General features: G+C 39.4%; 6 protein-coding genes across 11 annotated transcripts; 1 reads left to right on the forward strand and 5 right to left on the reverse strand.

Moving 5' to 3' along the window:
• The first annotated feature begins 3,241 nt into the window (after positions 1–3,241).
• LOC111580624 (hyaluronan and proteoglycan link protein 1-like) lies at positions 3,242–39,592 on the forward strand. Of its 2 annotated transcripts, none has more exons than XM_023288447.3 (6): positions 3,242–3,618; positions 28,798–28,932; positions 30,336–30,499; positions 31,276–31,474; positions 33,132–33,434; positions 35,498–39,592. In XM_023288447.3, exons 2-6 carry the CDS (start codon positions 28,827–28,829, stop codon positions 35,785–35,787), a joined length of 1,062 nt encoding a protein of 353 aa, XP_023144215.1. In that variant the 5' UTR covers positions 3,242–3,618; positions 28,798–28,826; the 3' UTR covers positions 35,788–39,592. The 2 variants fall into 2 exon arrangements, with proteins under 2 accessions (XP_023144215.1, XP_023144216.1); XM_023288448.3 differs by lacking the exon at positions 3,242–3,618 and adding an exon at positions 28,334–28,491.
• Positions 39,593–41,182: 1,590 nt separating this feature from the next.
• LOC111580626 (versican core protein-like) lies at positions 41,183–89,579 on the reverse strand. Its single transcript, XM_023288450.3, has 16 exons — positions 89,282–89,579; positions 86,935–87,006; positions 85,353–85,763; positions 78,446–78,620; positions 76,605–76,732; positions 76,223–76,519; positions 69,408–70,169; positions 61,453–61,628; positions 59,560–60,850; positions 58,652–58,765; positions 58,457–58,570; positions 52,179–52,337; positions 50,769–50,851; positions 48,132–48,276; positions 46,789–46,971; positions 41,183–45,006 (listed from the first exon to the last, which is right to left on the reverse strand). The coding sequence occupies exons 2-16, from the start codon at positions 86,993–86,995 to the stop codon at positions 44,756–44,758; spliced, it is 4,350 nt and encodes a 1,449-aa protein (XP_023144218.2). The 5' UTR covers positions 86,996–87,006; positions 89,282–89,579; the 3' UTR covers positions 41,183–44,755.
• Positions 89,580–92,547: 2,968 nt separating this feature from the next.
• xrcc4 (X-ray repair complementing defective repair in Chinese hamster cells 4) lies at positions 92,548–138,575 on the reverse strand. Of its 3 annotated transcripts, none has more exons than XM_023288452.3 (8): positions 138,458–138,575; positions 128,494–128,637; positions 126,798–126,988; positions 117,580–117,746; positions 114,422–114,553; positions 113,836–113,972; positions 107,482–107,623; positions 92,548–93,014 (listed from the first exon to the last, which is right to left on the reverse strand). In XM_023288452.3, exons 2-8 carry the CDS (start codon positions 128,633–128,635, stop codon positions 92,918–92,920), a joined length of 1,008 nt encoding a protein of 335 aa, XP_023144220.1. In that variant the 5' UTR covers positions 128,636–128,637; positions 138,458–138,575; the 3' UTR covers positions 92,548–92,917. The 3 variants fall into 3 exon arrangements, with proteins under 3 accessions (XP_023144220.1, XP_023144219.1, XP_054860115.1); XM_023288451.3 differs by having other exon boundaries at positions 92,548–93,017; XM_055004140.1 differs by having other exon boundaries at positions 92,548–93,017; positions 138,426–138,559.
• Positions 138,576–174,266: 35,691 nt separating this feature from the next.
• On the reverse strand, positions 174,267–184,593 carry LOC111580621 (cytosolic sulfotransferase 3-like). 3 transcript variants are annotated; one of them, XM_023288443.3, is made up of 8 exons: positions 181,363–181,682; positions 178,999–179,137; positions 178,419–178,541; positions 178,142–178,242; positions 175,292–175,418; positions 175,103–175,200; positions 174,830–175,004; positions 174,267–174,742 (listed from the first exon to the last, which is right to left on the reverse strand). In XM_023288443.3, exons 2-8 carry the CDS (start codon positions 179,087–179,089, stop codon positions 174,630–174,632), a joined length of 828 nt encoding a protein of 275 aa, XP_023144211.1. In that variant the 5' UTR covers positions 179,090–179,137; positions 181,363–181,682; the 3' UTR covers positions 174,267–174,629. The 3 variants fall into 3 exon arrangements, 2 of the variants coding, with proteins under 2 accessions (XP_023144211.1, XP_054860089.1); XM_055004114.1 differs by having other exon boundaries at positions 179,565–181,682; XR_008599376.1 differs by lacking the exons at positions 174,267–174,742; positions 174,830–175,004; positions 175,103–175,200; ... (1 more) ...; positions 178,142–178,242; positions 178,419–178,541 and having other exon boundaries at positions 179,093–180,789; positions 181,363–184,593.
• Positions 184,594–184,621: 28 nt separating this feature from the next.
• On the reverse strand, positions 184,622–189,005 carry LOC118471497 (uncharacterized). Its single transcript, XM_035956435.2, has 2 exons — positions 188,757–189,005; positions 184,622–188,186 (listed from the first exon to the last, which is right to left on the reverse strand). The coding sequence occupies exon 2, from the start codon at positions 186,809–186,811 to the stop codon at positions 184,622–184,624; it is 2,190 nt and encodes a 729-aa protein (XP_035812328.1). The 5' UTR covers positions 186,812–188,186; positions 188,757–189,005.
• A 42,882-nt stretch (positions 189,006–231,887) lies between these two features.
• Positions 231,888–234,322, reverse strand: LOC111580625 (transcriptional activator protein Pur-beta). The gene has a single exon (XM_023288449.3). It carries the CDS (start codon positions 234,289–234,291, stop codon positions 233,389–233,391), a length of 903 nt encoding a protein of 300 aa, XP_023144217.1. The 5' UTR covers positions 234,292–234,322; the 3' UTR covers positions 231,888–233,388.
• Positions 234,323–236,091: the final 1,769 nt, after the last annotated feature.

Raw genomic sequence — 236,091 nt, forward strand, 5'->3', positions numbered from 1 at the left:
TGCTATGTTTGGTACTTCACTCACTGCTTTAAGGACTTAGAGACTGACAGCTGAGCAGGATGCGTCCCAGAGAAAAGCCTTCCTCTGTTTACATGTGTGAGCTTGGTCTTTATGCTAATTAGGAACAGTTCCTGGGTGTCTCCATGTAGAGGAACCACACTCTGTGGGAATGTTGCACAACGCACTCACCCGAGAATTAATTACACACCCATTATCACATTCCCTCCTTCATGCATCCATTCATCCATCTCTGCTTATTGCTTATCTTTCTCTCCTGTCATTTAATTTACAGCTCTACGTGGTCATTGTTTGGACCTCTATTCTCTTAAACCAGAACATCTGTTGTTCTTGGGCTACAAAGCTAATTACAGTAAGACACCATCAAAGACAGAGCCAATCAAACAGTTTATGGAAGAGGTTACAATAACAGCCACGTTCAGAGTTACAGATGACATTATTTAAACAGTTTACAGAAAATTAGTTTCAATATCTAAGTGAATCTGGAATGAATGAAGAACATTTCCTCTGGAGACTTTGTCACTATTGTTGTGTGATAAATTTGTTATTGCAAATTTCAATTAACAGACACAATGTAGAGAATTTTTCATTAGACCACATTTTTAAATTGTTTTCCTGGGTGAGCACATGGAAGAAATAAAGCAGCTCTGTGAGACAGAGATGAAGACTTGGTGTTATATTGTGGAAGACAGATTTGTTTTATGATGTTTTGCTTAGTGTTCAGTTTGAGGATGTCCTCTACTTGTATAGAGTATACAGCTGTCTTGATGTTGCCTATCAGATGTCAGTGGTTTTATGGTGCACAGCAGTGCAAAGCTAAGTGAACAGCCACACTGTGAAAAACAAAATAGATTATTAGTGAGTCTAAAAATCAGGCAAATATGGAGCACTATGTGAACTTACAATTAGTTTTAAAAAGACTAAAAGCAATGAAGGTCCACAATTGAAGATGAAAGTTATTAAGACAAGATTATTTGGAAAAAAGTGGTTTTACAAATAAAGTCAAGCTAGCTTCCCTTATTAAAGCTTTAGCTTTACTTTGGACAGCATGAAAATGACATATTTTAGTGGACTGAAAGATCCTGCCATCCCCAGGATCACACCACTCTTCCAACATTTTGCGTCCTGCAAAACAGCAATGTTTTCCTGTTACCCCTTGTGATCACGAGCAGTTTCCAGGCCAGATGAGATATGTAATCCCTCCAGAAAGTTCTAGGTCTAGCCCAGGGTCTCCTTCCAGCTACCCAGAATGCCTCCAAAAAAAGGACCCTGAAACCACCTCAACTGTCTTCTTTCAAAGAAGCGACTCTAGTCCAAGCTCCCTTCAGACACCCCAGTTAGTCCCTCTACCTCTAAAGCTGAGCCCAAATACACTGCAGAGGCAGTCATTCTACTGCAGGAACTCAAGGGAGATACCAGGTGGCACAAGTTTGTGGGCAACTGTGGCTCGGATGGTAGAGCAGGTTGTCCACTGATTCCAAGGGCAAGGGTTAGTTGTAGACAGGCTCTGTTGCCATTGGTGTGTGAATGTGTGTGTGAATGAATGAATGAATGAGAAACACACTGTAAAGCGCTTTGAGTACCACTAAGGTAGAAAGGTGCTATATAAGTGGAGACCATTTCCAAACTGCAGGAGGCATTCTTCCAGCTTTTCTGTTTCCATTGTGGTGTAAGATGCAACAGTTTAGACTGCCACGGTAATTCTGAGTGTACCAAAACAACAACAAATTGTAGTCCCTGGTTGTAACAGTGATGTTTGAGAGGAGAGGACTGCTCCTGGACGAGGACATCAAGAGAACTGAAAAATGGGTGCTCGTTGTCTTCTCTGAGTTTAATCAATCAGTGTCCAGACCTTCAACAGAACATAAAGGTATTTCTTCCTTGAAGACATTCCTGACAAATGTTCTACAGGGGTGATTCTTGTGGTTGGAGCACCCATAATGTTTTGGAGCTGCCCGAAATCAAGCTTCTAATCAAATTTTGGACATAAGTTTCAGTTTTTCTATTCCTCTCTCTTTCGAAAGAACAGAAACTCTACTACAAATTAACTTTGGATGTCCAAGTTCTTCACCCTATTAGGGTGAGCCAAGCTCCAGAGGTAGGCTTTCCATTTCAGGAACTCGGGCCAGGTGTACATTGGTGCCAACATTTTCAGGAATGACCCTCTAATTGGCCCTTTAAGGCTCCCTTCTCCTATTGTGGTGTAGAATCCAACAGCTTCAACCACGATGTTAACTCTGAGCACACTGAGGCAACATTAATAGTGGGTATGCCAGATAGGTATGTTTGCATGTATGGGGAATTTTTTTTTTTTTTTGGTTGATGGCCAGTAGAAGACTGCTGCTGGAAGAGGACATCAAAAGGGGCAGAAAAAAATGGCAGTCATGCTCCTGAGTTTAACCAATTACTGCTTCCTAGAAATACCTGCCCTGGGGTTTGGTACTTTTTCTCCTCTGAAAAGACCTGAAAGAGTTTCTACAGAGGTGGTTCTTGTGGTAACACAAAAGTTCGGGCCGCTCTAAAACCACCTTATTTTTTAACAGTTAACAGTTGCTTGTTGGATCCTAACTACAATAGAAACACAAAAGATAAAAGGGAGTTTTTTCTTGTGGCTGTTGCCTTAGGGCTTGCTCTGGGGTTCAGGCATATGGGTTCTGTAAAGCGTCTTGACACAATTTGAATTGTAATTGGTGCTATATAAATACAATTGAATTGAACTGAATAAAAGGACTATTTTGGGGGTACACATTTCTGCCACCTAATGCAGCAGAAAGCCAAATTGCAGCAACTTTTAAGAACTTTTTTCTCACTGCCTAATCTTTTAATGTGTTATTCACAGTTTTGGTGACTCTAGTTTTCTTTGACATTGTAGCAAATAAAAAAGAAACATTTAAGAGTTGACCTGTCCAGACTTCAGAGTTTAGTCAGTGTGGATTTTAAAAAATATTGAACTCTTTGCATTAAAGCACAACAGCTTAAACATCTAAAGCCTCTGCTATCGTCTAGTCCATTTATTTAACTGAACTTTTGCTTTTAGTTACTGCACCACTTTTGCTGAGAGTAATTTTGACAGCAGATGTAGATGTTTTAATGGTGAGTGTTGGATCAGGAGGTTTTACAGAGTTGGGTGGAAGCAGTGCAGTGGGAAGAACTCTAAATCAAATCTGTATCCACATATTGAGCAACAGGGTCGGGTGCCTCCTTTGTTTGAGACTGTGCCTGAAATGTTTGGTAAGAGGGAAAAACAACAACCCAAAGGCTGGAGGTCCGCTTCAGGTCGCACTGCAGAGAATGATGAGAGTGAGGAAGCTGCCAGCCTCAGTGGCACCGAGCTGAGTTGATGGTTTGGTCTCCAGTTTCCAACCTGCAGAGCGCAGCTCCCGTAGACTTCAACACACTTCACCTGCCCGTGTCTCCTCTCACAGCCACACGGGAGGAGGAGTGTTCGCTGCCACTCTGTTCTAAGCTTCAGAGGAGCCGCAAACATCCGCACCGCCTGTTTCTCCTTTACCTTGACGTGCGTAACCGTTTTGCGCTTCATTCCGCGTCTTGGCCGCCGGAGAGTTGAGACTTCAGCCGCAACGCAGCGCACCAAGCGAGGTAAAGTTCTTTAATATGGACATTTTTACATTCTTTTCAAGGAGATAAAGGGAATGTAAGATTGCTTTTAGTGTCGTGTTTATTTTGGCGAGGGGATGTGCGCACATTTCCAACGCGTTCATGGATGTTTTGGCACTTTACTGAAATGATTTTGGCAAGATCATAATATTAGGTTGTGTAACTATTGGAATAACGCCCATGTAATGTTTGAGAACGCTAATGAGAGAACAAACGTTTATTAAACAGAAAACACTTTTACATAGAAATAAAGATATTAGAAATACATTTCAATATATATTTTTTTAAAATACCAGTAATTATCTTTGCTATAACCACTCCTATCATAACAATCTTAGAGACTGTAATCTATGAGCTGTAATTAACAAAAAAAAAAGACCAACAATGTGAGGGTTTAACACTTTATTACAGAAAAGCCTCAATTTGTGTTTCTATCCTCACATTTAGAGTCCAGAAGAGCAGAAAGCAGCTCCATGTAGCGCTTTACATAGGAAAAATAAATATTAAAAGTACGTTTTAGTCAAATCCAACAATTAATCTCTAATACAGTTGCTGATCACCAGTGTTTCATGCAGCTTTTTTGTTAGTAAAACCCAGAGATAGTTTTGGATGTTATCGGTGTATTATCCAGTACAACTTTTGTTCATGTTTGGAGTCATTTGTTTTTTTTTCCGTGAATTTTTTTTTTTTTTTTTACATTACGTTCTTTTGTTGATGAAGGTGGAGCTGCATCACACATCTGGATATTTACACCATTTAGAGTGTTTCCACAACACATTGTATGTGCATTTTAGATTATCACATTAGATAAAGATAATATAAATGGCAAGATTTTTTAGAAAAAACTTCCCTAATTTCCCGCCTGAGGTTTTTAGTCCTCCTTGAGCTCATTAACTCTTTTAGAAAAAGAATTGGGGAGATGGAAATGATGGAAATATTCTCTGAATAATTCTGATGTAAACATTTAACTCATATGATTAATTAGCTGTTTCTTTCATTGTTTTATCTCAGGACAGTTTGAAACGTGGACGATACCAGCTGACACAAAAGAATAATTATAACATCACAAATTAAATAAAAATGCAGAATTACTGTTTCTTCTTCTTTTAAAAGTTTTTAGAGTTTGGCAAACAACTAAGTTTGTTTCCATCTTCTTCTATTCTTCTCGTCTCATTATTACAGTCATGTAGCCTCTCGTGATGCTACCAGTCTAGTTTAGATGCTGCAAAGCAGTTAATAGAAATAAGAGTAGTTCACATGTTCTTTTTGGATTTTATGCATTAGATTTCCTTGACATTTCTATGGAAACACAGTTGATGCTACACTGCTTAGATTCAGATGAATCCAGCTGTGGGACCGCCATAATTTTTTTACTCTTCTGTTTCCCTGATGGAGATTGTAATGGAGAATGTGACCAGATTAATGCTGCAGTCATTAAGGAGGTCAATTGCTTTGGTACAGTTTTGAGTTTATTGTTCTATTTTACTACATTTACCTGAGTCCATCTGCAGATTAACATTTTTGCTTTAGTCTGGTGGGTTTAGAGCGTCATGCTCCAAGTCAGAGTTGAACTTCCAAGGCCAATATTGTATTTTTCACATTTGTGAAGGCATCAATATTGTTCTCCCACCAAGTATTAGAGAAACTGAATGAATTCCTCCACAGATGTGGGCTTGCAGCTCAAAATTTGCATTTGTGCAACAATCATTGCACAACCCAACTCAACTGCTGTTGTTTGTAATACTATACATAAAGTTATGGCTTTCACTCCATTCATTTAGACAGGACCTTGGCCTTGTTTGCCCAAAATAGCTGCTCGTGGATATTACCAAGATGACTCATGAGTGGCATGACTTGCTTACAAGGACTCTGTAGTGGCTTAGTGTCAAGAGGAATGTTTCCAGCTTTTTCTTGACAACCGCAACCTCTACCTGCAATTCCACTCAAGAAACCAGACTCTAAATTAAGATCTGAGGATGTTACCCCACACTTTCTGTCTAACCCATGCCTGCTCTGGGTTGATACTTTGTGAAAGTTCAGGAACTTTGGGAGCTGGGTTGGTAACATTTAAGTGATTACCGTAAGGATGGCGCAGCTGAAGATATTCTTCGAAATCCTTGTCCTGAGGATTAGTCCCTGCTGTCGAAACATAAATCCCATTGTGCTGCAGGAGCTGGACATTAGCCATTGTTAAATTAAAGTTTCAACTTCTGGTGGATGCAGTTAAAGCATTTTGATTTTGAGATATTTCCTGTTGTGTTACTTTAGATGATGTTGGCTGTGGCAGCAGTTACACTATTTTGAATGAAGAAAAATTGTACCACATCTCTCTGGCAATTTTTGGCTCAAATACTGCATGTGGAAATGGAAATTGCTTGACATGCTTTTACTTCATGATCTGCTTTGCTTACAATCAATCAATCTATAAGCCACTATAGCCACTATCTGGATTTTGTCATCTGGAGAGAACTAGGCTAGGTATTTCCCTCTATCACTGTTCTCTATGCTAAGCTAAGCTAACCAGCTGCAGTCTCACACTGGTATCATTCTGTAACATTTTTACTCACTGTGGGCTCATTATTTCACTGCAATATAAAGTCCTCAATGGAAACAGCACAACCATGGACAGAAGGAGAAGGAACTCAGAAATGTCTGCAGCCCAGTATGACAATTAAAAAATAATAATAGTACAATATTTCACAAACAAAAGAAGAAGAAAAAATTGAATTTCTTTATTCGTTTTACAAAACATGGAAAAAAAATTTTTTATGAAGTGCCCACATGGAAATGTTGGCTCCACATTCTATAGATACTTACTATTTACATTTTTGATTTGTTTCCATACTCGACTCCTCTCTGCTCCGTGTAAACACAGACTGCAGTTCATCCAAAAAGTCACCCACAGCATTTCTGTTGCATTCAGGAGTGCAGAATTTGTTGCTTGTTTTTGATTTGATTCGAGCAAATGGTTTGTTTTTGTCAAATGTTTAAATGAGACACATAGAATACAGATATTTTTATAAATTATTCCAATTTTTGTATTAGATTTCCCAAAAGCATCGCACATCACACACGATTACTTCAAAGACTGTTGGAAAGGTGAAAATCTGACTGTTTTTTTTTTTCAGTTTTTATAGTTCCTGTCTCTGATAAATAATTCTGGTGACTTTTAAAAAAATAATATGACTGTGTTAAAGCATTATAATCTGATGAAAGCACACATGTCTTCCAGCCTCAGTGAATTCTTGTTTATATATTGACATTTTTTAGTGTATTTGATTGGTTTGTTAGCTTTTTGCTAGTGGAATGCACTGTTGTCAGAAAACAGATAACTGGACAGTGAAACTGCCTCCGCATTGCTCTGTAAACTGAGGTTGAGTTGCTCATCCACTCATCGTAGATCATATTTGCAAGACTTGTCATAGTTGTGGTCGACCATGTTGTGCAGAAGTGATTTAGAGCTGAAAACATGAGGCCTGTGAGCGACTCTCAGCCCAACAACCCCTCTCTGTGCACTGGCTTAGACTTGGCGGCTCCACCCTGACCCCCACCCATTACCCTGCACCCACCCACCCAACACACACACTCACACTGAGGCCTGCATTGGCCCGTGTCAACCCCCCAAATGAGAAGGGGGTGTTATTCTCTGCAGAGACGTGAACACAGTCCACTTCAATTTGTGCAAATTAGTGCTGATCAAGAAACAACAGGTTAAATGAGTTTGTGGCTGTGTGTCGCTTCATGAATGGGACTTTCTGTTGGGATGACTAATGTGTTTGCCATCTACTGGCTGCAGCTTAAAAGCAAAAGTTGCCTTAAATAGTCCCAGTGTGTGTGTTTGTGTCTCTGGTGAGTTGCTTGTGTAGCAAACACCTTCATAATGACATTTTCTGAACTTTTCTCTGTTCAGCTGAATTATAAATAAAGCAAAAACATTTATTCAAAGAAGTTGTTTACAGACTGTGCTTCCTGCTTAAACAAATGAAAGAAAGTGAATCCACTGTGCTAGAGGCTACAGAAGACAAAGCACTGCTGTCAGACCACAACTGAAATAAATGGATTTTGTTGTGTATTTGTAGCCGTAAAATCTAATTCAATATTTAGCTTCTATAACATTTACTATATTAATTTTAATTATTGGGTCTTGTTTTCTATTAATTGCCTGCAGTTGTGCATATGCAGCCATTTTGCCAACATCCCAAAAAATTTGAAACTGAGAAATACAGCATCCTTGGAATGCTGTGCTGTATTTGAAGTGGTCCAAACAACACAAACTACTCACTAAATTACTATGTTTAGGATGTAGTGTGTAGAATCTAAGCCCAATCCTTTGTTTGCATTTGCTGTCATGCATGCTGTCAATTTGAATAATTTACTCTTTTTTTTAAATGTGCTGGTACTGCTTCCATAGCTCCAGACATGTAACATGTGCTATTCCATAGCCACTGGGATTTAGTAATGATGTCCTAATGTATCCCAAATGGTTTTAATACATGTGCACTGGCTAGAGGTCATTAAGGGCCACAGAAGGCTGTCTCATGGTGCCACTTCATTGGCTAAACCCTCACAATGCTCTCTGCTTGCCAACACAAAACTGGATGCCAGCTCTGGTGACTACAGGATTTAGGCCAATTCATGCTTTTTCTGTCTGCAAGGGTATGTGTGATGTAAATTTCATCATCTACCAAAATATGTGAGGTATGCACAGACTATCCACATGCATGTCAAAGTTTATGACGTTCGGCACAACAAGCACTCTGACTACATATTTTCCAGGGAAACAAGCGCTTAAACCAAATGATTGGTATCCTTACTTTTATAATTCATTTTTACTTGGCCAAGGAATGCAGCGGAGGTATGTGATGATCGTCGTTGGTTTGTGTGTCTGTCCATCTGTTTGTCTGTTCGTAAAATTACTCAAAAACAGACTAACGGAGTTCGATAAAATTTTCAGGGAAGGTCAGAAATGACACAAGGATCAACTGATTAGATTTTGGCAGTGATGTGGCTTATAGTCTGGATCCTTGGATTTGTTGAAAGTTTCTGTATCACTGCTTCACTGTAACTATGACTACAAGTGAACACTATGTCAGCTGCCTGCTGACGATCACATGATTGTGATCCGACTACAAATCGACCACTGCAGACTTATCTGGACTTATCCATTGGAAATCATACAAGGAACAATTGATTAAATTGTAAGGGTGTTTCCGAGTCCCATCAGTTCCCGCTACACATTACACATTAAGGTCACCCGATTCAGCATCCGTACATAACGTACACATGCATAACACACGCCTGTGCTCAGCGCAAGGTCATTTTGTTTGTGGGTACATCTATATTAAATGGCCACATTCTATGTTGCCATGATTTCTGATCATCAGTAACTGATAACAAATGCTACATTAAAAAAAAAAAAAAAAAAATGCTGCATTTCTGACAGTGCCATATGGGGGAACAGACAGCCTTGGTGGGGTACTGCACTCTGAATGCTTTTATTGTTAACAGAGTAGTAACTGAAGCAGTCATTGCTGGACTTAAGAGGAGCTTTGATTTACACATGCTTTCTATAGACGGAGCAAAAACACAGTGAGAAGTTCTAAATTCTCCACAAACCCTGTGGTATGTCCATCCATTGTGCTTCACTCACCACTGGAATATTCAGACTTGACACTACAGTTCAATTAGTAAATAGCTAGAATATCCTGTAAGAACTGTCCCGTGTGTTTTTATGTGTTCAACATGAGGGGCAATGTGACCGTCTGTGCATGTCTGCTGTCAACATATCAGCCTCTGTACACAGTAAGCATTAATTGGCCTTTAACAGTAAGAGGCTCCACCTGGTGATGTAACCAGATACTACAGTTAATCTAACAAAATATGAAGGGTGTATTATCTAGGAAAATGATATCACGCATTGGATGATGCTAAATGTCAAATGACTAGGATCAGACTGGGAGCAAAAAAATAATTAAAAAACATCCCTACACTAAACCATGTTTTGGCAGATAGTAAAACGGTATCAATTACCTCAATCAAATTTACTTTTTTTAGAATCAGTTTCTGGTTCCAACATGTATGGCTGAATTACTCCAATGTTATTCAGGTCCACTGTGCTGTGTAGAATATTTTCTGCTGAGGGTACCTTGTGGTGGAGGGGTGGGTGGAGAAACTTTATAGATCTGAGACGCAATAGTGATTCTGACCTTGAATCTAATGTGTAAGAAGAAAATGAAAGAATTCTCTTTCCCAGAGTAGTAAAATGTTCTTTTAAGGATGTCACATGTTCACTTTCTGGTAAAATAACACCCAGGAGTTCAGATCACTTAGCTAATTCTCATATACATCAATGTTATGTTGGTTCAAAAACATCTTGAATGAATTTTATCCTCATTTTCGAAAACAAGGAAGCCATGAAGGAGAGGAAATTAGTTGTAACCTTACAGCTGTTTCATATCACTCGGCCATGACCAGCGCTGACCTTTGGCTTTTACCTCTGCTGTGTATAAAAAAAGGATGGAGTCCTGTATATGTAGCTTTAAAACATGCTGGAATGAAGCTGCAGATTAACTTCTGTGTGGCTCAGCTTGGGGTTGAGGCAGGCCGTTAACAGAGAAGGACAGTGGTAAATTATCTGTCTTCAGCGGGGTGTCTGGGTTGAGGAGAGAGGTGAGGAGCAGGAGGAAGGTTAAGGGTTGAGACTGTCAGGTCCTCAAGTGTTATATATCCAGGAGAGGCTGTCTGGTCCCTGTGAGTTTTACAGTCAGAGGGTTTATGACCAGGACAGGAATCAATGCATCTCTGCTGGCAAAACAAGGACATTTACTTCAAATGAAGTCCAGCCAGTAAGGAGAGAAGACAAGGCATCTTTACATTCGCATTAGGTCGGGCTTCAGTGGTGAAGCCGTTTTCAGACTTTCCGATCAGTTCTCTTGAAATACAATAGAGTTAATGAGGTAAACAGCAGAGAAAGCTTTCACTACAAAACAAAGTCTTGCACCTCAGTGGAAACAGCACAACCACGGCTAGAAGGAGAGAGAATTCAGAAGTATCTTTTGTCCAACACAACACAATTAGAATGCCAAAATATTTTTTAAAGCCGAATTTATTTGATGAATAAAAAAATATCCAGCATGTCCAACATTTTTTGTGTAACTTATAATATCAAGAAAAGCACTCAGAGAGCACAGTACTCCGACAAGGCTGCTCAGTCTTCTATAATTTCAGACAGATTAAATCTATTTTAAAAAATCACCTTGTGCTGAGCACAGGCGTGTGTTATACATGTGTACGTTATGTCCAGATACCGAATCGCGTGACCTAAATATGTAGTGGGCGGCGGGAATTGATGGGACTCTGAAACACCCCCACAATTTAATCAATTGTTCCTTGTATCATTTCCAACGGATAAGTCCCAATAAGTCCATAGTGGGATTGCAATCTTGCGATCGTCAGTTGTGTTCATTTGTTGTCATAGTTACAATGATGCCATGCCGGTATGTCGCAATGATACAGAAATCTTTAACAAATTCATGGATCCAGACTATAAGACACATCACTGTCAAAATCTAATCACTTGGTCCATGTGTCATTTGTGACCTTCCCTGAAAATTTCATGTAAATTTGTTTGTCTGTTTTTGAGTAATGTTGCGAACAGACAGACAGACAGACAAACCAACGCCGAATGTCACATAACTCCGCAGCGTTCTTTGGCAGAGTAATAAAGTTATTTTGATGAAATATTGCAATGATAAGTGTTGATTTTGTTTATTTACCCAATGGAACTACATGTCACACATGATATGGTTGAAGACCGTTCAGAAAGTTGAAAATCCAATGATTATTTCAGTTTTACAGTTTCTGGTTCTATTAAATGGTGTAATTTTGCAGATGTTTTAAAGCTAACATGCCTTTTGAACATGGCAGCAAGTTTTGAGGTTCAGAAGGTTGACTGACTAGCATTTCTGGTGCTGTGTAGTGACTGATTCCATCAGAATCAGGTGACTTTTTATTTACAATAATTTCAGTATATTTCATGAAGCAACTGACCCATGTGATATGAACCTTAAAAGTTTCCCCAAAATGGACACTTTTTACCAGTGTTTATTTCTATGGCTCTATGTCCTAGACATTAAACTGGTGCAGTTTTTCCAGTTGAAACTATGACATATCCATGATAATGATGCTTAAAGTTGTTACAGAGAAAATTGAGCTGAATAAAAACAGATTTTGACTTTAGATTGTGAATGTAAAACTAATTTGGTTACAGTTTTTAAAAGATCTCAAATGCATCATTAAAAATCGGTTGATTCTGAGGGGGTCAAGTGGAAAGTTTTTCAGATTCTGTTGTTCATTAGCAGTCCATATGGAGCGTCCTGATTGGATGCTGTGGACCTTAAACCTGCCCTCACAGCTCCACTGTTCTCTGCACTGAGGCCTCTTTGTAGCAACATGGTGGCGTGATGGTGACGTCTAATAAAAACTCTGCTGGACTGGTTTGAATCCACCACGTCAACCACTCAGGAAAATATATCTGCTGTGTAATGAGGAAACCAACGGAGCTATTTGCGTGTACAGTGAATACCCCACCCATGGCTTGGTACCCCACCCACATACAAATACACAACAAGCTTCCAACAAGCTGCTTTTCCAGGGCAGGTTGCCTCACAGCTGCTCAGATCTGATGCGGCAGCACACAGATGCTGCTTATAGGACGTTTCCTGCATCATTTCCCATCAGCCTGGGGGCAGGTCGCTGTGGTAACGCCCTGTGGGATGAGGAAATACCTGGACACACACTAGACATCAGGTTTACTACACTACCAAGTTTTAGTGGTTTTTATTTGAGGAGTGATGCAGAATTTCTCAGTTATTTTAAACTTGTGCTCACAGAAAGAGTTTTTCTGTGGCTGCTTCATTAGAAGGAAGGTGTTGATTGTTGGAATCTCTGCAGAGATGCTGGAGGTGAATCTTATCTGTCGAACACGGATCCGTGTCAGTTGGTGACCTGACATGTTGTCCAGAGCTCAAAACATCAGCTGAGATAGTAGCACATTAAATAAGCCTGCCACTATCTGCACCACCAAACTGCACAAACACAACATTTGCCCTGTTGTTTTATCACATCTTTGTGTTTAGAGTGATGTCAGATGCAGAATTCACATCCACCCTATGAAGCCAACACTTGTGTGGTCATTTTGTGTCTCTCAGTGGTGATTTAACGTATTTTTTTTGGTCATTTTACACCTCTTTTTTTGTAGTTGTGGCTGTCTGTTGTTCTCTCTGTCGGTATATTTTAATCTGTTTGTGGTCACTTTAGGTTGGTTTTAGTCATTTTGTATCTCTTTATTGTTATTTGCATTTACTTGTTTGTCTTTATGTGGGCATTTTTGTCTCTTTGTTGTAATTCTTTGTTTCTTTGTGGTTGTTTTGCATCTCTGTGTGGTCATTTTGTGTCTCTTTGCTGTCATGTTTTGTCTCTTCGGGGTCATTTTGTGTCTTCTTGTGGTTGTTTTGTATCGTTTTATGGCCATTTTTGTCTCTTTGCTGTCATTTTTTGTCTCTGTGGGCTTTTCGTCTCCTTGTGGCCATTTGCGTCAGTTTTGTTGCTTTTTTGTTTGTTTTGTCTATTTCTGGTCATCTTGTGTCTCTTTGTGATCATTTATGCCTCTCAGTGATCATGTTGTATCTTTTCATTGTCAATTTCTTGAGCGCAGTACATGAGATGCGATTTTCACAAATTCTATCCAAACCATATTTGTTTACATTGCCATTCAGGTTCGATTTCACTCCAAATGCTCTGGGACTCAAATTAGATTTCAAGATATCTTCTGAATGTATCACCCAGTTGAAAACATCTGTAAAATCTGCAATTTTAAGATGCAAAAAAAATGTTAAAATCTGATAAAAAACATTGTGCCAAGATGCATCCAGATTTAAGCACTACCACTGTTTCTTCAATTTTATCTATACATAAATTTCTGTCTTCTTGTCAGAGAAATGTCTAGAATTTATTGTTTTTCTTTACGTGGACCCGCTCTCCCTTTCTCAGAAATATAATACAGAGCTTCACATCATGTTCTGTCTGCCTTTTTCAACATAAATCAGCATTAAGACATCCATATAATGGGACCCATATGTTTATGTGACCGGCTGCTCTGTCTCTAGAGCTTCTTGCATCACTGTTTCTCTGAAGAGGCCCTCTCAGGTTTGTAGAAGGCAGTCATCTAGTAAAGATAAATGGTTGCTTCACCACTTAATGTATTTAATCTGGTTCTGCTTTTGTCACAGAGAAATGGCTTCCTGTCAACCCTGTTACAGTGTTTATGAATCACCACTACGGCTGCAGTCAATCTATAAATCAGTTAATTGCCTTAGAAAATAGTCAAAAACGTCCATCACAATGTATTGGATCCCACTGTGATGTCCTCAGTTCAACCTAAAGTCCAGTCTGTTGTCACAATATTTGGTGATTTATTACATGTTGACTAATCATTTGATCAGGACCAGTGTGAGATTTAAACATTGGGGGTTAGAATATTTGAGAGTTAAGACAGAAGTTTAGGATTCAGGTTAAATTCTGGTTCAGGTTTTGGTTTCCCATTATGCATGGACGACAGACTGCACTGTGCAGCTGTTTTGTCTCTTTGGATGGTAATTTTGCATTTCTTTCTTGTTGTTTTGTGTCTACTCATAGTTCTGGTTATTTTGTGTCTCTTTGTTGTATTTTTTCTTTCCATGGTTGTTTTGCATCTCTTTTTGGTCATTTTGTGTCCCTTTGTTTTGTGCCTTTTTGTTGTTTTGTGTCCCTTTGTTGTAATGTTGTGTCTCCTTGTTGTTTTGTGTCTACTCAAAGTTTTGGTTATTTTGCATTTCTTTGTTGCATTTTTTTTCTTTTCTTGGTTGTTTTTTTATCTTCTTTTGGTCATTTTGTGTCTCTTTGTTTTGTGCCTTATTGTTTTGTGTCTTTTTGTTGTTTTGCATCTCTTTGTTGTATTGTTGTGTGTCTTTGTTGCTTTGCATCTCTGTTGTAATGCTGTGTCTGTTGCTTTGCATCTCTTTGTTGTAATGTTGTGTCTCTTAGTTGTTTTGCATCTCTTTGTTGTAATGTTGTGTCTCTTTGTTGCTTTGTGTATCTTTGTTGTAATGTTGTGTCCCTTTGTTGTTTTGTGTCCTTTTGTTGTATTGTTGTGTCTCTTTGTTGCTTTGCATCTCTTTGTTGTAACGTTGTGTCTCTTTGTTTTGTGTCTACTCATAGTTTTAGTTGTTTTTTGATCTTTTTGTGTCTCTTTGTTGCAATGTTGTGTCTCTGTTGTTTTGCGTCTCTTTGTCATCGTTTTGTGCCTCTTTGTATTTCAGTGCGATGTTGCAGGCAAATCTTAGGTACCCCTCAGCCCGTTCAGTAATCCTACAGCATCAAAAATGAATATTCTGTAAGTTCTAATTAAATCCGGTTGTTTATGCACATTCACACATGATGTCATGCTGCAGAGACACGAGTTGGTCCAACAGAAACAGGCCTGGTGTTTACAGACCCTCAGCAGGGAGAACAGAGCAGGTGGACACAGAGAGTTGTTGCAGGTAAAAAGCCAGTAGACTGACTTCAGCTGCTGCCATACAACCAGAGTATAAAGTTTCATGTGAACATCAGGCTTGGACGGAGGAATCCATAATGTCCTCACAGCGCCAGAACAACAAAGGTGTGTTTGGTCATGGACAGTTTTTATACCCCTGCATCGTAAAGCAGGTAAATGTTTTCTCCACCTGGCTCACTGTCGGTGCGTCAGTGGGCCCGGGGCCACATTTATGGAGGTGACACACAGACACACAACTTCAGTATGGGGTTTAGTACAGGGTTTATGTAATGTCATGTGTGTTGAAATACTGCTTTATATTTAGGAAGACGTTCTCTGATTTTATCCAAAACAATATATTATTTTGTCCAGTATTTAGATTTAAGGGCTGCACAGTGGTGTAGTGGTTAGCACTTTCGCCTTGCAGCGAGAAGATCCCTGGTTCGCGTCCCGGCTTTCCCGGGATCTTTCTGCATGGAGTTTGCATGTTCTCCCTGTGCATGCGTGGGTTCTCTCCGGGTACTCCGGCTTCCTCCCACAGTCCAAAAATATGCTGAGGTTAATTGATTATTCTAAATTGCCCGTAGGTGTGAATGTGAGAGTGATTGTTTGTCTTTGTATGTGGCCCTGTGACAGACTGGCGACCTGTCTAGGGTGTCCCCTGCCTTCACCTGAGTCAGCTGGGATAGGCTCCAGCCCCCCCCCCCCCGCGACCCTAGTGAGGATTAAGCGGTGTATAGATAATGGATGGATGGATTTAGATTTAATTATCTTAACCCAAAACCCACTGACAGGTTCAAAAGGCATCTTGTCTGTAAAAACTGAATCAATAAAATAAGTGCAGCATGGCTCAAAAACAGTACACAGAGGAGCAGGCTGTTAGGAGATACTTTCTGCATGGTGAAACATAGTTGTGGTGTTAATGCACAAAGTAGTGTGAAAAAGTTTGAAGAGGCTGTCAACATGTGAATAGTTATCTATCTATAGTATCTGGAGCCACATTTGTTTCCAGTATTGGTAACATACAACATGTGCATGTTAAGAGCATTTTGCATCAGATCAAAATATTCTCTGTTCAGGTTGGTTCTAGCTGAGCTCGGGCCTCTTTCAGATTCAGAACAGAGAATGTTAATATGTTTAAAAGCAAACAGAAGAGCCTTAAATAGAGATTTCCTCCGTCAAGGAACACGGCGGAGTTATGTGACGATGGGCGTTGGTTTGTCTGTCTGTTTGTCAGTCTGTCCGTTTGTTTCGCCGTCTGTCTGTCTGCTCTTTATTTGAACCAGAAACTGTAAGACTGAAATAATCATTGGATTTTCAACTTTCTGAACGGTCTTCAACTGTATCATTTGTGACATGTAGTTCCAATGGGTAAATAAACAAAATCAACATTCATTCATATCATTGCAATATTTCATCAAAATAACTTTACTTCGCCAAGGAACGCTGCAGAGTTGCATTGGTTTGTCTGTTCGTCTGTCTGTTAGCAACATTACTGAAAAACGGACTAACAGATTTGGATGAAATTTTCAGGGAAGGTCAGAAATGACACAAGGACCATGTGATTAGATTTTGGCAGTGATGCAGTTTATAGTCTGGATCCACGGATTTGTTAAAGATTTCTGTACCACTGCGAGATGATGGCATCAGTGTAACCATGACAACAAGTGAACACTGTCAGCTGCCTGCTGATGATAACATGATTGCGATCCTACTAAAAATTGAAATGAAACAAGGAATAATTGATTCAATTGTAAAGGTGTTTCCGAGTCCCATCAATTCCCACTGCCCGCTACATATTTACGTCACGTGATTTGTATCTGTACATAATGTACATACACATAACACAGGCCTGTGCTCACCGCAAGGTAATTTTTTGTTAAAGATTTCATCCCTCAGAAAATATACAACAACTGAGCAGCCTTAGCAGAGTAGTGCGCTCTCTGATTGCTTTTTTTGTTTTTATTAATGTATTGTTAAAATGTTGGAGAACACGTTTAGGGACGAGCCTTGTGTTCAGTGGTGGCGAGGCACATAAGATAAATACAGACACACTTAAAATTAAGAAGTAATAAAATAAGAATGCATGGTTATACAGAAGGAAACAATGCTACAAACTGTAGAAATGATCATAGTTATCATAAATTTCTGCCTTTATTCATACACTTTAATCTGTTTTATCTTTTGTCACACTTTTCTATTATTTTCTCTTTTTTTCTTACTTATACTGTGTCTGGTGTTTCTTCACTGCAAAATATTGAGATTTATTTCTGATATTATTTCCTCAGCCTCTGTTTTTATTGGGTCCATCATTTATAACATATTCATTTAAATGCTCTGGACATTTTAAGGTCCAGACTCAGATATATCATGACAACATTGGAGCAGCGCTATACTGTCCACTCTCAGTTGTTTGTTATCTGATAATGTTGAGCCTCAGTGAATTCCTTCTTAGAGACAAAAAATAACTTTCCCACCTTTCTTGTCTCCCTGTAAATGCCCTCCTGGGTCTCTATCAGACTTAAAGGCTTTTGCCGTTTCACGCCTTGTTTAGTTTCCCTCTGAAGGAGGTTTTGTGAGGGTCCCATCATAAATATCTGTCTACAGCAGCCTCAAATCCTGACTGCCTTTAGTGTTATTGGGAAGTAAAGTAAAGGTCTCTGGGGAAACATTAGTTTCATACTCATAAAACAGTAGTTTGTGAAGTGGCACTACAAATAAATATGACATTGCAGTAAATACAGAAGCAGATGTAACAACTGTTTGAAGTTAAGAAAATTGTAAAACCTAAACGGAATGACTTTCTAACTGTTTTACTGCCCATGAAGAAAAACATAGCAGATATAATCAGAACTGCACTGTATGTTTAGACAATCTAGGACATATATAAGCTCAGTGAATTAGATTTTACCGGGAATCTATTTGACTTTCCTTCATTATGGGTAGATTCAGCGGCCTTATTTATGGCTATTATTTAACATTTTAAGAAGTTTTCTTTTTAATATAACAGTAAGCAACTAGAAAAGCACTCAGAGAATGCAGTACTCTGTCAAGGCTGTCCAACATTACCAGATTTATTAAATATAGTGCACAAAAATAATGTTAAATGTCAGACAGAAAAACTCTCCGGTAGACCGCATCAGCTGCAGTCATTAACCCTCATGTTGTCCTGTGGGTCAAAACTGACCTGTTTTAAAGTTTAAAAATGTGGGGAAAAAATATATATTTTCACAGTGAAACTTCTGATGTCCACATTTTCAATGTTTTTTGGAAATCTTTGAACATTTTTTGGTGGAAAAAGGAAATGTTAAAAATGTTTCTTAAGAACATTCACAAAAAAATAACAAACGATAGAAGTTTTACTGATTTATATGTAATCACTTTAGATATTTTTAGGATTTTTTCTGGAAGATTTTTACTAATTTTTTGGAAATATTTACAAGAATTTTCATGCCAAATTTGGGGGATTTTTTTAAAAAAAAATAAAACTTTTAAGGGAAACTTTTAAGGAATTATTAGAATTTTCTTCCTGAAGGTTTTGCAAATTTTCAGAAATTTTTGGATTATTTTTGCTGAATTTTTGGATTTTTTTCAGACAAGGAAACAATATGTTTTGGTGCTTGTAAATGAATACAACAGGAGGGTTAATATGGGTTTTTGATAGCTTTGTCAGGAGCTCAATTTTTTTCACTTTATCGTGGTCAGAAACAACAGAAACCAAATTCATAAAGACACTTATTTAGATTTTTTAAATCATTATTCCTATTGATAAGAATACAGATGATTAGTAGCTGCTGCCGCCTACTGTGCATCTAGAAATATTTTCAATAAATAAAGTATCTACTGTTTGGCTTGGTGGTGATATATCACTCATCATTGTCTGGAAGAAAAAAAAGTTTTTGATCAATAAAATTGCTCTTTTAGTCTGGGTGGAGGGATTCAAGGTTTATGAAGCTGTTTGGATTCAAGGTCATGGCAGCAGCGCTCAGGGGCTCCACGAGTTCATGGATCCATCCTGCCTTGTGTTGGTGGTACCAGCTGGTGCTGGTGGTGTCATGGAGAGATGGAGACGTGTTTTCTCAGGACTCCAACCATCAGAGCAGGTGTGTTACTTCATTATAGAGACCCTGCTATCAGAGTAATGTGTCACATCACAAACTGTTGTTATCTCCTGATGATTTCCAAGAAAGTGACTTCAACGTGACAGAACACCAGAGAGATGAAGAAGAACAAAGAGGTGCAGCTGTCAGGTAGAACTGTGTAAGGAATCCTGCAGTATGTTGGGTCACGCACTAAACGTTAAAGGGGGCTACAGCAGGATTCATCTGGGTGGTCCAAGAAATAGTTATAATAAATATTTCACATTGGACTGATGTAAATTAACCAGCCAACACTGCTTGTCGAAGTTGTGTCGTGTCTAAAGGCGAGAAACAGCAGCATTGTTACTAAATAAAGATCAAAATGAAAGAGCAGACATCAGATATCCTGACTTTAGTTCATAGGAAGCGACACGCTTAGAAAACACTGAATCCCAAAACTCCTGTAATACAACTCAATAGCTTTTGGAAGAAGTATTCAGGAATTTTCGTAAGTAACAGTGCTAATACAGCAAAGTAAAAATACTCTGTTACAAGCAAAAGCCCTGCATGAAAAATCCTACTGAAGTAAAAATACACAGTAGGAAAATGTTGTTGAAGTGTCACAGTTAAAGTTCTGGTTTGTTAATTAGTCAGCTGCAAAAGCTGTGATGTGTTAACTAGTCAGACATGACTTGAGCTTGGTAGTCTACTTGTAAAAGTTTCAGTGTTACTGGTTTGGTCCTGGGCTGCACAGTGGCTCAGTGGTTAGCACTAGAAGATCCCTGGTTCGCCTCCCCACCTTCCCAGGATCTTTCTGCATGGAGTTTGCATGTTCTCCCTGTGCATGCGTGGGTTTTCTCTGGGTTCTCCGGCTTCCTCCCACAGTCCAAAAACATGCTGAGGTTAATTGGTGACTCTAAATTGTCCATAGGTGTGAATGTGAGTGTGATTGTTTGTCTCTATATGTAGCCCTGTGATAGACTGATGATCTGTCCAGGTGTCCCCTGCTTTCACCCTAAGTCAGCTGGGATAGACTCCAGCCCCCCCGCTGCCCTAATGAGGATTAAGCAGTGTACAGGTAATGGATGGATGGTTCAGTCCAGAGGGCCACTACTGTGTCAGAAAAATTACTTGATGGTAGTTATGTCTTGTCATTTGCATCATAGTTGACCATATTGTTATAATTTTAACATATTTTTGTTGTCACTTTGGATCAAATTTCTGTTTTTTTTTTACCTGTTTTGTGGTAGTTTTGTAACTCTTTCTGATCTTTTGACATCACATTTTGATTGTTTTACATCTTCTTGTGGACGTTTTTTGTTACATTATGTTAACGATAAATCTTTTTGTTTATTTACAATGCTGAAATTGTGACTTGTTAACTACTGAACTTCAAAAGTTGTGACGTTAACTAGTAAAATATGTTGTGTCGTTGTGCTTTAATCCAAGTAGAATGAAAAAATTCTGAAGTAGTGAAGTTACTCAAATAAAGCACAAGTACCTCAAAATTGCACCTACGTGCACTAATTGAGTAAGTGTCCTTAAAAACGTCCCCTCAGTGTGGTGCAGAAGTATCCAGAGCCTTCTGTTACGTATGTTAGTAGATGAGTAATTTGTAGATGAGGTAATTGGACCATTATATGCGTGAACTTGCTGAAAATGTTTATCATTTGAAAAAGAGGTGAAAGAAAGGTAACATGAATGCAGTTCTGATGGACCACATCACTGCTTTTCTGCTTTTAACAGAACCTGCAGAGACTAAAGAAAAGGGCACAACCAAACAAGGAATGGAAACTTTGAGTGCTGGCGTCCAAGGCTCTGCTTTGTGATGCTTTAACTCTCTTCTTGTAATTGCGAATGTTTAAAGTTTCCCAAAGTCTTAGAGCTCCGGTTCTTAGAACACTTTACTCTAATATTCTGAAGCATTTACATGATTTACAGGATTTGACCTCATTGTGTAACTACAGCCTGTAAATAATGGTTTACTACGCTGCACTAAAAGTGGAAGAGCTTCTCATCCTGTTAGTTTTACCTCAGACTGGCTGTTAGAAAAACATTCACACACTTATTATTCCTTAAAAAATGACTTAATATCTCAGCAGTTTTGCCAAAATCAGCAGACATTGTGACTATTGTTATTCTTGCATAGCATTGTCCTGACTTTATGTCTTGATTCAAATTTGTTATAGTCTTAGAAGTATAGATATTTAAGGTTAAATTTGGTTTGTATTGTTTTGTTTTATTATGCTGTTGGAAAGCACTTTGGTCTTCTTTTATGTTGTTGTAAAGTGCTCTACAAATACATTTTGATTGATTGATTGATTAATAAACCTCAGAGAAGACAAAAATAAAGTTTCTTCTACACTGTGCTTGAAGCTTGAAGCTTCATGTATTCTTTAATAGAAATGCATTTATGGTATAAGATGCTCAAAGTTCAAAACAAAAATTAAAACTGAAAAGCAAACTTTGGCCCCAAATGGCCAGTGTATGGAGAATGATTACACCCAAAAGTAAAATCAAAAAGAAAATCTGACAATGAAAATAGAATATTTTCAAATAAAATCAATTATTTTTATTTTCATTTGATGTTTCCCATTTAAAAAATCTGACACTTGACTATAAATTTAAACCTATTCCTGTTCTTTGTTGGAATCAACTATAAGTCCAGCTGTACTTAGACACAGTATGGCTTTAAATAGTAACATAGACCTTTGCTAACAAGAAGACCGCTCAGTCGTTGTATCATTTCCAACGGGTGAAATTTTAAATAAAAAATTATCTTGCGCTGAGCACAGGTGTGTGTTATGCATGTGTACATTATGTAGGGACACCAGATCGCGTGACCTAAATATGTAGTGGACGGCAGGAATCGATGGGACTCAGAAATTGTGGGGTGCCACAATTTAATCAATTGTTCTTTGTTTCATTTCTGATGGCTAAGTCCTGATAAGTCTACAGTGGTCAATTTGTAGTAGGATTGCAATCATGTGATTGTTAGCAGTTACCTGATGTAGTGTTCACTTGTTGTAATAGTTGCAGTGACGCCAGTATCTCGCAATATAGAAATCTTTAACAAATCCATGGATCCAGTCTATAAGCCACATCACTGCCAAAATCTAATCACTTGGTCCTTGTGTCATTTCTGGCCTTCCCTGAAAATTTCATCCAAATCCGTTAGTCCATTTTTGAGTAATGTTGCTAACAGAGACAAACGGACAGACAAACATACGCCGATGGTAACATAACTGTATCTTGGTGGCAGTAATAATGAGATTAAAAAACTGACTTCTTATCTCATGAATTCTTTTTTTCCCCAAATTTTGTCTTTTTGTCCCAATATTTTTACTTCGTATCTCATAACTTAGACTTTTTATCTTCAAGTTTTGATCTTTTCATCTCATAATTTAGATTTTGTATTGTGGAGTTTTGACTTTTTATCTCAGAATGTCAACATTCGGTCTCACCAAGAAGATCTTTTTCATCACCAATGATTATTTCTACTATTATTTTCTTTTCCTTCTGAAAATGGGTCTTCATACTGAAGCAGTAAATGTGGCCAAAAAGACCCAGTGAGTCCTCACAGTGTAATGTTTCTGCCGCTCATGGTTTGTGAATGACTGAGAAGATTTCATTGAAGATTGTAGTTGTTGCATTTACCATGTAATTATCATTATAAAAGCAATTTGTTTTCTCTTTTATCTCCATATACACAATGAGACGCCACACTCACACACATGCCTGCTCATAGATGCCTGTGCACAAACTTGTCCTTGAAAATCAGTGTTTCTCAGCACAGTATTGATGTGTGTGAGAACATGTGTTTGCGTTGGCCTGTTCACAGATCCATCTCATTTGGCATCCTGCAGGGACTGGGAGGGGTCCCTCTTTTCTCTCTGGGTCAACAGATTCCTTTGGTTCCAGCTACAAAATATCTCCATCTTAACCAATCACTGGCTCTGATCTCATCCGTGGATGGATTGTTTTCATGTCTTTGTCTTTTATTTTTTTAGAAGTCCTTAGGGCTGAGTTTCTCGAAAATGTCCCTGCAGCATTTACCAAGTTAAATAAAACAACCATCTTAACTGATGGAATTTAAAGGTTGAAGATCGATGAGGCCAAAAGCAGAGAGGAAACCCAGTGTTAAATGCTTTCTTACCCTCAGAGTGCCTCATGTTACCTGATCTGCAAACACAGTCTGTAAGTCACATACAGTGTCATCATACCTGAACCTTCATCATGCTGTTTGAGGACAAACAGGTGATGACACAACTGGCCTATAAACACTCAGCCTTGTTTACCCTCTGCACAGATGGGTGCCGAGGAATGCTTTACAATCTGCTGTGCGTCTGAGGCTTTTTCCAACAGATCACTCTTACCAGTGATGTCTTAACCACGTGTAGGTCTGTCTGGATCGGTGATTCCCAGCCAGGAGTAGCTGTACCTCAGGGGCAGGTTTGCATTTTTAAAAGGGTACACGAAAAGATAAGCTCGGCTAATATAAAGCTCAGCTAATGCAAACACAATGTTCTAATGCATTAATTGTGTGCGTAATGTGTATGATTACTGCATAAATCATGGTCGTACACTGAAAAAAATTTCCTTTGTAAACAGTTTTTTAACTGTTAGGTTCTGAACAATTTACTGTAATCTTACAGATTTTTCTTGTTTTGTGAAATTATACATAAAAATGATTCATTTACATTCGCATCGGTGTTATTAAAGTTGAGCGAAATTTGCAGCAGGCCGCAAGGGATGCAAAGACTGATTCATTTACTTAACCTGCAGTGTCTTCAATCAATATTCGAACAAGAAAAGCGCTCAGTGAGTGCAGTACTCTGCCAAGGCTGCTCAGTCATTGTATGATTTCTGATGGATAAGTCCTGAAAAGTCCACAGTGGTCAATTAATAGTAGGATCGCAATTGTGTGATTGTTAGCAGGCACCTGACGTAGTGTTCACTTGTTGTCATAGTTGCAGTGATGCTGTGCCGCTAAATCGCAGTGATACAGAAATCTTTAACAAATACGTGAATCCAGACTAGAAACCACATCACTGCCAAAATCTACCATAATCCATTAGTCCTTGTGTCGTTTCAGACCTTTCCTGAAAATTTCATTCAAATCTGTCAGTCTATTTTTGAGTAGTGTTGCGAACAGATAGACAGACAAACAGACGGATAAACGTGTCGATCGTCACTTAACTCCGCCACATTCTTTGGCAAAGTAACAAAATGTAACACACATTAGCATAGTGGTTATTTGCTATATGCTGACATATATTAGCCATATACTGTTTCAGTCAACAGACACATTGTATTGGCCACAAAGTCAGCTCTGTTCCATATATCACTGAGATATAAGGGCTGTCATAATTCATCCTTATGGCTAAAGGTCAGTGAGCATCACAGAAGTCTTGTCATGATGCCCGTTGGTGGTTAAACCCCGACAGTGCTTTCTGTTTGCTGATACAGAACTCTCTATAATCCAAGTGACCGCTTCCTAGCATCGCTATAGTATTAAACAGTAAAAACCACTTGGTAGAATGACCAGGTACTACAGCCAGTCAACAATACATGCTCGGTCATGCATGTAGAGAATACAGGTTTTCACTGTCTTTTGGAGCGTGTGCTGCTACAATACACCTTACCGTCTCAACTCTTTATTTCAAACAGTGCCTGATTTTGATGAATTTAATGTACTTGAAGTGTGTATTATACACTACCGTTCAAAGGTTTGGGGTCATCCAGACAATGTCATGTTTTCCATGAAAACTCACACTTTTATTCATGTGCTAACATAATTACACAAGGGTTTTCTAATCATCAATTAGCCTTTCAACACCATTAGCTAACACAATGTAGCATTAGAACACAGGAGTGATGGTTGCTGGAAATGTTCCTCTGTACCCCTATGTAGATATTCCATTAAAAATCAGCCATTTCCAGCTAGAATATTCATTTACCACATTAACAATGTCTAGAGTGTATATCTGATTCATTTAATGTTATCTTCATTGGAAAAACTGCTTTTCTTCCAAAAATAAGGGCATTTCTAAGTGACCCCAAACTTTTGGACAGTGATGTATGTGAAAATGGTATCAGATTAGAGATCGCCACTTAGTATTACATGATTGCAATCAGACTGGGGGGCAAGAAAGACCTCCCTAAATACAAGGTGTAGCTAAGTCAATAAATATGAATTTTTATCTTGCAATAATACATTTAATTAAGTGACAATAGGTCTGTACAATTACTTTATGGAGTATACCAAACTTCCCTAAGTGACCTCAACTATTTAATTGTATGATTAAATATCATGAATATTGTCTTTTGTATATTTCTAAGTGATTCAAACAATAGAACATGACAGGTTTCACTGAATCGGTGCTTGGAGCTCATCCAACAGGCCTAATGGGAATCACAGTTCACCTGCTAATGGAGCCAGTGGAGCCTGAAACTTCATTCCCCTGCATCATTTCTGCTGCTGCAGTCCCCTCAGCCTCCTCCCTCCCTGCTTTAGCTGTTTTTTTCTGGCTGTATCTCCATCTTCATCTCCCTCCCTCCTCTCTATTCTCATTTCACACATCAGCTGCTCCCCTCGTGTCCTACGGTGAAGGGCCTGACTCAAAGTTTTTAAAAGGACATTTCACATCTTTCCACACATGCTCCACCTACTCATGCTGCACCCCCTCCAGCAGCAGCAGCAGTCGTGCCGTTGCTGTAATGACTATTTTCAGGCAGGGAGGGGGGTAATAGGTGATGTGTGTGTAACTGGCACAGTGTGAGTGTGTGCTGCAGTTATTCTGCTGACTGCAGAAGCTCCACCTGGCAAAGGGGGCCGGCGCATCAGCAATTTGGGATGGAGTGAATGAAGATAAGCTCTGGAGAGGGGAAAGAAGGGATCAATCTGAATGACTAACCGTCCACTAACACCCCCCCCCCCCACACACACACACACACCCACGCGCACACACACACACACACACACACACACACACACACACACACACACACACACACACACACACACACACACACACACACACAAACGCAGGCGCGCACACACACACACTGTAAAAGATAGGCAACCAGATTACGGAAGTCCAGAGCTGCCGATATTAAAATTGGATTCATATGTTAGAAAAATGTCTACATGGTATTTTTTCTTGCAATTTAAGACCCGTTTCTTACACAATTTTCCCACTGAATGAAATTCCCTATAATTATTCATGCAAATATAGTTAGATAGAATGACTATATATATAACAACAAAATCTGCATTTTCACTGATTACCAGTGCTTGAAAAACACTTTAAAAAAACAGTTAAAAAAGCACATCTATTTAGTGTTTTTTGTGGAGAAAATGACTGTAATTATAAAACATATTGTTCATTTAACAAACCAATTGTGTAAAATTACAGAAACAACAGTTTTCTGCTGTAACTCATTTTAAAAATATATTTACAGATTTAAAGTTGTATTTAACTTTAAACAAAAAAGAAAGTATTTGGGAAATTATGCTAATTGTGCAAATGTATCTTAAGTGTATTTTAAACAGAATTCAAATTTTATGTTACGTTTTATGATTATTCAGTTACAGGTTTTTAATTTTATTTCGCATCAGATGTGCAAATATCTTTGTAATTTTGTGGATATTTTTGATCTATTTTTTAAAGTATGGAAAAAGACTGAAATTATAGATTTAGTGTGGTAATATCGGATATATTATTCTAATTATATTATTCACAGTTCTATTAATTATTTAAGGTGATTACCATGTGCACGTCTCTCATTCTTATGAATCAGAAATTGTTGGAAACAGATAAAAATATAAAAAGAAAATACAATGCCTTGATATAGCGTCACCCACAGACAGGAAGCTTTATACAAAAATCTAAAAGTAAGAGTATATTTACTAACTAAACGTGACGAGTGAATGTAAATGTGAGACGCTGATATGGTAGGAACTTGTCAATTACGTGGTAGCCCCTTATTAAAACATATCTGGCTTTATCACTTGTTTTACTCTCAATTTACTAAATGAATCGTTCATGTACTGAAGGCGACTTGAAACTAGCAACTGAGACTATAAACGTATTAGGAAAATGTTTACTGAAGTAGCAATTCGAAATTAGCACTATTTCACTCTTTTTTGCAAACCAAATAAAATTAAAAATGCAGGTTTAAGGCATTTCTGAGGCTATGTCTATGTTTTTTATAGAGACTACTGTCATAATGGCCATTCCAGAGTGTCATATTTGCAAGTTAAATTACTTTGTATGCTAAATAAATTTGAAATGGTAAAAATTATGTAGATATCTCAAACTGGAATTCTGACTTGTAAAAATGTATTCACAGACATGTTGAACTTGAGCTTCGACTCTGAGCCAGCTTACTTTTCAAACATTCTGTGGCACTGCAATGATAACTGCATATAACAGCTATTTTACTGCCATGTTAGAGCAGCCTGAGACTGAAGTTCTAATAATTTTAGACCAGTAGTCTCTGATGTACAGAGCTCTCATTTTCTACAATGTCCTCACTGATGAGACCTTTCTGTTTTACTATTTTGAAATGATCTTTTAATTCTGACTATAAAATTAAGCTACAAAAGATTTTCAACATTCATTTAAAGAAAAAAACAAAAGCAAAACATTGATGCCATGAAGCGATTACAAATGCCACAGGGAAGTTGTGCTGTGTTCTTTTGGGATGAAAAAAGATGCCTTTTTAAAAACATAAAAAATTATTTTAAAAATAATATTGGCAGCACTTGTCTTCCATAAAACATTCTTAAAGTGGTGAGATGGTGAATGCCTCTGTTTGGGGTGAGCGTGTAGAGGATGGGCTGCAGTGTGTGTGTGTGTGTGCATGTGTGTGTGTGTGAGTGCATGACTACCTTTGTGAGGACCGGTTTGAGATTTACAGCTTGAGGACAATCTTGCAAGTGAGGACATTTACTCTGCGAGAGACCTTTAGCAGGCTGCAGTTTAAGGGTTCAGTTAGAATCAGGATCAGACTAAAGTGAGGCTACAAGGCAAGGTAAAGTCACTGAATGTCCTCACAGACAAAACCATGTGAGTGTGGATTAAACCGGTGGTGTGGGGGTGACGCTGCACTGTGGCAGTCTGCCTCGGAAGTTGTGGACGGTGTCACCAGGACATGCTGCCTCCTCACGCTGCTGGATGACAGAGCATTCCCTACGCTGTATGTACGGTGTTCAGAGTGTGTGTTGTAGCTGCTCATGGGATGTACAGTTTGTGAATCAAGGATGATGTTTCTTGACAACTTTGCAGTGAGATTTTGAGATTTTCACTTTGTGCCTGTAGATGTGTCCTGCACTCTTACTGTAATTACAGAGCACTCGGGGAAGAGAAACAGCATTGCAGATAGAAACAGCTGCATGCAGAATATGCCTGAGCTTTTTCTAAATCCTGCACCTATGTGATGTAGCTACAGAAAAAACTTAATGCTACTGTCCTGTAACTCCACCCTCTGCTTGTGTCTCTGCAGTGATCAGACCCCCTGTCCAGTGAGTGAAGATGATTCCTGTCCTGATCTGTGCATTGGTCTCACTGAGTGTAGCAGAAACTGACTTGGATGTTCTGTATCCTGAGCTTGAGCACTCGAGAACCATCTATGTCACAGGTGAGTCTGCACGTTTCTTTGGGACAATGTCATACAGAGTTTTGCAGAGACCTTCTCCAGCGTCCTTTCCTGTGTTTCGTTTGCAACACTTACCCTGCAGTGTCATTGGTTTCCTCAGTTTATCAGCACCGCTATGGCTCAGTGATAAGGCTGCTATGTGGAGGATTGTTAACTTGCTCAGATAGGAGTTATCTCATTAGACTTGCATCAGAGCTTACAGATGAAATCTTTGTGTATGCAAAGATGTCAATGTGAGAAAAACTGTTCTGTAGTTTTTAAAAGTTTTTGCATTCTTACTACAAATGGAATGAAGCAAAAAGACAAGATGTGGCTGTTAACTTTGAATTTTACCCCATTTGACCTTACTTTCTACACAGGAAAGTTTTTTTTTTAATTTATGTATTTATTTTTTACAGAAGGTAGTTACAGCAGTTTTTTGATAACTTTGTAACAATGAGACATGCAGAATAAAGGAATAAAATGTCAGGATTTGAATCCTACAGGACGGTTAATTATCCAGTGGGACAGCACATCAGTATGACCTTCATAGTCTTTAGAGAGTGTATCCTACTGACTGTGGTTAACATGACAATCAGGATTGTATTCAACCAAAGAAAATTCACTGGTCAAAAAAATCAGCTATTTAATCATTTAAACCTGGTTATATTACACTGGAATGAAAAAAAAAAAACTCAGGGCAGACCAGTGTGCATCAGCACATATTCATATGACTTAAAAATAGACCTATGTCTTAGAAGTAGAACTGCTGATCTAGCACAAGACCTATTGACAAACATAACAGACAAGTTAACAGCAGTTTTTAGATGATCTGCCATGTTGGTTGTTTGGCTGTGATATAGTACTGCTGTGTCAGAGTTTACACTCAACTTTTTTGCCACTCATTCGAACAACATGCAGCCAAACCGATGACTTCTTTAACATCAGTAAATGTTCAATAAGTTAGACCTAGCAGTCTTAATTACGTTGGGCCATTTCAAAGTTCTAAAGACACAGGTAGTCTGTGGCTCCCTCTGCCAAATATAATGATTAATCCTGGAAGAATGTTGATGTAGTGCTTTTGTCCTTATGAAAGTAAAACAGTGATTGTCTGACCAATGAGAATTTGGTCAGAAGAGAGCATATACACTAGTCAATCAACCATCCACCTGGACATTACAGCCCTAGTACCATACATGCTAAACATTAGCATGTTTGCAATTTGAAGTTAGCATTAGCTCAGATCCCATCCCCACACAGCCACTAACGTAGGATCTTAGTCTTGTCAAACTGTGCACAGGTCCAGGTTTACTAGATTTTATGCTAACAACCACACGTTGCCTGTGTTTATGAGAATATGGATGCAGATCAAGTTTCTTGGGTATAATCAAGTCACTGTTTTGCAGAAAATGGTCCTCGACTCTCAGTGGTGGCAGAACAATCCAAGGTGGTGTCGAGGCGAGGGGGGAATGCTACGCTACCATGCAAGATCCAAAGGGACCAATCAATGGCACCCAATCGCAAGATGAGAATCAAATGGACCAAGCTGACATCAGACTACCTGAAAGAGGTCACCATTTGTCTTATTTATTGTATCTCTTTATCTGTCTTTCATTAAAACATGTGTAGCATTCCTGAAGATCAGTACCACATTAAAGTTGGGGAATGCTCCACTGCTTTTCTTTCACTGTTTTTCTTTGGAATTAAGTATGAACTTGATTGACCTGTCAAACAGTGAAGGTGGACATAGTGACCCGTGTATAGTTGGTAAACAGAAACACTACAATATACTGGTAAATAAAAAATGAAAACAAGTACTGTATCTGTTGATTGCTGCAAAAAAGGCAAATGTCCTGTTTTGTTCACAACCCAAAGATATTCAGGAGGATTCACAAAGGAGGAAAGGATTCTAAATGATAAACTGATAATCAAAATAGTTGCAAAATGTACACCTGCAGTGCAACAGTGCAGGTTTCAGATATGTTTTGGAGACAAACAGAGGAATGTACGACTGTAAATAATGATTGTAGTCACTGCTAATTAATCTATAATTGCTTTTTAGCAATAGCTTGGTCTTTAAAATATCACCAAGAGAATAACCAGTATTTTCTTTTCTTAATGAATGACTCTGCTGGTAAATTTTCTACTGACACAACAGAAAAATCCTGAAAGTTTGTGAGTTTACAAGCTCCTTCGGCTGGTAAAACTCTGGTATTTGCGTTTCATAATTGGGCCAAATTGTATAGAAGTCAATGAGAAAAAGACCTTCCATAAGCAATAGCTATTTCTACAGTCTTTAGATGCATATAAGTAGTGTGAAAAGTACCTCTTCTCATCTTGCTCCAGGTGGATGTGTTTGTCGCCATGGATTATCACAAAAGGAGTTACGGCAGTTTTCACGGACGTGTCCACCTACAAGGATCCTCTCCTATGGACGCTTCATTGGTCATCACGGAAATCACGTTAGAGGATTATGGGAGATATAAATGTGAAGTTATCGATGGGCTGGAAGATGGAACAGTGGTGGTGTCCCTTGACCTTGAAGGTAACAATATGAGGGTTATATAATCTTCAACTGTCTGAACCAAAAGCAGGTTCTGGCAATTTTCTGCTTCTACCCCATCTTTACTCACGGTGGATTCATTTTTCACTGCAATGTAAAGTAGACTAGTAGTAGACTGGAAGTAGAGACCTCAGTAATATCTTCTGTGCAATATGATACAGTTAGAATGAGATAAAGTCATTCTTAAAAGCCAGATTTTTTTGTTGACTTAGTTATTTTTAAAATAAGAAATGTAACTATTTATTTAACTAGGATATTTCACCATGCTAAATGTATCTTCCAACAACTTGTTCCTCTGTATACTGTTTCTGAGCCATGCTGCATTTATTTTATTGATCCAGTATATTTTATTTTCCTCTCAGTCTCTCTTGTCGTCTCCTCTCTGCTCTGTGGAAACACAGCCTGCAGTTCATTAGAAATTTCTCAGAATTTTTGTCATGACTGTCAGACAGTTGATTTACTAATTGCTTTAGAACTGCACCAATCAATCAATCTTTATTGGTCATTACACACTTTCATATACAACGAAATTTCATTTGAGCTGCCCTGCCAATGACAGCTCAGGCTGCTGCGCAGTGCTGCGCGCACCTTTCTTGAGGAAAAAAGAAAAAGACATGTTGGGATCTGGGTAGGGATAGCAGAGGGTAAAAGAAAAAAAAAAAGGCTCGTTGTACCAAATGAAACCTCCAATGTTGGGAAATTCAATTTGAGAAGGAACCTAAAAAAACAAACCCGCAAACAGGCAAAGCATGACGTTAGACAAGGATAGTTGGGATAAGGATGTAGGGTGGTGGAGGGGGGAGCACTGCACAGTTAGCTGGTTCCTGTGCAGCAGTGCACGGATTCCTGACTCCTGTGCATAGCGAGGGAAGCTTGTGGAGGCGGGGGGGAGGGGGGATATGGAAATGTGTGTGTGAATGTTTAGCTCAGTCCTCAGTTCATGAGTCCGAATGTTTGTGTATGCGTGTAGCCCATCTTCTTCCGTCTCAGACCTCCGGTCACCAGAATTAGTTTTTGTTTTCTTTCCATAGTCTGGTTAGAGAAAAAAGTTTGACTTTTTTTTTTTAATAAGACAAATGTGATTTTTATGAAATAACTCAATTTGAAGGTTAGATTTGTCTAAGTTTTCACTTGACTGACACTTCAGATGAGTAGTTTGTGACCTGTTGGAAAGTTGTAAATCAAACATTTTTTTCTGTATTTGCAATCTCTGGCTGTTACAAATAATGTGATTTTGGCAATCTTTTAATGACAGCATGCTTTTCAAAGCCAAATGGGAAAGAATGAGGATGTGGTGCAAAAATAAAACATGTATAAAATCTGTTTGTACAGTAAGAGGCTGCAGATGATCTAAATTTAGCTCCAGGAGCAGAGACTGCTTGGGGGAATGTCAGAGGCAAGTGTAAGCATAGTGTGCATCAATGTCAGAGCAGCTTCATTATGTTTGAGGATAGCCAGAGACACCAGCTATTACAGCCTGAAGCAAAAAAAACGCTGGCAGCGCTAACAAAGAAACAGCTGTGCTTACACAGCGAGACACACTCTCAGTCATTAGGATAAATAACTCGATTGAATAGAAAACTCAGAGGATGGATGCAAACTTGGTCTGCTAACTGTGGTTTCTGTCTTTTCCATGCAGGTGTTGTCTTCCCCTACTTCCCCCGCCTTGGTCGCTACAACCTCAACTTCTACGATGCTGAGCGGGCATGTCGTGACCAGGATGCCATTGTGGCGTCCTTTGATCAGCTGTACGACTCGTGGCGAAGCGGGATGGACTGGTGCAACGCTGGCTGGCTGAGTGACGGCTCAGTGCAGTATCCCATCACCACCCCCAGAGAACCATGTGGGGGCAAGAACACTGTGCCGGGCATTCGGAACTATGGACTGAGAGACAAGGACAAGAACCACTATGATGTGTTCTGCTTCACCTCCCACTACAAAGGTGAAAGACACGATTATATCTTTATTTAACCAAATTATTTCTGGTGGGTCGGACCTCTTTCAGTGTGCAGAAAAAAAGACATGAGTTTGCCATGAGAATTTTTGGATGTTTGATATTTGACCTTTTAGGAGTACACTATACAGTCTAAACATATAAGCGTCACTGGATTTAACAAATTCTACTTTCTTTACACCTGGTATTAAACTGCCAATTCGCAAAATTGATCCTGATTCAATCTAAATATTCAAATTGGTTTTGTTAGTTTGGTGTATCCCAGGTAAAGAAATGCACTGTATTTGCATAGGTGTTGTTTCTTTGTCCTTTTCTTGAGCTGACATCACTGCTGGTACCCATAGTTGTTTTTTTTTTATCACGCTTGCTTAAGCTGGCATGAAGTGATGAAGTGAGTTTAGTGGCCTGTCACCTTGAGAAGCTGATTTTTTTGGCATCAAAGTTGAAGCCCCAACTGCATTTGCAGACTGTCTTCAGGCATTTTAAACATTGTGTGTTCCAACTGTGAGAACCATCCCTCTAGAACCTCCTTCAGGAATGTTTTGAGGCAAGAAGACAGTTCCCACTCCAGGGTAGGTACTTCTGAGCGGCCCTGAAAAACTACTGCAGAGGTCTCAATGCTTATTGGTTAAACTCAAAGACAAACAAATATTTTTTTGCTTGACCAATGACCTGGTTCAGTAGCAGTCTTCTTCTATTTAACATTACCAGATGTTACTAGTTAGTAATAAATGGCATAGGCAATCTGAAACATTTAACAATGAGGCTCTTTTAAGCCTACTTTAGGCTTCTTAGGCCCTGTGACCTCAATAGCTATCCATCCTCTCCTGCTTGACTGATGTTACTCTGCAGTGTTGATTGGTTATATATGGTGTCATGAATGGCTTTGAGCTTGGACTTCAGAACTGGTTTATTGCTGCTTCAGGCTTTGCTATGCTCAACCCAGATACTAGACTCTCAATATCAAGCTCCTAAATGACAAATGGGCACTGCCACTTTGCACAGGTGTTGTCATTTGCTTCTGGGGTATGGTGAGGTGGAATCAAGGGGTTGCTTTCCACTGCAGGAACTCTAGTGCAGGTATGAGGTGGTGTTAACACTTACAGGGATGGCCCTATAATCATCCCTTTCAGCCTTTTTGTTTCTACAGTCTGCCATGTCAGATCTGTAACATTTAATGTTTGTGCCATCTGACTCCACGCATGACTCCCTGTGCAAAGACAACAACTAATAGCATATGTAGGAATGATGACCGTGTAGGAAGTAGAACATTTTAGGTTTGTTACAGTAACCTACCACAATTCAGAAACACCAATTAACCTCAGTATGTTTTTGGACCGTGGGAGGAAGCCGGAGTACCTGGAGAAGACCCACACATACACAGGGAGAACATCCAAATGCATAGAAAGATCCCAGGCCCAGGCTGAGACACAAACTGGGGATCTTCTAGCTGTGAGGCGATAGTGCTAACCACTGAGTCACTGTGAAGCTCTATGTACAATTTACTTTTCCAAAAACAGCCCCAAAAGATGTTCTATGGGGGCAGTTTTGGGGTTGAAATAGGCACAAGGGTTTGGGCCTCCCTACAACGTCCTGCAAGTTCAGTGGAAAACTGCCTTTTAGCATCAGTTCTGCGGAGCTGTCAGGTTCAGATGATGCAATCTTAACATACAGTCTGTTATCCAGCTGAGGTAGTTTGTCTCGTTGGGTATATTTGAATATGACTGTCAATACATATGGATGAGTTTCCTCCATGGGGTTTCTGGGCTCACTTGCAGAGACAGGTTGAAGAGTTCACACATCCAAAGGGAATTCAGAGTAGAATCACTGCCCCTGGTTGAGGCATCAGATCGTGAACCTTCCATTGCATGTTCCCCGGGCATATTCCACTGATATAAGAATGAGGAGTGGATCCAGTACAAACTGGGGAGATTATATATGTATCTCATCTAGATTGGGAAGACCTTGCGACAGGGACATCTGAAACATCAGAAAATAGACGCATGGACTTTACATCTTTGTGCTCATCTGCCTGTCTTTTACCCTCACAGGTCGGTTCTACTACCTGATCCACCCTTCTAAGTTGACCTACGATGAGGCCGTCAGGGCGTGCCAAAAGGATGGTGCTCAGATTGCCAAGGTCGGTCAGATGTACGCCGCCTGGAAACTGCTGGGCTACGATCGCTGTGATGCTGGCTGGTTGGCAGATGGCAGTGTCCGTTATCCCATCTCCCACCCCCGACGACGCTGCAGTCCCACGGAAGCTGCCGTCAGGTTCAGTGGCTTCCCCGACAAGAAGCACAAGCTGTACGGAGTGTACTGCTTCAAGGGCCACAACTGAGCTACAAACACACAACCTACAAACACATACACACACAAGCATGCACAAACACTCAGAGAAGGGAATCTGGAGGTATGAACACACACTCAAACTGTGATGCTTTATTTCATGGAAACCTTAAGACATTAAAGTCAGACAGATTCATGTTGTTGCTTTGTAATCTGGGACCTGATACTCTACGGGGGATAGTTTACACATATTTAAGGTTCATATTATTTAATCAAATCCTTTGAGAGGGGTGGGCGGGTTATTTTGGGGGGGGTGAGGGTTGGAGGATATCACAGCTACAGCCATACTGTCATTCAAGAATGGACAAGGCATGTCTGAACTGAGAACAGTTCAACAGCAAAACGTCTTATGTTGGACTGACACTTTGGGCACTTATCTTGTTTTTGTTCAAGACCTGGAACAACAACGCCATGAAAGACGCCTGCAAACAAGACGAAAAGAGAGTTAGGAATACAAGCAGAGCACAACTTAAGTGATCTTTGCTGTCCATTCTTAACAAGGTGCTATGACTGGTACTTTGTACTTCATCTGACCGTCCAGTATTTTATGTTTTTATACAAATGTGTTGGACCAAACATCAGTGTCATCACCAACATGAATAAGAAATAGGAACATCCAACTGTTAGCTTGTTTATGTTTTCTAAATACGTAGAATGTGATAATCTAGAAATGTATTTCTGTTAATGACTATTTTTTGATATACAGTAGAAATATTTTCATTATTATTTCTGTTTTTCTGGCCAAACTATCCAAGTCTCATTGGTTTACATGAAACATACAGTAACAGTGGAAACGAAAACTCCACAGTCTTTAAAAACAAACAAAAAAATTGCACTGAACTTATAGAAGATGACACCTAGAGGAGAAAAGATAAGGCAAACAGTAGCTCGCCCTTTGCAGCAATACAAAATGCCTGGCATAAATAAATACAGTGCTGTTCTAGAGTATTTTTTCAGTATGAGCAGTGAAGTAGACTTTAGTGGCTGTATCTGTGTTTGGCTTGAACTTCAGAGCATGTCTTAGCTTCGACAAGCACACAGCAAAACAGCTCCCAGAGTAGATTTACTCCTGTTGCCTATCTAGCGCCTTGATAAACTGCTATTTTTGATAAAACACTGTAGTTTCTTAAAGTGAATGAGCAGAGCCAGGCCAGGCCCAGGCCGACTGGTGATCTCATCCCTCTGTACGCAACTCCACTGATTAGCCTTATTTCACTTAGCTATGAGTGTTTACCTGTTATTCAAGGTCGTATCTTCAAAGCTGTTGTCATGATCCCATAGATGCCCCCACCCAGAATTACAAAATGTTTGCTGTAAACAACACAAATAGAAACTATTTTCTTTTTCTTCCATTCGTCTCCGCTAGTGGTGCTAGCTGTGGCAGGCCTGGGCACTAGCCAACAGCACAAATTTTAGATGGAAATGTGAGGTTTAGCAAACAATTTTAGTTGTCCTTAAACTTGTGAGGTTTTGACTACAACATGGGAAGTTGTGTACATGAATTGCATGCCGTTTAAGTGGCAGCATTGTCTGAAAGCTGTGAAAATGCGACTGCTGACCGATAGCCCATCTAGCCCCCAAGGCCAACCATTTAGCTAATGAATAGGTAATGAATTGTAGGAAATGCAAAGCATAAAAATAGAAGATTAGGCCATAAAGGATATCAACATTTCCATGTGATTCTATACGATAAAAAGTACCATATATTACCTTATTATCAATCCAAAAACAAACTTCCATGACCTCTACCAAATGCATCTTAAGTTGTCAACCACTAACCATTTACAATAATGTATGCTAACCTAAAATGAGCAACAAATACGGAAGCAACATTAGCTACCTAAAGTTGGCCATTTTCTGTTTTTTAGGCTATCATTCATACTTAGAGGGGAATTGGTGTAGGTAAACTTTATCTATGTCGATGTTGATGTCTAAATCTTCTTCACATTTGCTAAATTATCAACCTTGCATGTTTTAGTTGCATACTTTAAGCAAGTCCTAAACAACAACCTGTTGTAGCGAACACATACAGCCTGTACAATAAGATGGGATTAAAAATGTACAAACAAGACAAAATTTTACAAATTTAAAAGGTATTGCCAGATGAAAGTTGCAAGACGATGTCACATACACAGCATCAATGACATTGTGATGTCACTACTGTATTTACACAAAAAAAATCTTAAAAGTAAATAAAGAAAATTGACACATTACACACACTGCTACAAATTCACACTACACATGATATATATTAACAGGCTTATCATTAGCTGTTATTATTGTTAGAGCTGTTCATAGCATCCAACCTCTCTAGTATAAATGAAAAGGAGCCAAATACATAGCTGCAAGTGAAATTTAATTACATTTCTATTCACACTTTTTTCTTTTCTCTAGCAGGGGCTTTGATTGTTTTGGGCAGACAGTAATGCAATAAAGATGCAATCTTTTCCTGAATACCAGGTAGAAAATAAGGTGCTGAGGTTAATGAAGGAAACAGCTTGTGACCAAATCCCGGAGTTACGTACAGAGAGCTGAAGTCACTGATGGGACCAAGCATGCCCTAAGTGAGCATGGTTTTCCTGGCAGCAACTAGTTCCCTGATTGCTATCGAAGCTCTGCTAGACTCAGCTGTGAACTGGCTGACCTGTCTCTGAGCTCACCGATCAGACCCAGCGGGCCTGCAGCCAACCGGCACCAGCCTGCTGAATGAGACAGAAATACACTACATAATCAAAATACCAGTAATTCCTGCATGGAGGGCTTCTTCCATGTATGGATATCACGGTAAATGGTGCTCATTGATCAAATATAAGGTCACTGTACATGGTCACAGCTGGCCCAGGCTCAGGCTTAGGTCATCAACATGGCCCTGGTTAGAGCCCTGCTTTACTTATCACTAAAGAACTGCTGGACAGACTTATAAAAATATCCTCCGGTAATGATAATGAACTTTACAGAGCAACTATGAGGTAAACTCCTATTGAAAAGTCCAGTGTAGTGCTGCAAAATTACATTTGTTCCTTTTGTATTATTGGATTGGTTTCAGTTATAATAAACAATCTGCAAACACTTTGTATGTTGAAGGAATATGCTGACATTGTGAGGAGAGCAAGTACCGATACCAATCTCATTTCTGTTCATTAAATTTGAGGCAACAGCCACAGGCTTGGTAGGTTAGCTTAGGAAAAAAGATTGGAGACTCTGGGGAGCAGCTAGCTTGGTTCCGGTGTATTTAGCACAGTCCACCAATTGCTTCCTCCTGTTAGTAGTCATTATTCAATGCTAAGTGAAGCTAATTGTACCCTGGCTGTCCAGGACTTCAAATTTAAAGTAGTAATGCTAGTGGTTTCTATCTGTTATTAGTCTTCATCTACACTAGCAAGCAAGTCATTTCCATTTGTTACCAACCATTATTTGTGCTCAGTGAAGCTAAATGTCCTCTCGTTCTCCAGTACTTTAGATTGAGCATAGCCAAATGCTAAGCTGTTTCCCTCTATTAGCCTTTATTTATGCTAAATGAAGCTAATTGTCCCCAGGCTGTCCTGTCCTCTATATTTAGTGAACATACATGAAAGTAGTATCAGTCTTGTCAGCTCACTCTTGGCAAGAAAAGTGTATTTTAAAAAATGTCAATTATTTCTTTAAAGCTTTAAAGAGAGCCCAAATCTGATGGCTTTTATTTTGTGCATTGTCTGTCTAATGTTGTAAATCTGAAACCTTGTTAATTACTGCAGCGTACAAGGAGACCTTAGGGACCCAAAGATAAAAAAGGACAATAAAACCTTACATAAACCATGTCTCTGCCTCTGTCTTTTTACACAGGCATCATTGAGTTCGCCTATTATCGGAAATACATCACGACGACTTATGAGCAATCACACTGCAGCTGCAAAAGAAAATAAAAGTCAGCAGAAGTTCACGTAGGCCAGAGCCTGGCTGTAATTGACTTTCAGATGGCTGTTTGCAGAGGTAATGCAGTGATGTGCCTGACGTGTTTCCAAAGGGAGGGGAGCTGCTTACACCGAAATGTTTTCCCAGCAGAAACAGCGAGGCCATTCATGGTGCGGCTTTCAGTTGATTCGTTAACTAAAAATACAGCCTGTTGCCTGTTGACTGTTTTAGGAACTTAGTGACGGCATGTTGGTGACATGTTGCTTTTTCATGTTGATTCTCGTGTTGGTTTCTAGGAGGCTGTTTGAGCATGAACAGGTAGGATAGTACAGCTGTCAGGCCACAATTTATCGGTGTATTTACCTAGCCTGCTTGAAATTGAGCTTATACAATACTTTAAACACTGTCACATAGGTGAAAACTGACATGCAAGCACGCAGGTCATATTTAAAGCCACTTTTCAAGACACTGCATCTTTTAACTCAAGCAATTGTTTTGAGTTCAGGAGGCACCATATGCTGAGTTTATAGCAGAGCTTTTTTTTTGTCTCGACCGTAGACTAAGTAACATCAATAATATCGCTTTACTGCAGCTTAAGACTTGTAAAATGCTAATGAACTTCTGGATCCAGAGATTGCACATACACCATCCTCGCTTGGTCCAAACATTCAATAAAGCATCAAATGTGGATCATTCCCCCTACACATGCGCTAAGTTATCCTGTTGGCCTGATAAAAAGAACAGCAAGCTGCTCTTTTCATTTCATCTGCCAGAAATCGTACGACGACTGTGCAGCCTTGGCGGAGAACTGTGCTCTCTGAGTGCTTATCTTTTTTTAGTATTGCTATATTTGTGTACACTTCAGCCTAGCCTGGCAACTTCAGGAAGCTGCCCAAATACTTTCTTTATTTTACTTTTACTTGATTCAATTTCATTTTATTCAAGAAGACTGAAATGGTTGATAATGCTTGTCCATTGGTTATGTATAAAATATACTTCATCCATAAACACAGAATCATTGTATTTTCAGCTTTCAGATGGTCTTTGATGGTCATACTGATGTGCCTTTGAGTCGGGAAAATGAACCAAATGCAAATTTTTCATCACTATATTCTACATGTCTCATTTTAAAACGATTTTTATATAACCTGGTTGCTCTAACCAGATTCAGTTAAAAAAACAAAAACTTCTGTGATCCTTGTTGCAACTGAGAAACCATTGATTGACTCAGCTGTTACCAACAGTTACTCGATACAAATTCAGAGTGCTTTACTTTGAGTTTTTTCTGTACTTCTGTACTCTGTAGGACTATATATTGCAAAATAAACCCAAGGTGAGACAAAATATTGGAGCAAAAAATATGCCCACAAACTGCTTGGAGTATTTTTCTATTCAGAGCTGCAGTAAACATACACACACTTTGCTTTGATCACAGTTTAAGTTTTTTCATAATGTTTGCTGGAAAAACCAAAGGAGTAACCTAAAAGATGCTAAAAGACGGTGTAGGCTCAGGTTTACTGTGGGCAAAATCTTTCACATTACACATTTGCTGTAGAAGGAAATTGGGGGGGATTTTTGACAGTAAGAAAAACAAAGAAATAAGTGTAAAATAAAATTGTACAAGCAGGACAGGTTGTGTTATAACAGCTCCTATTATTGCACACACACAGCTCACAATGATATTGAAAACAGGGTGATGAGCATTTTGACAATGCAACAGTGATTACATAAAAAGATTTTGTGCCACAGATACAGTAAACCCTATTAACCACATGGTGTAGAAAAGCAAAAAAATGCACACTGGATACATCGACATATGATATATATATATATATATTTAAAAAAAGGAAGATGTATGAAAAACATGAAAAGAATAAAGCAAAATGAATTTGAAAAAATCTTGTGGAGCATGTAGTTAGTGTCTCTATGTGCTTCTTTCACGTTGCCTTAATCCTTGGATGAAAAACAGATTCCAGATCTGTAGCAAAAAGCAACACAAATGTAGCTGATGACAACTTAATAATGTCGAAACAATCAGGAGAATTTTAATGGAGATTGATTTTAAGCACAATAAAAAGCATCAAGCTAACTTTGCTAACGAAAAACTCTACATGACGTAGAATGTGTAATGTCAGAGAAAGAAGCAACTTGACAAGAATCTGTAAACAGCAAGGAAGTCATCATTAACAGAATCATTCAGTTCCAATGACCTTTATTTAATATCACAGTCTATTCATAGTTTTAAAGTATGCAATAAGTTAAATTCATATGGCTTCATATAGTATCTATATTATATATCCTATGATTAATAGCCCCAGCACGCACACCACACATTCATAATAATCTACTGCCCCTCTGTGTGCATTAAGTCTCTGTTTTTAAAAACCTTTTTTTAAGCTAAAACATTTTGTACAAAAATCTACATGGGAAATCAACCAGCAAAAACTAGGTTGTACTAATTTGAGTAGCACAAACCAAAACTGAAAATGTTCCGTGATAATAATTTAAAGTGATGAATTTTTCCTTTTTCATTTTCCATCAATACCATTATCTGGGCTAGCTTGTACAAAGATAAACCACAGATATTTCAACTGCCGTTCACATGTGCCATATTATTGGAAATTAAAGGTACCCTGTGGAGTTTTAGACTACTATTCATGCTATGGAGCAATTTTATTGTACCGCTATTAGTTTCATGCCATTCACTGATTGAGTGTTCTAGATAATGTAGAAAGAAATGTAACTAGCAAACAGGAAACTCTAGGAGGAGCATTGCTACCATAGACTGTCTACAAAAGATGGAAGTAGCCTCAGTGGTGTGCTAAACCTGCATTCTTTCTAACAGCCGGCAGGGGACGAATCTTCTGGTTACAAAAAGAAGTCCAATTGTATAGATGAGAAAATGACCCTACTTCAGATTTGTTACCTCCATAAACATTTTCTGTGGTCTTAATTGCTTGTTTTAAGTCTTCTTCAATACAGTACAGTGTCAATTTGGTAAAGGATGCTCCCATCTAGGGGAAAATAGATGATAAAGCAGGGTATGTTATAGGGTGGAGCAACTTTGACAATATCAGTGTGTGTAGTGTCCTCGAAAAGAAAAACTATTTGGTGATGTCTAAATTCCAAACGTAAGGCTTCAAAATGATAATCCACAAACTAATGGCTGACAATATAGTGACTATATTCATCTGTTATATACAATTACGACCTGTCACGTGACAGATAAACGTGGTCACAGCTGTCAAAATCCTCCACAGGGCTGCTTTAAAATAATTTCACATAAGGCACTGGGCTGACAGGTTTTATTTAGTGACAAAAAAGCTGATGAAGCTGAAGTGTCACTGACGATGTGTGGCATAAGCCTTAAAGTCCTAAGTCTTCCCCTTTGAGCTGCTGATATACTTGCTTTTAAGTACATGTTCACACATGCATACCACACTGGGCGAGTTGGGTGAACATGTCTTCATTAATAAATGCATTTCTGAGATACCACTCAGCATATGAGTGTGGGGGCAGATCTAGATCACACCAACAATGATGGAAAGTTTTGAAGATATAGTCATAAAGCATTATCTGTTGGAAGGCCAAATATTTTTGTGTAAATGTCTGAAACTACTGAAGTTCACAAGACTCCATACAGATTCTATCCAGACATCCCAGGCTAAAATCAAAACCTGAGGCAGTTTGGTCTCTCTGCACATTAAGGATGCCGACTGCACATCCACAGATAAACTAAACAGGAGTTGAGTCTGACTCAAGGCCAAATCTAAAAGGAGTCAAATCAGAGCCGAGGTCAAGTCCAAAAGTCTTGGTCAAGGCCATGTCATGACTGAGTCCAACAATCCAACAATATTTGAATTCTAGTCACAGCCAAGTCTACAAGGAGTGAAGGCAAGTCTGAAAGGAGTCGAGGCTGACTCAAGGCCAAATCTGAAAGGTTTCAAGTCTGAGTCAAGGTAGACTCAAGACTACCTTGTAGTACCTTGAGCACACAAGAACTTAAATTTAAGTCAAGGCCACGTTCAAAAGGAGTCAAGGCTGAGTCTGAAAGCAGCTGAATCTGAATCAAGGCCAAATTTAAAGGAGTCAAGTTTGAGTTAAGGCAGAGTCCAAAAGTAGCAAATCCAAGTTATGGCCAAGCTCAAAAGATGTCAAAGCTGAGTCCAAAAGGAGTTAAGGTTGAGTCAAGGTTGAGTCCCAAATGAGTCGAGGCTGAGTCAAGGTCAAGTCCAAAAGGAGTCAAAGTCATGTTCTAAAAGAGTTGAGACTGAGTCAAGGCTAAGTCTGAAGCAACCAAGGCAAAGTGAAGATTGAATCCAATAAAACAATAAAGAAAACCAGGTTCCTTTCAGTCCAAGAAAAGCTAAAATTGTAGCAGAAATAACATTTTCCTCCACAAGCTAACATGACACACACAGGTGATGGGAGGCTGAGACCAAGTCAAAGTGTCCAAGTCTTTGTCATGTTTTTCAGTCTAACACAACAATAAATAATAAAGCAGCTCGTCTTCTTGCTGTCAAGCGATTCCGTGAACATTTTCTAGAGAGCCTGTGTAGAGTGTATCATGGCACAAAAAAACCTGATCGTAGTTTGTGTAGAAGTATCCACTAGAGGCATAAAAAATATTGTAATCCACACTATGACTTTTAAAAATATTGTCCAAATTGTTTGGATTGTTAGGCATGATTAAGTGCAAATCTGCCCCCTACTTTTATACTCCAACACAAAGTATACAAGCATGTGAACAATGATGACCGTTTAAGTATTCGCAACAGTAAAAGCAAGTATATCAGTAACCTGAGCACTGTTACATAATGGAGAGACTTATTTAATCAATGAGCTAACTTTACCAATGAAACTAAATCGTCACTAGTGTTATGGTTCAGATCCTCGAGTGTTTGTGGACAATGTACTGATGAGGCGTCTCCCTCATCCTTCAGAGAGAAATTGATAGACAGTTCAGTGCAACAACACTCGGTCTGTCTATCGATGCCTCTGGACTGACATAGCCAGCCTGCTGTGACTGGTTACCACCGCAGATCTGGTTTGCAAACCTACAAATCCCATCAGTGTCTCATCTGGTCCTGGGTGTGTGTTTGAGCCTGCAGTTGCCTCTTCTCCCTCAGCAGCTTCTGGACTCGACTCTGGAAAGGATTCCAGAGGTTTTGCAGGATGTTATAATCCTGCTGCTGCTCCTGGTTCTGATTGTGTTTCTCATGACTCTTGGAGTGATGGATGTGGTGGTTAAAGGGCCTCTGTTGTTGCTCGTTCTGGTTGCTGCGGCGCCGGAGAGTAAATGACTTGTGGTAGGTTGCGGCTGCGAAGACAGATGGAAAAGAGAGTTTGAAGTAAAAACATTTTAAAACAATGGGCAGTCTTGTAATTGGGTCATTCCATTAAATATCAACCAGTGCTCCCTTGACCCCCTCAGAATCAGTTATTTTTTTTTATGTATAACTTTAGTATTTTAACTGAAGCCATGCCAAATTTTACCTTCATACTATGACTATTTTTAGAGTTACAGATCCTATAAGTGCATAGGGGAGAGTCAAGATGTTGTGCTTTTAATTTGCGTTACTTTTTCCAGCATTTCTGAGCCTCATAATTTCACAAGTACAGGAGATAGACACATGACATTTTCAGAAACACACATTTGAGCTCTGTTCAAATCTGCAACCAAATCAATCAGCCTATATGTTGTACATATTCAGTTACAGTAACCCTCATTATGAAGAAGCCTAATTATGAATGATAGGTTCCCTGCTACCACATAGTGTTAATAGATACTATTTAATTTGTTTATGTTGTTGTTGTTTTTGTAGTACGTTTTTTTGTAAATTGAGTTCTGGGGATAAAGGGGCAGATAAAATAAGACTTTTCTTCTTTCTGCTCCCTTTCATTCTAGTTTGGAGAAGTTTGTATTTACATTTTTTTTTTAAAAATTACAAATGAATGAAATAAAGAATAAAAAAAAATTATATTAGTTCCAAATATCAGTTATTAGTGTATTAATTACCAATAATTGGTAATGAGCCAGAAAAAACATGTCAGCTCATCCATAATTTTTACTCCGCCAAGGAACGCGGTAGAGCTATGTGATGATCGGCTGTTGGTTTGTCTGTCTGTTTGTTTGTTAGCAACATTACCCAAAAACAGATTGACGGATTTGCAAGAAATTTTCAGGGAAGGTCAGAAATGACACAAGGACCAAGTGATTAGACTTTGGCAGTCATGCAGCTTATAGTCTGGATCCATGGATTTGTTAAAGATTTCTGTATCATGGTGAGATAGCGGCACAGCGTCACTATGGCAACAAGTGAACACTACGTCAGCTGCCTGCTGACAATCACATGATTGTGATCCTACTACAAATCGACCAAAGCGGACTTATCGGGACTTATCTGTAGGAAATAATACAAAGAACAGTTGATTAAATTATGGAGGTGTTTCCGAGCCCCGTCAATTCCCACCGCCCACAACATATTTAGGTCACGCGATTCGGTATCCATACATAAAGTACACATGCTTAACATGCCTGTACTCAGCGCAAGGTCATTTTGTTTGTGGGTACATCTATATTAAATGGCCACATTCCATGTTGCTGTGATTTCCCATCATAATAACTAATAAACAAATGCTGCATTTCTAAAAACAAAAATGCTGCATTTTTGACAATGCCATGTGGGCGAATGAACAACCTTGGAGGAGTACTGCACTCTCTGAGTGCTTTTCTAGTTACTTGTGTTTTGATACCAGGATCATCTTGTCACCATGGTTCATTCTGTGTCAAAACTGTTTTCCGCTATAGCTGTATTTTAACACTCATAATTGTAGCTTCTGGCTGGGAAATGAAGAAGCAAGATCGGTGTTCACATACTTTATGTAAAAACTTATCACATTGATCAAACCAGTTTGCAACATTCAGTGCTTGTTTAAGAATCTTTTTTTATTTTACTCGGACAGTGGTAAGTTCTTGTTCTGTCAGTTTGTTCTGTACTGTTTTGTATTATTGTACATTAGTTTTTCACCACTGAATGACTCAGTTCTGAAAGAACGTGCTGACAGAGCATAGCTCTGATAGCCTTATGTGGACACTCACGGCTGGTGCAGGTGACTTTGGGCATGTCCCATTGGCCATTGGACTGGCAGCGTATAGTCGGAGCGTGTCTCTGGATGAAGCCCTGTTTACAGTGATAGCGGAGCAGCGAGTTGATCTCATAGCGAGGCTTCATGGGCCCAAACACTCGAGCATCCTTCACCATGGGGGGCTGGCCACATGACACTGGACAGTAAGAAACACCATGTAAATATATGATTTACAGTTGATTGTTTATCCAGTTGGGGGACAGTGCAACAACATGTGAACACAACACACACCTGTAAGCACCTGTGCAGCACCATGATCATTCATTTTGGATAATGTTTGATGAATCTTAATCCAATCTTTGTTTTTCTTTTATGTCTGTTTTTGGTCTTCACCACCTGTTGAGGAAAATATCTCATTCTTTAAATGCTAAATATTCCATTTTGTTCATCAGTTATTCTGCAGTTGTTGTTTGATGCTGAGCAGGTGGAGTTTAAAAGCTTTACCAGAGCTTTTTAGGTGAAAACCAAAGCTAAACTAAAATAGTTGCATGTTACAGGCTGGTAGATTGGTATCGTTCATTCCATTCGGTTTATTCACTTTAGAAAACAGTAAAAGCACAGACATAGATGTGTTGCATTAATGTAAAACTTGGCAGTGAAAGCAGTTATCTGATGAAGGAAACCATGACTGTTTCTAAAACAGTCCCTTTAGTATTTAGAGCAGATACACAACATAAACGATATGGACATGGACCTTGTGTTTTAATACTTGATAATAAATCTTGCCAACAACATGCTCACAATTTACGTCTGTAAGTTGACTGGTGCCAAGTACTGAAATTAAGTGGAAACATAAAAGCTGCCAGAAATACAAGAACTTAACATGCACTTTGGTAAATAATTGGCAGTGATATAAAATACATATGATTTGTAGTTTACATAATGAAAAAGAATCATAATCACTGGTGACCCCTTAAAAGAGAACTCCAATTTTTACTTAAGATGCATGGTTACTTAAACTGAAGAAGATGCTTTATATATCTTTTTTTTTTAAAAAAGACACCATATTTGCAATATTAGGAGGAAAAATACACTATTTGACTTGCTTCTAATTCTGAGAGCTGCACGTGTTTGATACAGACACTAGCTTTTGTTAATGAGCAGCTTTTTTCATGTGAAAAAGTGTAGATGCCAGCTACCACATGCTGGAAAAAGGGGGTTAATTAGCCCTTTTTAACCAGGAGAAGACTTTTTTTCTCTCTGTTTTCTCTATCGTACAGAATTTTGTTGGTGGCGATAGTATTTAAATACCTGGCTTTTATTGCTCACTCAGTTGTAATAAAATTGTGTACATACCTGTTCCCTTCTTGCAGGTGAAGGTCAAGTGATAGTTGCAGGGCACATCGTTCCACTGTCCTCCCTCATGCCAAATCATCACCACACAGTCCTCTCCTGACTGGAAGAAGCTGTCGGGCTGGTTGGGCCTCCAGTGGTCGTATTGCTGTCAAAACACATAGTTTAATTTCTGACTTTGAAACACTCAGTAACCACTGAACAAACATGGAGTTATTACTTCATATCCTCTAAGGACAATGCAGAAATCGGACTGCTACGTCATGTTGAAAAATTCAACATGCAACTACCCAGCAAAAGATTTGCACGTCTCTTTGTGGGCATTTTGTGATAGTTCAGTTCTCTCTCCTTGTAGCCAGTTAGTGCTGTTTCTATAGAGGTGCAGGACCTTATATTGCAGTGAAAAATGTGACATGAGCAAAAACACCCAGAAATTAAAAAGTCTTCCTAATTCATCACCATATGTCCGTGTTTAAAAGGAGGTGATATCGAGGTTGAGCTACGGAAGCTACCCATGAACAGGGTCCCTGACACAGTGGCCATGGTTCGAGTCCGACCCACGGCCGTTTGCTGTAGGTGCTTCCCCAACTCTTCTCCCCATATTTCCTGTCTCTCTCTTCACTGTCCTATATAATAAAGGCCAAAAAAATAACTTAAAAAAAAGAGGCGATATGGTCAAGTGAGCGAGGAAGACTTTATTAGACTGAGGCGTTTTTTTCAGTGCACTTTATACAATAAACAGAAACAATTTGTGGCTTTTTTTAAAACTCTCACACAGTACTATACGTGTGTGAATAAGGACTATGAGTAATAAGGACAGCAGACTTCTTACGCATCACATGTGGCTGGATGTAATTCACTGAGAAACCAGACAGTGGAGCTGCTGAGACAACCAGCACCACAGGGCCAGAACAACCCGACAGCTTTCTGCAGCTTGTATGCAACAAGAAATGCACTAATAAGATTTCTTAGTTTCTTTTAAAACCACAAAACCTGCACTGAACGTGCTGTATGTACAAACTGAGGCTGTGCACAGCTCGGTCAGGGTGTGTCTGTATTCTCAGTAATAATACATTACAACAACAGCAGCGGACCCCCTCCAGTATCACATTTCAGGATTTCTCTCTGCGGTCATCAGGCCCAGTTAATTCAGCTCGCATGTTGCAGCAGCAGACACACAATGTGTGTGACGGTGTGTCATCACAACTGAGAGGCACAGACGCGCTGCGTCACTGCATTCAGCTGCAGGCATGTCATGAAACATTTTAAAGTTCACGTTTTTGGCACTGGTGTGACAGTGATGCACAGTGACGTCTTTCATGTACTTTGTGTTTTAGCTGAGTTTCTGTTCTGCTTGTAGGAGTGACAGAACAGAACTCTTTAAACTCTCAGTTTTATTTTTAGTGCTGTAACAAGCAGAAATTCCACTGATTCAATTATGATTTACAATTTTCTAACAAATTCATTTTGCAGATGCTTTTATTCAAAGCGACTACATTTGAAAGTAGATACAACACAACTAAATTCAGTAAGTTTAGTTGTAGTCATTTTGTGTCTTTTTGAGGTCGTTCTGTGGTTGTTTTCTGTCTTTTGTGCTTATTTTGTCTTTATGTGAGGATTTTGTAATCATGTGTTTCATTGGGTTAGTTTTGCCTTTTAACTGAGCTTTATAACTTTTAAATAAGAAACAATAACAGTCACTTCATACATATAATATGTTTTTGTTGCAGAATCATTCAATGAAACAATTATTTTCCCAACTTTACAAGTCTTGATTGTTTATGGAAAGTCAAAAACATTTTAATAAATCAGAACACACATCTTCAGACGTCTTCATCAGTTCAACCAACAGCTGACAAGTCGCATTTTAAATACAGTCAGTTTCAGATATTTATATTACAATGTGCTTTTGTGTGTAAAAGATAGCTTCCACTTTGTGTGCCTCTTGTATAAACTAAATGATTGATGGTCTCTTTGTGAGATTCAGTCTTTGGGTTATTAGCTCTTTGTTTCAGACCTGCTGTGATGGGAATAAGTCCAGGACATTGTTACTTCTGCAAGGAACACGGCAGAGTTATGTGACGATCAGCACTGGTTTGTCTGTCTGTTGACAACATTACTCAAAAATGGACTAACGGATTTGGATTAAATTTTCAGGGAAGGTCAGAAATGACACAAGGACCAGTTGATTAGATTTTGGCAGTGATGCGGCTTATAGTCTGGATCCATGGATTTGTTAAAGATTTCTGTATCATTGTGAAATAGTGGCGCGGCGTCACTGTAACTATGACGACAAGTGAACACTACGTCAGCTGCCTGCTGATGATTGCATGATTGTGATCCTACTACTAATTCACCGGTGAGGACTTATTGGGACTTATCCATCAGAAATGATACACAGAACAACTGACTAAATTGTGGGGGTGTTTCTGAGTCCCATCAATTCCCACCGCCCACTACATATTTACGTCAAACAATTCGGTATCCGTACATAATGCACACATGCATAGTATATGCCTGTGCTCAGCGCAAGGTCATTTTGTTTGTGGGTCATATGGAGGAATGAACAGCCTTGGCGGAGTACTGTGTTCTCTGAGTCCTTTTTTAGTTGTGTTATGTGTCAGTGAGTGCTGGTCTTACCATAGGTCTGCCATCGGTCCATCTGAAGTCCCTCTCAAACATCTTGTCACTGAGGCCGATCCACTGGTAGTCACTGCCCAGACCTGCAAAAGAAACAAAACACAGAGACTCTGAGTTCACTCATGGATGAAAGGAAGCAGCGGATGAAGATTATCGCACTGTAGATGGTTTAGGAGAGGAGTGAGGAGAGACCCAATTCAGGTCTGTTTCATCTGTCAGCGGCTTCACCAATAAACTCAGAGACATTTAGTGCAAACGCTCAGTTTGATTTTCTGTAGAAACAACCTTTCTATCTTCCTGACAATCTTCATTGGACTCAGAGTGCACTGATCCACACATCATGCGTTCATCCTGCTTTAATAATAAACAGAAACTCGTTTGTTGATGTTATCACTGCTGAGGGAACAAACATATCTCCATATTTAAAAGAAAACACTCAGTTTCCAGCCGTGAGTTAACCAAAAGTTCTGTTACAGTTAGCTGACCTGCACAACTGTGTGTTTGAACCACTGTAGGTGGTGTATTTAGTCAAAGTAAAGTAATATCGCAGCTGTATGACATGTAACAGATGTTTCAGACTGCCTGGGTACTTATTTGTACTGTAATTTAACCATATCAGTACATCTATGTCTCAAACACTGTAACTGATAATGATAACGTTTCTACTGCAGGCACAAGGTGGTGATTTTGCTTTACTTTGTGGTCATTTTGCATGTTTTTCTGGTCATTTGTTGTGTCTTTTTGGTCATTTTTAAGCTACTTTGTGGTCATTTTGAATAACTTTCTGGACACTGTTAATCACTTTGTGGTCTTTTTGTGTGCCTTTGGGGTCATTTTGAGTCATTCTGTGGCCATTTTGTCTTTTCATGGTTGTTTTGTGGCTTTTGTGATCATTTTGTGTCATTGTTGTCATTTTGTGTTTATTCCCGGTCATTTTGAATGTATTTCTTGATTGTTTTGTGTCTCTTTGTGGCCATTTTGCTTCTTTGTAGCCATCTTGGTTTCTTGAAGCTAGATGTAGTGAGCAAAGGGAAGCTGACTTCTCAATCCTAGGTTAGCCACACCCAAAAGCATATCTTGCTTTTTCATGTTTTCCTCTGTGTGGGATCATAATTTATAAAATGAACACCATGCCCTTTTTAAGGGGACTTTAAACTAGCGATTACCATGAGCTGATAAAAAAAGTTTACTTAAGTAACAGATCAAGTGAGGTGTACTCTAACTTGCTCAGCTATACGTTCAGATTTCTTTTTGCAACCAGAGGAGTCGCCCCCTGCTGGCTACATCCAATTTTTTATATATTCTGTGGCTGACACTCGACCAGTATTGGAGTATTGGACCCACATCTCCCAGCAGAGCTCTGGAACAATAATTAGCATGACTTTAGTTTAAATCGTGAAGACAACTTACGATTAACAAAGAGCTGCTCCTCATGTGACAGGATGCTGGCCAGGTGAGCTCCATGCAGCCGACACTCCCTCTCTGCAGCATCCCAGGTGCGACGGTGTGTGAAGTACTTGTAGCAGTGTGACTGAAACTTCTGCCAACCAAATCCACACACCTCCGTATCTGCACAGAGGGAAAAACATCAGATATTAAAGAACTATAAATACACTGAGTACACTTTGTCTTCACTATTTGTATCAGGGTGCAAATTGTTTTGAAAAAATTCTTGAATTTGTACAGTTTGCGGAACAAAATTATACCCTCAAATATAATAAACATTTACTGAGCACTTTATTTGGAACACCTGCTTATTTATGCAATCATCCAATCAGCCAGCTGTGTGGCAGCAGAGGTCAGGAGTTTTAGTTCATGTTTGCATCAAACATCAGGATGAGGGAAAATGTGATCTCAGTGACTGTGGCATGATTGTTGGCAGCAGACAGATGTGTTGGTTTGAGATTCACAACATCACCAAAGTTGAGGAGGATGGGCTCCGACAGCAGTTTCAGCAGAGGTAAATCTTATTTCACTCGAAGCTAAATTCTGATCTCACAGCTGTCTAATGAGCTGAGCTGATGCCTCTCTGTGAATAGCCTCTACTGATGCATGTGAGGCATTTATGGAACATTAGCAGTTGAACTGTAGACCAGCAGTCAGTCAGGATGTATGGCATTTAGAGAACAACTGAGAACTGTAGCATCTACTGATACATGTGAGACATTGAGGGGAACACCTGTAAATTGTATATTTCAATGTGTGAGAGGCATTTAGGAGCACTGGTAAATTGTAGCATGTCTCTACAGTCTGCAAATAATAGCCACTAGGGAAAATCAGTAAATTTTAGCGTTTTATAATGTGTGTGGCATTAAGGAAACATTAGTGAATTATAGCATGTACGAGGTGCATGAAGTGTTTAGGGAACATCAATAAATTGTTGTGTCTACTGATATAAGTGAGGTATTTAGGGGATTGAACGATGAATGGGAACATCTGCAAAATGCTTAGTCTTTCAGTGTGCGAGGCGTTTAGAGAACATTGGTAAATTGCCCACTAAAGGTCTGCCTTTTTAGGGAGCATCAGTAAAAGTTAGCATCTACCCATGCATGTGTGGTGTCAAGGGAACATCGGTAAACAGTAATGTCCACCAGTGCATGTGTGGCATTAATAATACAAATAATACACCAATGTTCTAAACTGATGGTCGGCCATGTTATCAATCAATATTCAGTTCATTCTTATGAACAGTGAAGTACAGTGGACATTTTTCCATAAGCCGAAAAATTTTTACATCTTCAACCGCCAGCACATAACATTTGCTGTAAAGTCAGCCAAGGAACACTGTCTTGGGGAAACAACTCTAATGTAAATTGGGACATCTACCATTGTCTACCAATGGTCTCATTTACTGAGCATCTAGAAATTGTAGCTTTAGAATACAACCTATGTTACACCTCTGCCTCTAAACTGCCTAAGTCTCTGTATTCACATCTGTCACGTTGTGCTACCCAACACCAAGTCAATTCTCAGCCAATGGAAAACACTGAGATATGATCAAACAGCCAACATGATGCATTTCTTCCTCAGAGTGCAGCCTAAGCATAGCTTTCGCTGTCAGAGCATCAAATTCAAAAAGCACAAGCACCTAAAATGTATTAGTTGGTGCCAAACGACAGGGTCAAATGACACAGGTGGACCTGAATGAAAAAGTTAACGTGAAGTTTGGACCTCTCTTGTTGCTAACTAGTTTTGATGCACTCTCACTTTTCAGGTGTAACAGCTGACTAATCAAATCACAGTTTCTTGTCTCAGATTAGTTATGCTGCTCCACAAAGCCTTGCTTTGCGATCTCTGATTTACATTCAGGAAGAAGGCTTTTAACTTGATTATATGCATGAAGTTGCCCACAGCCAGTCGACTGGGACTCGTGCTGCTGCAACAATGAAGCAGCTCTGATTTGTTTATTTCTCATCAGACTCTGTTGTTCTGCAGAGAGAGAGACTCAGAGGTCCAGCTGGGGAGTAAATCCCCTCGCTGAGTGAGTTCAGTAACACACAGTTGGACTTCATTAACCCTCACAAATATCCAGTTGTCTGCAGGTCAAACCCACACACACAAACACACACATTTAGTTTGATATACAACGACTTAATCAGCCCTCTGCTTTGTCGACCTCAGTGAACAATGGATGTTTTGTGTCAGTGGCTTCAGAATCATTTCGGTGCCAATAAAGTCGCGATGGAAAGTTACTGTCGAGGCTTCGGGGTATAAGCCTTATATCCTAATAACTGCACTGAGCGACCACCTGCAGGTTCAGGTGAGGACGGTAATGAAGGCAGAGCTGCTGGATGGTCAGCTGGGTGAATGCAGCTTCATGCAGCACATGAAGGGGAGCCTGGTTCAGTTCGGGGCAGCTCTTAGCTGGACTTTTTCAATGCCACACAGCTGCAAAAGCTTTCTGGCAAAATAATGGAGCAATTATCTGTTTTTCTCCTTTTTCTTTCCACTGGCAGTGAGCTGCAAGAGGACAGCTGTGTCTCTGAGTCGCTGCGCTGTCTACTAACTTCTGCATGTATCAGGCAGGAAAACTACAGTGAATAGTCCAGAATTTACATCGAAGTTTGCATTCATCCTTCACATGGATACGCCCTGCAAAAGGGGAATTTTCCACTTTCTATCCCCCCATTTTCTCTGGACAAAGAACTGACAATCTGAAAAGAAGCAGTGCTTTTCGTTGCCATGTTTCAAATCTATTTTCTTCAAGGTCAAGTCATTAAGCTTAAGTTGTCCTTCTACATTGAATATACACCGTTGTGCTTTGGTGTGTCTCTGCTGCTCTCCAGAGTCTCTTCATTCACCTCAAATAATGGCAGCTAAAATGGTGCAGATCAAGTTGGAGTTGGAGCTTAGAAATGTTGGACAAAAGTTACTTTTACCGAAATGACTGCAGCACATAAAAGACAGAAAAACCAATTGAATCTAGACAAGAATCAGTAGAGCTATGAAAACCAGAAAACAGCTTATGGCTACATTGGCAGAATACTGGCCCTTGCATTTTCTGAGAATTATGATCAAATCAGATAGAGTTACAGCCTGTTGTATATTTTGTTTCAAAGAAGCATCATCTTTGCGCAAATTGATATGCTACATAAGCAGCATGTATTACTACCAAGCAAATCAATCACAGTTGACATGTGCACAAAGGCTATTAAGAAGATTTAATGAAGAACTAGAAATTAGCCAGCAAATTAATGTTGAGCAGATTCCTTGATTTAATATGATAAAATATGTACATTTCACACTGCTGGTAACATACTGTTGGTACGTGTTGGTGTCAGTGCAGCTCGAACTTATTCTGATGATGACGCTAAGCTAAGGCTATCACTAAGAGGCAAACTGTCAGGCCTGTGGTGAATGCCATCTGGTGTACTTGCAATATCTTTCAAAAGTATGATTAACTTTAACAATCTGTTCTGGCAGATGGATCTCTCTTGCAGACAGACAACCTGCAAAAACTGAAAAAAAAAACACATTCCACTGCCACAAATCAGGAAATTAGTTACTTTCACAGTGTGCTAATGGCTAGCGGCTGAGTTGAAAATAATAATAGCTCATTAAGATGTGGGCCTTAGTGGGCAATAAAAGTGAGAGAACAAAGAGAAGAACCGCAGGAGAAAAGGAGACAAGCAGTTATCAGTTATACAGTAACGAGAGGGGAGTGTACTAAGATCCTCTGACGAGTTAACGTCGTTACTTCTGTTGCTCTTGCACAATTTCAGTAATAGTAATCCTTAATAATGAATAAACCTATTTATGAATGACAGCTTCCCTGCTATCACATCTTAAAATATAATATTTAATGCATATTGGTTCCAAATATTGGGACGTAATCTTTCTTGATTGCCAATAATCAACATCAGCATTGGTTCTGAAAAACCCAACCAATCAACAGATAACTTCCATTTATCAATCTGATTCTTTACAATCAGAAAAATTGTTGGATTTTCAACTTTCCAATTGAAACATATCATATGTGACAGTTCCTTCTGGAAAAATAACCAAATCTAAAGCTTACTAACTTTATTTAGGAACGCGGTGGAGATATGTGATGATCGGCGTTGGTTTGTCTGTCTGTTTGTCTGTTAGCAACATTACTCAAAAATGGATGAACGGATTTACATGAAATTTTGAGGGAGTTTCAGAAATGACACAAGGACCAATTGATTCGATTTTGGCAGGGATGTGGCTTATAGTCTGGATCTATGGATTTGTTAAAGATTTCTGCATCATTGTGAGATAGCGGCACGGCATCACCGTAACTATGACAAGTGAACACTACGTCAGCTGCCTGCTGATGATTGCATGATTGTGATCCTACTACACAGGAGAAAAGAGCAATTGAGAGGAAAATAAAACATACTGGACATACAGATAAAACAAATGCAGCATGACTCAAAAACAGTGAGCAGAGCAGCAGATTGTTGGAAGGCATGTTGAAACGTCTTTCTACAGCTGATGTGCAGAGTTGTTTGAAAAGTTTGTAGAGGTTGTAAAAACGTGGACAGTTAAATATCTATAGCATGCAGAGCCACCATTTTTTCTACTATAGGTAACTTTGGTGGTCACTTCGAAAACTGTTGGACATTTTCCTGTTATTCTCAATTTTTGTAACATAAATAATCAAAGAAATGTAACTTTTTAAATATTATTCATGCCATTTTAACAGAGCTATACTGCACAAAAGACATTTCTGAGTTGTCTCTCCTTCTAACCACTGATATACTGTTTCCAGAGAGCTGCAAGACTTTGTGTTTCAGTGAAAAATGATCCCACAGTGAGGAAAAATGTAAAGGAACAAAACACAGCCAGAAAGTGATTGGAGGTCAAACAGTTAAATCTTATTTAATAAATGTACTGATGCTCTTGTTTAATGTATAATAATAATAATAATAATAATAATAATAATAATAATAATAATAATAATAATAATAATAATAATAATAATAATAATAATAATAATAATAATAATAATAATAAATTTTATTTATAAAGCGCTTTTCCAATAACTCAAAGAGGCTGAATATATATATATATATATATATATATATATATATATATATATATATATATATATATATATATAAAAAAAGAATGTGGTCTTGAAACTTGCTTCTGCTTCCACAACAACAGAACAACCATCTTAAACTTTCATCACTGAACTCTGGTGCATGGTCATGGAAAACATTAATCCCTGGAGAGCTTTTGAGAGCCTGAGTCTGAACTCGCTGCTGAGTAATGACAGAAATATTGGATGAGAGGCTGGAACTAATCTGCTGAGGAGCCGACGCCCAGAGCTGGAGGACAGTTGAGGACCAAACGCTCGGTTTGTACACTTTATTTACCTGTTTGAATGTGGGTCAGTGTGTTTAGATCGCTTATATATGAATGATAATCCCACATTGTTGTGACTTAAGTCTTGTTTTTGTAGTATGGGGCATCATTTCCTTTAATAAAATGGATTATAGGATCATTCCGTGAAAAATCCATCTGTGCCTCCCACCTGACCCCCTCAGAATCAGCTGATTTTTGTGTACAGTAGCTTAAGTAGTAGAGTTACTTGCCCTGAGTACATAGAAACAAAACAAAATTCCACACTTGTGTTTTCCAGCCACTTTCATGTGTCTATCTCCTGTACTTATGAAGTTATGAGGACTCAGAAATGGTGGAGAAAATAACACAAATGAAAAAGAGCAAAATTTCAACCCAACTCTATGTACTTCAAGGGCCTTTAACTGAAAATATTCAATATATGAAGGCAAAGTTTTAAAGGGCTTCATTAAATATATTGAAGGTATTGTAGATTTTTAAAAAGTCAGCTGATTCTGGGGGTTCAGTTGAACTTTCTTCAGATTTGATTGATTATTACACTGCCAAGGAATGCGGCGGAGTTATGTGACACATACGTTCGTCTGTCTGTCTGTTAGCAATATTACTCAAAAACGGAATAACGGATTTGGATGAAATTTTCAGGAAACGTCAGCAATGAGACAAACACCAAGTGATAAGATTTTGGCAGTGATGCGTCTTATAGTCTGGATCCACGGATTTGTTAAAGATTTCTTTGTCATTGCGAGTCAATCAAAGATAAAGATGAGGTGCAGTGAAATTACTGACATTCATCACAGATTACAGACCTGATTAATTTGTTTCATGTCTAGATAATGGCTGTTATTACTGATTCTAACCTTGTTCGCAGAGCTCTCCAGCATAGCTAGGCAGGCAGAGGCAGGTGTAGGAGTTGACCCCATCCAGACAGGTGGCTCCATTCAGACATGGGTTGGACTGGCACTCATCGACATCTGCAACACAAGTCGTCATTATTCCACGTCCTCGGTCTGTCAGTGCGGGGTCAGTGTGGTCGGCTGTGTGTGCTGCTGTACCTGTTTCACAGCGTTGCCCAGTGTATCCAGGTGCACAGACGCAGATGTTCTGGACTCCTCTTTTGTAGCAGGAGCCTCCATTCAGACACACACTGGTGGAACATGGCAGGAGATCTGCACGGTGAATATAACACTGTTAAAATGACGTCTGCATCAGGAGCAGCGCTGTGTCATGTGATCGCTCTTCATCTCTGTTGCAGATTTGTGATTCTTTGTTGGCATTTTGCATCTTTGCGGTCATTTCGTGTCTGTTTGTGGTCAGTAACCGAAAAGACAATTTCAGTTGCTTATTGCTGAAGTTCTGAGGATTACCAAAACCTGAATGACTAAAAATCTACACAAACGTCATGATATTAAGCTTAGATTTGGTTTCTTTTTCTGACATGACAGATGAGTAGTTCAAGGGCAGTCTAAGTTTAAAATCTGACATTTCTGACAGTTAATGGTAGAATTTGGGTGTTTTTTTAATGCTTTCAAATCTGCTGGATGGCATTGGGTTCAAAGGTTTGATTTTATCTCACTTTGCTTCCAGCTGTTTTAGTTTTATATCCCACTGAACCAAGAGTGGCATACCATCACTCAAACCACTGAGTCAGTTGCTCTGAGAAGTTCAGAATATTTTGTCTTTTAATTTGGACCAATTTTTAAATAGGTGTGTAGGATGAAGTGATAAAGTTTTGATGAAATATCACAATTTTAAGCTCAGATTTATTAGTGTTTTTCCCAATGGAACTGCGTTTCACAGATGAGTAACTCAAGACTGTTTCAAAGCTGAAAGTCTGAAGATTCTTTTTGTTTTAATGTAGAAATTTTGGCAATTTTGCCATCTTTACCACCATTGCTGTCTAAATAGACGTTCATTAATGTGCACTGTCCCTATCAAAAAAAGAAATAAAATAAAAATGTACCTCTGACGTTCACAGTGCTGGCCTCCACAGAATAAGCCAAGTCGGTGCCGGTCTCTGGTTCCTCTGTTGCCTCGGTCTCCTCAGGTCTCTGTGGGTGGGCCTCCACCTGGCCAGGGGCAATCTCTTTGTCGTAGTCCACAAAGTCCTCATCTGGCAGAGCGGTGGCATCCGGATCGGGGATCAGAGCCCAGTCAGGAACTGAGCGTGTGATTTGGTCAAAGGTATACAGGGGGGATGTAGTGGAGAGAGTGGTCAGCCTGACATCCTGTGTGGAGGTTGTAGTGGACGGATCAGTGTGTTCGCTGTAAAGCTCAGTGTGGTCGCCTGAGGTTGTGTTTGGAGGCTCTGTGGTGACTGCTGGATGTTTCTTAGCATCTGTTGCAGCAAGGGAGGGATGTGTGGAGGGTGCCAGTGTGGTACCTTCTACAGTTGTGTGCTTTACGTCTGTGGTTTGGTCTCCAAAAGTCACAGCTGCCACCGCTGGTGAAACCGTGACCTCCCCTGACGTCTCCCCATCCCCAGACAGCTGATCTGCACCTGAGCCAGTTTCTGGTACAGCATCTTCTGTGGCTTCACTGCCGGTTGCAGGTGGGAGCTGCGTGGTGTGGAGGGTGGAGTGAATCGGCCGCAGTGTGCTGGTGAGTGTGGGTGTCTCTGGTGGGTATACGTCCTGCCCTGAGGCCTCGTCTTCTCCTGAGGCGGAGCCCTCTAAGTCCTCTGTTTGTGCCGGTGTGGTGGTTTCCTCTGACTTTGTGTCAGGCATAAAAGTCGGAGGCTCTGTCCCTCCAATTTCTGTCTCGTCTGTCATCACACCTGGCTGGCCACCTGCAGCCGGCGTGGTCAAAGCACCAGTGCTCTCAAGTGTAGCGCCAGGCACATCATCAGTGGGGCGGCTTGCAGAGCCTTCCGTGTCCTCATAGGTGGAGACTCCTGAGCTTGATGGTGTGGTAGACATTGGTAGTGAAACAGGCGGAGTAAATATGGTGATTGTCGCTGTTTCATCTTGAGTTCTGAGTCCATCAAAATCCGTGAAGACATCAGGAAATGTGTCGGCTCCCACACTAGAGACTGAACCTACATCTGGGTATGTATCTGTAGGATGAGAGACCTGATCACTGCTTTCCTCAGTAGGTGTCTCGTCTGTGTGTATTTCTATGACACCATAGTCGAAGGGAGTCACACTGGAGTCCTCCTCCCTCTCCTCGACCTCCACCTCCTCCACATGAATAGGGGTGGCCGTCTCAAACTGATCACCTCGGGCTTCCTCTGGCTGTTCTGGTGCCAGCGTCACCTGGATGCATCAGGACAGTGCATAAATTAAAAATAAAGGTTTGTAAAGCATCATGTTGTAATTTAATTCTAACTTGGGTCTCTGCTTTGGTAGGTTTGGTCACTTTACCTATCAGTGTTAATTTCATTAGCAACAAAAAGAAAATGGGTTTTTGCAGCTTGATGATTAAAGCAGAATTTTGCAATTGAGTCAGTCCAACCAAATGTAGAAAAAGTTCCCTCCTCACCTCGTCAACATCAGCTGATTATTTATCTACAATAAATTTAGTATATTTAATAACGCCATGCAAAATTTTACCTTCATACTATGAGTTACAGGACCTTTAGGTACAGAGGAGTGGTTTTCATAAAATGTCACAATTCTAAGCTCAGATTTGGTCACTTTTACTGACAGAATCACATAGATTTCAAAATCTGAAGATTTTTAATGTTTTTACAGTTTCTTGTTAATGAAGGGTGTCTTTTGGCTGAACATGGCTTTCAAAACTGCTGGCGAATTTTGAGGTTTAGAGGGTTAACAGCAGAAATTTGGGCCAAAACTACAAAAATCTAGCTAATGCTGGAAATATCTGTCAATTAAACGCTCCAGTCAATAGATGGTACCTCATCTTTTCCGTTGACAAAGCTGACCATTGGAGGCAGGTTGATGGGAGATGGATCAAGGGAGTCGGCGTCCCCACTGCCTTGGATAGCTTGACTGGTGAGATGAGTGAGGTCGGTGATGTGGGGAAACCGGGAGATGTTCCCAGGCTGGTTTAGGAGGTCCAAGACAAGGTCCACTGTAGACACACGAGAAAACCAAGTTCACAAATCAGGTGAGAAAAAACGAGACAACAAAGCAGCAGTGCCTGAACTTAATGTTTTCAAACATGAAATTGTCAAAATGTCAAAAACAGAGATGTGCAATGTTCTGAAAGGGCTAAAAAGTTTTGGAAAGATACCACATGCTAATTTAAAGACCTGACTGCCACAAAAAAAAGACACAAAAGAGGATAGTGAATAACATTAAATCACAAATCTTGAGGAAAAGAAATATTTGAGTGAAATACACAATGCCTCGGGCTGCACAGTGGCGTAGTGGTTAGCACTTTCGCCTTGCAGCAAGAAGGTCCCTGGTTCGCGTCCCGGCTTTCCCGGGATCTTTCTGCATGGAGTTTGCATGTTCTCCCTGTGCATGCATGGGTTTTCTCCGGGTACTCCGGCTTCCTCCCACAGTCCAAAAATATGCTGAGGTTAATTGATTATTCTAAATTGCCCGTAGGTGTGAATGTGTGAGTGCTTGTTTGTCTATATATGTAGCCCTGCGACAGACTGGCGACCTGTCCAGGGTGTCCCCTGCCTTCGCCCGAGTCAGCTGGGATAGGCTCCAGCACCCCCCGCGACCCTAGTGAGGATTAAGCGGTGTATAGATAATGGATGGATGGATGGACACAATGCCTCAGAGCCTTATTGCATTACACCTGGTTTTCCTTCACATAAATAAAAGATGTTTCCGCCATAAAACACACAATTGGTGCATAAAAAATCCTCAGAATGCAGGAATTTATGTGTTTGACACCCAGACTCATCAATGTTCAAACAAAAAACAATCCCTGATTATTTTTTTGATAACGTAAGAATATTAAGGAAAAGAACCCATCAGAATATCCCAGCACGTAATGGCATTCAGATGATGATCAGTGGCGGAGTACCTAAACTGTACTCTAGAGTCCACTTTGTGCTACTTCATACTTCTGGGCTAATACACCATCATTCAAAAGTTTGGCGCCACCCAGACAATTTCATGTTTTCCATGAAAACTCACACTTTTATTCATGTGCTAACATAACTGCACAAGGGTTTTCTAATCATCAATTAGCCTTTCAGCACCATTAGCTAACACAATGTAGCATTAGAACACAGGAGTGATGGTTGCTGGAAAGGGGTCTGTAAAAATCATCCGTTTCCAGCTAGAATAGTCGTTTACCACATTAACAATGTCTAGACTGTATTTCTGATTCATTTAATGTTATCTTCATTGAAAAAAAACTGTTTTTATTTCAAAAATAAGGGCATTTCTAAGTGACCCCAAACTTTTGAACAAGAGTGTACATATAATTGTCTACTACATTTTTTCTAGCTACTTTTTCATAAAGTAGACATGATAATCTTTAAAATATGCCATCCTGTTAACAATTAACACCACTGTGTTTTATATTTTGAACAGATTTGTGTTTTCCATCACATAAATACAGACATTTCCATTGTCATTGCATAAAAATTCCCCAGAATACTTAGTATCTGAGACAAGCTGAGCTCCACTAGGTCAGTGTTCCAGTATCTCAGGGGTAAAACTAGCAGTCGCCCATGCAGCATATATCACGTGTCCATTGACTAAACAACAGTATAAGCAGAGAACAATTGTTCACTGCACTTAAATTACGGTATGTTGTTAATTAATACCTTACTGATTCATGATGTCATTAATTATTGTGTATTGTGTATCAGTATTTGCATCCCTAGCGTCCTGCTACAACCAGGAAAACCACAAAAATACAACTGAATTCCTCTTTCAGTCCACCATCAATAAGGAAATTATGCAAACTCCCTTTTTACTCCTGTAAAATCAGTATCAGCCCCATGTATGTAATTTTTTATCTCATTGTTGAGACAGTAAGGTACTTTTTACTGCACTGAAATTATGTAGCAACTGGAATTACTTCGCAGTTTACATTAAAAAATATGATGAACTTGTTTTAAAAGTTCAAAGCAGTGGTCTTCAACTTTTCTGGCTTGTAAAAGAAAGCTTATGAGTTGTTTGCAGTTGTAACAAACAGGCATTTTGCCTTTAAACTCCTCACATGGTTTCATTTAACGTACCGTGAAAAACCCAAAGAGGAAGAAAAATCCAAAGAAAACTAATCCACATTTGTGAATCAGAACTTTTAATCATCTCAGCTGCAACCTCTGGGGTGGGCAAATTTTTTTCCAAAAACTGCAGTCCCTTGTATGTCCACTTGAGGCTCCCAAAGAGCGTGAATCGTCATGTTAGAAGGTCCAATTTTAGAGCAGAAATAAACGTTTACAGCCTGGTATAGAAACCTGTCTTGTCTCTATAGCCAGGAGTGTAATGCTACTTGTACCAGAGCACATCTTTTATGCACTGTGGTGACTCGTTTCTAAGGTTATGTTGCTGCTAATCTTATCGTTGTAAGTTTATACATGTCAGACTCTAACTGAGCACATGATAAAATTTTAAACTGACTTCATAAATAGTTCATAACGTCACCATGTTGGAGCTCTACTACGCTGGTTAGCTTCCAGTTCAGCAGTAAAAAGAAACTAAACTTCCAGTGCTGAGCAACCGATTCTAAATTTATTCCATGTTTTCATGATGTAAAACCATTTTGCCCATTTTAGGCAAACTCTTTATGCATTTGTGATACCTTTATACTATTTGTGAAAATGCAAAAGGAAGATTTCACTGCTTTTTTTCCCCATACAGGCCACATTAAACCAAGTCCAGATCTAAAACCACTACATACAGAGTTAGGGTTAGGGTCCAATCTGGACTAGATTGTCCTACATAGGCTCCTGGGGGATGAGGAACCTGTCAACCCTCACTCAGAGCCTTGACTTTGATACATTTACTGGCATTTGACCATTCTGAGTCATTTTGAACAATCGTTGAGTCATTTTGGACAAGTTTTAGGTAATTTGAGAGAGTTATTTTGGAGAGTTTTAGAGTCACCTTGGAAAAACTTGAAGTCATTTTGGAAAGATTTTGAGTTATTTTGGACAACTGAGTCATTTTAGACAAGTTTTAAGAAATTTGGAGCAATTTTCTATTCATTTTAGAGATGTTTCAAGTGTCCATTTCTAAGTATGGTTGTGGTGTTTCTATAAAGGTGCAGGACTTTACATTGTAGTGAAAAATGAGCCCACTATAAGGAAAAAAAGGTCACAGGCTCATGAGAGAGTTAACCGATAACATTTCTCTACATTCTCTGCAGGTCTTTACTGTTAACATAGTACTTTTTCAGTTGCTACTTCAGTAAAGGATCAGAGTACTTGTCGTAGATCTTACAGCAGCTCATTTCTGATATTGATTAAAATGAGCCAAACAAGCCTATCTGGATGGGTAACAGTCAGGGGTCTGTGTTGCTTATGATTAAGGTCAGTTGGTGCCAGCAGCTGCTCTCAAACAATGCACGCTTGTGTGACTTCATTAGGACTTTACGGTGCACATGGAAGATGCATCGTGGGAGTGAAAATACGACAAAAAGCTAAGTTTGGTAAATTTATGTGAGGACGAACAAAGAAACACGCCACAACTTGGCTAATCCGACTGTCAAATTCTAAAAAAGCCTATGTGAAACTCAGGAAAACTTTTCATCATGACACTTGATGCTTTAATTTTCCTGATTTCAGTGGAAACAGTGAGTCGGTGCCACTCGTGCAAACCAGCGACTGCTTTCTGTGATGATATATTACAGATCCAACAGGACACAATGTTTCCATAATAAACACACTCCTGGAAGATGGCACCACTCTGTTGAGAGGAACAAACTCTGTAATTTTGGTGAGTGTGCAGAGGTGTGTGTGATTCAGGGGCCACAGGCAAATCCAGAAATGGGCCCTTTATCTTTTGTAAATTACTATTAACTCTTTCCACATGTAAGATTTATGCTCCTTCATGACAAAAACTGGGAAAAAACTGTACAAGTCCCTGGAAACAATCTATCAGCAAAGAAGCTTTACACTTACTTTCTTTATTCTAAGGACTTGTTGCAGTACCTGTCAGGATATCCATCTATCATCCATTATCTATACACCACTTAATTGTCATTAGGGTTGCGGGGGGCTGGAGTCTATCCCAGCTGACTTAGGGTGAAGGCAGGGGACACCCTGGACAGGTCACCAGTCTATCACAGGACTACATATACAGACAAACAATCACACTCACATTCACACCGACAGATAGTTTAGAGTTACCAGTCAACCTGAGCATGTTTTTGAACTGTAGGAGAAAGAAAAGCCAACGCATGCACAGGGAGAACATGCAAATTCCATGCAGAAAGATCCCGGGAAGGCTGGGACGGGAAGCAGGGATCATCTAGCTGCAAGGCAACGGTGCTAACCACCAAGCCACTCTGCAGCCCACTGTTAGGATAGCTTTTTCTTAAACTGCAAATCTGTACTTCTGGTTTTGTTCTTTTATTTAGAGTTATTTCTATTATTTTATTATGTTGTAACAGGACTGTGATGTTATCTGTTGTTGAAACACTTTCTGTCCTTCTCTGTCCAGCTCTTGCCTGTTAATGAGGCAGCAGCTAGACAGGAAGTGATTACAAATACACGTGAAACAATAATGACTATAAAGCAACACAAAATTATGACAAACAGATACATAACTACAAAGAAACACAAGATAACAAATGAGGAGATACACAAAGCAAATGCAAAGAGACAGAAAATAATCACGAGCAGATGCAAAACGACTACAAAGGAACAGACAACAGCTACAAAGAGATGCAATACAAATATGAAAACATGCAAAATGAGTGAAGTTATTTAGCAAATCTGTGGCTCCTTGTCAGAGGTGTGGGGCCTTTTACGGGTCTGTGCACAGTTCTTCATTGTCTCATAATCAAACATTAATCAGAAGATAGGAAATAATTGAAAGAAAAAAAATCATGACGTCTCCACTTCTGAACAAGTATTTGGACTTTTCCGAGAAATGTTAATAACAAACCAGAGGCTCTGGCTGGGGGCCCTCTGAGCACTTAGGCCCCCGGGTCTGTTCTTGGTAAGTCTGTTCAGTGTAATCCATCCTTGGTAACACAACCAACACAGATGAATGTAAGTAAAGACATTGAGAAGTTGTTAGTTTCAGGCTGCTCCCTGGAGAAAAGTTAATTAAGGTCAGCTATTTGTGGTTTGTTGCCGACTCTTTCGACAGATATTCAGACGTCTGTAGACATGCCTGCTGAAGACAACAGAGACTAATCACTCCTTCAGACCACCACTGTGTGTTTGTGTGTGAGAAAAAGAAAGAAAGGCAAAGGAAAGGACTATTCATGAGGCTCTGCTGCTTTCCCAAAGGAGACGCTGTGATGTGTTTACAGTATGTTTAGCTGCAAAACTGGACGCACAGAGATCACTGACTTCATCATTTCCACATCTGGCTCTGCAAATACTGAGTGTGTTTGTGTGTGAGAATCTGTCAGCATACAAACACAAAGGTAACAAACCAATAGCTGTTTCCTACTGAGACAACAAACAATAGTAAATCACTTGCAATAGATTATTGTACAGTCCCTGACAGTACACTGCAACACACATGAGGTCATTCTGGAACATAAACGTTCTCACTGAAAGACTCAGACTTTGCATCCCAAAACATTAAAAGCTTGCGAAAGATGCAGGGAGAGCTACAACTTACAGTATACAGGACAAGGGAGTACATTCTTGTCTAATATCAGTTAAATGTCAAATGATTCAAAACAGTATCACATCACAGCAACTGCATTACTTCCAAGTTGAATTTTCTCTGATGATCCAACAGTTTATATTTACTATGCTAAAATAAAGGGTCCAAAGTAGGAAATCAACGTAACACAAGTCATATATTACTGAAATCCACATCTATTTAATTTCAATACCTTATATGTCCACTTTTATTTTTGATCACAGACTCAATCCTCCTCAACATGGAGGAAACCCAATTTCTGGAGAGATGTTCTGTCAATCATCAGAGACTATTTTTTTCCACTGCTCTTTGCTGCAGGGGTTGCGTTGCTCTACTTACTCTCTTAAAATACCCCAAAGGTGTTCTATTGGAGTCAAGTGAAGCAACACACTTGCCCATGTCATAGTTTTCACTTTGCTCTTCAAAACCCTTGTGTAATTTTGCGGATTAAATCGTTATCATACTGAAAGATTCCTCTTGTGCCAAGTTTCTACAGACAGGGAGTCATCTTGTCCACAATTGTTTTGGTATATCCACAGGAATTCATAGATAAATGTTATCCCCCAAACACCTTTTGAACTCATTTAGCTCCATTCATCACACTCCCACTCTGTGCTTCACTGTCAGGACCATGGATTCATTAATGATGAGGCAATTTTGAATCATCTGACATTTACGTAGTATTGCACAAGGGTGTCCTCACGTCTGTTGTATACTATATGTTGTTTGTGCTTCCAGGTCCAATATAATAGTTTTTAGTAATATAATTATTTCCCTAACATGACCTGGATCTAGATGACGGGCAGAAAACTGTTGGTGAGATTAATTTCTTTTTAAAGTTGCATTTTTACAAGTAAAGTTGTCACTCCCTAGGAAGAAAATAAGTAATAATACGACAATTGACACAAAAAATTGAATGCCTGAATGTATATTAAATAGGGCTGCACATTGGCTAGGAGCCAAGGATCTTTCTACATGGAGTTTGCATGTTCTCCTTGTGCATGCGTGAGTTTTCTCTGGGTTCTTCTGCTTCCTCCCACAGTCTAAAATTGTTGTTGTGGTTAATTGTCCATAGGTGTGAATATGAGTGTGATTGTTTGTCTCTATATGTAGCCCTGTGATAGACTAGTGACTTGTCCAGGGTGTCTCCTGCCTTCATCCTAAGTCAGCTGGGATAGACTCCAGCCAGACATCAATGGTGGATGTGTATTTAAAATTCAAGACCTGTGTGAAGGAAATGCCGTCACACAGGTGTTCTAAAGGGAGAGAGTAATTCATAGCGATGTTAATTTTAAAGAGTTTTCTAAATCAATTGACAGCAGTCAATTATCACTTACTAACACAAATTAAGCACAGCATGCATTCATCCTCTCTGATATTGCTGTTTTAGCCAACGAACACATAATATGAGCCATAAAGGCAGCTCTGTCACATATGCCGCTGGGATACAGAGAGGTTGTCCTAGTTGACCCCAGCTCATTTATTTACATCAGCTTATTAAGCACCACAGACGTTTGCATCATGGTGTCCCATTGCTAGCTAGTTTGCCAACATGATCTGCCTTTAGACCAAGTGACTGCCTCCTTGGATCACTATAGTATACAAAATAGAAGGCTTCACCACAAGCAAGTACAGTAGCTGATCAAAAATGCGTCTTCTGACATGCTTGTAGAGAATACAAGTTTTCACCTTATTTTGGAGCTGGTGGGGCAACGGTACACCATACCCACTAACACATACATTTCAGAGTCCTACCAGAGCTTTACAACAAGGTTTGTTTTTTGTCTGCATCAGTATATGATTGAAATGTCATAATGTATGTCAAGGAAAACACAAATCGAATAAAAATAAAATGAAGCATAATACTGTTAATCATTAACCCTTTGATGCACAACATGGGTCAAAAGTGACCCAAATCCAATGGAAAATGGGTATCTCCTGACCCACACTGTTAATCAAAGGGTTAACAGTGTGGCGTCTTTTAAATGTCATATAACATTCTAGCAGTACGATATCTAAATATTAAATGACTATGATCAGATGGGGACAAATAAACTTGATTAGGACACCGTTAGTCAACACCAACTCCGTCCTAGCTTCAACTCACCTGACTGGTTCTGGCTGTGCACGTTGACAAGGATGACGTGGAACGGAGGTTTGCCTGATGACTCTCCGCCTGCAGACATGTCCAGAGACTCAAGGTCAAACATTGGTGGAGCTCCGGGGGTGACGTCCTCTTTGAAAACCACAGCAGGTTGTTGCCCATCCTCTCTGACCCCAGCTGGCAGGTCTGGCTCTCGTGTGACAGTCAGTGGGGTAACTGCAGTGATCTCTGAAGGGCTCAGGGTGACTTCCAGTGACGAAGTTTCCATCCCTGCACTGACCTCTGGAAGCCAGCTTGGTCTCAGTGTGGTTCCTGGGGTCACTTCTCCAGAGCTGTCATCGCTGCTGCCTCCCTCCCCACTGCCGCTGCTCTCACCCCGGCCTGATCCTGCCTGGCCTCCCTCCTCCCCTGTGTGGGAGATGTCGAGGTGTTCGGGCTGCAAGCGGGAGGTGGGTAACGGAGGGAGCTGCATGGGGATCAAAGTGTCTCCTCTGATGGGGACTGACTCTACCTTGTGTGAGTTACTGAAATCTTGAACGTCAAAGTCATTGAAGGTGGTAGAAGGGATCGCTGAGGTTGAGGTGTGAGGGGAGGTGAAGTCTGCCAGTGGGCTCTCTGTTGGTGAATATGCGACAGGCTCTGGTCCTGCTGTTTGGATTTCAGCTTTTTCAGGGTGTGAGGGTGCTGGAGTGTGAGGAGCAGATGTGGGGTTGGACGCAGCTGTACTCACCTGGGAACTCACAGTAGTCGGATCTGGTAGTTTAGCTGTGAGAGAGGGGAAGAGGAGAGGAGGTTTAGAAAATATAGAAAATAATGGAACTACAAACACTGATGACCATCTGCTTATAGCAGGGGCGTCAAACATGCGGCCTGCAACCCAAAACCCACCAGAGGGTCCAGTCCGGCCTGTTGGACGATTTTGTAAAGTGTACAGAGAAGACGTTTAACTGCAAATTTTACATTTGTAAAACTATAAATTTAATAATAAATAAATAAATTAAATAATTTCTACACCATGACAAGTTGTTTTGATCATAAAGTAAAATATTCTATTGTTCATTGTTCTTTTGTCATTTTGTGCCTCATTTTTGTAATATTTTGTCTCGTCTTTGTTGTTTTTTGTCAGACTTTTGCCATTTGTCTCATTTTTTGTCATTTTGTTTTTTCATTTTGTGTTTCCATTTTGTCTCGCTTGTGTTTTTGTCTTATTTTTGTCATTTTGTGTTTTGCTTTGTTTGTTGTTTATTTTTTTGCTATTTTGTTTCGCACTTTTGTCATTTTTTGTCTTGTGTCATTTGTGCATTTTTTGTCACTTTATAACTTTTTTGTCTAATTTTTGGTCTCATTTTTGTTTTATTTCGTGTCGTTTGACTCATTTTTTGTCATTTTGTTTCTTGCTTTTGTCATTTTGTGTCTAATTTTTGCAATCTTTTGTCTTGTTTTTGTTGTTTTTGGTTGTTGTTTTTTGTCAGATTTTTGTCATTTTGATCATGAAGTAAAATACTATATCATTCAGTTCCAGATACCTGAGACTAAACGTTTTGTGCCTCAGTAGATACATTGTGATATGTAAGTTGTAATATGTAAATGATAAACTCAGGCATAATCTTGTTGAAAGTGAATTTATTTTCCTTAAGAAAAGGCTGTTCATAATGTTTAGTAAAAAGATAATTTCTTAAATATGAACATTTTCAGAATGTACTTTTTTGCACTAAAGCAAAGGAAACATTTGGAGTTGTGGTTATTTATGTTTTTATGCTGTGATTTTATTGGTCCAGCCCACTGGAGATCAAATTGGGCAGAATTTGATCCCTGAACTAAAATCAGTTGCACACCTCTGGCTTATAGTATCATTCAGTTAGCAGCTTTCCTTAAGAAACAGGGACAGTGTCACATCTTTCCTCACAGGTAGAAGGGCCTGGTCTGCTTTGAAAAAAAGCTCTGCAGCATTATAAATTCAGCAAAATTTGTCATCAGTGGGCTGAAACGTGTAGAACGATGAGGTTGATCATCCAGTGGTCAAGGGAATAACAGCTATATCCAAGAAAAACAGTTTACAGAATGAAATCAGTGTCGTCATGAGTCATTAAAAAGAAAACTTTGCTATCTGGAAAATGCTAATCATGCAACCGTCATGCTGCTGCTAGCTTGAAGAAGGCTATAAAAGGAAATGCAGCAGTTTTTACTTTTAAAACATAAAGTCACCTGTTAGGAATGAGCCTGGACTCTCTGGAGACTGCTGTCAGAGAACAACAGTCACTACTGATGGAATCACTGACCGTAAGATTCTTAAGGCTTTTTAAAAACAAAATGAGTTGCACAAAACACCCTTAAGTCTTTTACTGAAAAGTTTAATGTGCAAAGGTCAGCACTACTGGATATCAAAAGAACAGCAGCTTCTCAGATCAAAACAGAAACAGAAAGAAAACTTTGAAAAGTGCATTTTGGCTAAACTTTCAAAGGTCATATCACCATGTATGGTAGATAGTTGGCCAAAGCAAGTTCTAGCAGATGAAAAGTCTCATTTGTACCTACATTTTCATACCAGGTTCATCTTCTGGCCACGATTCCTTCTGTGTCAAAACAATTTTCTAATACACATATAAATTTGTAATATCATCAAAATGGATTTGCCTTTCATATTGTGAAATCTGAAGTGGATGTAAAATGGATTTGTTTTTCAGCCCTAAATATTTCATGTGTCTATCTCCTGTACTTATGAAGTTATGAGGCTCAGAAACGCTGAAAAAAGTAACGCAAATTAGAAAGCATGAAATTTCAACCCACCTCTATGTACCTCAAGGACATGTAGCTGAATATTTTCCTAGTATAAAGGTACAAACATGTATGGCTACATTAAATATACTAAAGTTACTGCGCATAAAAAAATCTACTGATTCTGAAACGGTCAGGTGGGAACTTTTCCAGATGTGGTTGATTATATGGAATGACATGGCTGAAAAGGTGCACACTATTTTATGTTTGCTTTTGCCCCCGTGTTGACCCTTAAGGGTTTATGTGTAGCACCTTTAGATCAGTCCCTTAGCTAAGCGTAAAGTGTCAAAAATTTAAGAAGAAAACTTGAGGTGTTTTGGGATGCATTACCTCATCTTTTTGGGAAATTATTGCAAATCTGAACAGAGCGGTTTCTGTGAGCTAACTCCATTCTTTTATTTGAGTTGCCTTTGCAGTGAACTGGTTTCTCTTTTTTTCCCCAGGAGCACACTGTGCTCAACTCTGAAAACACCATAAGGCTTTTGTTGTAAAGACCTCTTCAAAACAGGCTGTGATGCTTGCTAAGATTTATATCTCATTATGATGGAACACATACCATATGAGAAAAGAGGGGAAATAGGACTCCTAAACATGCATACAATGCTCTCCTTTGTGTACGTCTTAGTGCTGAGTTCATATAGTTAGCGTCCTGGGAGTACGCTGCAAGCTTTGAACGTCACTGACATAATGCTTTAATAAACGGGACATAATTGACTCTCCTCCATTCCTCCCTGCTGGCTGTCAGGGCAACATATGGATGGATGGGGGGGGTGGCTGTTTCTCCTGTTTATTTTCCACTCTTCCTCCCAGACCCTCCTCTTCACACTCCCCTCAAGCTCAAACTCAGTGCTAACTAGAAGTACAACAGCTTGGACCCTACTAGTGCTGTACTGATTAATCTGAAGATTCTTCTTTCAATTAATTTATTAACTGCTCTGCCTATAAAATGAGAGTAACAATAAAAATGCTCAGTATAGTTTCCGACTGATCATATGTCATGTCTTCGAATATCTTGTTTTGTCTGACCAGCAGCCCAAAAGATGATGGATGGATGAATGAAGCAATCAGCAAGCATCTTTCCAATATGCTAACTCAGGGCAAGCATTAGGCAGCGTTTAAAAGAACTTATGTGAGTACTGTTTATTAACAATCAGCTAAGCTAGTTAGCTCTAGCTTGGTTATGCTAGTCCGAGTATTGATACTGATATGTTAGGATCCAGCAGCAACACTTAACAGTCAAGATTAAGATAAAAACAGAAATTTATCATAACTAAGCAGGTAAAAACAGCAGATATAAGATATGAAATGGTCAACAGACAACTTTCCACTGCAGAATCTCGAGGTGGCTCGAATGTTTTCAGGAACAGCCCCTTGACTGGTCCTTTCATTCTTTCTGTAAGCTTAGTTATGCTAGCAGCGACTTGATTCGCTGTTGCCTATGTTCTGTTTGTCAGCTGTTGGCTAAGCTAGTTACTTTTTAATGTAAATGCATACAGCAGCCAGTTAAACCTCAACAGTAAAGTAGAATATCAGTTTTATGACAACATAAAACTGGAAATAATGAATTCATTGTAGAGCTGTTGCGGTGGATTGCATCAGCTTGCACATCCATCCATTATCTATACATAGCTTAATCCTCTTTGGGGTTAATAAGGGGGGCTGGAGTCTATCCCAACTGACTTAGGGTAAAGGCAGGGGACACCCTGGACAGGTCACCAGTCTATCACAGGGCTACATATAGAGACAAACAATCACACTCACATTCACACCTACGGACAATTTAGAATCACCAGTTAACCTCAGCATGTTTTGGACTGTGGGAGGAAGCCGGAGTACCCAGCGAAAACCCACACATGCACAGGGAGAACATGCAAACTCCACACAGAAACATCCCAGGTCCAGGCAAGAATGCGAACCGGTGATCTTCTAGCTGCAAGGTGGACATGCTAACCACTAAGCCACTGTGCAGAGCCACCTTGCACATGTTTAAATGTATTTTTTTTTTTATGAAACTTCAGTTTTAAATAAGGACTACAATATTCCAGATGTTTTTATTGATACGCCAGCTGAAGGTGTTTACTGCCTGCTGACTGGAGGCTTTACACTGCGGTCAGCTCTGGTGCTTTGCGCCATGAAGGAGACCCTGACTGTGTGTTCAGCCCCGCCCAGATATGATGTCATATGTTTCGCGAGTTGCAGCTGTCTGGCGGGGCCGGGGGCCAGGAGTCGGGGCCCGTCCTGATGCTGTCACTTCACTGCATGTTAACTCTCCTGCAGTTCTGCCACCTCTCTGAAGGCTTGGCAGGACACCCAGCAGAAAGTCCCGCTGCACTGCCAGACATGTGAGCGATCACAGCTATATCAGTGTAAATCAGGGTGATGCTGCTGCTGCACAGACCGAGCTCACCTCTCCGTTTTTAAATGATGATGTTACTGAAGAGAGAGCTCCCCTTCTTTTCCACCTCCTACTCCCTCGGTCTGTCCGTCCGTTTGTCGGGGGGAGTTTGGCAGCTCCAGCTGTGAAGCATTAGGGACCTGTCCTGTTTCTGCTCTATCTGTGTTAGAGTGCATATGTTGGGTTTTCCCCTTGTAAAAAAGCGTGCCCCACCATAAATGGGGCAGTGGGAGTTTATTCTCCTCCTGTTTGGGTTGGTTCTCTCTGCTCTGTCTCTGTTGCCACATCTGTACGCTTTGCTGCTTTTAAGTGGCTGCAGATCGCAACTCGTTAGTGCTGCGACACACCTCAGAGTTTATGTAGTGAGCTACAACTTTCTGCTGATTTGGATGTTTGGGAGAAGCTCAGCAAAAAGGTGCAGCCCTGACCTCATCCGAGCTTTTTTTGGATCATTTTCTGCCCTTCAATTCTCTATGAATAAACATTATTATTATAAATTTGCTGATGCTAACAGATCCCCAGCTGCATCTTAACAAATCACTATCCTTGATAGCATTCCTCATTAAATTATTGCTCTATAAGATGCAATAACTGCCGCTGTAGAATCTCTTTCAGGGTTGTTGTCGGGGCAGGAAAAATTTTCTCCTCCTGAGTAGATACTTCTAGGAGTCCCTGAAGAACTTCTGTTTGGTTCAACTCAGAAAGGACAACCTGTGCTATTTTTCTGCCCTCTTAATGTCACTGTCATCAACTAAGACAGCAAGACACTGTGCTGTGTTTTCTTATGTTTTCTATGTCTATGTTTTGTTCATTCATTTTTACTACAAAGGATCTCTTTGCACATCTATTATCACGAGGAAGGTGTCCAGCTGAGGGACGAGTATTCCCAAAAGAGTCAAACAGACTCTTGCACACTGTCCTTCCAAAAATATATTTGTTAGCAATGCAAGTGTATTAGATTTTAAAATTATATTTTAAATATTTATCTGACATTTATTTATTTTTCTCAAGTATTTTATTTTTATTTTTTAAACCTTTTATTTATTTTCCCATGGATTTGAATGTATATTTTAAAAACATTATTATTCATATTTTTTAGATATTTAATTTATGAATTTTTTAAAAAAGTTTTAATTTATATTTTGCTGACACTTTCATGTCTTCACTTTTGAATGTTTATAAAACTGTTAGTAACATAGAAAAACCTAAATTAAATGTCTAAAAAAAAATTCTGAAAATTGAAAACACAACTGTCTGAAAAAATAAAATGCTTGAAAAAAATTAATTAAAGAAACAGCCAAAAAATATTAATAAAATGTCAGAAAAATAATGATAGGATTCCTTAAAAAAAACTATAAATGTCTAATAAAATATCAGAAAAATATTAATACAGTTTCATAAATAAATAAATAAAAATATGGGGAAAATATGAATATTTGAAAATGTTCTGAATAATATGAATAAAAACTCTTTTATTAACATTGTTAACAAAATATCAGAAAAAGTGTCTTAAAATTTCACTTAAAATATGAATGAAATCCAGAGAGATTGTGGTATCCTGGATGGAGATCTGGAAAACTCCCAGGTGAAGTAGATGACAAACAACGTGTGCGTTCAGAGGAGTGTTTGGTGTGTGTTCCCATCTTACCCTTAAAGCAGAATGCTCCATAGCGGTCGCTGCGATCTGGGTATCCAGTTTGGTTTTCGTACTTGTAGAGTGTGCGGACGCCCAGCAGGCCTCCTCCACACTGCGGCCGAGGGATGGTGATGGGGTAACGGGCGCTGCCGTCAGACAGCCAGCTGTAGTCGCAACGGTTCAGTCCTGCCCTCCAGGCTGCAAACAGCTGGCCAGGCGACGCTAACACAGCATCGTGCTTCTCACACTCCTCATTTGCCTGCTGCCAGGTGACCTTGTCTTTGAGGGATGGGGGGTAGAAGACATCACCTGCACATGGAGGACAAACATGTTCAAAGTCAACAAACGCTAACAGAGCCGTGGTCCTTTTATGTGATATCTTCGTTGTATTTACCGTTCAGTTTGTCTACGTAGCAGTACACGTCATATGTCTCTGTGGGGTCGCGGAGGCCATACGTTCTGACACCTGGTCGACTCAGCAGATTACCTGCACAGCCGGGACGGGGCACTGTGATTGGGTACCTGAAAATAATAATAAATAAATCCTAATTTCATCAATAGCATACTTTTCAAAGTGTTTCGCAGTGGGAAAATACAAAAATCGACAAACCCTGACATCAATTAATCAATTTGAGATCTTTGGTTCCCCGAGCCGTATCTTTGTGCGAAAGGTGAACGGATGGTCTCTACATGCATGGTTCCCACCGTGAAGCATGGAGGAGGAGGTGTGATGGTGTGGGGATGCTTTACTGGTGACACTGTTGGGGATTTATTCAAAATTGAAGGCAAACTGAACCAGCATGTTTACCAAAGCATCCTGCAGCAACATGCCATTCCATCCAGTTTGTCTTTAGTTGGACCATCATTTACTTTTCAACAGGACAATGACCCCAAACACACCTCCAGGCTGTGTAAGGACTATTTGACCAAGAAGGAGAGTGATGGAGTGCTGCATCAGATGATCTGGTCTCCACAGTCACCTGACCTAAACCCAATCCAGATGGTTTGGGATGAGATGGACCACAGAGTGAAGGCAAAAGGGCCAACAAGTTCTCAGCATCTCTGGGAACTCCTTCAAGACTGTTGGAAAACCATTTCAGGTGACTACCTCATGAAGCTCTTGGAGAGAATGACAAGAGTGTGCAAAGCAGTAATCAAAGGAAAGAGTTGCTCTCCCTCTCAACCCACCCGGCCAGCAGGCAGATGGGTCCCCCCACATTAGAGCCAGGTTCTACTCAAGGTTTTTCCCCTGTTAAAAGGGTATTTTTCTTGCCACTGTCGCCTTTGGACTTGCTCTGGGGTTCAGGCATATGGGTTCTGTAAAGCATCTTGAGACAATTTGACTGTAATTGGTGCTATATAAATAAAATTGAATTGAATTGAATATTTTGAAGAATCTAAAATATAAAACATGTTTTGACTTATTTCACGCTTCCTTGTTTACTACATAATTCCATATGTGTTCATCTATAGTTCTGATGCCTTCAGTGAGAATCTACAATGTAAATAGTCATAAGAATAAAGAAACACCATTAAATGAGAAGGCCTGTCCAAACTTTTTTACTGGTAGCGTATATATATAAAATGTCTGACTAAAACAAATAAATAAAATTAAATTCTCGCATTAAATTCTCTATTATTACTTTAATTTTTTTTTTTCATTACTTCATTATTGACACTATTTGTTTTGTTCAATTCAAAGTCAATTTAAAACTACTTTTAGATTGAATGAGATACAAAGGATTGTGGGTTAATGGGCATTTTACTATTTATTTCTTAGTATTTTTCTTTTTATCTGTTTATAATATTTAAAATGTTTATGTCACTGAAATAATGACTTCCTAATATAAAAGCATTTTTTTTAAAAAAGATTCTTTAGTAAAAGTATGTTTGAGAATAATAAAGGTGTAATTTTTGACAACACTTCATTGATAAAAACTCAATTGTCTTTAAATGTGAACCTTTAAAAGTGAAAAATCTACATGTGTAGAAAGAATATTTTAACCTCTTTCCAATGGAAATCCATTTTATTGAAGTAGTCCCGAGAAATAAATATCACCATCATTAATAAAGCAGGCTAAATGAAGTGATTTTAGAAAAATACTTGTGTACATATTCTTACTGCATTGGCAGCTTTTTATCACTTATTTTAAGAAACTTACACTGCAAGAAGTTTAAGACAAATAAAAATGGAGATTTTGCCGTAAACATGGCAGAAACATTGTGTGAATGTACCTGACTGACTGGTCGGCAAGCCAGCCGGCGTCACATTGGTCGAAGCCGTCCTCGAAGGCAGCGGTCAGCTGTTCGGGTGTGGCGATGGAGGCGTCGATGGAGTGACACGCCTCCACAGCTGCAGGGAAATCCAGAGTGTAGCGGCTGGTATTTGCTCTGTAGTGGAAGACAACACCTGCAGAGAGAAACCCGGCAGTCAGTCAAACAGCAACAACTCTCAGTAGCATTTTATTGAACCAGAATCTTTTCAGAGCTCAGCTTTCACCAGCTAAAGTTAGAAATAACTGGAGCTAAAAGACCCAGTTCAGGTTTGTAATTAGCTGTTTTTAGTGCAAGAAGGCACAAATATCACAGTCCTGTTATTGTAGCTACTGAGTCACATTACCCATAATGATGCCTACTGAATGTTGATAAACTAAAGCTTCACCCTGAACACAAGCCAAGCAGCAGAAATGTCCAATAAGTCCAAAAAAATTTTGAAAAAAAGAAATAAAATGAAGGTGAAACATAATTAAAATGTCTGAAAGTATTATATGTATTTGACAAAAATAAATACAGTATCTGCAAAAATAAATAGTCTGCAAAAAAGTGCATGAATAGAAATACAAATACAAATGTCTGAAAAAAGAGAATATCTAAAAATAAAATGTAACAAAATGTAGAAAAAAATTACTCAAAATCTTTTCAAAAAATTGCCTCAAAATATTTTTTAAAATGTATTAAAACATTATCAAAATGTGTGAAAAATCAAAATAACAAATATTGATCAAAAATAAAAATATAGAAAAAGAAAAATGTCAGAAATTTGTCGAGAAAATAAAACATAAAAAACCTATCAATTACAGTCATAAACTAACTAATATATAATTTTAAGTAAATATTATTAAGAAACATTTTTTTAAAGTTATTTTATTGGTCAATAAAAAAGTCAACCTATCCTATCTGAAAAAGGAAAAAAATATTAGAAAACCACAATTTCAGAAAAATATGGATGATTCCATATTGAAGATGTCACAATCACATTGATGAAATATCAAAAAAAGTAAATATAATGTGCAAAAAATGTGACTAAAATGTGAGAAATTTGTTAGTAAAACATCCGGAAATATTGACATCTTCAGTTAATTTTCAAAAAACAGAGGTCCTGATTCACCACTCTGAGCTCTTACAGTTCTTCCAACAATACGATTGGTACTACAAAGGAAAACTCTACCCACTGAGCTGTGCTGATGGGGCATGGCTCAGTGGGTAGAGTGGCTGTCTTGTAACCAGAGGGCTGCCGGTTCGATCCCTGGCCTGGAGAGCTCATGTCCAGGTGTTCCTGAGCAAGACACCGAACCCCTAACTGCTCCTGATGGGTCGTGGTTAGCGCCTTGCATGGCAGCTTCCACCATCAGTGTGTGAATGTGATGTATAATGGAAAGTGCTTTGGGTATCGTTACAGGTATAGTAAAGCGCTATATAAATACAGACCATTTACCATTTCATCAACCTGAGTGTCTCCTGTTGACGCGACATTTCAGTGACTCTGATTTAAAATGACTTCAGATTACAGCGCAGATCCACCTGACAGAAACTGCACAGATAAATGATAGTACAGAGAAACAGAAACCGGTGAATAATTATAGCTGTCATCCTCAGACTATACGTTGCTGTTGTTTTGTGTCATTAGCTCATTTTTTTGGAGCTGGATCATCTCTCATCTGGGAGGATATCCTGGCAGAGCTGCAGGACAACGTGAAAGGAGGTCTGAGCTGTTAAATGGAGAGTTGTGTGTCACTTATAGGGAGAGTCTTTGTGTGGAGCTGCTCAACAAAGAGTGCTGTTCAGGATTAATGTGGAATCTGTGGAAATGTCTGGGAGAGAGGCGAGGCGAGGTGATCGACGGATCCCAAAAGTCTTCAATTTCTCTACAGACTTTCATATAGGAGAAAATGAGACTGCTGTGTACCTTTATCTTATCCTGCAACACTGAACTGGAGCAAAGACAGTTTGTAGATTCTCTGATTAGACAAACAACGAAAAAGTTAATCTGATAATTGTACACATTTTTTGGCCAAAAGCCAAATATTCTTCAGCTCCAGCTGCACAGTGGTGAGCATTTGCTTGTTAATCTGTCAAGGAACGCGGCAGTTATGTGACAGTCTGCGTTGATTTGTCCGTCTGTTTGTCTGCTTGTCTGTTTGCAACATTACTCAAAAACGGACTAATGGAATTGAATGAAATTTTCAGGGAAGGTCAGAAATGACACAAGGACCAATTGATTAGATTTGATGTGGCGTATAGTCTGGATCCAAGGATTTGTTAAAGATTTCTGTATCATTACAAGATATCAAAACAGCGTCACTTTAACTACAACTACAAGTGAACACTATGTCAGCTGCCTGCTGACGATCACATGATTGCGATCCTACTACAAATAGACCGCTGCGGACTTATCGGGCCTTATCCTTCAGAAATCATACAAGGAACAACTGATTAAATTGTGAGGGCATTTCTGAGTCCCATCAATTCCCACCGCCCGCCAAATATTGCACGCATAACACACGCCTGTGCTCAGTGCAAGGTCATTTTGTTTGTGGGTACATCTATATTAAATGGACACATTCTATGTTGCCGTGATTTCTGATCATCAATAACTAATAAATAAATGCTGCAAAAAAAAATAATTATTTTTTTTAATATATATATATATATATATATATTTAAATGGCCTCAGAGAAGTCACCAGCTGTAGTCACTCATAATCACTTAATCACTCACAAGAAGTTAAGAGGCCATGCTATGAAGCTCATTTCATTGACACAACTTTCTAAGTCACCAAAAATGCTAATTCATGTTGCTGTATGTATATTTTTGACCCAGCAGATTTGGTCACTTTTTCTGTTAACCCATAATAAAGTCATAAAAGAACCAAACTTCATGAATGTTTTTTGTGACAAATCACTGTATCAGAGAAAAATAAGAGTTGTAGAAATAACTGGAAATTCAAGGGAGCCATGACATTATGTTCTTTACAAGTGTATGTAAACTTTTGACCACAACTGTATATAGAGTGTTTCATCTGGGATTTTTTTCAGCAGCGGTGGCAGGCTCCCTGCTCCCTGACGTGACGTCACTTTCAAGGCCGCGCTCTTGCGAGTAATTAGCATTGTATTAACCCCTCAAAGAGTAGATACTGGTGGGCCGCTGGTGCTGAATGAATGTAGAGGAAACCCTGTATGTATGTGTATATATATATATATATATATATATATATATATATATATATATTGGGGGAATGAACAATCTTGGCAGAATAATGCACTCTCTGAGTGCTTTTCTTGTTTTTCAATGCTTCTATGAAAATAAACTGAACAAAGTTGTTTGGTGCTTTTCTCTCTTCTGTGTTTCTAATTTGATAATATTCTCATTCAATATAACTCAGCACAGAAACATAGGACCCTCCTGGACAATGGAACACTGTTCCATCATATCATCAGCATCAGGTTCAATTATTTATTATCAAACCATTATTCTCTTTATGAATTGTGTCATAGTTGTTTTTAATGTGACTGCTTAGTAGCAGTTCAATTAGTCTTACCCTATTAAAAATATTTGAACCATCAAGGCAGAAAATGATGGACACGCAGTACCCGGTTCATCCACCGGGCGGAGCCTCTTAGTGTTTCATACCATGGAGTTACAGGTGTATTTGCTGACCAGCTGGATCCATAAAATAAGCGCACCTCCCTGCTGTCTAACTGCTAACTGTGGCAGTCCTGTTGATTATGTCTGCAGCATCAAGTTGTCAAAAGGAGTCTGGTGTCTGTCCACTTTTTACTAGCTGCCTGAGGTTCATGCTAAAGATGCTAAGCTAGGATGTTGAGAAGCTAACGCAGGGCAGAGGCTGAGTCTAGCAGAGATGCTGCTAACCTATAGGAGCAGCAGAACTCTGAATACAAACTTTCAGCAATATTCAGACTAAATAGATGAAGTGTATCTGTGGCACTGTACTCTGAGTATAAATACGTTTTCGAGGTGATGGTAAATACTGACAGATTTCCTGGACTGATAAAGCTGCTGTCACAGTATTTGTGGACATGTGTTCCAGTCAAGCTGGACTAACTACAGTGAACAAGTAACTCTATTAAGTGGATCAGCTGTGTTTACTGAGGATTTTGTTGAGCCAATTGTTTTAAATGAAGTCACTGGCTGTATTCAGAACTGCCTACTAAGTACTACTGACAAATGCACTATGTACTGCATATTACGTTCCATAATAATTTGTATTATGAAACTGTTAAATCACCTTGTATTGCAGTATGCTACAGCAGGCATAGCCAATTTCTGAATTTGATAAGTGAAAGTAAACAACAGCACAGCTTATTGTTTCGCAACTTTTATTGCTTTGAAACTCTTTTTATGATATTTCCAAAGATAGATGTCACAAACGATAAACTAAAACTGGAAGGGATCAGGTTTTTGGGCATTTTGTTGCATAAGTTCACTGCAAATCTTGGTGCTTTCATTCACACAGTAGCCTAAGTCAATGTGGTAAGAAGAGCATTACAATTAAAATGTAATCGATGTTCATTTCACAAAAAAATAAGTCTGACTGGTCTGATTCCTACTGGTGATTTTTTGCACATCATCAAATCATTAGAAGATTATTAGAAGAAAATTTTGACAGAAGAAATTATGGCAAGAAGATGATCCTGGTATTAAAATGTGATTATCTGTTGTAACAGATTTTGTCTTCAGATTGTGATAGAGTGGATGCAAGATTTATTTAGTTAGTTTTTAACAGAGGTTTGTTGTCACCTGAAAATGTCAGGCATCTCTCTCTCCCGTACTTGTTAGGGCTCAAAAATCCTGAAAACAGGAATAATAAGAAGAATAAAACTCACTGGGGTCAGGTAGGAATTACTTTCAGATTTGGTTGACTGTTGGTTAGAAACCTTTTACCTCATAAAACCTCAATGTAAGAGAATGCAAATATATTTCATGTCAACAGCTGAACTACAGGACAGAAGATGTTTGTGCATCACAGGCTTCAGGTTTCCTCGTCACTCATGAAAACTGCTCTTGGACTGCAACTGAGATTTTAGGGGAGCTCAGAGAAACTTCCAGAAGAAGAATTAAAAAACAGACGGTAACAACAACCACAACAGACTTCTGAGAGGAAGTGACTTTAGAGAAAACAGCTTGACTTAATACTTTTGGCGGCACCTTCAGCTTTGAAGTGTCTGCCAGGTGAACACATCTGGATGTAGTCACTGATGCAGTTTGTAGACTCCTGATACACACTGTTAATGTGACTGTAAAGTGCTGAGACCCGCCCACTTCTCTCTCTGCTGATAATGATGCAAAACTACCACATAACTATCCAAGTCAACCACAAAGCTATCCAAAACTAATACATAAAGATCAAAATGACTAAAAAGTGATACAAGACTAGAGCATAAAGATACAAATTGACCACAAAGAGATGCAAAGCTACCACATAAAGATGCAGAATGATCACAAAAGACATAAAACAACCACAAAGAAAAGCAAAACTACTAAAATGATGCTAACTACTACATTAAGATAAAAAACACAAAATGTGCTTAATTACTACATAAACATACAAAACTACCACAAAAGATGCAAAACTACTAAACATACAGAACAAGGAAAGCAGTCAGAGAGCGCAGTACTCCACCAAAGCTGCTCAGTCGTATCATTTCCAACAGATGAAATCTTTAAAAAATTCGTGGTCCACAGCAGTTGATTTGTACTAGGATCACAATCGTGATTGTCAGCAGGCAGCTGACATAGTGTTCACTTACTGTCATAGTTACAGTGCCGGCGTGCTGCTATCTCGCAATGATACAGAAATCTTTAACAAATCTGTGGATCCAGAGCATAAGCCAAATCACTGCAAAAGTCTAATCAATTGGTCCTTGTGTCATTTCTGACCTTCCCTGAAAATTTCATCCAAATCCATTTGTCCATTTTTGAGTAATGTTGAGAACAGACAGGAAAACAAATGGACGGACAGACAAACCAATGCAGATCATCACATAACTCCACTGCATTCCTTGGCGGAGTAACGACAAAGGTGCAAAACTACCATAAAAAGATGAAAAATAACTGCAAAAAAGACACAAAATGATTTCCAAAAGATGCAAAACTGCCACATAAGGATTTAAAACTACCACATAAAGTTGGAAAATTGTCACATAATGACACAAAATTTTCACAAAATGATAAAAAATTACTACAAAAGCAAATAAACCTTCCACAAAAATATGCAGAACAGCCACATAAAGATGCTAAACTGCCACAAAAACATGCAAAACTATTACAGACACAAAACAGCCACAAAACAAGCAAAATGACACCCAAAAGGACAAAAAACGACCACATCAAAATGCAAAAACAATTAAAAAGAAATGCAAAATAACTATCAAAGATGTAGCGCTACCCCATAGACATAAAATAACCACAGAAACACATAAGATGCAAAACTACTACAAAAACATGCAGAGTAACAAAGTTGCAAAACTACCACAAACATATGCAAAACCACCATAAAAAGATGAAAAATAACTACAAAAACGACACAAAATGATCTCCAAAAGATGCAAAACTATCATATAAGGATTTAAAACTACCACATAAAGTTGGAAAATTGTCACACAGCGACACAAAATGTTCACAAAATGATTTTAAAAAAATGACTACAAAATAAATAAACCTTCCACAAAGATATGCAGAACTGCCACAAAAACATGCAAACTACCACATAAGCATGCAAAATAACAACAAAAAGGTGCAAAAGACCATCAAAATATGCAGAACTACCACATAAACATGCAAAATAGGCACAAAAAGATGCCCAACAACTGCATAAAGATGTAAGTGTGTGTGTTCTGCTCACCAGTAACATTGAGGCTGACGGTGTCCTGAGTGTCCTCCATCCCGTGCATCACCTCACAGCGGTACAGCCCGGCGTCGCTGGCCCTGAGCTTCACCATCATCAGAGAGGCGTCCCCGACCGACAGCGGGTGGCTCGGCACCGACACCCTGCTACGGAACTCCTGCCCCACCTTCACCACCCCTCCCTGAGCCACCAGCACCACCTTCTCCTCCGACCCGTCCAGCTTCACCCACTTGATCCGGAGCTGCTCGTCAGGACTCGTGCTGGGAGGAGGTGCAGACGTGGGGCCGTGTGTAGACGTGGTGGGAGAAGCTGGCATTATGGAGAAGTGACAAGGAAGCACCACCTTGCCGGCCAGAGATCCAGCTGCAGGAGAGTTCTTCTCCATCTTCATCATCGTACGTGGAGGCGCTGGAAAGAGTAAATACTCTACTGAAGTTTGATCATTTAAAGCAAGATATCTATCCATATCGTGCTCAACTTCATCTATGATTTAATGTTATTGTGGCCATCAAAGATAAAAGATCTTGTCCATCAAAATAACTTTTCTTGATTTGTCTTAGTAGTTATGTTCCCACTTAACTATCAAGTAGATTTGAAGGAAACTTTTGAAACATCACAATTTTTTAAAAAAGTATTATAACAAAATGTGATTGAGGTTTGGCTTCAAAGCAAATAACCTCGACTGCCTAGTGTTGTCAGAAGGTGGCGCTGTGAGCTACATGGCTGTCATAAACAGAGTAGAAGAAAAGAGAACCAGTTGTCTGACAACCACTAGAAAACGTCAAGGAGAGAAAAAAAACACAAAACTTTGTCCATCTCCAAGAGGAAAAAAAGAGAAAAGTCTTCAGGAACAGTTTACAATTGGGAAGGTTGTAATTATTCTTTGATGCCAGCTGGTAACAGACATGTTTCAAGCTGTGCAGACAGGAAACAGATCATCAGTCATGTGTGTTAAATGTTCTGTTGTTAGCAGGTTTCCAACAGTTTCAACAAACTTAGCGGTAAACAAATTTCTGCATCATCTGTACAGCAACTCCTCTTCACAAGAGTTTTCAGTGACATCATTTCAAGAGATAAAGCTCAATGTGATTACTTCACATTGATACAAGGTGATGTGCTTTTCTCTAGTCTTAATTAATCCTCCTTATCCATCCATTATCCATACACTCATCATGAAAAGTGCAGGAGTATTATACGCAGTCCTTCTTTTACATTACATCAAAAAACAGAAGCGGTGCACCAAATCTGGTCCTGGTTCTGCCATTTGAGAAATGTAACGTGATATTGTATTCTAGAGCCTACAACACTCAAGATCAAACCATCAGCAGGATCATCCAGTTGTACTATCTGTATTTCCCTTATAATGGGGAAATACTGCTCCGCTACAAGTCCCTTGAGTTTATGTGGGAGCTTCTAGCTGTTGCAAAAGTTGGAAGGAACTGCACATGTGAGCGTCTAACTGGAGTAAAAGGCACTTTCCACTCTGTCAGACTTGGACCTGCAAGTCTGGCACTCGTGTTATTACATCAGAGTTTGGATTTAAGCTGCAATCACATCATTCTTGCTGGACTCGACTCACCTGGTTGAGCCGAACACAGACACACAAACCAGAGCAGGTGTGTGAGGGTGTGTCCAATCATCTCGACACAATCTGAAAACACAAAGAGACTGAAAATCAGAGATGAACCTCACTAAAAAAAGATGAAAACAACAAGCTTTATTCTGTATTTTAAAAGTTTTAAGTATGCTGCAATGTGCTGTTAGCTTTAAACAGTGGTGTAAACTGCCTTATGAAGGCTGAGGGCAGCAAACAGAGCAGCTGACAGAAAATCTAAACTGAAATACAAAGAAACAGGCTGTAAAGTTTTAATGTGATGTATTTTAGGCTGATTATTTTACCCCATTAAGCCGCTGTCATAGAAACCTCACAACAGCTAAAAACTGCGGACAGTGAACTCCGCCTTTAGATAATCTTCTGCTGTATCAACCAACAAACTGCAGCTTTCTCATCCATATTGTTTCAGAAAATTCACTTTAGTTTGATTATATGCAGCCCATAGCTTATAGGAATCAGAACAAATCTACACACTACATTAAGATACAATTTGATACATTTAAGTATATGATTAAATGCAATGTAACAAAAAAAATCACCTGAAATTCAATGGCAGCTACTGAGATCTGCTAAGCTAGCTACCTTTAGCTGGAGTTTATCTGTTTGTTTTCTTCTTTATACCAAATTAAGTCCACTATTTTCTCATGTAGATAAACAAACTTATGCATCCACTCGGTTTATGAACCTTAAGCTTATGCTAACAATAGTCACAGACAGGTCTGCACCTACTTTTATCTGAAATTGTTCAAATATTCCTACATACTAGCAGCTGACCAGCTTGATTATCATCAAAAAACTTTAAAAATGGTAGTAGCAAATTATCAGATTAGATGGCTAGACCCATTTAGCTTTAATTTTATTTTTCATTTACATATAACACCCAGGAGGTAAAAAACTAAATAAAAACTAAAGCTAGCTTTAGCTTGTGCTAATGCCAAACACAGCTATTTCAGCAGCAAGCCTTCAGCTGAAATCAAAAATTGTTAAAATGATCAATGATATCAAACAAAAGCAGCAAATCTTCACACATATTTTCATATAAAATTACATAAAACTAATTTAAAAAGTTTTAACTTAAGCTACAGCTAGCCACTAGCTTTCTCTCGATATCTTTAATCATATTTTTATTTTTTACTTTAGTACAAGTGCATGAAAGTGAGTAAGTCTACTTAGTTAAATGTTTTGCAGTATTGCTTGAATTACAGTAGAAGAATCATTCTGGAGGTAGTTGACAAACATTTTCCTATTGATTGGCAACAGACTCACTGTTAATCACAGCTTCCAGCAGTGCATTCAGGCTTATTTACCCACTGTGTCTGCACATAAATCAACTTATTATACTATCTATATAACCATACTCCTTCCAACTTTCTTTGTACTCATGCACTGTCTGTAACTTTTACTGTGATATTTTAAAGTAATCCAGTGACAAAATCCATACCTGACATTAGAAATAGGCATTTTGCCTTATTTTAACAATGAGTAAAACCAATTTTGTCCATTAGTAGTTGAAGTAAATGATATTTTTGGAATTATTACGACCTAGACTGTGTGTAAAGTTAATATGAGCAACTATCACTGTGATGTTTCAAAGTAATCTGGTAGCAAAGTCACATTCTGACATTCACAAAAGCCTTTTTTCTCTCATTGAGTAAATATGAATAACTTTTACTGTGGTAGTTTACAGCAGCAAAGTTGTATCCTCCTGAGATTAAAATATGCCTTTTGTGTAATTTTATTTTTAAAACAATAAAAATAATCCTCCAAAGGAAAGCTAAGTTGCTTACTTTCGGAAGCACTACCACGTGAACTATGTGCACAATCAAAATGACCAAGTTTTAATGAAGCATTTTAAGGTAGAAAGTCACCTCTTGATATTTTCTGCAACTGCCATGATTAACAAAGGCAATATTTAGACACTGCCTGCTAATTGCTGTGATTTTGCTGTAGTTTCTTTCCATGGTGGGATATTCCAGCACTGAAAATACTGTTTTAATGCTGTTCATTTTCCATCCTCCATCGGTGCCAGTGAAGCGCAGAGTGATGAAGCGAACAGCTGTGTGATAAGGCATATCCAGTGATCAGTGCATGTAAACGGACCTAACTGGTCCCGAGAGTCATTTTTATCAATGAGTCCCTAATCACTGTGATTTATCAGCGTGAGAACATTCCTGGCCACCCAAAAAGCTGCGGCTCCTCCGCTGCAGAGTGCAACAATGTGTGGAGAATAATTACGCACGAACTGAACATTATCTTACCACATTTAACCCATACTGTCCAGCAGTTACAGCAGGAAAGTGACATGTCATACCTTGCAAATGCGTAAAAAGTCCAAAAATCCACTTGTTTTGTGTCACTTAAAAGTTTCCAAACTTAACTCCCGTAGGTCCCGAACCGACGGCGAAGTCTGGATGCGCGTATTTGTGCGGTTCTTCTCCAACAGATGTCGTCCTCCAGCTCTCAGCTCTGGCTGCAAGTTCAAATCCACTTTACACCCGCTATTATCCGGATATTAGGAAGAGGAGGAGCGCTCAGGACCGATCATACACCGCCCAGTGCCCAGAGAGGGAGGAAGGGGAGGCGAAGAGATGGACAGAGTGAAGGAGGTGGAGGGAGGGAGAGTGGGGAAGCCTGAGTGGGAGAGAGGGGGGAGACATTAAGGGGACGCTGGTTTATATCGCTGCTGTAAAGTTAAAGAGGTCTGGTGAGGGAGGGACGTATAAAAGGAGGATGGAACTCCAGTTTCAGCAGAAACTGAAATGTGATGATGAAGAATTTAAGTTTCAACAGTGTTTTTCGCTTTGTTTTTGTTAAATTGCAAAAAAAACCAATAAGTACAAACATTTTAACCCTTAGATGCATATCACTTCATATTCAAGCTATTCCTCAAAAAACATATTTTTGATATCATTCCATTTACATTTTTAAGTTACCGTTCATACTTTGAAAGAAATTGTAATATTTGTAATACTACCGCAACCTCTTTATCACTGATAATATCGTACAAGAGGTGATGCAGGGCACAAACTTGGAGGGACAGAGCAGAAAAATGTCTACAAAATGGATGCTGACATTCTTCTATTGCTGTTCTGTAATATTCTTCTTTTTCAAATATCAAAATGTTCAAAATGTGTCAGAAAGCAAAAAAAAAACAAACAAATAAACAACAACAAACATTTCAAACATGAAATCCTGCTTAAGTGCAAAAAAGGTGATAGCTATGAGTTGGGAAAAAAACACAGATCAACTATTGCAAATTTGATAGAACAAATGATGAAAATATACAGTGAAAAAAAAGTCTGCTGTTCACTTTCATTTTAACGGCTTTATTTCAAATGCAATTTTGGTAAAGGGGCAAATCTGCAAAAACTGTCGCTGTCCAAATACTTATGGACCTTGCTGTATATGACAAGGAAAAGCAGCAAATCCTCACAGTTGAGAAACTGAACATAAAGATTTGGCAGGTCTTATCTAAAAAAAAAAAAAAAAACAAAAACAGATCCTCATATCTAAAAGTTTCAAATTTATATCTGACAATCAGATTATGAATTAGAGGTATCATGCTAGCCTCCTTACTTCCTGCACTCACTTCTCTTCCTCACCTCATATCTCCTCCAAGCGAGGAGGAAGCAGACAAACTTGCCAAATGAGAAAATCTTTGTTCTACGGTCTTACCAGTTACAGAAGTATGACTTGTCTAATCAAACTGATGCCCACAGCACTGCTGCATTTATATCACTTAATAAAAGACATTCATTTAGGACACACCTGTGTTTCCTCACTGTGAGCTCTTCCTGAAGCCTCTCATCTGGAGGTGCAGGGCTCAGGTCGGTCTGGGTGGCCATTAATGCGTCAGATTGCTCGATATCACTTTGAAGCTGTTTGGACTGTGTGACTTTGCAGTGCTACAATTTAAATAGAAAAGCATATACGAGAGCACAAAAAGTTCAGTTTTGTCAAAGCTGCCACTATCTGAGAGATACAGAAGACATCTGAGTGTATATTTGACTTACACGTGTAGGAGTTTTTTCAGTTTTTAAAGAGCCTCAGGAGGAGGTTGCAGAAGTGGTTGGCAGTGTAAAGCCTTGACTATACTCCCTGGCAGACGAGCACATGAACAGCTGTTGCTATAGCACTACTGTACAGTTGCAGGAACCCACATGGAGGACTTTAGTCTATACAAGTGCAGTAAGTCATATCTACAAATTCTGCACTATTGTCTTTGTAACATAGCTGCCACAAATTCAGGGCTCTACCCAGACATCAGAAGGATCCACGTAGACTCTTGCAGACTCAGGGAGATAACGTTTACGTCACACTAGTGTGACTTAGTGGATGTAGGATGCAGGGCTGCCACTGGTTGCTCATTTCATGTCGCTTTCTCGTCTCCTTCCACTCTCTGCATGTTGCTGCTTTCAATGTCCTCTTCGCTGCAGGACACAACAAACTCCAAGCAGCAACCTACATGCAGAGCAGCTCGGTTCTTTCTGGGAATCATCTATTTTAATGACTGAGTTCACCTCACTGCATGCCAAAGTTAGACCAAAACAATTCCTCCGTCACTAATTTGCAGGGACACCTTAGGTGTGTCCTGGTTGTACCACCACTAAATACGGGCAATTGGTTTAAAGAAATACAAACAAGCCACAGCATTTTTCACCATAGGTAAATGATGAAGAGATGATGAGAAAGATTACAAAAAGTATGTTACACAGTTGAAAATCTTCCATCAATCAGGACCACTCTGGTGAACGATCCGAAGGTGAGGCCAACGGTCAGGACCATTCAGGGGGACGGGCACAAAAGCGCTGGAGATAGAACCCTTCTGGAGGACAGCCAGGTGGTAGAGGCTGAACAGCTCTGAAAGAGGTCATTTCTCCAGGAGGTTGATAAGCCAGGTAGTTATGGGTTCCAGCAGACTGGTGTTTGTCAGGCTGGACGTGTGTTGGTAGACTGACCAAAAAAAGCTTACTCAGGAGCAGGGTAGACTTCAGCTGACTCATGTACTGGCTCAGGAACAGACTTGGAAACTTGGAAACCTCCAGCTGAGACTGACTCTGGAACAGTCTTTGTGTCAGCTGTGCATGGCAGGGACTTGGGCTTCAGGTTGACCTAGGTGAACACTCTATAACAGGAGAGACAGTAGCCCACTCACACACAGGAAGAGAACAGGCAGCGGCAGTGGGTGTTGGCTGGCTCAGGGGAAACGTTAATCAATGTAGAACACACCTTGTGCTGGTCAACCTGGGAAGAGGTGACATGTGGACCAGGATGCAGGACTGACACCTCCAAGGTGCCGGGCTGCTCTCTCCTCATAGCAAGGACATAAAAAACGTCTCCTTTACTGAAAACCCACTTTAAATGTGAGATGTGAGCAAAATTTAATTTACCACATTAATGTAATTTAAACAAATTGACACTTTATAGACACTAGGATAAAAACTAGCTCATAGTGTGGCACTCACCTCTCACTGACGATGGAATTCAAGTCATTTACTAAATGGTCATGGAAATATGAAGGAGAAGATGATGAAGACCTCAGGCTTTCCTTTAATAATTCTCTCTCAACTGACATCATTGTGCTTTGAGCTGCTGCAGTTTATTGGCACAAATATTAAAATGACAAAATTATAAATATATAGAAATCTGTACATGAAGCATTCTACAAAAGCAAAACCTTTCCGGTGTTTAAAATACACACAGATATTTGTTTATTCATTTTTACAGGTAAAAAACACAAAACATTGGCCAGTCATTCATTAACTATTATTATCAATTTTAAATTTCCGTCAAATATCAGACAACCCTAGTTTCACACACTTGACACCCATCTATTGTCCTTTACTGTAATGTCCCCCTGTGTTTGCACTGTTCCATATAAATACAGCAATTAAGACCCTGAATCCCTTAATTCTGTCTAAAAATATGATTCCTGCCTGGTCTGTAGTCAGAAGTCCTCGAACAGGTCCTCGACTGCTGAACTTGCTGCTGCAGCATCTGCAGAGCGCTGGGGAGTCAGCAGCTTACTGGACCCTGCAGAGTCGCTGCTGTGCAACACACACACACACACACACACACACACACACACACACACACACCGGCAAACACAGAGAGAGAGAGAGAGAAAAAGAGGGAGAGCAGGTCAGTAGGCTAATGAGGCCAGTTTACAGCACAGTTTTCCTGCAGAGACGGGAAGTGTATCATGTGGCCCATAAGGAGCAAGACAAGAAACACATGGGCAGCTTTTATACCTGTGTGTACTTAGGTAGGTGTGTGTGTGTGTGTGTGTGTGTGTGTGTGTGTGTGTGTGTGTGTGTGTGTGTGTGTGTGTGTGTATAATTGTGGTGAAGCAGCTCCCCCACCTTAAGTGGTCCACATCAAATACAAGTGCTGACTACCTGTGTGTGTGTCTGTATGTGTGTTTGTGTTACCACGTCGAGGCTCATGTTCTCCTGCAGGCTCAGCTCTGTTGAAGCTTAAAGCACAGACAATCTGAACACGTCTCTCTGTGGTCATTTTGTGTTTCTTTGTGGTTGTTTTGTCTCTCTTTGATGTGATTTTGTGTTTCTTTGTGGTTGTGTTGTGTCTCTGTAGTAGTTTTACCTGTCGTGATCATTTTGCGTCTGTAGGTGTGCATCTTTTTGTAGTTTTCTTTCATCTCTATTTTTGTGTCAGTTCATGTTTGCCTTGTATCTCTGCGTTTATTTATTTTTTTTTTGTGGTCATTTCTGTCTTTTTGTGGTTATTATGAGCGTTTGTGGTCATTTTGTGTCTATGTGAATGCTTTGTCTCTCTTTGTGGTTGTGTGTTTTTTTACTTTGTGAATGTTTTGTACATTATGTAGGTGTTTTGCATATCTTTGTAGTTATTTGGTATTGTTTTGTGGTCATTTTGTGCACTTGCTGCTATTTTTTTGCTATTTCGTGTCTCTTTGTGGTTGTTTTTTTGTCTCTGTGGGCAATTTGTGTCTCTTTGGGTCATTATGTGTCTCTGTGTAGTTGTTTCACCTCTCTTCATATTTGCTTATCAGTCATGTTGTGTCTTCTGTTTTGCATTGCCATGTAGTTATTTTTTGTGTCTGTGGTGATATTGCCTGTCTTTGTGATGATTGTGTCTACCTGTTTGTAGTTTTGCATCTTTGTAGTTGCTCTGCATCTTCATGTCTTGTGTCTCTGTAGTTTTTTGCAATTCTTAGTAGTTGTTTCTTATCTTTCAGTGGTAATTTTGTGCATCTTCAGCATTGTTGTGCATCTCTTCTTAGTTGTTTATCAATCACGTTGCATCTTTTCTGTTGTTTTGCAATGCTTCATCATCAATGTGTGTCTCTTTATGGTTATTTAGTGTCTCTTTGTGGCCATTCTGCGTTGCTTTTTGGAATATTGGGATTAGTTGTGTCTGTCTTTTAACTGAGCTCTATGACTTCTAAAAAAAGAAACCTAACACCTGACTCCTCAGGCCACTGATCACAGGTTCAAGTCCTGCTATTGGTCAATTACAAGGAATGTTAATTACATATAGCTGCAAAGTTCTCACAACAATGAGATACTAATGTCAATACAATCCTGTCATTATTAACTATTTTCAGTCTTTATTGTTTAAATCTTACCATGAAGAATGACAAAACAAACACTGTTCTATGTGATATTAAACAGTCTTAAAAATAATTTTTTTCAACCCTCCAGAAACCCTGGTGACACCATGAGGGAGATAGAGCGGATGAAGGGAGGATCAATGATGCACAGTGGGTAGCAAAAAAAAGGAGGGCAAGAGGGGATCAAGGGAGAGAAACTGAGAAGGAAAACACAAATGTAGGCCAACTGGTGACCAGCGCCTTATCCTCAGAGGCTCAAGTCTTCCTCATCTTGTAAACTTTTCTGCAAAAGCTCTGTTTTTATTAAAAGAGATCTCAAATTAAAGCATAGTTTGGCTGGATGGGAAATACAACTTTCTGCCAAAAGTTAGATGAGAAGGCTGATACCCCACTCAAGTCTATCAGAAATTAGCTTAGTATAAAGACTGGAAATGGAGTGAAAGAGCCAGCATGACTCTGCCTTTAACACTTTCGGTTTACTTTAAACAATGCAAAGATGAAAAATTTGCCTTTTGCAAGTGCCTATGTGCTGGGCAAACAATTGCAGCAAACAACAGGAGTGAGTGCACCCCTGTACAATAAATATTTAAATGTCAAATACCTCAAATTATATCATGCATCTCATTGTTGTTGTTTTGTCTCTGTGGTCAATTTGCATCTTATTGTGAGAATTTTCTATCTCCCTGTGGCAATTTTTTGTTAATGGTCGTGTTGTGTCTCTTTATGGTTGTGCTGTGTCTCTTTGTAGTAATGTTGTGTACATCTGTGATTTCCAAATAGGCTAACTGCATGAACATATATATTATAAAAATTAGCTGGGAAAACCTGTGTCTATCTGCATGTCTACATCATGGCTCCACATGGAAAATAATTGCCAGAGGAACTGAAAAATCAGATTGTGAAATTTGAAAAAAAAAAAATGGAAGAAGCTACAGAAGGATTTGTTACCGACTACCGTAAAAATCAAACACAGTTGCAGCAGTAATCAGGAGGTACAAAACAGACTACAGTACCACTAATCGGAGCTGCAGTGGTCGTCCTCCTAAAATGACGCCACAGACAGTGCACTACTTTCACAAGAAACACACAGGCAGCTTCAGACTTGGCACAGGGATTATCAATAGAAATCCGTTTCTGTGACACACCGGACAGTTCATGACATCAATCTCTATGGACAGCATCAAGAACAAAACCATTGCTTGCTATTGGCATAGAATTATAAGATAAAACTTTTTAAATAATTTTAAAAAACCACATGAAAAGACACCTGATGAATGTTGGGAGTGCAGTCTTTGGTTAGATGAAGTCAAGATAAATTTGGTCAGCCTTAATGGGATCCAGCATGTTTGGTATAAATCTTACCAGGACTAATACAACAAATGCATAGTCCTGACAGTGAAGCACGGAGGTGCGAGTGTGATGATGCAGGGATAAAAACACAAATGGGATAGGTGGATATTCCAAAACAGTGGCGGACAAGATGATATCCAGTCTACAGAAGCTTGGCAGAAGAGGAACATTCCAGCATGATAATGATTTAAAGCACAAAAAGTTTATAAAGAGCAAACTGGAAATGATGACCTGGTCAAATATGCCACCTGACTTTAATCCCATGGGGAATTTCAGAGAGAAGTAGAAGTAGTAGTGGAAGACATGTAATTACTGTAAGGCAAGAGATAGGTGTGATAGTGCACAGGGTGTACTCACTTCACACTGATGTCATTATAATCACAATGTATTATTATAATGAATCTGATTCCAAGGTGATCAGAGGACCACCCACAACCCAGACAAGCATCTTGTGCTTTAAGTCTTGAACTGCTTTCTCGAGAAAAACGAGAACGCAAGATTGCAAATAGTCGTCCTCCCTCCAATCCAGCCCGGCTGTGATTGAAGATTAGCCGAACAGGAATGAGAAGAAAAGGTCGGTGTGAGAACGGAGAGGAGAAGGGAGGCCCCGAGCTTGTTTAAATCATTACCAACTGGATGACAAACACTGCTGCACTGCTGGAACCAGTTAAGAGGAAACAGGAGATGTGTTTCAATGAAGAGGGGAGCTGTTCTATGCCGCCACGTAGGACCACCGCAGACTCATTGGAGGGGGACGTGACGAGAGCGAGTTCAACCCTGAGAGGTGAGGTTAAGCTCAGGTGGTGGTGGGCACACATGAGGCCCCACACAGAGCTGGTGTGGTGACATACCAGAGCTGCAGCACGAACCCCAATTACGAGCAAGTTATAGCTTAAAAACTGAGCTGAGCAGGAAGAAATATCCACCTCAGGTCAACAGAGCTGACTGCCTTTGTGGTGCCCATGATAAAGAAAAAATGACTGACAAAATCCCAACTGCAACATCTCCCAAATCTGCATCCATGTTAAAGATTTGGAATTACCAAAATAAAACACAGAATTGTTGCACGTGTCGTATGTGGTTTCATAAGTAAAATTAAAGTGTTTGCTCCAGATCCTGTAAAAAAAAAAGATAAATTCCTCAGCACAACTAGAAGCCATTACTCTTCGAATTAACTACAAGCTTCCTTTAAATGTATGATAAATTACACACAGTGAAACCGAAAATAACATGCACAAGGTTACAAACAACACTCCTTATATATTTTCCAAAGTCTTAAAGAGAAAACCGCCTGAACCCCATCTCAACCATTTGTTAGCAAGAAACTGTAAAAATCCAAACAAAAAAACAACAACATAGCAACAGTAATTGAATGTGACATGCGGTTTCAGCAGAACAATTATATTTAATTGGTGTGATTTAATTAAAATTTTACATTTAAAATTTAATTCAAAGTGTTTGCATTGCATTCTGTAAAAAGCTAAAAAAGCTGCACTCCTCAGCACAACCAGTTCTCTATGAATGACTAAGCTGTAATCAACAGTTAAAAATTCTGAGTTTTCAGTTGAACTGCAGGTTGTGTTGATACAGAGCAGAGAGGATACTCTACGAGAGATAAACTGAGAGGAAAATAAAACATATTGGGATGCAAAAAAAAGTAAGTAAGTGGCTCAAAACAGTATACAAAATGAGCAAGTTGGTAGATGATACATTCAGCATGGTGAACGTTACTTATAGTTTCAGTTCACATGTAAATAAATACTTTTTCCTGTAATTTTACTCGATATTATCTGTAATTTGACAGAAAAAATCTCAAAATAACAGTATTCACTATTTTTAAATTAAATTAATGTACATGTTTGCCAAATAATGTCAAATATCTGTAAAATAATGGTGATCCCTGCTGATTTAAACACAACAATCCAAAAATCATAATAAAAATGGTTTTAAAAAATTGTTTTTACAGTGCATTTTAGAGAGCTCTGAAAAAGTTTATTTAAATCTTTTATTAATAGCAACTCAGAATCATCATATTTATGAAGCAGCCATCATGGAACCCTCCATGGGTTTAAGGCGGGGATGTCAAACTCATTTTAGTTCAGGGGCCACAAACAGCCCAATTTGATCTCAAGTAGACTGGAAGAGTAAAATCCTAACACAAATAACCTATTAATAACCACAACAACAAATTTTTCCCTTTTTTAGTGCAAAAAAGTACATTCTGAAAATGTTCACATTTAACAAACTATCTTTCTATAAAACATTGCCAACATAACATTAATATCTTGAGAAATATAAATTCAATTTCAACAATATTATGCCTCAGTTTATCATTTATACATTTGCATTACAACTTACAGATCACAGTGCATCTAAAAAGGCACAAAACATTCAGTCATAGGTATCTGGAACTGAACAATCTAGTATTTTATTTTATAATGGAAACAACTTGTCAAAGTCTAGAAATTATTTAACATTCACAGTTTCATGAATTTACAATTTGCAATTAATGTTTTCTCTGTAATTTTTATACTTTGGAAAGACGTCCCGTTGGCCGGATCGGACCCTCTGGCGGGCCAGTTTTGGGCTGTTTATTAAATCTATATTCATGTGATATATTTCACAGCCAAGTTAGATCATGAAAACCCTGCGCTGATCCACTGTAAAGGAGAATGCAAACACACTGGCAGTGCCATGTCTTTTAGTGATTATCTGCAATGGCTGGGAGCAATGTTTGATAGTTTACAGAACCAGTCCGTGTGTGAAGAGGAGGGAGTGTTTCACTGTAACTTTCTTTGAGTTTCTTTTCATGGGAAAGCTGTCCTTTGAGTACACAAACACTTAACATGTTGAAAAAAAGTAAAATGAGTCAATAAAGAGAATTTTAAGATCAGATGTTCACAGAACGTCTGAGGAAGTGTTATACACATAACTGTTTCATTGGAAAAACAGTTCAAGATTGTGGCCATACTTAAAACTACAACTCTAAAGAGCCTTTATTAACATGTTGTATGTAATTTGTTATATCCATCAAGTCTTTCTGGGTAAACACCCTAAAACCACAAACTGCTGTTTGCACACTTCTATTTTTGTACATATTAACTGAACTCCAGCAATTTCTGGGTGTTAGGCTTATTTTTAACAGCTATATAAAGTCCTGCACCTCTATGGAAACAGCACAACGACTGAAAGGAGAGAACCCAGAGAACTCTTCTGTGCGGTATCACAGTCACAATGGCACAAATCAGAACAAAAGAAAAACTAGTTGAAGTCGAATATCTTTGAGTATCTAATTACAACAAACAAAAAGACCTGCAATCATCATATCCAACAATTTTGTGCCTACACATGGTACCAATACTGGTTAAAGTAAAGAGAAAAAAGTACAGGCTCGACATACTATTGTCATTAATTCTTTCCATTTTTATATCCACTACAAATGTTTTCACACTACTCAACCCTACAAAGATGTTTCACCATGCTGAATGTTTTATTTTCCATCTCTCTCGTTATCTCCTCTCTGTTCTATATGAACACAGTCTGCAGTTCAACTGAAAACTCTCAGAATTTTTCTCATATGAATGTTGGTGACAGCTTAATAAGCCTTGGAGAATTAGGTGCTCTGAGGAGCTCAGAATTTTTTTTGGTTGTTTTACAGGATCAGGTGCAAACACGTTATTTTTGGTTGCAAAATGTAGAACAATGTGATTTGGATTAAAACATCACAAGTTTAAAATTAGATTTTGCTTATTTTCCTAATGGAATTTCAAAGAATTGAAAATCAGATGATTCTGAATTTATTCTTTATTGTGTCTGGCAAATTAATGGTGTCATTTTAGCAAGATGTTTAAAACAGAAACAACGTGTCCTTCAAACTCACTAGAGGGTTTTGGAGTTCAGAGGGTTTAACAAAGTGTGAACTAATGAGCTTCTTGGCTTCTGTTCTTTTGAGAGGTTGCACTCTAACTTCTACATCTAGCTCTTGTACCTACAACCTTTGACTGTTCACCTTTTGATTATTTTTTGGATTAAGTGAGAGTTAGCCAAGATGAAGACGGTCAGAGCCGCCTCTCTAAGCTTCAAAAAACACTGTTCAGGACACCTGGGTGATGTCATGGAGGGTTCAAACAACTTTATATCAAGTCTGGGGTTTGACCGCAGCATTAGTTGGTTAATTTGTGGTCAAAATGCAGCAAGAAAGACGTACAATTTCATCAGTCCCCCAAACCTAAATGGGAACATGTTTAAGCTGCAGATGCTTATTTAGCTTTCATTTTCATCTATTTATCTTCTCTCCTCATGTTTTTGTGTTCACAAGCTTGTATTTGTAACATTTACATTTTCCACATGGTTTTCTATGAAGCTATGCTCATGATGAAATCAAAGGAGTTTCATGTGCATCCAAGCCAAACTGCTTTAACTTTGAGTCATGTATTAGGAAAAGTGAATTAGTTTTACTTCCAGAAGCACAAACAATCTTTTCATTTCACTCAAAAAAATAATAAGAACATAAGCTACATCCCAAAATGTTGAGCAATACCTCCTTCTTCCTTCTGCTTCTGTTCATGTGGCCTTCATTTATTTCTACTCTGGCTCTTGTAGCTTTCTGCTCCTCTGTTCTTGGAAAAAAACATTAAGGCTTGATGGAAATGGGGAAAACAATAGCTGGGTGTTGGACTGCCAGCAGCTTTGAACCCCCCACGTTAACACCGCCCTCCTGCAGCCAGCTCAGACGGGGGGCAGCGATCAAACACCCAGCCACAGCTGCTCATCAGCTCACTGCTGATTCTTGGTGCAGCAGTCAGGGCCGGTGATAAGCCCCGGTAATGGGCACCACCACCGACAACAGCTGGGGATGGATGGCAACACTCGGGGCCATCTGCATGTGGCACAGCTCGCAATGGCTGGCACTCGGAGAGCCCTGGACGCCATGTATTCACCCTCTGTCGGAGGATCGCTACAGAAACAGAGTGGGATTGAGACATGTCTTTGGAGTATTTTCTAAATGGCCACATCCAAAAAGAAGCTGGCGCATGGGAGATATGGGCACAAGAGCAGTGGTATTGTGAGGTTTTGGATGCATCGAAGCTGTGCGCTGGTCTGACTGTGAGTGTGGACACACAGAAACAACAGATGGCAGAATAGAAGAGAGTTGCATAATTGTTTCTTTGAGGCCAGTGATTGACTTTGGCTCCATAGATCATGTCCTAGACCTCCTTTAGAAATCCCCTCCTGCACTGTGTTCCCCCAGAGAATGACGGCATTCACTGATGTCCAACAAATTAAAGTTATGAAAAAAAACACATTTTCAACTCATCTCCATCCATCTGTGAGATTTCTTTAACCTTGATGCACACGTCCAAATCACCACCTTTAATTTGTATCAGGAGCTGATTTTACTAACTCTGCAACTGCCTGAACATCAGCAAACCTTGATTATAAGACTAACAGTTTTAACTTATTGAACCCTCTGACTCAAGCAGATTCTGGGCATTTTCTTTTTGCTTAGTGTGGACTCACAGCAATATAAAGTCCTGCCTCTGTATGAAAACAGAACAACCATGACTAGAAGCATAGAAATGTCTTATGACAGTTATAATGCCAGAAATCATACAAAGTTTCATTTCTTTAAGTATCTATATTGCAAAAAATTTAGTAAACTTTTCCAGATGTCCACAGGTGTTAACAATATACAGCGGTGGAAAAAAGTTTTTAGACACCCCGTATACTGCATTAAGAATCACTCTTAGGTGCACTCCTCAAGTGCAACTTCTTTAAGTACAATCACAGCCATAATACTAAATAAATCCTCAAAAAGCCATTAAAATTGTCCTTAAATTTGATTGGTTCCATAAAAATAAGAAATTTTGAGTATTGGGTAATTTTGGTAGAATTTAGTTTTGTTAGTTTTTCTAGTAAACAATAAACAAAAAAAACATCATTTGTATTTGTTTGTGTCCGTCTAATGCAGTCACACCCTTTGAAACACAAAAAAGATTTTCCACAAATATTTCATGATATTTGAGATTTTAAGAGTGTCTGAAAACTCTTTGCCACCACTGTAATAGATATTTAACCATTTACATTTTTACAGCCTCTACAAACTTTTTCACACTACTCTGCTCATCAGCTGGAGGAACGTGTTTCACTCTGCTCAATGTATCTTTCGAAACTTGCTCCTCTGTGCACTGATTTTAAGCAATGCTGCATTTATCGTAATGATCCAGTATGTTTCTCTCTTGTTGTCCCACTCTCTGCTCTGTACAAACACTGCCTGCAGTTCACCTGACTGCTGGTCACAGCTAGTCATGGAGACTCAGCTCTGCTGAGGAGTGCAGAAATTATTGTTTTACAGCTTCCATTCAGTGCAAATGGTTCACTTTTGCAAAACTTTTAAATCAGACATGTAGAATAAAATGATTTTGATACAATATACCAATTTAAAGCTGAGATATTCCCTGACTGCATGTCACACATGATACTTTCACAAACCACGAGAAATGTGAAAATCAGATTTTTCATTCTGTGTTTTACAGTTTTGGGCTGACAAATGGTGTCATTTTGTTGAGTAAACGTGCCTTTGAAATCTGCCAACAGATTTTGGGGTTCATAAAGTAAACTTTTCAGAGAAATATTTTCTGATGTAGAAAACACTTCTCTGCGATACCATTAGTCCATCAATACTTCTTTATCACTAAACTCTTTCCGTTTGTTTAACTGACATATAAAATACACTAATATGTACAACCCAGATCTGATTATCTTGCAATCAACCACAAGGTGTGCTCCCATCCACCCGATTGGAAGTGAGAAAAAGTCCCCAAAACAGCTGATGCATTGCAAAAGTTTTTGGCTGAGGAAAAAATGATAGATGTGCCACCAAGGGAAAGTCACAGCCACACCTGAAGTCTCATCTGCCACTCTGATATCTTCCTGGCTTCTTGTAGGTCAAGATGATGTAAATGCTATGCATACAAGACAAAGTCTCGCTCTTTGCCCTACAATTTCGTGGTCGACAGTGGTAGATTTGTAGTAGGATCACAATCGTGTGATCATCAGCAGGCAGCTGACGTAGTGTTTACTTGTAGTCATAGTTACAGTGATGCTGTGTCACTATCTTGCAATGATACAGAAATCTTTAACGAATCCATGGATCCTGACTAAAAGCTGCATCACTGCCAAAATCTAATCACTTGGTCCCTGTGTCATTTCTGACCTTCCCTGAAAATTTCATCCAAATCTGTTAGTCCATATTTGAGTGATGTTGCTAACAGACAGACAAACAGACAAACCAACACCGATCGTCACATAACTCCGCCAAGTTCCTTGGTGGAGTAATAATGAGACTCACTCACAGTTACTTTCATTATTAGTGACTAATAATGAAAGTAACTGTGTTTTGACTAACAGGAGCTAAAGTTTAGTATGTTTCTTACAGCTTTTGTTGTAGTTTTTCCTCTAACTTTATTAAATTCCTGCAGCATCAAACAACAGCAGGATCCAGCTGTTGAGATATTTAGATTTTACTGTAAAAGCCTGATTCAGGCTGAGGGATGTTTGCAACGGCGACATTACTGTGGCAAAAAATGTTTCCCATTACTACATACAGAATGTGACCATTCTACCCATTAAAGTAACTATGGTAACAAGCAGCTGAGCCAATAAACTGTACAATTAGTAACCAAAGTAAATCAGTAAACAATTCCTAAAATCTCCTTCTCCCATGTAGCCACGCTTAACATTAGGAAAATGTATCAAATGAAGTGCAAGGGGAAACTGACCTAACATGAAGAATGTGACTAACATCTCCAGAAGCTTCATACTACTGAGGAGATGAATGAAAACGTCAGATTTTCATGGAATGACGCTGAGATTTTACCATTAGAGGTTTGCCTGTGAATTCTTCTCAGCAGAAGCACTACCTGCTATTCTACTGGTTTTAATAAATATTTTATTTTGCAAATTTTCTGGAAATCTAAATGTCCAATACATTAAGATGGAAAGCAGCTGAACCCTGTCCTGTCTCTTGAAGCTGAAAATCACTTTCCTTTTTCAGTTAGCATTTTTGAGCTCAATATCTGTAACAGCTGTACATTTTCTTGGCTGTTTGACAGGATTTTTCCCCTGATTCTTTTTTGCAGTAAAAATGTCAGGAGACTCTTTCTCAGTCTTCATAAATTTATTTCTTCCGTGGCTGCAGGAGCCTTCAGAAACTCCTGTATCTTGAACTGGACTGTTTCTAAAAGAATTACTATCAACACACTGAAAACATTCCTAAACTGAGACACTTCAACGGTACATACAACCCGAGCGGTACACTTATATTATGTCCATTCAAAAATTTTCAAACCCAATTTCAGAAAAATTATATTGTCTTATCAGGCAGTGGATGACAATCACTTGTAGGTAATTTGCACTAACTTCAGATGGCCCCTCAGTCATTTTGTTCTGGTCTGCATTCATTCTGGACAGAACAGCCGCAGACACTGCAGGTTAGACGGACAAACACTGATGTTTTCCTCTGCCTAATTAGTGGAGCTGTGTGTTCACATAAAGCCCAGAGAGGGAAAGGTCTTTTATCCTGAGGCGAACTCTACTAGTAGTCAGCAGCTGATCTGCCTGCAGCCACAGCGTGACTCTGAGTGCTTAAAGAGATAAAACACACAGTTGCATAGAAAACACAGAATCCTGAAGCCCAGCAGCAGGAATCATAAACCTGTAGGACAGCACAGGTCTTTTATCACCTATAAACCCAAAGAGAGCTGAATTTGATATTCCTTCCCAGAGGGAGGTTGTAAATGTGATAACGCCCTCAAGGTGTTCAGCTGGCCTTTCTCCCTGGATGAGAACTGCTACTGCAGGAGCTCAAAACTGGAACAAGGTCAAACTGCTTCATTTTCTGCATTCCTGGATTTGCATATAGGAAAACGTTTTTGAGAGCGTGCAAATTAAAATTGTACGTGGTCCGATTCATGTCAGTGCTTGGTCATCATTAGGCTGTTTTTGGGGTCCCTTCAGTTGGCATGGGGAGCTACTACGTTAGCCATAGAGGTGGAAAGTGGCCCTTCTTTGCAGAGTCAGTCAGTCTGTCCCTACCTGACCCAAGAAACAGTCCATTTAGCTTATGCATATTCTACAGACGAAGCGATCAGTGGGTAATTATTTTAAAAAACAATGAGGAGAGAGAGAAAGATGCTGGTGGAGATGGAGAAGTACTGGCTCAGATACTCCTGAAGATGAGAGTGCAGTTTGCAGTGATGTACTGACTGAGCCAGTGAAGAGGAAAATGTACTACATTCAATTACAACGGCTAAAACAGGACACAGCTGCAAAATTAAAGAAATATCAGTCACGATCCTTATTTTGGTTACAACTGCAGTATTGACATTTAAAATGCACTCACTCACAGAAAACTTTGCACAAAGATAACAGTCCATGCAGATAAAATCACTCAGTTACAATTTAAGTAAATGTAACACTGAAACAAATGTTTTCAGTATTTCCCAATCTTTGGTCTCACACCTGTCTGAGTGAACTGCACCTGTCTAGCAGCATCTATCATAGTGTGCAAGTGAGGCGTTCAAGGAACATCAGTAAATTGTAGTTTTTATCGATCAGTAGATGTTGAGTAAGTGAGGAGTTCCTCCTACCCACCTCCAATCACCAATCAGTTCTCTTGGAACACAGCATCATTGTTCCTGGAAGATCCTAGGAAGCTCAACGTACATATAGTCAGGGGAAAAAGTTTCAGAGCTGCAAGCAATTTAAAAGCTATTTCACTGTTTTCTATGTCTTTGTCTAGAGTCATGATCCCAAATCTTGAATCTTTCTCAGAACAACTTCTCCACAAAGGGACAGTGATATTGCATGACAAGCATATTATTTACACATTCACACAGTCTGCAGTTTTTTGCAGCTTTCACTTCCTGACTTTGGCTGCAGTAGTTGTTCTGTTTTTAGCCTGTATTAGATTTTAAACTCCTCATATTAATTTAGGATTATAGGTAGTTGGACTTGTGAGAAAAAGTTGCACATATTTATTTGTAGCCTACTTTACGATATGAGAGTCAGCCTACTTAACGATTTGAATGATGATTGTATATTAGTTTTTTACTTGCTGCCAAAACTGTCAGGGGGTCAGCTGAAAGATTAAGGCTATAACTGTTTTAGAATACATTTAGGCAAAATCATTATTTAATAGAATACACAATACTGTAATATTGATGAGCCTGTTAAGTTACACATTCCCACAGTGAGCATTTTTTTTTTTTTTTTTAACAATTTTCTCTCCGGCTTTTGCTGCTGCAGCTAGGTTGCTTTCAGTCTGCATTTTGTGCTTAAAATGTTCATATTTCTCTAATATTATAATATGGTTGTGGTTTGTAAAATTTGTCATTCTGGTGCCAGTAGACCCGTACATGTTTGTGACTAGTCATCTGTTGCTACCTCTTAATGTGAAAATGCCCACAGCCAGGTTCAGGAACCCCTGTTCTCCAATCGAGTTGAAAACTAGCTTCATGTGACTACGTAGCAAAACACTGGTTGTAGGGTTTAGTGAGGCCAGGCAACCAAAAGATACCCTGGGTATGTTGAATTTGCCCTCTAGTGAGCTGAACCACAAACACATACAACAAACACACAAAATTCTGCTTTGTACTCATTATATAAACCTTCAGGGTGCACAACAGCAGCAAATAAACCAGCAAAGAATCAAAGCTAAATTAATTAATTTCATCATAATCGGTAGTTTTGTTTGCAGAAGTGAAGCTGATTCACATAATGCAATGAAACTTTTAAAGGGAATAAAAATATAACAATATCTAACTGCTAAATAAAACAAGAGAAACATTTTTAAAGAAAAAATAAAATTTCTGTTACCTTTTTAACATTTCACACATTAAATGATCCAAATAATTACAGTTTTAATTATTAGAGCTAAAGTTATGGCCTGCCCACTACTAGCAGTGTTTGTTTGGCTACGTAGCCCCCACATTCCTTCACACACCGACGTCACTGATTGCGTTGTGGTTAATCTGCAGTTTACAGCTGCCATACGAAGGCTTTGTGTGTTCTTCGCGTACATCTCAGGGGTAGTTTGGAGGTTTTTGTGGTTGAGAGTGGTGGAGGGTCGACCTCCAGCCACATTCAGGTCTGTGGGTCAGATTGCAGAGAGGCTCTACACACTGCGTGTAATTACCCAACATAAAGCAGATTCCCTGACAGGGAACTTTTATGATGTTTGATTTTCCCATTCAGGCGAATAGTGAGAGGTTGGAAAGAGGGGAGAGGGGAAAGAAATTTTAGCAAACATGAGGCAGTGAATTTCTGTAATTTCTGTTCCACAGTAAAGTTGGGAGGTGGATTTAACTCCTGACAATAAAGAGCATTTAAACAGGCTGAGTGTTATTTTAGAGGAGATGTCGCGCCCTGCCTACATCAATACACTGAGGCGGTTTATGAGCTGCAAACGCTGAAAAGTGACTGTAAAGCAGAAACACTGTGAATGAAGATCTGCTGCTCACACTGTCACAACACAGTAAGAGTGACAAACATGAACATTATAGACATACCTGGTCCTCTGAGATGTCTCTGGATCCGGTCTCTTCACTGTGGGTCCCAAAGCCCCGAGATGACGGAGGCGACGCTTTCGAGATGGAGCCACATCTGTGATGTCACGCAGGCTGTCATCCAATGGGCTCGGAGTAGAGGAAGCTGAGGAAACCAAGAGTAAGAACATGAGACACAGAGTGAAATTATACTTTAATTATAATAATATACATTTTACAGTCATTTTCTATGAACCTTGTACACTCAGTATCTGCTGCCTGTCACTGATGGGAGGATGGAGAGGAGGAAGAAAAAGACAGAAAGAAAGAATAAGAAAAATGATTGAAAGACCAACAAACAAAAAAAAAAGAATCACAATGAAGGAAAGAAAGACAGAAGAGAAAGAATGAAAGAACGACAAAAACAGAAAGAAAAGCAATAGAAAGATAAAAAAAAAACAAAAATACATTTAAAAAAGCCAAATATCAGAAGGAGTGACAAATAGAAAAGAAAAAACAACTTAATGAATGGCAATAAGAAGAAAACAAAGACAGACTGACAGAAAAAGACTGTCCAATAAAAGAAAGGACAAAAAAGAAAGAAAGATGGAAAAGAAAGAAAGAACAAACAAAGAATGACTAAAAGACCCCCAGAAAGAAAAAAAACTATGACTGAGGAAAGAACAAAGGAATGAAAAGCATCAATAAAAGACAGTTACTGAGAGTTTGGTCACTTAAAGTCAGCAGAGTTCTTCCTGCAGAGATCATGAATGTGTACAAGAAATCTTATGTCAGAAGTGACTCAGTAACACGCAGTTCAGGATTCATCCTCTGGAAACCAAGAATATCTGAACTAAACATCACCACAACCCATCCAACAACTTTCCCCATATTTAAAAAAACACACTGAACAGTGCCAGACTTGTTAAGGTTAAAACTCCAACATACTGAATATTACATTTCCCACAGTACAGCTCCCTGCCTGGTAAATGTCTTTGAATCTCCACCCATCCAGCGTCTCTACAGCATCATTAGTGTTACATAAAAAGCTCCCCTCAGAGCCACAAACAGTTTCTTGGTGGAACGTCGCTTTAATGTTGGTGGTTTTAAACTTCCAGGTGTGCAGCTTTTAAAACATACCGATACAAGAGGTTCAGTTTCACCTCGACCACTGATGTATTTTTTTTGTACATGCTGTTCCTCAGATGAGGCAGCTGAGGTCTCACCAACATCTGCTGGTGAATCGTCTCCTCAGCCGTCATCACCTCAAAAGTGTAAAGAACAGAGAGGCTCTGGAATCATCCACAAATCAGCATGTTGGAGGGATCAAAGAGTGGAGGAACAGGATGTGAATGATGGTGGAAAATGTGGGAGTTAAAGGCCCTTGATGGACTTAAGGTGGGTTTAAAATTTCACGTTTAAATTTGTGTTGTGTTTTCCAGCACTTTGAGCCTCATAACTTCATAAATAGAGGTGACAGACATGAATTTTTCAGGTCTGGAAAACACATTTAAGCTGAAACAAAACCAGTATTACATGCACTCCAGATGTCTCAATCTAAAGACAAAATCTGTTTTTTGTTCAGCACGATTTGTTCTATAACAAACTTTGAGCATCATTTTAAGATTTCTTGCACTGAAAAGGAGAATCTTTCCAATTTTATTATACACTGTATAATGACAATAAAGCATATTCTATTGTATCAGTATCATGAGATATATCAGTTATATTTCATTTGTATTGTTTTTATTGTGCAAATAAATAAACAGATGAGGCTCTCTCAGCTTGAGTAGTCTGTCTTTGAGCTGTTCAGATCATTTTGAGCCTTTTATTTTGTGGCATTTCGATGCCTGAAACTCATTCTTGAACACTGACTCAAACATTTAATATCTTCCTTCACAATTCTTATGTTTTTTTGTTGTTGCAGCTGCACATGTTGTTGATATGTATATATAGAATCCCAACCCTGCCTTCACTGCCAACGGAACCACAGAAACATAACGACCAACACCATTTCAAGAGTTTTACATCAAGTTCATATCAATCTCATGACATCCCGAATAGGTTTCCAAGTATGTTTGAGAACTTTCCACAGTTCTTGTATCTCTTTGTGTGACTCCATGATGCTCACATCAGGCCGTGATGTTCTCTATCACTTTGACTGGATTTTTGAAATCATTGTTCTGCTGCAGGATAAATTTGGTACGGAACGGTATCTGGTTTCCACATCACTGTCACGGTCTGCTACCAATACACTGACTGATGTCTCTGAAGCCTGAGGTCTGTAAAAGCTGCCTGCTAGACTCCGTGTTGAAAAATCAAACCATAACAAGGAAGACAGGTGTCAGCAACACAGGAAAGTAGCTGCCATATAAAAAGTTTGTTTTCAGTACTTTTAGAAGTCATGAAAGTTTATTTTCTCATTCAGACTGTTGATGTCCAACAAGAACTCATCACTGCTGCCAAAACAAAGTTTTCAGTGTTTCTCTGCTTCAACTTTCTAACCTGTTAAAATAACAGGTAATGTCTATCAAAGTTTTAACATTTTAATTTTATGTTAGTTAATCACTTTGGCCTTGGTCTGAGGCCTATATGTGGTTAGGTTTTCACAGGATATATTTCAAATTCGTTTGAAAGCAGCTCCAATCTACCAGGGCATGAACTCGAGAACTCTTGTGGGCTCCCACAAGAACTCTTCACCAACTTCTGCTAGTGCGCCACAGGAAGTGTCCTGAATTATGGATGCACGGTGTGGTTCTCCAGCTGCACCTCAGAAGAGAGGAAAAACCAGCACTGGATCACCAAGACCGCATCAAAGATCATCGCTGCCCCTCTCCCACCCCTGGAAGAAATATACTCTGCCCGGCTGAGGAATAGAGCTGAAAAGATCAGGTCAGACAACACACACCACACGGACAATGTCTTTTTAACACCCTCCCCTCTGGCAGGCTCAGGGTCAAGAGGGCACAGACAGAAAGACTTAAGAACAGCTTTTCCCCCAGAGCTATAAAAGCCATGTTGTAAGCCTGAGCTGAACTTGCACTTTACACCCTGCATTGTTTCACACTATTTTATATGTTGCTGTGACAAAGACATTCTATCTATCTATCTATCTATCTATCTATCTATCTATCTATCTATCTATCTATCTATCTATCTATCTATCTATCTATCTATCTATCTATCTATCTATCTATCTATCTATCTATCTATCTATCTATCTATCTATCTATCAGAAGACCTCTGAAGTTCACTGATCATTTCTTTTTTCTCCCTGTTTGTTGCAGTTCGCAACACAGGGGGAACTGAATGAAAAATGTACATATTACTAGGAACTATTACTATACATTAGCAAAAACTCAAAACATGAATTTGTGTTTTGTGTCTCTGCAGTCATTGTGAGTAGGGTTGTAAATTTCTAAACAATTTATACCGACAGTTGGTCATTATAACAATCTATAATCGATTCATGGTGGAAATGAATGAAATACAGCCGATGTTTGTCCATATGCTGAAGAAAGTTTCTGCTACAAAATTAACTCTGTTACATGAGGAATGTATAACATAGTGATGAGGATGAATTGTCTGACCATCTTTGCAGTCATTTTGTGTTTTTTTGCGTTAACTTTGTGTCTCTTTGGGATGGTTTACGTCTCTGTGTGGTAATTTTGAATTCTAGTGTTCATGATGAGTTCTTTGTGGTCATTCTGAGGATATGTTTTATGCCTTTTTTGATTATTTTGTGTCTCAATGTGGTCATTTTGCATCATGTGGTCGTTTGTGCGTCTCTTTGTGGTCTTTTTGGGTCTCATGGTTGTTCTGTTTGTGTCTTTGTGGTCACGTTGAGTAACTCTCTGTTTTTTATGTCTTCAGGGTAATTTTGTGACTTGTGGTCATTTTGTGTCTGTGGTCACTTTGTGTTTCATGGTTATTTTAAGTGTCTTTATGGTCATATTGTGTCTTTGGATTGAGAGAGGAAACACAAGGAGAACAAACTCCCAGAACCTTGTTAGCATGAGGCTACAGCGACATTCACTGCACTATCATGCTGCCACAAATGAAACTGAAAGAAATGTAGAAGAGTTAGTCCCTTCTTGTTTTTCATTGGGTAGAACCTTTAAAAAGCTCTGTACATGATTGCTATCTAATGCCTTTTCACCAGTGGCAGCAGACTCATGTTCACCCATAACAAAACTACACTTTCCCCTAAACTCCCTTCACCTCGTCCCCTCCCTCCATCTGTTGGCTGTCTGAGTCATTGTCGTGGCAACAGAAACAACATCAGCCCTGCGAGTTTCTCCTCATCAGGTGGAGGGGGAAGCCCAGCAAGGGACACTAACGTCACCTACACAGCATCAAACAAGCCCAACCTGGCTGTTAGAAAGTGGAAAAATAACAGACGTAAACTGATGAGAGGAGGGTAGAAACTCTCCTAAAAAACACATACTGCACTTCTGCCCCATTCATCTACCCTCCTGCTGATGGCACATTAATCACATCCAGGCCGTGTGGGAGCGAAAAGTCTAGAGGTTGATGAAGTGTAACGTCAATGTTAGAAGCTGCTTGTATTTAAAGGTGTTATGGGATGTCAGCTAGTAGGGGCCCACCGCTCTGCATTACATAACTCCACAGTGATGTCATGGTCAGTTTCTGGGCATGAAAAACACAAGCGTTGGTGCAACAGCTCCCAAAAATATCACAACCACACTCATAATTTACTAAGTCTGAAGGATTTTAATGTTAAGGTAGTCACTGCCTGCTTGTCTTTACCACTAAATAGGAATTGTCCCAGTGAGAAATGTTACTGCTCTGTGAAGTCTCAGCAGGTGTTTTCCATCTGTACACTAACACCTGCAGCAGCGCTACTCAGTCTTGTTCAGAGATTTAATGTTGTGCCTAAAACATAATAAATCGCCGTCTGTAGGTGAAGCATTAAAACTCATGTCTGAAGACTCACTACATATCTGTCAGCATGTTCATTCCTCACAATGAAACATAACACAGAAACAACACGAATGGATAACGAGACAATGAGACACAGACGTGGAGAAGACGCCACAGAAGCAAGATTCCTTTTAAAGGAGACATAAGACGTCACTTTGTTGACATTTTGTTTCTCTTTGTGCTTATTATGTGTTGCTTTGTGGTCATATTGTGTTTTTGTGGCATTAATGTGTCTCTGTAGTTGTTTTATGCCCATTTTTGGTGATTTTGCATCTCTTGGTGGTCGTTATGTGCATTTATGTAGTCATTTTGTGTCCATATGCGGGTGTTTTATGTCTCTGTGTGGTCATTTTGAGTTGCTTTGTGTTTTTTTGTGTCTCTATCTCTGGTCATTTTGTTTGTCTTTGTGAACACTGCATCTCTTATGGACATTTTGTGTTTCTTTGCGGTCATTTTGCGTCTCTCTCCGTAGAAGGTTTGCATCTCCTTATGGTCATTTTGTTTCTCTTTGTTATCACTCTGTGTCTCTATTTTCAATTTGCGCTTTGTGGACACGTCATCTCTGTGAACATTTTGCGTTTCTTTGTGGTCAACCTGGGGTACTCTTGTCTTAATCTGAGGACAGAATGTGTCTGTAAACATTTTGTGTCTCTTTGCACTTATGTGTTGCTTTGTGGCCATTTTGTGTTTCTGTGGCTTTAATGCATGTCTTTGTGGTCATTTTATGCCAATTTTTGGTCATTTTGCATCACTTTGTGGCCATTTTGCATCTCTTTGTGGTCGTTATGTGTCTTCATGTGGTTATTTTGTGTCCATTTGCGGTTGTTTTTTGTCTCCGTGTGGTCCTTCGGTGTCCATTTGCAGTTGATTTTTGTCCCTCTGTGGTCATTTTGTGTCACTTTCTGATTGTTTTACATCTCTGCGTAATCATTTTGGGTCTCTCTGGTTGTTTTGTGTCTTTGTGACTGTTTTGTGTCTCCTTGTAATCCTTCTATAAGAGAGAAAGTCATTACAAGTGTTCCTGGATAAGTTCCAATTTTAGTGAATGTCAGCACAGCCCTGTAAATCTCATGGCAGTCAAGAGGTTTATACAATAGAATTTGTATGTTTGTGCAATAAAAGGGCTCTGACTTACTGCACTGGACGTTGTTGTGTAGAGTAACATTTGCTGCCTGTGATAATCTTTTGCCCACCTTTTAGCAGACATATGTGCAGTTTTACAATAAACGACACTGCAGTAAGCTGCCAGAGGTAGGTGAAAACCAGAGAATATCTTGTGAAACCTGCAAAATATTTAGAAATTTGGGAATATATGTTACCTGGGAAAACATCATCTACCACCAGGTATCAAATTTAAAACTCAGGCACCAAGATCAGTTTAGTGTTAACTAGCTACCACTTGCGTACTGTGTGCTTCACTGACAGACACCTTACCCCGGGATTGTAAATTGGAGGCTGGAGTCGGCTGCACCTCCTCTGGCTCCTCGTCTGTGCTGCCTCCATATTCATCGTCCTGACCTGGTGTTTGGTCTGACTTCACTGGATCCGTCTTCTTCTGCTTGTCAGAACTCCTGCAGAGATCACACAGGGTGTATGATTCATTCACAATATGAAGCAACGGTTTCAAAATCAGAACTAAACTTTCCTAATAAAACAACAGAAATTCAACACCTCATGACCCTATATGACTCAGAGGATTGCTGTAATGAAGGAAATCCTTATTGAGCAACTACAGCTGAAAATCTGCAGCCTGAAGCAGCTTCAGTGTACAGTGTCGTAACATATACAGTCTGTGTAAGAACAGACGTAGAACTCAGTGGGGGACACAAGAGATATGTGAGACACAACATGACCACAAATCATAAATCATTGTATTCTGAATTGTTATATTGTGCATAGATTTTGTGCTTTCCTTTGCATAAAATTCCCCAGAATGCAGGAGATGAAGTGTTTGATACTCCAGACTGTCCAGATGAAACCAATGTGTGGACTGATTGTGAAACTGCAAAATCAAGCACACCGTGTGTCCTGCAGCGTAGTGACGGTTTCCTGCAGACTGCGGATTTTGGCTTTCTTCTCGTTTAGGACCAGGACAAAGCGAGAGTACAGCTCTGCCTCCAGGGCCTCTTTACCATGAGCATAACGCTTCAGCCTGAAACACACACACAAGTCAGATACACACACAAGTCAGATACACACAGGCACTGGCAACACAACACCACTGCTGCTGATCAGTGATGGATAGTGAAGTCAGGAGGCTGATTACAGAGCCATGAATCATAGAAGGAGAGTAGCACCGAGAATGTACTTCAAAGCAGGGTTCCCCTTTAATAATTACACTTATAAATGTTATGATCATGCTGATGGTGATCATCTATATCTTCCTTATTGTCATCAAACACCAAGTTATATATTTTATTACCCAGAGGAACGTTTGTGTTCAAAGTACAGAAAAAACACTGACCGACTTTAAATCGCTTTTCTCTGCTTTTCTGTACTTTTATTAATTTGTCCTGTAATCTGAGATGATTAATTTCACAAAGAGACACAAAATTACAACAGAAGACACAAATTAGAGTGACTAACAGTCAGAAAATTGCCAAGAGACACAAAACAAAAACGAGACACGGATGACCACAAAGAGAGACACTATAGCAACAAAGAGACACAAAATGACAACAAAAGTTACACATTGGCGTAACAGAGACAAAAGGACTGCAAAGAGACACGACACAACCACAAAGAGACACATTAAAGAAACAAAGACACACAAAATGACCACAAAGGACACAAATGAATACAAAGAAAGAAATGATTGCCACATATAGACAGAAAATGGCCACATATAGATGCAATACAGAAACAAAACAAAATGGACAAAGCAACACCTTGGATGTTATTTTTTTTCTTCAGCACTGGATCTTTATTATGAGCTTGAAATTGGAAAAAAAAATACCAGAAACAAAACCATTGTGTCCTCATGTTGATAACTGATTGCTTTGAAATTGAAGTCATATTTGTGAGGTTATCTGTTCAGGTTTACATTTGCATATTTTTGGGTGTCTTTTAAGTGCATTTGATGGTGTTTTTCTACATTTCATTGTATGATAAATCAACAGTATCTGGAGCAGTGTGAATCCCAGGGGCCCCTCTGATTTTGATGGGTGTAATGAACTCGCATTAACGCTGCTGTGACATCAGCTCATTGCTCAAAGTGACGTACGACTGCAGGAAGAAGACCCCTCCCCACACTGTGACTCAGACAGAACCTGTGATGGATTTTTGGGGAACTAAACCCTGTGATTTTAACCTTTCAGTGCTGCGGGTTCCCACCACAGACACAGACGTCTTCACCATTACTATATGATCTAATATTTCTCACTCCAACTATTTCTGTTGTACTCAGACACCTTTTACAAGTTTGATTAATTGTGCTTTAACAAGGAAGAAAATTTTGTCTTTTAACTTCTTGCAGCTTGATACAAAAAGAAAACTTGCAAAGTTCTCTTTTTCCACGACTGATAAACAACAGAAGAATATCTGATAGAACAATATTTACTCAGATTTAAGAGTTCTTCGATACACTGAGTTTTTTTTTTACTTTATTTAAAATGGCACAGAGTTTGTTGACATGCAGGCTCCACATGTGCACAGCCAAATGAGTGACGGACTGGAGAGAAGCAGTAGACAGGAAGATTGGTTTGGAAAAAGAAATCAGTTGCATGGAAATATTTCAGCCACAGAAAGGATGACATTGACCAAAAACAGATTCTCCGTCAGTGGTATATGCAGTTGTTGCCACTACAAGAGGCAACAATTAGCTTGGCCATTTAAATCAGCACCACAGAGCTATTTATGACAAGTGTGAAGCCAAAACTGAATGATGTCCAAAGTAAAAAACTATTTTAGAGGTCTTTGCCAATGTTACACCATATGAAAAAGGTTAGAAAAGACTGTTTTCTAAATTCTTTTTTATGCAGATGCACTCTCTACAAAATCACCTCAATCAGTGTTAATTTTTCCAAACAGCGATTCAAGTCATATGCTGCAAATTCCTGTATCTTGTTAATAAATACCACAGAAAAACTAAATATGACAATATTATTTGTTTCCAATATTGTGTGGCCTTAGTCTCTCTTTATTCACATTCAAGCTGTCTTAACTAATAAATAAATGATTAATTTTTAATGGATCGGGCTTAGACAGGTAAGCGAAAGACTAAGTGCAATAATGAGTAGTTTTAATGCATTTGACAAAGAGTCACTCAATTAACCGAACCATTACATGTCACTATCTCTTCATAAATTTGGGCATTAGGAGTTAAGGCACATGCAGTGTGCTCCGTCTCATGCGCCTCCCAGAATTTGTGCAATGAAACACTGTATGATGAAAGATCACGTTTCAACAAACTAACTGTTGTTGCCTCTAAAGGATTTCTAGTGCACACTGAATCATATTTAGTAGCCACAATCCTGAGCTTTGTAAGCAAAAACCCTGTCAGATGAATGCAGTGAAGTAAAAAGTATGGTTTCCTTTTGGAAATGTTGTGTATTTTAAGCCTCTGGACTCCAAGTCTCCTAAGTTTCTGGGCTTTTTATCGCCAATGTCACTTTTCTATTCACTGTGGACTCGTTTTTCATTGCAATATAAAGTCTTATGCCTCTATGGAAACAATGGCTAGAAATGTTGCCTGAAAACAGTGGTTTGACATACTACAGATATTTTACCATTCACATTTTAATTCTTTTTCCATACATACTTCTATGTCTAAACAAAGCCTGCAGTTCAGCAGAAAACTCTGAATTTTGAGACCTGTTAAGTGTTTTTGGTAAATCATACAGTTTCTGAATCATTTAGGTCCGTTTTTGTCGAATTTTTTTTTTTTTAAAGACAACATGCCTTTTTAACACATCAGCAGGTATTAAATTAGATTTTAAAGTACAGCTAGGGCTTCAGTGGCCATCTGAGGTCAAACACCAGCTGTAAACCACCATTTAATGTCATAAATTAATTTAAAAACTACTTTATAATTCTGTGAATAAACTGAATATTTCCCAATCCTTCAGAGAGAATACATCTTTTCTGGAAATCATCATGCAGCCCTGCCTATTGTCGGCTCCCAGCTGCAGGAATCTTTTGGCTGTTGCTGTGCGTTTTGAGTGTTTTGTGTGCGTTTACTCTGCAGCGATGCGTTGCTGTTCTCGTCTCAGTCTCTGGTTCTCCTCCTGCAGTTTCTGGTTGTGGTGCTGCAGAGTGTTTCCTTTGTGCAGACTGTGAGTCAGTAACTCCCTCACTGCCTCCGCTGGCTCTGTGACGGCCTCCAGCATCACGCAGCCCAACCTGAACTGAGAGCAAAGACACATCAGCTGTTAATCATGGGTTTTTCTTAAAGACTTTTACAGCCACACATGAAATAATTGTATATTTTAGGGCTGCAACTAAAAATCATTTTAATTGTTTGGTATCTAAAATTTCAATTAACATATTGCTGTTGGGGGCTGCACAGTGGCTTGGTGTTCAGCACTCTTGTCTTGCAGCTAGAAGATCCCTGGTTCGCATCCCGGCCTGGGATCTTTCTGCATGGAGTTTGCATTTTCTCACTGTGCATGCGTGGGTTTTCTCTGGGTACTCCGGCTTCCTACCAGAGTCTAAAGAGATGCTGAGGTTAACTGGTGATTCTAAATTGTCTGTAGGTGTAAATGTGAGTGTGATTGTTTGTCTCTATGTGTAGCCCTGTGATAGACTGGTGACCTGTCCAGGGTGTCCCCTGCCTTCACCCTAAGTCAGATGGGATAGACTCCAGCCCCCTGTAACCCTAATGAGGATTAAGCGGTGTATAGATGATTGATGGATGGATGGATGGATGGATGGATGGATGGATGGATGGATGGATGGATGGATGGATGGATGGATGGGTGGGTGGATGGGTGGATGGATGGGTGGGTGGGTGAGTGGATATTGCGATTGTGCGCTGCTGCCTACCAGTCAACATTCTGTTTACATCCATCTTCCCTTCTGGTCTGTTATGGTGTTGAGTAACAGCTAGAAAAGAATTGCTGAAAAAAATTATGATGCTGTTAAGTAAAGCTGATCTTTGACCTTGGAATTCATCATTTGTGTGAAATTTAGTCAAATTTGTTGTATGAACTCTTGATCAAGTCATTGCTGGTTGTTTAGTGCATTTGAAACAACAGAACTTGACCATGAATGACATCCGAACACCAAAATCTGTCCAGTTCGAACTTGAATCTTTGATGCCAAGATTGATGAAAATCTCTTGAGTTGATCGGGAGACATCACATCCATGAGAATGACACAGACAACTGAAAAACCCAACACATCTGGTCACGTGGCATAAAACTAGGGCTGCAACAGGTAACCATTTTCATTGGTGATTATTTTCTTGATTACTCCATTAGTTGTCTGGTCTATTCAATGTCTGACATTAGTGAGTTTAAAGTTAATTAACTAATGGGGGAAAAAAGCCAAAGAGTTGTCCATACAGTCGACTAATAATTTCAGCTTTCAGTCAATGTTAAGAAAGTTCAGACAAATGTTCTGTTTTTCAACTGTTGATCAGACAAGCAAAACATTGTCTGACATCAACCAGGATTCTGACATAGTGATGGGTATTTTCCACTGTTTTCCACTGCCGTACAGACAAAAAATTAAGTGAACTGCAGCCCAGCTCACCCAGAGCAAGGAAACAGCTGGATGCGACTTAATTTTCTTCCACTAAAAAAGACAAAATGGTAATGTTGCAATTTTCAACAAGAAAGAATATTACTGGTCAGTTATAAGGATGCAAACACCCATTAGGACACTCTGTGTCCTAACTGATCCAGTTGTGAGCTTCAAGGCAGTAACTAAATCTGCATTTTTTCATGATCAAACAAGATTTAAAGAATCTCATTCGTGCCTCCATCTCTAGCCATTTCTTTCCCCAAAAGACAATTAGACTGATCTCAGTTTGTTCAAAATGCTATTGCCAGACATCAAACAAAAGTTCAGAATAGGTTGTAAATTGCTGGTTTAAAAGTTACATATTCAATCTTTCTAATCTATTTGTATCTTCACTCTGACAGTGAAAACATCCAGTCAGATTCAAACAGGGCAAAGCTGATTTTATATATGTCGCACAACCTCCAACATATTTCTGCAAAACTATCCGCAAAAACATTGTATAAAAAACATTACAAACTGCAGCAGACCAATGAAATATTTAGGCCTTAAGAGGCCATTTTTGAAATGAATGCTTTAAACAGCAAATGTTTTGTGTGATGAGCATAGGTTTAAAGCAAGTAAAATTTGTGCTTCGTTACCAGGTTCATGTTACATGATCTATACATGACCTGAGAAGGAGCAGCATCCCCTGGGAAACTAAGTCCTCCTTCAAACATGTTTACACACAGATAAGAAGCACAACTGTCATTATCACCGCTGACCTCTGCGGCCTGCAGCTCCCTAAATAACTGAGCTTTAAGGGGGAGACACAGCTGTGTACCTGCACATGGGATAACGCACACAACCACAAAAATGTGGCTCAAAAGACAATCTTTGAAAGCCCAACTGTGTGAAACAAAAAAACACTCAGTTTATTATCGGGAAGAACAAAGAGACAAATCAAATCCTGAATCTGAGAGGATACAACCACAAAATATTTGGACATTTTGCTTTAAAAAAAAAAAAAAGTTAAATCTTGCAAAATGTCAAATTTGAGATTCTCCTTCCTGAAGGAATTAAAACAATGATAATTCCTGCTCGATAATGTTCCTGCCACATAGAAAAGACAAGTGTTGGAAACCAAGATGAAACATCATCACTGTTGTCCACAATCTGAGGACAGAAACAGCCCGACAGAATAAACTGACAGAACAAGAACTGAACTCTATCAGAGGAGAATCTGAAAGACTGTCATTTAAGAACTCAATGATCCAAACTGGTTTAATCCATGTGATTTGTCTATTATATAATAAAGTCTCTCAATTTAAAAGACAGAAGCTACAATTACAGCATTAAAATATGATAGAAAATGATACTGACACAGGAAGAATCATGGTAGAATATGAACCTGAGCTTAAATGTGTTTTTCAGCCCTGAACATTTCATGTGTCTGTCTGATGTACTGACGTTTTGATGACCCGTATCTGATGGAAAAAATAATGCAAATTAAAAAGCGTGAAATTTCTATTCCAACTTATGTACTTCAAGGGCATGTATCTCCAAAAATATTCATAGCATGAAGGAAAAATTTTACATGGTGTCTTTAAATGTAATGAAGTTACTGTACATTAAAAAAAAATGATCCAATTCTGTGGAGGTCAGTTGGGTGGCTCTGATTGATTTTTCATAAAATGACTCTACTGGCACATGATTATTCACAGTATTATCAGGTGTGCAGATTTTCATTTTTTTTACTACTGTTCAAAAAGTTTGGGGTCATCCAGACACAATTTCACATTTTTTCCATGAAAACTGACACTTTTATTCATGTGTTAACATAACTACACAAGGGTTTTCTAATCATCAATTAGCCTTTCAACACCATTAACTAACACAATGTAGCATTAGAACACAGGAGTGATGGTTGCTGGAAATGTTCCTCTGTACCCCTATGGAGATATTCCATTAAAAATCAGCTGTTTCCAGCTAGAATAGTCATTTACCACAGTAACATTGTCTAGAATGTATTTCTGATTCATTTGATGTTACCTTCATTGAAAACAATTAACAAGGACATTTCTAAGTGGCCCCAACCTTTTGAACGGTAGTGTAAATATTGTCAACGGCGCTCTATCACAACAACCTCAATTTAAGACGCACAGATTTGTCTGCTGTCATGTCAATTTCTCTGGAAGTTCCTCTGACCATATTAAAATTTGCCATAATTGAGCATAAAATCTAAAGTAGGAAAGACAGGCATTTTCTTCCTTTTTGTGTTGAACCATTTTCTCAGTTTAGATTATCATATGAAAAAGAAAAAGAATGACAGATGGACTTAAGGCTGTTAAGTTGTGTGTAATTCTTTAGCGGTTTCATTTCCACTGAAGTCATTACCAATGAAAGCAGCAGTTTATCCTCTCATGTCTTCCCCACTCTCTGTTCCTTCTCAGTGTCTGTATTTGCCAGCTATTACTTCACCACCTCTTAGAAATGTTAAGTAAACAGCATCTGACTGAAATACTGCTCGACATGGAAATACGTCTCCTGAGCTGCTCTGGCAAACACTTCCAGTTCTTGCCTCCTCGTATTCACTCAGACGACATTAAGCTCTTAGTGGTTTCGCTGTCACCTGAGCACTCGTGGTGGGGATGTTGTTGAAGGAGGCAGCAGCAGGACGGCTGGACGGGTTGTGTTGATGTGGGCAAAGGGTTTCTCATGTCGTCGTGGAGACGCTGCTGTTTCTAAAGCTGTTTCTGACTCAATGATTCACGCTAATTAACTGCTGGACACTTTTATTTGGAGAGAAACCTCTACAAGCAGCTCCACCTTCCCTAAATTTACTGCAAAACTGGGTTTTAATTTATTTTGTTACATTTTTTTTAAGTGAAAAGAACATCAACACACCCTTACAGGACAAAAACCCACGTCACACTCCTCTAAATAATTCATATGAAGCACTTTTCCAAGAGTGTTCAACAATGGACAGTTTCTGAACGCTCTCAGCAACTGGATTATTTGTTTCCATAAAACCAAACAGTGTAAAGCTAATTTTATAAAATTAGCAGGGGTTTTCCATAAAATTATACACATTTTCCATGCTAATGGCTCATTAATTTGGGGACCATCAGTCTACCAATGTTCTTAAAAACATTTTAATAATATTAGTAGGAATTGCAAGCTTTAAAATATCGTGTAAAAGAAGTATATTTTCCTTTTGAAGCCAAAAAAAATACAAAATACAACTTACCAGTCTGTAAGAAAGAAATTGCCAGGATAGGAAAAAATACAATCATTAGATTTTCAACTTTCAAATAGTTTATGAACTAGTAATGTATGACAATTAGTTCTGTTGGTAAAATGAACTGAGTATGAGGTAATACTATGATATTTCATCAAAATCACTTTATTCTAAATCCCTCATTTCAAAATGTCACAAATAATATATGTGATGAGATCATATAAAAAACTAAAACTTGGCAACCTCAGCACAACTTGCTTGTAAAATTGTAAATAGTTAAATATCGATAGCATGCAGAGCCTCTATTTTCCTCCAGTGTTAGTAACAGCTGTGGACACTTAGAAAAATGTTGGACATGTTGATTGCAGGTTTTTTTTTTTTTTTTTTTTTTTTAAATTTATGATTTATGTCATTCTGTGTCTTATTTCAAAGAAGACATTTCTGAGTTCTCTCTACTTATAGCCATGTTTTTTCCACAGTAATGCAGGACTTTTGAGCAAGTTTGGACACATTTTGAATAATGGTGGACATTTTTCAAGTCCTTTTCTTTCAGTATTGTTAACCTGTGGAGGTAGTAAAGATATTCAACTTTATTTTTCTTTCTTTCTTTAAGGATTTATGTCATTGTCAAACTACACAGAAAACATGTTTGAGTTCTCTCTACTTCTAGTTTTTACCAGTCTGTCGTGTCTAGTGTTTTTTTATGCTGTAGTCTGTTGGGGAGGGAGCATTAAAAAGAGGGATGCTGCACGACTAGACAGACTGGTGAGGAGAGCTGGCTCAGTGGTGGGCACAGAGCTGGACTCTCTGGTTTCAGTAGCAGAGAGAAGTACCCTGAAGAAGATTCTCTCCATCCTGGACAACACCCAGCATCCTCTGCACAGGACTATGGTCAAGCAGAGGAGTGTGTTCAGCTCCAGGCTGCTGTCTCTGACCTGCTCCACAAACTGACTCAGGAACTCTTTTGGTCATCAGACTGTACAACTCATCACTGAGTGCTCAGGGGGGTCTCGGTCTCAGTCATGATTATAAACTGTTGTTTACTACAACAGCTGTTAATGTTAATCTAGTTACTAACCTGCCTGTATTGTCTTTTTCTTGTTGTATGTAAGCTGCTGAATATTTGAATTTCCCTTGGATTAATAAAGTATCTATCCATCTATCTACCTACCTACCTATCTATTTATGGTTTATACTGCAGTGAAAAATGAACCTACAGTGAGAGAAATATGACAGGAATGATTTAAAAACAGCACACACCCAGAAACTGATTGGAGCTCCAGGTTTTAAAATTACAACAAAGTTGTTAGTTAGTTGATCTATTTCAAACAGTCGTTTAGTAAAGTATCATTTATATCCTCATCTGGTATAAACTGTTTATTTTAGGCAAATTTTTCAAATTAACCATGCTAAATATTATGACTTTGATGGAATATCACAATGTTAAGGTTAGATTTGCTAAGTGGAGACTTTTCGAAAGAAAACTTGCCTTTCAAACCTGCCAGCAGGTTTTCGGGTTTAGGGGGTTAATAAACTTAATGGATTCAATAATAGAAATCATTTGTGACACCATGAATAGCAAATGTTTCAGTCAGTCACCTCTGAAGGACAGATCTAAGCTGGAAGTCAGCATTACACAGAACATGCTAATGAATTCATGACCACAAACGCATACGTTTGGTATGTTAACCAGCTCATGGAACACCTGCATGAGAACATGAGTCTCCCTGCTGCTGCTGTTTTGCAGCACTGGACAGGAGCTCAGATTAGAGGGCATTACACTGAGGCCTTTCATTATGACTCATAACATTATGACAGATGAATGACTGTTTTTTATTTTTACATGCTGAGGAAGAGAAACCTCGGACACCTCTGATGACACGTTGCTGCACACTTCTGTAAATCGGCCATTTCTGACTCTCGTTTTCATACACCGCAGCGTCTGTTCATTTCCCTTAAAATGAAATTCAGATTTCCATTCTGTCATAAGTACCATGACGACAAAGGTGTTGTGTCTAAAGCATGAATGGGTATGTTTAGACAGTTCACTTCAGAAGAAGGTTAACTATTGCTAAACTTGCATTAACATCTTTGCTGATCAACTGCCAAATGCTTCTAAGAATTCAGAAAAAAACACAGCATTTGGATTATTATTTTAACAGCTATTATGCTTTTCGTCTGTAAAATGTTGAAAAATTGTGGAAAATATCTTGTTTAGTTCCAACAATAGAAATATTCACTTTACTGTCATAGAGGAGAAATATTTACATTTGAAAAAGCTCAAATATTCTTTCCCATACAATGACAATGAACAGACACAAAAACACCACAAAAAGCTACAAAACACCAATCTTTATTTCTTTTTTAGTCTGGAAAAATAGTGGCTGGACTAAGCAATTTAATACGCAGGTAATTAATGTGTTATTTCATTTTTAGCTGAAACTGACAGGCATCCATGATGATTCAATGAGAACAGAACTCTGTTAGAACTGTGAAGCAAAACTACATCTGGAAGACAACATCTAAAGCCAGTGACGCTTCATTATATGATCGGTTTGCTGCAGCTCCAGGGGTTAAACTGATTAGATTCCAGGACGTGTCTGTGATTATTTAGATAGTTTTGCTGCACCTCTCTAGTGAGGTAATGGTCAAGTAAAGCCACGACTCTGGTTTCTACAATAACATTAAGAGCTGAAGGTAAGAGCAGACACATTTCACACTTCATTCATCACTTCAGCAAACCAAAACAAGCTCAGAGCACTTTTATCTGGAGCTTTTAAACATCCTAAGTAGATTCAGGGAAACGAGAGGTGACAACCATGATGTTATCTGCAGTGTTAGCTCTGAAGGTGGCTGTAATATCAACAATCAGCTCTGGATTTTACTGATACTGCTGCATAGTGAGACTACATGACTGTTATAGAAATTACCCAGCCATGTTACACAAGTCCTGTCTTTTCCAATTCATTTTCAGGAAACCTCTTTTCTAATTTGGGATAAAAAGGTATTTCCAAGACAGGCCAACACTGTTTTGTGCTTAATAAAGGCAGTTGCTACAGTTATAAACAAGAAGAGCACAGTACTCCGCCAAGGCTGCTCATTGTATGCCTGTTGTATGATTTAAGACAGACGAAATCTTTAAACAATTCGTGGTCCACAGTGGTCGATTTATAGTAGGATCGCAATCATGTGATCGTCAACAGGCAGCTGACGTAGTGTTCACTTGTAGTTGACACCATGCCGCTATCTCCCAATGATACAGAAATATGAAACTAATCCATGGTTCCAGACTATAAGCCGCATCACTGCAAAAATCTAATCAGTTAGTCCTTGTGTCATTTCTGACCTTCCTTGAAAATTTCATCCAAATCTGTTAGTCCATATTTGAGCAATGCTGCACACAGACAAACAGACGGACAAACCAACGCCGATCGTCACAAAACTCCACCGAATTAGTAGAATCTAATTCTTAATTCTAAGCATCATCTAACCACCATCCACCTATGATCCAACTATAACATCACAATAAATTAGCCACTATCTAACTATAAACTAACTACAATCTAACCATGATCTAAACATGAGGTAACAAAAAAGCACTCAGAGAGCGCAGTACTCCGCCAAGACTGTTCATTCCTCAGTTTGTGTATTCAGAAATCACGGCAACATAGAATTTGGTGATTTAATATAGATCGACCCACAAACTAACTAAATAAATAAAAAATTACCTTGCGTGAGCACAAGCATGTGCTGTGCATTTGTACATTATGTACAGATACTGAATTGCGTGACCAAAATATGTAGCAGGTCGAGTGAATTGATGCAGGTAACTGACACAGCGTTCACTTGTTGTCATGGTTACAGTGACGCCATGCTGGCCGCTATATCTCGCAATGGGAAATCCTTAACAAATCCATGGATCCAGACTATAAGCTGCATCACTGCCAAAATCTAATGAGGCGGTCCTTGCGTCATTCCTGACCTTCCCTGAAAATTTCATCCAAATCCGTTAGTCCATTTTTGAGTAATGTTGCACACGGACAGATAGATTCACAGATTCATAAATGTACGCCGATCGTCACATAATCCGTCACGTTCCTTGGTGGAGTAATAATAATATAACTATCATCTAACCAAAATGTAACTATGATCTGTTTAGAATGGGACCAAAGACGAACCTCAGTCCAATTATAATCCAACCATAACCTAGCGCAGACTTATGAACTATAATCTAATCTGACTATATTCTCAAATAATTAACATGTCACAGTTATAGAGTATTTCCTTGTTTTCTTTGAGTTTTTGGATTTTATTTTATTTCTTTAGCAAAACAATGTCATTTGTAGGTGTACATGTTGAGGAGGGCTGTAACCAAATACAGAAAATCTTGATGGTCTGAAACTGCACCAATTCTTCAACTAATCGATTGATTGTCGGACTATTATTTTGGACTAAACCGATAAGAACAGACGAATGACTCTGATTGGCCACTTACTGAGAGGTCCTTCTCTATCTTCTCATACGTCAGCATTACCGCGGAGCTGTGGTTTGGTGGACTTGGTGTCAGGCTAAAGCTGTAGGAGGTGGAGCTTTCTGCCGTTGTCAGCGCCTGTTGGAGGTCCCGGATGTAGCGCTCCATCTGCATCTCCAGCTCCTCGGCTTCACTGCACACTGCCGCCTCGCTAACTGCACAGAGACCAAGATACTGCAAAGATTAGAGATCAAATCTTTAAATTTTAGTGCTGCAAAAAAAGTAGTGAAAATATCACAATGTATCTGTGGAGCAAAAATTTGTTAATGAGTGAGACAGGAGAACAAGACGTCTTTCATTAGATTTTTGCCTTGTTCAGTTCTGTATCTAGTGATATAGCTTCACCTTTATTGTTTGTGCTTTTTAAATTAGTATCAATTGTATTTTTATGGTTGTTTGGTAGATGTTATCTTTATAGCGGCATTGTATCTATTTTTTTATGCATTTTGTAAACTGCATGACTTTTACATTGATGGTAAAATTGAAAAAAAAATTGTGTTCTCTTTAAAGCAAACTATGATTTGAAAAGTGATGTAGAAATAAAGTTAATTCTTTTTGTCCTTCTTGTCCAACTTCTTTTTGTCTTCCATCTTGTTCATATCCTCCAACTTCTTCTTCTCCTTGTCTTTCATCTAAATCCTGCACTCCGTCTTCTTCCTCTATTTGTCTGTTACTTTGCTCCTGTCCTCCACATTCTTATCCTCCATCATTTTTCTTGCTTTTGACCTTCTTCTTGTCCTTCTCTACATCATCTCCTCCCTCCCCCATGTTCTTCTTTTCTTCCCTCTACATGGTCTTCTTGTCACCCCTCCATGTGTTCCTTTTGTCCTTCTTCTTGTCCTCCACCTACTCCTGTCTACCTTCTACTTCTTATCCTCCTTTTCCATCTTGTTCTTTTTATTATAGTCCTTCTCGTTTCGTCCCCTTCTTCTGCTTCCATCTGTCTTGTCCATTTTCTTCTTCTCGTCACTTTGCATCTCCTTCTTCTTCTTCTTTGTCCTCTTTTTCTTCTTTTCCTGTGATAATATTTGTTGAAGACCTAGTTTTAATCAAGTTGAAAGCTGAAGCCTCAAAGCTGTGCAAGGTATAAAAACATCTTCACTTTCTGTGACCAAAATTTGGCAAAAAATAAATCCCTGAAACTAAATCAACATCAGGTTTTCAAAGAACATTGGTTTTAGGATTGTATTTGTCCATTGTATGCATTTGTTTATGAAATTTTTAATTTGGTTCAGCTTTGTTTCTCGATGCAAAATTCTTCTCTTCATATCTGATCTCATTTATAACAAATCTGCTTTATATGTTTTAACAGATCTCACCAATAATGACCTTTAATATGACCTGGTCAGGGGAATGCTTGCAACACCAACAGGCAGCTGAAAAACCTGCAGGATCTGTGTGATGCCATCGCGACAGCATCATCTACACAAATACCCGCAGGAAGGTTTCCACCACCTTGTTGAATCCTGACCCAAGAGGAGACCCTCATAAATCTCCAGCTGAGCGTCTCTGTCCGAGCACCTGAGGAGGTCAACGACATCGCATTCTGAAGGCTTCGCAGGTGACGTAAGGAAGGTGTGTGCGGTCAAACAGGTGAGGCCGTCCGGCATAAATCTGTCATGTAAAATGGTGAAGAGGTGATGCTGGGTGACATTTTTACCTGCCCCTCTCCATGCAGTCTGTCCATCAGTCAGCATGCACTGGAAGCCTGAAGCTAAGCCCCGCCCCTCCCAGTCCAAACGCAAGAAGTAGGAGGAGTCAGGCTCTGAAGAGACGAGGATTTCACATATCGATGTGTGCATCCCTGCAGAAACACAAAGCACACAACCACATTAGTCTAATGTGTTGGTAAACCGGCTCAATCAGGGGTCAATCAATGTTTTTTTTTGTGTTGAAGCTTATACTGATTATTAATCAAGGAGGCTGATAGCTGATAAACTTAATTTTTGTTCAGCACAATTTTTTCTGTACTCACTTCTAGTCACAGTTCTTATTTTCTAAAATAATAATTTTCTAACATATAGCAGATAACACGTCCAGGTTATCAAGCTTGTTTCCATTATTCTATGTCACAGACAAACTGGTGCAGTATTGCTATTACAACTATGATATATTTCATGATATTGATGCTCAAAGTTAATGACAGAAAATTGTGCTGAACAAAATGAAACTCTGGTTTGTGACACCAGGAATGGATGTAAAATAGATTTGGTTGCAGTTTTTGAACCACTCCTACGTATATGCTTCAAGAGCTTAAGACTCTGAAAATACTCATCACATGAACTTAAAGCTTTGCATGACTTCATTAATTACAGTAAAGCCATTGTAAATTTTGTTGACTCAGGAGGGGTCAGGTGGGAACTGATTTTGTTGATTTTATATGGAACAACCCTTGTGTCCATGTGTGTAACACACTCTTCATTTTCATGTAGACCTTTTTTAAATAGTTTTTGTCTGTATCCTGTTAAATTGTACTACTGCCTGTGTTCTTGTAAAAGAGATCCTTAATCTAAATGAGCCTTTTCCTGGTAAGAAAAAACAAACAAACAAAAGAAACAAAAACAAAACAACAATAAAAAACAAGGTCTTTGCAAAGACACACAACAGACCCACTGTGAGGAGTTAAGACTTGAAGCTGCAATGGATTTTCCGCAAATATTAAAGAAGACTTTTCTCCACTCTGTGCACAGTGTCTGCAGGGCTGTATCTCCCACACTGTTTTTTTCTATATTGATATGAACCTGCTCAAGTCAAAACTGAACCTGGCACTTTATTTCAGCATCTGTTATTTCCTGTCAAATTAAAAATGATGAATTACAAAGTTTGAAGAACAGATAAGTAGACCTGTACTATTAATATTAATTTCTTTATATTTAATTCTAAATGGTAAAATGCTGCTGGTCCAGATCACTGCAGGTATGTTGGACCTGATGGAGACCTTTCATAACTTACACAGCTGTTCTTGCATCATTTTTCTGGCATCTGTCACAACCTGATGTTTAGCTCACTTGCCAGCCAATGCTGTATCTCCATAACCAGCAGAACAGAGGCATAACTCTCCTGAATGTGCATGGGGTTTGCTACTCTCACATGCTGTGAAATCACCTGCAGCAGCATCTGCAGGAGGCAAAGCTGTTGCTGTACAGAGAAACTGGATCTGTAAATCATCAGAGACCCCATAAGGCTTGGACAAATCTAAAAGCCACCACAAGAGGAAACAAACATGAATGTCAGTTTAGAGCACCAAAAAATGGAGTAAGCACTAAATTGTTAAACTACTTTCAAAACAGCCATTTTGACCATATATTAATAATCATATTCAGGTCACTGACAACCCCAGTTATAAGTATTCATTCAATTATAGATAAGGAAGCCAAATTGTCAAATTTCCTGGCATCTCTGAGGTACGCACAAGTTGGTATTTGGTGCCACCTATGTCAGTATTTAACAGTGATATAGGAGTTTTTCCATTTGAAACAATCCCTACATGGAGAGTGGAGGTACAAGTCACAGGACTTTAAACCAGAAGACTGAGGTTTGTGCTTCATGTATTTTTCTCTCAGTTTTGTTTATTTTTATGACTTTTGATTTATGTCTTTTTTTCTTAGTTTGGTTAACTTTATGAAAAAAGATCACGGTTTGGGTTAAAATAAACGTTTCTCATCATTAATCACGTTACAAGGTGAACTTCTCATGAGGACACAGCTGAGAACACCTGGCTGCGGATTCATGGCATCTGTTTCTGACATTCACAGATTTTTACAGGTCCATTGAGCCACCCTGTGCATTGAAAAATGGCACCCAAAGGTTTCCCACTATGTTCAAATGTGACGCCATATGTGGCGAGTTTGGAGTGAGACCAGTTTCATTCATCGGCTCAACTAACCCTCTAAACCCCAGAACCCGCTGGCAGATTTGAAAGCATTTTTTTTTTTAAATGACACTATTTATCAGCCAAAAACTGTACGGCTGCTGGTCATATAATTAGAATATCATGAAAAAGTTTATTTATTTCAGTAATTCCATTCAAAAAGTGAAACTTGAATATTATATTCATTCATTACACACAGACTGATATATTTCAAATGGTTATTTCTCTTAATTTTGATAATTATACCTGAATACTAATGAAAATCCCAAATTCAGTATCTTGGAAGATTAGAATATTGTGGAAAGGTTCAATATTGAAGACACCTGGTGCCACACTCTAATGAGCTAATTAATTCAAGAGGCTGGCTGTTCACAGAGCTCTGTGTCCAAGCACATCAATAGAGAGGCGAAGGGAAGGAAAAGATGTGGTAGAAAAAAGTGTACAAGCAATAGGGATAATCGCACCCTGGAGAGGATTTTGAAACGAAACCCATTCAAAAACGTGGGGGAGATTCACAAAGAGTGGACTGCAGCTGGAGTCAGTGCTTCAAGAACCACCACGCACAGACGTATGCAAGACATAGGTTTCAGATGTCGCTTTCCTTGTGTCCAGCCACTCTTGAACAAGAGACAGCGTCAGAAGCGTCTCGCCTGGACTAAAGACAAAAAGGACTGGACTGCTGCTGAGTGGTCCACAGTTATGTTCTCTGATGAAAGTAAATTCTGCATGTCCTTTGGAAATCAAGGTCCCAGAGTCTGGAGGAAGAGAGGAGAGGCACAGAATCCACGTTGCTTGAGGTCGAGTGTAAAGTTTCCACAGTCAGTGATGGTTTGGGGTGCCACATCATCTGCTGGTGTTGGTCCACTGTGTTTTCTTAAGTTCAAGGTCAACGCAGCCATCTACCAGGAAGTTTTAGAGTACTTCATGCTTCCTGCTGCTGACCAACTTTATGGAGATGCAGATTTCATTTTCCAACAGGACTTGGCATCTGCACACAGTGCCAAAGCTACCAGTACCTGGTTTAAGGACCATGGTATCCCTGTTCTTAATTGGCCAGCAAACTGGGCTGACCTTAACCCCTTAGAAAATCTATGGGGTACTGTGAAGAGGAAGATGTGATACGCCAGACCCAACAATGCAGAAGAGCTGCAGGCCACTATCAGAGCAACCTGGGCTCTCATAACACCTGAGCAGTGCCACAGACTGATCGACTCCATGCCACGGTGCATTGCTGCAGTAATTCAGGCAAAAGGAGCCCCAACTAAGTATTGAGTGCTGTACATGCTCATACTTAATATTCTAATCTTCTGAGATACTGAATTTGGGATTTTCATTAGTATTCAGGTATAATCATCAAAATTAAGAGAAATTTGAAATATATCAGTCTGTGTGTAATGAATGAATATAATATACAAGTGTCACTTTTTGAATGGAATTACTGAAATAAATAAACTTTTTCATGATATATGACCAGCACCTGCATAAAGACAGACTTTGTCATTTCAATTTTTTCAACAATTAACCAGATCTATACTTTCTTCATAAGCACTTTATTCTGCATGCCCTGTTTTATAAAATAGTGCCACATATAACATGTTTGCACCAGATTTGTAAATAAATAAATAAATAAAATATTCTGAGCCCTGCAGCAAAACTGGGAAGCCATGACTGATTCAACTGTGCAACAGTCAAGAATTCAGTATACACAAAATGTCAACATTTAAACCAAATACATGTGGAGCGTCCATATTTTACCAGCGCTAGTAACACTTGTGGACATTCGGAAAAATGTTGGACATGCTGATTAGTTTTTTCCATTTCCACCAAGATATTCAACTTGAACATTTTCTTTTTGTGATTTGTGGCATTCTACCTTTGTCAGACTGAACAAAAGACATTTCTGAGTTCTCTCTACTTCTAGTCATTGTTGTGTTGTTTCCATAGAGATGCAGGACTTTACGTTGCAGTGAGAAATGAGTCCAGAGTGAGTAAAACTGTGACCAGAGCACAAGAAACACCCAGCAACAGCTTGGAGTTTGGAGAATTAAGACAAATAGCCTACATAAAATATTTAAAGCAAGTTTGTGGGATCGAACGTAACCAGCTAATGTTGGCCAACTAACTACTCAAGTCTCTGTTCTACAATTATTCTACAGTTTCATCTAGCAGGCGCTTTTATCCAAAATGACACACATCTGAGACTAGATACCACACAAGCAAGGATCTAGTCAGGAGAAAACAACCTGGATAAGAGCCATAAAAACAAGTTCAAGTGTGATAATAGGACCGTGGTGCCTACAGACAGTTGTTGTGACAATGTTAAAAATGTACAAATTTAAATATTAAGGTTAAGGGCCCACAGTATTATTTATTGTATAAATTAATCTGACAAATTTAAATATCAGAGTTTAAGAGCCAACCATACCAAACTATGCAATTATTTTACCAATTATGGTTAACATCCTACAAAATCACGCATGGAAAACCCAACAAATCCAAAGATTCCTTATAAACAAGCACAATGGCAACAGTAAATATATAGTATATGGTAAGGTCATGGCTAAAGCTGAAATTATGCTTCTTTAAAAAATACAGACCCATGTGCAAGGGGTATTATTTTGTCTTTGACAAAAAAATAAATAAATACAGTTGCCCCTTCATAACGTTCTGAGTATAAATTAAAGTAGAATCAGGGTCATTCCATCACAAATCATCAGAGGCCTTCTGCTCAACCATCCCTGATTTGCCTGAAACTTTATCATAAAATATATATATTTAAAACAGTATCTGTGAAACTGTAGATTGATAAGTCAAGTACTTTTGGAGATAATTTTTAGCAGGGTAACGCAATGAGCTTAATATGTGATGTCCAGAGTAAGTGAAAACTACATTACATGTCTGTATTCAAAAGTATTTATATTAGCTAGATTTGGAGAAACATTTTCAAACTCCAGAATTCAGTATTATTACATCCTAATCCTACTTGGATTAGATTATCTACCAATATTGCAGTTTTTGTGGTACAATTTTATACCTGCTCAATCTTTTTAAGAAGGTTCAACATTTTCTATTCAAAGTATTCTATATGTTTTGTTTTCTATTACTGTCACATGCATCTACATATGGTTAAGAAAATATCACTACTTGTCTTCTGCATGCTCAGTTTTTTCATTAATGTGTGTTTAAAGACATTCCAGCTCTCAGATACAAATTACCCTGAAACTGTGTCTTGAAGACAACAGCAAATAATGCTTTACGATATGGACCTTAGTGGACAATACAAGTGATCGAACATAGAAAATTATGAAAACAGAGAAGAACAGGAGACAGTACTGTCAGAGACAAACTGTTCAATATCAATCAATCGATCGATCAGTAAACAGAGAGGAAAATGTCATAGCATCCTGTGATGTTCTGACATCATCACTCCTCTTACTGGGAGCTGCCTTAATAATGAAGAGGACTTGCTATGAATGCTGGGATCCCTGCTATCAAATGCTTTATAGTACAAGGAAAGCACTCAGAGAGCACAGTACTCTGCCAAGGCTGCTCAGTCCAACAACTGAAACCTTGAAAAAATTTGGGCCAGAAATCATGGCACCATAGAATGTGGCCATTTAATATAGATGTATCCACAAATAAAATGACCTTGCGCTGAGCACAGGCATGTGCTATGCATATGTACGTTATGTACAGATACCGAAGTGCGTGACCTACATATGTAGTGGGCAGTGGGAATTGATGGGACTCAGAAACACCCCCACAATTTAATTAATTGTTCTTGTATCATCTCTGACGTATAAGTCCCAATAAGTCTGCAGCAGTCGATTTGTAGTAGGATCACAATCATTTGATCACCAGCAGGCAGCTGACATAGTGTTCACTTGCAGTCATAGTAACAGCGATGCCGTGCTGCTATCTCACAGTGATACAGAAATCTTAAACAAATCCGTGGGTCAAGACTATAAGCAGCATCACTGCCAAAATCTAATCACTTGGTCCTTGTGTCATTTCTAACTTTCCCTGAAAAGTTTATCCAAATGTGTTTGTCCGTTTTTGAGTAATGTTGCTAACAGACAGACAAACGTACGCCGATCGTCACATAACTCCGCCGCGTTCCTTGGCGGAGTGATAACATTAACTGTATATCAGTTCAAAATAATCAGTTATTAGTCTTTCATAATGACTAATAATCCACCCTGAAAAACTCAAAATGCTCAACCTCTAGATTTAAGATAGAAACACCCACAAGCATTTTCTTGATGGGATCTGTAATTAATGTCTGTGCTGACTTTATGAAGCCATTTGATCCTGGTTCACCTTTTTGTGACTCCTTCACAACAGCAACAACTTTTCTGACCCATCTTTATGGAAACACCACAGCAGAAGCTCCAGTACTTAGAATGCAACAAATGACACTGTGCAGCATCTCATTTTCAGTTGAGCAGTTTCTCGCCTGTATGTCTCTTTAGCTGTGAAGCAGGTGTTTGAAGGATGTAGTTAAAGCTCTGGCTGCTGCTGGAACATGTGTCCGGCTGCGTGCTGCTGCGGCCGGTCATTAGTGTCCAGCTAACTGAGGGGCGAATTTCTCTGCTGCACTCTGTTTAGCCTGTACTTAGGCCTAATGAGAGGCTGTGGATTAGAGCATTACAGTGCTTAAAGCGCTGTGATGACACGTTTGCATGAAGCCCGACTAATCATTTACAACAGTCTTGCTCTATTTGGTCATTACACGACCAAATGGCACTAAGGAAAACCAGTGTTTAACAATTACATAACCTTCATTCTTCATGAGGGCTGTGAAAATTTCAGTGAATACTTAAGAAATGCCTCAGCTGTGGCATATTTTGGCACACGTGGGTCTTTAAAACACAAAGAAAGTACTCACTAATGCCTGTTAAAATCTTCGAACTCAGATATTCGGATTTTTGTCACGAATGGACACAAAAAAATGATAAGGTTGAGAAACTATAAGATGATAAGGTTGACAATTTCGATATCAAATAAATATTTGAAAATGGTTGTAGGTGGTAGTTGGCTTTAAAGTTGGCCAGATAAAATCCAACCCAACAGTTAATTACATCAATAGTAGTTAGAAAATGTATTAATATTTTCACTTAAATGCATCAGATAAAAACTGTCATGATAATGTATATCAAACTGACAAGGTTACTTTATTCTTTTATATTTTACTTTAGGTGTGTAAATGTAATTATTTTTGTGTACTTCATAGACTTAAGCGTTTACATTTTTTTCTGGTTGTTTTCAAAAATAGCTTTTAAAATATTATCAATAGTTATCAGAAAAGACTGAAATGTTACATTTTATTATGATACATTTTGAAGCGATATTTCTCAGCTCTGATCATATCTGTATGTGATGGCTCTGCAAGAACAATATTAAATGAGAAATGTAGATTATGTAAATCTGCTCATGCCTAAAATGGCAACAGAAACAAGAAAATATCTAAAACTCAGCGGAGATGTAGCTGGATTCAGCTTATAGCTCTCCTCATACATGAAGACACAATCTGTCATAGAGCTAAACGTCAGCTTTTCTGAGAGCTATGTAACCGGTAATGTTGAAAAACTAAAGCAGATCTTTAGTAGCCTTTTTGTGGTCACTTTCTAGTCATTCTCTGTCTCTCCTATAACACTATGTCTTTTTGTGGTCATCATACATCTCTCTGTGGCATTACTTCATCTTGTTGTGGTCATTCTAGGTCTCTTTGTGATCATGTTTCAATGCTTTGTGATCATTTTGTGAATGCATGTGGTTATTTTTGGCTTTTTGTGATCATTTTATGTCTCTGTAGTCGTTTTCTGTGCATCTGTGGTCATCTTGCGTCTTGATTTACTGTTCAATCTATACAACAAATATGGTACCGTATTCCTCTCTGTCACTGTAGTGGGTATGTCTGCCGTGAACAAAACACTAAAATTAAGTCTAAATGACACTTCACTTTAACAGAAGCAGCAACATCACGTCTGTGTCTGAAAAAGGGTTTCATAGTACATTTAGTATAAGAAAGAAAATGCAACACCAGAATGTTGTTGATGTCTATTCAGGTATTTTCAAGTTGTCTATTAAGTACAATTAGATTCCACCAACTTAATTGACTTTCTGATAAACGTAAGTAGATTCTTAATGGCTTTGATGATGGCCAAAAAGTTTAAGCCAAACATTTGCTTATGGACACTATCTGGCTAAATCCATTCTCTCATCTTCAGAGGTTCAGTTTCCAGACTTTTAACAGTGTTTGCTGTGACTTTCTTCCCGCTAGAGCTAAACCTAACACAAGACAACAGAATGAGGGAACACCTGTCCCTAAATAAAACAGTTCTTACCCCTTGTGGCTGTAAGAACACCCACTCATCGAGCTAACCAGTAGGTTCTCTGACAGCTACACTATATTGCCAAAAGTATTCGCTCACCTGCCTTGACTTGCATATGAATGTAAGTGACATCCCATTCCTAATCCATAGGTTTCAATATGACGCCAGTTCACCCTTCGCAGCTATAACAGCTTCAACTATTCTGGGAAGGCTGTCCAACAAGGTTCAGGAGTGTGTTTATGGGAATTTTTCACCATTGTTCCAGAAGCACATTTGTGAGGTCACACACTGATGTTGGACGAGAAGGTCTGGCTCTCAGTCTCTGCTCGTCCATCAGATTGCCAGATGGAGAAGCGCCATTCGTCACTCCAGAGAACGCGTCTCCACTGCTCTAGAGTCCAGTGGCAGCGTGCTTTACACCACTGCATCTGATGCTTTGCATTGCACTTACTTGGTGATGTATTTCTTGGATGCAGCTTCTCGGCCATGGAAACCCATTCCATGAAGCTCTCTGCTGAAGCATTGTTCTTGAGCTAATCTGAAGGCCACATGAAGTTTGAAGGTCTGTAGCGATTGACTCTGCAGAAAGTTGGTGACCTCTTGGCACTATGCACCTCAGCATCTGCTGACCCCGCTCCATCAGTTTACGTGGCCTACCCCTTGGTGGCTGAGTTGCTGTCATTCCCACACACTTCCACTTTTTATAATACAGCTGACAGTTGACTGTGGAATATTTAGCAGCGAGGAAATGTCACAACTGGATTTGTTGCACAGGTGGCATCCTATCACAGTTCCACGCTGGAATTCACTCAGCTCCTGAGAGCGACCCATTCTTTCACAAATGTTTGTAAAAGCAGTCTGCAGCCTAAGTGCTTGATTTTATACACCTGTGGCCATGGAAGTGATTGGAACACCTGATTCTGATTATTTGGATGGGTGAGCGAATACTTTTGGCAATATAGTGTATTTAACCAGCGACGTTTGAAGATTGTTTAAAATCACTAAGAGTTGTTGTGAGTGGGTTTTTGAATCCTCAAATTCTCCTCGAACCTTCCGGGCAGAAAATATTATTTACTTGACGAAAAAGAACAACTTTAAACTCGTTTTCAAAGTTGTGTCTCTGTTTAAAAAAATTTAAATAAACGGTTGACGCGACAGAAAACAGAGTCGCAATGAATGAAACAATTTAAAATGTGGGTTTTTCAAACACTGTAGTTGAGTTAACATTAACACAAACCTATAATTAGCACAGAAACATGAATATATGTTAATATACGAACAACACAGACCGTTCCTAAGCTAGCTAATCTCACTGAGTTGTCTGTAAACAGTGACTGAAACTATCACGAGTGACAAAAAAAAGAGTGAACTGAGGCTTGTTCACACCTGCGACAGCTTCACGTTAGAGTCTGTCTCACCTGCAGCTGCACCGCCACGGTCCTCTGGTTTGTTTTCAATAAGAAATGTGATGTTTGATGTTTGGAACAGCCGCTAGCAAAACAACACTGCACCGGGAAGCTGGGTAATACGTCATCATCCAGCGACACAGCAGAGCAGCAAATCTGAGCTAATTCAACACCTGCAGTAACATTTATTTTTGTTTTTATATTTTAAAACTATAATAATAAACACGTAATAGAACAAATACAAAAACTGAAATAATGCAATTATTAAAAATAATAGTATATTAACTATAAGTTGCATCAGATGGGGAAAAATACTACATCATATACTTTATCTTTGTAAAAGCACCAGAACCTTGAAGAGACAAACAAATAACTGCAATCGAAATCCCACCTAAGGTAACTCACACAATTCGCCCTCTTTGCTATGGCTGCAAACTGTGTTCAGGTGAGTGGGTGCTAGGGCAGGGCCAAGGGATGGCCTAGGTGTGGCTCCACACAGCCTGTATACAGCGGGAGTTACTTCCACCAAGTACTGCTTTTCTGGAAGAAGTTTTTCACAGAACATTTGTTCCGATACATGTACATTTCAACATCCTTCAACCACATACAACTAAGTAGTAGCTAACCAATACAAGACTGAACAATACAAGATTGATCTGGAACCTGCAGTCAAAAGAAACAAACTAGAGGCTGGATGGGCACAGTTTAGATCCATAAATATTTGGACACTGACGCAGTTTTCAGCATTGTGGCTCTGTACATCACCACAATGGATTTCAAATCAAACATTCAAGATGTGCTTTACGTGCACACTATCAGCTTTAATTTGAGGGCATTTACATCCAAATCAGGTAAACATTGCAGGAATTATAACACATTTTATATGTGCTCTCCAACTTTTTAAAGGACCAAAAGTAATTGGACAATACACTGCTCAGCTGTTCCATGGCCAGGTGTGTATTATTCACTCATTATTTCATTTACAAGGTGCAGATAAATGGTCTATAGTTCATTTCAAGTGTGGACCTGACTGTATGATTGAATTTGGTGATGTTGCCCAGCAATAGGGGCACCACAGGCTGAGGACTCCACAAAGTCCTCTCAGTTTAGAGTCTTTAGAGCAGTAAAATCCACTGTTTGTTGTCAGCTGGAACTGAAAATCTCTTCAGACCAATTCTTTGAAAAACACCTGGTAACTGAGGGGAAAATCTGATATAAATAAATGGATGAAAATTTGGAGAAAATTATGATATTTGGTGATTAATTTTCTGTTGATAGACTTGTTTCTTTGTAAAACTACATTTTGTGCTGGAAGTAGTTCTGGTTGAACAGCTCACAGCAGCAGCACTCAGTGTGATACATTATGTTCATAAAGTTATATCATATTGAACACCAACCTGCATTCCACCATATGGATCCTGTCCAATAATTGTAGTAAGAATAACCTTAAGATATTTAGTAATTTTGTGCAACAGCAACAGGTAGAATGTGTTGAAGTTTTATTTTATGTTTGTTCAGAGAATCAGAAACATGCAGAAATATAAAATGTTATGTTCTCATTTACTGATATTGTTCTCTTTTGGTTTGGGGACAAAGACAGTTTAGTGTTAATTTGTTTATTTGTTTTTAATGGTTTTGAATAAAATTAATTTGCTGTCAATTTGTAGTTTCAGCCTAAAGTTTGCATTTTGGGGTTGTGGAGGAAACAGGAGCTCCCATGCAAAGACAGACAGAACACAAACTCCACGCAGAAACAACCCGCTGGACATCAGGGGAGGTGGAGGAATCTCTGTGAGGCTGCAGTGCTAATCACTGAACCTCCATGCTGCCCTGGTGGGAGGTAGAGAAGGGTTAGGGTTAGTATACTATAAATCCTAAAAATATTTTACATTTTATTTTTGTAATTATTTGACAATACTGTAGGAGCTGCACAGTGGATCTGCGGTTAGTGCCGTTGCCTTCAACTAGAAGTTCCCTGATTCGCATCCTGACCTTCCCAGGATCTTTCTGCGTGGAGTTTGCATGTTCTCCCTGTGCATACATGGGTTTTCTCCGGATACTCTGGCTTCCTCCCACAGTCCAACAACATGCTGAGGTTAATTGGTATTTAAAATTGTCTGTAGGTGTGAATGCTCTGCGATTGTTTGTCTCTATATGTAGCCCTGTGATAGACTGGGTGACCTGTCCAGGATGTCCCCTGCCTTCACCCTAAGTCAGCTGGGATAGACTCCAGCCCCCCACGACCCTAATGAGAATTAAACGGTGTATAGATTATGGATGGATGGATGGATGGATGGATGAATAATATCTTCCTATTTTCGGAAGAACAGTATTAGAGGTTCTCAACAGATCACATGGGACATTTTGTTTCTATCTTCTTTAGCATCACTGACAGATGTGTCAAATGAAACTTCATCATTCTTTTCCAGTGGTTTGCTAAACTGAAGGGTAGGGTGGCCAAATGTCCCTGCAACATATGACTAGAATTAGCTCTGTGCAGTATTACAACATATTCCATCAACTGTATTAGCAGGTGTGGCCTACATTTCATACACAAGTCTAATGTAATTATCAATATTATTATTTCAAGCTAACCCATTAAAATAATGTGTGCAAATTAAAAATTTTACCCAAAATAGAATATTATCCTGCAATGTGCATAAAATTAGGTGGTGGGAATAGGTCCCTGATTTTAGGAAGAGCAGTGTTTCGGGTTGTCATCAGAAGAGTACATGTGGGAATTTGTGTGTCTCATTCAAAACAGCTGACAGAGTAGCAGGGCTGCAGCTTTGTGTCAAACTCCAGTCTTGCTCATATGTTTTATTAGGCATCACCTCCATTTGGGGTTTCCAGAAAAACATACAAACAGTTTAATGACTGGTAATCACTCAGCACAGCTTTCATTGCAGGAAACCACAGACAATGTGCAGGAGAAAGTCATCAGATGTTGAGTAACCAAGTTCCACGCAGCCAATATAAAGAGCACTTCCTGGAATAACAGAGCGCAACCACAAATCCAGCAACTGACAAAACGAAGCAACACAAAGCCTGAGAAGAGAGTGCTGTTTAACATAAATGTTATACTACACTTTGAAGCACAGTCAAATTAACACCTGGATCTCAGCTCACACAGCTTCAGAAATCACTGAAGATCTCCAATACAGTAATAACATTACAAATTTAGCAAATTAATTAAAACATTAGAGAAAAAAGTTAAGATTTGTTTTACATAGACCTCTGGAAGCTGGTCAGGTTCACTGATGGAGGTGGTGTCCACATCAGACTCCACCATTACCTGTAATTCATCACAGACTCTGCAGAGCTCTGAATAGTTTTGATGTGTTTCAAAGAATATAGAGAAAAATTCAGCCCACATTTTTTCACCACTTGAAGGCAGCACCAAGAGCTGTACACAACACATTTGAATTTGATATGTCAAATATTTCCTTATTTCTCTAGGACTACAATTATCAGTTAATCTACAGGTATTCAATGGATCATTAGTCTATTAATTATCAGAAAATAGTGATTCATCACAGCTTTTCAGAGCCTGAGGGAGTGTCCTCAGATGTCATATTTATACTGATGCAAAACAAAGAAAAGCAAATCCTCACTTTATTTTTTGCTAGTTTTAGCTGAAAATCACAGATACAGTAAATTCATTAGAAAACCAATTGTTTTTTTTCACATTTAACTATTAATCAACTACCCACATCACATCATTCCATCATTTTTGAAGCCTTATAACTTCATAATTACATGAGACTCGTGGCATTTTTGCAGTAGGAAGGAAAACTTTGCATGGCTTCATTAAATATACTAAAGTTATTGTAAATTTTTTTTAAAAATCAGGTGATGCTGAGGAGGACACATGGGGGGTAGATTGATAGATTTTTCATGGAGTGCTCCAACATTGTCAGGGCTATTAATTTAAAGTTTTGTTCCGGCTTATTATAAGTATTTGGGGCAAAGTGACTTGAACACCACGTATCATTCAGCATTTTGTGCAACTGACAACAATGAATGACAGTTTTAAGGTAAACACTGAACTTATCGTATGTCAACTAGTACTAGAACATTTTTAATTAAATAATGTTTTTTTTTTATTATTATTATTAAATCAGTGCTTGATGAAAAAAGCAAATAGATAAACAGGAAGGAATCACTGCCGGGGTCTTCCAGTCATCCCAGCAGTCTCCAAGTCTGCAGGGTAGGAAACACTGAGTTTAGAATGAGAGAGCAGCAGGATCAGAGGATGCAGGTCAGACTGTCTTTGATTCTGTCCTGAAGACACAAATACACCCAAACATGCACAGATACACAAAACAGACATGTAACAAGGTCTCAATGACTCTTTAAAGCATCGATATGTAGATTATAACCAACCAAGAGAAAGTAGTCATCAACTACAAAAGCTGATTCTCATTATGAAATAGAATGTTTGTGTTTGTTGCATCAAAGTAAATGTAGCCACAGTGCACTCAAAAATTAGACACTGACAGCTTCCACACAATTGTGGAAAAGTCACAGTGTGCAAAATTGTTGAAGCCATCTTAATTAACAAGTCTGTATTATATGAATTTGAGATGAGATTTTAAAAGTTTGTAGTTCTTTTTCTGATTGATTTACAAAACATTTGACCATATTTTGGTCATTTTGCACCTGTTTTGTGCCAATTTTGTGTCACATTTTGGTCATTGTAAATATTGTCCTTGCTTTGCATTATATTTTGATCATTCTACATCATTTTGTAGACATTTTATGTCATATTTTTGTTGTAGGGCTTCACAGTGGCTCAGCACTTTCACCTTGCAGCTAGAAGATCCCTGGTTCCCATCCCCGCCTTCCCGGGATCTTACTGAATGGAGTTTGCATGTTTTTGTGTTGTTGTACTCAAGCTTCTTCCCACAGTCCTCCCACTGAATTTAATTGGTGATTCTAAATTGTCCATAGGTGTGGATGTGAGTATGATTGTTTGTCTCTATATGTAACCCTGTGATAGACTGGTGACCTGTCCAGGGTGTCCCCTGTCTTCACCCTAAGTCAGCTGGGATAGACTCCAACCTCCCGTGACCCTAATGAGGATTAAGTGGTGTATACATAATGGGTAGATGGGTTTTTGTTGTCTTACAGTGCTGAAATTCTCAGAAATTCATTAGTGAACTGAAACCGTGTTTGACTGGTTAGCAAGTCAGAGTTTTTTTAATTCACTAGTTTACAAGAAAAAATGTGTGAAAATGTGTGTTGCTAACTTGGTCCAGGCAGCTGCTAGTTTTTCAAAAAGCTGACTAGTTAAGACTTTGGTGACTACTAAGAATTTTATTCAACTAGTACGACAGAATATGAAAATAGTGCAACAAGGTAACCAACTAGTGCTGACGAAGACCTTACTAGTCAAGGAAACTGGCTAAATGTTCAAACAGCTTTCCACATGTGTCTGAGATGTAGTGGAGAAAGTAGCATAAAAATGGAAATAATCAAGTACCACAAAATTCTATTTAAATGCAGTACTTTAGTAAATGTACTGTAACTTTTGACCACTGTTGTTTCCGGGAAAAGTTTGGCAACCAGCAGCTTGTTTTTGCAGCCATGTCTGTCTTCTTCTACTAACAAGCCACAAATTACTGCTCTGAAACCAAATATTTCCCACAGTCCCACACACATGTAATCACCTGGAAGAGCTGTGCAGGTTCCTCCAACATGAACTCCAGTCATGCATGCTGTGCTTGAACCAGGACACATGCAGTAAATCCCTGGAGAGGATCAGCTGATGTGGGCCTCAGAGTGTGTTTGGACCCAGGAGAAAGCACTTTAATGTCCGCAATGCCTCTTAGAGCAATTATTCTTGGAATGAGTGTCTGTTTGCAGAAGTGAAATCACAGTCCTGCAGTAATCCCTTCATTTCCCTCTCGAAAACATGTGGCACTCATGTTGTTGCCTTTGCCTCTCTGACAAGGAAACCCAAACAACAGTGAAGAATGCAGAGAGGGAAGCTTATTATTACTTTCTCATCTGATGAACTGCTGTCTGTCTGGTTGTTGCTGTTGTCCTGAATATGCAGAAGAACAGTCCCAAGAAAGACCCAAAAGCCAGTTTACCAGAGGTTAGTGAGAAAATTATACTTTTAAAAAGAAGAGGGTGCGCTGTTCATACTTAATTTACACCGATCAGGCATAAAATTATGACCACCTGCCTAATATTGTATTGGTCTCCTGCATGCTGCTAAAACTCCTCTGACCCAGTGGGGCATGGACACAGGACCTCTGGGGATGTCCTGTGGCACCAGTGAATTCTGTGGGTCTTGTGGGTTGCAGGGTGGGACCTACCTAGATCAAGCTTATATCCCACAGATGCTGAATAAGATTTGGATCTGGGGAGTGTGGAACCCGGGTGAGGAGCTTAGGTCTGTCATGTTCCCTAGGTCACTCCTGAGCAGTTTCTGCTGTGTGTCAGGGTGTATTATCCTGCTGAGGTTAGCAACTGGCATCAAGGACTGCTGTTGCCTTGCGGGGTGGTGGGTTGAGGGGTTGCTTGACCTGCAATGTTTAGGTGGGTGGTACATGTCAAACATCCGCATGAATGTCAGAACTCAAGGTTTCCCAGCAGAACATTGCATTATGACAAGATGATTGCTGTTATTCACTTCACCTGTCAGTGGTCATAATGTTGTGGCTGATCGGTGTACATCATCACAGTAAAACATATTTTTAAAAAGTCTGAGAGCACCAGTAAAGATTATTCTATTGTGCATTGGCGTTGATTTACAAGTTGAAATATCAGCTCAAAAATCTGAGAAAGATGTTTATAGAATTTCCCAATGTTGATTGTATTCTTTTTGCTTTAATGCCAGCAGCACTGGAGCTGATTGAACCAGAGCAGTTTGTTCAGACCTGATAAGCCATGTTATCCCAGAAAGTTCCAAAGAGCCTTTCATCATGTCAGGAAAATGTGGCTTTCTCAGTGTTTAGCATGGACAGATTAATGAAGGAACCCACCAGCCAGAGATTCATGGGCGAAAGGAGCTAGAGACCCCTGGTATTAGCCTACAATTACACTTTATACTCCAGAAAGACATGGGAAGCAACCAAAATGAGATGCAAACGGCTTGTAATTGAAGAGACATAAATGAAGAGAGGTAAAATGACCACCAAGTGGCAAAACAATCACAAACAAGAAAAGCACAGGGAGCGCAGTGCTCCACCAAGGCTGCTCAGTCTTTGTATCATTTCCAATTAATGAAATGTTGAATAAAAAAATGACCTTGCGCTGACCACAGACGTGTGTTATGCATGTGTACGTTATGTACGGATACTGAATCGCGTGACCTGAATATGTAGCGGGCGTATTTAGGCCGGGAATTGAGGAGAGTCGTAAACAGTCCCATAATGTAATCAATTGTCCTTTGTTTCATTTCCGACAGATAAGTCCCAGTCAATTTGTAGTATGATCGCAATCGATCATCAGCAGGTAGCTGATCTAGCGTTTACTTGTTGTCATAGTTACAGTGACATTGTACCACTATGTCGCAATGGGAAATCCTTAACAAATCCATGAATCCAGACTATAAGCCACATCACTGTCAAAATCTATTGAAGTGGTCCTTGTGTCATTTCTGACCTTCCCTGAAAATTTCATCCAAATCCGTTATTCCGTTTTTGAGTAATGCTGCGCACAGTCAGATGCATTCACAAATTCACAGAAGGACCAACATATGCCAATCGCCATATAACTCAGCTGTGTTCCTTGGCGGAGTAAAAATGGGATCAAATGTGATACCAGATGACCACAAGAAGACATTATATGGCAATGAACAAATTCAACATGAACACAATGAGACATATAATGACCCAAATATGACACAAAAGTGATGGAAAACAACCAAAATGTGACATATAACTCTCACAAAAACATGTAAAACAACCAAAATGTGACAGCTGGGATCCCAGCTTGTTATTCAATCCCCCAAAAAATACGTAAAACAACTTGACTATAACGCACATCTAGTTACAAGGGGTTGCAAAAAAGACACACCATGGCGACCAATATGTAACTCTGTGTTAACAAACACAGAGTTACAACAGGAGCCCCCCAAAAAACATAAAATAGAATGCAAAATAACCAAAATGTGACACAAAATGACAATTAAAAGATGTAAATTGAGCAAAATGTATTCAAATGTGACGGAGCAACCAATGGGGTAAAACAACCGAAATATGATGCATAATGACCACAAAAAGACATAAAATGGCAACAAGGACCATCTAAATGAGACATAAAATTATCAAAATGGGACAAAAATGCTAAATTACCACATAGAGACACTATGAGACATGAAATGACAGAAATGGGACAAGCATGACCACAAATAGAAGTGAAATGACCAAACGATTACCGTAAAGAGATGCAATATTACACAAAATTTTGCACAAATCCACAGTGCCTCAAAAGACAGGTGAAGTCTGAGCATTAACGCATCAAGACTTATTGGATAGTAAATGTTTGTCATTCATCAGATGAACATGGTTAGTATTTAGGCCTGCAGCTGTCAGTCAGTCTGCAGGTTCAACTGGTTCTCCTAAACTTTCACAGATTATCAGTCTGTCTCTGCAAACATACAATCAGCTGTTAAGGACAAAGAGTTTGTTCACTCAGCTCCAGGTTCTGGTTGATCCTGACAGACCTCCAAGGCTCTGGAGATAAAGAAGGTCAACACAGCAGCACTCTCCAGTGCTGGGGTCATTTATTTAGACTGGCACTCTGAGGAAGAGATTCTGGTCTTTGCAGTGGCAGCTGGTTGATGGAAACAGGCATCTGAATAATAATTACATACAGTGTTTGGAAGGTGGACAGGATTCTACACTGGAGGACAGTTTAGGTTTAGTAAAACTTTTTATTTGAAGATACAACCAGTAACTAAGGTTGCATTTGTTCTGTCCTCTACAAATGCATACATATAAACTGCAACAGCAAATGCAATCTGAAGGAGATGTAATTCAGACCAGACTGTGTTTTTTATTAACATAATGAGGAAACATGTAAATATGTTGTTTGGCAGCCACATGTCCAGTGCAATATAGTCAAATATTCATTTGATGTGACTTCAGCATTATTAGCATGTTTTATGGTTCTGTTTAGACTCTACAACTCTCCTTTATTTGATTTATTCTATCCTTGAGATCAAACGGCTCAGAGTCTGTTGTTACTGATGGTATGCGACAGTAGAGTGCTACTAAGAATTATGGCCATTTGGACACAGTTTTTGTTATTTTTAGTCAACACTTGGAGAAAGACCATGATTTAATTTAGTACAGAAAGAGTCCCTAATTACTTTAGAAACAATGTGTGTATTTATATTAACCAAAACCACCATCTTTCACAGTTAAAATTAATTTGATTGCCAAAGTTACAGATTTTTTGAGTTCTTGTACGCCACCATCAACCCCAATCTCCTCTTGGTGATTCAAATGCAGTTGATAAATGTATTAGAGGTGCAACTGTAGACAAAATGCACAGTGGTCTACATAGTAAAGATTAATCCGTTCAATCATCCATCCATCCATTACCTGTACACTGCTTAATCCTCATTAGGGTCTCGAGGGGCTGAAGTCTATCCCAGCTGACTTAGGGTGAAGGCAGGGGACACCCTAGACAGATCACCAGTCTATCACAGAGCTATATATACAGACAAACAATCCCACTCACATTCACACATACAGACAATTTAGAATCACCAATTAACCTCAGCATGTTTTTGGACTGTGGGAGGAAGCCGGAGAACCTGGAGAAAACCCATGATGCATAGGGAAAACATGCAAACTCCATGCAGAAAGATCCTGGGAAGGCAAGGACGCAAACCAGGGATCTTCTAGCTGCAAGGAGACAGTGCTAACCACCAAGCAACTGTGCAGCTGCCGTTCAGTCATCAAATACTAAAAATGAAAGAACGTGAAAACAGGCTCGTTTTTGAATTATTGAAAATCAAATGTAACTTTAGCGCAATCTTATTTTCAGGTTTTCTGTTTTAAACCAAACATAAGAAAGCAAGAAAACAGGCTTGTTTACCAAGTTTTGGTGATGTCCATAAATATTGAAAATCTAATGGAGAAAAGTGGAAAAACTGCCCGATTGTTTAATTGGGTGTAATCAACTTTCTTTGGTGTTTCTTGGCCTCACAAAAGTCTTATTAATTACAGTTCAAAAAACAGGTCAAAAACCTTGCAGCCAAAACATCAATAGTTTGGCTTAAACCTCGTAGCGCTGGGTAAGAGTGAAGCATGAAGTACATAAGCGTGAAGGGGGAGTTCCTCCTGGAAGTTAATCCCATGCTGGTTTTGTGCTGCATTCTCATAAAGTGGAAGTTTAAGAGTCAGTGTGACTCATGCTTCCCAAGATTGTCTTTTCTTTTAAATAAATGTTCTATAGGGTATAGGGTAAACTGGCAACAGCAGCTACTAACAGTAGATTCATTTATTATTAAGAAAAACAAAAAACAGTTGAAGGACAAATGTGGGATTCACGTGTTGGCGATTCAAGCAATTACATACAGTTTCTCTGCTGCAAAACCTTTAACATTAGTTGCTGCAATATGTTTCTGTGATTGGAGCCATATGTTAGTTTAGTCTGAACCCACAGACACAAAATACAATCACTTTAACTGTGACTTACACTGCCCAAGATACCATTATCTTTGAAATAAATGTCCACAAATCATAGAAATCATTGATAAAAATGTCCCTGGCAACTGAAAACCATTAAGAAAGGACCACGTTTTAAAATTTTCATCAGTGTCAGATAGTGATAGTTATCCACAAATTCATGGTTAATTAATGAACCAGAGCTGTGAAGAAATAATTCAGTCTGCTTAGATTTAAAAAATTAAACAAACAACTGCTGTTTTCAAATTGTATGTCACTAAATCAATCAATAAATCCATGGCAACATTATAATAATAATAATAATAATAATAATAAATTTTATTTATAAAGCGCTTTTCCAAAAACTCAAAGACGCTGTACATAAAATACAATAAGATAAAACAAAATTGTTAATTAAAATCAATAGATAGTAAAACAAGTTCAAGATAAAATACAGAATCACTTAAGGAAAGCAGATCTAAAAAGGTGAGTCTTTAAAAGGGATTTAAATGTGGTGAGGTTGGTGCAGTCACGGAGGGCATGGGGGAGGGAGTTCCAGAGTGTGGGGGCGGCGATGGCGAAGGCTCTGTCCCCCCAATGTCGCCGGCTGGTCCTGTGCGGGATGGAGAGGAGGTTTGTGTGGGAGGAACGGAGATTCCTGGGGGGGGTGTAGGGGAGGAGCAGATCGGTAAGGTAAGAGGGGGCAAGATTATGGATGGACTTGAAGGTGAGGAGAAGCAGTTTGTACTGGATGCGGTGTGAAATGGGGAGCCAGTGGAGGTTCTGCAGGACGGGGGTGATATGGTCGTGAGAACAGGTTCGGGTGAGGAGTCGGGCAGCAGAGTTTTGAATAAGTTGAAGTTTATTGAGAACTTTGGAGGTGGAGCCGAAGAGAATGCTATTGCAGTAGTCAAGGCGGGAAGTGACGAAGGCATGAATGAGGGTTTCAGCGGCTGAGAAGGAGAGGAAGGGGCGGAGACGGGCGATGTTGCGGAGATGGAAATAGGCAGTTTTGGTGATCTGATTAATGTGGGGTTCAAAAGTGAGGTTGCTGTCAAATATCACACCGAGGTTGCGGATGTGAGCAGAAGGAGATAGGGTGGTGTTATCAATGGTAATGGGGGAGTGGGGAAATGGTGTGAGTGATTTAGGTCCAATAAAGATGAGATCAGTCTTGTCGCAGTTTAGCAGGAGAAAATTTTTCCTCATCCAGGATTTAATGTCGGCCAGGCAGCTGGAGAGAGAGGGGAGGGTGGTGGTGGCGGTGGTGTTGGTGGAGATGTAGAGTTGGATATCGTCGGCGTAGCAATGGAAGTGTAGGTTGTGGCGGCGGATGATGTTGCCGAGGGGGAGGAGGTACAGGATAAAGAGGAGGGGGCCAAGGACTGATCCTTGAGGGACACCATGGGACAGGGGGGCGGTGGCGGATGTGCAGTTGTTGACCTTGATGAATTGTTGTCGATTTGTGAGATATGATGTGAACCAGGTGAGGGCGGTGCCGGTGATGTTAATGGAGGATTGAAGGCGGGACAGGAGGATGGAGTGATTGATTGTGTCAAATGCTGCAGAGAGGTCGAGAAGAATGAGGATGGTGACTTGTCCAGAGTCTGAGGAGAGGAGGAGATCGTTGGTGACCTTGAGGAGAGCAGTTTCAGTGCTGTGATGAGAGCGGAATCCGGATTGAAAGGTTTCATACAGGTTGTTGGAGGTGAGATGAGTTTTCAACTGGGCAGCGACGACACGTTCTAATGTTTTGGATAAGAAGGGGAGGTTGGAGATGGGCCGGAAGTTGTGAGGGGAGGTTGGATCCAAACCAGGTTTTTTGAGGATGGGGGAGACAGAGGCGAGCTTGAGGGGTGAGGGGACACAGCCAGTACTGAGGGAAGTGTTGATGATGTTAGAGATGAGGGGGGAGATAACAGGGAGGCAGTTTTTGAGGAGGTCAGTGGGGATGGGGTCCAGGCAGGATGTGGAGTTTTTAGTTCCAGTGATGAATTTGGGCAGGTCCAGGGGGGAAACGGGCGAGAAGTGGTCCAGGGGGGGAAAGTTCAGAGGGTTTGGTGGAGGAGAGGGGGGATCAAGTGAGGTGGGAGAGGTGACAAGGCTGCTGTGGATGGAGATGATTTTGTTATGGAAAAAAGAGAGGAATAGGTTGCACTTGTCGGTGGTGAACGAGTTTGAGACGGTGTCCGGGGGGGCAAGGAGTTTATTGACAGTTGAGAAGAGGGACTTGGGGTTGTTGGAGCTGGTATTGATCAGGTCAGAGTAGAAAGTGGACCGTGCAGATTTCAGGGCGTCTTTGTATTGTTGGAGGAAGTCGGAGTAGGCTTGACGGTGAACTGTCAGGTTTGTTTTCTTGACAAGACGTTCCAGCTGTCGTTTATGGGCTTTCATGAGGTGGAGTTCGGGGGTGTACCATGGAGCAGAGTGGGAGAAAGTGACTAATTTGGATTTGAGGGGAGCAAGCTGATCAAGACAGGAAGAGAGAGTATGATTGTAGTGGTTGATGAGGTCAGTGGGGTTATTGATTGATGGGGGAGGGGAGATGGACAATGCAGTGGTCAGTGAGGCGGAGAATACAGAGGGGGAGAGTGATCTAGTGTTTCTAAAAAAGATTGTCCGTTTTTCCTTGGGCAGGGGGGTGGGGAGGCTGATGTCCATAGTTATTGCTAGGTGGTCAGAGATGGAGAGATGACAGCTGGAGATATTTAGGACTGTAAGACCAGAGGAGCAAACCAGATCGAGGATGTGTCCATGGTTGTGGGTGGGGAAATGGACATGCTGGGTGAGGTTGAGTGATTGTAGGAGGTCTAGGAAGTCAGAGGCAGATTTACTGTGAAGGTTGTCCATGTGAAAGTTGAAGTCACCAAGGATGAGGACTGACGGAGATGTAGCTAATAGCTGGGTGGCAAAGTGGGAAAAGTCAGGGAGAAATGAGGGGTTTGGTTTAGGTGGGCGGTAAATGATAGCAGTGACCATTGGGGTGGGACCGGGTAATTTAAAAACAAGGTGTTCAAAGGAGGGGGAGGCAGGGATGGAAAGTGGGATGGTTGTGAAGACCTGTTTGTGGATGACTGCGATGCCGCCTTCTCGACCTTCTGGGCGGGGTGAGTTGAGGTACGTGTATCCGGAGGGAGTGGCTTGGTTGAGTGGGTAGAAGTCCAGTGGTTTGTGCCATGTTTCGGTTAGACAGAGGAAGTCAAGTTTATTGTCCAGGATGAGTAATTGTAGAATGGGGCCTTTGCTGGTGACGGAGCGGGTGTTGAAGAGGGCCAAGTTCAGGTGAAGTGTGGATGTGTGATTAGGGGAGGGCTTCTGGGGACAAGGCTGTGAGGTCCGTGGAAGTGGGCGAAGGTTAGCAAAATGGCAGTTTCTGAGGGAGGGCTGCCGAGGTTGTCTGAAGCTGATGATGGTGGGGATTTGGCAGCTTGTTGAATTCTGGTAGAGCGGGGGTGACGGGCAGGGGGAGCCAGAGGGGGGAGGCAGTGGGTGTGCTGGAGGGGAAGATGGGGGGAGTTCCAGGTGGGGAACTCGTGAATTTCCTTGTTTCTTTGGATATCTGTTCATGGAAGTAAAGACATTGAACTTTTGATTTAAAATAACTCAAAAAACCCTCTAGGAAAGCATAATTGGGGATACTTGGTGATGACATCTGGGTGGATTCTCGGTTACTTTTTGACAGAGATGATGACTGAAACACTGGAAACAAAAAAATACCCCCAAATAATCTGTGTTTTACTTTCCTCTCTTCTGTTTGAATACATTTGTGTGTAATGATGAAGAAAAGGTAAAACAAACAGAAAACGCATGCGGATCAGTTTCCTTGTGGTATCACCAGAGGCCCGAGAGACAGCATAGCTTCATTAGCTCCAATAGCCTCCTCACAGATCCCTCACAGGGCCTTCGGTTTCTCATCTCCTCTCCAGCATCATTAACTGTACCTCACTTTCATGTCTTCTCCTCTGTTCAACTCAGGGATCCTTCCTTCCGCCTGTCTTTAGCATCGCCTGCACCTAATAGCCCTGAGCAGACAGATGTGCATGAACGTGTGCATGCGTCTAGCTCTTCAGGCTAGATCCTGCAGTAATGACTTCCAGCTCAGTCTTTAGGTAACAAGCATTTCCTGGTGGTTGTGTTTGCCTCAGAACAACAAGTCCTGACCAGCTTACTGAGAATCAGTCCAGTGCTGTTTGAAAATGAGTAAGTAATATATTTATAAATCACTTAAATGAGCTTTTATTTATCATTATTCCTGTAAATAAGAATACGATCAGTAACAAAACTGATGAAAAGTAGCAGTTGATTCCTGCTCTGAGCACCACAGAGTGTTAGTGATTTTGTTCTGGTTAGTTTTATGGCATCTAAAAAGTTGGTTCAACTGTAAATCCCACGTTGCAGTTTGCCAAAAATGCTGCAGTACTGCAGGAACTACATGGTAATTTCCTTTTATGCGCAGATAACAGACCTATATTGAAGTCCAACAAGATCTCAGTCTACTCCTCATGCATCAAAACAGCTGAAATCTTGTAAGCTCTTGGTTGTCTGAGAACATTTTACACTTTAACAAAGACAAAGCTGAAAATTTGATTGTCAAATATAAAAAAAAAAAAAAATACACCCAGTAAAAACATTAAACACATCCACCTGCCTGGAAAAGTGAACCACTCTTTCAAAACTAAAAATCTGAGCATCACTTTCAACTTTTATTTGAAGACATCAGTAAGGTGAGATTACAAGTTGCTATTTATGACCTACAAAACTTTTCCTTCTCTGCTTTCAGGGTACAGGATGCTGGCTACATAATCACCACAAAGATTAACAACAACATCTTCACATTGACCTCTACTCTGAATGAAGTGGTAAATACTGCTGGTGATACTGTTTTTAATCAGGATAAATCAGTTACATACTGTTTATTTTACTGTGCATTTGATGTTATACTTTAAGTCTACATCTTCAGTGCAATGCTACCAGTCAGCACAGATATATAAGGTTTCCATTACAGTGCTGTGCAGTAGGTCTAGACAGGGTTGTTCAGGTCAACACAATTAACCTGCGATGTTGCTGTGAAGTTTTGCTACATTCGCAAAAGAAGTCGTTACTTTCCTGCTCCTCTCTGCTTGCAGCATCACAGCGGAGGGCGTTTAAACACAGTCCGTAAATACACTTCATTAGGGCTGGCCTAGTTTTGGAGGCAGAGGCACAGGAGAGGGGCAGAAGAGCCTGAATTTGGGTGTGGAAACATGGAAGGGATTATGGATATTTACTGTTACAGGGGCCTCTATGAGCCGCTGTCAGTGGGCCCAGAACTCTAACAGCAGTCCTACATGAAGGGCTTAGTATAGGGTTGAATCTGCATCCAGGCCTGCTGAAGCAACAACATCACATTCACGACAGAAAATTAAAGACACAAATGGAGCTACTAATTTATTTACTTTTATTGAGGAAAAATTTACACACAGATGTAGATTTACACTGATCATTCATAACATTATGACCACCTGCCTAATACTGTGTTGGTCCCCTTTATGCTGCTAAAACTCCTCTGACCCAGTGGGGCATGGACACAGGACCTCTGGGGATATCCTGTGGCACCAGTGAATTCTGTGGGTCCTGTGGGTTGCAGGGTGGGACCTACCTAGGCACATCCCACCGATGCTCAGTAAGTAAGTTTAGGATCTGGGGATTGTGGAACCTGGGTGAACACCTTCGCTCTGTCGTGTTCCCCAGGCCACTCCTGAGCAGTTTTTGCGGTGTGTCGGGGTGCGCAGTCCTGCTGAAGGTGCTGCTGTTGTCATGGGGTTGCTTGATCGGCAATGTTTAGGTGGGTGGTACATGTCAAACATCCACATGAATGTCAGGACTCAAGGTTTCCCAGCAGAACGTTGCATTATAACAAGATGATCGATGTTATTCATTTTACCTGTCAGTGGTCATAATGTTGTGGTTGATCAGTGTATAGTAACATAATCACCATTTCATCCACTTTTTTTTGGGCAAATGTCACCTCCTACTTCATTTCTCTGGTATTTTATATCATATGTCCTCAATTTCCAGAGTTGGACATTTTTATGCAGTAACTAATGTCAGTCCTGATGTTATAGCTGAGAGTAACGTGAGTGTCACAAACAAAATTCATAGAAATGCATCAGGTAATTCTTGAAATATTTAATTCTGGACCAAAGTGGTTGTTTAAATGATAGGCTACATGATGGAGTCTATGGATGATCACTGAACAGGCAAAATGAGGACTACTGGCCAGCAGGCACCTAAAAGAGATTTTGTCCAAAACAATTCTGACGACACTAGACAGATGCAAACATGACCACTAGGGGACGCAAACCAGCCACAAACTGACTCAAAACTGCCACAGAGCAAAACAGTGAAACAGAATGACCACAACCACAGACACAGAGTGAAAACTGTGGATGAAAAGAGACACAAAACAGCCACAAACAGATTCAAATTGCAACTGCAACAAACCACAAAATGAGTACAAAGACAGCCACAAACAGTACAGGTTGTATACAAAGAGACACAGAAACTGCAAATAGACACAGAATTATTACAAAATAACTGTGACTGATAGGCGACACAAAACAACCACAAATAGTTTAGGTACACATCAGCTACAACAAAAACAAAATGGCTACAGAGATGCAAAATTACTGTAAGGAAAAATATAGCAACAACAAAGAAACACAAAGTGAGAACAGACACAAAGTGACTTCAAACACACAGAGTGACTAAAAAAGAAATATAAAGTAACTGCAAAATGTTGAGTGTGTTCGTTTTTTGAGATAGAAGACAAACTACTTCTCTCTAATTGTGTCTCTATTAAATTTTATTTTCTAATATCAGTGTCTCAAAAGAATCTTGTACAAGGACCTTTTCTGTTTGGAACAGCTTCCCAGAAAAAGAAAACGTTTGCTATGAACAGGACACAAAAGGGGTACAAAATGTTTGCAAAGAAGCATGAAACGGCAGCAAATAGGCATGAAATATCTATGAAGTAACGCAAAACTTCCGTCCAGAGGTCTTGTTGCTGCAGAATGATAGCGGACCCTCTTGTATCTCAATCCTACATGTTGGTAGTGTCATAGAAGGTTTTCAGGGATTATCTTTCATGCCAGCCTTCGATGATGGTGAAAGAAGCAGAGATGGAACACCTCTCAATATGTTTGTACAGCAAAAATTGGATGGAGGTAGCATGTTGGGCAATCCAGCCACAGAAAGACAACAGTGGAAGGAAAGACCCCCTCTCAGCTCGCTGGAAATTGGAACCAGGAGCTGTCGGTGAATGCTGCCTCTGTGCTTTTGTTAGGAGAACACACGCTCAGTCCTCTCCTGTGATGAGACTCTCTGGCTGATTGTGTAATCGGTCTCAGTGGGCTGAGAGCTGGCAGAGAGCTGCAGCTGTCTGGCTGCAGTTTCACTTCCACTTCATGAGAATGCAGCACAAACCAGCATGGGGGTAACTTCCAGGAGGCAACCCCCCCCTTCTACACTTATTTACTTTATACTTCACTCTTATCCAGCCAGCTTTCAGAAAACTGTCGGCAGCAAAATAAGACACAAACAGAAAACAAATGCTATAGCAAGTTGTTTGTTTGATTTGCGGCATAAAAACTTCAATATAATGAGGCTGCTTTAGTTCTGGAGGTCGATCCAAGAAGATACGGCTGAAACATGAACAAGATGTGGAGCAAAATTATCTCCACTGAGGCAATATATCCTGTTATTTACTGAGTGTGTACATGTATGTCAGAGAGACAATAGCTGGAGCTTTGTGGGTTCAACCCAAACAATGGAATCATTAGTTATATCTGATTTTTACAGTAAACAAGAAATATGCATCACTTCAGTTGAAGAAATTTTAAAAATGCCCCAGAGACAATGAGAGTGTTTAAATGACGCCTATTATTCAGTTTGAGCAGAGCATTGGTGAAGCGCTGCAGCCCTGAAGCACCAACAGTAGGCGACAACTAACACTATTTAAAGCTCAACTTTGTATCTGTAACACATTCATTTCTTTATGTACACTGAATGATCAAGACTTGGTATCTAACTTGGGACTCTAGAATCAAAAACTGTGATTTACTTTGGAGCCAAGACTTGGGACTTAACTTTTCACCTTATAGTCAAGACTTAAGACCTACCTTGAGCCTTTGACATTGAGACTTCGGACTTGATTTGAGACTTTAGAGCCAAGACTTGGGATTTAGAATCAGGACTTCAATCTCAACTTCGGACTTTTGTTTTAAGACATGGGACTTAGCTTGAAGCTTCAGTTACAAGACTTACTGTGTAACATAACTTTGGAGTCAAGAATTGGGATTTAACTTGTCACTTTTGAGGAAACAGTTAGTACTTAACTTGGGATTTTATTTTCAGAATTTAAGATTTTTCTTGAGGCGCCAGAGACAAAAACTGAATTTTATAATTTGAAACTGGGCCATAATTTGGGACTTTATCGTCAAGACTTGAGACTTAACTTGGAACTTTAAAATCAAGACTTAGAACTTTGATTCAGAACTTTATAGTCAAGGATTAAGACTTAACTTGTCACCTTATAGTCAGAACTTAAGACTTACCCTGAGCTTTCAGTGTCAAGACTTGGGACCCATCTTGGGACTTTATTGTTTGAGACTTGGGACTTCAGATGTTGTGTTCAGGACTTAAGACAAAATTTGGAAATTTATAGTCAAGTCCTGGCACCAAACTTAGGACTTTGACGCAACACTCTGGAGGAAGCATGTAATTTGTAAAACTACCAAAAGATATGTAGTGGAAAGTTCCTGGCCAGCACGTCAGCCCCGCTCTGACAGCGTCAGTATTTTCTCATGTTCTGAAGCAGAGTTTTGTCTGCAACCAGATTTCCAAGAAACTTTTTGCATCATCAGTGATGTAAGACTTTTCTTCGGCTCTCCAGGGGAACTGACACACTTATACACAGGAACACTACAAACACAGGGATCTCCGCTGTTGCCTGGAAACAAAAAGATTCATCTTCACAAAAAAATCTAAAGTGCACTTTTGAGAGTGCAAGAGCTGTAGCCTCCCTCTGTTTAGCTGCTGATGCATCATATTCAGCGTTATAATGAAGTCAGGCTGCTGACAGAGTTACTGATCAGCCAAAGAAGCTCAACTGTTGTCCCCCCTGCTGAGCAAACTATAAACAGACCTCCATATTATCACATTATACTCACGTCCAAGAGGGAAATTTATCATGCAGCTCTGAAACCTCCTAAAGAGAAGAAGATGTGTTTGTTGTTTCCACTGCAATCAGGCTTTAATTCAGAACACAACATGAAAACCACAGCTTGGTAGTTCTGAGAGAAAATGCTGAGAAATGTTTAACATAGTAAGAAAATTACAAGAAATGACAAGTTCAGAAGTGTCAAAGCAGAGAAATAATCTGGCAAAGGGTTAGCATAGAATTTAATTTTTTAAACTAGATTTTAATCTTAATTTATTTTTATTTTATTCTATATTTATTTCATTTTATTTCATTTGTCATTTCAGTTGTGTGAGGGGAACTCACAAAATAATAATTTCATTACTCAGGGTAACCATTCTGTTTCTGCTGTGTATATGACAATAAAGTTCTTGTATATTGAAATTCAAAATCTGGAACAATACCTATGGTCGAGTCCTAAAGCATTTGGACAATGACACACTTTTCATAATCTCGCCTCAGTGCAGCACCTCAGTGGATCTGAAATGAAGCAAACACGATGTGACTAAAAAGCAGAATTAGTTTAAGTAGTGTAACTAAAACATTGCATTTAATTTGGGTACGGGCCCTCGATTTTCACAGGTTTGAAAGTAATTGGAGTAACTATGCAATTACTTATCTAACTTTATTAAGAGTGTGGTCTTTCAGATTAAGAGCACAATTTCAATTTACGTTCTGAATTTGTAATGCTTTCCATAATCATCCTGTCCTCTTTTTCAAATAGCCCCTGATCAGGTACAAATCTGCTCTGCTCCTGCTCACAACTATTTGTTTACGCCAATACTGCTGCTGTTTAACCCTTTGAACCCGATGCAGGGTCAAAAGTTCCCCGGATTCATTCTCCATGTCATGAAGTGTGGTTATCTCTCCGGTGGAGAAATCCTTCTTCAGGCCCGCTCCATGTTATACCATATATGGTATTTTGTGCACGTGCTGGTGGGTCTGACATGACTCAGGTGTTATCAGTGTACAGTAATCAGTCGGTCAGTCAGTCAGTCAGTCATGGCACATACTGTTTCAAGTCAGTGTACATTCTTGGAGGACTGCTCAGATGTAAGTTTTTTTTTTTTTTTTTTTTTACAACCTGAGTAAATATTTGACTACATTTGACAGATAACTGTAGATAAAATGTCTTTAGGTCCAGGTTACATCGAGGAGTTAGGGTTGAGCAGTTAGCCTAGCCTAGCCTAGCCGGAGCACTCCAGCCAGTCCAGTTTAGCCATGCCATTTAGCCACAACACAAATGTGAAACTTTGTGTGTTCATGTGCACCTGAAAACTTTATTGTGTTTTCCACTCTGTTTATACAGAGCATAGCTGGTCCCAGCTGTTCAGCTGACAGTGCATGAGTGAGGCTTCCGGAAGCACAAGAAGAGGTGGGTGGTGGTGGTGGTAGTGACCGAGAAGCTCTGCCACAGAGTCAAGCAGAATCTGCTGGGTCCTCTGACGTTGAAACTCAGACTCAGGCCAAGAGATTGAGTAAAATTGGATCTTACTGGTGTGAGAATCCCTCCGCCCATGGCAGAAGAAGACAGGATAGCATTCTGCAGAGGCATCCAGAACCTGCATCCACAGCTGTTACACCGAAAGACGCCTGGAAGAGGTTGATGACTGATGACATCATCGACAAGGTTGTAAAATTTACAAACTTAGCGGGACAGAGAACAGCCACAACTAAGGAGGGGGAATGGAGAAGCCTAGATGTGGTAGAACTCACAGCCTTCATCGGTTTGACCCTCCTTGCAGGTGGGGAGAAGAGCTGGGATGTGTCTTTGCATGAGCTGTTTCCGGATCCACTGCAAAGTCCTGTTTACAAGGCCACCATGTCGCTCAGCAGATTTGAGGAGATCCGCCGTGTCATACGGTTTGACTACAAGAGGAGTAGGGGTTTGCGACTGCAAACAGATCACCTGGCACCATTTAGGGACGTGTGGGACTCTTTCCTGGAGAACTGCAGAGGCCAGTTCATCGCCAGCGACTGTGTTACCATAGATGAACAGCTTGTGCCATTCCAAGGCTGATGCAAATTTCTCCCGTACATGCCCAGCAAACCTGCAAAGTACGGCCTGAAAATCTTCTGGATTTGTGATGCAAGGGTACCTTATGCAATAGATGGAATTGTCTATCCCAGGAGAAAGCCAGGAGAGGAGGCTCACAGGAACCTTGGAGCGGATGTTGTACACCAGTTGTGCGGTACCATCACTGGGACAGGTAAATGTACAGCACAATACAAATGTATAGGTTCTAACACAATAATTTTGAAACATAAATTTTCCCCCCTCCCCTCTCTCTCTCTCCCACCATCACCACAGGTCGCAACATCACAGTGGACAACTTCTTCACCAGCGTGCCTCTGCTAGTCTCCTCAAGGAAAATCTTACCATCGTTGGAACACTTCGTCAGAACAAGCCAGACATCCCACCTATCATGAAGCCATCCAGATCAAGGGAGACTTTTAGCTCAGAATTCGGATTTAATGGCGGCATGACCATGGTGAGCTATGTGCCGAAGAAAGGAAAGGCTGTTGTCCTCTTGAGCACTATGCATCATGAGAAAGCAGTGGATGACACACCCAAGAAGAAACCAGAAGTCATCCTCTACTACAACAGGACAAAAGGAGGGGTGGACTTATTGGATCAGATGGTGAGCAACTACACATGTAAGCGGAGAACACGCAGGTGGCCTTTGGTGCTCTGGTACAGTATGTTGGATGTGGCGACTCTGAATGCATACACAAACTACACTCTAGAACATCCGGATTACCATGCTGGTGTGAGCCACACACGCAGGCTATTCATCAAAGAATTGTGCAAAGAGCTTGTCATGCCACACATGACGAGGCGCCTGACAGAAACGCTGAATCTCCCAAGAAATATTATTCAAGTAATGGGAAGATGTGGGTTACAAAAAGAATATGCAGCCACCACTGAGCCACAAGATGACATCAGCCAAGCATGCCAAACGAAGAGGAAGAGAAAGAGGTGCGTTATCTGCCCATATTCCAAAGACAGAAAAACTACAATCTACTGTTCAAAGTGCAGCCGGCCTGTGTGCAAGGAGCACAGAAATGTAGTGGTCACCTGTGATTTGTGCAAAGATTAAGATAATAAAATGACACAGAGCGCAAAATACCAGCGTTTGTGGGTGAATCAGTTGTCCCAGAAATAGATGCAGAAGTCCTGATGAACAAGCATGAAAAAAATTGTCAAAAGCACTCTGGACTGGGGTACCAGGGGTGCGAAGACTGAGCCGGGGTACCAGGGGCACATAGAATGAGCCGGGGTACCAGGGGCACGAAGGGAGGAGACTGAATGTTTTCTAAGTGTTTTTGGCGTTACATATCTGGCTATTTCTCCTTTTTTTTTCCATTTACCACCAACCTGCCTATATTTCTGAGTCAGCCCCCCTCCCCGCGCATTTTTCCCCTCACTCTTTCCCAGACTTTCCCCCTTTTTCACTCACGCTTAGCCTCACTCTCCTGGTCTTTCCCTCGCCCTCTCTCACTCACTCTAGCCTGGCTCCATAGGAAAGCATTGTGGTACCAGGGGCACGAAGACAGAATATTAAGTGTTTTTGGTGTTATTTACCTGGCTATTTCTCCATTTTTTTCTCATTTTACACCCAACCTGCCTATTTTTCTAACCATGAGCCCGTGGCTGGACAAAGAACTGAAAGGATATATTATGGAAAGAGAGCAAGCAAAACAGATTGCTTTAACATCAGGAACTAAATCAGATTGGCAAGTTTACTGTACTTACTGTTTACTCAACATGATAGTAAAAGATTATGGAGCATTTTAAATCATTTATTTAAAGGCAAAACTAAGTCCACACCATCTTACTTAGAAACTGAAGGGGCCTTCCTCACAAAATCTAAAGACATTGCAAATCATTTCAATAATTATTTTACTAATAAAATTGATAAGCTTAAGAGTACTGTACAGAATAACAACACCGATCTAGTTTTGAGATTTATAAATGAGATTATGGAGAGTAAAGAATGTGTCTTTAATTTTAAGAATGTTACTGTATCAAGAGTTGAGCTAATGTTAATGACGGGTCAGAATAAGCCACCAGGGGTTGATTTTCTTGATGGAAGGCTGCTTAAACCTATTGTTGCTATTGTTGCTATTGTTGTTCCAGTGATCACTCATATATTTAATTTATGTTTTACCAAAAATAAATGGCCACAGGCATGGAAAGTTGCAAAAAATTGTATCAATACCAAAAAACAAAAAAAATGCAGTTTTCTGAATCTAACAGCCGACCAATAAGTTTATTGCCAATTTTGAGTAAAGTAATGGAGAAGATTGTGTGTGAACAAATTCAGTTATACTTTTCAAATAATAACTTATTTACTGACTTCCAGCATGCTTAGAGAGAAATACTCCACAGCAACGGCCCTAACTCAAATGGTTGATGATTGGTATAATGATCGTGTACAAAAGAAGCTAATTGGAGCCATTTTTTTTGACTTTTCAGCAGCTTTTGATATTCTTGATCATGAATTATTGTTGGAAAAATTAAAATGTTATGGATTTTCTTTTTCTGCTTTATTAACAATCAACAGTTATTTGACCGAGAGACAACAAATGGTTTGTTTCAATGGAAGCAAGTCAGACCTTAAATCTGTGAAACATGAGTGCCTCAAGGAAGTTGCCTTGGGCCTCTCTTATATTCTATTTTTACAAATGATTTTCCCTTAGTATTAAATAAAGCTCACATGGTTATGTATGCCGATGATACCACAATTTATTTAGCAGAACCAACAATCTGGGACTTAAATACAAATTTAAGAGAGGAAATGAAGTTAGTCTTTAAGTGGATTAGTAGCAATAAACGTATTTTGAATGTGTCGAAGACCAATAGTATGGTTATTGGAACAAAATATACATTGTGCGCTAATCCAAAGCTTGACCTAACCATTAATAATGAATCTATCAAACAAGTGAAAAAAGTTAAACTGTTGGGAGTTATTATTGATCATATACTAGCTTGGGACAAACAAATACGGAGAATTGTAACTAAAATTGGAAATATTTTGTCAAAGATTAGGACATGTGCCAAATATCTGACACCACAAACCACTGTAATTCAAGCTTTGGTTTTGTCGCACTTGAATTACAGTACAATTGTACGGTCCAATGCTTCACTAAGGCCTTGTCCACACGTAGCCGGGTATCTCACAAAACCAAGATATTTTTCTACGATTCGGCCTATCATCCACACAAAAACGCAGATTTATGTCATCAAAAACGATTCTTTTTAAAAACTCCCACCAAAGTGAAGATTTGCAAATTCTCCGTTTTATGCGTCTGTATGTGGACATCAGTAACCGGGGTTTTGCGTTTCGAAACGTCACCACCTGCGACAAAATATGTTCTTACGTCACATATGCGACCTGTGTTTACATTCGGTAACAGTATGGATGCTCTCACAAGGTTTTGAGCGCTGTTTCTTGTACAGGCGATTTTTACTTGCTTGTTTTTACAAGCCCAGATACTGCTCCACATTCAACAACACAGGCGAAGGATGACGTTAAGGACGGTTATTCTCCACCACCTTGCTAGGATTTGGGGAACTACTGCCACCTAAAGGTCCGGCATGCTTATGAATGTGCTGAAAAACGCACTTATGCGGTTAGGTGTGGATGAAGTTTTTTTCTAAAAACGAGGTGGTGTGTACGTAAGTTTTTTTCCAGACGGAGGGGGCGGGATATTCGGTTTTACAAAAACCCTGCTACGTGTGGACAAGGCCTAAGTAGCATCAGAAAGCTGCAGGTGGTACAGAATAAAGCAGCACGTGTTGCTCTTTCCTGTGGAATTAAGACCAACATTTCTAAAATGCATGATAAGTCTCCACTGGTTAGATGTGAAAAATAGATTGCTGTACTTGCTGATGGTGTTCATTAGGAATATAATCATAACAAAAACGCCAAATGTTTTGTATAATAAATTGTCTTTCAGTACAGAAACACATAATTACTCAACAAGACATGCTGCTGGAAATCATTTTACCATATCTAAATCTAAGTCAGTTTCTCAATATACAGTAATATACAGAGCAATGAAAGAATGGAATTCACTCCCCAGTTATGTAACTCAACAGAGGAACATAGTAAACTTAAAAATAAAACTAAAAGATTATTACTTAGCACAAAATTTCTGTTATTAATGTCTATGGGTTGCTCGGGGGAGCAGAAGCTGGTAAAATGCAATAATTAGATAAAATTAAATCGTAAACTTAAATGTAGTGGCTGCAATGTTACAATAGCAAGACAGATTCCAATTATACTTTATATATTGTGAATGTAATTAATAGTAAGGATGCAAGGCTCAGGGTTTCATTGGTTGAGAGACTGATATTCATGGTTAGTTCTGAGGTAGATTATTCTTTAATCATTATCATTGTTGGGTCATGGCATCTTTGAAGAAGAACAAAACTTATTTTTATGATAATTCAATGTGGGAGTACTGTGTGTTGTATGCTTTTTGGTTTAGTATGACTTGTGTACATGTATGTCTTTTGTATATGTGTATTCTTATATGTATTGTTTATGTATTCTGTAATTATGATTTGTATGCATTATGTGTACATGTTGTATTTTGGAATTGTCACAGATGAAATTATGAAGACCCCAGGAAGAATAGCTGCTGCCTTGCAAAAGCTAATGGGGATCTTAATAAAACAAACAAAAACTCTTTCCCAGACTTTCCTCCTTTTTCACTCACATTTAGCCTCACTCTCCTGGTATCTCCCTCTGACTCTCGCTCTCTCTCACTCACTCTAGCCTGGCTCCATAGGAAAGCGTTACCAGCGGTACCAGGGGCACGAAGAGGGCCATTTACTTATGTTGGTTTTTTTTTTTTTAAATGTTACCTTTTTAAAAATAAACAAAAGAGCAAAAAAACCTTTCAAGTCTCCCTTCAGCCCTCTTTGAAAAGGCATTAAGTTCTCTTAAGTGACAAGAAATGATAAAAAGCCTGACTCTTTCCCAGACTTACTTCCTATTTTTGGGGAGGGAGTTTTAGTTTCATCCAAGTCAATTAGTTTTCTTTAAGTTTTGTTTTTTTCATATCTGTTGGATAGGTTTGGGGATTTTAGGGTTACGGCTAGGATTAGGGTATTAAGACTGTCTTTTTTATAGAAACTGGTTCCAGGATCTGAGTTACTTGTCCCCTCCTTTTGTGTTTAAACAGCAGATCAGGGGGTTGGGCTTCTTTTTCTTGTGTTTCCTGATGGGTGTTAAAAGTTTTATTTTTATGCCCTTTGGTCCCCAGGTTATGGGATTAAGTGTTGGGAATAACCCTAACCCTTTTTCCAGAACTATCTATTTCTTTTTGAATCTGTTGAGAAAAAATGTCCTTTTTTGATCAGTCCCTCTGCTGAGGGTCTGTGGTAATACTAATTCTTTTGCACAGTCCCTTCGGACCCACAGTTGCGGGTCCAAGGTATTAATAAGTTATATGAGGTACGTATTAGAGAGTATGTATTGGGATGAATCAGGTCTGGGTTTTGTTCAGGCTAATCCGTGGGGGCCCCGCGGCCCTCACCGGGTTATTGCCGTGGAACTCTATTTCCCCTCGGGCATCATTTTCAATCCCCATACTCCTTGTTTTATTTAGTATGTTTACATATATTTACAATACAGTTAGGGTATTATACATGTTATTTTCAGTTTTACAGTGTTTTTATGTTGGTCAGGTTTGTAGTTCCTTGTTGAGTTTTGAAAGTTTATTCTTTGCTTTGTTGTCGTCGATCTCTCCTGTGGTCCGGTAATTAGAATCTTCCGGCACTTTTTTCATGGGTCGGGGTTCGGTTTGCCATCCTGTTTACCTGTTGAGGTAGTTTTTCATGGTCTGGTTCCCAGTTGGATTTCGGTGTGAATGTTTGTGTTGTTTTCGGCGCCGAGGGGCCATGGTATGTGCATAATTTGATTCTCCTGTGATAGTCTGAGAGTTGGGCCGCTAGTGTGGTTCTCATGTTTGTCGGTTTGTTTGGTGTGGGTATGAAGGATAGGCCTTTTTTCAGGAGTCTTTTTTGTGGTTCAGTTAGTTGGAAGTGGTTGGATAAGTTAATGATTTCTCCTGTTAGTGCCTCCGGGTTCTTCCCAGAGGCCGTTATTCCAAAAAATGTTGCCAGTGTTGCCAAATGTGGTCGGCGGTTCTCTCGTTCCAATGTATATTGTCTTTTATGATGTGAAAGTTATCTGGGTGTATTGTTGGTATGCATCCGTTTGTTGCATCGATTAGTTTGTTAAGGTGGTTTATGTTTGTTTGTGTTTTCAGTGGTAGGTGTTGACTGTAGTTGATAATTGGTATGAAGATTTCTGCCTGGGGGAAGGTGCCCTTTACCGCATTTAGCATTGATACAAGGTCTTTCTTTAGGATGGATGTATTGCCTTGTTCTCTCTTGTTTATACCGAAAGATAAGATCACATGGCTTATGTCATTTGTCGTTCTGGCGTTTTTCTTAAGGATAGCTGTGGCATTGTGGAGTTTCGCCCCCGGAAAACAATCCTTGGATTCGGTTGTCAATGTGTGGGAGTCTGCCGACGGAGTCCCCCATGATTATAATTGGTCTTTGGAGTATGAGATGCCAATTTTCGGTTTTGTTTCCGAGGTGTTCATGTTTTTTGTATAGAGGTGTTGATGGGGGTGTGCTTGTGGGTGTTACGTTGTGTTCTTGGGTTCCCGATGGGATTCTTGTGAGAACCAGGCGTGGTTTTTTGTTTTGTATTGGGGTTAGAGTGAATTCGGTTATGTTGTTTGGTCTTTTCAATTTTATAGGTGTGGATGTGGGTTCGGTCAGGTCATCAGATTCTGAAAGGTCTAGGCTTATGTCAATGGGGTTTTGGGTGGTTGGTGTTTCTTGTTTTGGGGGGTTGGGTTCAGTTGGGGCCACCGTTGCGTTTTCAGTGGTTGGGGTTTGTTCTGCAGTTGGTGGTTCGACCGTCTGGGGGCTTCTGGACTGGGTCTGTTCAGGGTTGTTCAACATAAGCCATTCTAGTTCACGTGTGGCATTTTCTAGTGTCGCAGCTTTTAGGGAGCGTAGATCCTTCTTTGCCCATCTTACTGCTATTTTCAGGGCTACTTCCCAGTTAGTGTTGCGGAGGGAGGTTATTCTGGATCTGTTTTCCTCCAGACTGTTGGTATAATGTTGTTCCAAGATTTGTAGTGATGTTTGGGTCCAATTCTTGGCATTACCCATATTTAGAGAGTTGAAGTCCTGTGTGGGAAAAGCTGCACGGATTGCATTTGTGATGCCCTTCTCGAGTTTGCGGATCCCCGCAGGTATTTGGGATCCAGGGGATCTCTTCACATGTTGAAGGTGGTGTGTCGCCTTTATGTATTGGGTAAATGCTTTTGTCAAGCGTTGGAAGTCGCTGCATTGGTTGGTCTCTGCCATGGTTGGTGTCTGTAATGAGGTAAAAGACAGGGTAAATTGAAATACTGGAGTTTCAAGACCGTATGCTTTTCGGAGGCTCTGGCTGGGTTAGGGTGGGTAAATGCTATCTCGACAGCATCCCCCATCTTAAACAAGATGGTTTGGAGTAGGATGTTGAAGGCAGTGCACTGGGTATCATACATTTGTTAATACTCTCAGGCTTCGTTCTTTTTTTGGGGGGGGGGATATTTTTGTTTCATTGGGTTCCTTCTGGGATTTGTGTTTTTTGACTTTTCTTTGGTCATACAATTTGTTTTTGTCTCTTTCTGTGAGTTTTAAGTATATGTCTAGGTTGGTAGATCAGTAGTTGTCGGGGGATTTTTCTTTCCTGTTATTCGTTTCACCCTCTCGTTGGTAAATAAAAAATCTTTCTTATGCAGGTGAGGAGGTGGGTATCCTTTCTTGTAGGTGTATTTCCTGTTCTTTTTTTTTTTAAAAAAAAAGGGGGGGTTGTGTTGTTGTGTAGGTGAGTGTATATTCTTTGTAGAGGCGTGTTTTCATTAATATCAGGGGCAGTAGAGAGAGAGAGAGAGAGAGGAAAAAAAGGGGGGGAACTTTCATATCTTCTGAGTTCTTATACATCGTTCTAGAGTCAGGGTCAGGTATCCCTGGGGTCAGAGGTCAAGGGGTGAGGGGAGGGTTGAGAGTTGGGGAGGGGGATGGAGGTTAGAGATCAAGGGGTCAGGGAGGGGGTTCGGGTTAAGGTTAGGGGTCAAGAGGAAGGGTTTAATATGGTTAGCAAGCCCTATAGGTTTTGAAAGTTAGGGGTTAGGATTAGAGATCAAGAGCTGAGGGGAGGGGTTAAGGTGAGGCTGGGGTTTGAGGTTAGTGTCAGAGGTCAGGGTTAGGTGTAGGGTCAGAAGTCAAGTTAAGTCTAGTCCCGTGATTTATGGTCCCGGTCTTAGTGGGTCTAAAGCCTATAGTTAGATCCTATGTTACCTATTAAAGAGACCACCTATATCGATTCAGTGTTTGAGAGTCTCTGGGTTCTAAGGTAATCTAGGCCTCAGTGTTTTAATAATTTCAGGACACATCATCAGTAGTGGACCTCGGGATCAACGAGTGTTTCGGCCATTATCACTAGACACTCTCCCCCAAGGGAGGCCCTGCCGTGACTGATCAGGTCTCGGAGTGCATCCTGTCGCCAATTGTAAGATTTTTTTGTTTTTAGAAAATTGGTAGGTTTTGTTTATTCTGTTATTTCCTTGGGTCTATGGTCTGTTTTTGGATGGTCAGTCTTGTCGTCAGGTGGGTTAGGTAAGTACATTTGTGGTTTGTTATAGGTGCTTATGAAGGATTGTTCTAAGGTGAGTAAATTTATTTATTCTATCTTCTACTTAAGTGACGTCGTTTTTCAGGTAAGTGTTTTGAGTTCTAATTTAATTTTTTTTTTTTTTGGATTTTTCTGAGGTAGGTCATAAGGTCCGTAAGGGTTGAATACTTATAAAAAGAAGTTTTTTTGTCATAAGGTAGAGGAGGTGAGAGGAAAGTGGTTGAATGATGGTCCTAGGTCCCGGTGCATCCACGGCCTGGTCCCCTACGTCGGGCCAGGGGATGAGAATGTTAGGTGATCGGGTCAATTTGAAGGAGTCCAATTGGTTTTTTTTGGGTAGATTCAATTCAGCGTGTGTGGTGCAGAATGGGCTGTTGGGTGGGTGAGGCTAAGCCTCATAGAAGACTGGGCAACGATTAAGGTCCTGATGCCCCGGACCACCACATCCTGCGTGCTGTTCCTACAGTCGGAACCCAGGAGGGCCGCATACTTACCGCCTACACAGGTTAACAGGTTGCTTGTTATCACGGTTAGGTTACCACAACCTACCCGGATAGGCTTGGAGAGTTGAATGTCTCGGTCCCTCGAGGTGGATGAGGCCTATGTTAAGTACCCCCCCCCAGACGGCCATAACTGCCAACAGGCCCGTAGGCTGTGGACTTCTCTTGGACCTGTCTGGGATTAAGGTGGTATGGGTCTCTCTGCGGCTAAGCCGGAGTGAGCCAGTGACCGCCAGGTACTTCCCCAAGAGGGGACGGAGGGGGGCGGGTCCGTGGGAGAGTGTCAGGCGGCCGCCGGCATGCGTCGGTCGCCCGGGTTCCCACGGGAGAGCCGGCCCTCCGAGCCCCGAGTACCTCCCCGTGAGCACAGTACTATCGGTTGCCCGGGGGCTGCCGCTTTCCTGAACTCTCTGGAGTAGGAGGGCGCCTGGATCAGCCGCAGCGAGCTGCTGCCTACCAGGACCCTCCAGGTACCCATTCTAACTGGCTAGGGGAAGGGGAAAAGGGTCCCCATGGAAAGCCAGGTTTCCACGGCGGTGAGCCGCTGGCCTCCTGGGGCCCCGGGTGGACCGTGTTTCCCAGCCCCGAGTCCCTCCCCGGGGGAGCCAGTACTATCAGCAGCCGGTTAGGCTGCTGCGTTCCTGGCCCCGTCAGGGTGGGAGAGATCCTGGGTCAGCCGCAGCGAGCTGCTGCCTACCAGGATCCTCCAGGTACCCATGCTAGCTGACTGGGGGAAGGGGAAAAGGGACCCCCGTGGGAAGAGCCAGGTCCAGCAGTGGTGAGCTGCTGTATTCCTGGGATCCCGGGGGGACCGTATTTCCCCTAACCCTAACCCTCTTAGTTTAAAAACTTCATTTCAAGACGTGAACCCCTAAACTGAGGTGACTTTAAAGATATATATTTTTTTGTTTTAAGTATCTTTACTTTAATTTTTTCATTATTGAAGCTCCACAGGCATCTGAGACTTTTAACTACTTTTAACTGATTCACTGCTGTAGCAGCTGTATTTTATGCTTTTTTGAGGGGGTCTTTTTGGGGTCCTCAGACTCCAAATTTAGCAAGGCTTTTAATCATATTTTTGGGGTTCAACTAGAATGTTTGAATGCTTTAATGTTCAAAAAACACTATATTTTACTCATTACTGTATCACCCTCTCTTTGAAATATTTTGTTTTAGCTCCTGTCTCTTTCAGGCCCCAGTCCTGAAAAGCCCAGTTTGCTCTCAATGATCAGGTGGCCTGACAAAGTGAGACAAGGGTAGTTACAAAATATAACCTCAGATCTGTGAGAACAGGGATTAACCTCTTGGTAATATGAGTACACTGTGTGAAAGCTGCTCATCATTTGTTTGAGGGCTTATCAAACTAGCTGATGGGGGGTGTTATGCAATTGTGTTACCTAGATGTCATCTTATTGTCATTTGCCATCTCCTGTTTACTAGACAGGCACTTTATCCAACTAAGCCACGGCACCATGAAAACAGAAAGACGTCAGAAATTTAAACAGGTTATCAAGGTCTAGACTCAGGAGGAAAAGTGTAGGGACACAGATTCGAAAGTGTTTGGAGTCAGTGTAACATTTTCCCAGTCTGTGATGATTTGGGGGTGTCATGTCATCTGCTTGCACTGGTCCACTGTGTTTTATCAAGTGTGTTATCAAGGAGATTTTTGAGCGTGTCATGCTTCCATCTGCTGACAAGCTTTACAGAGAGCCAGATTTAATTTTCTAGTAGGGGTTACTACCTTTCCAAAGAGCTAAAACTACTGCCAAATGGTTTTCTCATTATGATATTACTGTACTTGATTGGCCAGTCAACTCACCTCACCTGAACCGCATCCATCCCCATATGGGTTATTGTCAAGAAGAAAATGAAAAACATGCAACCCAAACTCACAGAAGAGCTAAATGTGCTATCAAAACAACCTGGTCTTCAATGAAATCTCAGCAGGCTGACCGTTGCCATTTTTATAACAGCTTTGATTTGCTCTACTTGCTTTTATTTGAGATCTACCAAAAAAAAAATATTCTTCTTTAAGTTTGTATATTTGTCAGTGTTTACTGTTATGCACCAAACACCAAGTCAGATTCCTCTTATGGCAAAACTAAATGGCATTATCTGGATTACAGCATTTTTACTGGTCAACAACACACCATGGTGTAAAAATTACACATATCAGTTGTTCTTGATGTTAGGAAACAATACACTAAGCAGAAAGGGATTCACAAAGCTGCCCCAGGAGCTTCAGGAATCAAGAAGAAAAGATGAATTTAATGGATTGCTTCCAAATCTTTAAAATCGATGCATTCTGTCATTTAGAATCATGAAAATTTTCTTTCCAGCAGAGACATTATTACATCAATGGTCTCTGTATGTAGACGTTCTAAGGCTCTTTGTGATTCTGACAAATTTTAACACATATCGATGCAAAGGAAATACAGAGATCCAGGCACAGACAGAGAGAACATAGGACACAAAGTAGAAGTTTAACAGTTTATTCAGGTATTAGTACAAACCAAAGGAATCAAAACACAGAAAGTCCATATAGTATGGTATCATAGCAATGACTACAGGAAATGACAGAAAACTGCGCTGACAAACTACGGAAGCTCAGAAGGGACAACAAACTGGAAACGTGAACTATGGACAACTGTGCAGACTTAATCATAGGAATATAAATGTTTGTCTAAGCAGGGAACAAACCAAAGCCGAGCAACACGGTGCTAGGAAAGTTATCGGGAGCAGGAGGTACAGAATACAATTGCACACAAAGCTGGACAAGTACCACAGCACAGCTATTGCTAGCATACAGTGCAAAACAACAGGAATGAGCACTAGTCTGACAAGTGAGTGAATAAAGCACAAGAGTCAAACATAACCAACTAACAGACATAAACCATAAACAATGACTAAGTCACGACATGAGATCTAATGACTTAGCTGACAGCTGGACCAGGATCCAGGTAGGTTTCTGCCAACATGAGGCAGGAATCCAGACAGGGTGTGGGACAGAGAACTAGGCACAAGAACAGCAGATTAGCAGAAGCAGAATCAGAACAAGAGGTGGCCTGAGTTGACTGACTGTTTAGCACTAGGACTGGTGTCATGTGACAGGTGGAGGCTGCACAAAACTACAGCTCCCATCAAATAACTACAGGCGCACTAACAAGTATATCATTGAGCTAATTTGAGAGGAGTCAAGCCTGAAATAATGCCTGCAGTTTTTAGAACCAGGTGTTGAAGTTTATTCTTTAAGCAGAATAATCAGACATCCAATAACTCAAATTATTAGAAAATTTCCCAAGATCAATCAAAAGAAGGATTTGCAATGGAGAAATGTCCAACTTTTGAAAAGCATGTTCATTTGTACACTCAATACTTGGCTAGGGTTCCTTTCCTACGAATTAATGCATCAATGCAGCGTGACAAAAAGATGATCAACCTTTAGCACTGCTCAGGTGTTACTGAAGTGCAGGTTATTTTGATAACGGCCTTCAGCTCGTCTGTGTTTTTGAGTGGAGTGTATTTCATCTTTCTATTGACAACAACATATATGAGGTTCTATGGAGTTCATGTCAGCTGGTTGGCAAATCAAGCCCAGTAATATTGTGGTCAGCAAACCACAGTCTGCTGGAGTCTCCATAAAGCTTGTCAGCAAATGGAAGCATTAAATGCTCTAAATTCCTCGCTTAGATGTCTGTGCTGACTCTGGACTTGATAAAACACAGCAGATCAACCTCAGCAGATGATGTAGCTCCCAAATGTATTGCAGACTGAAAACTTCACACTGGATTTCAAACTCCTTGGACTCTGTGCCTCTCCATTCTTCTTTCAGACTCTGGGACCTTGATTTCCCAATGAACTGCAAATTTTCCTTTCATCTGGAAAAAGTATTTTGGACCACTGAGCAACAGTCCAGTTCTTCATCTCAGTCCAGTTAAGGCCTTCTGATGTTGCCTCTGGCTCAGGAGTGGCTAAATACCAGTGATGATCTGGCAGCTTCGTCCACCAACTTGTTCAAAAATCGCTTCTGGATCAACTATGAGTATCTTTAAAGGTCTTCAAGAAAAGTCTTCAGTCTTCAGAGTCTGATGTGAATAATGTTTATTGAATATAACAAGTTACAAGAACAAACGAGCAAAATCTTGAGATTTTAACTGTTTAAACAATGTGTTACGTCTTACATATTTTGCAACTTGCCCAACTCTCCTCCTTCTCCAGGAAATCCACAACCCATACTACTTACAAAGACCAATCCAGACACTTCTGCCACCATTTTGTTTGAATTTATCCATCTGTGAGGGTGTGATCTAATTATGGTAAACTTCCAAACACCTCCTTTTTAAAAAAAAATCCCTCTCCCTCAAGCTGCACCTGGCCTACTGAGTGTTGAGGGAGGACCGCGCACCCTCTGTTAGCTGTCGGGAGAGCATTGCATGGAGTTTCCATATTCTCAATGTGCATGTCTAGGTTTTCTCTGGGTACTCTGGCTTCCTCCCACAGTCCAAAAACATCCTGCGGGTACTTGGTAACTCTAAATTGTCCATAGGTGTGAATGTGAGTGTGATTGTTAGCCCTGTGATAGACTGGCGACCTGTCCAGAGTGTCCCCTGCCTTCACCCTAAGTCAGCTGGAATAGACTCCAGCCCTTACCTTATTTTTTTTAAAAGATAAATCATTTTGATATTGATATTTGACCAGCACACAGAAGAATACAATATAAACAAACAGAAAGGAGCTCTTATTGTTTTATTGCAAATACAATATATGAAAAATATGGATATAATTATTTTCAATTGATCTCTCATACTTAAATTATTTTCATTTCAAAGTATTAGTGTCAACACAACTTAGTCATACAGCTTTTTTTGTTTATTGCGTATTTGTGTAATTAATTTACTGCACATACATTCTCTATTTGACAGATATATTCACTTTGATGTTTTTGTGCTTATAATATGAAATTTCTGGTTTTAACTTATATAAAATCACACATACGCACACAAAATCACTGAACACTTCTACTACTCTCTAGCAATTCCACATCTGGTCAGTCATGGACCTGTCTTTACATACACACAGAGTGTCTGCTCCTGTTCAGATTGTAGTACGGAACTCAAGTGTGGGATCCGTCATCTTTGTTTTGTAGTCTTCATCAAACTCTTCATTCTGGGCCACAGTGAAGTGGTTCTTCCAGTCACCAACCTTCCCTGCAGAGCCACAGAAAATCAGTCAGGTCGTTTGCTTAATGTGGAATGTCAGGATTTTTTTTCTCTTCATATTATTGTCCACCATACCTTTTCTCATGAAGGGAGAAATTTTGAAATCCATCAGTGGGAATGTGGAATAGTTGGCCATGTCATTCTTTCTCATGTTATCAAACTGTGTTCCACCTAATATCATTTTCTTCTCTTCAGCTGAAGGAGACAAACCAAGAAAGGAGCAGAGTTTGTCGATTTCCCGTTCAGTGTCCTAGAAAGAAAAGGCTGAATATCATCTTTGCATTACAGCCAAATAAAGGAGAACTTTAGAAAAGTTGCCTGAATAGACAGATATTCACAAAAAACTACCTCAATCATATCTTCATAGAACATGTAATGAATTTTTGGATAAGTCTGCTTCTTCTTCCACCAGCCATTCAGATGGTCGTACCAGGGTCCAAACACCACTGAGGCCACAGAATAACACAAGAAAGTAGTACTTCAAACAATGTGGAATAAATGGACTGAATAATATGCGCCACAGTATTTCATACATACTCTTTCCTTCCATGAAATTCTGGAAGAAGGTGTTCCAGTCTCCAGGCGCTGGCTGACCGTAGCTCATGCGATTAAAGTGGTAATAAGACACCATGTTGTCTTTTGCGTTACGGGCTACATAGACAACCTGGAGAAGAAGAAAACACTTCATATTTAACCAGAACCAGACATGTTTTAAATGTTAATGTTTCTTTTTGCTGTTTTTCCTTTTACTTAGACCGATATGTGTAAATGGGGCTAAGAATTGTGCATTTTTAGGTCCAAGCATGAAACTTGGCATGGTTATTGTCCATGGTCCAGAAAATATTTTTGGATATGGAGCCAAAACTCTAAAGGCTCCTGTCAGCCCCTGTTCATGCTTTGTGTGAGAAAAAATATGTCTCAGTGAATCCTGAGTTGATTTTGTTAACCCAGGTATTGATTTTGTGGCTTGTCTGGGTGTGGAATCGATTTTCAAGGTTTTAAAAACAGCAAATCATCATTGTGACCCTTAAATGCAAGATAGCGGCCATCAGAAATGAAAAAAAAAACAAAAAAACATAAAGTCATTATTCAGCCAGGAGTTGTAATTCACATTGTTATGAAACCATGAAATATTCTCCTAGAACAGATGAGAACTTTTGACAAGCATGTTTGCATTATTATCTTCTTCAAATTCAATATGGTGCCCAATGTAGCTTCTGTCAAAGATATTCAAAACATCTAAAATTGCCATAACTTCTTTATTCAATGCCACAAACTTGAATTTCAAGCAGGTCAGAAAAACAAAAAAATCTAATTTTAGTTTCAATTATTATATTATAAAAGACGCTGTCTCATACTAAATTACTCTTATTAGCATATGTAGATGATACAGACCTATTGCATAACAACCGTCAATTTTTATGATTTCAAGTTCTCTTGGGCCAAACCTAGGTATTGCTGCTCAAGCTTCGAGTTCCGACTTACAGCAAAAAATGACTTACACTGATCCATAGGAATGGAACTCCGACGTAAGCTGAGGACCCCCTGTATACAAGTAATTACCAAAAATGTGTGGAATGTAATAGCATAGATGTAGACTAGTGTAGTTTATTGTTTTCATTGTTCTACAGGTGGCAGCTGTAACTGTTTACAGAAACTGAAACAATGTCCAAGAGTTTTCAGCTAGTGGATCCACAGGTTCCGCATTCCTCTAGGGCAGGAGTGCCCAACCAGTCAATTGTGGTCTGCTGATAGACCGCGGACTGATCCCAAGTCGACCGCCAGGGGTGCAGAAAAAATGAAAAAAAATTAAAATTCTTTGTGTAACTGTTTGCTTTCATGGCTTAAAGTATTCTGGCTCTGTGCCAGAATTCCGCTGTGTGGTTTGGCTCGAAAAACAAAACAAAAAACCAAACAAAAAAACAGATAGGTATACATCATCAATCGAGTTCGTCTACCAATGGAATAAGGGGAACGCAGCTTTTGCTCTCAGTCAAACTAAAATCACTAGCCAATGAGAAGTAGAGTAGGGGCAGGTCTTAGAAAGAAATTGAGATCCAGCTGCAGTTGAGTCCATACCGGCATGCAGAGAGGGCAGCATTCCGCCAAGAGAGCGCAGTATTCCGCCAAGGCTGCTCAGTCGTTGTATAATTTCCAACTGATAAGTCCTCAGCGTTGGATTTGTAGTAGGATCACAATCATGTGATCATCAGCAGGCAGCTGACATAGTGTTAACTTGTTGTCATAGTTACAGTGACGTCATGGTGCCTTCTCTCAATGATACAGAAATCCTGAACAAATCCGTGGATCCAGACTATAAGCCGCATCACTGGCAAAATGTAATCACTTGGTCCTTGTGTCATTTCTGACCTTCCCTGAAAATTTCATCCATATCCGTTGGTCCGTTTTTGAGTAATGTTGTGCACAGACAAATAGAAGGAAGGACAAATGTATGCCGATCATCACATAACTCCGCCGTGTTCCTTGGCGAAGTAAAAATAAATGGCGCTTCGTGTGGTTGGAAGAGTTAAACAGAGACCTTTGGCTGCTGGTGCAAAAAAATTGAAGGAGTGGGAGCTTGCTTCTGAACCACGTCACAAGTCAGACCCATAGAGCTGCTGTCCGCTCTGAAACCTACATCTCATCTACCAGGAGCAACATCCCCCATTGAGGTACCAGAATCAATGACTGACCCTGTTTGTGATTTAAAAATATGCGTGTGCACATTCATTGCAGAACACGGTTTGTTGCACCAGGACTCAGCCACTCAATCTGTGTAAAAAATTGACAAGATAGAAATGCTTTGTCAAAACTCTCCATGTCAAATCAGCATGCTGCTTACATAAATACACCTGGAATAGCACCAGCATTTAAGAAAAGTCTTTCTGAACAGCTTGAAAAATGTGTATTTTCATTGAATATGACAAAGCCACTAGTCAGAGCATGGACAAAATTCTTAATGTGCTTGTTCGTTTTTTGATGATGATGTGGCCAGAGGAACTCAACAAACAACATCAGTAACAACATTCACTTTTCGTCCAGACTCTTTCACCAGTGTGCATTAAACTTACACGATGAGCATCTTTTGGCCAAATTGAGTGCAGGAGATATGGTTACACTAGACGCCATGTACTATCCACGATCTTTGATTGCTCTTTACAAAAAGGCTGAGTTCGTGCAAGACAAGAACCAGCTGGACCAAGGTGACAAGGTTCATCATGGAATTGCCTTAGCAGAGCTGCTGACATACACTGATGAGACTAGAATGGATGAATATGTGGCTCCAGTTTTCAAGCTTGTAGACCTTGCAAACCTTTACTCAACCAGACTTGAGCAATTAAGAGTAGAGCATTTGAGATAATGCAAACAACTAAGAGGCTACTGTACCCGACAGTTTTGCTCCCAGAAGGACTTCGGCACTAACTGGTATGGCAAATGGGTTTTAATCAGTCGAGGGGAGGTGGGAAGATTGTCTGCCTGCTCTGTTCCTGTATGAAGAGATGAAGATGGACTAAGTGAAACCCTGATCATGTGAAATTCTTATGTGTTGTAGAAATATGATAAAAGGCAAATGGTATTATGAGTTCAGCAGTATTTAGATGAAGGGGTACTGATGGTGAAATAAGTCCCAGTTTTAAATATGGTGGCTTTGGTTATCACTAACCTGACATGTTAGGTGGGAGGTAAACCTCCAAGAAAGGCACTCTCTCATGGATAGGGAGGGTTTTCTGACGCTCCGTCTGACCAAAATACAGCAGGTCAAGGATTTGGGAGACCCATGTGGTCCCTAGACAGAGAGACAGAGAGAGAGAGAGAGCGAGAGGGAGAGAGAGAGAGAGAGAGGGAGAGAGGGAGAGAGAGAGAGAGAGAGAGAGGGAGAGAGAGAGGAGAGAGAGAGAGAGAGAGAGAGAGAGAGGAGAGAGAGAGGGATAGAGAGAGAGAGAGAGAGAGAGAGAGAGAGAGAGAGTGTAACATAAACTAAGATAACAAAGTGACCATAATCCCTTATCTCTATATCCTCCTAAGACGTGAGCTTTGGTTGGGCTTGCATTTTAGATTTCTCCTAGTTATTTAGGATAAGGAATAACCAATAAATATAATAATCAGATAATATCTAATATCAGATTATTATTATTATTATTTTTAACAATGTGCTCTTTTTGAAGAAAAATGTCCACAGGTCTTAGGAGGATACTTTTTTTTTAATGAGCTATAAAGCCTTTTATACATGATGGTAGACTGACCTGCTTTGGCATACGTTGCAATAAGTATATCATCCGGCCTAGCCTGAAAGTTCTGAACATTCTCCCAGTTGCTAGTGAAAACTCTGGTCATTGAGATTCCATTGAAATCAACCAACTCTGGTCGAACAAATGCATCCAACTGTAAAAAGAAAAAAAATAATTAATTAATGCAAAACTATAAATGCATGATCACTGATTAGTGGAAAAAGGAAAAGTAATGTCCATTGTAGATAGTGAAGTCAGATTGTCTTAGATGCTTTCAGCAGTCCTTCAATTAAAAATAAGGAAAGGAGACAACAAATATTTAATAGTCCAAAAGTACAGGTGTTCAAAGACATCTCATAAAACAAGCAAACATTTGTGCTAGCTGAGGATAAGAGGGCCTAAAATCTTCAAAGGTTTGCAAAAGCAGTTGAAGCTCCATAGCTCTTTTATGCACTTCAAACACCTCCATTCACAAATCCATTCTCATTAACTCAGCCTTACAGGTTTACCATGATGCAAACACTATGAAAATAAAACACACTGTAGAGTAAAATAAAGGTCAGTGTTGATATCAGAACTACCTTGTCTTGGTCAGACGACATTCTGATTGCTGCTTGTTTTCTGTCCGGCTTCTCTTGCTACATTGTTTTGATGTCCTTTGTACATTCTTTTCTTGTTACTTAACTCCCTTGTGCCAAAGTCTGTTCACTTTTACGTGAGACAGAAGTTCAGCCCCTTTCTGTCCTTACATGCACCCTGACCACTTTAATCTCCAGTTGTATCAGAAACATACAAAGCACACACTATATATATCATTGTGTACTTAATTTGGAGTGAAAAAATCTAATTATAGATTAAGAATAGTCCAGAGAGTCACAGAGTACAAGTACTGAATTTGATTCAGTAGCCTTTAAATATGAGACTGAACTGGTGAGCAGAATAACTAGAGTAATTAGATATATTTACTGTGGAAATTAAATATGCTTCCATCAATACTTTGTTCCTGCCTTGACAACAAATTATTGGATTGCACTGCAGGGTTGGCAGCTGTTTTTGCTGAACTTGAAAAAGCCAATTTTACTCACTGTGCTCTTCCAATATGGAATAATAAGTGAAACACTGTTAAGTTTGCCTCATTTTTGTCATTAAGGCATTTTAAATCTTTATTTCACAGTATTTAATTTCACCCTGTTGTGGTTTAGTTGATTTGTTTTAAAATATATTTGCGTTAGTTGTTCTTAATGTCTTATTTTTCTACTAATTTATCTTTTCATTATTTTTATTGCCATTTTTTATTTTAAGTATTTTATTTGTTTTTCTTGTGTGTCTTTTTACTCAGTTATTTTGTTGGTGAGGTCTCTACCTCAGTGTAATCCTGAATGAAAATAAACGTCCAACAAATTAATGAATGGATTCATTTACCTGAGTGTGTAGAGGTGTAGTAATGTGACATGCAGATGTGTGGTTGTGGAAAAGAACATGCACAAATAAAAATTTAGTATCAGCAATAAACTAAAATACGATATGGAAGGCCTATTGTCAAGTGTTCCCCCAATTTCAATGACACGTGACTATCATTGATGATTTCCTGAGGGTAAGTGTGCAGTTTCCCCACTTGAAAAAGGATGTTCATCTACTCGGGTTATGAGCTGGGCTCCACTCATGAATCAGACAGTTGCTTTCTTTTCCTCCTCTTTTATTTTGCAATAGTTCCAAGGTCATAGAATACAACGATGGCAACTTTGGTGACAGGTTTGGTTGAAAGGTTTAGTCGATAGGGTTGGTTGATAGGTTTAGGTGAAAAACCTTTAAACAAACACAAAAGAACAATGTTCACAATATTGCATTCAGCAGATAATAACAGCCATTCCCCTCGTACAATTCTATCTCACTAATAAATGCCACTCATTTTACCTGCATTTTAAAGAGTTGATTTCAATCACATTTTAACAAATTTTGCTCTTAACATTTCTATCAGACCTTTTTTTTTTTTTTTATAAATACTTCTTAACTCATATTCTTAAAATTATTTAAAGTGCATAAAGTGACTTTTTAAAGTGCATTCTGTTCCAGATCCAATAAATAACCAAATAAAATAAAGTGCATAGTACAAACCCACCGTTACAAACAGAATGAATTAACTGGTTTTTTAACCTTAGCTGGAAACCCTCTAATTAGCACCAATTAGCCTGCAGTCTTATTTTCAACTGAGCAATTTCAAACACACAGTAATAAATGGCATACGGACATAGGAAAATTAACAACCAGCTGCTCGTGGCCGACGCCGGTCTCAGTGGCTAATGCTATTGCTAACACATTTTTACAGCAGCTCACATCGGCAGGCCACACAGTCTCCTAGGTCCACGGTTCTGCTCTTACCGGCCGCCACCCGGATTTCCGTAGATGAAGCAGGTCCTGCACAGTCAGTTTGCCGCAAATCCTTGTGCTCACAGCCACTTTGTTTGAGCGAGGTCATTCATTCTCCTTCCCTCTCAGTGCTGCGTGTGTCCCATTTTATGCTGCCGGTAACCAACCTGCAGCCGCAGATTGGTTCCGCCCCAGCTGAGCACCTATGTAAATGCTTCTTCCAGTTTGACTTGACACCTCCCACTCGATCTTTCTGTGGTCACACTTGGAAGATCGCAGCGTTGAAGGTAATCTTGAAGGTTTCCATTTGAAGCATGCACAACTTATGATAATCTAACCTGGATCCTTCATCTGTTCCTCAACAGGTAGTAAGACAACCAGTCGTCTGACATCCCGGCGAAGGATCGTTGCCTGGAACTTCTCCTTGTTTGCATCAGATGATGGATTTCTTGGCTTTACTGCATTTTTAACAGGTTTTATCACAGGAACACAATAGCTTGGACAGACCCTGACATCGACGTCCCTCACGACACCTTTACTGTCTGGGTTGGTGCTGATGACTCTTCCAAGCCTGAACTGTCCCCTCAGTGCATTTTGGTCACTTAACCAGACAATGTCTCCAACAGCGACATTTCTGTGTGTAGTGTGCCACTTGCTCCTCACAAACAAGTTGGGGCCGGCGAGTTGGCTCCAGTACCTCCAGAACTTGTTTACCTCTGACTGCATTGCTCTCAACCTTTTGTAGGGGTAGGTTTCAAAGTCGAATGTTTTGCAGTCTCCGCTTCGAGAAGCTCGGCCAAGCAGAAGGCTGTTAGGTGTCACATACTGGATACACTCCTCCCGGCTCTGTACTATGGCTTCAATTGGTCGCTCATTCACCAGATTGGCTGCCATATAAAGAGCTGTCTGGAACTCACTATAACTCAGGGAAAGTTCTCCTCCAAGACTGTAGAGCGCTTTCTTTACAAGACGCACAGCAGCTTCTGCAGCACCATTCCTATGTGGAGAATCAGCTGGATGGATTTTCCACATCCACTCTGTTCCACTTCTGGCAGCTGTCTCCTCAAGGGCTGCTTTGTTCTGGCTACCCAAGAATCTGTACATCTCCTCCAGAACTGGCTTTGCTCCAATAAAATTGGTCCCTGGATCTGACCAGATTTTCCTTGGATGTCCACGAATTGCGGTAAACCTTTGATAGGCCATCAGGAAGCTTTCAGTCGATAGAGCATTGACCAACTCTGTATGGACGGCTCTGCTAGCCATGCAGCTAAAAATAACACCCCAAACTTTGATTGTCACTCTTTTCTTGACATCATCTCTCACATGATATGGTCCAAAGAGGTCAACTGTTGTAAACTGAAAGGGGGCAGCAGGTTCCGTTCTTTCAGATGGCAGATCACCCATTACTTGCTGGCAACGCCTTGCTTTCACTTTCCTGCAGCTTACGCAGCGGTCAACCACCTTTTGAGCGATCCTCCGTCCTCTTACAACCCATGCCTTCCTCCGCATTTTCAGTACAGTTCCAGCCACTCCATCATGACTCTCATTGTGAGCCTCTCGAGCTAGTAACGTTGACACCCAGGCATCATAAGGAAGAATGGGAACACCAACTTTATCCTCTTTAAAGCTCTGCACTCTGCCACCGCATAACAACAGCCCAGATATATGATCTTTAAATACCACCAACCTGTCTGTTAAGGTGCTTGGGAAGGTTGCGTCCATTTGCTCAGCAAGAAAAACGTCTCTTAGGGCATCCTCTCTTTCTCTCAATGTGATGACCCCTGTTAGAGCGACTGCCTCCCACTTTGGGTTGTTTAGGACTCGCTTCTGTCCGAGAAACTTCTTTGCAGCTCTCCAAACCCATGCAATGGTTCTAATCAATCGAACTAGAAGACTGAACCTTTTGACATCCACGAGGCTCTGGATGGCTGAACCAGCAGGAGGTCTCCTTTGTTCAGTCTGGTTTGGCTCCTGCTTCTCTCCTTCAATTCTTGCAAGCACAGCGATAAAGGATTTCTTTTGCAACCTATTAATGCTTTGTCTGGCAATAGTTGCTATTTCTTTTGCTGATTTGATTGGCCACTCATTTACTGGCAAGCTCAAGAATTCAGGCCCATTTTGCCATTCTGAGTTCTTATCCAGATTTTGAGGGCTGGCTCCTCTGGTGATTATGTCAGCAATGTTTTTGGAACCAGGAATCCACCACCAGTCCTGAGTCTTTGTGCAGCTTTGGATTTCTCCAATTCTATTTGCAAAGAATGTTTGATAGCTATAGCTTTCTCGTTGCACTGCACCAAGTACTGTTTGGCTATCCACAAGATGGTACCACCTCTCCACTTGGATCCAGCTGTGAAGCTCAAAGTACTTCTTCAAACGTGAAGCAAACACCGCTCCACACATCTCTGCTTTTACAGCATCACCTTTGTGGTCCAAGGGAGTTAGTTTGGCTTTGGACTCAACTAGTCTGATGACTGGGCCTTGGTCTGAGTCCCACCTTAAATACATCACTGCTCCATAAGCTTGCTCACTTCCATCTGAAAATGTGATTGCTAGAGGTTTGTTTCGGTGATGTGGGGGAGTCAGTGCTCTGGTGAATGTGACTTGACCAAGCTGAACATACTCCTCGAAGAGCTGCATTGCGTCCTCCCTGAGGCAATCTGAAAGTGGCATGTCCCATGTGTCTTTGACTTGACAGTTTCCATTTCTCGCCTCTTGGAAGGCTCTGCGTACCATTATAGCTCCCTTCTGTTTCACAGGAGTCACTAGGCCCACAGGGTCATAAAGTCCCGATACTTGGCTGAGAAGCTCTCTACGTGTCAGAGGATTTGGGGTGTGGGCTCTTATCTGTTCATGGGATAGATCCTGTCCAAGTCGCATTTCCTTCTTTCTTTTGGAGAAATTGATCCCAACCATGACATGGAGTTTATCCTCTTCCACTATGTAGCCCAGTCCAAGTGCTTTATTATCATCACTACTCATTTGGTTTGGTAAGACCATAGTTTTCACCTGGCATTTCTCCTGCTCATCTCTGCACTCCTTCCTCCCACTTTGACCAGATAGGAACCATGGCTTGAGTTCAAAACCTCCAGCTTTAAGGATCTGTTCCACATTTGCTATGATGGCTTTCAGCTGGTTGAGGTTGTTGTGGGATGTGAGAATATCATCAACGTAGCTGTCATTCTGGAGTACCTGCTGCTCTTCCTTAAGATGGGTGAAAGAAGGGAGGCTAGCAGTCTCATGCATTGCTAGCTGTGCGATGCAACCTGCAGGCTTATCTCCAATGTTTACTCTCGTGATGGCATATTCCCCAAGCTCTTCCTCTTCTGAGTCTCGCCAAAGAAATCTGTGTAGATGTACTTCTCGTTCCTCCAACCAGACTGTTGTACATTTTCTTTATATCTCCTAGAGCAGCGTAAACTCCGCTTCTGAATCTAAGGAGGACTGCTCGAATCTGATTGAGGACATCTGGACTTTTCATCAGTAGATCGTTCATGCTTATACCTCTGAACTTTTGACTGCTGTTCCATACAAGTCTCACTGGGGTAGTAACAGAGTGAGGGTTAGGAGCAATTAGGTGGCTCACGTACCAAACTGGTCCATTCCAATCGATAATCCTCCCTCTGGACAGTTTAACCGCAGCTTTTCTATTCACCATGTCGTGCACTTGTGCGGCGTAGGCTCCCTTCCATTCAGGTTCTTTGGATAGCTGCCTCTCTGTCCTGAGAAATGTAGCTTCCACTGCTGTTCTGTTATTTGGCAGGGATCCTGGATCCTCTAACCAGGGATACTTTGTGTGCCAATGTGGTTCTTTGCTGTGGCTGTCCTCTATGACATATGTGAGGCCTTGTCTTATTATCTCAAGCTCTCTCTCCTCAGCAAGAGACATTTCTTTGCCACCTGGCTGGCAGTTTCCACAGCGACAGCCTCCACATTTAGGTTCACATGCTGCTCCAATACTATCCCACCTCCACCATTCCAAGAAGTCGCCCCGCTTGGTGGCCGATGTACTTGACTCATGGAACTTTACAGCAGCTTGTTTGCTGGGTGAAAGCTGACCTTGGACAGTGGTAATGACTTCCTCATATTTTGCAGCAGCTGTCCTCATGGATCTTGCAAAGTGTGTATTGGAAAGACGGGCTGACAAGATAAGTCCCTCAAAGAGCTCAGGATGAGAACCTCCAACTGTCTTGCCAAGTGGTCCGTCCCACAACACGAGATCTCCAACAGCTTTTATTCTCTGAGGTGCTAGCTGGCCTTCCCTGTGGCTGATGAGTAGCTGTATTTCTTTAGGCCTCACCAGTTCCTCAAGAGGTACATCTGGAAAGAACCTCTGCAGCTGTTTTGGTGTCACATGCCTGTGAACATCTGCAATGTTGTCCAGTCCATAACAAACCAACTGATGAGACTTCAGAGTGCCTTTGGCAGTTTTAACTCGAATCTTTAGAAGGTACCGCTTCGTCTCTACGTGAACCTTCATCCCTCCAACTCCATGAACGATAAGGGTGATTTCTTCACTTCTGAGGTTCAACCCGCTTGCAGCCTTATGGGTTATGTAATTGGTGTCAGAAGCCAAGTCAATTAATGTCCCAATTTTCTGTCCAGCATTTGCAGTGACCTCTAGAAGCATCATGATTACTGGAAGCTCCTGCATTCCACTATCCATGAGTAAGCTTGGTCGATTTTTTACTGTGTTGAAAGCTCTAGATGCAGTATTAGAGAACACTTCTCGGCACTGTTCTACCAGCTCTGGTGAGAGTTTTCTTAAGAACTCCTCTTGATCCTCTGTGTACTTTCTCCGGCCTTTGTCTTCATCTGAACCGAAGCTGCTCTTTTTATGGCATGTACCCCTTTTCTTTGTCTCAGCATTAGGACACAGGTAGTAGTGATGCTCTGGAACATGTTCATTCTTGCAGTCGGGGTTTCTACACAGGTAAGTAGGCTTGCAGAATGAACTGTCATCATGAACCTCGAGACATTTTTTGCATGCTCCCAGCCTCCTTACTGCAGCTTTTTTATCCATTAGCTTTAGTGCTCGAAACTGTTTGCAAAAGTAGAGCCTTCTTTTGTGCTTTCCATCACCACAGACTACACAAACTAGATGGTCGTTGTCTGCTTTTGTAGATCTGGTTCTGGCATGTCTTGGTTCAATCCTAGTTTCTTTTTTACCTGGTTCTTCCTCCCTCAGCTGCTCGAGTTGCTCATATATGCTTTCCTGTTCTTTGAGGAATGTTAAGAGACTATCGAAGCGCTTCTCTGGTGTCACAGCATTCCTCCTGTCAGCAGCATAAACCAGCCATTCCTTCTTGAGGTGTTCTGGAAGTTTGCTTTCAATGGATTTTGTCACCAGTGGGTTTTTAATGGCACCTGTTTCTCCTAGGTCACTCAGATCCTGAAGTGCCTTTTCCACAGCTTGAATTAATTCCACTATTTTCCGTGGCTGATGACCTTTCACAGCTGGCATCTTCTGTAGGTCTTCCACAACTTCAATAGCAATTGATGTTTGGTTGCCAAAGCGATTCTCCAGGACACGAAAGATGTCATCAGCTGTGCTGTAGGATGTGAGCCGAAGGTCTCTTATGATCTTATCCTCAATACTGTCCAGTAATTGGAACTTTTTCACTTCTTTTGAGCCAGTGGGTTCACCTTGGTTCTGCAGTGCTTCCCAGTCCCTTCTCCACTTATGGAAATCGCGCCGGTTCCCTGCAAACCTGGGAAGGGCCACAGGTCTTAACCGGATGGTTGGCACTGGATAACTGAAAGCACTGCTGCTCTGGGTCTGTCGTTCAGCCTCGTCTTTAACCCTTGCATGGATGAAATCGGCCTTTCTGGACACTAATTTTGGGACAGAGAGTTCCAGCTCCCTTAAGCAACTCTGGAAAGCCTGCTGCTCGTCTGGGGGAACCCAACGTTTCCACCGGCTATAGACATCCTTTGCAGTCTTCACTAGCTCCTGCAGGTGAGTGAGTCTAAAATCATATGCTTCCTCATTCCCATCAGGTCATGTCGCAGCAGCGAGATGACACGCAGCCTCAGCTGCCTGTATCGCAGTGGGTAGTTCAGCATTCCCAAAGTTAGCCCACAAAGTCTCCTGGATGAGCGCTTTGACCTCCTTGAGTTTCATCTCACATTCTTTCACAGTCTTTTCTATGTCGGCTCTCTGCTGCTCAGTTAATACAGCTCCTCCACTTGTGTCAGATGCCGCCTCTAGCTCTGCGATAAGCCCGGCCTCCACATCATCATTGGATTCCATGACTTTCTCTGCCTCTATTGTGAGTTTATTGAAACTGTCTCTGAGCTCCTCTTCAGACATGTCTCTGTAGGTCCTTGTAATGCTGTTAACACGAGAAAACAGTCTTTTTGCTGTAGTCCTCTCCACCTTGAGCTGCTCAATTGATTTGAGTTCTTGACCAGCCATGCTTATTTCCAGTTCAGATTTTTTTTTTTTCTCCAATGAAGTCATAAAAGGCACCTTAATACGCTTTAGGTTATCCTTTTCAGGATTCCAGGTTGGACCTCAGTTCTCGCTTCCTGGATCTTCAGTACTGCGCTACTGCAGCGGTTTTTCACTGTCAAGTGTTCCCCCAATTTCAATGACACGTGACTATCATTGATGATTTCCTGAGGGTAAGTGTGCAGTTTCCCCACTTGAAAAAGGATGTTCATCTACTCGGGTTATGAGCTGGGCTCCACTCATGAATCAGACAGTTGCTTTCTTTTCCTCCTCTTTTATTTTGCAATAGTTCCAAGGTCATAGAATACAACGATGGCAACTTTGGTGACAGGTTTGGTTGAAAGGTTTAGTCAATAGGGTTGGTTGATAGGTTTAGGTGAAAAACCTTTAAACAAACACAAAAGAACAATGTTCACAATATTGCATTCAGCAGATAATAACAGCCATTCCCCTCGTACAATTCTATCTCACTAATAAATGCCACTCATTTTACCTGCATTTTAAAGAGTTGATTTCAATCACATTTTAACAAATTTTGCTCTTAACATTTCTATCAGACCTTTTTTTTTAGATAAATACTTCTTAATTCATATTCTTAAAATTATTTAAAGTGCATAAAGTGACTTTTTAAAGTGCATTCTGTTCCAGATCCAATAAATAACCAAATAAAATAAAGTGCATAGTACAAACCCACCGTTACAAACAGAATGAATTAACTGGTTTTTTAACCTTAGCTGGAAACCCTCTAATTAGCACCAATTAGCCTGCAGTCTTATTTTCAACTGAGCAATTTCAAACACACAGCAAAAAATGGCATACGGACATAGGAAAATTAACAACCAGCTGCTCGTGGCCGACGCCGGTCTCAGTGGCTAATGCTATTGCTAAACACATTTTTACAGCAGCTCACATCGGCAGGCCACACAGTCTCCTAGGTCCACGGTTCTGCTCTTACCGGCCGCCACCCGGATTTCCGTAGATGAAGCAGGTCCTGCACAGTCAGTTTGCCGCAAATCCTTGTGCTCACAGCCACTTTGTTTGAGCGAGGTCATTCATTCTCCTTCCCTCTCAGTGCTGCGTGTGTCCCATTTTATGCTGCCGGTAACCAACCTGCAGCCGCAGATTGGTTCCGCCCCAGCTGAGCACCTATGTAAATGCTTCTTCCAGTTTGACTTGACACCTATAAAAACAGGCTATAAACGTGACCCATGACCGTCGCCTGAATGCCACCTGAAATTAATCTTGTACTGAGCGCAGACTATAGTCTATGGCGTGATCAAGTGTGCGCCGAGCTTGGAGATTCCTGTTTAGTGCATAGACTAAATCTGATTTAGTGTTAGAATTTTTTTTTTTTTCACAGAGTAGGTAGGTTTTATTGCTGTCGTTGCCGTTAGTTGCTTTGAGATTCAGTAGTGTTGTGTCAGATTACATATATTGTAGAGAATCAGTAGATAGATAGTCCTCATTAACGTTATAGATAAGATATATATATATATATATATATATATATATATATATATATATATATATATATATATATATATATATATATATATATATATATATATATATATATATACACATATTCCAGTATAAGGGGTTATATCAGTACAAGGAATTATGACTTTCAATAAGACTTAAAGTAGCTGTATATTTAGTTTCTAAGTTGTAGTTAGTTTTAAAGTAGTTTTGACACTAAGCCTATGATTATCAACACAAGAGTCCTATTTGTGCCTTTTTCCGATCATATTTCACGTGACAGTGTTTTTACGTGCATATTATCGATATTTTTCAGAGCTCTATGTATCTATATACTGAATGCCAATATCTGCGGGGAGAAAACATGTGGGTTGTTTTGTGTGGAAAAAGTCTCACACAAAGATGCCAAGCAGACAAAAATCAATGGTACACGCATTCACTAGTCATCTAGACTGACTGATTATTGTGTCACTACATTGCATTTATGACCACTAATTTAATGTTTGTTTAAATGACTATTCCACCTTGATCACTGAAGCTGCTCTTGTATTTTGTATCATACTCTATACTGCATTAGATCATGTCAGGCCACTGATATGTGCATTTATCATCTTGCCATTTCGATTTTTTTTTTTTTTGACCAAAGTTTATGTTTAAGTGACATGATGTATTTGTGGTTTCTTTGCTTTGACTTCTCTTTAAATACAGGAAGATCAAAAGTATATATATATATATATATATATATATATATATATATATATATATATATATATATATATATATAGATAGATATAGATATATATATATATATATATATATATATAGATAGATATAGATATAGATATATTATCTGTTTCAACATGACATACCAAGTTACAGTGTAAGCTTCTGAGTTTCTTTCATTATGTCATTTTGTTTTTATAATGTTTTTCTTATGTTGATACTTCTGTATTTATGCCATTACCAATGCATGTATCTTAATTTTGTATTTCTAGATGAATTAAATACATTTTATTTTTTTATGTTTAAATAAGTCAATTTGTGAGACACTCAGTGGTAAAAAATAGGCATCCCTTCCAAAAAATGTCTCTATGACTGTGACTTTGACAACATCAGGTTTAAAATGCTAATTACTCATTTCAATTTTTAGGAATGACAGGTAGATTTAGAATAATATTCAAGTAACTAGTTGAGGATTTTTATATTTTCTAAGACTTTTCAATTTGAAGTAGTTTCTAAAGTGTGCAGCCATTTCTTTAATAGTATTTTTTTTTCAAATCCATAAAAACCTTTAAAAGGGAAAACAATTCGTCGTTTCTTAAAATGCATAAAGTTGCATGCAGCATCACCAACTGTTGCAGAGAAGGGAAACAAAGTGTGCATGTTATTTCTAGAACAATCCTGTAAAAACTTTGTATTTTCTACATTACATTTTGACTTATTTTTGATCTATGCTGAGTACTCCAGGTTTAGCAACATGGAGACTGATCACTGCTGTGAGGCAGAAGTCAGTGGTACAATGTACTTCAGAGAGACATTCAAAGTGTTAGAGTGAAGCAGCTGCGTAAGGAAACCCATTAGAATGTTTTATTTCTCCTGAATAACACCTACTAGCAATTAGTCATGCATCATGCTTTTCAATGTAAAAAAATAATAAAATAGAAAAAGATTTCTTTGTAAAGCTAGAGGTGGATCCACGTGCAAAACACAGCTTGATTAAAGATTTTTGAGAAAGAGGCAGACAACTGCAGGACCGGATTGCCAGAGTCCCTTTTTTTAAAATTTACTCCACTTGTTTACTCCAAAGTAGTGCTAGCACCTTTAGCAGGAGAGCAAGTTAAACTGGAACATTTCTGAAGGAAGTTTGAGTGTGCCAATGCATCTTCTCACGGTTGATATGTCCTGCTAATAATTATACAGAAGGTACCATTTAAATAAGTACATTTTATTTTGAAAAGCCAGGATATTTCACAAACCCTAACTGAAGGAAAAGAACCATACACCATTGATATTTAATTTGTATGAGTTTTCTCAACACTGTGGGGTGAGATTCCTGTTGAAAATCGTGTCAGAAGAATCTGTAAGAATAATCTCGAGGAGCAGTAATCAGTCTAATCAGTGTGTTTCAATGCTTTTGCACTGACACAACAATGAAAACATCATTTCAATTGAGCACTTCTCTTCCATCTGTTGCTTCAACAGTCCTGCTATCAAAGTATGTACATTAGTTAAGTCGGACATGAGAACATAGAGGGGTGTAAGGTAAAAAGAGTGATTTATTTGAACAAAAGTCTCAGAAAGTTCAGTGGAGGTTGACGACTGGCTGGTTTGGTGGTAGACAGCTGGAGTGACCAAGGTAGAGCTGAAGGCTGAGCACATGAAACACTGGAGTTCAGGAGAACTGAGATAGCAGCGAGGAACACAGTATCTACACAGGAGAGGACAAACAGTCAGGAAAATAGAAATCTCAGTCACTAAAAGGAGAATACTTAGCTGAATGACTGGAGAAGCAGGTGAGGTGCAGTTGTTGTATCAAAGGCACAGAACAATCTGGCACCAGAGTGGAGAAAAGTCCAGGTTTTATGGAGGAGCTGATGATCTGGAATGAGCTGCAGGGAGACGAGCCACGTCCTCAGAAACACACTGAAAGGAAATCAGAAGAAAAAAGAGACGACGAGAGACGAACCGAACCAAACCCAAACATGAGACATAACAGGAAATCCGCACCATTTGTCAATTTTTCTGTATTTTTTCTTTGTAGATATTAAAACATCAGAAAGAACCATCATTAATAGTAATGAACTCTAGTAGTAACATTTGTAAAAGAGCATGAAGACTCTAGGAGGGTCTGACCCTCCCTAACCTCGACCCTCTGGAAATGCTCCATACTAATATGACTCTCATTGTTTAGACAATCATTTGTTTTTGTTTCAGAAAATAGTTTCAAAATCTCACCAGTTAATACAGTGAGATGCAACAAGTCATACAAATATGACTCTCATTGTTTACATGTTAAAAATAGATTAGTTATTGAAAATGTAATTTGAAGAAACACAATAACAACGAAAAAGTAATTTGGATGAAGCATTTCCTGAAGACCCTCCTAAAGTCATCTCCTGCTTTTACACTCCTGTTATCTAAATATCTTCTTTAGTTAAGTTGTGAAAGAGGCACAGAAAAAATTATTCTAGAACTACCATTACTGAGCCACATCTGAAACATTTGTTTGTTTTGTTTTTGTGTGAAGAATTTAGATGTTTTTTCCTTGAGGATTTCCAACACAAACTACAATCAACCAAAAGAAAAGACTTACTATGAACAATAATGACATCAAACAGAAACATTTGTAAAAAAGGAGAAAGACTCTAGGAGGGTCTGACCCTCCCTAACCTCGACCCTTTGGAAATGCTGCATAATAATATGACTGTCTGATCTTTTGATTAGGCAGTAAATTGTGTTCAAACACTAGATTGTAGTTTTAGAACAGTTTCAAGATCTCACCAGTTAATGTGGTGAGATGTAACAAGTCAATATGATATTATGAATGTCACTGGAAGAATTACAAAAATAATAATAATTTGGATAGAGCACTTCCTGAAGACCCTCCTAAAGTCATCTGCTTTTACAATCTCTTCAAATCTGTACTTTAATTCCTTTGCTGAATATTCACACAAACAAATTGTTACAATTACTGAGGAACATTTTAAACTTTGCTCTGTTTTGTGGTAACTGGATGAATTTTCCTTGAAGACATTAAAACAACAGAAGGAAAAGCCATCATTAATAGTGATGATATGTAATATTAACATGAGTATCAGAGGTAAAGAGCTTCAGGAGGGTCTGACCCTCCCTAACCTCCACCCTTTGGAAATGTTCCATTCAAATATCACAAACAATAATGACTGAAAGCTGCTCAGTAAATTCCAGTCATTTTTCTAAAAATGTCATAAACCAAGAAGTAAAATAATAAAATAGACATTGTACATTGAAGTTACAGAAGAATTTCTTCTGCTGTTGTTGAGTCATCATATTAAGTTTTACAAAGATTTAAACAGATTTGAATGGAACATTTCTGAAGACCCTCTTGAAGCTCTTTCCATCATTTAAAGACACTTTAAAGTTATTTTAAAAATACTTTTAGAATGACTTTTTTGGGTTGGTGGATGAAACTGTTTGTTCTTGTCGGAAGAATTTAGACGTTCTGTGTTTTTTGGGAAAATTTTATGACAAAAATTACAATCTACAAGAAAAGACTTATTATGAACAATAATAACATCAAACAGAAACATTTGTAAAAGAGGAAAAGACTCTAGGAGGGTCTGACCCTCCCTAACCTCGACCCTTTGGAAATGCTGCATAATAATATGACTGTCTGATCTTTTGATTAGGCAGTAAATTGTGTTCAAACACTAGATTGTAGTTTTAGAACAGTTTCAAGATCTCACCAGTTAATGTGGTGAGATGTAACAAGTCAGTATGATATTATGAATGTCACTGGAAGAATTACAATAATAATAATAATTTGGATGGAGCATTTCCTGAAGACCCTCCTAAAGTCACATCTTGCTTTTACAATCTCTTCAAATATGTACTTTAATTCCTTTGCTGAATATTCACACAAACAAATTGTTACAATTACTGAGGAACATTTTAAACTTTGCTCTGTTTTGTGGTATCTGGATGAATTTTCCTTGAAGACATTAAAACAACAGAAGGAAAAGTCTTCATTAATAGTGATGATATGTAATATTAACATGAGTATCAGAGGTAAAGAGCTTCAGGAGGGTCTGATCCTCCCTAACCTCCACCCTCTGGAAATGTTCTATTCAAATATCACAAACAATAATGACTGAAAACTGCTCAGTATATTCCAGTCATTTTACTGAAAATGTCTTAAACCAAGAAGTAAAATAATAAAATAGACATTGTACATTGAAGTTACAGAAGAATTTCTTCTGCTGTTGTTGAGTCATCATATTAAGTTTTACAAAGATTTAAACAGATTTGAATGGAACATTTCTGAAGACCCTCTTGAAACTCTTTCCATCATATAAAGACATTTTCAAATAATGATTTAAAATGACTTTTTGTAGGAAATCTATGTGTTGGAGTACCTACAATTACTCATGTTAGTCAGATGTTTTGAAGGGAAAGTCTCTTTCTAAATATTCCTCATTGTCTTCAAATGTTTTACAGAAACAATTTAAAATGAATACTTGTTTGTATTTTTATGTAGATCACTCAGTAACAGCAACAGGAGTAACAGAGGATAAAGACTCTAGGAGGGTCTGACCCTCCCTAACCTCGACCCTTTGGAAATGCTCCATACTAATATGACTCTCATTGTTCAGACAATCATTTGTTTTGTTTCAGAAAATAGTTTCAAAATCTCACCAGTTTATACAGTGAGATGCAACAATTCATACAAATATGACTCTAATTGTTTACATGTTAAAAATAGATTAGTTATTGAAAATGTAATTTGAAGAATCACAATAATAACAGTGAAAAAGTAATTTGGATGGAGCATTTCCTGAAGACCCTCCTAAAGTCATATCCTGCTTTTACACTCCTGTTATCTAAATATCTTCTTTAGTTAAGTTGTGAAAGAGGCACAGAAAAAATTATTCTAGAACTACCATTACTGAGCCACATCTGAAACATTTGTTTGTTTGTTTTGTTTGTGTGTGAAGAATTTAGATGTTTTTTCATTGAAGATTTCCAACACAAACTACAATCAGCTGAAAGAAAAGACTTATTATGAACAACAATGACATCAAACAGAAACATTTGTAAAAGAGGAAAAAGACTCTAGGAGGGTCTGACCCTCCCTAACCTCGACCCTTTGGAAATGCTCTATAATAATATGACTGTCTGATCTTTTGATTAGGCAGTAAATTGTGTTCAGACACTGGACTGTAGCTGTACAATATTGTTTCAATATCTCACCAGTTAATGTGGTGAGATGTAACAAGTCAATATGATATTATGAATGTCACTGGAAGAATTACAATAATAATAATAATTTGGATAGAGCATTTCCTGAAGACCCTCCTAAAGTCATCTCCTGCTTTTACAATCTCCTCAGATATGTACTTCGATTGTTTTGCTGAACACCCAACAGTTGCAAATGACAACAGAGGTGAGGGGCTTGAAGAGGGTCCACCCCACCTTGTGTCTGTGGCTGCACTGAACCTGAAACATATGCAGATTTTTTTGCACAAGGTGTGCGGATATGTTTTACACAAAAATGGCTCATAAATCAGGGAAATAACTGTTTGCATCAAACAGATATTTCAGTCAACAACTTCAATTTTCCCAGAGCCGTGCTGGGTCCAGAAACTAAAAACACAGCGATCCCTAAATGTGCTATACATGTAGCCACACACATGAAAAAAGCAAACAATCTGCCATATGTTACGTGTTCAGTGTAGCAGCAGAGGATCCCTGACCCTTTGGAAATCTTCCATGCAAATATCACAACAACATAAACTGGTCTATGAATTCTTATTTTTAGATTTAATTTCTCATTATATCATAAATGGAGATAGAAACAATCAAATAGATATTATAAAAGAGGATTATGGAAGAATTTCTCTTTCTGTGCTTCAGTGAATATAATAAAATTAAACACAGCTTTAAATGTATTTGAATGGAACAAATCCTTTCCATCAGTTGTCAAACTTTACAAAAACATTTCTTTTTTGAAAGCAAGAAGACAAGTAGCTGTACAAAAGCTTTAGAAATACTTAAACTACATGTAGAATGCTCAAGAATCCTAAACATATCTTAAGTGTGTCTACATAGAATGTTGTTTTATTTATTTATTTATTTTTTGCTTTTTTGTTTTTTTTTAAAGGAAGAAAAGAAAGACCTGTACAGAAAGATTTAGAAATCCTTAACTTATAGAGTCCTAACTTTACCACTACTGTTTCTACAAGGTAGAGTTTTTTTGGTCTTTTTGTGTTTTTTTTGAAAGGAGGAAAACAAAGAGCTGTACAGAAAGATGTAGAAATCCTTAACAGATAGAGTCCTAACAAAGGTGTGTGGCGATGGAATATGCCACTAAGTGCACTATGCCTGACCAGCTACGCTGAGAGGAAGGTTACATCTCAGGTTTGTAAGGAGAAGTAGCCCAAAGCTCCCAAACCAATGATATTACCTCAGCAGCAGCGGAGGGTGGAAATCGAGACGGGATGTGCACGATGGGAAGGTTCCCTGTTTCCTCGACCCGAACGCCTCCGTAGCTGAACAGACTGATCGGCTCCTATAGAGAGATGAGCAGAAGGGTCAAAGGAAGAAACAGGTTCAGCTGCTTCACTCTGAAAAATGTGTCATTTGTGCGGAGGGAGGTGGAGGCGTCTCTTTTCCAGCAGAAACATTATGACCCTTTTTAAATCAGGTCATGTTTTCTGGAGAAATTAAAAACATCCACGTAGCTTGTTGTTAACCGCTGTGCTTTAACCTGTTACTTCCTGCATTTTAAAAACCTTCACAGAAATCAGTTCACTGTGCAGAAACATTTTCAGAAGAATGTTCAGCGTGGAATACTGACCATCAGCTGTCTGGCATTCTGCATGCCAGGGGGGGGAGGCTCAGGTCCGGAGCTCGTCCCTGGCTGGCCTTGGGCTACCTGTGAGGGACAGTTTGTTGTCAGGGAGGTTTTTCTCAATGAGCACAAGTGCTACTAAGTTGAAAAATGTACACATAAGCAAAAACCTTGAGGAGCGCATTGAAAATGTATCAAATAATGTGCAAGCAAAATCTATTTAAATACAAACGCTACACTATGTTGTTTAATTATTTCTGCTTCAAACTGGTGGTAAATTAAGATAAAACAATACATAGAACAAATAGGGTAACATTATTTTACTGTAAGCCAACTTGTAAATTATTTGTAAATTCATCATTTTAAGAAGAGTATTTTTAGGTGACACACTTTTTTCTCTGTCTCTGGCTGCTGTGTTAGAGACATGGAAAGACTTACAGGCTCTTTAAGTATCAAAATAACCCTGCTGTCATTTGACCGATTCTAACAAAACATTACTCCATAGATGCTGCTTTCAAACACAAGATATTTTGTTATTCAATGTTATTTGTTACTGAGACAGTAGTAAATCAAATTTTAACTCATGTAACACACTTTTCATCTCAGCTTGTCTTGCAGTTCTTCTGACATAACCACACAGAAATCATTAAGAGGCGGAACCCTACTGTGGGAAACAACAGACGCTGTGTTTGTGAGGAGTGTGGTCAGAAAACCTGCATCAATACAGACTGAGTGCTGAAGGGCTTTATAATCTACTCCCACTTAAGGTTGGCTGTTTCAAAAGACACTCAGTTGGATCCTCCATGCAAACTGGCAAACGGAGGCAAAGTGTGTATAAGGTGGAAAGGTTTTGAGCTGAATTCTTGGGGCAGTTTTGGGGGAACACTGGTTCAGCTCAGTGAACACAACGTTGTAATTCAGGCAGCTTGGTCTGAATTTTGTAGTACTTCTTATTTACACATGTGCTCCTGAATACATTTTACATTTCACACACATTTATAATTACTTGCAAACGTCAGTGACACCATCGAGTCCTGACTGTAACACAGTCTGCTCTCAAAAAGCCTTATTGCACTCTTCAAATAGTCATTTCCTGTATTTTTAAAAATGACTACAGACTAACTTCACAAAATTCACTTCTCTCAAAGTAGTCATTTCAGTGTGCTACTGACCTCCCCCAGGGTGGAGAATCGCTGGGAAGCCCTCGCTTGCTGGTAGACCTGCACAGCAGAGTTGGACATCAGGGGGCTGGAGCTCCTCTCGTCCTGGAAATCAGAGTCAGAGTCTGAATCCAAATCTAAATCTACCTCTATATCAGAATCGGAATCATAGTCTGAATCTGAGTCTGAGGTGGACAGCAGGGGGATGGTACTTAGCTCTGGCTCTGGAGGGTCGTGCTGTGAGCCAGAGGTGGACGGCTGGGGGCTGGTGCTCCTTTCTGGCTGGGCAGCATGTACCTGTGACGGATAACTTATGGTCAAACACTGTTCTCTCAAAATGCTGACTGACTGGTGTTTTTCATTTAGTCATCTGTTGTATTTATTAGAATTACAGTAAGCTACTCTCACAGGAGGCAGCTGTCTGTGAAAATACATTTGAGCACAGTGTTTAGGACGACTGACCTCCGGCTGGGATGGTTCCTGGCCTCCATGCTGAGAGCCAGAGGTGGTGCAGGGCCGCTTGGCTGGACGCTCCTGGTGGGCTGCTGGGCTGTCGTCTCGCTTTCGCTAGTTAGTAGAGAGTAGAGAGAGGAAGAAAGGGAGAAATTGGAAGAGATTTGTCATTTCAGTTTAAGCACAAAAAGGTTTGCTTGTCAAAAAAATTATACATTAGATGTATTAGATTAAAATGAAAAAGATATTCTACAAATCTGTAACTAAATCCAATCCAAATAGTCACTTTAAATAGCAATGCATTCCATGTTTAACTATTTAAACCTATTTAATAGTCAGCAAAAACGTTTGCATTTATCTTGAAATAATTAAGAATTCCATCCATCTATGCATAAGCTATAAACCACTCAATCCTCTGTTCAGTTGCAGGGAGCTGGAGCCTTTTCCAGCTGACTCAGGGTGAAGGTTCACCCTGGAAAGGTCACCAGTTTGTCTCAGAGCTACAGAGGGAGACAGCTTATAAGAAAAATATGTTAATTTTCAAAGCAACAACCTTCAATACCATTCACACAACCTTCACATCACAGTATAGTTTTAGCAGGAATTTCTTACTATGAAGAAAATGTGAAACATGACAACATTCAAATACATCATTAAGCAACTCACATCTGAGGAGTAAATGCTCAGTTAAAACCATGACAGTAGGTGGTGCTTCACAGAAGGATTTCTGTGGCATTTAAAACATTTTCTGTTTCAGCAAGTTCATGTTGCACGTTTTTGATTTCACACTTTTTAAAAACAACTCTGTTATTACACATGATGTAGAAAAGGCTACTATTGTGATTATTGATCATTTTCTATTACAGGTGTTGAGTTAAAAGGGAATTTATATACATATACAACTGCTTTTATATGAGTAAAACAGTTATCAAGAAGTCCTCTCTTATGCGGCTGTCCTTGGCGATGTCTCTGCATTATTTTCCTGCCCTGTGCCCCAAATTTGAACCGATCCATTTTTTTACCTGTTCAAATAGCTTTACATCACCAATCTAAATAATGTAATGCACTTTTTAACTCATCCAAAAGTGACTGCAGCCCTACATTCTGAGTGAAATGTCATGAATGCTACAAAAGAACTTAAAACTTTAAAAAATAACATTATTGAGGACTACATTATAAAGATTGAATTCAACAGACTAAAAAAAAATCAGCTAGCAAAAGCAACAATTTGAAATGTGATTAACCCTAGAAAAAAAAACTTAAAATTTTTTGAAAAATAACATTATTGAGTACTATGTCTTAGATATTAAAAATAACAGAAAAAAAACAAAAGGGACAATTCGACATGTGATTAATGCCACAAAATAACTTTTAGAAAAACTGCAAAAATAACATTATTGAGGACTATATCTTAAATATTAAAGACAACAGGATAATGAAAGATCGCAAAAGAGACAACTTAAAAATGTGATTAATGAAACAAAATACCTTTAAAAACTTCAAAAAATAACATTATTGAGGACTATATCTTAATTATCAAAGACAACACAATAAAAAAAACATAGCAAAAAGGGACAATTTGACACATGATTAATGATCCAAAATAACTTAAAAATAAAAAAAACCCATTATTGATGACTATATTATAAAGATTTAAGTCAACAGAATAAAAGAAAAATCTGACAGCAAAAGAGACTATTTGAAATGTGATTAATGCAACAAAATAACAAAAAACTAAAAATAACATTATTGAGGACTATATCTTAAATATCAAAGACAACACAATAAAAAAAAATAATTTGACATGTGATTAATGATCCAAAATAACTTAAAAATAAAAAAAACATTGATGACTATATTATAAAGATTGAAGTCAACAGAATAAAAGAAAAATCTGACAGCAAATGAGACTATTTGAAATGTGATTAATGCAACAAAATAACAAAAAAAAACGTCTAAAAATAACATTATTGAGGACTATATCTTAAATATCAAAGACAACAGAATAAAAAACAATCTGATAGCAAAAGAGACTATTTGAAATGTGATTACTGCCACAAAATAACTTTGAAAACTTGAAAAATTTAACATCGTTGAGGACTATACTTTAAAGATTTAAGTCAACAGAATAAAAACAGAGATAGCAAAAGAGACTATTTGAAATGTGATAAATGCCACAAAATAAATTTTACAAAAACTTTAAAAAATAACATTATTGAGGACTATATCCTAAATATTAAAGACAACAGAATAACAAAAAACATAGCAAAAGTGACAATTTGAAATGGGATTAATGCCACAAAATACCTTAAAAACTTTAAAAAAAATAACATTATTGAGAACTATATTTTAAATATTAAAGACATCAGAATAATAATTTTAAAAGTAGCAAAAATGACAATTTGGAATGTGATTAATGAAACGAAGTACCTTAAAAATAAAAAAAAACATTCTTGAGGACTATATCTTAATTATTAAAGACAACAGAATAAAACAACATAGCAAAAGAAATGTGATTAATGCTACAAAATACCTTGAACAACTTTAAAAAACAACATTTTTAAGGACTGTATTACAAAGATTAAATTCAACAGAATAAAAAAAATCAGACAGCAAAAGAGACTATTTGAAATGTAATCAATGTAACAACATATCTTAAAAACTTTTCTTTTAAAATAACATTATTGAGGACTGTATCTTAATTATTAAAGACAACAGAAAAAAAAAACATAGCAAAAGGGACAATCTGAAATGTGCTTAAAGATCCAAAATAACTTCAACAACAACTTCAAAACAATAACATTACTGAGGACTGCATTTTAAAGATTAAATTCAACAGAGTAAAAAAAATAAATGCCAGAAGCGACTATTTGGAATCTTATTACTGATCCCAAATAACTTTACAAAAACTTTATTGTGGACGATGTTTATAAGATTAAAGTCAACAAAATTCAAAAACTAGATAGCAAAAGACAATTTCTTTGTTTTCTATCAGTACATCATGTTAATTACAGTGTACTTTCCAAATATTTAAAAAAGAAACACACATCAGCCTAAACACTGAAAAATATTGTAATATTCTCCATAATGCTAAATGTGGACCTTAACTATAAAAATACACTGTTTGCTTGTTCACTTATTCATTTTGTACTGTTATTTTTGTCTCTTCCTCACACTAAAAGCTTGGTTACTTAGTTTTAATGTAATTTTTTGTAGTTTCAACCATTTAACTATAATAATTACACACAAATTCACATAAATTCGCATTTTGGACTCAGGGAGGCTAATTTTATATTTAAGCTAGCTAGCTAACGCTAACAAGTTGGCTAACGAGCATTACAGTCTATGCTAACAAGCAGATAGCACCCAAACAAGTTAAAATCTTAAACAGAACAAAACAAATGAAAGACATTTAAACGTTGTCAGTGATTAATATTCTTACCTTGTCCATGTCGTGGCAGTACAAAGAAGTCAGGTGGTCCTGTAGGTTGCTCAGGTGTTGCTTCTTTCTGGATCAACTTGCTGAATCCTATCCAACGTCGACTTTCTCTGAGTTCAGTCTTCAGTCACCAAATAAAAACATGGCGTCCACAGCAAGTCCTTTTACCCATTACATTTAAATAATAACAATAACAATGTCATGGTGAATAGAACAGAATAGAATAGAATAGAATGCTTTGTCATTCTACACACACACAATATAACCTATAACAAAGTTATTGACAACTCTTGTGGTGTATACTGCATCAATTAAAAAACAATAATAAAAAAATTGAATAATCTGCAAGTAGGAGCCAAACATAGCATCTCAGTATTATTAGTTTGTTCTGTTTGTTTTTGTTTTGTTTTGTTTTTTTGAATAGATAGACCCAAGCTTTGGTTGGGCTTGCATTTTAGATTTCTTCTAGTTATAGGGGATAAGAAGTAACCAGTAAATGTAATAATTGGATAATATCTAATTATTATTATGTATTATGTTTTATTATATTAATATTATATTTATATTGTCATTATTATTGTTGTAGTTTTTAGTATTGACATTATTTTATTATTAGCATTATTATGAACAATAATCTCTTTAAAAAAAAAAAAAAAAAAAAAGATGTCCACATGTGTGGAAGCCAGGTCTTAGAGGTTATTTTTGCACTCATTTAAAACACACACACACACACACACACACACACACACACACACACACACACACACACACACACACACACACACACACACACACACACACACACACACACACACACACACCATCAATCACACATCAATAGTAACACAAACATGTAATTTCATTTGCAAGGCCCCCTTGCAGAAAATGGTAAGAAGTGTGAAATTTTGCTGCATGCTTTGAATAGGAAAAACTAGCACCATTAGGTGGACAAATATTAAAATTTAAAATTTAAAGCTAGTCGTACAGAATGAAATCTTAACAGAAAGGAATGCATTAATTTATGTTGAGATAAATGGGGGATCACAAATGGCATTTTCAATGGTTTTCAATGGGGCATTTTTTGTCACTAGGAAGAAATGAGCCGGTTTTTGTGGAGCTTTCAGGATAATTTAAGGAACTGCCACCAAAATTCTTAACTTTTCAAAAAATTAATACCTTCTGGCAAATTTGAGGTCTATTCATTCAACACAGCCAAAATGGCTTGAAAATCAAGAAACTGAATGGCACAAAATGTCCCTCGGCTCTTTTAAGGGTTAGTGAATGAATAATATGCTATTATTGTTGATTTATTTTCAGACAAGGTGCAGATCGCATCTCCAGTGTTACAATGACCTGACAGCAAGGACTATGAAAAAAAGACAGCAGGACACCTCTATCTGGCCAGTTCAACAACCTCCATGAATGTCCTCAAGTCAGTGCCCAACGTTCTCAACCTGTCCTTCAAAATCAACACAACCGCTGCCTGCTTCCGCAGCATGTGAGAGACTTTTTAGCTCAGCCGGGCAGATTCGTTCTCCAAAAAGAGGCAGACTAGGCTTAAAAAAACTTTGAAAATCAACTCTTGTTCAAATTGAACAAGAGGTTCTGGTAATGCAACTGACAATGAAACTGCCATGTTAAAACTGTTGCACAAAGGGGAAAAAACGAAAATGCTTATAGATGAGCCTTGCCAGCATTAAGACTTGTTGAATTGTCATGTTTGCGACATGTCAGAAGTTGAAGAAAATAAAATTTTAAAAAAGGGCTGCAACTATTTTTCATATTTCACAGTTCCGTTCCGTCAATGTTCCGTTGATTAGAATAGTTAAAAAATCTGTTGATAAGTTGGCCTATTTGATCAGATAAATGACTGAAAAATGTGACATGATCTGTCTCTTCCATTATGTCCTCAAATTCTCTGTTTTCTTATTGCACTGAGACCTTTAGTTAACTGTCAGTGGGGAATAATTTTGAAGTAATGTTCTTAAAAATGTCACAAACTAATTAATCAAACTAATTGCCAGTACTAAAAATGTCAGTGATTAATAGCTTAGTCAGTTACTAGCCTATTTTTTGCCATGTCAAATCTGGATAAATTTTTTTTCTGTAACGCAGCCAACAGAGGCTAATGTTGCGCTTTGAATAGATTTGCAATAAAATAAATGATTTGAAGGTATAACCATTGTCTTTACTGGTTTTGCCTAATGATACTAGAAAATTCAGATGTTACTACTAGTAATTCTTATACCTATGTGGATGCCACAGCAACAACTTTTGTTTATTGTAAAGGTTTGTGTACTTACACTTACCTTCTATAATACATTTCATGCTCTGTTTTATCATTCTTTTGGTTCTGTTACCTTACAGGGTAACACAGTCCCATACTATGCTTTCTTTTTTTAATTGAAATATAGTCCTGGACATAAGAGACAACCCACTGTGTGAGTGCTTTTACTTTTGCTACTTAAAGTACATTTAAAAGTAAGTACTTATTTACTTTAACTTAAGTAGGATTGTTAATGTAGTATTTCTACTTTTACTAAAGTATATATTTTGCTGGATATCTGTACTTTTTATATGAGGTTTCTGTCCTCACAAGGTGAGGCTACGCTACGCTACCAATGCTAACAGGGTTGCCTGAGCAGTGAGCGCAAATTTCCCCCAAAACACTTCCAGTGTGATACAAACACAAAAATTGCCACAATACCATGTACTCTTTAACTTTTATTTCATGCAACACGCATTATACTTTAACAGTAGCACATTTGTCAGTACTTCATTCCATTAATTTTAGTTTATTAATACAAAAACACAGCCCTAGTTTGTAAACCCCAAGAAGAACTACATGTTTCATGGCATGTCCAATCACATTGTATTGTGACGCTATTGGAAGTTGTAGTTTTTTCTTCAAAATGGCTGTTTTTCCTAAATGGAAGAGTGAAATATAAAACTTTAAGTGCATTGAGGGGTTTAAATTGATGAGGGACACATCTATCTGTACTGAATTTACAAATGAAATGGATGTATATGGGTGAAATCAAATTTTTATCACATTTTGTGATGCCCACTGCTAGTGACAACATCAAGCCACAGCCTGCATGGTAGTAGAAGTCAAGAGTTTTGTATAACAGTTGCTTTCGTGAGTCTAACCCCTTTCATTTTTGAATTAGAAGCTTTAAAAGAGGCATCAAAGTCAAAGGTCAATATCTCTGAGCAGGAGCAACTTTGAACTTCCAGACTGACATAATCTTACTCGCCTGGCCAAGTCCTTTCCATTGTCCTTTTTGTGTTTTTTCCTAAGACAAAGTTTTAGTGTAGTTTTCAAGAAGACGTGTGAAGCTCGATTGGACAAAATGAAATTAAGATAATTTTGTGAAACATAGCGGGTAAATTCTTAAATGACAACTTTTTTTTGACATATCAGTGAACCATAGGTGTCATTTTTGGCATCGTTAAAAATGTTTTTTCCTGGTTAAACCCTGTTTCACACTATCCTAACCCTAACATTGAGGACATCCTTACCGGCTGCTTTCTTTCCTCAGGAAAACAGTTTCAGGGTTACCCTCATTCATGTGTTCAGAATTAGCGTTTCTAGCATTCGTACAGTGAGTGTTAATTTCATTAAAGGCTTGCGTTTTATCTGACGGAATACGTAAGCTACATACATAAAACTGAATGCATTTCATTGGATATTGGAACTAGTAAAATGTGACTGGGGATAAACAGAAAAGTAAATCAACATTTAACAGGATCCTGTTAAAACTGTTTTTATTTCCTTGAGTAAAAATGTGGCCAAAGTATCTTGTGTTGTCACAGAGGGTTTAAAAAGACTGCATTTAAAAAAAAAACTAAAAAATGCTACAATTCAGTTGTGTAATGTCAGAACTTAAGAACAAATTCAAGGTTCTTAGGTAGTAAAATAACACTGTTGTAATCTTCTTGTAATCTCCTTCATCCAAAAGAATTTAAACATACATATACAGCAGTACCAGTAATCTAACACATTACAGGAATGCTAAATTTTACTAAACATCCTTTTACATTTCATACAGAAGTACATTTTCTGACAATCTACACATTTTTTTGACAGTCAAGTTGGAGTATAGAACTTTTAAAGGAGTATATTCACAAAGTGGTCTAAATACATTTTCCAGCACTGTTCAAATTGCTCTTCCTGGTTGTGCTAACTTTTCATGGTAGCTTGTCATGTGAATGTGTTAACATATTAAACGCTGCCATGTATAGACAGCCTGTTTACATGTTTTCCTCTGAAAGCTCTGAAATGCTGTCATCCTGTTCATTTTCCTCTTCACAATGCTCTTTGTCTTCCTCCAACACGAGGAAAGATGAGTCCATGTCAAAACATGCACAGGTGCTAGCGATGGAGCTCAGTTTCTCCAGAAGAATGTGGTGCTTATGCAGAGAACACAGCAGTGCAGTCCGCTGTATCCCTCTTCTATGGTTGTAGACGAGGCGAAAGTAAAAAGTCATGAAAAGTTTATTAATAATATTGATAATACTAATAACAACAATAATAATAATGAAAAGGCAACACTGAAGCTTGAAACATATAGTTTGAGTACATGAATCCGAGGTAGTACATTTTCCTGAAAACATCACAGCTGGGTAAGTGATTAAAGGTTGTTAAATTTCATAGAAAATAATTTTCTGTGGTTTTTTGATGTCCTCTCTTCAGTTTTGTGAATGAGGTTGTCCAGTTTGCCCTATGCCATTCTTAGATACTGGTAATGCTGAGTCATCTCCTTCACGTCTGACGAGCATGACTTGATCAAACAGTGAAGCAAACGACTCATTTAAGAGAACAGATGAGAGAACAAAATCATTCAATTATCTTCTAACATCAGGGTTGTCCAAGCTCATCAAGCTTGGACCAACCTTGATGCTCTACCACCATCTACTGGTGGTAGAGCAAATATTTTTGAAAAAGTTTTTAAGAAGGATATGGATTATGCTCTTTGTTTTTATTGGGGGCTATCACTTTCATTATCATCATGATGAGAGAAAGGGGTATGGAGACAGTTAACCGAGTGGTGCAAATTTTATTTTAGCTGACACCAACGTGACAGCTTTGCCGGTAAAACTGCAAATAATGTTAATCAATAAAACAACAAACACAAATTTAAATAGGACTTGAATTAATGGAATTTGTCAAAAATCTCATAATGGCTGGGAGATTTTGACAATGATTGCTGGAAAAACACTTGGCTTACCATCTCCTTGCACATCCCAGTGCAGAAAAACATCATCAGGGAGACTGCATGCTGCTTCTGCATCAGCTGATTGATCAGATGCACAAATGGTGTTTAGTGCATGATCCTCTCCTTGAGTTTCTTCTTGAGATTATCCAGTCTCCTCCGTTTGCGTAGCCTTATTTGGTTAAGGCTGAGCTGGTCAGCTTCATCTGCTCAAATGACGTGAACACATCAAATTTGAACAGCATTTGGCAGCTGGTGGTGGCAGGCCAATATCTGCATCCAAGCAAGTCACTTAACCCTGGGTCCATTTGGAGGAACAACGAGGACAGCACACAGTCAGCAGACACGTGTTATTGACCTGGTATTGGAATAGAATGAGTGAATGAATGAATGATTTATTTCAGTTACAATTCAATTCAATTCAATTTTATTTGTATATGGCCAATTGTCAAATATATATATATATATATATATATATATATATATATATATATATATATATATATATATATATATATATATATATATATATATATATATATATATATAATGCCACCCCCTAAAATGTACCTACCACCCCTTTGCCACCCTATTAATTTTTCTCTAGATCCACCCCTGTACCTGACGTAAACCCGTAATAAAGACTCCTACTATATAAACCTTCATCAGTGTGCTATAACATTTATATTTTGGATAAGAAACGACGCAGACAAAAAAATGAACGGGATTCGTTAATTTATTTTACCAGAGGAGTGTAACGTGGAGGACAGTAACATTAGCTTACGGAACGTCAAAACCATTAAAAAATTTGTCAACAGAGCATTGATCGAAATGCGCTTTATGAATTATTGATTTATTAAGACAATAAAGAAAATCTTGTCAGATCTGTATGATTGAAACAAATTACCAAACCTACGTGAAGAGGTGACGGTCGGGTTATTGCTTGTTTAGAGGAATTTTTTTTCTGACAGTTAGCTTAGAGCTAACCAAGTGCTACAGTTGGAGAACGTTCTACAGTGCGTGTCCTGTTGCTGAGCAACAGCATCGAATGCCAACATGTCACACCACATCATGATGTCACAGCACATCAGGACGTCAGAACATCTTAATACGTCATATTTGTCCTTCTGAAACTTATAAATCTGTCGTCTTTCTTCAGACAATCAGAGCGATCCCAAGACCTTCTCAGAAGACAACGGAGCACTTTTCTCCAAGCGCTGAGGACTAAAACAGTTGGACACTACTTGACTACAATGGACCAACTCACTGAAAGAGGCAGCAGTGCATGCAGAGCTGCATTCCCATCTGAAAGAGAAAAACTGAAAGAGAAGATAAAACAGCTTCAAGAGAGGAACCAGAAGCTTCAGCAAGACCAACTCCTGTATGAGAGAGAAATCTCAAGACTCCAGAGGAACAACCAGAGTCTTTCCTCTCAACTCTGGACCACCCAACAGGAGCTGCAGACCCAGAGAGACCAGGTAACAGCCCTGGAGAAAAGGGCATGTCTGCAGAAACTCTCCAGACACATAGAGCTCCAAGCACGTCTGGACCAAGCCAGAAAAGAGGCAGAAGAGCAGCAACAGCTACTTCAGCTGGAGCACAAAAATCTTCAGGGGGATTTTCAAACACTCCTGTCAGAGAAGGAGGTCCTTCTGAAGGAGAACCAATGGCTGCAGCAAGAAAGTAGCCAGAGGAGAAGGAGGACCTCTTGCTGGAAAGAGATGTGCTGCTCAAGACCAAAGAGGGAGTGGACAAAAAGGTCGGATTGCTGATGGCTGATAAAGTCCAAGCAGAAGCTGCACTAGAAGCTGAAAGGAACAACAACAACGCCAAGTCTAGCCAGCTGCAGCAAGAGGAAATCCATTGACTGCAGGCTTCGGTGGCTGGTCTGTCTGCGCTCCTCTGCGCATTTCAGGAGGAACATAGCAAAGAGGCTGCAGAGAGACTGGACCTACAGCAGCAGAAGATCACGCTGCAGCAAGAAAAGGTCGACCTCCTGAACAAACAGAACGAGCTGCAGGAGGAGAATGAAGCCATGCAGGAGTCCTTGATGAAAAGGAAGACGGGATGCTTCAGCTTCATGAGGAGGACCAAGAAGCCTGGACCAAAGGTTGAGCAGAACCCAAGCAAAGACGGAGAGCAGAGAGCAGAGCAAAAAGACAAGACAAAGAACAAAGAACACAAAGACAAAGATGACAAGACTGAGAGGAAGAAAGGTGGCTGGAGCTGGTGGCCCAGGAAGAAATGAGGCAGCTGGTTGTAAGCTGACAGCCAGCCTAATATCTCCTCCTTTCTCCCCCTTCTCCTCACCTTTTTTTCCCTCTGCTCTCACTCCTGCTTCTGCCTTCACCCCTCTCTATCTTTTCACCTCTCTCTATCTTTTCACACCTCTCTATCTTTCCTTTCTATCCTTCCCACTCTCTCTACCCCCCTCTTCAATATACAAACCTAAAAAAAAAACTAAGAACAATGACTTGGAATTTTAACATTTTCAAAATGACAAATATGTTCCTAAATGATATAAACCTGTCCAGAAGGATGCAAAAAAAGGGTGCAAAATAACAAATACTGTATGAAATGGTTTTAAAACTGTCCAAAATGTGTCTGAAATGAATCACAGTGTCTTAAAACTTGTCTCAGGTAACAAAGACTTCTCCAAAATGCAATGAAAGTTGTTAAAAATAATGACCCAATACCTGTCCATAATTACTTGAAACTGGTCCAAAATGACTCCAGATTTGTTCAACATGAAATTAACTCAGAATGATATAGGACACTTGATAGAGTTTAGAAATCCTTCCATCCATTATCTGGGGGGGGGGGGGGGGGGGGGGGGGGGGGACAGAGACAAACAAGCACTCTCACATTCACACCTACGGGCAATTTAGAATGATCAATTAACCTCAGCATATTTTTGGACTGTGGGAGGAAGCCGGAGTACCTGGAGAAAACCCACGCATGCACAGGGAGAACATGCAAACTCCATGATCCAAGATCCCGGGAAAGCCGGGACGCGAACCAGGGATCTTCTCGCTGCAAGGCGAAAGTGCTAACCACTACACCACTGTGCAGCCCCAGAGTTTAGAAATAATTTTTAAATTTTAAACATTACTTTTCAAGTATTTATTGCTGTTTCAGTCAATTATTTTTGTGTCATTTCTACTTTTATTTGTCATATCTGTTTATTATCCACTGATGAACATAAAGTTGCTTTTCATTCTTTGCTTTAATGCAATTACCAGATTGCAATTGTCAGACATCCAGAGCTGCCTGAAAGACTTAGAAGCCAAATGGTGGAGTTGTGGACATTCAAGTGTGTGGCTACAGCCTGAACTGACATGCCAGCATCCATCACACAAACCGCTCAATCAAAGCGTCTTTCTTTTGATATTTTGTAAAAATCTGTAGGGACAGCTCAGAGGTAGCTATAATGCAATTTCAAGGGTTGATCAGAAAGTTAAAATACTATTTGTTGTGCTCATCATGTATTACTTCCCAGCAGTACCTCAGCAGTCCAGAGATCATGTGACATTGTGCTGAGAACATCAGGACTTGCATGACATTTTTTTTTGTGACTACTAGTGGATGCACACTTCTGATTTCTGCATGGAGCTCAAACTTTAACAGCGAGCAAACATCCCATACTGTGTCAACAATAGAGATGATCCAACCTGTAAATGACCTTGTTATTATTTTTATGTATTACTGATTTGGTTCATATTTTACTGTAGTTATGGAATGATGCTTTTATTTTGAAGGATGAAAGACGGTAAGGTGCCGCAATCCGTAGAGACTGCTGAAAAAGTAGACAGACGCAAAAAGGAGTGTCAACAGAAAAGTTGTTATTTTTATATTTTTACAGTTTCTCTTTAAATGTCATATTTACAAATCTAATATTTGTTTTAAAAATGGCATAAATTAATCATTTGTATTAACAAACCCATTTGACAACCTGTGTCCTCATTTCAGTCTGCTCTGTCCAATATAGATGCACATTTTTTGCTGTTATCTCATTTACCGCATTTGAAGCTTCACTTTATTTACAGTACAAAGAAACACACACACACACACACACACACACACACACACACACACACACACACACACACACACACACACACACACTACTGTCTGTAATCTGAATTTCAGCAGTGCTCCCCAAATTAAACGTCAATCTGTCCTTAACTCTCCACAATAGCGGACTTACAGAATATGAGCCAATCAGAGTGAAGTTGGAGAGAGCTAACTTCCGCTCATTGGTCCAGTCTTCATGGGTTTGCATGGTGACACCTAAGGCTGTTTCCCAACTGACTACACAGCAGTGATGCTGCTGTAACCGCACTGCTCAGCATCTACAAGGATGTGCAAAGCAGATTATGATGCACGTAACTTTAAACGGACAAAACAGTTAAGAAAATATATGAAAACATGAATGATGGTAGTGTCTTATCTTTCAATCTCACATTTCTGCTTGATGTTGCCTTGTATTCCCCAAAATTAAATACAATTTTAGACACTGCAGTCATGTCTTGCATCCTTTTTAATTGTCCTGTCTTATCTCATTTCATCATATTTTCATTGTATGAATTTTAAAAACCTATTTGTGTTGCCTCTTTCATCTTAAGGAAACATTTTGCACTGCCTTCTTGCTGAAATACATGAACTTGCCTCATCTGTCATTATGTGCAGCATCTCTTTAAGCCTACGTAGCCTGTTATAACCAAATTCATTCAGCCAAGACTTTTCCTTCAAAATGATTTATCGACATGTGCAGCACAAAAACCTTCCTCAGATTTTACTGATTGGCTAAAATCACATGTCAGTATGTGTGACAGTGTTCACCTTCATGCACAAGCATATATTACATGTAATGAGGACATAAGGAAACTGGGGCTGATATGCAGATGACACTGGGCTCATTGATCTGCACATGTGTAAGAGTGCATGACTAGTAGTGAACCAATTGTGCAGTGCTATGATTGAGTGTGTGTGTGTGTGTGCGCGCCTCTGCCACGCACATTCCCGGCACATGGCAACAGAAGCTAAATATAGCCCCAGCAGCCCGGCTTCACAGCGGGATCATGCTTCCTCTTGCTAACGTAGGATCACTTAGTGCTGCTGTCCCTCTCTCTCTGCTCCTTACAAACACAGATTCCTCTGGAGCATCTCCCTCCCTCTCTTTGTCTTCACTTCCCGCTTTCTTTTACACTTTCCCCTTCTCTGCATATACTCTCATTCTGTCTCCATGCACACTTTTCTCTCTGGAGTTCAGCTACAGGTACAGCTATAGGTTTTTTTTAATGAAGAAAATGTGTTGTTTGGAATTAATGTTTGTAGCTGCAGTTTGTCTCTTTGCTCACCTCAAGCCCACATCAGTGCTCTACTACACTTTAGAGGAACTTATTAAACTTCAAGTGGCTTTCATAATCTTTTGTGTTATGACATATGTGAGCAGCAACAATGTTAGAAGCTGTGATACAGGTAATCTGCAGCTCTTTTCAACTTTACAGTGAGTTTAAGCTCATTATTTAGCTTTTTTTTTTTTTGTCTGACATGTGAAGCCACTGTAGAATTGCCTTAAACCTGCATTCTTTCTAGCAGCCAGCAGGGGGCGACACCTCTGAGGACCATTGCAAAGCAATCTATGAGGAAATACCCCTACGTCTCACTTCATTTGTTAGATCAACAGACATTTTCCTAATGAGTGTATGGTTTCAGTTGCTACTCTAAAGTCTCCCACATACAGCATGGTGTTCATGTTGGTCCCGTTTAGGAGAAAATAGACAATAAGCTGGGTATGCTCTACTGCAGGGCTATCTTGTGATGTGGTTTCTTCCTCCCAGAACCAAAATATGTAGTACGAATATATGATATTCTATAAACCAATGGGGGACATCACAATGGTTATATCCATTTTGCTTTTACAGTCTGTGCTCTCACTGCTCTAATACAAAGCCTGAAATATTTTACGGACAGTGCCTGCTCAGTAGCAGATAGACACAATAAAAGTTGAATATTGTAGGGCTTTCAGCAGCTATAGACCTAGGTATTTCCCTCGTGTTGGGGAAGATGAAAATCAGAGTGAAAAGACAGTGAACATTGGACTTATGACTGCGAATGAATGGTAATGTTACTTTCCTAAACAAGTTCAGCATAGAAGGGGACAGATAATAAGGTCAATACTGCAGTTACCACATGGTTTTGCTTCTCCCAAGGGGCTAAAAAAATCAGCTGCTGCAGACTTTATGCCTGCTTTCCACATAGTTTTGCTTCATGTCTGTAAATCTGTATAACATACAGACTGAGCCCCCTGTTTTTTACCACAAGGAAATGCATTTCATTATGCACAAATCAAAATTTCTCCACAGCCGAGAGAGGCTAATCAGTTTTTACCGTCCAGTTTTATACACTTGGAGCAATACTGTCAAAAAAACAAGACCATTACATAGCAGGAAATAAGTGAAGAGGTGATCCTGCCACATATGAAGCCAGTGTAGTGAAATGTTTCATTAAAAGATGTACGTATGAACAACTACAGTGTCTATGTCCTCTGGATGTTACACAGCTAGCATGTGTTCAACTAGCTAAATAATGATTTTTGTGATTACGCATCTACACAGTGTGACTGCCTACATAGTCAAACATCTGAAAAGCATTTTTCTGGACCAGAAAAAACAAACAAAAAAACTAAATACTTTCACAGATACACTGGACCAGATACAGAGGGTCACATAGGAATGAATGCAGTTCTAATTGATTCATATATGAACACAGAGCTAACTCATTTTTATAAAAAGAGAATACATTTAAACATATCTGCTATCTATTTAATCATCATTTCACATCCATGTTTGGAAATATGCAGCAAGGCAATATGTTGCCTTACTCTGAACATATGTTGTTCAGTTTCAACATGAAAACAACAGCGAAGCAACTTGTAGCTTTTACACATGTAATGACGCTCTATAGGCCCCAATGCTCACCCTTTCTTGTGTCAGAACAGCAATTAACTGGAATCTGTGGAAGTTATGTTTCTGGAGCTATTGATCCCATAAAATGGCTTCCAAGATAAGACATTTTGCTTTTGAGCTTGAAAACACAAAAACTCCCAGGTCTGAACACATATTGTAGTGTTTATAACAGATATAGCGGAAGTTGGCTGAAAGGTGAAAAACGGCGTAGCATAGGAACAAGTTAGCAAACAATGGCTTTGTTTATTCACACACGTCTCATGCGGTCTTCGTACAGCTTCTCGTTCTCTTGTCCAGCTACATTGTTGAACACAGAGTACTCCCGGGTGCCTTACCGCCCTCTTGTGGTGGTTATGAGTAACGACACTAAACCTTAAACCCAAATTGACACTTAACAATGCATCCTTGTTTTCTTACAAATACACATTTTCTTTAAACACCACACATGTGAAATTTTCAAAACTTTTGCAAAATGTTTAACAGAATTTGGTTTTTGGTCCCGAATACCAAATAAGTAAACTCTGAACAAAATCTGAGACGTTGCAGCAACAGTATTTATATTTGTGATAATCAAAATAAAGTGCTAAAGCAAAATTTTTTAATTGTGTACAAACTGTTCTACATATTGTATTGCTACTTTAGCAAATCGCTCAAGTACTTCTTCCATCACTGCACTACAGCAGGGCACACGAGCCAGCGGGGCTGGATCTGACTGATCCTAGCGTGATAGTAATGGACTGCTGGGAGCATGTGGTATAATCCTAGCTTGATTTGGCACAGTGCCGAGTGAGGTATTACATTGCTCACAGGCTGCATTAGGCCCACTGTTCACATGTGCATGCTTGCACACATTACTGCTGTGCTGCCCACAGGGTGAGAGTGAGATGAAAGTGGTGACGGGAGGTCAGTCAGAACATGGAGCTCTCCGGTTTGTAAATGAGTAGAAATATGAATGGTGCATAGATGAGAGTGGGTCTGTTGAGGTTTTCCGCTGGGTTAAAAGGAAAAATCCATCCATTATCTACACCGCTTAATCCTCATTACAGTCATGGGAGGGCTGGAGTCTATCCCAGCTGACTTAGGGCGAAGGCAGGGGACACCCTGGACAGGTCACCAGTCTATCACAGGGCTACACAGAGACAAATAATTACACTCACATTCACACCTAGGGACAATTTAGAGCCAACAATTAACCTCAGCATGTTTTTGGATTGTGGGAGGAAGCCGGAAAACCCGGAGAAAACCCATGCATGCAGGGGGAGAACATACAAACTCCATGCAGAAAGTTCCGGGGAAGGCCGGGGCACGAAAGTGCTAACCACCAAGCCACTGTGCAGCCCTCAGAAGAAAAAATGTTAATGCTAATTATGGGACTAATCTCTGGACTGCAATGTAGCACACTGAATAGCTGAACACCAACCTCACGTTATTTACTGAACTTCTTGACTGATCCTGAAAGGTTGAATATAAAAAGTAGTAGCCACTATCTTTAGCACCCTTCATTAATTTTCCCAATAATTAATGATATACTGTGTTGAACATTTCGACAAACATCCTTGCATTAAAGCTAAAAAATACTGGACTGAAATTTTACTGATGTTAGAGCCTCAAAAGTTAGTGAAATCTTGACCAAAACCTTTATTTTTTAGTAGGAAACATACATATCTACACTGACAGGAACTTTCTGGGGTCCAATGCCACCCCTGTGTGAAAACTGAGCACATTATTCCAAGGGCCAGTAATTAAAAATGTGTCCTGCTGGAGTCAGTCATTTGAATCTGTTAGAACCTATTCTGTCTGTGTCCTCGCCAAATCTCATGGCTGTGGGACTATCTCTGGAAATACTGAACCTTTAAAATGGCTTCAGATCGAAAAACATATGAGATTCTCAAAATTTTGTCCAAATGCAGTACCAGTCAAAAGTTGTAGAACGCTCCAGTTTTTCCAGTTTTTAATTGAAATTCAAGTACTCTGAGTAAAATAAATAGCGTGAAATGGTACAAAGGAAAGTGGTGAACTGCCAGAGGTTAAAAAAAAAAGGTAAGGTTACCCAAAACTGAAAAATAATGTACATGTCAGAATTATACAAAATGGCCTTTTTCAAGGAACAAGAAATGGGTTAACAACTTAAAGCTGTTCTGCAGCAATGGAGGTTGATCGAACCTTGAAAGTTGGTGCTACCAAATCCTACAGGTGTCCAACTTTTCTTGATTACTTACAACCCACTCTGTCTGCATAAAAGTATTGTTGGAACACACTGTGGCACCATACCCTTGAGAGCATTATTTGAACAGTATTGTACTGCAGAAAATAGTGTGTTGCTATAAAATGGTGAGGAAAAGGCAGTTAACAATAGAAGACAGACAGACCATCATACCACTTAAAAATGTAGGTCTTTCCTACAGAGAAATTGCAAAAAAAGGTTAAGGTGTCAGTGAGTAAAGTTTTCTTCACCATCAAAAGGCACTCAGAAACTGGGAGAAAGTCTGACAGGAAGAGGTCTGGAAGACCCAATGCCACAACAGAATCAGAAGACAAGTTTCTGAGAGTCAACAGCTTGGTGATAGGAGCTCACAGAACAACAGCTTCAAGCAGAGCTTAATAGTGGCCGTCGTAAGAAGTCTCAGTTTCAACTGTGAAGAGAAGACTTGGAGTTGCAGGTTTGACTGATGGAGTTACAGTAAGAAAGTCATTGCTAAGACGTCAGAATAAGAAAAAAAGGCTTGTCTGGGCCATGAAACACCGCCAGTGGACTACTGAAGACTGGAAGAAGGTATTATGGACTGATGAATCAAAATTTGAAATCTTTGGTTCATCACACAGAATGTCTGTACGCTGTTGAGTAGGAGAAAGTCAAACATGGAAGAGGAAGTATGATGGTTTGGGGCTGTTTTGCTGGATCCAGGGTCGGTGACTTGTACAGAGTGAGAGGAACCCTGAACCAAAACGGCTACCACAGCATTCTGCAGTGCCATACAGTACCCTCTGGTACTACTTGGTGAGGGGTTCATCCTACAGCAAGATAATGACCCAAAAAATAAGTCCAAGTTATGTCAGAACTACCTTAGAAAAAAAGAAGAAGATGTTAAGCTTGAAAACATGGAGTGGCAGCACAGTCTCCAGACTTAAACCCCATGAAGCTAGTTTGGGATGAACTGGACAGAAGAGTGAAAGCATGTAGAGGACATTGTGTGGAATCTCTCAGAGCCATGGTGGTGGAATACTGTATAACTTTGCAAGTCACAGGAATAAATGTTATTATTTTACTAACTGAAGTGTGCTCATACAGTAACCTACTGGCACAAATAGCAAACCAGACAAATGTTTATTTTGATGTATGGTGTGTTACAGTACGAAGGAATGTTGTGACATTCAAATGAGAAGCAGGACTGTGGAATTGGAATTCTGCCACTGCATTTTTTAAAATTTGGAACAAAGCCTCATTATTCAAGTGCTGTAAACATTTTTAACCTGGTTAAAAGGCATGTTATCTTTTAAAAAAGACCTCCAAAGCTACAACATTTATCAGAGGTGGAATCTGAAAAAACACAACAATGATAATAAACCAAATAAAACAATAATAAATTTTATTTGAAGGTGCCTTTCTTGCCACTCAAGGACACCGTACAAACAGACATTTTTATATATACACAATACACATTAAAAACAGTACAAACAATACAAAAGACAGGGCAATACCATGTTCACTTGTTGTTAGAGTTACACTGACGCCATGCTGCTATCTCGCAATGACACAGAAATCTTTAACAAATCCATGGATCCAGATCATAAGCCAGATCACTGCCAAAATCTAAGGAAGTGGTCCTTGTGTCATTTCTGACCTTCCCTGAAAATTTCATCCAAATCCGTAATTCCGTTTTTGAGTAATGTTATGCACAGGCAGACAAACATACGCCAATCGTCACATAAGTTTTAGGATTTTTATTACTCCGCCAAGGAATGCGACGTAGCAATAAAAAATCTTTAAGCTTTGATTTGGTTAATTTCCAGAAGGAAACCACGTCATACATTATTAGTTATTTTCATTACTAGTGAAAATCTGATGATTCTTTAGGCCTCTGGCTCGTTTTTTTGTTTTGTTTTGTTTTGTTTTGTTTTTTGTTTTTTAGTGGAAACACACCTAAACTTCACAGTGGGGCGAACATCACCAAGCTGTTTGGCCATGAGGACTATTGGATAGAAACTGCAGCCATCTGGGGTCACGGCTGATTTCATTTCATGGAAATATGACAAGAAAGGCCAAAAAAAATATCTCTGGTTATATTTGTATGCTTTCGACGAACTGTGAAAATATCCTGGACCACAAACAAAAGGACTAAAACAAGCCATCCACATGCTTGTGGAATTCAATGAGTCACTCCACTGGTGCATAGTTTAGCTCAGACACACACAGACCACATCCGTCAATACTGAGCTGCAAGTGTTTTTATATGATCTCTACATGTGATTGTAGTGGGAGCAACAGAGAGTGGATGATTCTTCTCTTTAGCTACAGAAATGTGCTGTCTGTTCTCATTAAGCCTCTCACCTCTCTGCTGTGAAATGAAGTTGTCTTGTAATGTGCGACATTACACACCGTACATCTACTGAACAATGCACCAAGGGCCTCGTTAGTGCAAGTGTTGGTAGGGCAGCATGCTAGGTTTCACTGTCATTCCCAAAAACACTGCATGAGCTCTACTTTCTGTCAGTAATATCCTAAAAAAAAAAAAAAAATCATCAACCTGATCTTATCTTCGTCCTCTTTATCTGGTCTTGATCAAAGATACAGGATTTGAAGTTTTGAGTCTTTGCAGTTGGCCTGTTTAAGTCTCTTTGCAGTCATACAGCAATCATGGTCGATTTGAGTCACTTTGCATCTCTTTGCTCATTAATATGTCGTTTTCTGTTAGTTTTGCTTCAATCTTTGCTTGGCTGCATTTCTTTCTGGTCATTTTAGGTGTGTTAGTGGTTTAAATTTTTGTAGCTGCATCCAGTAGTGGACCTTTTCTGTCACCTTGCAGTCATTAAGCAATTATTTGTGTACCATTTGTGTGTATTTTCAGTCGGTTTACTCTCTTGCTGGTCATTTTATGTCTCGTTGTAGTCACTTTGAGTATGTTTGTGTTAGTTTTGAGTCGTTGCAGTTGGCCCTTTTGTGCCTTTTGTGTCAGATCCTAAATGACTGTAAAGACAGTCATTTAGGATCTGTTTATATTCACTTTGCTTTACCTTCATCATTCTGCATCTGTTTGTGTTCATTTTGCATCTAGTTTGGTTGGTTAAGTGTCTTCCTGCCCATTTTTGATCCTTTTGTAGTCCCTCTGGGCTAGTTTTGAGTCACTGCAGTCATGTAGCATCTATTCATGTTAACTTTGTGTTTATAGTAAGTTGTAGCAATCACTATGTGGTCTGTTTGCACCTCTTTCTGTTGATTTTGTTTCTCTTTTTTGGTTGTTTTCTGTCTCCTTGTGGTCAGTCTGGCACATGATTTTTATGTTTTTACAAATTCCTGTTCCTTTTTTGTTGTTATAAATACTGTAGGTAATCATACTTTTAGTGTCTGTCAGTATCAGACAGAGGCTGGTTAAACCCAGTTGTCTGTTGGAGGAGGAAAAACTGCAGGTTGCCAACTTTCCTTGGCCCTCTACCAAAGCTGTCAAAGAGAGAGAGAACCACAAAAAGTACTGGTCTGAAAAAACACACGAACAAGTGTTCATAGGCAGTGCATGACAGTTTCAAGAACATAAAAAACATCCCATGCACATACATGGCAGGAAAGAAAAGGCAGCGTCGCTAATGAGGAGGCTTCAGAGTGTTAACTGTATGCAGACGAATGTAGGTCAATCTGGGTTCTAGCAGAAATACAGCAGTCTATTATTGAGATGCCGCAGTAGAGTGTTTACCTCATGTTGCAGTAACGGCCAAAGCTTAAACACAACTGGATATCAGAAGTATATTTCAGCTTGCCAGCTAGCCAACAAAGAATTACTGTTAACAGATGGCTGAGAAGAAGTAGCGTAATTACCACCAAACACAGATTTGGAAAAAAAAAATCAAGTGACCCGACTTCTCAGTGAAAGAAATTAATTTTGCTTTGTGTCATAACATTTACAGTTATTTATCAGTAAATTGTTTTAACACTGATAAAAACTGTTAAAAATGTGATCATTCTCAGGCAGGTTCCACAATTCAAGGAAGTGTCTTTCTTATATGATTTCTACATGGGTTGTAGAATGTTTATTTGCAATGAATTGGGATATAATTTTATCTTGTGAACGTTTACACCTCACTGATTCTAAAAATATATGTATCAGATTTGTATGTTCAGAATCAACCGTTTGTTTATATATATACACACACACACACACACACACACACACACACCACATATATATATGTATATATATATATATATATATATATATATATATATATATATATATATATATATATATATATATATATATATATGTACATACATACATACATACATACATACATACATATAAAGTAGCCCAATTACAACATGGCACACATTTTGGACATATTAAGTGAGCTGAATGTGCTATTACAAGTTGATGTTTGTTATGTATTTATACGTTTACCGCCATTTGTAACTGAATTGCTTTGACACTAATGAAACTTAGAAAGGTGATAACTCTCAGGGAAGTTCTGCAAATATAAAGAGAGACTTTTGCTATGATTTATAAACAGTTTTTTGGACTTTTATTTAAGATGGACATTAAGATAATTATATCCTGTAAAAGTGTACGTTACAATATTTTACAATATGTGAATTTTAACAAGACATAAATTATTTACAAGATGGACAACACAGCTAGCTAGCTGCTAAAACTGGCCAAGTTGGAAGCAGTGTTGAAAGATGACAAAAAAATAGCTCTATTATGATATAGCATACATTTAGTAAAAAAAAAACAACAACAAACAAACAAAAACAAGCCGAATTTGCTGTAATACGTTTCTGTATGCTATGTATTGTTGAGTTTATTGACAATTACTAGTTAAGTGCTTTGACACTGAAAAAACTAATAAATCTGAGAACTCTCATTACGTTCTGGAGTTCTAAGGACTTTCCTTATTACTCCGCCAAGAAGGCGGAGCCTTGGCGGAGTTATGTGAGGATCGCTGTTGGTTTGTCTGTCTGTCTGTTCGCAAAATTCAGAGAGACTCCAGCAGCAGTTCACTGCTAATGACTCTGTTTCTGTGTGGAGAGGACTGAGGCAGATCACCAACTACGGGCCTCAGGGTCCTAAAGGACAGGATGACAAAGCCCTTTGTCAGAGACTGTCCCAGCACTACGCACGCTTTGACACCTCGTCAGCTGTGCCCAGCACCTCCCCTCCCCCCAGCACCTCCACTGCTGCCACTGTCACTTCATCAAAGGCAGACCCCCCCCCCCATCCCCCCATGCCTTTTCCCTCTGTAAGCAGGATGTGCACAGACAATTCGGCAGATTGAACCCGCGCAAGGCCCCAGGTCCTGATGGTGTTTCTCCCTCCACTCTGAGACACTGCGCGGAGGAGCTGGCTCCTGTCTTCACGGACATTTTTAACACCTCTCTGGAGTCATGCCACGTGCCGGCCTGCTTCAAATCTTCCACCATTGTCCCCATCCCCAAGAAGCCACGGATCACAGGACTCAACGACTACAGACCTGTGGCGCTCACCTCTGTAGTCATGAAGTCCTTTGAGCGCCTGGTCCTGTCCCACCTCAAGACCATCACCACCCCTCTCCTGGACTCACTGCAGTTCGCCTACAGAGCCAACAGGTCTGTGGACGACACAGTCAACCTGGCCCTCCACTCCATCCTGCAGCATCTGGACTCCCCAGGAACCTACGCCAGGATCCTGTTTGTGGACTTCAGCTCTGCTTTCAACACCATCCGTCCTGCTCTGCTCCAGGACAAGCTGTCCCAGCTCAACGTGCCCGACTCCCTCTGCAGGTGGATCATCGACTTCCTGACGGACCGTAGGCAGCACGTGTGGCTGGGGAAGACTGTCTCGGACTCTGTGAGCATCAGCATCGGTTCCCCCCAGGGCTGTGTACTTTCCCCCCTGCTCTTCTCCCTGTACACCAACTGCTGCACCTCCAGCCACCAGTCTGTGAAGCTGCTGAAGTTCGCAGACGACACCACCCTCATCGGGCTCATCTCAGACGGTGATGAGTCCTTCTACAGGAGGGAGGTGGCCCGGCTGGTGTCCTGGTGCAGCCACAACAACCTGGACCTGAACGCCCAGAAGACCGTGGAGATGATCGTGGACTTTAGGAAAGTCACAGCCCCACCACCCCCCCTCGCCCTCACTGGCTCTCCCATCTCCACCGTGGACTCCTTCCGCTTCCTGGGCACCACCATCACCCGGGACCTCAAGTGGGAGCTGACCATCAGTTCCCTCCTCAAGAAGGCCCAGCAGAGGATGTTCTTCCTGCGGCAGCAGAGGAAACTCAAGCTGCCCACCAAGATGTTGGTGCAGTTCTACACGGCCATCATCGAGTCCATCCTCACCACGGCCATCATCGAGTCCATCCTCACCTCCTCCATCACTGTGTGGTACGCTGGAGCCACCGTCAGGGACAGATTCAGACTGCAGTGCATTGTGCGCACTGCTGAGAAGGTGATCGGCTGCAGACTTCCGTCTATGCAGGATCTGTACGTCTCGAGGACCCGGAGGCGTGCAGGTCGGATCATTGCCGACCCCTCTCACCCTGGACACAGACTGTTCACCCCCCTCCCCTCAGGCAGGAGACTAAGGTCCATCCGGACCAGAACCTCCCGCTACATGAACAGCTTCTTCCCCTCTGCCATCAGACTGATGAACACTAGATGACTCTACCTCACACACACATGTGCCTATGTTCAGCAGCTCAGCACCGACTCATCAACAATTATCACTATTTTTGCACTACAATATTTGCACTATGTGGTGGCCCCCACCACCTGCTGCTACTGGTCACTTTATTCACTTAGTCACTTTTTTGTTGTACAGTGTACTTAGATGTTAGTTTTTATTATAGTAGATGTTAGCTTTTATTATAGTATTTACTTTATCTTTATTTTTATCTCTACTATTTGTTAAATGTTTAATGTAGCAGCATTGCACCGAGTCAAATTCCTCGTTTGTGAACCTCATGAACAATGGCAATAAAACTCATCCTGATTCTGATTCTGATTCTGATTCTGAAATTACTCAAAAACGGACAAACAAATTTGGATGAAATTTTCAGGGAAGGTCAGAAATGACACAAGGACCAAGTGATTAGATTTTGGCAGTGATGTAGCTTATAGTCTGGATCCACAGATTCTACTGATCCTTCTGTTTTCATCAATAAGTTTGTCCTCTTGGTCAGCAGTAACAGCTAGCTAAATATCTAGCTTCTACTCCTGAGAAAAAGCTAACATTATCATGGATTAGCAACCCTGTGATTGTGATCAGAGCAGGGTTAGCAAACAACAAATAAAACATGGAATAAAAATGGTACCATTAATGTGTAAGCTGAGCCAGTCAAGCCTTTAGTCGTTTATTACCTATTATTGATGAATATGTAACAGAAAACTGTAAAGGAGAAAGTTTATTTTTCAAAAATTTTGAAGCCCAAATGGCCTCCAATTCTGGAATGACCCATATCTTTCAGGACGTTTATTTGTAAGTGACATTTGACATTATTTTATCTTCTGAACATTGAAGTCACACTTCATCTAAAAACATCAATTTACTGACTGTGTTCAGACTTTACTGAGTCAGAATGAGTCAAAGTTTTGACACCTTGGTGAGGACAACGGTAAGAATAGGAAACCCAGGTTGACAGATGACTAAAAAAGTAGCCCTGTTGCGACCTAATGCACAGTTTGCAAAAAAAAGCATGCCGAATTCACTATAAGCACCTCGTGTTTGCAGTATATGTGACGATCCATAACCACCTATACCTGAATCACTTTGACACTGATTATAACTTCAAAACGTGACCATTCTAGGAGAAATTCTGCAAAAAGAAGGTGCAGTTTTTTCTGTTTTTCTTTGTTTTTGGGCATTTATTTATTTGTGTTCACATTTGACTGAGTTATGACTCACACAAATTGCTGCAATCAGGTAATAAGGTTATAAGGGTTATAAAGGTAATTAGCTTACCTTGACTGCCTCCATGATCTGCTGCTGTGCTGCTGCTTATCTGCTGATCCTGTCAGAGAAGCCTAACCAGCACCTGAGCTCCTCCTCAGGTGTCTGCAGATGGTCTGCCTCTGGATTACACACAACCCAATTGATAAAATGTCAGAAGGAAGCTTCGACAGATGATATGGATACAGTAATCAGTCAATCAGTTTTATTTATATGGCAGTTTATAAAAAAAAAACAAAAAACAAAGTGCTGTACATGTTAGAAGACAGGCCTCAAACATTTATGTGATAGTAATCAGAACAGCCAACAGTATGCAGCCTACCTGGCCCTGTGGGAAAAAGCAATTGCCCCCTAAACCTAAGAACTGGTAGGGCCACACTCAGCAGCAACAACTGAAAGCAAACGTTTTCTATAATTGGCAATAAGTCTTTCACATTTCTGTGGAAATATTTTGGCCCACTCTTCTTTGCAGGATTGTTTAAATTCAGCAACACTGGAGGGTTTTTGAGCATAAACGGCCTTTTTAAGGTCATACCACAGCATTTCAATCGGATTCAAGTCTGGACTTTGACTAGGCCGCTTCAAAACCTTCATTTTGTTTTTTTGTTTTTTTAAGCCATTCAGAAGTCAACTTGCTGGCGTGTTTTGGATCGTTGTCCTGCTGCAGAACTCAAGTGTGCTTCAGCCTGAGGTCACGAACTGATAGCCAAACATTCTCCGTCAGGATTTTCTGGTAGAGAGCAGAATTCATTGGTCCATCAATCACAGCAAGTCGTCCAGGTCCTGAAGCAGCAAAGCAGCCCCAGACCGTCACACCACCACCACCATGTTTGACTGTTGCTATGATGTTCTTTTTCTGAAATGCTGTGCTACTTTTACACCAGATGTAATGAGACACACACCTTCCAAAAAGTTCAACTTTCAACTTGTCAGTCCATACAATATTCTCCCAGAAGTCTTGGGGATCATTCAGATGTTTGTCGGCAAAAGTAATTTTGGTAATTTTGGTCGGCCAGCCACACCTGGGAAGGTTCACCACTGTTCCATGTTTTCTCCATTTCTGGATAATGGCTCTCACCGTGGTTCTCTGGAGTCCTAAAGCTTTAGAAATGGCTTTGTAACCCTTTCCAGACTGATAGTTGTCAAATACTTCATTTCTCGTCTATTCTTGAATTTCTTTGGATCGCAGCATTTTATTGCAGCTTTTTGAAATCTTTTGGCTTCATTTTGTCAGACAGGTTCTATTTAAGTGATTTCTTGATTGACCAGGTGTGGAGGTAGTCAGGCTAGGGTGTGGTCAGTGAAATTTAACTTGCTTTCCAAAAAATGTGATTAGCCACAGTTAATTCATCATTTAACAAGAGGAGCAATTACTTTTTCATATAGGGCCAGGTAGGTTTAGATAGTTTTTTTCCCTTAAAACATTAAATTATCATTTAAAAACTACATTTTGTGTTTACTTTGGTTATCTTTGTCTAATATTTGTTTGATGGCCTCTTTCGGTCTCTTTATAGTCACTGATAATTTTGAGTCTTTGCAATCGTTTAATATTTGTCCAGGCTCATTTCTTGTCTATTGTATCAGTTTCTTTGTGGTGTGTTTGCATCTCTTTCTGCTCGTGTTCGGACTGTGGCCATTTTAAGCGTCTGATGTAGTTTTGAGTCCTTCCAGTTGGTCCTTTTGGTTTTTGTTGCAGTTGCCTAGCATCTAGTTGCATACATCTTTTTTATTATTAATTCAGGAGGTGCTTGCTATCTATTTCAGTCAGTTTGTGATGACTTTGACTTAATTTGATTGACCAACAGCAGAGATAAAAGCCACTTTAAGCAGAGGCTGTTGACCTGGTGGCCCCTGACCGTGGGGCTCCTGACCACTTAGCCTGTTCAGTATTCCTTCCTCATGATGTAGCCCACAGCATTAATCACTGACCGTGATCGTATTACTTTCGGTCAGTCAAATGCAGCAGCACTGTGTTGTGCTATGGGCTGTTTTCTCCCCATTCTGTTCTCAGAATTGTAGCATTTTATTTACCGGGCAGTAATCATGTGCTGAGCTTGTAGGGAGCAATAACTTTGACCAGATGTAAGTGACCAGCGGACTACTACCAACAAAACATGTACGTATGCACTACCTGCACACAGCTCAGTGTGTTTCAGCAGGAAAATCTTGTATGTGCCACATGTGAGCAGACCTCAGCACAATCAAACTGTTGTAGCAGGCGACGAGGTCCTCATGGCACAGCTGACTCCTGGACCAGGAATGTCAAGTCTGCGGAGGCCTCCCACATTAAAATAGCCAGCGTGCCCTGTCAGCACACCCTCCCTGCGTACGCATGACTGCCGAACAGCTGCCAGAGTTACCTACCAGCAAACGACAACAGGGGAAGAGAACGAGGAGGAGGCGAAGGAGTCAGATTACCCCGGGTCTCCCCCTTTCTGCTCCTCACCCCAGAGCCAGACAAGTTCAGCCATATGCTTCCACACAATACCTTCATCTAAGTGCACCGAGGATGAGGCTGCAGACTGAACACCACAACAACTTCACTGTCTCCCAAAAACTCTACAAATCTACACAACTGAAGTCCATCGTAATGATGCTTTGAGGCAACTTATTCTCTGAATAGAACACATTGTTCATATCACAATTATGTTTCTAATGGACATATCTTCACAGTTTAAAGAGCAAAACTGCATCAGTTTAATCTCCATGACATACAGCCATAGACGCAATCATTGATACCTAGATGTACACTACTGTTCAAAAGTTTGGGGTCACCCAGGCAATTTCATGTTTTCCATGAAAATTCACACTTTTATTCATGTGCTAACATAATTGCACAAGGGTTTTCTAATCATCAATGAACCTTTCAACACCATTAGCTAACACAATGTAGCATTAGAACACAGGAGTGATGGTTGCTGGAAATGTTCCTCTGTACCTCTATGGAGATATTCCATTAAAAAACAGCTGTTTCCAGCTAGAATAGTCATTTACCACATTAACAATGTCTAGACTGTATTTTGGATTAATTTAATGCTATCTTCATTGAAAAAAATGCTTTTCTTTCAAAAATAAGGACATTTCTGACCCCAAACTTCTGAACGGTATATATTTTTTACAAATTCACTGGAGGAAACTTTATAAAGTATATTTTGGATAATCTTTGAAGGGTCATGAGTGGTAGGTTAAAAACAAAGTTGTAGCAAATTAAAGGACTATTTTAACTGTACTGTGTTGCCAAGCTCATCGTCCACCCATGATTCCTTCTGTGTCAAAACTATTTTTGTGGCCACGTGCCGACCGCACTAGGAGGGCAGTGGTTCACAGACTAAGCAGTACTGTGCATGCACGGAATATGTCGATACAAATTACAGGGTCCTCCTGGTGGATCTGGAAAGTATAATAAGAACTGTGTATCTATCGTGTCCACAGCTGTCCATGCGTGTGTGTGCACTTGTGTATAATCTACACTTTATGTCGACTTTGGCTCCTTCAAACTGGAAGCCTTTCCTCCTTCATCCCAACTTCACTTTTCAGGCAGAAAAAATTTCTTTCAAAATGATATTTTTATGTTGATTATTTGAAAGCAAAATTCAAGTTGTAGTAAATTCCACCCATCCATTATCTGTACACCGCTTAACTGGGGATCTTCTAGCTGCAAGGCAACAGTGGTAACCACCAAGACACTGTACAGCCCATTGTAGTAAATTAATTTAGAAATTTTTTAAATTCTTCCTCCTCCTTTAGTTCAAGATTTCAATTCCTTAAAAAACAGTATTTAAGCTACCAATTATTAAATAATTGGTCATTTAAAAATGCCATTGATTGTACAGGAAAGACTCATTCCTGTACTTCATAAAGAGACATGCAAAGTGTTGCAATTTATTTATTTTGAGCCTAAACACTTGTTTTTACTGCAGGGTGGTGTGAAGCTGTTTTGTTTTGTTTTTTTTAATATCCTATTCAGAGGCAGCTGCTGCCAAAAACAGTGTGGGAGGAGAGCAACTGTAAAACATATGCACCTCAGTATGGCAAGACTTTTTACATTGAGGTGTTTTAATGTCATCACTAGTCACAGTTAAACTGTGAACCAACAGAAATTTTATTACAGTTATTTATAATCTCAATCTGACCAGTCAAAACCACAGGTAGAGATGGCTGTAGTTCAGTTTGGACAAGTTAGAATGACAGCTGCAGATATCTCAGACGTCATTATTACGAGTCTGAATTCGCCGTGTGTGATGCTGGTCATTTTGGAAAGCTGCCGGAACATTTCATAGCCTGACTGGATAAGTATTAGAAATATCCATAGTTTAATTCTTCCTAGTCAAAGAGAACATTTCAGCTATCATTATTGTCATTCTTCCAGGACATATGAGAACTTTTTTTGTGTGCCATCGTTATGTTTCTCCATAGATATCTATAGCTGAATTATAACATGGAGGGGTTTCCATCCAGCCATTATTTATTCACCGCTTCATCCTCATTAGGATCTCAGGGGGGCTGGAGTCTATCCTAGCTGACTTAGGGTGAAGGCAGGGGACACCCTGGACAGGTCACCAGTCTATCACAGGGCAACAAATAGAGACAAACAATGACACTCACATTCACACCTACAGACAATTTAGAGTTACCAGTTAACCTCAGCGTGTTTTTGGACTGTGGGAGGAAGGCGGAGAACCTGGTACAGGGAGAACATGCAAACTTCACACAGAAAGATCTTGTTCCTGGGAAAGCCAGGAAGTAAACCGGGGATCTTCTAGCTGCAAGGCAACAATGCTACCCACCAAGCCACTGTGCAGCCCATGGAGAGATATGACACAAGGAAATCTGACTTTTGTATGCAGAAGTTAACATGATCACTGCCACTGATCTGATCAGTTTGATTGATGACTTGGAAATAGATCAGAGTCAGAAATGTTCCATCCCCAAAGTCAGAACTCTCAAAATTAATGATTAATTCCAAGTTTCTAAGTGCTCTCTGACTTTCAGACAGGCAAAGAAAATTAGCAAATATTCACATCTGAGAAACTGTAATAACAGAATTTTTCAAATTTATCCTTGAATGATTTTTGGGACTCATTTTGATTTCGTAAAATAATCTGCCAAAAGTCATTTCTGACATGTCAACAAGAAGAGAGGTCAAAATTTCGCAGACTGATTGGTCTAATTGGTTGAAATGATTTCATTTTCCATCTTATATGACAAAGAAAAGCAGCAAATTGCAACATCTAAGAGGCCGGAAAACCTAAAGATTGTTAATTTACTGTCACTTATGATGGACAAAAGTAGTACATTTGTGAAGCTGAAATCAGATCATTTTTAAAATATGTGCTTGAAAATGGCTTTTCTAAAAAACATTTATTTTTGTTATCGACTAATCTTACAAGTATTTGTTTATTTGTAAAGAAAAGAAGCAAATCCTAACAAAGGCAGGAGCTGGAACCAGGAAATGTTTGATATTTTGGCTTTAAAAATGTTCTAGTATGTTTTTCATCGAAAATCTAAAGGTAACGATAAACAATGCTGACGACAATCTAAATCAATGTATCCAATAAACAGTCTAAAGATGTTGATTTTCAATTTACTGTCACATACTACCGTTCAAAAGTTTGGGGTCATCGAGGCAATTTCATGTTTTTCATGAAACTCACACTTTCATTCATGTGCTAACAAAATTGCACAAGGATTTTCTAATCATCAATGAGCCTTTCAACACCATTAGCTAACACAATGTAGCATTAGAACACAGGAGTGATGGTTGCTGGAAATGTTCCTCTGTACCCCTATGGAGATATTCCATTAAAAATCAGCCATTTCCAGCTAGAATAGTCATTTACCACATTAACAATGTCAAGACTGTATTTCTGATTCCTTTAATGTTATGGTCATTGAATAAAAATTGCATTTCTTTCAAAAATAAGGACATTTCTAAGTGACCCCAAACTTTTGAACGATAGTGTATATGACAGAGAAAGGCAGTAAATATTCAAACTAGTAGCTAAAACAAGAAAACGGTTTTGTTTTTAGAATTTATTTCAATATTTTTTTAAAAAATCCAAAACCTAAACATATTTAATTTACTGTCATCTATGACTAAGAAAAGCAGCAAATCATTACATTTTAGTAGATGGAGCCAAAGTATAGTTGAAATTTTTACTGGAAAAGATAACAATAATCATTAAATTATAATAAATACTTGCTTTAGTCAATTACAAGTTGAAATCCTGAACATTTCTTTTTACAGATATTCAATTTAGTGTCATATATGATGAACAAAGGCAACAAATCTTTATCAGGAATTTCTGGATATTTTAATATTTTCATCCAAAACGTGAAGATATTTAATTTACCGTCATATATGACCAAGGAAAGTAGTGATTCTTCATTTTAAAAGATGGAACCAGAAAATATTTTACATTTGTTACTTAAACTATCCGTCAGTTATCAAAAAAAATGTTAGAATCGAATTGTTTCAACCCTAATTAATTATAATTTCTTATAATGATTACACATGCAAACATATAAAGGCCTTAAGAAGTTTAAATTAGCTCCATGTGAGACAGTTGCAAAATTAAAATAGAGGTAATTTGTCAATAAAAATTAAGCAAACCAATATAATAAAATTATGTAATAACAAGAATACTGTTCTAACAGTCAGGGGCACTCAGGATGGTGCTTTAGATCCTTGTGTATTATTTGCAGCTGTCACTGCTACAGAAGTAAACTTTTGAGTTGGCTGAGGGTAAACACATCAGAAAGCTCAGTCTCATGCAGTTTTAACTGAGCCAAGTGAATGTATGAAATCTAACCCGATCTGATCGCAAAGTAAAATAAACAGCTCAATTTAAAGCTGAAATGCTTAGATAATCAGATAATTAATCCACCAAATAGGTTGCTTTAACCCAAAAACATGAGGATTGTCTTGTTTTCTTTGTCTAATGATTGTAAACTCTGATTTCTCACGAACAAATTTAATCAGTAATATAAATAATCATGAGCTGCAGCAATGGACCAATTCAATGTAGCTGGAGCCTCATAAAAACTCTATATGCCATCTTTTTAAATCCTCATGCTGACCTCTGAAGTGAAATCACCAATAATCCTGGTGTGGATTTGATGTTTCTGGATTTCCCTGGAGGGATTTCTCAGCGTGTCACGCAACTTTAGGGAAGATATTAGCCAAAAACACACAAGATGACAAAACAAAATATAAAACAAATGAAAAAACACACAAGGTGCAATCTGTAAACTGTTACAGTAATGTATCAAATAAGAACAACTGCTTTTGCTGCTTTTCTTTGTTCTTTATATCATTTTAATTTGAATATTTTGGTTTTAATTGGACAAAACAAACGATTTCCATTCTTGGATATTCTAGCACAAATATATATCCAATTCATGTGAAAAATGATTGATAAAGAGGTCCACATTTAGTCAGGGACAGGGCTGAAACTAACCCTAACCCTCATTCTTGATTAACCAACTACTTGTTTGGTCTATAAAATGCCAGAAAATAATAATAATGTTAATCAGTTTTCCCAAAGTCCAAGTTGAAGTTTGTCTTGTTTTGTCCACAACTCAAAGATATTTAGTTCACTGTCATTAGGCAGGAAAACTATGCACATTTAAGGAGCTGGAATCAGAGAATTTCTTCTTTAAAAAATGACTCAAGGCAGTAAATTGATAATGAAAATAGTTGGTGATTAATTTAATAGTTGACAACTAATGGATTAATTGTTGCAGGTCTACTGCAGAATGAATAAAGTGGCTTTAAGTGCAAATACAGGGGTTTAAAAATATACAGTCACAACATTGGTTAATACATTTAAAGCCGTTTTAATTAATGAAGTGTTATACTTTCACTGTAGGAAGAACAAAGTGAAAAATAATCTGGAGATTTGAACTTTGTTTTAAGAAATTAACCTTTTTTATTTTTAGTCTTGAAATTCCTTTAGACAATACATTTTCCTTTATAAGTATTTGAAAATATCTTTTGCTGGTTTGTTTGGTAATATCTTTCCTATAAGTAGAATCTCATTTCAATATAGTTCTCTTTTGAAAACAAAACAACAAAAGAAAGAAACACAAAAGAAAACATCCATCAATGCGTTTCTGTCCAGGGTCTTCACGTGTTGGAAGATGTAGTCTGTGGCCGGACGCCTCTGACCACCACTGAGAGGCTGATGGGAAAACTCCCGGTCCTACTGTCAGTTATTTGGACCCTTGTAGTGGCATGTGGGAGCAAATGAGCATCGTAAAAGTCCCATAATAACATATCTGTGTCGTCCCTGCTGGGGTCCCACTTGTTGGCTTCCCAAGCAGCCGTCCTCAAACTCCAGGGATGCTCTGGTGTGAGAAAACACACTGCTCCTCCTCGCTGTGTGAATCTTACCAGAAACAATATGAATGATGCTTTGCTAAGATTGTATGTATAACATAAAACCCAGCTGATCTGCGCTCTAATTGACTACTGGAGTCAAAGCTTTAATTTTGTCCACGAGGCCCTTGTTGTTTGGGCTTACGGATAATCCTCTCAGTGACTTCCCCCTGACTTTTTGGGTAATCTTTTCGGCCTGCAGATGCTTCAGCTGCTGTTGTTTCACAGCTCTCCATCTGCTGATCTATCTAATGCACAACCTCCACAAAGTGACGGCAGCTTTCTGTACATTCCTCTCAGCTTCCCCATACTAACTTGCAAGAAATCCCACATACTGCCCACAGAGGAGAGACCTGGACTGGAACAGGATGGATGCTAGCTCTCTCCTTAAACTGAGCAAGGAAAACATCTTAAACAGGTCCTCATTCTTTAAATAGAAACTATAGGAAAGCATTCATTGGCTTCATTTCTAGTTATAAAAACCAATCTGCTGGTTTTAGTAGGTTCTCTTTCCTCTTTTTTAAACAATAAAGCACTCTTTTTTTCAGCCAATGAGACACATCTCATTTATACATTTTTTTTCACTTTCAGAGATTCCACACAACCACTCCAACCCTCAACCCTACAAACTTTAGGATAATACACCAAAAAATCCCTGCACATGTACTTTTTAACGCCACGATACTTTAGTAGGCTATTACAGCACGATTTGTCATGTCATGCACTTTCTGCTTTTTTAATTTTTTTTTTCAAAATACCCCTATATTGCAGATCTGTCTGACTAACAGCTGGTTCGTTTCACTCTCAGTCGTCATCCACGTCGTCGCCCTCAGACTCATCCCTCCTCTCGTACATCTTATCTCGCTGCCTCTCCTGGATCTCCTTCATCTCCTCGGCGTATCTGCAGAAAGCTCCTCCGAATTTGCTCCAGGCTTTGAAGGGGATGGTGATAGAGTTCCTGTAGCTCGGCTTCACCTCGCTCACACGCAGGAACACTCCGTATTTGTTGGACCCGACGTCGAAAAAGAACCGCTTGGAATCCACCATGATGGAGGTCCCCTCGGGGAGCTCGCCGTAGCCCCCGGCTGCCGCGTTCCCGGTCAGGTCGTCGTCGTCTCCTCCGTAATCATCTATGAGCTTCGCAAGGGCGTCTCTAAACTCTATTAAGCCCTGGGCCGGGAGAGCTATGGTCTGGCCCGCCAGCATGCCGCCCACTGGGCCCCCGACTCCGAAGCCAGGTCCTCGGTTCACGGTCTGCCGGATCCGCAGGAACCTCCCCCGCTGGTTCTCCTTCAAGTCCAGGTAGTACTTACGGTTCTCCCGAACGAGAAACTCACTCTTGAGAGCCCGCCTGGGCCCGCCGTCCTCACCCACGCTGGCCTGGGCTATCTGCTCCGGGCTGCTAGGCCCCAGCTGGGCGTAGTGCTCGATGAAATCCCCGAGGTAGTCACGGAACTCCGCCGCCACTGACAGCGAGAGGGTCAAGCGACTTTTGGAGCCGCCGGCCCCTACCTCGGCGATTTTGATGAACCTGCCTTTGCTGTTCTGCTTGACATCCAGGTAGAAGCGCTTATTTTGGATGTCGAGGCGCTTGGACGCCAGCTCCTGGGTCTCCTGGTCCCTCTGGAAGTGCTGAAAGCCGCCTCCACCGCTGCTACCTCCGCGCTCACTCCCACTGTCGCCATCCGCCATCTTCAGCTCCACCATTCGCCTTCTGCCCCGCTCGGCTTTCTGCGTGCACTCGGCTGGCGCGCGCCCCCTTCACGTTCACCACGGGTGCCCTTCAGGGAGCACTGTGATTGGTCGATCCGCCCGCCACTTACACGAATTCACACGGTTACGGCATTCCCATTGGTGTGTGGATTTATGAGTCCCGCCTTCGTGAAACATTTCTCTGTAGCCATTGGCTGAACAGACTGAGGTTCCGATTACGTACTTGCCGTCGAACTTTTTATTTTTTTTAATTCTGGTTGCGAAATCTCTTGTTTGTATGACATAATATGATGAAATTTGTGTTTTTAAATTTTGTGTGTTCATTTGGGGAAATGTTTCAACATACTTTGTTTTTCTCCTCACTGTTTTTATTCGAGAAAAATCTGGAAAAATGAAGGAATATGTTTTTATATGTGCAAAATAGTTCACTGACACCTCTAGTCACTAACCTTAACAGCTCATTTTATCGTCTTTATATGCTGTTGGTTATTTAAAACTTAGCAATGGATTATCTTTATGGAGCTGATAACATGCTTTGTATGCAAAATGTTATTATAAATGAAAAAAACTCATTTAATATACACTTATTTAATATACAGATGTTTTTTAAAAACATTTTTTCTTTTATTTTACCTTACTGAAAATTATCACAAACTAAAGCTATCAAATAATGTAAGCAATGTACAAAGTACAGTGATATGGAAATACTCAAAAATAACTACTTTAAAACTCTACCTCAGTACAGTACCTGAATCTGGGGTAAATATTAGAAAATATTAGCTGTACCACAGTAGTATGAAAATAAAATTCTGTGTTCAAATGGTTTAATTTTCTGGCTTTAGCTGGCCAAATGTGTCATCGTGTTTTGCTTTTCTTCCTTTATTTTAGAAAGAAATCAGTTGTTTTTTTAAATGTGAAAAATTATTTTGTCACACTTTTAGTAGATTACACTGACCAAATCCGAATAGCTCATTTTCTCTTTTCTTCTATGCTGTTGTTTAGTTAAATATGTAGCAATGCATCATCTTTGAAAAGCTGATTACATGTTTTGTGTAAATTTTTTATTATTATTATAAATTGCAGCATTTATCATACATCTTATGTGATGGCCTATAAAAATAGTGAATAACTAAAGCTATCAGATAAATATAATAAACTACAAAGTATAGTTATGTGGAAATACTCCCACCTATCTCAAAACTGTATCTACGTGCAGTATCTGAGTCTGAAGCAAACATTACAAAATATTAGCTGTACCACAATAATATCAAAATATAACTTAATATTCAAATTATCTAATTATCTGGCTTCAATTGGCAAGTTTTGCCGATGGGCTTGGTTGTTGTCACTGCTGTTACCATGGAAAAAAGTGCGCTAAATAAATGTAAGACTCAATTTTAGTAGATTACATTTGATCTACTTCTAATAATATTTGATTTTATCCTCTTTATACATTGTTTGATAATTAAACTTATAGCAATGCATCATCTTTGATGAGCTGGTTACACATTTTGTATTTAAAACATTAAAAAATAGAAAATAAAACCTAATAAATTACTAATAAAATACACTGCAGTCGCACCAAAGTATAATGAAATGGAAATATTTTAGAGTACTTGAGTAAACATACTTTACTTTTCACCACTGGTTATTCCTCATGTGACCGGTTTTCCATGACTATGGAGGCAGATAAAAAGGTTGAGTCAGTAAAGGGAATTTAATGCTCAGGAAAGTTTTAGAAAATATTAGCTGCACCAGAATATTATATGAATAATATTAATTGTTTAAATTTAC

This window comes from Amphiprion ocellaris, chromosome 17 (assembly GCF_022539595.1).
Source record: "Amphiprion ocellaris isolate individual 3 ecotype Okinawa chromosome 17, ASM2253959v1, whole genome shotgun sequence".
NCBI classification, from domain to species: domain Eukaryota; kingdom Metazoa; phylum Chordata; class Actinopteri; family Pomacentridae; genus Amphiprion; species Amphiprion ocellaris.

Bases quoted from the DNA above. Each gene is read 5' to 3' on its own strand.
- LOC111580624 (XM_023288447.3), top strand. From the start codon at position 28,827: ATGATTCCTGTCCTGATCTGTGCATTGGTCTCACTGAGTGTAGCAGAA. The intron at 31,475-33,131 runs GTAACAATATGA...TTTTCCATGCAG, and splicing joins GGTGTCCCTTGACCTTGAAG to GTGTTGTCTTCCCCTACTTC. The intron at 33,435-35,497 runs GTGAAAGACACG...TTACCCTCACAG, and splicing joins CTTCACCTCCCACTACAAAG to GTCGGTTCTACTACCTGATC.
- LOC111580626 (XM_023288450.3), bottom strand. From the start codon at position 86,995: ATGATTGGACACACCCTCACACACCTGCTCTGGTTTGTGTGTCTGTGT. The intron at 70,170-76,222 runs GTAAGATGGGAA...CCTCTCTCACAG, and splicing joins TGGAGCATTCTGCTTTAAGG to CTAAACTACCAGATCCGACT. The intron at 50,852-52,178 runs GTAAGTTGTCTT...TTTCTTTTGCAG, and splicing joins GGAGCAGCTCTTTGTTAATC to GTCTGGGCAGTGACTACCAG.
- xrcc4 (XM_023288451.3), bottom strand. From the start codon at position 128,635: ATGCACACATCGATATGTGAAATCCTCGTCTCTTCAGAGCCTGACTCC. The intron at 117,747-126,797 runs GTAAGTGGCCAA...CTTTGCTCTCAG, and splicing joins AGATAGAGAAGGACCTCTCA to TTCAGGTTGGGCTGCGTGAT. The intron at 114,554-117,579 runs GTAAACGCACAC...TGTGTGTTTCAG, and splicing joins CAGCAACGCATCGCTGCAGA to GCTGAAGCGTTATGCTCATG.
- LOC111580621 (XM_055004114.1), bottom strand. From the start codon at position 179,585: ATGTCGTCTGACCAAGACAAG. The intron at 179,138-179,564 runs GTAGTTCTGATA...TTCTTTTTACAG, and splicing joins TGTCGTCTGACCAAGACAAG to TTGGATGCATTTGTTCGACC. The intron at 178,542-178,998 runs GTCAGTCTACCA...CTCTCTGTCTAG, and splicing joins TGCAACGTATGCCAAAGCAG to GGACCACATGGGTCTCCCAA.
- LOC118471497 (XM_035956435.2), bottom strand. From the start codon at position 186,811: ATGCCAGCTGTGAAAGGTCATCAGCCACGGAAAATAGTGGAATTAATT.
- LOC111580625 (XM_023288449.3), bottom strand. From the start codon at position 234,291: ATGGTGGAGCTGAAGATGGCGGATGGCGACAGTGGGAGTGAGCGCGGA.